Source organism: Bos mutus, chromosome 2 (assembly GCF_027580195.1).
Source record: "Bos mutus isolate GX-2022 chromosome 2, NWIPB_WYAK_1.1, whole genome shotgun sequence".
In the NCBI taxonomy this organism is placed as follows: domain Eukaryota; kingdom Metazoa; phylum Chordata; class Mammalia; order Artiodactyla; family Bovidae; genus Bos; species Bos mutus.
The window spans coordinates 14,707,925-14,946,623 of record NC_091618.1 but is presented as its reverse complement, the minus strand read 5'-3'; the positions used below and the strand labels follow the sequence as shown (position 1 = coordinate 14,946,623).

The window sequence follows — 238,699 nt, the reverse complement described above, 5'->3', positions numbered from 1 at the left end:
CTGAGTTCTGTCCAGAAAGAGATGGGGGATTCTGGAATCCTCTTTCTGGAGTAAGGGGGTTCTGAGAATGCTTTCCAGGATGTGGGTGGTATTGGAGGTTTTGCTCTAGAGACAGACTTCAGACCCACCTGAGACCTGGAGCTTTCTTCTGCAGTCTGGCAACTCGGAGTCTCCTTTCCCTCCTTTCCCCTTCCTCACCACACCTTCCCCCAGCCCCCATCAATCCTCAGTGTGGAGCTGGGACCCATGCTTCCTGGGTTCCTGCTTCACCCTTGGGTGGCAGGTGACAGGATGAGGAGAGCCGTGCCTCAGTTTACCCTTGGGCCAGGTTGTGAGTCCCCAGAGCACTAGTGTCTGGGTCTGGATTTTCCACTGAGATGCTCAGTACTGATCAGAACTGATCTTGGACTTGAACTCACAGCTTTATAAGATGCTTTGAGATCCTCTGCAGGTGACAGGTGTGACCGAGGAAGCCGGTAGAGAAAGGAAGCCTTTAAGAATCACAAAAATGCTATGCTTTGTTTCCTCCAGGCCTCTGGCTCTTTATTGTAGCTGAGGGAGCCCTTTTGTATGATCTGATCCTACAAGAGGCTCTGAGGGAGGCAGGCCAGGGAGTGATACCCATAGTACAGAAGAGAAACTGAGGCCAGAAGAAGACAGATTGCCCAGGAGCATGGAGGGGGTCATCAGCAGAGGAATTAAGATTGACAATGTAAGTCTTGTCTCTGCCTGGTTCCCAGGAGCTAGAAATTGCCCTAGGGACCAGCTGTGAGATCTTGGACTCCCTTTTGACTCAGAAGGGCATCATGATCACCCCACCGGTTAAAATTTGTCTTCATCATCCAGCCTGACCTTGGTAAAACAGCCTTCTCCTTGTCCTTACTCAGCCTAGTCAGCCCTGGTGTAGCGTCAACAGCACTCACTATGATATTGTAGAAGGATTAGAGTGAGCAGTGTGACCTTTTGAACTTGCCTTAGCTCCCTGGGTAGGGGCTCAGCTGTGGCAAACCTGGGCCATCGGTGACAACTCCCCTCCCACACACACACATGTGGTGGGCCTGGGGCAGATCACTGTACTTACTGGGCCCCAGTTTCCCATCTAACCGTCGTCACTCATTTGCTTTCAGCCCATAATCCCAGAGCACCCATTCCAGATCAGTGTGCATCACTGGGCCATGCACAGGGATCACACTGGGCTTGTCCTCATGGTGCTCTCTGCCCCCTTCAGCACTAGGTACGTATCAGAGGAAAAGTGATACCGGAGGGACTGATGTTTTAAGAGCAATGCATAGAACCTCAGCCTGTTAGATAATATGGATGGACTAGAGAGGAGAGAGAAGGCAAACATACTCTGGCTTTTGGAAGGGGTGATTAGGAGAGGAATAGTTGGGCAGCCTTGCCCCCCACCCACCCTTTCAGCACCTCTTTTTCCTGGTGGCCAGACTGGTTACACAGTTTCAGAGCCCAGTACAAAATGAAAATGCAGGGCCCCTGTTCAACATTTATTACAAATTTCAAGAAAGTAACAGCAGAGCATGATCAAGCATGGGGCCTTTCAGAGAGCAGGGCCAAGTGGACTATGCGCATGAAGTTGATCCTGCCAGTGGCTCATATCCTCAGCGAAGCCTTCCCCTCAAACCACAATCCCCAGGAGTCAACTCACAGATTAGGTCCCCTGATTTGGAGGTGGGGAGAGAAAAGGGAGTAGGGAGAGGTCAGGGCTGTATTCCCTTCACTGCTTCTAACTCCAACACCCAGACGCTCTCACCTCCCATCTCCAGCCACCCTTAATCCGGCAGCCCGGCTTTCCTATTTGTCCCCTGGCCTGATAGGCCTGATTCTGAGCCCCTCAGGGCTAGCTGGAACAGGCTAGCCTGCAACACTGCTCTCTGGATTCACGATTCTCAGCTCAGCTACATTTCTTTGCCGTCCCTCTGGGCAGCTAAGGAAACTGACTTCCCAGCAGCCCCTGTCGGCAGAGCCCAAAGTCCATCCTAGAGCCAGGCTGTCACCTGACCAGGAAGGAAGCTGCCAGCCTGTCCCCAGGGAGGAAGGAGCCATAACCAAGCTTAGGGCTGTAGCCCCTGAGGTCATCCAGCTTTTCTCCCTCTGTTATTGTTTGTTATGTTGTTGCTCTCTGACTGTGCCCCATGGCTTGCAGGATTTTAGCTCCCCTACCAGGGATCAAACCCAGACCCTCAACAATAAAAGTTCAGAGTCCTAATCACTGTGCCAACAGGGAATTCTCTGTTCCCTCTGTTTGTGGAAAACTCAGGACCACCCCAGGTGGGCCTCACACCAATCCAACATTCCCTGATCCTCCGATCCTCGGGAGACCTGCCTTTCATAGGATCCAGCTTTGTCCTCTGCTAGGTCTGGCCCATGGACTTTATTCAGACTGGGCAGCCAGGCCAAGGTGTGGCTGAGCCACCCTCATTTTACAGAGAACACCAGGAAGGGTCTGTAAATCAAGCAGCCCCTGGTGGGAGCACCTGTGGCTTCCCTCCGTTCTTAGACCAATTGGAGGGTGGAGCAGTTCCGCAAAGTTGATGATTTTGAGAGATTAACAGTCCTATTCCATGGATAAGAAAGCCTAAAGAGAGGTGGAATGACTTGCCAAAAGACACACAGCTCCCTCTGGGCAGAGGTGAAATTTAAAACTGCTTTGTGTTCCTGTGTGTGTGTTTTCTAATTGATCACTAGCTTTGTGCTCCTGCCTCACCCCTGCTGCTTTCAAAGGTTGGGAAAGGAAAGTATTTATTCTGGGGCCACATCTGGGCCTCTAGGAACTTCCAGAAATGTTCTGCTTAACTTCAGATGCACCTGTATGCATCTTTTCTTGGGAAAGAATGGGTCCACGGCTTTAGCAGACTCTCTAACCTTTGATCCTTTTCAGTGGGAGAAGATAGAAAGAGGCTCCTTGTGTTTGATGTCCTCCACCTCTTCCCTCCCTAACCTAGGAGTTGGGGGACCCTGCAGGTCTCATCCCCACCGTAGGCACTCCTGTGCCCCTACCCTGTGGCTCCTGGCATCTATGGCAGTGTGTCAACGTTTCCAACAACCTCCCTGCTGAGTTCTTCTTTGATACTCCCGGGATCTCTTAGAATCAGGCCCAAAGCCTAATTCCACCCATTTTCCCTGCTGGGTTGAGAGGTCCAAGGTGTTAGTGGCATGTGTGGAAAGGAAATGGAGTTTTGTGGGCTCCCTCCCAGCTCCAAGTTGCTGCCAGCTCCTGGGAGGTTAAGGTAGGGAAGGGAAGGGAAGAGAGAGAAGGTGGGGGGCACTGAGAGAAAGAAGAGGTTGCTGCAGCCACTGCCCAGTCTCCACTGTGGAATGAACTCTGATTCCTCACATTCTTTCAGCCACTATCTCCTGAGCACCGGCTCTGTGCTCCAGGCCTCCAGATTGACCTGTTATTATTCTATGATCAGATCATCATTCTGAGCTGTCCACAGTATAGACAAGTGGGTTTCAATCTTTTTCTTTTAGGAGTGGAACTTTTATTTTTCCTTTCAAACAAAAGCCCGCAGAATTTTACCTGACAAATAAAAGTCAGTGCTTTTACATATGAATTTATTTTTGTCAATCAAAATGTATAACCTTCACTTACCACAAAATAATTCCATGGGAACAATGCCGACATTTTGATGGACTAAAAATTTGAAACCCTGAATTACAGGTGATGGTTATGGTTTTAACTGAGAGCCAGCATTCAATTTATTTCTGCAGCAGTTTCTTTTAGTCAGTAATTAGAAAATACTGCACTTCATAGACATGCAGAGGCAAATGGTAAGTGTTTTAACATCTTGGTAGAAGTGTCAGGAGAAGCTTTATTCTGAGGTCTGCACAGAAATAAGTTATGCAGGACTTCCCTGGAAATCCAGTGGTTAAGATTCCATGCTTCCACTGCAGAGGGCATAGGTTCGATCCCTGGTTAGGGAAGTTTTGCATGCTGCAGAGAAAAGGAAAAGAAAAAAGTTGTACATGATGTGAAGGAAAAAAAAGTTCTGCATGCTGCGGCCAAAAAGAAAAAAAAAAAAGAGTTATTCAACCAGCCCAGCCTAATGGCTTGTTTTTGGTTTGTTTGCTTTGGTTTTCTGCCTATGGTGATTTTATTATTGCTACAATGGCTTGTTAAAAGTTAGGGACTTCCTGGGCTTCCCTGATAGCTCAGTGGTAATGAATCTGCTTGCCAGTGCTGGAGATATGGGTTCAATCCCTAATCTGGGAAGATTCCCACGTGCTGCAAAGCAACCAGGCCCGTGAGCCACAACTACTGAGCCTGTTGTCTAGAGCTCAGAAGCCACAACTACTGAAGCCCACGTGCCCCAAAGCCTGTGCTGTACAATAGGAGAAGTCATGGCAATGAGAAGCTCACGCACTGCGACTAGAGAGTAGCCCCCTCTCACCACAACTAGAGAAAACCGAGCAGCAGTGAAGACCCAGCACAGCCAAAAATAAGGAAATAAAGATTGAAGGCAGGAGGAGAAGAGAACGACAGAGGACAAGATGGTTGATGGCATCACCAACTCCATGGACATGAGTTTGAGCAAGCTCCAGGAGATGGTGAAGGACAGGGAAGCCTGGCGTGCTGCAGTCCATGGGGTCTCAAAGGGTCAGACATGACTGAATGAACAACAAAAACATTAAAAGTAACATGTCACTTAAAAAAAATTAGGTTAGGAACTTCCCTGCAGTCCACTGGTTAAGACTTCGTGCTTCCACTGCAGGGGCATAAGTTCAATCCCAGGTCCAGGAACTAAAATCCCACATGCCATACGGTATGGGCAAAAAGTTTTAAAAACGGAAAAGTTAGCCTAGTCTGTTTCTCATCTCAGTCCTGCCACTAACTTGCTGAATGTCTTTGGATAAGACACATGTCCTCTCTGGGTACCAGTTTCCCCAATGGAACATCTGATTTCATCTAGAAAAGGAGGGTGTGTAGAGGTACTGGAGTGGGTTGGGGCGTGTGGGGTGATGCATGGAGCATATACGGAAGCTTCATTACTCATCCTCACCACCCATGCCCATCCAGTGCTGAGCCTAAAGAAGGGGCCACAAAACCACTGAACTGCCCAAGTTCAAAGGCAGAGGCGAGTTGCCATGGAGACATGCTTTGTTTCCTAACTGTCTGACTGCATCTGACAAGCAGAAAGCCAGCCAGATGGACACTGACCTAGGCGGGGAGAACCAGGATTTCCTGACCCCAAGATCCACAGGGCTCACTGCTCTCCAAGGAGAGCTGTCAGTTCTCAGTTCTCACCCCCAAATCAGGGGCATGACCAGCTTGGGCTGCCAGCTGATAAGGCTTCCTGTAGGGAGCTGCTGGGTGGGGCCTCCAGGTGTTTGCAGACACCCACTCCACCAGTCCTAGGCAGGGAGGCTGGCCCTGTGCCCAAGGGCAGGGCTAGGAGGCAAGTGCCCACATTCAGGGCCTTCTGGAAGCTGGGGGAGGAGTCAAGATGTGTGGGCAGAGCTCCCTGCCCATGATCAGAAAGAAACATCTGGGTGTGGATTCTCAGCAGCACCCTCCACCCCCCAGCATCCTCACAGAACGAAAGAAAGTGAAGTCGCTCAGTTGTGTCCGACTCTTTGTGACCCATGGAGTGTAGCCTGCCAGACTCCTCCATCCATGGGATTTTCTAGGCAAGAATACTGAAGTGAGTTGCCATTTCCTTTTTCAGGGGATCCTCCTGACCCAGGGATTGAACCTGGGTCTCCCACACTGCAGACAGAGTCTTTACCATCTGAGCCACCGGGGAAGCCCACCATCCATACAGGGGCCTACACAAACACACCAAGACACAAAGATAGGATGACAGACCCACATGCACATCAGTTCACACTGGCATACCCAAATACACAGATACACCAAAACACAAACCCAGATACACACGGACAATTCTGGGTACCCATAAACACCCAGGTACACTAAGATAGCCTGATGTCTAAACACACAGACACACAGATACAGAAATGTACCAAATTACACAGACATGCTGACACACACACACACATAGATATACAAATGCTCACACTCCCAGATGCACACTCATACAGACACCCACTGTACAAAAACAACACACACAGATACCCACTGGCCCATAAATCAGAGAGAGGTATACAGAAGGCCTTGTTACATAAATATAAACAAACGGTTACAAGGGGCAACATCGATACACAAAACCCAACACAGATGCAGGCAAGAGGAAGAGAAAGGAATTAATACTTGGTGGGGGTCCATTCTGCACAGCCAGCATGAAAGGAGTTATATCTGTAGGATCTTTTTAAAATCCTTCCGACAATCTGTGAAGTTGGCAGTGTTATCCCCGCTTTTTACAGATGCGAAATGTAGGATATATGTGCTTATAAAAGGCCCAAACAATGCAGAAATAAATAGGGTAAAATGTGAAAATGCCTCTTCACACACATTCCCCACCCACTCCACACCACTGTTCATGTTAGTGGGCAGTATGCATATATTTTTCTATGCATTTACATACAAGCATTTAAAAATACTACAAATTTAGGGGGCTTCCCAGGTGGTCTAGTGGTGAAGACTGTGCTGCTAATGCAGGGGGCATGGCTTCACTCTCTGGTTGGGGAACTAGGATCCCACCTGCCTTGTGGTCCAAAAAAAAAGACAGAGAGAGACAGAGAGAGAGATCATAAACTGGAAAGTCTAAAAAATAATAAAAATACAAGTTTGAACATTTTCCAGGAAACCAACTCAGAGTGGTTAAGAAATGTGACCAAGGTCATAGAGCCAGTTAGCAGAATCAGGGTTTGGATTTAGCTCTGGCTCACTCCAAAATACTGTTTCTGCTGCCTCAGCCCACAGACAACCACAGAGACACAGATTCACAAAGGGGAGGCCCAGGGCAGGGGGAGGGGTGGCACCTCGGGGCTGGCCCAACAGGCTTTTTTCTGATTGCTCTGGGTCCCTTGGGTGGTTCCTCTGACTAAAGGCATTGTCCCTGTAAATTCCTGTTAAGGGGCAGATATATTCCTGGGACGGGAACCTTTGAATCATTGACCCCGGGTGAGAACCAGGCAGGTGACTAAGTGATGCAGGCATGGCTCCAACTCTAGCTTCCCTGTCTCCTAACCTCTCAATCTCTTCACATGCCCTAAAGGGACCTTTTCTAAGGCTAACTCTGGACCTTGTCCCTCTCGCTGCTTAAATCCCTTCCTGTTGACTCCAGCATAAATTCCAGCCTCTTGGACACATGGAGTCTTTCGCTCTCTGGCTCACCTGCCTCTCCCCATTTTTCCTTTTGGTAAAGCACCTGTCCTTCAGGAGCAGCTCAAATGCTCCTTTCGTTGAGTCTTCCCTGACTCTTCTGTGCAAAATGCCCTCTGTTTCACCCCTTACCCTGCCGCATAGTGTGCTCACAGACACCCACCGTGACTTACAATCATCACCATCATGGCGTCTCTGCTGATGGACTGACCAGCTTCCAGGGCCTGCCCTATGTGTATTATATAACTGTTGTTGTGGTTTAGTCGCTAAGTCATGTCCGATTCTTTTGCGACCCCATGGACTGTAGCCCGCCAGGCTTCTCTGTCCATGGGATTCTCCAGGCAAGAATACCAGAGTGGGTTACCATTTCCTTCTCCAGGGGATCTTCCCGACCCAGGGATTGAACCCATGTCTCCTGCATTGCAGGTGGATTCTTTACCGCCAAGCCACCAGGGAAGCCCCAATTATATAATTGCCTCCCTAAAAGATAAAAAGTCTTGTCCCCATTTTGCAGATGGTTAAATGGAGTCACAGAGAATTTAAGTCCCTTCTTTAAGGTCTGATTTTCTCAAAAGTCAGTCCCTGGCCATATCATGTACCACCACGTTATTGCAAACATGTTTCCCTTGCCCTCCCAGCTAGACTAGAAGCCCTGGAGGACAAGGACTCAGCTCTTTCATCTCTGAATCTCTGGTGCCGGCACTGGACAGAGGCAAGGGGCTCAGTGAATGGTTGTTGAATGAGCACCCCATCCATCCCCCCGAGTTGCAGAATAAGAGAGGATAGGAGAGGAGACATTTGGGGGACTTGGGTACCCTGGGAATGTCCCTGCTGTATGGGATTCCCCAGGAAGTCATTGAAAGCAAGAGTTCCCTCGAATCAGGATGTGGGTGCCCCTAGAGCCTGGGGATATCTGTGTAGACCCTGCTGGGAGAGTAGGTGTCCTCTGGCTCCTCCACGTGTCCCTCCCATCAGGAAGCTCTCAGCCTATCTGTTATTAAATATTTATTGTTTCCCACTCTGCTTGGCTTGGTCCCAGGCGCTGGAGGAGGGGACTGACCAGAGAGCAGGAGACAGGGACATTCACAGTTAATGACCACCTACTACATGCCATGGAATCCTCTCAACAGCCCTGCAGTTGGATCCTCAGCCCTGTTTTTGCAGCCAGGGAAATGAGGCTCAGAGAGGGGAAGAAACTGGTTCCAAGTCACACAGCCACTGAGCCAAGATCCAGAGTCAGGTGTGTGCTCCTCTATTCCCCTGCGTCTTACCGCCCACCCCAGAGCCAGGGAGGATGGGGGCTGACTCAGAGGAGACTTAAGGAGGCCATTTTTGAGGTGGGGCTGTGGCTGGAATACAGCCTGCCCTGGCGGATATTTGACAACAACAGCTTGCATTTATCCGGCACTTTCCCTCCCATTAGCTCATCCAGCCCTCCCTAACATCCCCTCGGGTGCCTATTAGTATCTCCACTTGACAGATGAGGGATGGAGGTTCCATGAGGTCAAGTGACTTTCCCAAGGTTGTACAGCGACTGCAGACCCTCATCCTTCTCCTGCATTTCCCTGCTGCCTTCACTTCTGCCTCCTCCCAGCAGTCCTCCATGCTGCCCCAAGAGAGCTCCCTAAACCCAACCATGGGGAATTCCCTGGCCTTCTAGTGGTTAGGCCTCAGCTCTTTCACTGCTGAGCACCTGGGTTCAATCCCTGGTCAGGAAACTAAGATCCCACAAGCCACCTGACGCAGCCGAAAGTAAAATTAATTAATTAATTAATGCGATTAAATGTTTAAAGTAAATAAATAACCCCAACCATGAGCCTCCACCACTACGGGCCCGGCCAGTCTCTGCTCTCATACGGCACATGGCCGCGCCTTTGCCTGTGGCTTGTGCCTCAGCACTCCCTGATTCAGTCACCTTTCAAGCTCCCTCTCAGCCTACAAGTGCCAACTCAAATGCCCCTTCTCTCGAAAGATTTCCTAGACTGGCTTTCTCCATACAAACCTCTAAGAGAACAATTATCTTATTATATTAAATTGCTTGTCTCCATCCTCAGACTGTGAGCTCCTTAAGGGCAAAGACAATGATTTTTCAAGTCTGTCTTCCCTGCACATAGCTTTGCATTCTCAGTAAGAACTTGTTGAATTAATGGATGACATTCTGAAGGTTGGGCCCAGTGGAAGATGATGAGGCCTTAAAAGAAAAGGCACAAGAGTGTGGGTGTGGGGGGAACTTCCCTAGTGGTTCAGTGGTTAGGACTTCGCCTTCCAACGCAGACGGTGTGGGTTCAATCCCTGGTCAGGGAGCTAAGATCTCACATGGGGCGAAAAAAAAAAAAGAAGAAAAAAATTAAAAATTCAAGATAAAGGGATGTCAAGAAGAGAAACTAGTATTTGGGGTGGGGAGAAGGGCTGGGATTTTTCTTTTGGACATTTTGAGTCTGAAGTGTCACTAGGACATCCAGCTGTATGTGCCAAGCAGGTAGGAGTTGGGAGTGGGGTGGGGAGGAAAACTTACCAGGAAGAAAAGATACTAACAGCAACTGCCAGGAACTGACTGCTGGCTATATGTCAGACCCAGTGCTGAAGGCTTTACGTGCATTATCCCATGCTTTATGTATATTATCCCATATAGTTCAGACAGTAAAGAATCTGCCTGCAATGCAAGAGACTCAGGTTCAGTCCCTGGGTCGGGAAGATCCTCTGGAGAAGGGAATGGCAATCCACTCCAGTATTCTTTCCTGGAGAATCCCATGGACAGAGGAGCCTGGTAGGGTACAGTCCAAGGGGTTGCAAAGAGTCAAGACACGATTGAGCGATTAACACTGCTACTACTATCCCATTTGATCCCCAGAAGATAGGTAATATCAACCCATTTGATGGAGGAGGAAGTTAAGGCTCAGAGAAGTAATTTATCCAAAGTTACATGGCTAGTAAAAGGCAGAGGCAGGATTTGAACCAGGTCCATTCGATGCCAAAGTCCAGACACTTAATTACTCCTCCATATGGTAGACTATGGAAGTTTATAGAACACATACCTTTAAGGGGCACAGTCGGAAGGTGAGATCAGAGAGGGAACCATTCAAGAGATAGAAGGAAAACCATCAGGGTGGTATCTGAGGCCAAGAAAAGAGCTCCAAGAAGGGCCAGGTCGGCAGTGCTTACCGTCCCTGAGAGATCAGGGTGGGGTAAGGGATTTAGCAACTAAGTTAAGGCAACCTTCCAGAGAGCTGCTTCCACGTGCTGCTTCGGGGAGTCCGTAATAGGACCTGCTGAGTGGGAGGTGAGAAAGTGGAGGCGGTTGGCTAGAAAGAGAAGGAGAGAGCAGGGAAGGAAGAGAGCACCCTGTGGGTATGTGGGCCTAGGAGGGCGGGGCAAACAGGTTTGGGCTGGCCCCGAAATACTGGGGAAGGGATGCTCGGCTGGTGGGAGGAGGGGGCAGTGAGCATTTGAGCATTTTAGGTTGAGTCAGCCTCAGCGACTAGACTCAAGGACACCCTCACTCTCTTCCCTGATGGCCCCTCCTCCTCCAAGCCATCCCCATCTCTCAGGCCAGGCCACATTAGCCTCATTCATGCTCCCCTCTCCCTCCCCCACCACTCCCCAGAGGTTGTTCAGGACCAGCCACCCCCACGTCCAGTCTGCTGTCTCACCGCCTGGCCCAGCCTGGTGAGGCAGGCGGGGAGGAGTGTCCAGGCAGGAAAGGGCTGAGTCACTCGGCCACGCATCTGGTCTCAGATCTCATCTCGATACCCAGATGAAAGGGGCAGGAAGGAAGAGGGCTCCGCCCCCCACAAGCTCTCCTGGCCTGTCCTCACTTTGCCAGGTTGGGAGAGGAGCCCCGTTGTCACGTTAGCAACCACCATTTGCTGCTTCACCCCCTCCGGCTGGGGTCCTTTGCTGCTCTGCTCGCCTTGAAAAAGTAGGGTCTGGCCGTCACCTTCATTTCACCAGTGAGGAAGTTCAGAGAGACACAGGGGCTTGGGCAAGGTCACACAGATTGGAAGGCTGGCCCGCTGGCGTCCTCATTCGGTATTCCGGGGAACACAGAATGGGGTGGTGTTTGCAGACAGTGGACCAAGGTGTGAGGGGCTCAGACGTGCCAGTGGGTGATGCCTGCAGAAGCTGGGTGGCGGGAGGCACTGGGCTCCTGCTCCTGCCAAAATGGCCTCTTCTCCAGTCCCAGCGGAGGGCAGACCCTCCTTCCTCCACTCCTTGCTCCACCCTTGCTGTTGTTGGCTCAGCTCGGAGCCACCCCCTACCTCATTCCTCAGCATCTCCCATCCTCTCTGCACTTTGCCACGCTGAGAGGAATAGCAGGGGCCTTGGCAGGCCATGCCTGCCATCCTGCACGCTGCCAGGGCACAGTGTTCCCATTGTCTTGAGCAGCGAGAGGTGTCCAGGTCCTGGCAAGGGGTGGGGGATCATGCCAGGCTTCTCCTGTCTCCAGGGGCTGCTCAGCAGCTTTCTCTGGGGCCCAGGCTGTTTGTCCACACAACATCCAGAGTGCCATTGGGCAAGTCACAGAGGAGCAAGCAAATCAGCATTCTCCCATAGACCCGGACCATCCCTGATATTAACTTTTGATTGATTCAATTGCATTTAATGTGGTTAGAGTCACAGCTGTGCCACTTGCTGTATGACCTTGGGCAAATGTCTAGACTCCTCTTTCTTCCTCTTTAAAACAGGAATAGCAATGGTAACAACTCCCTACCAGAGTGGTTGTCAGAGTTGATTTAGATAATGCCTAAAGCAGGTAACAAAAATACGCTTAGTATTATTGGGGGATATCTGATTACAGACTGAATTCAGGCTCAAAGAGAATCTGAGAAATGCAGAAAAGCCCTATGTTGTAAATCAAACTCACCTGTAATTCCACCCAGACGCACCTTCTTGTGATGACTTTCTTACCCAGAGTGGAGTTGCCCTCTCTCACCCTCCAAGAGAATGACCCCTGTGCTTCCCGGCTGGGCAGGTAGTGTTGGGGGTGGATATGGTCTGCATTTTCTGAATCCTCTCTGGGCCTCAGCTTCCCCGTCTGGAAAGGAAAGGGTTGAAGTAATCAGGGAAGATAAATAGATTTAATTTCCTATACAAACTGCTGCCTCAAATGGCTCTGGGTTCAGAGTGCCGTGATCAATTAATCATGTCTGCCATGGATGCAGTGGCTGCAGAATGGAGCAGTGGTGTATACACGTACCCTGAGTAGCCAGAGAAGAGCCTAAGAAATCCCTAAGAACCCCTTCAGTTTTTAATACTCTAAAAACCTTTCCCCCTTTTCATTCTATTAATACTCCCAGTTTTAGATCCTGGCTTCCTCTGGGAAATGGGGAGGGAATCCTTGCTTCTTCTCCCACTTCACACCTGTCTTCAGCAAGCTTCTGGGGTCTGGTACCCAAAATAGCTCCTACTTAACATTCTCCAAGTTGTACCTTCTCTGCAGAGGCCAACTTAAGGCTCTCGCCAAGTCAGGCTCCAAATGGGGGAACTGGAGAGGGAGGAGGATTTGGGTGTTTCCTTCACTAAAAATGAAACATGCAAACTGCAAGTCTGCTAGCAGCCATTCCTCACCAGCCCAAGCTCGGACATTTGAATATTAAATAACTCCGTGCAAATGAATACAAATGAGCACCTCTTCTCTCCTTGCCCCTGCAATTCTTTGGGCAGTAGGGCTTTCAGTCCAACCTGAGTGGATGGGTCTAGGGTCCAGATAACCCTCCCGGCAGGTGAGAAAGAACAGGGCCTAAAGGACTCCACTGAAAGATTTACCAGCTTCTGTTCTGGCGTGAGGGCTCTGTGAAGGGGATCTGAGCTCAGTAAGGGACGGAGATCAAAGAGAGCTGGGGACTTTCAAGGGACAGGGGTGACCTCAATCAAGGGGGAGGCCCTCTGTAAAAGAGGAAGGACTCAGTGGTGAGGGGGCTGCTGAGGAAGGGGGAATAAATCTCAAGAATCTGAGGCATGGTCCCACTGCCCATCCCTTCTCCCTCTCCCAGTCCTGGAGGCCTGCCAAGGGCTATAACCTGAGGGGTAAGCGAGGTGGTCCCTGAGATCCCTGGCTAGGGCCATCCCAGGGTTCCAAATTGCCTTTCTGGACCTCCGAGGTGAGAGGAAACACCCAGGAAATGAGAAAACCTGGAGAGACTCTCAAGTCCACAGTGACCCCAGGCCAGACTACCCTCTCACTGGCTTCCAGGGCCTTGCTCTCAGCCCTGACTCCTGAGCCCCTAAGACCTCACAGTTTGCTGCTGAGGACTGTTTGGTGTTGCCTGCCTGAGCCCCCACCCCCCCACACTGGGCCCCACCCCCATCACTGAGTCCCCATTCCCTTCGCTGAGCCTCCAACCCCCTTCACTGAGCCCATCCTCTCACTGATTCCATATCTCCCTAATGGAACCTTCCACCCTGAGACCAATGCTGCATCCCCAGTCTGGTACACCCATTTCAGCATGTCCTTGTCTTTGTCATGGTCCAGGGCACAGACCATGAGACAGAGGAGCCAGAGGCAAAGGGATCAATAATAGCCTGGAAGGAGAGCCCAGCTAAGGGCCTTCTTGGTCAGGTTCCATGATGGCTCTGGGCCCGCTCTGCCAGTGAGATGGATGTTGAGATGACACTGCAGGCAGAGAGGCAGCCCTCACCCGCTCACCCACAGCTTGCCAAGATTCAAGCCAGGGGCTGCAACACAAGAGCAGGCATCAGTCCCACCCCGATCCCCTGAACAAGCGCTGCGCTGTGCACATCCTTCCCATCCCCTCCACCGCTCCCCTCAGGCCGGCCCAGGGTTGGTCAGGGCCACACAGGAAGGCCGGAAACAGGACACCCAGGCAGCAAGGGAAAAAAGCTGTGAGCTGCAGGGTCAGGGACACAGAGTCAGACCTGCAGGCAGAGAGACTGTGGCTCACACTCCCAAGTCTGGAGTGGTGGGATGGCCACGGGGTGTTCCAGGCATCTCCAGGACACAGAGAAGCAAACCCACAGTAGGGAGACCCAAGTCAGGGAGGTGGGAGCTGATGGTGATCCTTAGTGCCCTGGACAGGGGCACGAGGGTCACAAGCCCCACGGCACAGCCCACCTTTGGACAGAGCCCCAAGGCTCCGTGGCTGACTTCACTTACTTCGGTCTCAGAAGAGCCACCACAGCTCAGCCCTGCCAGCCCTGTGTGGGGCACTGTCCCTAGCTTCATTGAAGCAGCTGAAATCAGGGTCTGGACTCAAGGGAGTTGTATATGCTCTAGATGCCTGGTTCACCCACAGTCCTGGGAGTTAGGAAGCTTTACTATGAGGAAAGCTAGTGGAGGTGATGGAATTCCAGCTGAGCTATTTCAAATCCTAAAAGATGATGCTGTGAAAGTGCTGCACTCAATATGTCAACAAATTTGGAAAACTCAGCAGTGGCCACAGGACTGGAAAAGGTCAGTTTTCATTCCAATCCCAAAGAAAGGCAATGCCAAAGAATGCTCAAACTACCGCACAATTGCACTCATTTCACATCCTAGCAACATAATGCTCAAAATCTTTCAAGCTAGGCTTCAACAGGACATAAACGGAGAACTTCCAGTACAAGCTGGGTTTAGAAAAGGCAGAGGAACCAGAGATCAAATTGCCAACATCCATTGGAAAAAGAAAAAGAATAAGCATAAGAAAAAAGCAAAAGAATAAAAAAAAAAAAAAACACTTCTGCTTCATTGACTAGGCTAAAGCCTTTGACTGTGTAAATCACAAAAAACTGGACAATTCTTAAAGAAATGAGAGTGCCAGACTACCTTACCCGTCTCCTGAGAAACCTGTACGCAAGCCAAGAAGCAACAGTTAGAAGCAGACATTGAACAATGGACTGGTTCCAAATTGGAAAAGGAGTACATCAAGGCTGTATATTGTCACCCTGCTTATTTAACTTCCATTCAGAGTACATCATGAGAAACGCCAGGATGGATGAATCACAAGCTGGAATCAAAAGTGCCAGGAGAAACAACAACCTCAGATATGCAGATGATACCATTCTTATGGCAGAAAGCCAAGGGGAGCCTCTTGATGAAGGTGAAAGAGAAGAGTTAAAAATCTGGTGTAAAACCCAATATTCAAAAAATGGCATCTGGTCCCATCGCTTCATGGCAAATAGATGGGGGAAAAATGGAAACAGTGACAGATTTTTTTCCTGGGCTGCAAAATCACATGGACAGTGACCACAGCCATGAAATTAAAAGACGCTTGCTTCTTGAAAGAAAAACTATGACAAACCTAGACAGCATATTAAAAGGCAGAGACATCACTTTGCCAACAAATGTCTGTATAGTCAAAGCTATGGTTTTTCCAGTAGTCATACAGATGTGAGAGCTGGACCATAAAGAAGGTTGAGCACCAAAGAATGATGCTTTCGAACTGTGGTGCCGCAGAAGACTCTTGAGAGTCCCTTGGACTACAGGGAGACCCAACCAGTCATTCCTAAAGGAAATCAACCCTAAATATTTATTGAAAGGATTGATGCTGAAGCTGATGCGCTAATACTTTGGCCACCTGATGTGAAGAGCTGACTCACTGGAAAAGACCCTGATGCTGGGAAAGATTGAGGGCAGGAAGAGAAGGGAGCAACAGAGGATGAGATGGTTGGATGGCATCACTGACTCAATGGGCATGACTTGGAGCAAACTCCAGGAGCTAGTGAAGGACGGGGAGCCTGGCATGCTGCAGTTCATGGGGTCATAAAGAGTCAGACACAACTTAGCGACTGAACGACAACAACATAATCTGAACCAAGTTGCCCAATTGCCCTGCCACTAACTGGACCAGAGGTGAGTCTGGATCTCACTCAGCTGGCCATAAATTGCCCTCCAGGAGTCAGATTCACTGAACAAAGCAGATCATCTCTTGGAGAATAAGGGAGCAGCCCAGAAAGAAGCATGGACAGGGTCACGAGATCATAGGAGCCAAGCTGAGCAAGGAGTCTAGGCATGCAGGACGTGCAGGAAGGACAGAAGTGAAGGCTCAGAATGACCGAGCCTCTGTGACACTAAAGGTCAGACTTGGGAGCCTGCAGCTGTGACCAACACAAGGCTCCAGGTCAGGGGAGCTGTTTGCTTCCTGAACACCTCTGGTGACCTGGGAGGCCTGGAGATGAGGGCCACCTCCCTGTCTTCCTTAAGCCCCATCTCCTGAAGCCCAGGGGCTTTCCTGGTGGCTCAGATGGTCAAGAATCTACCTGCAATTCAGGAGACCTGGGTTCGATCCTTGGGTTGGGAAGATTCCCCTGGAGAACGGCATGACAACCCACTCCAGTATTCTTGCCTGGAGAATCCCCGTGGACAGAGGAGCCTGGCTGGCTACAGTCCATAGGGTCGCAAAGACTGAGTCGCTCTTAGACTGAGTGACTAAGCACAGCACCTGAGGCCCAGGGTGAGTGTTTCCGTGGTCCTCATCTGAAGGAGACAAAGGGACACTGCTTCTCCGCTCCTGCCTCTCTGGCTCTTCCCAGCCCATCCAGAGGGGGCCACAAAGGGTAGTAAGAGTCCTGGACCTGAAGTCCAAGATGAGATTCGAGTCCTGTTTTGCCAGGTATCTGGCTCTCAGCATCTCAGTATTCTCCTTAGAAATACGGGGAGTAAGGCCTGCCCTGGGGGCTGTTGGGAGAGTGAAATGAGATTGCAGTGAAGAGCTTGTTCCAGCCTCTCCCTGGGGGTCCGCCGTCCATGCTCCTTCTGGCTCTTGGTCCTGTTTCATTTTTCCCATCCCTGTACCAGAAAGGCATCCAGGACTTCCATCAATATGAGACCCTCACTCCAATCAGACTCCCTTAGGCTGGGAGGCGGCTCCAGACACTTCCCCCAGAGTCTAGGGTTCTGATCTAAAAAAGGAGGCCTCCAGGGGACATAGGTCAGACGAACGGTGGAACGGTGGAATTTCAAAACTTGGGACCGCATAGCACAGAGAACTCTGCTCAATATTCTGTAATAACCTTACAGGGAAAAGAATTTGAAAAAAAAAAAGATACATGTATATGTATAATTGAATCATTTTTCTGTACACTTGAAACTAACACAAAATTGTTAATCAACTATACTTTGATATAGAATATGTAAAGCAATTATCCATCAATAAAAAATAAATTTAAAAATAGAGAGAATAAAAATTAAAACAAACAAAAAACTTGTGACCAGCTAGCACAGAGATTGTTCCATGTGGCTCCTTAGTCACATTTTCCCTCAACCCAGTGCCTCAGTCCATGGGAGGGGGCCCCCAGAAAGGAAGCCGGGCTTCGGTTAGAACAGCAAGTCCGCCAGGCCCTGGGGCACACGTGAGTCTGTATCACCTCCGTTCTGGGTATGACGCCCCATGGGAACTGCCTTGAGCCACCTTTCCTCATTTCTACTCTTACCTCATCACCTTTATGCCTTTTTCTCTGGGACCAGTGGCCAGTCAGCCCCAGACTAACCCCCCACCCCTCAACCCAGCCCCTATAAGCATGAGCTCCGGAGCTCAAGAGACTGGGGTTCAAATCCTGCCTCAGCTACTCCCCGACTGTGACCTGGGCAAGCTGTCTCACCTCTGAGCAAGACTGGAGTGAATGAAATGACAACACAGGAATAGCCAAGCCCTTCCTCCTTTCCTGAGCCCTGGACTGGGACCACTGATGGGGAGGAGGCCAGGGGTCTTACCCTGAGTGGTAGAAGTCATGGGATCAAATGCACGTGCCTACCATGGGAACTGCTGTGGTCACTGCGGTACTTTGAGCCCACGTTCTCATTTGTCAATTGGAGGTACAACTGCTGAGCTAATGTTAGGGCTCCTTCTCTGATCACAGAAGGCTACCTGGAGGAAGTGACAGAGACTCCGTTTGGGTGGAAAGAAGGCAAACTGCACAAAGGGGACTGCCCTTCAAGACAGGAGGCTGGTGGGGGAGGGGCAGGGATGGCAGGGAGGTGAGTCACCAGGAAGGGAGGGGGACACAGAGGCTGGGGTTTTTGAAGGCTCAGGGGTCAGTGGGTAGAGGTGGCTCGATGTGGACTCACAAACGTTCAAACCTGATCTCAGAAGACTGCTAGCAACACAGTTACACAAGCCCTTGTCCACCTGGTCCCACCAATGCACACTGGAAACACACTCAGAGACATTCACACACTCCTGTAGCTCAGGACATTCACGGAGTCACCCCCAGACACAAGCACACACTCAGGGACACTCACACACTCCTGTATGCTCAGGACATTCACAGAGTCACCCCCAGACACAAGCACACACTCAGGGACATCCACACACTCCTGTATGCTCAGGACACTCACGGAGTCACCCCCAGACACAAGCACACACTCAGAGACATTCACACACTCCTGTATGCTCAGGACACTCACAGAGTCACCCCCAGACACAAGCACACACTCAGAGACATTCACACACTCATCCATGCGTAACTATATCCACACCTTCAGACACCTTCATACAAGCTCCTGTCGACAACATCCACATGTACAAGGGCAAACACAAAGGCACACACTTGCACACTCAAGTGCACTCACAGAGACACAAAAAGGAACGCACTCAGGCCCAGGGATACTCTGGCACACTGAGAGGTATCTGTGCACTGTGCACGGGGGCACACCAAGACACCCTCAGTGACACACATTCTTGCACATTTGAGTACGTTCTCACAGTCAAAGCCACACACTTGTATGCACACGCCTGTAGGACTCTGGAACATTCACGGATGTTCGGTCAGATATAGCACGGCCAGGTACACTCACACAGTCTCCCCAACCCACCGGTGCAGCCACCACCACCCCCTCCAGCCAACCGGGCTGAACTCTCTCTCCACCCACTTCCCACCATCCTCTGGGGCCTCGGGGGCCTCCCTCCGGAGCTGGGGGAGGGGATGGGGCGGGGTTTGCCCTGCTGATGTGGCAACTCCACTCACCTGCGGCTGGCCGCACCCTCTCCATGGAGAAAAGCTTAAAGGAGCAGGAATCCCCCGGGGCTATAAACCAACCCCCCCAAACCCAGGTCTCTGCCCTTGTTTCTCTGATGCAAAAAGTGAGGTCTAGCGATGGTTCAGACGATGAATGGGACTGGCAACCAGGACTCCAGTGCTAGGAGCCGGCTGCCGAGGGGACGCTGGTGCTGGGAACAGGAAGACTGGGTTCCAGGCTCAGCCCACCTCCACCAGTCCTGGCCGGCTGCCGGAGGAACCTGCTTCTCCTCACTGTTCCCCATCACCCTACCAGGCACTCCCATCCCCTGGCAGTCCTGTCTCCTAGCCAGATGCACAGGCCCGAACCAGAAACACACACACAGTCACTGCAACCTGTTGACCCAACCTTCCCAGTTTCCCTCAAACCTAGGCTGGAAGGAGACAGCCTGTGCCGTGGGAATCCCAGCTCTGCTACTTCCCAGCTCTGTGACTTAAGGCAGGCCACTGCTCTCCTCTGAGCTTCAGTTTCCTCATGTAGAAATGGGGTGATGGTCACACCTACCTCCCAGGATTGGATTGGTGAGCGAATTAAACAATAAAGGTGGAGGCTTCAGGGTCATGCCCAGGGACTCAGGACAGGCTTGGTGAATGAAGGCAAGACACATGAAGGACTTGTTGGATACACAGAGCTGGGCCATGTCTCCCCTGCTGAAGCCTCTCTGATCTCGTCACCTCTTGGGGGATCCTACAGGACCAGCTACTCCCAGATTTCCTGTTAGTTTTGCTGCTGCTTCCAAAGCCCCTGATCACTACCATGGTGAGAGGAAGGCCCAGCTGGTGGGCAGGTGACAGGTGTGGAGAGGGGTCAAGGGGGCACAGCCATGCCCGTGGGAGCCACCAGTCTGATGGGGAAGATCCAGCTCAGCTCTGCTCCTGTTTAATCAGACCCAGTCTGTCCTGAGGCCAAGACTAGCTAGTGGGGGAGATATGGCCCTGCTCCAAGGGTTCCAAGTCTGATGTGGGAAACAGCCTAATCCAAGAGCACTCTGGTGGCTAGGGAAGACACTCCCTGGCCCAGCCCTGCAAACTACTTGGGGAGACATACACTTCCCCTGGGAGTCCCAGTCTGATGGGGACAATTCACCCTCTCTAGGGGTTCCCAGGCTGGGAAAGGAGACACAACTGTTCTCAAGGACCTTAAGTCACAACAGAAGAGAGAGCCTGCATACCTCGGACACAAAGGTACCTCAGACACTGAGAAGCAGAAGTGAGCACAGATGAATGCGGCTCTGTGCACGTGCCTCTTGCATATGACTGTGACTCTGTGCGTACGCGTGACTCCGTATGTGACTGTTGCCTCTGATTCTGAGATTAGGCATGTGCCTCTGAGTTGAGGCCGTGCTTCCATTCAGTGAGTGGACCCAGTTGTGTCTAATCACTCTTCAAAGGCCATGCATTCACTGAACATTCACTGAAGATTCACCAGTCCCAGTTGCTGGGCCCCGCCCAGGGATGCTATGCAGCCTTCAAGAGGTGCAGTTTCCGCTTTCAGAGGCATCACTACAAAAAAGCAGTGGATGAAGCACTGAAAAAGCAATCTCCTGTGCTGCTATCTGTTTAGAAGCACAGGGGGCGGCAGGTGCATAGGGAAGGTGGACTTCCTGGAAGAGGTGATATTTAAGCTGTGCCCTATCAGGGTTTATAGCTGAGGGAAAGGCTGTTCTAATTAGAGGGAACAGGACTTCCCTGGCAGTCCAGTGGTTAAGAATCTGTGCTTCCACTCCAGGGGGCATGGGTTCAATCCCTGATCCAGAAACTAAGATCTCACATGCCCTGTGGTACTGACAACAACAACAACAACAAAAAAACCCACCAAAAAAACCCAACAACAACTAGAGGGAACAGCATGTGCAAAGGCCGTGTGGACCTGGGAAGAGAGCCCAGAAAAGGTTTTTCTGGAGGAAGTGACTGGGTGAGATTTTGGAAGAAGTAGGTAGACAAGCAGAGAAGGTAATGGCACCCCACCCCAGTACTCTTGCCTGGCAAATCCCATGGAGGGAGGAGCCTGGTAGGCTGCAGTCCATGGGGTCGCTGGGAGTCGGACACGACTGAGCAACTTCACTTTCACTTTTTACTTTCATGCATTGGAGAAGGAAATGGCAACCCACTCCAGTGTTCTTGCCTGGAGAATCCCAGGGACGAGGGAGCCTGGTGGGCTGCCGTCTATGGGGTCGCACAGAGTCGGACACGACTGAAGTGACTTAGCAGCAGCAGCAGCAGGTAGACAAGGAGAAGGCATAGCTTCAGTTTAGTGGGTGGAGGGTGTGGTATAGACTAGCCAGAGGAAGTCGGCTGGCCTGAGCCTGTCAGTCACTCCAGACCCTTTGTGACCCTTTGGACTGTAGCCCACCAGGCCACTCTGTCCATGGGATCTTTCAGGCAAGAATACTGGAGTGGGTCGCCATGCCCTCCTCCAGCGGATCTGATTTTCATGACCCAGGGATCGAACCCGTGTCTCTTGCATTGCAGGTGGATTCTTTACCCCCTGAGGTAACAGGGAAGCCCGTACTGTACCTAGGGGTGGAAAGGCAGTATACAGAGGAACCTGAGGGTCTGAAGGGGAACCTGCACTTCCAGAGAGAGGAGACAGCTGCTGAGCGGTGGGTTTAGGGGGTGAGCTCCTCGACTAGCCTCTGGGCTCTCCTAGGAGAGAGACCCAGCCCAGGGAGCCTGGGGAAGGCCTCCCAAGTATCCTTAGCAGTAAAGGGAATTGAATAATAGCTCCCTCACAGGGCAGAGGGTAGAACTATCAATACAGTAAATGCACTTACTCAAGTCGCTTTCCGCTGAGCTCTGCAAGAGCGCCATTTATTCCTCTCAGTTCAGTTCAGTCGCTCATTTCGTGTCCGACTCTTTGCGACCCCATGAATTGCAGCATGCCAGGCCTCCCTGTTCATCACCAACTCCCGGAGTTCACTCAAACTCACGTCCATCGAGTCGGTGATGCCATCATCCTCTGTTGTCCCCTTCTCCTCCTGCCCCCAATCCCTCCCAGCATCAGTCTTTTCCAATGAGTCAACCCTTCGCTTGAGGTGGCCAAAGTACTGGAGTTTCAGCTTTAGCATTCCTCTCAAGAACTGTATTATTTGGTTTCCATTTTAATGCTGATGAAGCAGGCTCAGAGAGGCTCAAGGCTACAGAGCGCCCGGAACGCGAGAATGAGCGGTCTGGATTAGACTCAGCCTGGCTCCTTCCCTTGAGTCCCACCGCCTCTCAGCACGCGAATGCGCCTTTTAAATCGGTAACAGCTGGTTACTGCTGGATCCGGTGCTGTTACTATTATTATGGTTTATTATTATCACTGTGATACCCGAAGAACTAACTTGATTCATCATCGCGGGCTCCACCTTCCCCGCCTCCCGCGCTCCCTCAGTCCCTGAAAACTCTAGGCCCAGGCGACCCCGCGCGGCCACGGTGGGAACAACAATCCCTGGGGCGAGGGGTCCTGGAGGGGGTGTCGGTGTGATGGCACCCCCTGGAGGCAGTGCTCGGTATTGCGCCAGAGTCCGACGGAAGAGTGCGGCGTCCTCTGCACCCTTCGTAGTGTGCAGACCGACAGTGGTCCTGGAGGGCTGGAAGGAAGGAGGAAAGAAAGGGAATAACACTTATCAAGCGACTCTGGTACACTGGGCAAGGTGCTGGGCATTTTCTCATTTAACCCCTCTATCAGTTCAGTCGCTCAGTCGTGTCTGATTCTTTGTGACCCCATGGACTGCAGCCCACGAGGCCTCCCTGTCCATCACCAACTCCCAGAGTTTACTCAAACTCATATCCATTGAGTCGGTGATGCCATCCAACCATCTCTTCCTCTGTGGTCCCCTTCTCCTCCTGCCTTCAATCTTTCCCAGCATCAGGGTCTTTTCCAATGAGTCAGTTCTTTGCATCATGTGGCCAAAGTATTGGAGTTTCAGCTTCAGCATCAGTCCTTCCAATGAACACCCAGGACTGATCTCCTTTAGGATGGACTAGTTGGATCTCCTTGCAGTTCAAGGAACTCTCAAGAGTCTTCTCCAACACCACAGTTCAAAACCATCCGTTCTTTGGCGCTCAGCTTTCTTTATAGTCCAACTCTCACATCCATACATGGCTACTGGAAAAACCATAGCTTTGACTAGACGGACCTTAGTTGGCAAAGTAATGTCTCTGTATGCTTTTTAATATGCTGTCTAGGTTGGTCTTAACTTTTCTTCCAAGGAGTAAGCGTCTTTTAATTTCATGGCTGCAGCCACCATCAGCAGTGATTTTGGAACCCCCCCAAAATGAAGTCTCTCACTGTTTCTCCATCTATTTGCCATGAAGTGATGGGACCAGATGCCATGATCTTAGTTTTCTGAATGTTGAGTTTTAAGCCAACTTTTTCACTCTCCTCTTTCACTTGCATCAAGAGGCTCTTCAGTTCTTTGCTTTCTGCCATAAGCGTAGTGTCATCTGCATATCTGAGGTTATTGATATTTCTCCCAGCATTCTTGATTCCAGCTTCATCCAGCCCAGCATGGATGTACTCTGCATATAAGTTAAATAAGCAGGGTGACAATATACAGCCTTGACATACCCCTTTCCCTATTTGGAACCAGTCTGTTGTTCCATGTCCAGTTCTAACTGTTGCTTCCTGACCTGCATACAGATTTCTCAGGAGGCAGGTCAGGTGGTCTGGTATTTCCGTTTCTTGAAGAATTGTCCACAGTTTGTTGTGATCCACACAGTCAAAGGCTTTGGTGTAGTCAATTAAGCAGAAGTAGATGTTTTTCTGGAACTCTCTTGCTTTTTCGATGATCCAGCAGATGTTGGCAATTTGATCTCTGGTTCCTCTGCCTTTTCTAAAACCAGCTTCCAGTACATGTGGAAGTTCTCAGTTCACATACTGTCAAAGCCTGGCTTGGAGAATTTTGAGCATTACTTTACTAGTGTGTGAGATGAGTGCAATCGTGAGGTAGTTTGAGCAATCTTTGGCATTGCCTTTCTTTGGGATTGGAATGAAAATTGACTTTTTCCAGTCCTGTGACCACTGCTGAGTTTTCCAAATTTGCTGGCATATTGACTGCAGCACTTTCACAGCATCATCTTTTAGGATTTGAAATAACTCAACTGGAATTCCATCTCCTCCACTAGCTTTTTTCATAGTGCTGCTTCCTAAGGCCCACTTGACTTTGCATTACAGGATGTCTGGTTCTAGGTGAGCGATCACACCATCGTGATTATTTGGATCGTGAAGATCTTTTTTGTATAGTTCTGTATAGTTCTTCTGTATATTCTTGCTACCTCTTTTTAATATCTTCTGCTTCTGTTAGGTCCATACCGTTTCTGTCCTTTATTGTGCCCATTCTTGCATGAAATGGTCCTTTGATGCCTCTAATTTTCTTGAAGAGATCTCTAGTCTTTCCCATTCTATTGTTTTCCTCTATTTCTTTGCACTAATCACTGAGGAAGGCTTTATCTCTCCTTGCTATTCTTTGGAACTTTGCATTCAAATGGATATCTTTCCTTTTCTCCTTTGCCTTTCAATTCTCTTTTTTTCACAGCTATTTGTAAGGCCTCTTCAGACACCCATTTTCCTTTTTGCATTTCTTTTTTCTTGGGGATGGTTTTGATTCCTGTCTCCTGTACAATGTCACGAACCTTGAATCTTCGTCCATAGTTCTTCAGACACTACCAGATCTAATCCTTTGAATCTCTTTGTCCCTTCCACTGTATAATCGTAAGGGGTTTGATACCTTACCTGAATGGCCTAGTGGATTTCCCTACTTTCTTCAATTTAAATCTGAATTTGGCAATAAGGAGTTCCTGATCTGAGCCACAGTCAGCTCCCAGTCTTGTTTTTGCTGACTATATAGAGATTCTCCATCTTTGGATGCAAAGAATATAATCAATCTGATTTCAGTGTTGACCATCTGGTGATATCCATGTGTAGAGTCTTCTCTTGTGTTGTTGGAAGAGGGTGTTTGCTATGACCAGTGTGTTCTCTCGGTAAAACTCTATTAGGCTTTGGCCTGTTTCATTCTGTACTCCAAGGCCAAATTTGCCGTTACTCCAGGCAAATTTAACCCCTACTCAATCTCATTTCTCAGGAGTGGAACTGGAAGCTGAGGTTCTGGGAAGGCAGGTAACTCGCCAGCGATGAACTGGAATTGAACCCAAATCTGCCCAAGTGTGTAGCCATAGCAGCAGCCCGTATAGGGTAAGTCCGGGCAGGAAAAGGCCATCTGACCTTTAGTATAAGCCCCTGGAAATCAGGTATAATGATAGCAATGATAATAAAAAAAAATAATTCAGTCATTAGGAGAAGACTCTTGAGAGTCCCTTGGACTGCAAGGAGATCAAACCAGTCAATCCTAAAGGAAATCAACCCTGAATATTCATTGGAAAGATTGATGCGGAAGCTGAAGCTCCAATACTTTGGCCACCTGAAGCGAAGAACTGACTCTTTGGAAAAGACCCTGATGCTGGGAAAGATTGAAGGAAGGAGGAGATGGGGAGGACAGAGGATGAGATGGTCGGATGGCATCACCAACTCGATGGACATGAGTTTGAGCAAGCTTTTGGAGTTGGTGATGGACAGGGAAGCCTGGTGTGCTGCAGTCCATGGGGTCACAAAGAGTTGGACACGACTGAGAGACTGAACTAAACTGATACTGATTAGAGGGTCTCCATTTCCTGCCTTTGTGACTTTGGTCAACTAAACTGCTTAACCGCTCTGAGCCTCAGTTTTACATAAACATCAGCAAATGAGATTTTTACAGGTCTTATGCTCTAGGATTCTTCTGAGGATACATTGCACTAATGCAGACAAAATGCTTAGCTTAGGAATTCCCTGGCAGTCCAGTGGTTAGGATTACAAGTTTTTACTGCAGAGGCCCTGGGTTCAGTCCCTGGTGTGGGAACTGAGATTCCCTCAAACATCATGGAACTGGCAAAAAAAAAAAAAAAAAGAAAAACCACACCTTGGCACCTGGCATGTAACATGTGCTCAAGAAAATAGATAATACTATTTGTTCATATGGCCATTATTTATTCAAAGCCTAACAGCTAGGGATACAGTAAGGGAGAAATACATGTATTTTTCTTATTTTAATGATTTCCTAGTCTTGTGTTCTTAGGCTGTAGCACATTGTCTGGCTTAATAAATGTTGAAATGAATGAATGAAATATTAAAAGAGTGAATGAAGGAATGGACATACTGCAGTCAGTCAGTCCTTAGTTGCAGTTTCAGGAAGAGTAAGAGGGAGAAAAAAATTTTAAAATAATTGTCGCTATTTCTTGAACATTTACACTGTCAGGTACTTGACTAAATGCTTGCTTTTTGTATTCTCAGTTCATCCTCACAGCAAACTCATGAGATCAAAAGTAACATCTGATTTTACAGAGAAGAAGAAAATAATCTCTGTGAGTTAAGAACGATTTTCCTAAGGTAACCCAATGAGTAAGCTCAGAGGCAGGTTTTGAGCATAATAAAGGACAGAATCCACATCCAGTTGTGGATGTGACTGGAGATGGAAGTTAAGTCCGATCCTGTAAAGAGCAATATTGCATAGGAACCTGGAATGTTAGGCCATGAATCAAGGCAAATTGGAAGTGGTCAAACAGGAGATGGCAAGAATGAACATCAACATTTTAGGAATCAGCGAACTAAAATGGAAGGGAATAGGTGAATTCAATTCAGATGACCATTATATCCACTACTATGGGCAAGAATCCCTTAGAAGAAACGGAATAGCCATCACAGTCAACAAAAGAGTCTGAAATGCAGTACTTGGGTGCCATCTCAAAATGACAGAATGATCTCAGTTTATTTCCAAGGCAAACCATTCAGCATCACAGGAATCTATGTCCAACCATTAATGCTGAGGAAGCTGAACAGTTCTATGAAGACCTACAAGATCTTCTGGAACTAATACACAAAAAAGATGTCCTTTTCATCATAGAGGACTGGAAGGCAAAAGTAGGAAGTCAAGAAATACCTGGAGTAACAGGCAAGTTTGGCCTTGGAGTACAAAATGAAGCAGGGCAAAGGCTAATAGAGTTGTGCTAAGAGAACACACTGGTCATAGCAAACACCCTCTTCCAACAACACAAGAGATGACTCTACACATGGACATCACCAGATGGTCAACACCGAAATCAGATTGATTATATTCTTTGCAGCCAAAGATGGAGAAGTTGTATACAGTCAGCAAAAACAAGACCGGGAGTTGACTGTGGCTCATAAAATGAACTCCTTAATGAAAAATTCAGACTTAAATCGAAAGTAGGGAAAACCACTAGGCTATTCAGATATGACCTAATTCAAATCCCTTATGATTATACAGTGGAAGTGACAAATAGATTAAAAGGATTAGATCTGATAGAGAGAGTGCTTGAAGAACTACGGACAGAAGTTAATAACTTTGTACAAAAGGTGATGATCAAAACCGTCTTCAAGAAAAAGAAATGCAAAATGGTTGTCTGAGGAAGGCTTACAAATAGTAGGGAAAAGAAAAAAAGTGAAAGTCAAAGGAGAAAAGGAAAGATATGTCCATCTGAATGCAGTGTTCCAAAGAACAGCAAGGAGAGATAAGAAAGCTTTCCTCAGTGATCAGTGCAAAGAAATAGAGGAAAACGGGGAAAGGAAGTGTAGGACCAGAAGAGTAGTTAGTAAGACTCCTAGCAGCACCATGTGGCTGCTAAGAGAGAGAGTATAAAAAAAAAAAAAAAAATAGAGGAAAACAATAGAATGGGAAAGACTAGAGATCTCTTCAAGAAAATTAGAGGCATCAAAGGACCATTTCATGCAAGAATGGGCACAATAAAGGACAGAAACGGTATGGACCTAACAGAAGCAGAAGATATTAAGAAGAGGTAGCAAGAATACACAGAAGAACTGTACAAAAAAGCTCTTAATAACCTGGATAACCACGATGGTGTGATCACTCACCTAGAGCCAGACATCCTGGAATTCGAAGTTAAGTGAGCCTTAGGAAGCATCACTACAAACAAAGCTAGTGGAGGAGATGGAATTCCAGTTGAGCTATTTCAAATCCTAAAAGATGATGCTTTGAAAGTGCTGCACTCAATATGCCAGCAAATTTGGAAAACTCAGCAGTGGTCACAGGACTGGAAAAGGTCAGTTTTCATTCTAATCCCAAAGAAAGGCAATGCCAAAGAATGTTCAAACTACCACACAATTCTACTCATCTCACACGCTAGCGAAGTGTTGGTCAAAATTCTCCAAACTAGGCTTCAACAGTACGTGAACTGAGAACTTCCAGTACAAGCCGGGTTTAGAAAAGGCAGAGGAACCAGAGGTCAAATTTCCAATATCCACTGGATGATAGAAGAAGCAAATGTGTATTAGCCACTCAGTCATGTTCAACTCTTTGCAATCCCATGGACTGTAGCCCATCAGGCTCCTTTGTCGATGGAATTCTCCAGGCAAGAATACTAGAGTGGGTAGCCATGTCCATCTCCAGGGGATCTTCCCAACCCAGTGATTGAACCAGCGTCTCCTGCATTGCAGGCAGATTCCTTACTGTCTGGGTCACCAGGGATGCCTGAAAAAGCAAGGGAATTCCAGAAAAACATCTACTTCTGCTTCATTGACTGCGCTAAAGCCTTGTGTGGATCCCAACAAACTGTGGAGTATTCTTAAAGAGATGGAAATACCAGACCACCTTACCTGTTTCTTGATAAACTGTATGCAGACCAACAAGCAACAGTTAGAACCAGACATGGAACAATGGACTGGTTCCAAATTGGGAAAGGAGTACATCAAGGCTGTATACTATCACCCTCCTTATTTAACTTCTGTGCAGAGCACATCATGCAAAATGCCAAGCTGGATGAAGCACAAGCTGGAATCAAGATTTCTGGGAGAAATACCAATAACCTCAGATATGCAGATGACACCACCCTAATGGCAGAAAACTAAGAGAAACTAAAGAGCCTCTTGATGAAGGTGAAAGAGGAGAGTGAAACAGCTGGCTTAGAACTCAACATTCAAAAAACTAAGATCACAGCATCTGGTCCCATCACTTCATGGCAAATAGATGGGTAAAAAATGAAAACAGTGACAGATTTTATTTTCTTGGGCTCCAAAATCACTGTGGACAATGACTGGAGCCATGAGATTAAAAGATGCTTGCTCCTTGGAAGAAAAGCTATGACAAACCAAGACTGCATATTAAAAAGCAGAGACCTCACTTTGCTGACAAAGGTCCATAGAGTCAAAGCTATGGGTTTTCCAGTAGTCATGTATGGATGTGAGAGTTGGACTATAAAGAAAGCTAAGTGCCAAAAAATTGATGCTTTTGTACTGTGGTGTTGGAGAAGACTCTTGAGAGTCCCTTGAACTGCAAGGAGATCAAACCAGTCCATCCTAAAGGAAATCAGTCCTGAATATTCATTGGAAGGACTGATGCTAAAGCTCAAGCTCCAATACTTTGGCCACCTGATGTGAAGAACTGACTCATTGGGAAAGACCCCGATGCTGGGAAAGATTGAAGGCAGGAGGAGAAGAGGATGACAAAGGATGAGATGGTTGGATGGCATCACCGACTCGATGGACATGAATTTGAGCAAACTCCAGGAGTTGGTGATGGACAGGGAAGCCTGGCATGCTGCAGTCCAAGAGTCTCAAGAGTTGGACACAACCGAGTGACTGAACAACAACAACAGGTTTTAGGCTCGGGTCTGCTGCCTCCAAAGCTTGGGTTTGTACCTGGCTCCCGTGAAACAGTGGGCTGGAGGGACCTACTAGGGCATCTCTAACCATCCTCCTCCCAGGTCTAGTTGGCTTGCTGGAGCTCTTGGCATATCGAAACTCAGCACCAGTAATAATGGGAAATGTACTACTTTGAGCTTCCAAGAAGCAAATTCACTTCCAGTCACTCCTGTGCCGAGCCTCATGTTTACTTTTCACAATCCTGCAAAGAGGGTATTGGTCGCCTATTTCACTGACAGGGAATTGAGGTTCAGGCTTGCCTTCTGGGGTGGAGACTGCTGCCAACACGCCCCTCCCTGCTGCCTCTCCCCAGAGCCTCTCTTCCCATCTCATCCCTCTGCCAGTCACCCCCCCACACACACACTTTTGGCCTCTCCCTGACCCATTCTCCTAAGCCCAGTCAGATGAGTTAAGATGGACCTTTTGGATTGGGACTTTGCTCAGAGTGGTGGCCAGGACGTCACTGTTCACCTAGGATGGGATTCTAATCAGTTCACAGCTTTTTTTTTTTTTCTGAGTAGAAAATGGTTTGTTTTTTTAAATCTTTTTAGAATTGAGATATAGTTGATGTACAATATCATGTAAGTTACTAGTGTACAACCTATCGATTCAGTTTTAAAGCTTACACTTCTTTTATAGTTATTCTAATATGCTGGCTATATTCCCTGTGTTGTACAATATATCCTTGTAGCTCATTTATTTTATACATAGCAGTTTGTATCTCTGAATCCCCTACACCCATCTCTTGCCTCGCCCCCATTCCTTCTTTCCACTGACATTATTCTGTTCTCTGCCCCTGTGAGTTTCTTTCCATTTTGTTACAGTAACTGTGCTGTGTGCTATGCTTAGTTGCTCAGTCGTGTCCCACTCTTTGCGACCCCATGGACCGTAGCTCGCCAGGCTCCTCTGTCCTTTGGGATTCTCCAGGTAAGAATACTGGAGGAGGTTGCCATACCCTCCTCCAGGTTATAGTCACTAGTTTGTTTTAATTTTTAGATTCCACACATAGTATCGTATATATCATATGTCTTCGGGCTTCCCTGGTGGCTCAGTGGTGAAAAATCCACTTGCAATGCAGGAAACGAAACGTGGATTTGATTCCTAAGTGGGGAAAATCCCCTGGAGAAGGAAATGGCAACCCACTCCAGCGTTCTTGTCTGGGAAATCCCATGGACAGAGGAGCCTAGCGGGCTACAGTCCATGTGTTTGCAAGAGTCAGACACGACTTAGCGACTAAATCACCACCACCACCATATGTCTATCTGTCTAATTATTTCACTTAGCCTAATGCCCTCCAAGTCCATCCATGTTGTTGCAAATGACAGAATTTAATTCTTTTTTGTGGATGAGTAGTATCCCATTGTATGTGTGTGTGTGTGTGTTAGTCACTCAGTCGTGTCTGACTCTTTGCAATCCCATGGACTATAGCCAACCAGGCTCCTTTGTCCATGGAATTCTCCAGTCAAGAATACTGGAGTGGTCCTACATTGGACTGGTTGGCTCTTATCTTACAGGTGACTCCTTTCATTCCGTCTTTTTTAAATAAATACTTTCACACCCGGAGATCTTCACCTTTCTCTAAGTTTCTTCTACCTAGATTCTTCAGCCTGGACTTTTCCTAGCATCTACCTCTTAGGTTTTTTCCTTCTCCTTCAACTCAGCAACATGAGTGTGGGCCCAGCTTGTCCCCAAAGCCTGCTTGGCCCTGAAGCATCCAACTCTAGGGAATCTTCACCCATGCCTGAAGAAAGTTACGTGTCCTTGCAAACGTCATCTGCTGACACCCTCCACGCGGACACTGTCTCTCCTCTTCCCTCCTCCATGGATCTGCTTATTCAGGACAGTCCTGATTCTTCCACAAGCCCCAGAGTGAAACCACTGTCCCCGTCTGTGGAGGAGAGCACAGAGAAGGAAGAGACGGTCCCGGTCAAGAAACAAAAGATTAGAACTGTGTTCTCGCAGACCCAGCTGTGTGTGCTCAATGACAGATTTCAGAGGCAGAAATACCTCAGTCTCCAGCAAATGCAAGAACTTTCCAACATCTTGAACCTCAGCTACAAGCAGGTGAAGACCTGGTTCCAGAACCAGAGAATGAAATGTAAGAAATGGCAGAAAAACAACTGGCCGAGGAATAGCAATGGCATGCCTCAGGGGCCAGCAATGGCAGAATACCCAGGCTTCTATTCCTACCACCAGGGGTGTTTGGTGAACTCTCCTGGAAACCTGCCCATGTGGGGTAACCAGACCTGGAATAACCCCACATGGAGCAACCAGAGCTGGAACAGTCAATCTTGGAGCAACCACTCCTGGAACAGTCAGGCCTGGTGCCCCCAAGCCTGGAATAACCAGCCTTGGAACAATCAGTTCAACAACTACATGGAGGAATTCCTGCAGCCCGGGATCCAGCTCCAGCAGAATTCTCCCGTCTGTGATCTGGAGGCCACCCTGGGAACTGCTGGGGAAAATTATAACGTTATACAGCAAACTGTCAAGTATTTCAATTCCCAGCAGCAAATCACTGATTTATTCCCAAACTACCCTCTCAACATACAGCCTGAAGATTTGTAACGTCTATTTGTGACGGCTATTGTATGGGATCTTAATGTGAGCAGAGACTGTGTATTCTCTAGATTTTTTTCTCATTCTAGAATTCTGTACCACTTCCCCTTAGTAAGCTGCTTTTCACTATACCTTCTGTGTCAATTTGAGGGAAGGGTAATGAGTCCAGTAAGAGGTTTCAGAAGCATTGTATAACATGACAAAAGGTGTCTGGCTATAGATAACTCGATTATAGTACTTTGGATATAATATATAATATTTTGGATACTTTTAGGATCTAGAATCTAACTTTAAGCACAGGGGGCAAAAGTACAAAGACGTATGATGAGGATTATTCATATTTTCTGGGATAGGGAGGCTTTACTTGCTAAGAGTCCCAGTCCTTAAGATGAGGAGTGCTTTACTGATTTCCTCCACCCCTTTTAGCCATTTTACTACAACGCCTAATTTGTTCATCACTTTTTGGAGAACGATATTTTGTATTTTGCCACATCATAAATAGTACCAGTTTGGCTGGTTTGTTGAAGTACAAATAAAAAATAGCCATTTAAAAAAAAAAAAAGAATACTGGAGTGGGTAACCATGCCACTCCAATGAGGAGTTCTCCAGGGGATCTTTCCAACCCAGGGATCAAACCCAGGTCTCCCACATTGCAGGCAGATTCTTTACCATCTGAGCCAGCAGGGAAGCTCCATTGTATATATTTACCACATCTTCATCCATTCACCTGGTGATGAACACTTAGATTACTTCCATATCTTGGCAATCATAAATAATGCTGCTATGAACATTGGGGTGCATGTATCTTTTTGAATTAGTGCTTTCAGTTTTGTGTGTGTATGTTTTGGATATATAACCAGGAGTGGAATTGTTGCATCATATGGTAGTTCTTTGAGATTGGAATGAAAACTGACCTTTTCCAGTCCTGTGATCACTGCTGAGTTTTCCAAATTTGCTGGCATATTGAGTGCAGCACTTTCACAGCATTATCTTTTAGGATTTGAAATAGCTCAACTGGAATTCCATCACCTCCACTAGCTTTGTTTGTAGTGATGCTTCCTAAGGCCCACTTGACTTCACATTCCAGGATGTCTGGCTCTAGGTGAGTGATCACACCATCATGATTATCTGGGTCGTGAAGACCTTTTTTGTATAGTTCTTCTGTGTATTCTTGCCACCTCTTCTTAATATCTTCTGCTTCTGTTAGTGAAAAAAGTGAAGCTGCTCAGTCATGTCCGACTCTTTGTGACCCCATGGACTGTAGCCTACCAGGCTCCTTCATCCATGGGATTTTCCAGGCAAGAGTACTGGAGTGGGTTGCCATTGCCTTCTCCAGGGGATCTTCCTGACCCAGGGATTGAACCCAGGTCTCCCTTATTGCAGGTAGATTGCACGTCTGAGCCACCAGGGAAGTTCCAAATTCTGTCCTTTATTGTGCCCATCTTTGCATGAAATGTTCCCTTGTTATCTCTAATTTTCTTGAAGACATCTCTAGTCTTTCCCATTCTATTGTTTTCCTCTATTTCTTTGCATTGATTACTGAGGAAGACTTTCTTATCTCTCCATGCTATTCTTTGGAACTCTGCATGCAAATGGGTATATCTTTCCTTTTCTCCTTTGTCTTTTGCTTCTCTTCTTTTCTTAGCTATTTTAAACGTAAGTTCTCCTCAGACAACCATTTTGCCTTTTTGCATTTCTTTTTCTTGGGGATGGTCTTGATCATCCTGTACAATCCTGTACAATCATCCTGCCTCCTGTACAATGTCATGAACCTCCGCGCATAGTTCTTCAGGCACTCTGTCTATCAGATCCAATCCCTTGAATCTATTTGTCCCTTCCACTGTATAATCATAAAGGGTTTGATTTAGGTCATACCTGAATGGTCTAGTGGTTTCCCCTGCTTTCTTCAATTTAAGTCTGAATTTGGCAATAAGGAGTTCATGATCTGAGCCACAGTCAGCTCCCAGTCTTGTTTTTGCTAACTGTATAGAGCTTCCCCATCTTTGGCTGCAAAGAATATAATCAATCTGATTTAGGTATTGACCATCTGGTGATGTCCATGTGTAGAGTCATCTCTTGTGTTGTTGGAAGAGGGTGTTTGCTATGACCAGTGTGTTCTCTTGGCAAAAATCTATTAGCCTTTGCCCTGCTTCATTCTGTACGCCAAATTTGCCTGTTACTCCAGGTATTTCTTGACTTCCTACTTTTGCATTCCAGTCCCCTATAATGAAAAGGATATCTTTTTTGGGTGTTAATTCTAGAAGGTCTTGTAGATCTACATAGAATCATTCAACTTCAACTTCTTCAGCATTACTGGCTGGGGCATAGACTTGGATTACTGTGCTATTGAATGGTTTGCACTGGAAACGAACAGAGATCATTCTGTCGTTTTTGAGATTGCATCCAAGTACTGCATATTGGGCTCTCTTATTGACTATGACGGCTACTCCATTTCTTCTAAGGGATTCTTGCCACAGTAGTAGATATAATGGTCATCTGAGTTAAATTCACCTATTCCAGTCCATTTTAGTTCGCTGATTCCTAAACTATCGATGTTCACTCTTGCCATCTCCTGTTTGATCACTTCCAATTTGCCTTGCTTCATGGACCTGACATTCCAGGTTCGTATTCAGTATTGCTCTTTAAAGCATTGGACTTTACTTCCATCACCAGTCACATCTACAAATGGGTGTTGTTTTTGCTTTGGCTCCGTCTCAACATTCTTTCTGGAGCTATTTCTCCACTCTTCTCCAGTAGCATATTGGGCACCTACCAACCTGGGGAGTTCATCTTTCAGTATCCTATCTTTTTGCCTTTTCATACTGTTCATGGGGTTCTCAAGGCAAGAATACTGAAGTGCTTTGCCATTCCCTTCTCCAGTGGACCACGTTTTGTCAGAACTCTCCACCATGACCCACCTGTCTTGGGTGGCCCCACAGGGCATGGCTTAGTTTCATTGAGTTAGACAAGGCTGTGGTCCATGTGATCAGATTGGTTAGTGTTCTGTGATTGTGGTTGTGGTTTTCATTCTGTCTGCCCTCTGATGGAGAAGGATAAGAGGCTTATGGAAGCTTTCTGATGGGAGAGACTGACTGAGGGGGAAACTGGGTCTTGTTCTGATGGGCAGGGCCATGCTCAGTAAATCTGTAATCCAATTTTCTGTTGATGGGCAGGGCTGTGTTCCCTCCCTATTGTTTGACCTGAGGCCAAACTATGGTGGAGGTAATGATGATGGCGACCTCCTTCAAAAGGTCCCATGCACGCACTGCTGCACACAGTGCCCCCAACCTTGCAGCAGGCCACCGCCAACCCACGCCTCCACCGGAGACTCCTGAACACTCATGGGCAAGCCTGGGTCAGTCTTTGTGGGGTCACTGCTCCTTTCTCCTGGGTCCTGGTGCACATAAAGTTTTGTTTGTGCCATCCAAGAGTCTGTTTCCCAGTCCTGTGTAAGTTCTGGTGGCTCTATGGTGTGTTAATGGTGACCTCTTCCAAGAGGGCTTACGCCATACCCAGATCTGCTGCACCCAGAGCCCCTGCCCCTGCAGCAGTCCACTGCTGATCTGTACCTCCTCAAGAGATACTCAAACACAGTTCTGGCTCAGTCTCTGTGGGGTCTCTGGGTCCTGGTGCACATCAGGTTTGTTTGAGCCCTCTGAGCATCTCTGGCGGGTATGGGGTTTGATTCTAAACATGATTTTGCCCCTCTCCTTTGCCCTTGGACATGGAATATCTCCTCAAAGTTGTTCCATCATCATGCAGCCGCCACAGCAATGCCAAAGAATCTCAAAAGGCAATGATAAAGAATGCTCAAACTACCACACAATTGCACTCATCTCACATGCTAGCAAAGTAATGCTCGAAATTCTCCAAGCCAGGCTTCAACAGTACATGAACCGTGAACTTCCAGATGTTCAAGCTGGATTTAGAAAAGGCAGAGGAACCGAGATCAAATAGCCAGCATCCACTGGGCCATCAGAAAAGTGAGAGAGTGCCAGAAAAACATCTATTGCTGCTTTATTGACTATGCCAAAGCCTTTGAGTGTGTGGATCACAACAAACTGTGGAAAATTCTTCAAGAGATGGGAATACCAGACCACCTGACCTGCCTCCTGAGAAATCTGTATGCAGGTCAGGAAGCAATAGTTAGAACTGGACATGGAACAACAGACTGGCTCCAAATAGGGAAAGGGGTATGTCAAGGCTGTATATTGTCACCCTGTGTATTTAACTTCTCTGCAGAGTACATCATGAGAAATGCTGGGCTGGATGAAGCACAAGATGGAATCAAGATTGCTGGGAGAAATATCAATAACCTCAGATATACAAATGATACCACCCTTATGGCAGAAAGTGAAGAGGAACTAAAAAGCCTCTTGATGAAAGTGAAAGAGGAGAGTGAAACAGTTGGCTTAAAGCTCAACATTCAGAAAACGAAGATCATGGCATCTGGTCCCATTACTTCATGGTAAATAGATGGGGAAACAATGGAAATAGTGACAGACTTTATTTTGGGGGGCTCCAAGATCACTGCAGATGGTGGCTAAAGCCATAGAATTAAAGACACTTATTCCTTGGAAGAAAAGTTATGACCAACCTAGACAGCATATTAAAAAGCAAAGACATTATTTTGCCAACAAAGGTCCGTCTAGTCAAAGCTTTGGCTTTTCCAGTAGTCACGTATGGATGTGAGAGTTGGACTATAAAGAAAGCTGAGCACTGAAGAATTGATGCTTTTGAACTATGATATTGGAGAGGACTCTTGAGAGTCCCTTGAACAGCAGGAAGATCCAACCAGTCCATCCTAGAAGAAATCAGTTCTGAATATTCATTGGAAAGACTGATGCTCAAGCTGAAATTCCAATAGTTTGGCCACCTGATGTGAAGAACTGACTCATTGGAAAAGACTCTGATGCTGGGAAAGATTGAAGGCAGCAGGAGAAGGGGACGACAGAGGATGAGATGGTTGGATGGCATCACCAACTGAATGGACATGAGTTTGAGTAAGCTCAGGAAGTTGGTGATGGACAGGGAAGCCTGGCGTGCTGCAGTCCATGGGGTTGCAAAGAGTCGGACACAACTGAGCGACTGAACTGAACTGATGGCAGTTCTATTTTTAGAGTTTTAAGACACCTCCACACCGTTTTCCTCAGTGGCTGCACCAATTTACATTTCCACTCACAGTGTATGAGGATTCCCTTCTTTTTAATTAATTTTTTTTTTTTGGCCACACTGTGTGGCTTGTAGGATCTTAGTTCCCTGATCAGGGATAAAAACTGGGCTGTTGGCATTGAGAGCATGGAGCCCTAACCACTGGACCACCAAGGGAATTCCCTGAGAGTTCCCTTCTTTCTACATCCTCACCAACATTTGTTACTTATGGTCTTTTTTTTTTTTTTTAATGGACCAGTTATTTAATTAGGTTCTTCAAAAGAAGTTTAGAACACTATTTTGCGAGGATGAATTCTATTTGTGAGAGCAGACACAGAGTGGAGGTAGCCCTGGAGCTGAGGAACAGCTTTGACTCTTTGCAGAATCCGTGAGTCCACAGCTTTCTGATCACCCTGGCACTGCTCTGTAATTTTTTACTTCTTTCTCTCCCCATCAAAGATCTCACCTTCCCGGTGCCTGGCTTATGTAGTTTTTTTTTTTTTTTTTTGGCCACGCCACTGGGCTTGCAGGATCTTACTTTCCTGACCATGGATCAAACCAGTGCCCCCTGCAGGGGATGTGTGGAGTCCTAACCACCAGATAGCCAGGGAAGTCCCTTTCTTCTCGAAGTAAACATCAGTGAGATGTTCTGGGGCCTTCACACCCCTGATATCCGTTTTGGTGGAGGTGGCAATGACAAATTTTGTTCTATACCCAGGAACTCGATTGAGGGGAAAGACCGAGTCACAAGTAGCAAGCCAGTGCTCACCTGCTTTAGGGAAACAACCTCTCACCTTGGCGGCATTCAGTGAGGATGCTCGGAATGGGCCCAGGAGAGAGGCTAGTGTGCAGTTTTCTCACATGCTACTGAAGGTTTTTGCCAAGACAACAGCTTTTGAGGCCCATCTTCAGTAAGATAATACCTAGGCATTTTGCGAAGTTTAATCACTTGGGAAACACCATTCTTGGGCTTCCCTGGTGTCTCAGATGGTAAAGAATCTGCTTGCAATGCAGGAGATGTGGGTTCAATCCCTGGGGCAGGAAGATCCCCTAGAGAAGGGGATGGCAACCCATTCCAGTATTCTTGCCTGGAGAATCCTATGGACAGAGGAGCCTGGTGGGCCCCAGTCCATAGGGTCGCAAAGAGGCAGACAGGCCTGAAGCAATTTAGCATGCACACACATTCTTGTCACCACCAACTGGTTTTGTGACAGTAGCAAGAACCTTCAGCTTCTTTTTCTTTTCAGCTTGGATTTCGCTGCTGAATACTTCGTTTTGTACAAGGCCTTTCTGGAATACATAGCCGGTTGGGAGTATCTGCCAACTCCTCTGACCAGGACAGGATTTCAGCGGCACTTCTTAACCTTTTTAACTTTGCCACCAGAATCAGCCTTCTTTGTCTCAGCTTTTCCCTCCTTCGTATCGGCTTCTCAGCTTTTTCACCTGCCATCTTTCAAGACGTGAAAGAGCTACTTGTGGTCTTTTTGATGGTAGTTGTTCTGACAGCTGTGAAGTGATATCTCATTGTGGTTTTAATTTGCATTTCTCCAGTTATTAATGATGTTTAGCATCTTTTTCACATGCTTGTTGGCCATCTGTAGGTCTTCCCTGGAAAAATGTCTATTTAGGTCTTCTGCCCATTTTCAATTTTTTTTTATGTTGAGTTGTATGGGTTATTTATATATTTTGGATATTAACTTCTTATTGATAATATCATTAGCAAATATTTCCTCTGATTCAGCTGATTGCCTTTCTGTTTTGTTGATAGTTTCCTTTGCTGTGTAAAAGCTTTTATGTCTAACTAGGTTCCATTTGTTTATTTCTGCCTTTATTTCCTTTGCTTTAGGAGACAGAATGACAATAATATTGCTATGATTTATGTCAAACAGTGTTCTGCCTATGTTTTCTTCAAGGAGTTTTCTGGCTTCCAGTCTTACATTTAGATCTTTAATCCATTTTGAGTTTATTTTTGCATATGATGTGAGAAAATATTCTAATTTCATTCTTTTACATGTAACTGTTCAGTTTTTCCTATTTCCTATTTACTGAAGAGATTTCTTTCTTCCATTGTATACCCTTGCCTCCTGTGTTATACGTTAATTGACTATAAATGTGTAGGTTTATGTCTAGGCTCTCTATACTGTTCTATTAACCTACGTCTCTGTTTTTATGCCAGTACCATGCTGTTTTGGTGACTGTGGCTTTGTAATAGTTCACCACATCTTCTGATTGCAGTTTTGAGTTGTGATTTAAAAAGAGGGTCTCCTCAGGACTTCCCTGGCTTGGGTTTGGTCACTGATCGGGGAACTAGGATCCCACATGCCATGTGGCACAGCCAAGAAAATTAAGAAAGAAGGAATGTCTCCCCAAATTCTCTGCCAAGGACTTATCTTCCCCAGGTTTAGTTCTTACGTTAGTGGTCTCAGCAGGAAGCCGAGGACCACTCAAAGCATTTGCCAGAAGAAGGTTTTCTTTTTAATTAATTTTTTTTGAAGGATAGTTGCTTTACAGAATTTTGTTGTTTAGAAGAAGGTTTAATGAAGGAACTATTTACAGAGGTGTGGGCACAAACAGTGAGGCACCCTGCGGCTCACAAGAGTGGAACAGAGTCACGTCTCAGGGCCTGAAGAGGTAAGGGAGGGAGCCTTGCTAACGAGCCTGGCTGGACTCATATCCATGGTCGCTGGCCACCCAGCAGGAGCTGTGACTTTTACTGGAGGAACATAGTACCTGCCAAAATCATATCATCACTGACTCAATGGACATGAGCAAACTCCGGGAGACAGTGAAGGACAGGGAAGCCTGGACTGCTGCAGTCCATGGGGTTGCAATGTGTTGGACACAACTTAGCAATTGAACAACAAAAAAAATCACAGTATTATAAATATCCTGGTCTCACTCTCCTCCTTCCCTCTGATCCCCCGGCAACGTCTCCTACTGGCCAAACTTCACCTGAAACCATAAGGCAAGGAGGCCAAGGTCAGCAAGAGTCAGCCCCTGGACACAGGGCAAAAGCACAGAGAATTCAGGGTAGGCAAAGAGTAGGCAGCCAGGAGGTTTCTCCTGTCTTTGTGAACTCAGCTTTGTGGAGGGGCTGAGAGGCAGAGGGCTGTGCTTGTCTCTCCAAGCAGCCTGACACCGTAACACGCCTTCTCCTCTTCCAGGCCCAAGTTACTTCGACCAGGAGGCTGTTCCCAGGCCTGGAGTAAATCTCTCCCATCCCTGGCTTCCTCAGTTCCCAGTGCCTAGCCCATCACTCAGCTTAGTGATTTGGCATTATTCTCTGTAGGGGTTTGTCTCCCCAGGGGACAGTTCTAGCATCCTCTTCACTGTGAGCTCTTTGCAGGCAGGGCCCTGGGCCAAAGAAGGCCATTTGCTCTGACACAGGGCCCAGCCCAGGACAAGTGCCGATGTTTGCTGAGTGAATGGAGTCCTGCGGCCTCACCCACCTCCCTCTGCCTTGGTGTACACAGCCTGGGCACATGTGTATATCTGTTTCCTTGAGTTCAAAGGGACTCTTTGGTGGCGAGTGGCCCAGACCTGGCACACAACAGGCATCAAATGTTGCCTGAACTGGCCTAGGGAGGATTATCCTTCTTTCCTTCATTCATTCAATACGTTTTTGAGATTTTATGCATACCAGGCCCTGTGCTGGCCCTGGGGACACAGAAGTGTTCTTCCTGCCTTCCATCCTAGTGGGGGAAGCAGAAAAGGCAGGAATGGAAAATGAACAATGTTATTAAAGCCTGCAGCACGTGTTTAGAAAATAAACAGGGTGACGGGACACACGGTACGTGGACGGACATTTCTGTGGGGGATGGACACATCAGAGAAGGCCTTTCTGAGGCGATGACATGTAAGCTGAGACCCGACGATGAGTGAATGTGAAGAGCTGGAAGGGTATTCCAGGCACAGGGAACAGCAAAAACAAAGAGCTAGAGGTGTTTCTGGGACCCCAGGGAATTCAGCGTTTCAGTCTGAAGAAGGGCTTAGAGGGGCGTTGAGAGAGGTTAAGGAATCAGTACCGGGGGCTGCCTGGGGCCAGGTCCTGGGCGGGGGCTGGAGGGGAAGGGACAGCCCTCAGCGCCACCCTTTCTGCCTGTTGCCTAGCACCACGCTAAACACTGCTGCTGGCAGGCCTTCCCCGGGCTCCCTCAGCTCCCCTCGGACTGGCAGTGGCTGTCAAACGACCAGCCCCAGAGGCCTTGCCAACCTCCTCCCCTGGAATATTTTTGAGGTAAGTCAGAAAATGACCAGCAGCCTCCAAAACCTGACTTTTTCTTGTGCATACCTTACAAGGGTATATTTGGCTGCCCTGGGTGTTAATCCCCCACCCCCTTGCACTAGACAGAGATATAAATATACCACACCAGGCAGCACACTCAGAAACATGGATTAATGACCATATACTCGGGGGCCCTAGTCACACTCAGAAGACACGCCATACAGCTGCTGTGAGCACCCCCGCCCACACCCACATACTTCAGCCCCCAGTCTCTCGCAGGCATACAATCACACACACAGCTATATAGATGTCCCACCACACAGTCACGACAGCCAGCCTCGCAGACACTCCACAACCAGCACCATCACCACTCGCATAATCCCTCCCCCTGATCACAGTCACCTACCCACATATCCCCTCACAGACTGCACCCCACAGTTATCAGAGTCACATGTGGACACAACAGTTCCACAGTCTCTCTCTCCACACAGTGCACACACAACCATGTTGGGTGCACACAGCCAGCAGGCCCACAGATCACAACACACTGCCCCACAAGTGGTTCCACAGGGCTGCCCCACCCCCACCCTTGCTCAAGGCCTCTCTGATTAAACACATCCAGCCCCTCGGCTTGTTATAGTGCCTGGCATTCTTCTGCGATTGAGTCAAAGACCTCCCCAGACAGAGGGGCTAAGTGGAAAAAAAAAGGCATCAGGAGGGAGCATGCCAGAGGCCCAGGTCTGGGAAGGGGCCTGGCCACTTCCTGCTCAGGGACCCAGACAGCCTTTAGTGTGGAGTTTGAGCTTGACCCTGGAGGGGCTAAGGACCTGGGGGAGGGGTCACGCCTAGGAGTGGACAGAAGCGGGGTGCGGGGGGGTGGGCGGTTGATGACAGGTGGAACAAGCGGAGAGACCCCTTAACCCTCGCGGCGTGGGAGGGGGGGACAGGAAGCGGGGTTACATATGGACTCAACCCTCCCACGTGGTCCTCGCACCGCCCTGCCCCAGGCTCCGGACTGTCCCCAAACGCACGGGGTGTGGCGTTGTCCCCCCTCCTCCCCCCAGCCCTGGGCGACAGCTGCGGGGGCACAGCGCTCAGGCGAGGGGGTTATCGCAGGGCGCCAGGCGGCGGCGGACACCCCAGGCCTCCTTGCGGGCGGCGCGCAGGGTGCCCACTCCCCCGAGGTCCTCAACCCACCCTGTCCCCATCCCGGGCCGGCCGGGCAGGAAGAGCGCCCTCCTAAGGCAGAGCCACCTTCCTCCCCGGGCCCTGCAACTGGGGACACTCGAAAGGGAAGGATGGGCAGAAAGAAGACTCGGGAAGACCCGAGGTGGCGTTTTAGAGACGCCGACCTCCCCTCCCACACAATCCACCCCCCCCCCACCCCCAGCGCTGGTCCCGGGAGGGGCGGCCACTCCCCGCCCCCGGGCCGCGAGGCCCGCTCCCTCCTCCCGCGGAGCCCGGGCCAAGTGGGCGCGCCCGGCCCCGGGTCGGCGGATCCGGTGTCGGCTGCAGCTGGCAGTGCGGCTGGCGGGCGCGGGCGGCCCGCGGGGCCGACTATTAATACCGCGGCCGCCCAGCCCGGGTCGCGCAGCCATGGCCAGCCCGGAGCCCCGGCGCGGCGGGGACGGCTCCGCCCAGGCCGCGAGGTAGGAAAGGACCTTCTCAGGCCCGGGTCACCACCCCCTCCTGGGGAGGGGGTGCTAGGCGGATCCCTTCTCCCCAAGAGCGCCTTTCGCCAGACGGGGGCGGTGGTCCAGGCGGGGGTGGGGCACAGGGTGGAGCCACCCGCCAAGGGTGATAGGGGAGTCTGGCCCGGGGCGAGGCGGGGGTGGGGGGGGGCCGGGGTTCTGACACCTCCGCTGGTCTGGGGGCTTTTCATAATTCCCCCTCCCCCTCCCACGGGTGATGTGAGGATTAACCCCTTCACACTAGCCGGCATCAACCATCAGATGCCGGATGGCCCATAGTGGCAAAAGACCCTCCCCATTTTCTTTCCTTCCTCACCCCAAATGCAGCTGGACATGGAACCCTCCAAGTCGCTGAATTTGCCGTGTGGAAGAGACTTGGTGCAAGGTTGGGCGGCTGCCAGCTTGGAGTTGAGTCTGTTCAGGCAGCTCATTCTCTCTGGTCTGGGGCCTAAGAGGGCGTGGGGGGAGGGTCCCCAATCCCAGATCAGCAGGAGGGCCTTGGCTGTCCGGAGCCTTGGAGGGGAAGCCCTCTCCATCACCCACACTATCAGCTTGCCCCCTGGAGGGGGAAGGGACCTGTGGCTGATGGATTTGGGGCGAGTAGGGAGCACTTCTGCCCCAGGTCAGCCTGTAGCCCTGGACTTCCTCTTGTACCAAGAGGTAGAAGTGCAGTCACACACACACCTGTCACCTCTTCCCTGTCACCACCGCACGAAGCTGAGCCTAGTTTTACACATGCACTCACCTGTACTGTTGTACACACAGAGCCAGCCACACGCCAACCCAGGGCTGCATGGTATCACAAACATGCCCAGGTGCAGCCCTGATGGCCGGGGTTGGGAGCTGCTGGGATCCTATAGGGACAGGGACAGAGTAGCAGAGGCAGGCTGCTTGGAGCCCAAGGAGGCCTGAGGTCAGGGGCCCCAGCCGAGCTGGCTGCCTTGCCCCTAGACTTCCTGTAGGCTACTTTAAAAAAGCACATTTATTTACTTATTGGGCTGCCTTGGGTCTTAGTCTCAGCGTGTGGGATCTTCATTGTGTCATGAGGGCTCCGTAGTTGTGGAGCTCTCTAGTTGTGGCACACGGGCTTAGTGCTCTATGGCATGTTTCATTAGGGGAGCTATAGTCCCCAGCCAGGGCTTCCAGTTGGCTCAGTGGTGACAATGCAGGAGATATGGCCTCAATCTCTGGGCCGGGAAGATCCCCTGGAGAAGGAAATGTCAAACCCACTTCAGTATTCTTGCCTGGGAAATCCCAAGGGCCAGGAAGCCCGGCGGGCTACAGTCCATGGGGTATCAAAAGAGTTGGACACAACTTAGCAACTAAACAGCAACAAAGTCCCCCAACCAGGGATCAAACCCTGGTCCCCAGCATTGCAAGGCAGACACTTAACCACCAGACCACCAGGCAGGTCTCCCATAAGCTACTTTTCCCCAGCTCTTTAGAGAGAGGCAGTTGAGTGCGGGCAGCACCTAGCAGAGGCCTGGCACTGCGCGTGAGGTGACAGAGGCAACACGGTGTGTGGGAATAGCACTGCCTGCAAGTCAGGAGACTGGACTCCACGTCCAGTCCTGCCACTTGACCTTGGGCAAGTTTCCTCCTTGGAGCTCAGCCAGTTGCCGCTGCCTACATCCACAGAGCCCCAACCCGGGATACAAAGAACAACTGTGCTTGTCGTCTGGAAACGGACTATCAGGGGAGACCGACAGATGCACTTCTGGAACGCAAAGCACTTAGTGTAAAGATGAGCTGCATATAGAGTGCCTTGAGAACACAAGAATGGGAGTTGGCTGGGACAGGCTTCACAGAGGAGGTGGGGTTCCAGCAGGATTTGAAAGATGAGCAGACATTTGTTAAGTAAATAGATATAAATATATTTTGAATGCTAGGGCCGAGCTCTGTTATACCTGCTGTATCTGTTAGGTCTTTTAGACCCAACACCTATTCTATCTAAGACGAGAGTGGTAAAAAGGAGCCCTGCCTCTAGAGCCAGACTGCCAGCCTTCAACAGGCTCTGCCACGTATAAATTGTAGAACTCTGAGTGAGTTCTTTACTTGGTGCTTTTTGGTTTCTTCATCTATAAATTGGGGATAAACCCTATAGCTCAGATGGTAAAGAATCTACCTGCAATGCAGGAGACCGGGGGTTCGATCCCTGGGTCTGGAAGATCCCCTGGAGAAGGAAATGGCAATCCACTCCAGTATTCTTGCCTAGAGAATTCCAAGGACAGAGGAGCCTGGCGGACTACAGTCCATGGGGTCACAAAGAGTCGGACACGACTAAGTGACTAACACACACAAGTGAGCGTTGTATAAATGAGTATTTATGGAGAATGCTTAGAATACTGCCTTGAACGCAATTACGTCATTCTAGGGTGGAGGACTCAGCTGGAACATGATGTGAGGGCGGTCTGCTGGCAAAGCAGGGACTCTGTTGAGGATCTGGGTGGGTCTGGCTGGCTGAGCAGTGCATCCTTCTCGGTGCGAGGAGCTCCAGGCAGTGTAGGACTGATCTCTAGACAGGCAGTATACAATGAACTATATGTTCCCAGCTGGACCCTTTAGACACTGCGGGATAGGAGTGGGAGATTTAAGTTAACACATGTTCTGAGGGACTTCCCTGGCGGTTCAGTGGCTAAGACTCCCAATGCAGGGGCCCTGGGGTTCAATCCCTGGTCGGGAAACTAGATCCCACATGCAGTAACTAAGAGTTCACATGCCACAACTAAAAGGCCCTGTGTACACAACTAAGACCCAGCGTAGTCAAATAAATAAAAATAAATATAAATAGATAAAGTTAATGTGTGTTCCAGAATGTCAAGCATTGGGTGGGTGGCAGGGAGTAATTCAAGATGAGGCTGAAAAGATATGTTGGGGCCACATCTTGAAGGGCCTGGAACCTGTGCAAAGTAGTTCACTATCTATGGGTGAAGTGGAGCATGATGGTTTGTTTTATATTAGAGCAAGTGGCACCACTGTCAAAACTAGACTGGGATGGGAAAGAAGAAGGCTTATGGGAAGGCTGGTACAAGAGTGCAGGTGAGGGATGATGACTTGGATGAGGGTCCTGGCAGTGGGCTGAAGAGGAGGATGGAGACTGGAGACTTTCTGAGATAGAAATATCAGTTTTTAGTGAGGAGGCTGTTTAAAGACCACTGGTCTATCGACAGAAGAATGGATAAAGAAGATGTGATACATTTATACAATGGAATATTACTCAGCCTTAAAAAAGAATGAAACAACGCCATTTGCAGCAACATGGACGGACCTAGAGGTTGTCATTCTGAGTGAAGTAAGTCAGACAGAGAAAGACAAGTATCATATGATATCTCTTATATGTGGATCTTAAAAGAATGGTACAAATGAACTTATTTACAAAATAGAAATAGAATCACAGATGTAAAAAACAAACTTATGGTTACGGTGGGAGGGAAAGAGGAGGGATAAATTGAAGATTGGGATTGATGAAGGACCTACTGTATAGCACAGGGAACTCTACTCTGTAATTGCCGGGGTCCAGCCCCGGCTGATCCAGGGTATTCGAAGGAGAGACGGCATAGGCGACCTATTTATTTAAATATTTTATCAAAGATATAAAGAGTAATAGGATGAGGATAGCTCAGTGAGGAAATTCAGTGGAGAAAAGCGGCTGAAATAAGGATAGCTCAGTAGGAAAATTCAGTGAAGAAAAGAGGCTGAGTAGCTTGGTTTATGCGGGAGACCAATAAAACTTCAAGACAAGAAGTTTGCACCACTTATGTAGGCCGCAGGCGTCCTTCCGTTCTCCCAAAGGAGAGGAGACACTGAGGCCTCCCCGGTCGGATCTTAGAAGCCCAGGCATAATTAGCAAGCATGGCGGGTTCCGCGCTCCAGATGGAGACTCAGCCAGAATTTGGGAGAGAGAGCGACATGGGGAGACCAAGTTTTGGTGAACAAGGCCCGCACTTTATTTTCCAAAGTAGTTTTTATACCTTAAGTTATGCATAGAGGATAATGGGGGAAGGGGTGGAGTCATGCAAGGACAGCAGTTCCTGGTCCTAATCAAAGCCAGGCTTTCAAACTCCATGTGCAAAAGTTCAGGTGATTTACATCATCTTCTGGCCAGGAGGCCTGTTAACATTTTAAGAAACTTTGATTATTCCAAAGTCAAGCACCAGCCTCCAAAAAAGCATTGGACAAAGCTGCATTCCTATAGGGCAAAGGTGAGGTGGGCTCAATCAAGAAAAGAATTAACTCAAGGGTCCAAGGTTACAAACATTGAGGCTACTACTTACATTTCTATACACCCATTATATCAATCAATACACTGCCAAGGACACAGTAGGTAAGGAGTATGGAGACTTAGCAGCAAACATTGGCCCAGTAAGTGAAAAACCCTTCACCAATACAATTTCTAATCAATCTTTTAACTACTCAAAAGAATCTGTGTTTAGACAGTTTAGAACATCTCCTGCCTCTCACAGTTGGGAGGCTCTGAACAATCACATGTGGCTGGAAAAACCTATTCAGGCAGGCTAGAGGATTTCCAAAGGAGTTTGTAGGTTAAACACTGTCACACCCAGGAATTATTAACTGGAGCTGTAAGCTATCTCTTTTTTCAGAGAGGTAGTGGGGGACAGCCCCCCGTAAAGTCAGAGGTGTAGGTGAAAGCACAAAGCAGAAAGTAGGCAGACTCTGGTTTGGGGTGTAAATGCTCGAGAATTTCCAGGGGGACTCCTGAGGCTCGATCCCGCTTTTGCGTATGCCGAGCCTCCTTCCTCATGACGTTTGTCATGGGTGGAGCTCCTCACGCTGGCTCCCGGCAGTGATAGAATTCCAGTTGAGCTATTCCAGATCCTAAAAGATGATGCTGTGGAAAGTGCTGCACTCAATATGCAATATGCAATATGCACTCAATATGCAATATGCTGGCTCCCGGCATGTAATGGCCTGTATGAGAAAAGAATCTTCAAGTGGATATATATATATATATATGTATATACGTAAATAGATGTATAACTGAGTCATTGTGCTGAACAGCAGAAAGTAACACAACACTGTAAATCAACTATATCCAATAAAAAAAAAAAACACTGATATACAGCCTGATATACAGTGATATATTTCTCTGAGCTGGAGAATACAGGTGTAACAAGTTCAGAGAGAAGGATAATTTGTTGGCAGTTGAGTCAAGTAACTGTGTTACTTGGCACCTGATGCTTGGCACTTTAGGTGAAAAAAAAAAAAAAAACACTCCATGTCTGGTAAAGGGAAGTGAATGGACTAGGTGATCGTTGTCTTCAAGCTTTAGGTGTTGGCAGAGGTACTGGGGTTGAATGAGGCCAGTGATGTCTGGGGCCTGGTGAAGCCACACTTTTGTGGTTTCCCGAGAGCCATCAGGGGTTACAAAGGGGAAGCCAGGGATTCCTGGGGTGTAGAGAGGACTGAGGACACAATGATTTAGAATAAAAATAGTCTTTATTGGGAACCTGGAGCTAAGAAATAGAGCTTAAAACCTGGACACAAGTAAACCTTTCCAATACAAATCAAATTCTTTGTTTGATATGTGAGGCTTTTCATTTACACGTTCTATCCAAAAAAGTTTTTTATTCAAATTTAGTCTGTTTTATAACTGGCACTCTCTGAGTACCTGTTTCCTTGAACAAATTACTTAATCTCTTTAACCTCCATTTCCTGATCTGTAAAATGTTAATAATAAATGTAACCACCTCATAGAATTGTTATGAAGATTAAATGAATCAATATATGTAAAGCATTTAGAACAGGGCCTGGCACATATAACAGGACCTTTAAAAGTGTAATTTATTATTATTTCCAGAGTATTTTATATTTTCAAAGAATTGCTCAGAGATCCAACTGAAACAGAAAAGCCTAAAGCCACTTGAGAGCCAAAGCAGCAGGAGCGCATTCCTCAACAGGAACCAAGAAAGCTAGCAGGCAGCTGAAGCTGGGTTAAGGGGCTCATGTGTTAGAAGCACAGAGTCTGAATTCAAGAGCATCTGACAGGCTAGAAGGATAGGCCAGTTCTAAGATGAGGTTTTACAGGAACGAGAGATATGGTTTTAAAGCATTTGCTGTGAAAAAGTCTTAAGGATTTTACTCAAACTCAGCATTTATGAAGAATAAGAGGGACTTCCCTGGTGACCATTGGTTAAGATTCTGCACTTCCAATGCAGGAGGCACAGGTCTGATCCCTGGCCAGGGAACTAAGATGCCACATGCTGCATGGTGTGGTCAAAAAAAGAATATGATAGAGCTGCCCTTTATGTTAAGGGCATCTTGACTACATCAGTAGGAATATAGGGTCCAGAGATTCACTGCTCAGAGTACACCTGGATTCTGCTTCCTATACGTATCCCCAAGAGATAATGAATCAACTTGGAACCTGTAAGAAGTAACCCAAATGAGGAGGGTACTGGAAACCTTGGCGGGCATGGAATAGTTAAGGATAAATCAGTTCTCTTTATTCATTTGTGGCTGTGCTGGGTGTTTGCTGCTGTGTGTAGGCTTTCTCTAGTTGCGGCAAGCGGGGGCTACTTTCCAGTTGAGGTGTGTGGGTTTCTCATTGCAGCAGGTTTCAGTAGTTGTGGCATGGCATGTGGAATGTTCTAGGACCAGGGATTGAACTCACGTCGTCCCCTGCGTCGGCAGATGGATTCTTAACCACTGGACCACCAGTGGTTGTAGTCCCTTTGTTTTTTAAATGTTTTATTGAAGAGTAGTTTATTTGCATTGTTGTGTTAATTTCTACTGCACAGCCAAGTGATTCAGTTATACACATATATATATTTTCATATTCTTTTCCACTATAGTTTATCACAGGATATTGAATATAGTTCCCTGTGCTATACGGTAGGGCTAAATCAGCTCTCTTTAAGTGTTCAAAGAACTGACATGGAAAAGAAATTAGAGTATCTGATTCTAGAGAGAAGACTCAAGTCCAGGTGAAAACTGTGGGGAAGGTCTTACCTCAACACTAGAACTTTCTTATGATGGAACACAGAGTGGCTCAGGTGTGGGTTCCTGTCCTTTGATGGTACGGAAGCAGACTCAACACTTACCTCCTGGGGATGGTGTCAGAGCTAAGCCATAGGCTGTGTTGTGGTGATCAATGAAGGGAGGGGGCGGACGACTGCCCTCCGAGATGTGAGAATTTGCTATTGGCTAGGGTTGTGTCCTGGCAGCTGCAGTCACAAACCCTCCCAGGACTGTGACCACCCTCTCACCTTGTCATTTCTCTTGCAGGGCAACAAGGCCAGAGGTCATTTCTCCTCTTCAAGAGGAGAACTCTGCATCCCTGTATGAGCTGGGGACCTGGAACCCAGAAGTTACTCTGTCTTTGGAGGGGACCTTGAACTTAGAGGACATTCTCTACCTGGGGGACACAGGTGACCTTGATGAGGCTCTGTACGTGGAAGAAACTGAACCGCCAGAGGAGACGCTGCACATTGAGGAAACCAGAATGCCAGATGAAGCCCTGTACCTGGAGGAGCCAGTGAGGCCGGAGGCGGCTTTATATGTGGAAGAGCCGGTGAAGCTGGAGGGGGTGTTATATGTGGAAGAGCCCGTGAAGACCGCAAGCCCAGAGCAGATAGTTCATGGGGGAGACAGGGTCCTGAGTGAGGCGAAGTCTAAACCCAAGGAGAGCCTCCAAGCCGGGCCGAGTCCCAGCACAGAGGGGAGCCTGAGCATAGAGGACCTGGAATTGCTGGAGGGGCGTTTCCAGCAGTGCATTGAAGCCGTGGCCCAGCTGGAAGAGGAGAGGGATCAACTCATCCATGAGCTTGTGTTGCTCCGGGAGCCTGCCCTGCAGGAGGTGCAGCAGGTCCACCGGGATATCCTGGCTGCCTACAAACAGCACGCCCAGGCAGAGCTCGAGAGGGATGGGCTGAGGGAGGAGATCCGGCTGGTCAAGCAGAAGCTGTTCAAGGTGACCAAGGAGTGCGTGGCCTACCAGTACCAGCTGGAGTGCCGCCGGCAGGACGTGGCCCAGTTCGCCGATTTCCGGGAAGCGCTGACCACCCGGGCGGCCCAGCTCTCAGAGGAACTAACCCAGCTCCGGGAGGCCTATCAGAAGCAGAAGGAGCAGTTACGGCAACAGCTCGAAGCACCTCAGAGTCAGAGGGATGGGCATTTTCTCCAGGAGAGCCGGCGGCTCTCTGCCCAGTTCGAGAGCCTCATGGCAGAGAGCCGCCAGGGCCTGGAGGAGGAGTACGAGCCTCAGCTGCTGCGGCTCCTAGAGAGGAAAGAAGCTGCGGCCAAAGCTCTGCAGAAAACCCAGGCCGAGATCCAGGAGATGAAGGAGGCCCTGAGACCACTGCAGGCAGAAGCCCAGAAGCTCCACCTGCAAAACAGGAACCTGGAGGACCAGATCACCCTTGTGAGGCAAAAGCGGGATGAGGAGGTGCAGCAGTACCGGGTAGGCCCACTGGGCGTGGGAGGAAGGACAGTCTTTTAGTCTAGAGAGGAAAAGGGGACCTGGCCAAATGTCTTTGGACTGAAGGATGCTAGCATATGTGAAGTGAAGTTGCTCAGTCGTGTCTGACTCTTTGCGACCCCATGGACTGTAGCCTACAAGGCTCCTCTGTCCATGGAATTTACCAGGCAAGAGTACTGGAGTGGGTTGCCATTTCCTTCTCCAAGGGATCTTCCTGACCCAGGGATCGAACCTGTCTCCCACGTTGCAGGCAGATGCTTTACCACCTGAGCCACCAGGCTAGCATAGGTAGGAAAAGCAATTTGTTTCATGGGCCAGTCACTCACTCCTTTAAGCCATTTTCCATTTCATTCATTCAGGCCTGCTAGGGCTGAAAGTTAACCTGCACTCTTAGTTTCCACGACACTTTTACACCAGTGATCTTCCACTAATCCTCCAAGTCAACTATTACCATTTTTCTTAGATGAGGAAGCTGAGGCCCAGTGAGTCGGAGTAATTTGAACTCTAGTCTGACCAACCCCAAATATTTCAGTGCTCTTTCCACAGCACCATTTTCCGACTCTGAGTGAATCGCCCTTGGGTTTAGATAGAACAGGAGGGAATGAGGCCAGATAGAATACATTCTTTCCCCCTCCCCGGTATTCACTCTCATGTCCCACCTATCTGATCTCTGCTTTGAAGTTTTCCAGTCTTAAAAAGCTGGGATGAAATCTATAAACCTCTATCCCTCCTTTTCCTTTTTTGTGCATTTGTCACCATTTCAACCGTATTCAAGCTATTTCTGATTGTGAGCCAGTCCTAATCCCTTTTAGAACAAAATGGGATCTAAACACTAAGTGCATAAACAGTTCTCTCTCCCCCACAGACTGAGCTTTCAGAAGGTAGGGAGTATGTTTTACTTATCTCTGCCACCAGGCTCAGAGTCTGCATCAGTTAAGTGCTGACTTCTGTGCTGCTGGGCGCCATGAGAAGCCCACACTGTGGTGCTTTTCAGAGCAGTATTTTTGTCTTTTGAAACACACATTTTTTGCATGAACTTAAAAATCCCAGATTTTGACTTACCCATAAGGAAGATGTCCTCTGTTGAAAATGGCTGCATTCACTTCACTGAAGATTTTGTCAAACTTTCTATAGCTTATATTACGAAAAGAATAGGGTTTCGGGGTCATGGTATTGAATGCCTTCAAACTATACATATTTACTCACCAACACTGCCCCCCACCTCCACTGCACTATTTTTTTATTGGATCATAATCTACTTAAAGGGTGCTAATTATTTTTGCATAAACAAATAACTTCTTAACACCTGATACTCAATCAGATGTTACTTTAATAACTGGAACCCAGGGTAGGAAGTAACATGTGATTTAAGAGAGGTACATATAAGAGTGCTATGGGATAATGAGATTATTTTTAGCCATGGATTAAATCAGAGAACCTGTAACAGAAGAGTTATTTAAGTACTGAAGTATAGGCAAGATCTAGACCAGTGCTGTCCAACAAAAATATAATACAAGCCTCAAATATCATTTTAAATTTTCTAATAGCCACTTATGAGAAATAGGTGAAGGTAATTTTAACATATTATTTAATCCAATAGATATAAAAATATAATTAGTAACTTGGCTGCAGGTGAAAAACTGAGAGGTGAGTTGAACTGTGAAGGTAGGTCAGGGCGGATCCCATTAGACTTTAAATCCAGCCTAGGGAGTTTGGACTTTATTCAGTGGTCAGTTGGCTCTTTAAAGATATTTAATAGAGGGATTAACATGATCCTCGCTCTTTTTTCAGTTAAAAAATGTATTTTTGGCTACACTGGGTCTTTGGCTGCAGTATTTTGGCTGCACTTAGGCTTTCTCTAGTTGTAGTGAGCAGGGGCTACTCTAAATTGCAGTGCACGAGATTCTGGTGGTGGTTTCTCCTTGGGGAGCACAGGCTCTAGGCACAAGGGCTTCCGTAGTCACGGCTCTTGGGCTCCAGAGCAGGGGCTCAGTAGTTGTGGCCATGAGGACAGTCGCTCCCAGAATGTGGAATCTTCCTGGGCAACGGCAGGCAGATTCCTAACTACTTGACCACCAGAAGTCCCCCTTGCTCTCCTTTTAGAAACATTATTGGTGGCAGTGTGTAAAATGGGCTAGAGACGGAGAGGCAAGAGAGACTGATTAGGAAGCTACTACAGGTAAGAGGAAACAACGGTAGCAAAATAAAAGGAAGGGAAGCAAGAACAAACGTAGAAGAATTTTGACTACAGAATGAGTGGGGCAGAGGTGAGAAGTCAGAGGATGCTAAGATTTCAGACAAGGCTAACTCAGATGGTGATGCACTAAGTAGGGAATCCTTGGGATTAGAATTTCCTTATATAGTGTTAGAATTCTAGAACTGTTTCCCCAGTGATTTGCATCACCATACTGGATTTGTTTCAGATTTGATTATCTGTGCAGCTTTCCAAAGATCACTCTATGAGAAACAACCCTGATGAAAGTCTCCTATTTCTATACCACAATTAAAGTAGGAAAAAAGGTCTGAAAGAGAATTCTTTCTGAAATGACTTCTCCTAAACTGTTTGCCAAAGGCCATGTATGGCATCTGATTACTTTTCAAGGGTACACATCACCCTGGTGACTTTAAATTTGCTTTCATCACCATCACCCATTCATTCAACAAATATTTAGCCTACTTTTTTTGTGCCAGGCAATGAGCTATGTGGTGGCAAGAGATGAGAACTTGTGGTGAGGGGTAGGGGTGGCGGACAGTCACTGTCCTCAAAAAGTTTATAGTTCAATTAAAAAATAATAAACAAAAAGAAATTAAAAAACAGAAAAACAATCAGAAAGAAAAAAATTCATGATAAAAGTTTATAGTACAGGAAGGATACAAGATAAAACTTCCTAAAATCGAAGACATCTGTATCTAAGTATGTAAAGTGTGAGTTTTAGAATCAATGAAATAACATGCTTCAATGTGATAGACAATGTAATAGTTGTAGGAATAAAACACTGTACTGATGAAGCAGGTATAATTACCCTTGGGGAAATAAGGGGGAAATTTCATACAAGGATTAAAAATAGCTCAGGTGTACTTGAAGTTCTTTACATGTAATAATTCATTTAATTCTTACCTCTGAGATAGGTATAACTATTGTCACCATTTGAGAAACAAGTAAACAGGTGAGTCAGAGAAGTCATTTGTCCAGGGTAACACAGCTAGGAGGGGTGAGGTGGGATGTAACCCTGGGAAATCCAGTTCAGGTCCACACTACAAGGTTTTGAGCCAAGTCTTTAAGGCACACTCCAGCCATGGCCTCCTCCTGGGGTTTCATGGAAAACAGTTTGAAGACCATTTAAGTCTGCCTATCTATATGTATCTGGGCTTCCCAGATGGAGCTAGTGGTAAAGAATTCGCCTAGCAGTGTAGATGTTAAGAGATATGGGTTCAATCCCTGGGTCAGGAAAATCCCCTGGAGGAGGGCTTGGCAACCCACTCCAGTATTCTTGCATGGAGAATCCCATGGACAAAAAAAAAAAAGAATCCCATGGACAGAGGAACCTGGCAGGCTACAATCCATAGGGTCGCACGCTATTGAAGCAACTTAGCACCCATGCATCTGTGTTATCTCTCTCTACTTTTATATCTATTTATGTGAAGGCAGTAAAGCAATTGTTAGAGTATAAGCTCTAAGGTAATGGCAAATCCTGGGTCTACCACTAACTGTGAAACCTTGGACAACTTACTTAACCTGTGGTTCAGCTCCTTCACATGTAAAATGGGATTAATGGGTCTGCTGCAAGGAATAAACTTCTTAATAGTATCTGTAAAGCACTTATAATGTGCCTGGCACATAAGTATGCACTCTAAGTGGCAGTGTAGAGGCTAGATTGAAAGAACCTGGAAAGACCATTTAGTGGGAGGAGAGAGATGTGAAGGAAAATGGGCAGAATTTGGGGACTGGTTGCAGTGGGTGGGGTGAGTTTGCTAAGAATGATCAAGCTTTTACCTTGAAATTGGAAGACTTCTAGTGCCAAAAGATGGAATATGCTTACTACCTGCATGCTTCACATCAATAAGCATTTTATGTGTAGGGTGCCAGACATACTAAGATCCAAGAACCTACGCGTGGCCACAAGAACAAAAAAGCCACATGTAGCTAGTGACTTCCATATTGGACAGTGTAGACTAAAGGAGTAATGGAGGTCCTAGTTAGAAGTGAGGGTCAAACTGCCGCTGCTGCTAAGTTGCTTCAGTCGTGTCCGACTCTGTGCGACCCCAGAGACAGCAGCCCACCAGGCTGTCCCTGGGATTCTCCAGGCAAGAACACTGGAGTGGGTTGCCATTTCCTTCTCCAATGCGTGAAAGTGAAAAGTCAAAGTGAAGTTGCTCAGTCGAGCCCGACTCTTAGCGACCCCATGGACTGCAGCCTACCAGGCTCCTCTGTCCATGGATTTTCCAGGCAAGAGTAGTGGAGTGGGGTGCCATTGCCTTTTCTGGAGGGTCAAACTAGCAGGAGTCTAAATGCCAGACTAAACAAAGTGGAAAGCCTATCAAAGACTGAATGATAAAACACATTTTCATGGCTGCACCATGTGGGATGTTAGTTTCCTGACCAAGGATTAAACTCGTGCCCTGCTGCAGTAGAAGCACAGTCTTAACCACTAGACCACCAGGGAAATCCTGATAAAGCAGTTTTTAAAATGTTAACCCAGTGATGCTACATAGGATAAAGAATGGAGATTGTCCTTCATTTCTGTCACTGTATTAATACTTCATTCTGTGACAGCTTCTCCCTGTCAAGAGCTTATCAGTACAGATTGTCTTCACAAGCATGTTCTTTTGTATACCGAGCAAATGACAGGTTTACTAGATAGCAAGGCTTGGGAAACTGGGGCACAGAGGTATGCAGACGCTTTTAGATAACACACTCTTAGATGGTAAGGCCACATTTCTGCATGGTGTCAAAGCATGGTTATGTGTTTGATGTTGCTCAGGCATATTCGACTCTTAGTGACCCCATGAACTATAGCCCACCAAGCTCCTCTGTCCATGGGATTTCCCAGGCAAGAATACTGGAGTGAGTTGCTATTTCCTACTCCAGATCTTCCCAACCCAGGGATCAAACCCAAGTTTCTGAGTCTTCTGCACAGGCAGGTGGATTCTTTACCACTATGCCACCTGACTAGGCACTAAAAAATGACCTTTTGACAATGTATGATGAAAGCTGAGATTCAGCTACAATATCAAACACTGCAAACTGACATGCCTCAGGTATACCAAGGATGACTCAGAGAACAAATTATTTAGATCATTCTATTTAGAACATGCTTCCCTGTTGGCTCAGTTGGTAAAGAAACCCCCTGGAATGCAGGAGACCCAGGTTCAACCTGGATGGGGAAGATCCCTTGGAGAAGGAAATGGCAACACTCCAGTATTCTTGCCTGGAAAATCCCATGGACAGAGAAGCCTGGTGCGCTTAGAGCCCATGGGACTGCAAACAGTAGGACACAACTGAGCAACCACCATCCAGAGTATGCACCCGAACTGGATTCCAAGTTTATTATTCAAAATCTAAGATAGTCGTTGCCCCTTAAAAATATGCCTTCCAATTTCAGCACTCCCTTTCCTTCCCAACTCCCCCATGCTGAGGATCCATGCCAGCTAGCAGCCAAGCCACAGACTGACTTGCTGACATCTTTCTTACATCATTCCACAGACATTAATCCACAGAGAAAATCTGTAGAATGATCCTACCTGGTTTTGGCACAATGGGAAAGTTATCTGAGATGCAAGGGCCTCCAGGGCATAGCACCTTCATTTTCCAAATTAGCACTTTAGAACAAATTGCCCTGATATAATAAGTGAAGGATATAGGAAATTAACAACTATGATACCCTCATTAATTAAGCATCTGCTTGTATGTCATGTTGTGGTAAGTACTAAGTAAAGCTATGTCTGACTTCAAGGAGCTTCAAATACAGTTATTCAAATATACCTGCTTACATAAAGACTTGGTTTCTTTCAACTTCAGTTAAGTTATAGGGTAGTATAAAAACTGATTATCTTAATGGAAACAAACTTGCTCATTAAGCGTCTATAAAAATTCTTAGTTCACCAACTAAGTGATCAAAATCCTCCCCAATACTTCAGGCAAGACTGCTTTTGGGTCACCATTTTCAAAAACATCCCTGTCAAAACACGTTCTCTGAATCTCATCTTCTCAATCTCAACACTGCTATGGAAATAAAACAATGTGTAAAGAAATGCTTTATAATAAGACGTCAGGTTTTTATTGTTTGGCTCATTAGAGATGTGCTTGGCCCTCATGCAGGAACAGCTGGAGGAAATGGAAGAACGACAGAGGCAGCTAAGAAGCGGGGTGCAACTCCAGCAACAGAAGAACAAAGAGATGGAGCAGCTAAGAGTCAGCCTTGCCGAAGAGCTCGCAACTTACAAGTCAGTTTTTGCTGTTCCCCAAATCTCAACCAACTCTGGCTGAGGGGATGGTGGGGAGGGCAGATGGTTGCTCATGAGAAATTTCTCAACAGTGAAAAGCAGACAAAAAAAATTGGGGGGAAACTCTCAAATTGTGCTCATCCATGAACAGAAGGCAAATGGTTTTTGTTTTTTTTTTTTAAAGGGCTATGCTACCTAAGAGCCTGGAACAGGCTAACGCTCCCACTTCTGAGGCAGGTGGAATCGAGACACCGTCTCAAGGTGATACTTACGGTTACAAGAGTGGTGTCTGCCTTGTTGCCGCTTTCCTAACAGGACTAATGCCTCAAAAAAAAACCTGTGTGTCTAATAACAAATTACATCATTTAGGAGTTAACAGGATGACACATACCTCCAAGCTGCCTGGTTCAAGTATTCAGGCGTCCTTTGCAATGTTTCAGTTTCTAGTAGGACTTAAAACACGCCCTGATTGTCACCAGGAAATCTGGAACAGGATAAAACATCTAGGCTCTCTGCATTCTTACTTTCCTCACCCTACCTGACCCTATCTGCTATTCATAAACAGTTTCCTTAGAATAGCAGAGAGGGCAGTTAGGACATCTAATTCAGACTATGACTAAGGAGGCCAAGAAGGCTAAAGTAACCTGTTAACAGTCACTTAAAAAGCTGAAGAGGGTGTTGTTTATAGACCAAAGGACATTGATTATTGCTTAATTTGTGAAACAAGCAACACATCTATCTATCCAGTGATTTCTTTACATTCCAATGTTCTCATTCTTTATAAAATCCTAGACTCTCTTGGATAGACACTAAGGATTTAAAAAGATGAAATTGGGTATTAGATTAAGTCTATAAATCTTTATTAATTTCCTAGTTAACCCTACATCTTGGATACAAATTCATAAGTAACTATTGTAACTGATGCTTTTCCTGAAGTACTAGGTTTTTTTTTTTTTGGCTCCTCCGCAGTTTGCAGGAGTTCCCCGACTAGAGATTGAACCCCTGCCATAGCAGTGAAAGCACCAAATCTTAACCACTAGACCACCAGGGAACTCCCATCCTATAATTGTCTTCTACTGTGTTTTATCTAGGCATAACAGACCATGCTTATTGTTTGAGAGATCACTAGAACGCTGTAATTGAAGAAAATGAGCTGCTAAACACCTTTGTGTGGATCAGATGAAAAGTACAACTGGGAGAAGACAATGATTAATCCAAAGAAATCAAAACTACAGAATTTCAGACCTTGTTATACCTCTGTAAAGTTAACGTGGGCAGATGAAATTTTTAGTGAGCCCCTACCAAAGTCATCCCTGATTAGATGCCAATCGCTCTAGCAAGCTCTCCCTAACATATCTGCACTAAGCTTCAGAAATTCATTGTTAAAAACCTTATAATGGAAATTCCCATCGTGGTCCAGTGGTTAGGACTCAATGCTTTGGGGCCTGGTCAATCCTTGGTCAGGGAACTGTGTGGCTTAATTGCAAGCCACACAGCACAGCCAAAAAAAAAAAAAAAAAAAACCCACAAAAATTGTATTATATACTGTATTATTTTAAGTTGCAAAATTTCAACTTATCCTTTTTTCTCTCAACCTTACAGGGGCTGTTTAGAAACATACGGCCGAATCTGTAACCAAGAAACAAAAAAAAACTTCTTAGCAAAGGATCACTAAGTACCCTTTGGACATACTTTTTTCTAAACAGAGAAGGGAGTGTCATGGATTTGGCAAGCAGTTCTCTCTGGGAAAGTTACAAATACTGGCTGACCTGTTTAAAAAGATTCTAGGGCTGGCTGGAGGCAGAACACTGTCAGTCCACTCTTAGCTGTATTCTATTTCATACGTTACTGGTACCGATCTCAGTGCACTGAGGAACGGAAAAATGAGTCTCCTGTCAGCCATCAGCAACCTTCCACAGGCACACTGAGTAAAGGATGAATGTATGGACACACTCTAGTGAAAAATGTACCTTGCCTTGTGTTGACCCAAAACAAAGTTTTTCAGGAACACAGGTGAAGTAAAAAAGGCACCCTATTATCATTACAGTTGACCCTTGAACAATGTGGGGCTTAATCTGTACATAACTTAGTTGGCCCTTGGTATCAAAGATTCCTTCACCTCTGTGGATTCTGTTATTTACTATTGAAGAATATCTGTGTAAGTGGACCTGTGCACTTCAAATCCATGTTGTTCAAGGGTAAACTGTATATGGTTTACAATCTGGATCCTTTTGTGCCATGAGTGTTATACCTTAATTGAATTCCTTTACAAAGTTTTTAAGTCTATGATGATTCACGTAGGTTTACTCTAAAAGAACTACTCACTTAAAAACAAACAAACAAACAAGAAACAATCCAGATTTCCCAAAATATCTTACCTTATGGAAATGATTTTGGGTCAGAGTGATCTCTTCAGTTAGACTGGGTGTTTGGCAAAGAACCAAGCATTTTATCTGGTTATGGTACTTGGCTTTCAAGAGCCTACTTTTTTAACCTCTAAGTACAGGCCCCAGTGAAATACACTGGGGAGATTCAACCTCCATGAGAAAAGGTCAAACACCTTTTCAGAATTTAAATTTTGCCTTAAATTCTCTCTGCCACACTGCCTCTAACATTCTTAAAAGTTCATGTGGTTCTCTAGAGGTAAGACTTCAAAAAGATGTTATTTTACCAAAGCCTAATCTGTACACCTGATTCAGGGTTTTATGTCTTTCACTTCCCCTGGGAAGGAGTAAGCTCTTTTCTATACCTCTGGGTCTACTATATTTAATTCTGCTGTTGGTAGTCAAAGACCACAGAAAATAACTGTCATCTGAACAACTTTTCTAGAAGCCAGAGACTGGTGTTTGATGAATGTTATGCACTAAATAAAACCCATCAGCATGGGATTATGTAGAAAAGCAATTTATTCCATTATAAGCACTTAACACAGTTAGTCAAGGAGAGTAACAGGCCTGCTGGTGAAACAGGTCACCCAAAATAGAGATGGTATCAAACTAGTGGTCAAGGACTAACTCCTTAAAAAAAAAAAAAGCAACTCTTATCCAGGATTAATTTAATTTTAAAAACAAATACAAGCTATTGGTTCACTCTTCTCAACTTAACTGGACAGTCTACCTGTGGTATAACTGTCAGGTAAAAACATACATCTTTACAACTTGGTGGTCCCAAGTTTTTTTAAAAAACCATTTCACAGAAAGGAAAGAAATAATATGAAAACAGCTCAAGAAATACACTAACAAGCAAAAATATATGGGGAAGGAGGAACACATTGTTTTGACTTAACTGAAGAAACTGAGAGGAGACTGGTCTATGTAAGGAAATGTGCATCCTGGAAAGTTCAGCGTGTAGGAATTTGTATGACTTGAATCTCCCCTATTTCCTGAATAAAAACAACATCTTGTAGTATTTATACTTCATGGCTCAGACACCTACCTCACTTAGCTCTATTTCTTACTCACTCTAGCCTTTACTTAAATGAGTCTGAAAAACTTGGGGATATAGCATAAGAAGAAAAATAACCACACACAATATTCCCCTTTTTGTGGCTACTTTTAGACCTCTGTTACTAGAAAATTCCTAAAGAAAATTTAAATATAAGTCTGTGGCTTTGCTGAATCAAGAAGCCCCCAGTTAATATTTAGAAAACACCTTCTGTTTGGACTAATAACATTGTTGCTAGAACTTATTATAGAGAGATAACCAAACAAAGTCTGTGTCTCAAAACCAGTGTTAAATCAATCTCAGAGTTGAGAGGAAGAAAAGGGGAGTCTAAAAATCACAAGTGCAGACATGATCTAAGATCCTTGTCCTTCTGGATCCACGCTTCCTTCAGGGTCTTCATCATTATAAATGTTCTCAGCCTGCCAAAAACAAAGAGAAAACGGTATTGAGTAAACAGGAAAGTTACTTCTTGAAGTTAAGGCTGAAAATAGATGAGGCCAGGAAGACATACAGTGGGGTATATAGTCTGTTTTAACTATTCAACTCTGCAGCAGTTTGCTAAAAGCAGACATAGTCACCTGCAAATGGATGGGTATCGTTGTGGGCTAATAAAAACAGGCAGTTGGCCATACGCCAACCGCCTCCCCATTAAGATATTCCCCAAAAACTGAAGTATGGTTACTGTTTGTCTTGATAATCAACCTTGAATTTTTTTTTTAACCTTGAATCTTTTAACCAGACACTAATCATAATAAGTAAAAACAACACAAATGTCCATCAACTGATGAATGGATAAATAAAAGTAGAGTGATGGCTGCCTAGTACTGGGTGGACTAGAGGTGAACAGGAGGAATGACTACTGGGTATGGGGTTGGTTTCTGGGGTAACTAACGGTAGTGATGGTTGCACAATTCTGTGACTATACTAAAATTTGCTGAATTGTACATGGAGGAAAAAAGAATCCCCAGGCCTCAACAAAACCATGTTTCAAAATCAAATCTCAATTTATAAATATTTTTAAAAGAGAAACCGTTCTTGCATAAGGTAAACTCTACATGTACTACTTTGTTGTTCTTAGTGTGAACTATGCACAAACCACTAGGACAGATGCTGCAGAGGATGGGATAGACATAGCTTATAACCTGACTACAGGGACCAAGAATGTATACAACTGCGTGAGCAGTCTGACAACAGTTGTGTGGTATCTTTTCCCCTGACACCAATGGGGTGTCCAACAATTCAGTTCAATCCTGATGCTGACCAGCTGGAGGCAAATCTGTGACCAAGGGCTCACACCCACAAGACTTCAGAGGCCAGTGTCAAGCCCTGATAGCTCAGGCTACCCAAGCACTTTTGTCCCACTTGGCTGTAAATTTTCTCACAACCTTGTTCCCCACCCTCTGGCCCGGTTTGGGCACAAGGGGCTACTTATAAATAGCAAGAGAGACTCCTACTACTCAGGAAATCTCAAGAGTATAAGCATTCCCTAAACATACCAACCACATTTTGGCAAATAGCCTTCTATCAAATAGTTACATATAATTAAACATAAGACTAGAAACCCAAATTTTAATATGAGGAAACTCTATCACGCTGTTCTACAATCTGCTTTTTCCCAGCTTATCAATGTATCATGAATAGCTTACAAAACTAGTGTACTTCTTTTTGATACGTAATATTCCAAAGTATGGATGCAGAACATGTCTTAATCTCATAAAACACAAATATTCCCATCTTACTTATTTTTGATTAATAGCATTATTCCATATGAAAGTTCTGAGTATCAAAATGTTTTTCCCTCATGCTAAGCCAAAATCTCACCTCTGGCACTTCTTCCTGGTTCTAGATCTACTCTGAGATAATAAAGGTTTATTTAGAATAATTTTCATTTATTCAGCCACTGTCATTTAAAAGTCATGCAATTGTTTTTTAAACTGTAGTAAAAGACACAGTTTATCATCGTAACCATTTTTAACTGTACAGTTCAGTGGCATTAAGTCCATCCATACTGTGTGTGCAAGTATCACCACCATCCATGTCCAGAAGGCAATCATTTCTTGGATTGCAACATGAGACATTGTTAATTATTTTTATTAAATCCCAAGTGCTCTGAAAACTCAAAGCAGGGCGATCACCTTCAACCAGGGCATAAAAAGGCAGGTAATGTTTTTGAAATCGAGGCAAGTTTCCTGGAGAAACAGTACTCTCTGATGCTGTGACACTGGGACAACCAGATAAGAGTAGACATTGACAATGGACAGGTAAGTCACATGGTGGGAGTAAACTAACAGAGCTGCCAGCTGTACTGAAGTATACATAAACAGAATAATACTAGGTTTCATTTATCTAAACACTTACCATTTGCCACACTTGCATGATATTGTCTTCTGATACAGAACAAATCACCCAAGGTTCGTTGGGATTCCAGGAGAAATCAGATATCTTGGCAGTGTGACCACCATGAATAAACTGAAAGAGGGAGGAAAACAGAGATGAAAAGCAGACAGAGGACAATAAATCATGAACTATTTCAGTTGTGCTCAATATCTGTAACATACCAACAACTCTGGTGGCCCATCTTCTGCATCTTCTGGGGATTGTTCCTCTCCAATTTTACTAGCACAAAAAAGTTTTTAAGTTAAATTTACCTTGAGTAATTCTGGAAAGTGTAAGAAAAGAACTTCACAAAAACTAATTTAACAAGACATACCTTAAATCCCAGACATTCAGTCTACGATCAGTACCACTGGAAGCCAAAATAGTCTCATTGTGAGGCGACCACTGAACCTATATGTAAGAAAAAAAATCCATCAATTAGAAAACTGAGGAGAGGGGAATTTCCTGGTGGTCCACTGCTTAAAAATCCACCCTACAATGTAGGGGAAAAATGTTTGATCCCTGATCAAGGAACTAAGATCCCAAACACCGCAGGGCAACAAAAACCCACAAGCCACACCTAGAGAAGCCTGTGCAATGCAACAAAAGATCCCTGCAGTGACGACCTGACGCAGCCAAAACAAACAGATAAATGCCAAATGTCATCCAACACTGACCTAAAAACTAAAGTACAGCTCATCCACACAATCTACCCAAGTACTTTCAGTATTACACACAGTGCCTTTGCATTCAGTTTTGAACATAATGTAACAAATATTTCTTGAACTGAGTCAGAGGGCTCTGCATATTAAGAAAGGAGCTTAATTAAATTGATTAGGCAGAAAACTCGGGAGTCAGTACTTTAGGACTGAACTGTGAAATTATGATAGGTATGGCAAGTTACCAAGAAATGGAAATAAGAGAAGAGACACACGTCAGGCACAAAGTTGATTAAAAACACTAGAAGCATTAGTTTCTCCTACCTGGAATATTTCATCCTTATGTGATTCAAAGGAATGCAACTTAAGTTTCAGATTTCTCAGATCCCACAGGGCAACAGTCTATGTACAAAAAGGAAAGCCAGAGTAATCAATAAAATTTTTTTAATGAGAAAAAGAAAATTCACAACTAAAAGATCTCCGTGCATTCAAAAGAAGTCAGAGAAATCCACCCTTTGTCTTTTTGTAAAGATAAATCACACTAACCTTGTCAGCTGATCCTGTGGCAAGAATGAACTCACTATAAGGATTGAAAGAAAGGCAGTTCACTTCAGCAGTGTGAGCATCAACTGAGTGGCTTGGTTTGGAAGTATTGTTTGAACGAGTATCCCAGCTTCAGTGAAAGAAAAAAAACGGGGAAAAAGAAGCTTAAAATGGATAATCAAATATTATACAACTTAGATAATATATTGAGAAAAAGATGGATTCAACTCACATCATGAGTTTCTGATCATCAGCAACCGACCCAAAGAGGGACTCATGGAGCAGATGCCAGGAGACATCCTCCACTACTGCCGTGTGCCCTGTGAAGATGGTCTTCGCATCCACAACTTTCCCTTCCTTTGGAACAGCACTTATGTCCCACAGGCAGATGGTCTTAAATGAGAAAAATGAGCTATTATATAAAAGAAAGAGTCTCACTTCCTCATATACCCCAGAGGAAAACGCTGATACAACTAGCCCAGATGTGCTTCACACTGGGAAGGATACGCACGTGGTCATCTGAAGCACTCAGTAAGTGCCCACTGAGATTTGGGTTCCAAGAAAGCCCATAGCCTTCCTTCTGATGTCCACGGAGACGCAAGTCTGGGTTGCACTCTCCAGAAGGGTCTACAAAGTAACAGACACATCAAGACTATCCAGTCCACTGCCTCGCTGGACCTACTTAGCATAATGGAATTTTTATCAAGAGGTCTAAAGCTCTTATTTTTTATGAGAAATACAGACTATGACCAAATAGATAACATTTAAAAGCGGCACATTCTGTTCTATGTAAAAAAGCAATTTCTTTTTCCAGATGTAGGCAAGAAGGTTGAAGGAGTAGTACCCACACATATCAACATAATTCACAAGATGTTAAGATACACAATGAATAAGTTAGCAATTAAAACTGAGAGAAGCAATGTATTCCTGTAGTGATACATCATTTGTATTTGAATAGAAGAGAGAAGATACCTGGTTTAGAAGGATGTTTTGTATAGTCAAAAACAAGAACATCACTGGATGGAGTCTTGGTTGCAATGATGCAAGGGTTCTGGGGCATATAGCGTGCCCTGTTTACCTCTCCTTCATGGTTGATCTTGATTTCTATTTCAATTTTTCCACTAACCGAGCCAAAACCTCCAAATTCTGTAAATAAGATGTTAATTGCAAATGAGGACAAAGCAAGAAGTACTCTATGTTACTCAAAGTTTGACACAGGCAAGGCTTTTAATAAATGAACTGGTATAATACTAGAAGCAGTATCAATATTTATTAGCAATATAAAGTGCACACTCCTTATTTCAATTATTTCTTACCATAACTGTACGGAGTAGGGAAGAATTATCTCCAAATATTTCACATGAGAAAAAGAGGAGCTCAGAGGACCTGTATTAATTTGCTCATGGTGACGTGACTACAGCAGAACCTAAAACGAATGCCCATTTTTCTGATCCCTTTCGGCTATGATACTCTTTCAGCTATGCCTAAAATGATTTTGGTAATTATATACCTAATAAATCTCAAATACATACACAGTGTGCTAGGTACTAAAGAGTCCCTCCTCTTGAGGGACTCTCTCTAGTCCCTTTCAATCTCTAGTTTGGGGTAACCTTCCTGAAATACTGACACCTTTCCTCGTATTAGTGAGGAAAAACAGAGCCACAACAGCTGGTTCAATTTTCCTGACCCCCCACTTACACTTGCCAACCAGAGTCCTTGGCTGAAATAAACCAGGTAGGCAAGGACTAGACAAAAACATATTTTATTCACATTTGACTACTGTATGCACTTACAGAGTTCTCCCAAGTACCATTATAAAATGTTTAAGAATATAATTTGTCATTATATAAATCTTGGCAAGGGTTTCCCTGGTGGCTCAATGGTAAAGAATCCACCTGCCAATGCAGGAGACACAGGTTTGATAAGTTGGGTAATATGATTAGCAGATAACATTCAACCTCAAAATAATTTTATACACTGCAAAGCAGTGGTTCAAACAAGCTAACAGCCTAAAAACAGTTCAAAACAGATTCTCAAAGAGGGGGCAAAGAAAAACATTGAACAAAACTCCCTCCAGAATTCTAGACCACAAATTTCTATAATGCAAAAAGAATGCATGATTAGGATATGTGATCTCAAAGAACTTTTATTCCAAACACAAGGAGATAAGCACACAATTTATCAGCTATATACTACTACTAGGGCTTTCCCGGTGCCTCAGTGGTAAAGAATCTGCCTGCCAATGCAGGAGACATAGGTTCGATCCCTGCATAGGGAAGATCCCCCAAAGAAGAAAATGGAAACCCACTCCAGTATTCTTGCCAGGGAAATCCCATGGATGGAGGATACTGGTGGGCTACAGTGCATGGGCTTGCAAAAGAGTCAAGATAAGACTTAGCAACTAAACAACAACATACTACTAATCAGAGGCACCCTCTCCCCCGCTACCTGCGGTTAAAGTACAATAGAACTTGGATTCAATCCCTGGTCCAGGAAGATTCCACACGCCACAGAGCAACAACTACTGAAGCCTGCACGCTCTAGGGCCTGCACGCTACAACTAATGAGCCCCTGTGGTGCAACTAAAGCCCATGCGCCTAGAGCCCGTGCTCTCAAACGAGAAAGCAGCCCCACTCTCTGCAACTGACAAAGCCCGCATGCAGCAATAAAGAACAAGTGCAGCCAGAAATAAACAAACGAGTAACTATATCAGTGTGTATGTGTTAAAAAAAAAATCAGCTTAGAGGATTCACAACTGAGATTTATGAAGATGAGGATTTATCTATTTAACAAATAATCAGGGACTGCTCAAATTTAACGTGAGAGCAAAAACACCAAATCTAATGTAGGGAACAAAGACTGAGGTATCAATGTACAATACAGTGAATGACTATCAAGGTCTAACTACACTCCTATTTTGTTTGCTTCCCTCGTAAAATACTATTTAAAAAGACTGAAATATAATAATATGCTTAAACTGTGTAGCCTGATGAATTTTTACACATGCGTACATCAGGGGACTTACTACCCGATAAAACATGGAACATCTCTAGCACTCTCATCCTCCCCGAAGGCACTTCTGTATCCCTCCCAACTAATACTGCTGGACAAACTAGATAACCAGCATTCTAATTTCTACCACTTTGCCATTTTTTTAGTCCATAAACATTTTGAAATTAAGAATAAGTTGCAACATCTTGAGTCAAATATTCCAATTATTTCATCATGACTTAATACTAGTTTATTACATATAACTGAAGTAGAAGACTAAAGATAACTCAAAAACAAACACTCCCCGTCAAAACCAATTCCCCAATAAGTTGCTAAAAATAAACTCGATATTTCAAGATCTTGGTAACAGAATCTGAAGTAAAATTTCAAACCTATTTTCAGGGCTTCAAATATGACCATAGCTGGGCTGAATGTAATACAAATACATAAATTCTTTTTAAATGTCAAAACAAGCCTAAGCCAATTTTTTGTTCTTTCATCTTGAAAGTTCAATGATCTTTTGAAGCTGTCACCAAGTACCTCAGATCAAATGCGGCTAAGCAGATGGTAATCAATTTTAATAGCTCGATCTCAGACTTTAGGACACTTCATCTAAGAGCAAGGAGGGACTAGGAATCTATCTGTGTAACAACCACTTAAGAAGCTTTAAGAGACATTGGTATGTATCTACTTCCACCATTGTTGAGACCATATGGAGAGAGCACCTGCTTTCCTTTAAGCACCAAGCTTGTCCAGCCATCTGAATGATTTGAAGGAAGGAGGAGATGGAAAAGGAAGAGAAAAGGAAGGTATGTAACCTTAGGGAAGTTACCCAGTTTTCTTGTGAGGATTAAATAGGGAGATGTATTGCAGTCATACAATCATGTCAAATACATTACTTTTATTTTCATAGTTTCTATAGTGTTAAGTATTAGGGGGATAAAGGTATCATCAGAAAAGCAAGTCAGCAAAAGCAAATTGGTTTGATGCCACTCAAAAAACAAAATAGATAATCAACAAGGATTTAGAACTTCCAGATGTACAAGCTAGGTTTAGAAAAGGTAGAGGAACCAGAGATCAAATTGGCAACATTTGCTGGATCATAGAGAAAGCAAGAGAATTTCAGGAAACCATTTAATTCTCTGCTTCACTGACTACACTAAAGCCTTTGACTGTGTGGCACAACAAACTGTGGAAAATTCTTAAAGAAATGGGAATACCAGACCACCTTATCTGTCTGAGAAACCTGTATGCAGGTCAAGAAGCAACAGTTAGAACCAGATATGGGAGAAGGAAATGGCAACCCACTCTAGTGTTCTTGCCTGGAGAATCCCAGGGACGGGGGATCCTGGTGGGCTGCTGTCTATGGGGTCGCACAGAGTCAGGCATGACTGAAGCAACTTAGCAGCGGCAAAGTCCATACAAAGCATAGAAATACATTTTAATTATCATAAATTTAAATCACACTTGGGAAATCACTTGGGCTTTTGAAGATCAGTGAGGATCAGAATGCATAACTCCTTTATTTTTTTTCAATTCAGTGTCTAGAATTTTCTGGTAAATTCTCACATTTTATTTTCCTTGGGAGACACAGGCCTCGTGGCTGTATTTCTAGCTTTTTTCCCTTAAACCAATGGGCATCAAATCTGTCTCCAGTGCTGGTAAATAAAAGAAAAGCTTTTAAAGTAGGATGTATGCGGTAAAAAAAAAGAACCAGATATGGAACAGTGGACTGACTCCAAATTGAGGAAGAAGTACGTCAAGGCTGTATATGGTCACCTTTCTTATTTAACTCATATGCAGAGTTCATTATGTGAAATGCATAGCTAGATGAATCACAAGCTGGAATCAAGATTTCGGGAGAAATATCATCAACTTCAGATATGAAGATGCTGGGAAAGACTGAAGGCAAACGGAGAAGGGGGCTGCAGAGGATGAGATGGGTAGAGAGCATCACTGACTCAATGGACATGAGTTTGAGCAAACTCCGGGAGATAGTGAAGGACAGGGAAGCCTGGTTCGCTGCAGTCCACAGGCATGCAAAGAGTGGGGCAGACTTATCGATTAAACAACAACATAAGGAATTATACCCAATGTTGTGGTAGCCTTAATGAAATATGGGAAAAACAAAAACAAAACACCCAATGAATCATCATGTTGAACATCTGAAACACAACACTGTAAATCAACTATTTAAAATTTTAATGGTCAAAAGAGAGAAGTACCAGAAAACAGATAACTATTTTAAAACCTTGGAGTGATTTGAAAGGCCTTTCAAAGAATGACAAAATCTGAAGGATACCAAAGGAAAGGTGGGTAATTAAAAATTCACAGCTTCTAAAGTAAATAGGGAACTCAGTGGTAAAGAACACAACTAAATAGCTGTGGCTCAGTGGTCAAGAATCCACCTGCCAATGCAGGAGACATGGGTTCCAGCCTTGATCTGAGAAGATCCCACATGCTGCGAAGCAACTAGGCCCATGTGCCACAACTATTGAGCCTGTGCTCTGCAACAAGAGAACCCACTGCGATGAGAGAAGCCACTGCACCACAAGGAAGCCCTCCTTGCTGTAACTAGAGAAAAGCCTGCCCAGCAGCAAGGATCCAGCAGTCATAAATAAATTTAAATAAATAGGATTCAAGATTATAAAATAAACAGGGGAAAAATTATCTATAACCTATTAGGGATAACTTACATTACATATATAGTTAACTCAAAAGAAAAAATGAGAAAAACACATAAATAGGCAGTTCAAGAGACTGACAAAAGATAAATATTTTAAAGTAAGTCCAACATCACAAATAACTTAAAAAGCAAGTTAGGGAATTCCTGGAGGTCCAGTGGTCAAGACTCTGTACTTTTGCTGTCAAGGGTGCTGATGCGATTCCTGGTGGGGGAACTAAGATTCTGTAAGCCCCGTGGAGCAGCCGTTAAAAACCAAATGACATGAAAACCAAAACCAAGAAAGAAAACACCCCTCCAACAACAACAAAGTAAAATGAGAGCGCAGCATTCAATGCTGGTAAAAGCATGCAGAAACAGACATCAATGTATCTGCTACTGGTGAAACTGAGAGTCTTATTTGGAGGGCAACTTAGCAGTACCAATATACTTGGAAATGTTCTTGCAAATTAATCAACATTCAATTTAGGTAATTGTTCTACAGCAAAACTATGCAAGATATATGCACAAAGACTATTTTTGAAGTCAAAAGATTGGAAACCACTTAAATGTTAATTGAGTAACCACAGCAGAGTATACAGCCATCAAAAGGAGGCACATGCCCATATGCTCAACAAAAAAGATGTCTGGGATACATGAGGCTGCGAAGTATTTTTTATCTTATATTCCCAGTACAAAGAAAAACTACCTATCCTTAGTACTTAATGTATCTGTTGAGTGAGTGATCCAATAATTGGGATAAATCATTTAGAAAACTATCAATTTAACAGTGATCCATAAACGACAGATTTATGTGGCGAGGGGTTCACATAGTTGCTTCAATTTTTTTTTTTTTTGTCTGCACTACACGGGCTTGTGAGATCTTATTTCCCAGACCAGGGAGCAAACAGCACCCGCCCCCCACCCCCCACCCCCCACTGAAAGCAGGAAGTCCTAACCACTGGACCACCAGGGAAAGCCCTGCTTCAATTTTTAAAGATGATTTATTATATTACCAATCAGAATATTTGCTTTATACCGAAATAACTAAAAATTCTATTTAAAGACAGTTTGTCTTAGTAAAAAGAAAACAGGCTCAGGGAGGCTAAAAGATTTATCCTCAAACTACACAGCTAGTGAGCAGCACAACAGGGTCCCAAGCCCTAGTCTTCTGATTCTTTTTTTCTAACAACAAAAAAATTTGCTATTTTTGGCTGTGCGGCATGTGGGATCTTAGTTCCCCAACCAGGGACTGAACCTATGCCCCTTGCGGTTTAAGCATAGACCCCTTCATCACTACTAATGCCTACCCAGAGAATATCTCTGCAGTAACCATACCCTACAGCTCACACACACAGGTCAGTGAAGCAAAATCATGTTTGCTGGCCCTTATCCTAAGAACTTATTTTGCATTCTGCTAAGCTAAATATGGAATGATCAAAAGAATAACTGCACATGACAATCTTGGCAAATAACTGGAAACCAAAATAACTTAAATAATGGAATGGATTCGATTAATCTGCAGAAATCTAAGATAAGGAAACATTACACATTCATTTTTTGGGGCCACAAATCTCAATACTGAAAGTCTATCTTCTACCTTTGGTAATAATTTGAGTTCAAGGACAATAATAAAGGAAACCCACTCATTTCTATCTCTTCTGAAAGGGAAAAAAATAATTCATGAATAGTTAAGCCCTAACGTTATCACCTAAAAATAGGATATAATTAAACACTCATTTAATTTTTATATACTATACAGCAAATACCATAGTTAAGTCCTTTCTACCATTTAAACCTGGAAAGGGTAATTTATTTATTTATTTATTTATTTTTAATGGCTGCGTCAGGCAAGGCCCGGGCTGCAGCGGCGTAGGACGGAGAACGTGAAACGTGGCACCGAGCGCTCTCACCGCGAGCGCAGACAACACCGGCACCGGAAAGGGTAATTTAAAGCCAGTGCTTTTCAATCTTTTTTTTCCCCCATTATTGCCCCATAAGATATTTTGACACCTTAATGAAATTCTAATACCACAGATAATCTGTGTATTGTTTATGCATGCTATGTATATCTGTGCTTGAAACAGTTCAAAGAATAAGACTGTTTTCACACATGCCCCACTCTGAGAATCAATTTTCAATTCCCCAGGGGCAGTATCTTCCATGTTGAGAATGCAAGCATGCATGGCAATAATCTATGGTGGATTTTAACTTCTTGAAATTTGCCTACCACCAAATTTAGTTGAAGGAAGTTTATAGAAAAATTACAGAACCAAGTACATGTTACATGTCTTCTGACATCTAATATCTATACTGAAAATCAGGCTTTTCAAAGCTTAATATCTTGTTCTTGAGAGGCTACTTTATCAAACTGTACACACTTTTTAATGATAATTCAGAGATACAAAAATATAACCAAAATAAGTATCATTCCTCCCTTCACCTTTAATTAAGACTCCTACCTCCTTTTTCACTGTCGTAGTGTGAAGCATCAAACTGAGCGTCATCGTTAGGGAGCTGCACGCTGGCTATCACAAGGTGGTTTTGCTCATCTGATGTGTGTGTCCCCAGGACAAGTCGATGAATACTGAAATCTTTCCCTTCTGGTCTGTAATAGCAACATATGGTCAATAGTCAATTTAATAAACTAAGAGAGACCACAAAGTCAGTGACATACATGTATATACAAGGCATTATTACAAACAGGTTTTGAGAGAAAGAAGTCATTAAGAGCCGTATTTCCTTACTTTTAACATATCTTCCACAGAGCTGAGGGCAGGTACCACATACCACTTAATTTCGTAATTATTTCTTAACTTGGCCAAATATTTACAATTACTTTTGAGGAAAAAGTCTGACAGAATAAAATAAAAATTAATTATTCATCCTTTACAAGTAGCTGGAGAGAAAAAAACCAATTGTTGGGTATATGAACACTTCTGGTTACTTCATTAAAATGGAAAGGGACTGACATCAGGTAAGCTAATGTCTCAAAATGAGATAAAACCCAGAAGAGGGGGACAAGAGCTTTGAAAGACAGTATTCCAAGGGAGGTAAGCAAAGATGAAGGTTACAACACTATGAAGTAATATTCTAATTTAAAGATGGTTTGCGAAAACGGACTTCCTTGGTGGCTCAGACAGTTAAGAATCTGCCTGCAATGCAGGAGACCTGGGTTCAATCACTGAGTCAGGAAGATCAACTGGAGAAGGGAATGGCTACCCACTCCAGTATTCTTGCCTGGAGAATTCCATGGACAGAGGAGTCTGGCAGGCCACAGCCCATCGGGTGGCCTAAGATTAACTAAGTAACAGAACTAGGACTGAATCTAAATGACTTTGAATGTGGGAAAACAGTGGGAGAGAAGGTCAAAAGGCAGGTTGAAATCAGACCCTAGGGTACTGAATGTTTGCTTAACATATGAACTCTCTACTAAAAGGAACAAAGAACCATGGAAAATTTATAAGGGATGTACCATAATTTGAGTTATGTCAGAAGGATTAATTCAGTGTAAAGCATAAAGCAGAGATTCTTCAAGTGTGGTATGGGGAACAAAAGCATCAACATTATCTGTGAACTCCCACATGCAAATTCTCAAATCCACTATAGACATACTCAATGAGAAACTTAGGGGGGGTGATTTGTAGTGCTTAACAGTCTGTTCTGGGAATTCCCTGGTGGTCCAGTGGCTAAGACTCTGTGCTCCCGATGCAGGGGGGCTGGGTTCCATCCCTGGTCAGGGAACTAGTTCCCATGTACCACAACTAAGACTCTATGCAGCCAAATAAATAAATATTTAAAAAAAAAGAAAAAACCAGTCTGTTCTACAGGGAATTTCCTGGCAGTCCAGTGGTTAGGACTCAATGCTTTCTTAATTCCTCGTTGGTGATCTAAGATTCTGCAGCTTCAGGGCATGGCCAGTGTAAAAAGAAAAAAAAAGTTTTCCGATTCCTTCAGCTGATTATGATGCCTGTTAAAAGTTTGAGAACCCCAGTCTAGATGGGAAAGATGCTACACAAGAATTCATCAGGGCTTATAAACAGACTGCCAAGTCAAGAAAGGGCTGGGGGGAGGGGAGGGGGGGAACAGATCTAAGAAATGTCAAACCAAAGTCAACTATGATAAGGAGAAATAGAAACAATAGAAGAAAGCTGGGTTGGTATCGCCATACAGAAAAATACACTTAGTTTGGACCACATCATGTAGGGAAAGCTAATAAGATACTCTAGAGAAGACACCAATAATAACAGGCAGCTGGAAATTCAGGTAGAGCTCAGAAGCTGGGTGTAAAGATAACCAGCAGAAATTCCTCTGCACACTTTCAGATATCCTATGTGCAAAAAGAAGAGGAAATATAAGAGGGCTGCCAACATAAAGTTGGGGATACTTGTATTTACAAAGTTAAACAACTAAAGGAAGTGCGGGAGTGAAGAAGAGTATTATAAAACTACAACCGTATCATTCTTTCTAAGAAACAGAATATAAATAAACACCAAAACACACAGACACACATTAAACAGACATTAGGGAGAGTTGTTGTAAGTAATCCCATCCTAAAAAAATAAATAACACTGTTATACAAGTACAATACCAAAATAAAGGAAGGGTATTTGGACCAAAGTCTAATCCTGCAGAAAGGCTTATTCATCTACATCTGTAAAGAAGAAAGCTACTAAGAACACAGATTTCAGCCTTGGGTTATTCAGTCTTAAGTCAAAGTGAAGTCGCTCAGTCGTGTCCAACTTTTTGCAACCCCATGGACTGTAGCCTACCAGGCTCCTCCCTCCAGGAGATTCTCCATGGCAAGAGTACTGGAGAGGGTTGCCATTTCTTTCTCCAGGGGATCTTCCCAGACCCAGGGATCGAACCCGGGTCTCCTGCATTCCAAGCAGACGCTTTAACCTCTGAGCCATAGCAAGTGCTTGTGTTTTCCAAACCTAGTTAATCACATTACATGGAAAGCTTTTCCAGAATGATTTAGTAAGGACGGGGTGGCCAATATTTGGGATCCTTTGGTCCAATACAATTTACTACCTGACTATAGTAAATCTAGAATTACTGCTCAAACTATTTTTAAGTATCCTGCCACAAGTTCCTAAGTGGTCTGAACTACTGACAACTAACAGAAACAACTCCTCTTACCCTGAATTCAAATAATTCTGATAATCAACTGAATATGGGAACTCCTAATTAACATACTTAGGACAAGGAGGGAGGTTTAAAAGGGAGGGGACATAAGTATACTTATTGCTACTTCATCTAATGTATGGCAGAAACTAATATAACACTGTAAAGCAATTATCCTCCAATTAAAAATAAATTAATTAAAAAAAAATCCTTAGGACAGATCCCCCCCTTTTAAATGCCAACCGGAGGATAGTAGGCTCATATTGTTATTAATAATATTTGCATAAATTGTCAGTTTTTGAGCAAAAACATAGTCAAATAACCACAATTCACAAATATCCTGACTTCTAAAAGTCCTGAATTTTGAAGAAACGTACTTACTCAGTACACATGTAATTTTTAAAGATTGTTCTGAGTGGCAGGTTATCATGTCACAATCATCTCTGCATTAACCAGATAGTATAAACGACTGTGAGATTCAAAATTTTTTTTGTTGAAAGAACTGCATTTACCATAATCACTTTTTGAAAGCTGACAAATTTTACATTATTGTTTGGTCAACTACAGTTATAATACGCCTATTCAATTCAGTTATCAGAAAAAGAAGACATCAACATGTTTTCTCTTATCAAGTAAACTGCAAAGTAGTTTCACATTTTGTCTTTTTTGGCCTAGAAAAAAAATGTCCCCAATAGGTTCTGATCACGTGTCCGCTCCGGGTGACTGGAGAGAGGAAAACAGGGATAATCAATGTGAGAAATCTACACTGAGAACACAACAAAATAACATTCAACGGATTCTTATCACCTGGTTACATCTGGAAGCCACTGTGCAGTTAGGCTAGGCCACTCCAGAGCATGGGTCATCACCAAATCGTAAAGAAAAGGGGTGTTCTTTTTCCATATTTTGTATTCTTCGTTGATCACACGTTCCTCTACTGCGTCATCAAAGGCTGCTAAAAAATAAAAAACAAATTAAGTTAGCGACCACAAATGGAAACCGAGTAAACACTTCCAAAGCCACCGGCACTCCTAAATCCCGATTCTGAAATGGAGATCTGTCTAAATCTCCCCGAGGCACAGCCACCAACGCCGCTCTCCGGCCTCGCGGGGCTTTAACTCCTGGGCTCATCGCTGCCAAATGCCGTTAACCGCTCGGGCGACGGCGTCGGGAGGAGCACAGAACCGGCCTGGAGGCCGGAGCACCGGCCCTTGCGGGTAGTAAGCACTGCAGGGAGGACCCGGAGAGAGGCGAGCAGACCGACAGGGCGTGCGGAAAAGGACCAAACACCCGCCGGGGACCCAAATGCCTGCCTCAAGCCGCTGCGCCGGGGCCTCAGCCCTGGAGGAGCTGGAGCGCCGTTAACCCGCCCCGCGGAGCGATTCTCCTCACGCCTGCGATGGCGGGGACGACACTCAGCTGAGTCTGGCCTGTCCTCACTGTTAGGCCGTTTCGAGGCCGCTACGCAACCCCGGCACCCCCCACTCTCCTGGGGCCGCCCCGGAACCCTCACCTTCCTTGTCGGCCATGGCGGGTAGGCAAGCCGGCGGGGATCCCGGGGTTGAGCGTTGCGGGAGGGGCGGGGAGCCTGCGGGCGCTCGCTCTGCGCGCGCGGCCTCTATTGTTTCCTGCTGCCCCTGCGTGAGGGATGACTCGCGCACCTTCGCGCCAACACCGGCCAATCGGAGTGCGTCGAGCGGCGAAGTGGGCGGGGAAGTCGCATTCGTAACCTATCCAGACGCGTAGAGTCTCTTGCCGCGGGGCCGAGGCGCGCGCTCCGCCCCTGCCCCCACACGGACCCCAGCTGACTTCCTTCGCTTGCGCGCGCGCGGGTTGGTGAGAGTGAGCCGCCCGAGGTCACGTGAGCGGTTTAGGCCGCAAGCTCCGGGGGGGCAGCCATTTTCTTGAAGAGCGTTCAGCTAGCTACCCCTTGAAAGTAGGGCTTTGAATGAGAAATCTAGGATGTTTTCGGGTCTAGTTGGCCACGCTAGGGGTAAACTGGCAAGAAAGGCCTTTATTACACCTCTAGGTATCTTAATTCAAGTGTTGTCCTATTCCTAGATCCTCCAATATATTTGTTCCCTTACTTCTTAGGACTATTGATGAAGCACGTCCAGAAAATGGGTCCTTGGACTTTTAAAGAGCTCCAAACGGCGAGACCTAGAACGGAAGTCGTAAGGGATTAAGGTTTAGGGGATTAAGTCCTCGAGGACGGCGTCCTAGCCCTTTAAGGGTGTCAGTCTAGGGGCGGAGTCTTGGGCGGATGTTGTAAGTCCGGGCTGAAGTCCGGCTGATGAAGGGCGGAAGTTGAGCTTGGGTCCAAACCCGCAATCATGGCGCAGGAAGGGGAAGATGTAAGAGATTACAATTTGACTGAGGAGCAGAAGGCGATCAAGGCCAAGTATCCTCCAGTCAGTCGGAAGTACGAGTGTGAGTAGGTGGCTCACTTCTCTCCTTGCGGGAGGGCTCTGGCTCCCTCTTCCACTTTGCGCCTTAGGGTGGTTCAGGCATTACCCCATTTCGCCCTGTGTGAATGCTCTTCTGAACTAATCCCGGGAAAGCTGAAACGCTGAAGAATAAAAACGCCTGGTCTGAGAGTCGGGAAACCTGGGCTCCCACATATATAATATCTTGAACTCTCCTTGTATATGCCTAGTCACATTTATCTTATGGGAATTTTTGTTGTTTAGTTGCTAAGTCCTGTCAGATTCTGCTACCTCAAGGACTGCTGCTGTCCAGAGCCCCCTTCCCCCCTCCCCCCATCTCCTGGAATTTGTTCAAATTTATGTCCATTCAGTCGGTGATGCTATGGAACAATCTAATCCTTTGCCCCCACCCCCCGATTTCCTTTTGCCTTCAATTTTCCCATCATCAGTGAAAGTCGCTAAGTCGTGTCGGACTGTTTGTAACCCCATGGATTATACAGTCCATGAAGTTCTCCTGGCCAGAATACTGGAGTGGGTAGCCTTTCACTTCTCCAGGAAATCTTCAGAACCCAAGGATGGAACCCAGGTCTCCCTCAATGCAGCTTTACCAGCTGAACCAGCAGGAAGCATCAGGGTGGTTTCCAGTGAGTTGGCTGTTTGCACCAAGTGGCCAAAGTATTGGAACTTCAGCTTCAACTATAGTCCTTCCAATGAATATTCAGGGTTAATGTCGTTTAGAATTGACTGGTTTGATCTCCTTGCAGGCCAAGGGACTCCCAAGACCTTCTCCAGCACCACAATTCAAAAGCATCAATTCTCCTGCGCTCAGCCTTTATGGTCCAGCGCTCACATCCGTCCGTGTGTGTCCATGGTCGCTCAGTCTTGTCGACCCTTTGCAACCCCATGGACTGTAGTACACCACGTTCCTCTGTCCATGGGGATTCTCCAGGCAAGAGTTCTGGAGTGGGTTGCCATGCCCTCCTCCAGGGGATCTTCCCATCCCAGATCGAACCCAGGTCTCCCACATTGCAGGCAGGTTCTGAGCCACCAGGGAAGCCCCACAACCATAAAAGACTGCTGGAAAAACTATAGCTTTGTCTACACAGACCTTTGAGGGAGTTTTACTGGTGTGTTCATTGTGAAGATAGCTGTGTTTTCAAGTGTTTCATGTAACCACCCCCATCCCCACCTATCTTCAACAATCCTGTAGTTAGAATGTGGCTAGGGTGGAGGACTCAGAAAGTTATAAGTAGAGGACTACTAATGTCTTACTTGTATCCTGTGTTAGTAAAAGGACCTGGTTTTGCCATTTGTAGCTTAGTGACTTTAGGCAAATCACATAACCTCTTTTTGCATTCTGTTCCTTCCTGTGAGGGCAAAATGAGATAATAATAAATGTAAAAATACAGTGCAGACTCTAAAGTTAGTCTATATAAATGTTAAATTGTTAGCCCTAAAGGTGGATGTGGTTTGGAGAGCACAAATTTGGCTCTTATTTCCCCTCTGAAGTTCTTTAATTTCACATTGTTCTCTGTATGCTGCTGTTTAGTTGCTAAGTCCTGTTTAACTCTTTGTGACCCCATGGACTATAGCCCACCAGGCTTCTTTGTCCATGGGTTTCCCAAGGAAGAATACTGGAGTGGGTTGATATTTCCTTCTCCAGGGGATCTTCCCAGCCCAGGTCTGGGAAAACCGGCTCCTGCTTGGCAGGCAGATTCTCTTATCACTGAGCCACCTGGGAAGGTCCTCTGTGTAGAGTACAACTATTTATCATAGCATACTAGGCTCTGTACTTTCTAGATCCTGTGTGTCTCCGTAGCTCATTTTTCTGTTCAATCAATTCAGTTACTCACTCAGTTCCAACTCTGCGGCCTCATGGACTGCAGCACACCAGGTTTCCTTGTCCATCACCAACTCCCAGAACTTGCTCAAACTCGTCAATTGAGTTGGTAATGCCATCCAACCATCTCATCCTCTGTCCCCTTCTCCTCCTGCCTTCAATCTTTCCTAGCATCAGGGTCTTTTCAAATGACTCAATTCTTCACATCAGGTAGTCGAGTTTCAGCTTCAGCATCAGCCCTTCCAATGAACATTTAGGACTGATTTCCTTTAGGATGGACTGGTTGGATCTCCTTGCAGTCCAAGGGACTCTCAAGAGTCTTCTCCAACACCACAGTTCAAAAGCATAAATTCTTCGGTGCTCAGCTTTCTTTATAGTCCAACTCTCACATCCATACATGACTACTAGAAAAACCATAGCCTTGACTAGACGGACCTTTGTTGGCAAAGTAATGTCTCTGCTTTTTAATATGCTGTCTAGGTTGGTCATAGCTTTTCTTCCAAGGAGCAAGTGTCTTTTAATTTCATGGCTGCAGTCACCATCTGCAGTAATTTTGGAGCCCAAGAAAATAAAGTCTGTCGTTTCCATTGTTTCCCCATCTAGTTGCCATGAAGAGATGGGATAGGGTGCTGTGATCTTTGTTTTTTGAATGTTAAGTTTTAAGCCAACTTTTTCACTCTTTCACTTTCATCAAGAGGCTCTTTAGTTCCTCTTCTCTTTCTGCCATAGGGTGGTGTCTGTCTGAGGTTTTTGATATTTCTCCCAGCAATCTTGATTCCAGCTTGTGCTTCATCCAGACTGGCATTTCTCATGATGTACTCTGCATATAAGTTAAATAAGCAGTGTGACAGCGTATAGCCTTGAAGTACTCCTCCCCCAATTTTGAACCAGTCTGTTGTTCCATGTCTGATTCTAATCATTGTTTCTTGACCTGCATACAGATTTTTCAGGAGGCTGGTAAGGTGGTCTGGTATTCCCATCATTTTTCTCTTAGTTTTTTAAGAATTACCTATGATTCAGAATTCAAAAAGTATGACAGGTATGCGGTGAAAAGTCAGCTCTGATCCCAGGCCCCTTAGTCTTGCTTTCTAGATCAGCCAGTCATAACATTTTTATATGTGTACATGCAAAGATGTACTTTAATTTACTCAATTTCTAGTTGGTGGACATTTACATTTGTGCCATCTATAGGGTCGCACAGAGTCGGACACAACTGAAGTGACTTAGCAGCAGCAGCAGCTATTAGAAATAATGCAGCAGTGAATATAGCCGTACATCCATTGTTTGGCACATGTGCAAGTGTATCTGTAGAATAAATTTCCAAAAGTTACATTACTTTGGTAAAGGGTATCTGCATTCTATCAGTATTTTTAAAAATTGGAGTATAGTTGATGTACTGTGGATGCTTTGCTCAGTTGCTGAATCATGTCTGACTCTGTAACACCATGGGATGTAGCCCACTAGGCTCCTCTGTCCATGGGATTCTCCAGGCAAGAATACTGGAGTGGGTTACCATTTCCTCCTCCACGTGACCTTCCTGACCCAGGGATCAAACCCGCATCTCTTGGGTCTCCTGCACTGGCAGATGGGTTCTTTACCAGTGTGCCAGGTGGAAAGCCCCTAGGTGATTGACAGTGTTGGTTACTTTCTGCTGCACAGTCAAGTGATTCAGTTATATATACACTCTTTTTGATACCTGCATTTTAAACTTCAGTAATTATTGCAAACTCACTGTCTGTTGAAGTTTCACCAATTTATACTCTCACTAGCATTGTATGAGTATGTCTCTTTCCTCACACCCTGTGATATCATTCACTATAGTTTACTTTTGTTTGTTTGAGAGTTTTATATAAATGGAATCACATAGTACACATTCTTTTATATCTGGTGTCTTCACTGAGTATCACTGATAAATGTTAGACATTAAAGTGGTGAGTGGACTTTATTCAGTAATTATGGACAGCAGGGGAAAGAGCTGAGATCCCTTTGGATTTGTGCAGAGGAGATTGGACTTTTTAAAAGAAGAATGAGAGATGGGGGAGAGCAGGGGTTTCAGTAGAGACTAGAAATGAAAAATTACAAAAGCTTGGTCAGTGTAAATGTCATTGGAGTAGCAGTGTTTGCTAGCTGGCAGTTACCAAGTTAGAATTCTCTCCCACGGAGCCTGGGAGTTCTTCCTGATGATTACATTTCGGAGGAATGGGAAAGATACTTCTGAGTTGTAAGAGATAAATATTCACAGTCGTAAGCCCTTTTTAGTGAATGCTCTGAGAAAGGGAGGTCAAGGACCTATTGTCCGGGGTTGTCTCGGGACAAACGATAAATTCTCCTACAGTGTATAGCTTTCTCAGGCAGGCATTGTAACGGTGGGGCCACGATGATCCTAGGTACACAGGCTTAAGCTGCTAGAAGCCACACTAAAGCTGATCAGGTCTCTTAGTGCAGGGGTTTGGATGGAGATATGTGTGTGAGAGTTCTGCAGTTTTCACTTGATGTTTTTGAGACTCTTGTTAATGCACATATCACTAGTTCATGCTGCTTTATTGCTGAGCAGTGTGGCATAGTAATCCTCAGTTTATTTATTCATTCTCTTCATGAACATTGGGTTTTTAATTTGGGGGAATAAAGTTGCTGTGAACATTCTGCTATGTCCTTTTGTGGCCACATGCTTTCATTTCTCTAGCATTAAAATGTGTTGCTTTCCTTTAACTTGTTTGTCATCTCTGCTGGTCATTGAGCCCATTAGTGTCTAAAATGTACTGAGGCCTCAGTAGTATTTTGACTAAATCAGAGGTGAGCTTAAACCCTGAGTGTTACCAGAAGAAGATGTGTTATGATGTAAAGGGCACTAAACTGGGAGTCAGAAAATCTCAATTCTAGTCCCAACTCTAATCAGCAGTATGGTCCTGAACAAGTTATACAATCTCTCAGGATTTCAGGTTTCTTCTTTAATTGAAGGATTTCTGTTAAATGGTCTCTGAGGTTTCATTCTAGCTTGAATATTCTATGATCCTAAGTAGGAAGAATTGATGGAAGTCAGGGTTAAGAGTGAAGAATAGACTCTGAAATATTAAAATAACAGATTCAGTGAGACTATCAGGAAAAAGCTTGTAATACATATTGTGGAGTTTACTTTTCAAAACTATTTTACTGACCAAGGATATCATGAGGATTCCTTCAAATGCAAGAAAGTAACAAATATAAAACTTGACTCTTGTTAAAAATAAAAGCCTGTTTTGTCTGGGATTTGGCTAGCTGTTCATGAAAAGGCGAGACTGGGAAATCTGGAATTTTATATCTTTGATGATGTAGTTTCTAGAATTTTGGTCATTTATGAACAGAGGAGCCTGGCAGGCTACAGTTTATGGGGTTGCAAAGAGTCAGACTAAAATCATGGCATCCGGTCCCATCATTTCATGGCAAATAGATGGGGAAACAATGGCTGACTTTATTTTTCTGGGCTCCAAAATCACTGCAGATGGTGATTGCAGCCGTGAAATTAAAAGACACTTGCTCCTTGGAAGGAAAGTTATGATCAACCTAGACAGCATATTAAAAAGCAGAGACATTACTTTGCCAACAAAGGTCTGTCTAGTCAAGGCTATGGTTTTTCCAGTAGTCATATATGGATGTGAGAGTTGGACTGTGAAGAAAGCTGACTGCTGAAGAATTGATGCTTTTGAACTGTGGTGTTGGAGAAGACTCTTGAGAGTCCCTTGGACTGCAAGGAGATCCAACCAGTCCATCCTAAAGGAGATCAGTCCTGGGTGTTCATTGGAAGGACTGATGCTGAAGCTGAAACTTGAATACTTTGGCCACCTGATGTGAAGAGTTGACTCATTTGAAAAGATCCTGATGCTGAGAAAGATTGAGGGCAGGAGGAGAAGGGGATGACAGAGGATGAGATGATTGGATGGTATCACCGACTCAATGGACACAGGTTCGAGTACACTCCAGGAGTTGGTGATGGACAGGGAGGCCTGGCATGCTGCGGTTCATGGGGTCGCAAAGAATTGGACACGACTGAGCGACTGAAATGAACTGAAAGAGTCAGACATGACTGAGCACTAACACACACACAAGTAGATATTAGGAAAGATATTGATTTGTTTTGTTGGGGAATGTAACTAATAACAGGAAATGGCATTTGTTTATTGAGAAACTATGAGGTATTAGTGAAGTAGGAAATGGCAACCCACTCCAGTATTCTTGCCTGGAAAATTCCATGGACAGAGGAGCCTGGTGGGCTACAGTCCATGGAATTGCAGAGTCTAACATGACTGGGCACTTTTTAGATCACCTAGAAGACTGCAGGGCATGTGGGATCTTAGTTCCTCAACCAGAGATTGAACCTGTGTGTGGAGGCCTAGTAACTACTGGACTGCCAGGGAATTCTCATCATTCATTTAAATATAAATCTTGGCTTTAAAAGAAATAACCCTTTATCATCAATATGCTAATGTTATATAACTATTCTATTACTTATATTAGTTCATTTAATATTAATTGAATAATAACTAAAGGCTTAGAAATTTTTAAAAATAAACCTTAACAATGACAACTTTTGTGTAAATGATTAGTGGAAGGTGGATGGTCAACCTACATTTTCTTGTTCTTCAAGAATGATATTCTTAATAATAATCTAGAGTCATTTTCTTGTGATTTGCAAGTCAAGTCTAGTTACTTATTATTGTTTTTTCCTCTCTCCCTCAGATTTGGATCATACAGCCGATGTCCAGTGAGTAGAGCTGGAGTTTATGCCTTTGAAATCGTGTGCCTAACACAGGAAGACTGATCTTTTAATCTTGCAGTCCCTAGTTTTAATTTTTCTCCTCTGTTTTGGTTTCTTTAGAACATGAAAATGGTGGTTCAAAAGCACCTGGTTTCAGTGTCATTAAATTGATTGAGGCCTTTGCTTTTGCATTTACAGTGTTGATTTTACTTTGCTGTCGAGTTTTCTGTCTTGCAGTGAATCATATTACACAAGGCACGAATGCATTTCTTTAGGTTACATGCTTGGGGAGACACTCTGGAGGAAGCTTTTGAACAATGTGCAATGGCTATGTTTGGTTACATGACAGATACTGGGACTGTGGAGCCCCTGCAAACAATAGAAGTAGAAACCCAAGGTAATCAATTTGTTCACAAGGAAGAAATTGTTATACAAGGATTCAGATGCTATATAATTTCAGTATACACTTACAGGAGGTACAAAAAGTTGATTGTGAGCTTGTTCTTTCAAGGAGCCTAAGAAATTTATTGCACTGTAAAATTCCAACAAGTTTTCAGAGATGAGAATTATTAAACACTGTTCTTTATGGTTCTTTCTGACCCTGGGTAGGCGATGACTTACAATCTCTTCTGTTTCACTTTCTGGATGAGTGGCTTTATAAATTCAGTGCTGATGAATTCTTCATACCCCGGGTAAGCAAGTTTTTCTTTTTTACTGAACAAATGCATTTTGAGTCCATATTTTAGAGTAAAACTAGTGGTTTAAAACAGAACATTCTATTTAAAATAGAATATATGATGTAAAATGAAACAATTCAGATATGTAAGATGATGTCATGCAGAAATTATGGTGACCATAGGCTCTTCTTGGTTAACCTGAGTTTGCCTATGTATGTGCGTCTTGTATTTAGATCTCATACACTGGTCACTCACTGTATCTTGAGTCAGAAGAATGCACATACTCTCTTCTCTGTCGGCATGTTTTATGTCTCTCAAGTTTGAGCTTTTTAAATGTTCGTCCATAAGTTCCTCTTGTCCCATTTGATATTTAGCAGGTCTGCTGTGTTATTATTGTTATTTAGTTGTTCAGTGGTGTCTGACTTTTTTCTCGAAAAAGTAACCTGCCAGCTCTTCTGTCCATGGGATTTCCCAGGCAAGAATACTGGAGTGTGTTGCCATTTCCTTTTTCAGGGGATCTTCCTGACCCAGGGATCAAACCTGTCTCCTGCATTGCAGGCTAATCTTTACCCCTGAGCCATTGGTGCTTTTAGGGAATTCCCTGGCAGTCCACTAGTTAGGACTCTGTACTCTCACTGCTGATGGCCCTGAGATCCTGCAAGCTGTGCGGTACAGCCAGAAGAAGAATAAAATAGTGCTTTTGGTTTCCTTAACGTGGAAAGGGAAAAGCCTAACGGAGGTTACTTTTTGCCATCAGCCTCTAGAAGGGAACACCTCTCCAGCCTTATTGTTTCTAACACACCTGGCCTTCCTTGCTCCATAATTCCTCCATTCACTCCCTTACCAGCTCCACTACATACATTCTTCTAACTGGGTCATTTGTCCTACAGAGTTCAAGAGCCTATAATATTATATAAAAATAGGCGGAGCGTTTTATCACCTCTAAATACATAAAGCTGAAAAAAACCCCAGAATGATTGAAATCCTAGGTCATCCTCCACTACGTATCTTACAGAAAAATTCTCATGACTTATACTTTAAATTGTACATTTTCAATAATACCTCCCTTGAATGGGTAAGAAAAAGCCTTGTTTTCTTAAAATACATCGTTTGTTATTAACATTTTAATTTTCTTTGCTTCAAAGAAGTTATATGCTATTATCTTGGAAAAGTGATAACCTTGACATGTTTTAATATATGGTCTATTATGAACGTCTATTAAAATTAAAAACACTTTTTCTTCTTTAGGAAGTCAAAGTACTTAATATCGACCAGAGAAATTTCAAAATACGGTCAATTGGGTAAGTTTTGAAAACCTTTTAAGTCACAGGTCATGTAAAATGTTAAGTTGCAGTCTTCAGTGTACTCAGTGAGCAGGAAGACAAACAGAAACATTAAATCAGGAGACCAGTTGCATCCCTATAGGGCTTTGCAGGTTAAGCTTGGTGAGCCACCTAGGAGCAAGGGTTCACCTCAGCTTTGGAGGACCAGAAACTTGTCAGAACACAGGTGATTTGGATTGGTAAACAATTCCCAATTTGTGATTTTTAACACACAAAAATATATCACTGATGGATGGCGCAGATATGTGCGTACAACCTAGCTTGGTGATGAGAAATGCTGATGTAGCCTTTCTTATAGATCCTCACACCTAGACTCCATTCAAACCAGTTCCTTCCATTAACAAGTTATACTTTTCCTTCCTGAGTTTGCAAACTCTTGATTAGGGCACTTTGATTGGATTTCGTGTTTTCCAAGTTTCTTCAGTCATCTAATGATATCTTTTAGGTTACTTTTATATAAAACTTAGCTTTTCCATTTTATGTTGAATTTTTTACATCTCTTTTGTAAAGTGAGATCTTTTATTATCTCCTACTTCCCCCCCCTTTTTTTTAATGAGTAAGAAAACAGAGTTGTCCAAGGGTAATTAGCTGATAAATAGTTGAACAGAGTTTTAAAACTGTGCTCTTTCTGGTACTGCTACTGCTTTTACTACTGTGAACTTCAGCTACTTCAGTGTTGAAGGGAGAGAGGATACTCATCTCAAGTTCTAGGAGCGTGAGTAGCCTTCTAGGGCCTACCAGGTACATACCATGGCCATTTTTTGAGAAGTCATAAAATACAAACTTAAGTTCAGATCGTATTATGAAATCTTGTATTTTGCCTTTATGGTGCTCAGACCTGCTTTTTACAATGGAAGATATTATTTAATCAGTTCTATAGCCCTGAGTACAGTGAAAATTTTGAACATGCTCCTCTATTATGAACCAGTATTCATTAAACAATGTTATTGAGAATCTACCTATGTACACTGTACTATGACATCAACCTTGTTGAAAGGGATATCGTACAAGTTCAGATGTATATATCTGCTGACCATCAAACTGAAATTTATAGCTCCTTTCTCCCTCATCCCTTTGTGCTTTCTAGTATCTTACGTGTGTGTGCTCAGTTGTGCCCGATTCTTTGTGATCCCATGGTCCGCAGCCTGCCAGGCTCCTCTATCCATGGAATTTTCCATGTAAAATTACTGGGATGGGTTGCCACTTTGTCCTCCAGGGATCTTCCTGACCCAGGGATCGAATCCACATCTCCTGCATCACCTGCATCGGCAGCCGGTTTCTTTAACACTGAGCCACCCGGGAAGTCTGTATCTTAACCACATTTATAAGGCTTATCTTAAAACGTATAAAGAGAGAATAAATGTTGAATCCTGGAAATCTTAATCACGTTTTACTCCTTCTTCTCAAGGTGGGGAGAAGAATTCTCATTGTCTAAGCACCCTCAGGTATGTTTTAAAATCCAGCCATTTAAAAATATTTTATTTGACCTTTACCATAAAAAAGTCAGTGTATGTTACAGTTAACTTACTAGTTCTCATAAGTCAGTATAAACTCCTAAATTTTTCCCAGACTAATATGACCTGTCTGGACATGTTATGTTAAAACCCTGCAATTTCTGATTTGGAAGATTAGGAGTCTGCCTCGGGCTATAGGGTCAGGTTTGTTACAGAGTGTTTTGGGGCTGAAGAGTCCCTTTCCCTTTTTGAGCTTTCATGTCTTTCCCTGTAATGAAGATGTTGGATTGGATGTTCTCTAAACATCCAATGTTTTGGATACTAGAAAGCCTGAGAAAAAGGAGTTCTCTTTTGTGCTTCTCTAGATTCAGTATTTGCCAGTGTATTTGGCTTCACTGTGTACTAGTCAAATCTCTTTGAATCGGGGTAGGCTGTTTTTTTCCTGTTTTCTGCTTTGTGGACTGATAACAATAGAAGAGCAACTACTTTACTCATATATAGCACTAAACAGCCATGGACAACACCTAAATGAATGAATGTGAATGTGTTCCAGTAAAGTATTTTTTCACTCCCCTCCCCCGACTACCATTTAGAAATGTAAAAGCTGTTCTTACAATTGGGGCTTACATTTATGTATGGAGCTATACAAAAACAGGTGGGAGGCCAATTTGACCTTTAATTTGTAGTTTGCTGACCCCTGTGTTTAGTCCAAGAAGACTTAAATTTGTTGGGGTTGACTGAGAAATCATTTAGTAGCTTCCAGCAGCTGCAGTAGCATTTCTTCAATGTAATAAAATGAAGCTTCGTGAGAGAGCCTCGGGGCAGAGAAACTTAAGAAGAATAGAAACCAGTAGAGGTGGAGCATGTGGATTGAAAACAAGTTATTTTTATAATATAAATTACAGTAGCATTTTCTTTTGAACATATTATGTTTGAGATGCCTGCTGCTGCTGCTGCTGCAAGTCGCTTCAGTCGTGTCCGACTCTGTGTGACCCCATATACGGCAGCCCACCAGGCTCCCCCGTCCCTGGGATTCTCCAGGCAAGAACACTGGAGTGGGTTGCCATTTCCTTCTCCAATGCATGAGAGTGAAAAGTGAAAGTGAAGTCGCTCAGTCGTGTCCGACTCCCAGCGACCCCATGGACTGCAGCCTACCAGGCTCCTCCATCCATGGGATTTTCCAGGCAAGAGTACTGGAGTGGGGTGCCATTGCCTTCTCCAAGATGCCTATTAGATATCTAAATAGAGATATTGGATAACAGTAGGCATTTGTCTGTAGGATGGCTGCTATTCAGAGAAGGGAATAGGCTGAGTTCCCAGGGCCCAGGCTAGACAGTACAGAAGAGGAAGCCCTAAGAAGGAGCCCTGACCCAAACAATAAAAAAGCTTTGTGTTCTTAGAGTCAACCCATTTGGTAAACGTAAAGGCTGGTGCCCAGAGGGGTGAGACAGCCTCTGGTCCAGGTGCAAACAAGCCAGGACTATCGTGTGCTCCATCTCCTGAGTCTAGGCCATTGCTTTCTCCTGTGCACATTTGTCTCTCATTTGTATTGGTTCAGTGGGTAATACTATACTCGTTTGATAACTGATTGTTTCATATGAGTTTTTCAGAATAACATTAAAAGTTTGACTTTCTGCCAATTGTTACTAGAGTTAATGGTTCTGATTTCAGTGTCTTTTTTTTTCTTTAACCCCAACTTTAGGGAACTGAAGTCAAAGCAATAACGTACTCAGCAATGCAAGTCTATAATGAAGAGAAGCCAGAAGTTTTTGTGATCATTGACATTTAAGATACCAAAAAAAAAAAGAGATTCCTATGAAGAACTGTTTTTTTCTCTTCCTTTTGACAAGATACCATGATATAAACTCTACATGGAGAATTTATATATGGAGTTTTGCAGAACAGAAATTTTTGACTTAAAGTGTGACTTTCAGAAATGGAAAATCAAGGTACAGCCTTGGTCTTTGTTACCCAAACAGTCAAATTTTAAATAAGTCTCTAAGTGGCAAGCATGGCTCCTCCTTCGTTGATTCCCCTTTGTAGCAGCAGGTGCTTTACACCTTTCCAACGGAATGCAAGTCCTCCAGCCTGGTCCCAAGAACGATCATTGACATAAGAGCAGCCCGAGAGACTCTGAAGCCCCTGTACTCTTACTGACTGCACCTTGGAGAAAACGTAATTTGAGAAATCCTACAGCCAGTATTTTGCTTTTCTTCCAAAGTGGTTAACACATATATTTTCTATATGTACATTAAAAGACGTTGTGTTTTGGATTGCTATGGGACAGAGCCCAATCCTGTACTCCAGTTGGTTTTCTTAGATGAAATAATTATATTTGAACAATTGGAAGGCTTTTCTAGAAACAGTCCTGATTTACTTTTTTTTTTTTTTTTAGCACTGATATACTGACACTTTTTCCCGTAAGATAAAACCTGATTCATATACAAATGGGCCTTTCTTTCTAACATACAATTTTATATTAAAGCCAGTATATTTATACAGTTAGAGAAAATAATTTTTTAAGGTTTCTTTGGTTTTTAAAAATTCCCTAAGCTCTTCATTTCTAAGAAGACAAGAGGCCAGGAAAACAACTTTAAAATGATCTGAACTTTTTGAAGTAGATAACTTTGAAAAAATCAAACTGCTTTCATTTGACTTGCAGTATTATTCCATTCTCTGTTCATGAATTGAGGTATTCTTCCTTGCAAAGTTGCTATTTATTCACATGTTAGTGAGAAAAGATTACCACTGGGTGGTGTCAAATATCATTACAGTATGCTGAACTTGATCTAAAAGAAGATGGTCTGTGAGCTTTCTAAGTGTTCTGTCTGAGCACCACCTTGTTTTTCTCCGGGGATTTAGCACAAAGACAAGGGCGAGAGCCTATGGTGTGGATAGTTAGCTTTTCAAGGATCACTGAGGTAGCACTCCTTCACCTTTCTTAGTCTCAGGCACATTTTGTATGTTTATTGATTGATTGGCTTCACCAAGCGGCTTTCAGGATCTTAGTTCATTCTAGCTCAAATCACTTTTCCACACTGCCTCCCTAACTACTCAAGGTTCAGGGGTCTTTGAACTTAAGCCTCTCTACTTAGCTTTAAAGCTTTAGGCTTCCCAGTTGGCTCAGTGGTTAAAAAAAAAAAAAAAAGTTGCCTGCCACTGCAGGTGAAGCAGGAAATTTGGGTTTGATCCCTGGAGAAGGAAATGGCAACCCACTCCAATATTCTTGCCTGGGAAATCCCAGAGGAGTCTGGCGGGCTACAGTCAATGAGGTCACAAAAGAGTCGGACACGACTTAGCGACTAAACAACAGCAACGAAAGATTTGCAGGCTTATTCAGTTTCACTTGTTTGATGTTCACTAGTCTAGATGACACATAATACACGTTACGACTCAGTGGTCAGTGGACTGAGTCTCTTAGAGCGCCGTCACTTTTAGCAGAGACCGCAGATGAGCTGCTTGAGCACGTCCATAAGAACGCTAGAACTGCAGGTCACAAGCTTCGATTCCTAGCCTTTGCTCTCCTGCTTGACCGTGAGCCCATGTCCTCATCTATGTATGAAAGGTGTGCATTAGTGATTCCTCCGTTTCTTTCCAGTTTTAAATGTCTGTGATCTAGTAATATATTTTAAACAACTGAGCTGAGGAAGAGAAGATACCTGGAACGGCTGGAACAGTTGTTTGCCTGAAAGGTCCAAATCACGCCATCTAGGTCTGCTACTAGTCAGACAGCCACTGTCATGGTACAGTGGTGTGTAACGTCGCAGCAGCAACTTGAGGAAAGCAACGGTAGTGATGTCATGACTTTTTCTCACTGATGCCTTGGCTAAGTGGTTGCATGTGCCTACAACCACTCCTGTCAGTTCTCTTTCCATCTTGCTGTTACCATGTGGGCTCTGGCAAAGGATGTTCAAGAAGAAGAAGTGGGAAAATAGTTTATACCCTCCTGGAAGTTGGGGAAGTGCCCCTTGGAGACTAGAATTCTGCCCCTTTCTGCAGTCTGAGCTTCAGAAGGTTTGGGAAATTCCAGACAGACTGAGAATTGAGTTTCTTCATCTAAAAAATCAGGAAGTTGGAAAAGATACTCTCTGAAAGCTCCTTCCAGAATAAACTTATTCAGCACTTAGTGACTGTAGTAATTGATCAGTTATTAATATTTCCCATATAATACACTCTGTGTTTTGTTACCTGTGAAATGAACAAATACTTAATGTTGAATTCTGGACATGCAAGGAAGTCCTCTTAGGACTTTCTGTTGGCCCTCTTAGGGCCAACATATTTATTTTGTCATAAATACATATCCAGTTCTCCTCTGTACAAACATTTTTCCAGATGCTTTTAGTATGTTACCCATTTGTCCTTTCAACAATTCTATGTGTAGTACAGTTGCCCTACACTTGACAAATAAGGAGATTAGTGACACCTAAACCCCCTGGCTAGTAGAGGCAGACTGGGGACTTCAGACACTATGCACTGTCATTATACAATATCCTTTAATATATAACAAATCACATTCATGTTCTATGCTTGTGATCCAGGTGATAGCCCTGTGAGGTTAGTACAATAACTTTTACTTCTCACATTTTACATATAAGGAAACACTTCACACTTGGGCAGTGCTTGTAAGGTAGAACTTAAAAATTGATGATAGATCATGGCTGTCTCATTTTCTTTGACACGTACTCTAAAAGTTCAAAAACCAATGTTATTTAGTAAAAATATTTTGACAGAAATCTAATATCAGAACAAGTCAGTAGAAAATAGTGGATTTATATATTTTTTTCACACTGCCAAATAAATACACCGCTGTGTGTTCTATCTCTGGCTTGGGAAGATCCCCTGGAGAAGGGCATGGCAACCCATTCCAGTATTCTTGTCTGGAGAGTCCCATGGACAGAGGAGCCTGGTGGGGTTACAGTCCGTGGGGTCGCAGAGTTGGACACAAATGAAGTGACTTAGCATGCATGTGTGTTTTTTAAACTACCTCCAGATATAAGCTTTAACATTAGAGTCATGAGTTCACATCCTAACCCTGTCACTTGCTAGCTGTATGACTTTGGGAAATTTCTCGAACCTCTCCGAGGCTCAGTTTAACTCTGAAATGGAGATAGTAACCACTCATGGGCCAGGTGCCCTCAGCTTTGCTACCACAGTGAAGAATCCTGTTTTGTGGACTTCGCTGGTAGTCCAGTGGTTAAGAATCCACCTACCAGTGAAGGGGACACAGGTTCAGTCTCTGGTCTGGGAAGATTTCACATGCCGTGGGCCAGCTATGCCCATGAGCCACAACTACTGAAGCCTGACCACTCTAGAGCCTGTGCTCCACAAGAGAAGCCACTGCAATGAGAAGCCCACGAACGGCAACTAGAGAGTAGCCCCCCTTACCACAACCAGAGAAAATTCTGCTCAGCAGCGAAGACCCAGTACAGCCAGAAATAAATATTTTTTAAAAAGAATCTTATTCTGTAAAAGAAGAGAAGGGGAGTCATTTTGGAATTATACTTGGAGCTCTGGAATTTAAACACTGCTGTGGTAACATTTTTATTTTGAGGATTTTGGGAGTGCAGTGGTTAACAGCACAAACTGGAGCCAAATCACAGGGGTGGAAGTGCTGTTTCCTCCGATCACTGTCTAACTTGGGGCATGTTGGTGAACCTCTGTGTGCTTTAATTTCCAAACTGTAACTGGTGAAGGGTTGTTGAGAGAATTAAATGAATGTATACACATAAAGAAGAACTGACTTTTTTGAAGAGACCCTGATGCTGGGAAAGATTGAAGGCGGGAGGAGAAGGGGACGACAGAGGATGAGATGGTTGGATGGCATCACCGACTCAATGGACATGAGTTTGAGTCAACCCCGGGAGTTGGTGATGGACAGGGAGGCCTGGCGTGCTGTGGTTCATGGGGTCGCAAAGAGTCGGACACCACTGAGCGACTGAACTGAACTGATACATATAAAGCTCAAGACAGTGTCTGACACAGTAATGCTAAGTGAGGGCTAGTACTATTACTGGGACAAGCTTAAATGCTAACAGCCCCCTTACTTTTTCACCTTAATTTTTTTGGAAGTCCAGAACAGAAAAAAACAAACAAACAGTGCTTGGTTAGGGGGTGTGACCAGCCTAAGGACAACTCTGGCAGCCAGTGCCGTTCCAGAGTCTGTTAATTCAGAAGGGAAAACAAAGCCACTCCCTTCTGTCTTTCCTTCTGCCTTCTCTCTTCCGCTTTTTAGTTTTCTTTCTTCCATATCTGAGTTGAGCTGTTTTCAAAAGCTGTGCCTGTCCCTTTAAGCCAAGCTAGGTGCCTTCTACAGGACTCCCTTCCATTGATTGTCCCTTCCCGATTTCCTTGCAGGTTCCAGTATTAACCCTTCAAGGGCTGTGTCACAATGAGAAGAAAGATGAATCGATTACATGGTATCTTCCTTTTCTTTTTTATGGATGTTCCCAAGGGCCTGCCCAGTGTTCTCAGAACCAGTGCAGCCTATCCACCAAATTTCATACCACACAACTCATCAGTTCCTACCTTTGAATTCTTGTCCAGATTCTTTTTCTCTTTGTTTTTATACACTTTTAAGATATTCACATACCATACAATTCATCCATTAAACCCAATTCAGTGGCTTTTAGTATAGTCACAGTTGTGCAGCCATCACCATGATCAACTTTAGCACATTTTCCCCTAAAAAGAAAGTTGCTACCTTTTAAGCAGTAACCCCCCAGATCAGCCCTCCCAGTCCTAGGCAATCACCAAGTAATCTACTTTCTGTTCTGCAAATCCATCTAACCTGTTGCCCAGATTCTTACCTACCAATCTTGTCCTTTTTTTTTTTTAAATATAATTGGAAATTCACCTCTTAGAAGCTATTTGGACTCATCCCACCTGTTTGATCACCACTCTCTGAGTCCTCTTATTTCCAGTGAAATACTGAAAGTGAAAGTGGCTCAGTCGTGTCTGACTCTTTGCGACCTCATGGGCTATGAGTTCATGGAATTCTCCAGGCCAGAATACTGGAGTGAGTAGCCTTTCTCTTCTCCAGGAGATCTTCCCAACCCAGTTGTCCCACATTGGTGGGAGATTCTTTACAAACTAATCCACAAGGGAAGCCTAAGAATACTGGAGTGGGTGGTCTATCCCTTCCCCAACAGATCTTCCCAACCCAGGAATCAAACCGGGGTCTCCTGCATTGCGGGTGGATTCTTCACCAACTGAGCTACCAGGGAAGCCCAGTGAAATCTTCAGACATTTTAAACTATGAATACAAATTCATAAAGTTCCTTAAGTCAGTTAATATATGTAGTAGTCAACTCCCTTTTCATGTTGCAAGCATCTTAAGGAGCAAGAGAACTGGCTTCTGTTTTTTTGTACCTTCCGGCTTTTAATGGTCTGTTTTAGTGATGCAATGGCACCCCACTCCAGTACTCTTGCCTGGAAAATTCCATGGACGGAGGAGCCTGGTAGGCTGCAGTCCATGGGGTCGCTGGGAGTCGGACACGACTGAGCGACTTCACTTTCACTTTTCACTTTCATGCATTGGAGAAGAAAATGGCAACCCACTCCACTGTTCTTGCCTGGAGAATCCCAGGGACGGGGGAGCCTGGTGGGCTGCCGTCTATGGGGTTGCACAGAGTCGGACACAACTGAAGTGACTTAGCAGTTAGTGATGCTTCCAGTTCTTCCTGATTCCAAAGCCGTTGGTGATATGCTTCTTAGGGAGAGATCTTTAGTGTGTTTTTATATCCAAATTCCAAGTTCTTGTTTCTATCAGCAGTACCCTTATCCCCCCACAGCTTACATTGGCATTTACTTGAACTCCTCTTAGATTTCTATCCCCTGTGCTCAGCTATTTGCTAGTTTTCCTTAGTTATAGGTCATTTCTCTTGTCCTTCCCTTGTATTTCCTAATTGGATGTTCTTTCCACTATTTAAAGTGTAGTTTCAAAGTCATCTTTTTTTTTCTTTCAAATATAAGTAGTGTTGCATGTTGGCGTTAAAGACCATTTTTGTTATCTATGTTTGTTTTTGAGTAAACACAAAATTTAAAAATGTGATACTCTTCCTGCCTAAATTCTTTGTCTGAATTCCACCTAGGAATCTGAGAGCTTGGAAGAGACAGCAGATGGCAGATACTGAGACATTGGTTGAATAAATGGATGTACCTCTGGCACTTGGCACTTTCTACCACACACCATCATTGACCATATATATATATATGTCTCTCTGGAATGTAAAGTTACTCCAGGACTTTCCCTTGCATGTGACAGGGGTTCCCAAAGTCATTATAAATGCCTCATTTTCCAATATGTGGATATTTATATCTATGGCTTCCCAGGTAGCTCAGTGGTAAAGAATCCACCTGCAAATGCAGGAGAAGCCGGTTTGTTCCCCGGGTCAGGAAGATCTCCTGGAGAAAGAAATGGCAACCCACTCCAGTATTCTTGCCTGGAAAATTCCATGGACAGAGGAGCCTGGTGGGCTACAGTCCATGGGGTGGCAAAGGGTCAGACACGACTGAGTGACCGAGTAAACACACACAGTTACCTAAAGGTAGGACTCAAGGCCTCTGCTTCCAGTTTCCTTCTTGAAACATCCTAACTTTCTAAACTTGGCCAAGACTTTTCAGCACTCTAGGCCTCAGTTTCTTCATCTACCATATTAACCTACCTCACCTGGCCGTCAGGCTAAAACATTTGTTGCTCAGTGTTTCTCTTTAAGAGTTATGATCCCACCTCTCCCAGCGGGGAGGCCAAGCACGCAGTCCCCTACCGGCGAGAGGAGGGTGGAGGGGTGGGGGTGGGGGGGGTGGGGCGCGCGAGGGGCAGGGGAGCCCAAGGCACTGATGGGCTGTGATCCACAGACCCCATTAAGGGAACGGAAAGTGGGGGTAAAGCACACTAGCTCCCCCTGGCGGTATTGGGCCAAAACGACAGAAACGACGTTTTGTTAAGCTTAAACTCGACTGAATGATCTCTGTTGATTTCCAAGGGAAACCATTCAATATCACAGTAATCCAAGTCAGTAATCCCCAGCCAGTAATGCTGAAGAAGCTCAGGTTGAACGGTACTATGAAGACCTACAGACCTTCTAGAACTACCACTCAAAAAGATGTCCTTTTCATTATAGGAGACTGGAATGTAAAAGTAGAAAGTCAAGAGATACCTGGATTAACAGGCAAATTAGCCTTGGAGTACAAAATGAAGCAGGGCAAAGACTAACAGAGTTTTGCCAAGAGAATGCACTGGTCATAGCAAATACCCTCTTTTAACAACACAAGAGATGACTCTACACATGGACATCACCAGAAGGTCAATACCAAAATCAGATTGATTATATTCTATATGGCTCTATATGGTCAGCAAAAACAAGACTGGGAGCTGACTGTGGCTCAGATCATGAACTCTTTATTGCCAAATTCAGACTTAAATGGAAGTAGGGAAAACCACCAGACCATTCAGGTATGACCTAAATCAAATCCCTTACGATTATGCAGTAGAAATGACAAATAGATTCAAGGGATTAGATCTGATAGACAGAGTGCCTGAAGAACTATGGGAGGAGGTTCATGACATTGTACAGGAGGCAGTGATCAAGACCATCCCCAAGAAAAAGAAACATAACAAGGCAAAATGGTTGTCTGAAGAGGCCTTACAGATAGCTGAGAAAAGAAGAGTGCAAAAGGCAAAGGAGAAAAAGAAAGATATACCCATCTGAATGCAGAGTTCCAAAGAATAGCAAGGAGACGTAAGAAAGCCTTCCCCAGTGATCAGTGCAAAGAAATAGAGGAAAACAATAGAATGGGAAAGACTAGAGATTGCTTCAAGAAAATTAGAGATACCAAGGAAACATTTCATGCAAGTTCAGTTCAGTTCAGTTACTCGGTAGTGTCCGATTCTTTGGGACCCCCACGGACTGCAGCACGCCAGGTCTCCCTGTCCATCACCAACTCCTGGAGCCCACCCAAACCCATGTCCATCGAGTCGGTGATGCCTCCAACCATCTCATCCTCTGTTGTACCCTTCTCCTCCTGCCCTCAATCTTTCTGAGCATCAGGGTCTTTTCAAATAAGTCAGCTCTTCGCATCAGGTGGCCAAAGTATTGGAGTTTCAGCTTCAACATCAGTCCTTCCAATGAATATGCAGGACTGATGTCCTTTAGGATAGACTGGTTGCATCTCCTTGCAGTCCAAGGGACTCTCAAGAGTCTTCTCCAACACCACAGTTCAAAAGCATCAATTCTTTGGCGCTCAGCTTTCTTTATGGTCCAACTCTCACATCCATACATGACTACTGGAAAAACCATAGCTTTGACAAGATGGACCTTTGTCAGCAAAGTAATGTCTCTCCTTTTTAATATGCTGTCTAGATTGATCATAGCTTTTCTTCCAAGAAACAAGCGTCTTTTAATTTCATGGCTGCAGTCACCATCTGCAGTGATTTTGGAGCCCCCCAAAATAAAGTCTGTCACTGTTTCCATTGTTTCCCCATCTATTTGCCATGAAGTGATGGGATGGATGCTATGATCCTAGTTTTCTGAATGTTGAGTTTTAAGCCAACTTTTTCATTTTCCTCTTTAACTTTCACCAAGAGGCTCTTTAGTTTTTCTTCGCTTTCTGCCATAAGGGTGGTATCATCTGCATATCTGAGGTTATTGATATTTCTCCCGGAAATCTTGATTCCAGCTTGTGCTTCATCCAGCCCAGCATTTCTCATGATGTACACTGCATATAACTTAAATAAGCAGGGTGACAATATATAGCCTTGACGTACTCCTTTTCCTATTTGGGACCAGTCCGTTGTTCCATGTCCAGTTCTAACTGTTGCTTCCTGACCTGCATACAGGTTTCTCAGGAGGCAGGTCAGGTGGTCTGGTATTCCCATCTCTTGAAGAATTTTCCACAGTTTGTTGTGATCCACACAGTCAAAGGCTTTGGTGTAGTCAATGAAGTACAAGTAGATGTTTTTCTGGAACACTCTCACTTTTCCCATAATCCAGTGGATGTTGGCAATTTGATCTCTGGTTCCTCTGTCTTTTCTAAATCCAGTTTGAACATCTGGAAGTTCACAGTTCACATACTGTTGAAGCTGTGCCCAAAGATGGGCACAATAAAGGACAAAAATGGTATGGATCTAACAGAAGCAGAAGATATTAAGAGGTGACAAGAATACACAGAAGAACTGTACAAAAAAGATTTTCATGACCTAGATAACCATGATGGTGTGATCACTCACCAAGAGCCAGATATCCTGGAATGCGAAGTCAAATGGGCCTTAAGAAGCATCACTACAAGCAAAGCTAGTGGAAGTGATGGAATTCCAATTGAGCTATTTCAAATCCTAAAAGATGATGCTGTGAAAGTGCTGCACTCAATATGTCAGCAAATTTGGAAAACTCAGCAGTGGCCATAGGACTGGAAAAGGTCAGTTTTCATTTCAATCCCAAAGAAAGGCAATGCCAAAGAATGTTCAAACTATTGCACAATTGACTCATCTCACATGCTAGCAAAGTAATGCTCAAAATTCTCCAAGCCAGGCTTCAACAGTATGTGAACTGTGAACTACCAGATGTTCAAGCTGGATTTAGAAAAGGCAGAGGAATCAGAGATCAAATTGCCAGCATCTGTTGGGTCATCAAAACAGTGAGAGAATTCCAAAAAAATATCTACTTCCGCTTCACTGACTACGCCAAAGCCGTTGACTGTGTAGATCACAACAAACTGTGGAAAATTCTTCTAGAGATGGGAATACCAGACCACCTGACCTGCCTCCTGAGAAATCTTTATGCAGGTCAAAAAGCAACAGTTAGAACTGGACATGGAACAACAGAATGGTTCCAAATCAGGAAAGGAGTATATCAAGGCTGCATGTTGTCAACCTGCTTATTTAACTTCTATGCAGAGTACATCATGAGAAACGCTGGGCTGGATGAAGCACAAGCTGGAATCAAGATTTCCGGGAGAAATATCAATAACCTCAAATATGCAGATAACACCACCCTTATGGTAGAGAGCAAAGAAGAACTAAAGAGCCTCTTAATGAAAGTGAGAGGAGAGTGAAAAAATTGGCTTAAAACTCAACATTCAGAAAACTAGGATCATGGCATCCATCCCATCACTTCATGGCAAATAGATGGGGAAACAATGGAAACAGTGACAGACTTTATTTTTGGGGGCTCCAAAATCATTGCAGATGGTGACTGCAGCCATGAAATTAAAAGATGCTTGCTCCTTGGAAGAAAAGCTATGATCAACCTAGACAGCATATTAAAAAGCAGAGACATTACTTTGCCGACAAAGGTCCATCTTGTCAAAGCTATGGTTTTTCCAGTAGTCATGTATGGATGTGAGAGTTGGACCATAAAGAAAGCTGAGCGCCAAAGAATTGATGCTTTTGAATTGTGGTGTTGGTGACTCTTTTTTTCTTTTTTTGGTGTTGGAGACTCTTGAGAGTCCCTTGGACTGCAAGGAGATCCAAGCAGTTTATCCTAAATGAAATCAGTCCTGCATATTCATTGGAAGGACTGATGCTGAAGCTGAAACTCCAATACTTTGGTCACCTGATGGGAAGAACTGACTCACTAGAAGAGACTCTGATGCTGGGAAAGATTGAAGGGAGGAGGAGAAGGGGACAACGGAGGATGAGATGGTTGGATGATGTCACTGACTCTATGGTCCTGAGTTTAAGTAAACTCTGGGAGTTGGTGATGGACAGGGAGGCCTGGTGTGCTGCGGTCCATGGGGTCGCAAAGAGTAGAACACGACAGAATGACTGAACTGAACTGAACTATGCCAACCCACTGTGCGGGCTAGACTTGTGATGACTTTGTGGTCAGTTCTTAAGCTTCAGTCTCCTCCTGTTTTAAACTGGGAGGAGTAAGTGCCTAGCTCAGTGGCATTAGATCTAGTAAAGACCCAGCTAACTGAGGCTCATTATCAGGCGCCCACTACGCACAATACAGCATTTTCTATTCCCCATCCTGCTTTCCAGAATCTAGCTCTAGGGGTGTCTAGTAGGTTGGGCCCTCTTTGGGGGTCTCACTGTCAGACTCTCTGATAGCTTTCCAGGAAAAGTAGTTGTAGGGGAAATAGGACTGAAAAGGAAAAGAAAGATTCTTATTCTTCAATCCTACCCACTGGTGTAGTCTTCTCTGAAAATAAGAATATGAAGCCACACGACCATCCATCTGAGCATGAATAAGTATTGCTGGTGGTCAAGGAAAAACACGGGCTTTCATTTTTTTAACAGGGCCCCCAAATACTGAAGCATCTGGTGCCAGTGCTTATAGGCTCTGTTTTCCACTGCTGTATTCCTTGCAAATTTTTCCCCCCAGAGGAAAAAAAAAGTTTTAAATCAACTCAAATATGCAATAAAAGGCACGCCATCTCTTTTATTTCAGCGTTTAACCTTTTTGAATTCTGCAAGAAAGTGCCACTTTGTTATTGGATTAATTTTTTCTTTTGGTAAGAGATTAAACAGTGGTGTCTGCAATGCACACTGCTACTGAACAGATACACTCGTCACGTTTGAATTGCAAACAACTTCAACTGTGAGAATGAGGATGATGCTCGAAGCAAAAATCGTTTCAAGTTATTTAAAAAAAAAAAAGTTTAATGCCAATACTTGAAGTAAATAAAGCAGAGACATTTATTTTTGTTTCCAAATTAATCTGAAGCCTTCTTTAAATAAGACATCTTGCTTTCGAGTTCTATTTCTCTGGTATGAGATTTAACTTGAATAAAAACTGATTTAATTCAATTCATTGATGGAATGTAAATGTGTAACAATTAAGTTTCACAGTGCTTGGAGAGTATTCTGGTTTCTTTATAAAAAGTGAAGAAACATTAAAGCTTGCAAAATTCCAGGACACAGTATTCCAGTCAGATATTCCTAATATAGTTCTTTTATTACTCTGAAGTACTATGTGAATTCCCAGGCTGCAATAGGTACTGAAAATCAAATAAAAATGCAAATACATCCCAAAGTAAAAATGGGTTATTTTAAGCCTACCCACTAATTTAGTGTCCATATTATTTGATCCTAATAAAAACTTTAGATGAGGGAACATGCACAGTATCTTGAAACTTCACAAAAAATGTTTTCTTGAACTCAGCATCCATATTTAAATTCTTCCCCCTTAATTATAGGGTTGAGAACCAGTGGACTGGAAGGTGAAATGGTTCTACTGCCCATCCTTAGCATCTATCAGGGAGGACAAAGGGAAACTTTGACTAGGGGACCTATTTTGTACATAAAAGAACCACTAGAAATATTAAAAAAAAAAAAAAAACAAACATACGCAGGCCCCATCTGCCAGAGATTCTGCTTTAATTAGGCATCTGTATTTTTAAAAGCTCCATGAGTGATTCTAAAGTGCAGTCAAGGTTGAGAACTACTGATCTAGTAAAAATGTTCCATTTTTTCCCTTATGGGCTGAATAAGTTAATAAAAGAATTAAACAGTTGTAAATAATATCAATAAGGAATTAAAAATATTTTCCCAATGAGCAAATCAAGAAACTGTATAATGGATCTGTGTATTTAGAAATCTGAAAGAGTGAAGTAAAGTGTAATTAGTTCTCAGACGTACTTGACAAGCTGTCTTTAATGTAATAATGTTTGCAAATAATCAAATCAAGCCCAAAGGTAAAGACATGACTGGCATTACCCTGGTCACTGGCTTCCTATCTAACAGTGATGAAATATGCAGTGGTTTTTGCTGGTGTGAAGAAAACAAAAAGAGATGAGGAAAAGTGTTTATCATGCTTTTAAATAAGTACATTTCAAAATGTTTTGCCTCTGGGGAATTCCTTGACAGTCCAGGGTTTCCCTGCTAGCTGAGTTAGTAAAGAGTCCACCTGCAATGTGGGAGACGTGGGTTCGATCCCTGGGTTGGGAAGATTCCCTGGAGAAGGGAAAGGCTACCCACTCCAGTATTCTGGCCTGGAGAATTCTATGGACTGTGTCCATGGGGTCACAGAGCCGGACACGACTGAACCACTTCCGCCTTCTTTCACTCTGGCAGTCCAGTCGTCAGGACTCAGTGCTCCCACTGCAGGGGGCACGGATGGGGAGCTTAGATTCCGCATGCGGGTCAGTATGGCCGAAATAAAGTAAAATATAGTAAAAGAAACTTTCCACTGGAAAAAAAAAAGAAATTAACAAATTTGCCTTTAGAAGTTAGTCCTTTGGCTTCTCCTGTCTGTCTTATTAATATATTTCACTTTTTGTTGGCATTAATACTTTATGGAGAAGGCTGACAAGTTAGAAAATGAAGTTTTTAGATTCTCTGTGGATTTCATTTTTCTGGTCTCTTCATGGCACAATTAGCATCAATAGTTAAGAAACTCCTGTATCAAAATAAAATATTAATTATACTTTACAATATATAAAGCAGCTGGCTAAATAATGCCACTGGCGTAACAATCTGAATCTTTTATCATTGAAACTCTTGTAACCAAAGTCACATCCTTTACATAATATTTATTCTGTATAGGATTTATTATCCACATACAATGACGTCAGCTTTAAAACAATGGTTATTTGTATAAACTCATCTTATAAAATAGAGTAATACACAACACACCTCAGTGATTTAAGCTGATATTCTAAGATTCAGAAAATCTGATCATTCTAATTCCAATTTCTGCATTGTTTCACTGCGTTGTCTTAGGTAGGTTGCTTTATTGTTCTGTGCCTTAATTTCTTTACCTTTCATGTGATAAACATCCTATTTCATAGATACTTAAAGAATAACATAAAAATTATTAAATACTTTGCAAATATAAAATGCTATATAAATGATAAATAGTAATACTGATCCACTCTAATATAAAATAACATACAACTTTCCATTTATAAAGTTTGGTCCTCCAGTACCTACTAATATCAAGCTTCCCAGTTAAACACATCTTATGCTATATTTTTTTTTTAGTGATTTTTTCCATAGTATGAAGTTTAGGACTCCAAATACATATAACCAGTATGAGTGGAAATTTCAGTACATCTTAGCCAGACTTGGCAAAATAACTTCAATGAATTGAGTTCTGAGCTCATAAGTAGCTGAAACACTAAACTTTTTATCCATTCAGTGGTAACTTGGTCACATAAAAGAAGTAACCATGCTTGATTTCATCACTCAAACATACAATACTGAAAAATTTGTTCTGAAAAAGGTCTTAAGATGTAGTAACTATAGAAACCTTGTAAAGATGTGATTTGCTGCTCTAAGAGATGCTATGGTTACCAGCTTAGAAGTGCCGGGAGGAGCAGGAGTAATAAAGCGAGAGTGTAATGCTCAAAGGGAATTTAAAAAGTGATCCAGCCCAGGGTTTTCACCGTTGGACTCCTGAGCTCTGCAGAAGTGTGTGGGGAAAGGCTTGCAAGGAGCTTTAACCAGAGCAGCTCTGTTATTAGTTTCCTTTAAATGCTGAACTTCTCTATGAAACAATTTATTTGAAGAAAGGGTTTCGTGAGTTTAAAAAAAACCTTTTTAAACCACCGACTTAGTCTATTTTGCTTCCTCCAGACCCTAGACACGACTGCAGTGGTGCTTTATTTTTGCAAAACTTCATCCCGTCAACCAGATACTCTTGAGGACCATAGACTTACAAGGGTATTCAGAAGCTGACAAACAGCATTCTTGTAAGAGCAAACTTTGGTCTAACCAACTTCCATTATTTTTCTAATGTTAAAAAAAATCTTGGCATAAATAAAGTTTATATTAACAGATTATACCCCTATGTAACATTTTCCCACATTTAAGAGCCAAAGAATTCAGTTTTCTTAGAAACCATTAATCGACAGTTTCACTCTAGAAAAGAATTGGTCTCTAAAGTCTTAGATAAATATGATATGATACTGTAGCTATTATTTACAACTTACAAACATGTCACAAATGTTCTTTTATATACTAAAATAACAGAACAGATGTGCTATCTAATTTGGTGAATCTGATAGCTGTTTTGTGGGGACTGCTCAATGCTTGTTATGAACAATTATGAGAAAGCGTATCTCTGATAAGGCTCTACAAGTGCTGGTGGCACCGTGTTCCGTGGACTTTGCTGACATTCATGCTGATGTTTGCATGCAGAATATAGTAGCATTAAAGAACATTTAGGTCATAGACTAAAGTGCGTTAAAGTATACACATGCAAGCATGACTTCATTTCTACAAATAAAGCTCAAATCAGTCATTTTTCTTATTGGCTCCAATGGTTCAGAATCATATTATACTTATGTTCCCTCTCTCACGTGTAACAGTTTAATTGTTGAGACTCCTGATTCAGCAATGGTCATACTGGGAGACAACAAACGCAATGCACACTATCCAGTCTTGAAGCAACTGGAAATTTACCATCAGGAGAATCTTGAAAAAAAATATCAGAATTAAGTACCATAAAACAAAGTGGTTATCACCTATTAATAAAAAAAAAAATGAAAGAAATTAACCACTTTAGCCCACAAATTGGTATTAAGGACAATCGTTAATTAAAGAATAAGAGAAAATAATAACATAAAAACTATCTTGAGGTATGTCATGGCAGTTAAAAATACAGAGTGATACATGGAGCCTCTCTCTATCAAAATTAAATTAAAAGAAGCTTAATTGGGATAACTTGCCAAGACTTTTATGAAGGACAGTTCTTTACTTCTAGTATTTAATCTTCACAACTAAAATAATGCTTCTTCACTTTGACTGTAATTTTGGAATGTTTTATAATTCATATGGGGAGGTGTTAAAACTTCATTTTGTATCCTGGTAGAAAAGTTTGTTTTGAAAAATTACATAAACAAGCAAAGATGCTTAAAGAACTTAGGAGAATAACTTGTTCAAATAGTTTTATATATAAATTTTACATATAAATAACATAAAAACATGTCAATAGATACTGTAGGGACATTGCTTGACACTTCTTGAATAGCTCTAGTGCAAGGTATTATACATTGTCGAAGATGATTAAATTCCTCTTCTTTCATACGTTCTCATTCTCATAGGCTTCTTTTATAATTATTGCAGATTGGTGAGGTTTGACAATTCAAGGAGAGACAGATGAAAGAGGACTATTTAAAATCAAAACCTGTCCAATCTCTGGTCCCACCACTTACACTTTCTGACCTTAATTTCCTTATTTGTACATTGGAGACAGTGCTATCTACCTTGCTGATTAGGTGGGGAAATGCAAGAAAGAGCACTTTATAAATAATAAAGCAGTATATAAATGTAGGAAATTACTCTTAAGAACTGGTAAGAACCTCCAGTTTTTGTTTTCTTTTTTTTCTTTAGAGAAGAAGATAGCTATATTGACCGATCTTCAAAAACTACATTGACAATATTAGGTTCCTGCTTTAAGAAAATGATGTCTATATATAATTTCTGGTCAGCTTCTTCATCTTTTTTTTTTTTTTTTTAAATACTGACTACATAAGAGTAACTTCTAATTTAATGACAAAAATTTCAAATATGAACAACTTCAAACATTTAGACTTGCCTTCTGCCATAATCCTAAAACACTTAGGATATTGGAATTATGATGGGTCATTTTAGATCCAAAGTTAATGGAAAGTCTAGTTAGTTAAGTCAGGTAGGTTTCCAGACCCTTAAATGTGCTCTGACCTAGTTCCCTGTGAAAATTCAATAGTGGTAGTTTACATGTTTTTGAAACACTTTGAAATTATTTTATATAAAGTTTGGTTGTGGTGAATTTATTGAAAATATTTTCTTTGAAAAAAGTTCCCTAAGTAGATTTTTCAATATTTTTTTAAAAAAGGTATTTCTGTAACACAATAAAAGTAAGAGGATTAATTGTTCATCCAGCGTGTCAACTCAAGCTAGGTCTTTCTTTCTAGTGCAGCAACAGATTTTAGGGCGGTAAAGTTCAGAATGGATACAATGGCCTGTTCAGAAAGCATGCAAGTGGTGTCAGGTCATTACTTTTAAGCTGATCTGATAATTTGTTGATTAGACTCTGGGCGTGGAAAGAGAGTCACACAAGAACGTCAGTGTAAGCTACAGGCTCTGTTGGTTCACACTCCAGCTACCTGATGTTGGGCTTTATTTCCTTTTCTTCTTCTTCTTCACTATCATCCACCTGTTGTATGACCAGATCGGCAGACCCATCCTCGACTATCTCCACGTACGATCTGTTCTCATCTTCCCCCATGTGCCATCTGGAATCCTTATCTCCATCTGATGGGGACATAAGATGCTGTTCAGCTTCCAGATCAATGGGGAGGCTGTCTATGCCAACTTCGGCGAGGCACTCATTACAGAGTCTGTAGCGCCTGGTTCCTTCCTGTACCACTTGACCTGTTAGGTCAGTCACATGGCGCTTGCATTTTCTGCAGATAAGCTTGCATGCCTGGTGAATCTGTGTAGAGAATTAAATAGCGATTAAAAAAACAAAACATTTTTCAAAAGCAGAATAGTTTGATATTCTAAGAACCAGTTCATAAATTTAACATGTTCAAAGCCAAGCATTAATATTAAATTAACATCTAGTTTATTAGAAAAAGGTCACAGGTTTTGGTAATAAAGTAATGTCACAGAAATATCAAACACTAGCTTTCTGTAAATTATATCTATTATGTTTTCATGGTTAATATTACATACCTAATAATTTCACATATCCCTTAATCCAATAGTATTTTTATATCTGAGGTAACATGGGACATATTCCCAGAATAATAATTGCAAACACTTAATATCTACCATATACTATTCTAAGGACTTTACATATCTTAATTCAGGAGAAAAAACTATTTTGTTATTTTGCTTAAGGAAGAAAAAATAATGTCCCAATTGTAAATTTATAAAAGAATATTTTTTGATGTAAGGATTATTGCCACTTTTATTAATGAAAGATGTAGTAGAAAGAAGACTGGTCTAGGAACTGGAAGGCTTAGGTAACTAGTTCTGCTTCTGTCGTTTTCTAATCTTGTCATTTATTAACCATGTATAGTGAAGCAAGTCATTTAAAACAGAAACCTGCCTCCAGCGTGACTGTCAAAGTATTTAACAACTGGTAAGGTATGGGTACCACGAAAACAGAATAGAAGCCTGATGACCAGAATGGATACTAGTTATAAACAACCAAGATGCTGGTTCTGCTACATATTGGTCTATTATTATTCGTAACTGCTCCCTTATTACCAATAGGGGTACACTTCAGGTTGTGTGGACCAAATGAGTTAATATGTGTGAAATGCTTTGGGAAGAGGTTATAATTGATGAATAATTATATATTATAGTTAGTAATAAATAACTTTGTTCAATAACTATCAGAGTAGTAGATTATAGATTTTTTTTTTTTATTTTATTTTTAAACTTTACATAATTGTATTAGTTTTGCCAAATATCAAAATGAATCCGCCACAGGTATACATGTGTTCCCCATCCTGAACCCTCCTCCCTCCTCCCTCCCCATACCATCCCTCTGGGTCGTCCCAGTGCACTAGCCCCAAGCATCCAGTATCGTGCATCGAACCTGGACTGGCAACTCGTTTCATACATGATATTTTACATGTTTCAATGTCATTAGATTATAGATTCTAACCTAAAAATTATTACATAATGTTAACTATATAATGCTAAATTAATGTTTATGGCATATTCATTCAGATAAAGTTGGAATGCTATGAAGTAGACCACCAAATACAAGTAATCAAAAAACCCAAGAAAACTAATGCAGTCTGGTAACATAGCTAAGAATATGTATGGGACTAACACTCAGTACACTTATTATCTTCTGCTTAACCACTGACATATTACTCAGTAAATGCTGAAAGTACATAATTTAAGTGTATCTTTATTTTTCCTGAGACAGTAGCAGTATTATGGTTATCATATGAGGCATTATTCTTGTTACAAAGTTCTGACACAGATTCATGTTCATCCCCCTTCAAATCCAACACAATTAAGAAGACAAAGAAATTAAGTGAAACACTGTAATGTTAAACTTGAAAATATTATCATGAACTCATTATTTTAAAAATATGCATTTCTAGCTCAGAAAGGGGCTTCCCTCATAGCTCAGTTGGTAAAGAATCTGCCTGCAATGCAGGAGACCTGGGTTTGATTCCTGGGTAGGGAAGATCCCCTGGAGAAGGAAATGGCAATCCACTCTAGTGTTCTTGCCTAGAGAATCCCACAGACAGGAGCCTGGCGGGCTATAGTTCATGGAGTTGTAAGAGTCGGACATGACTTAGTGACTGAACCACCACCAGCACAGAAAGAATATAAAAAGAATGCCCTAATAACAGTGAGCGCCCTGGGTGTTCAAATGTTGGTTTCTAATTTCATCCCCCACTGAAATGTACCATAGCTCCTTTGAGAAAAGGCTGATTCCAGTTTTGTGTCTGGGGAAGTATAAGATGGGCCTAGGGCTCTTTTAGAGCCAGAAAACTAAGACACTTTGAAAATTTAATGGGTTGTGAGCCAGCTTCAAGGGTTCCCACTGCACAAATTTGAAAATCTGAGTATCAAAAAGAATAACAGTTATGGATCCAAACACAATGAATCAATGAAAATTCATGAGACTGTATGTTATTAAAAAAAAATAAAGCCAGAAGAAACTCATACATCATTTGAGGTTACTGTTAAATCAACTCCTTACTCTGAAAATTGCTAATTAAAGGGAAATAAACATTTATATGCTTTTTCCTATAGAAACCCTATGTCAAAGTAACCAAATAGCCCCAGGTGATGAAGGAAAGCTTTACTTTATAGAATTCCAGCTAGTAATACAGAAGGAAGGATAAAATCAGTAAATCATTTCACAACTCCAAGTAAAATTAATCATCTAGACAGAGATTACCAATTGGTATTAATATTATTAAATGAATATTGATGGGGAAATAGTCATATAATACCAAAGCAGTTCCACAGAGATTCTTTTCTAATTATAATACAATGGTATCATCACCCTAATCCAGAGATCAATCATAATGTAATAATGGGTCCACCAGATATTATGTGTCTCCTAATGTGCTGTGCCGTGCTTAGCTGCTCAGTCATTTCTGACTCATAGCGACCCCATGGACTGTAGCCCACCAGGCTTCTCTTGTCCATGGGGCTTCTCCAGGCAAGAATACTGGAGTGGGTTGCAATGCCTTCCTCCAGGGGATCTTCCCAATCCAGGGATCAAAACAGGGTCTCCTGCATTGCAAGTGGATTCTTTGCCAGGTGCGCTACCAGGGAAGCCCCTCCTCAGGTGATACAGTAAGAAATACACAATTTTTTCCTTGATGAAAGTATTCAACTTGAATCCATCAAGCCTTTAGACTAAACTTCTAGTTTTTGGAAAATTCAGGGGGGATAGAAAGACAAGCTAAATGACACCACGTAGAAGCAAGCAGAGAAACCCAGATGCAGGATATTTTGTAAAACAACTGGCTCAGTAATCTTCCCAGGCCAGGGATCAAACCCGTGTCTCAGGCACTGAACCACCAGGGAAGCCTCATGATAAAGTGCTAAGAATGGTAAGATCTAGGTGGTAAATAGGATATTTTAATTTTCTTATTCTTACTTCTATTTATTTTCTTACTTTTTATAATGCATATTTATTGCTTCTGTAATAAAAGGTTCTTTTAATTTTTAAAAATTTAGCTTTAGAAATTAAGGAAGGCAGAGAGTTTGTTTTGCTCACTGCTGTATACCTAGTGTGTAGAAAAGGGTCTGGCTCAGAGTATGCTCAATATATATTTGTTGAATAAATAACTATAAAGTAACGCACCAAGTGACCCAATGCCCTTCAAAATTAAAAGGAGTTTGTATAAATGGAATAAAAGTATGAGTAATACTTCACAGATTTTGAAAAAAATTCTTGCTGCAAGATGAACAGCGAAATAAATCCTATGTCACTACCTTATTAAACCACCAGAACACTGAACAGAAAATTCCCTGAGATCTTTCTGACTGTTGACAGCCCACTCCCTGACTGAGAGTCGCTCTCTAACCCTTCTTATCCCCTTCCTTGAGGAGACTAGAGAAACTGGAGAGGCGTGACGGAGAGGGTGTAGTGTGGAGACATCGGACAGTGGAACCAGACTGACAGCTACCAGACAAGGATTCAAAAATCACTAGTGGGTGCCGAGTATCTGTAGTGGTGATTCTGACCTAGACATTTGTGTAGCTTACATTGTCTTCGGCTCTGAAATGACTGGGATATAAAAACACGTTAGATTTTAAGTGAATTGAGATGGATATTCAAAAGAATGTCACTTGGACTTTGCTGGCGGTCCAGTGTCCAGAGTCTGCCTACCAATGCAGAGGGCACAGGCTCAGTCCCTAGTCCAGGAAGATTCCACATGCCACGGGGTGACTGGGCCTGTGCACAACTACCCAATCTGTGCTCTAGAGCCCCTGCTCCGCAACAAGAGAAGCCACGCAAGGAGAGGCGCACACACCGTAACAGAAGTAGCCCCTCTCACACCCAGACAAAGGCTGCTCGCAGCGACGAAGATTCAGCGCAGCCGAAAATAAATAACAGCTTTAAAAAAAAGAACATCCCTTACTTCAAGGTTTCAAAGGAGACTAAAAAAATCTGTTTTTAAAAATATATAGGGACTTCCCTGGTGGTCCAGTGGTTAAGAACACCCCTGGCAATAAAGGTGACGGGCTTCAATCCCTGGTCCGAGAAGATCCCACACGTTGGGGGGCAGCTAAGCCTGTGAGCCACAACTACTGAAGCCTGTCCTCTAGAGCCCGTGTTCCACAAGAGAAGCCACAACAGTAAGCAGCCAGCACACCACAGCTAGAGAGGAGCCCCTGATCGCCGCAACTGGAGAGAGCCTTCACGCAGCAACAAAGATCTCGAGCAGCCAGAAAATAAAATCGACAAATAAGACAATGCATCATGTGCAAAGTAAAAACATTAAATTAGAAATTTAAAAAGATACTGTAGAGTTATATGAGAAGATTTTCCTACTAAACTAAATTATCCTAAGGCAGATAAATGCATGTATTTCCTAAAAGTGAAACAATGAAAAACCATATACATACTGTTCGAAAATGGCTACTTAGATGGTCGAGCCGACTAAATCTTTTCCCGCAAGCTTGACAGGGGTAGGGTCTTTCTCCAGTGTGACAACGAAGGTGGCGCTTGAGGTCTGCCTTCCGCTTCACCACGTGTGTGCAGTACGGGCACTTGAACCTCATCCTGGGCAGGTCATCTGTCAGGAGACAGTTTAAGTCACCAGAAAGTTCGTCATCGCAATTCTAATAACATCAAGAATCCAAAAGGGGCTGGCGAGTCCAATCTCAGAAAGGTAGGCAAAAAGGAGAAGGAAGACATTTTACAAAGACTGGATTGTTGATGTTATCCTAAGTACAGAGCTATAACTTCAGGATCTGATTTATTTACAAAGTCTGGGTAATTTACACTGTCCCACTTATCTTTTTATTTAATGTCTTAGAGTCGCTAGATCTGAAAAATAAAGTGGTAGCTGCGTGTTTAATCGTTCAATTGTGTCCGACTCTTTACAACCCCATGGACTGTAGCCCACCAGGCTTCTCTGTCCGTAAGATTTTCCAGGCAAGAATACTGGAGTGGGGTTGCCATTTTCTTCTCCAGGGGATTTTTCCCTCCCCAGCAGTCGAACCCATGTCTCCTGCATTGGCAGGTGGATTCTTTACGATCTTAAAATTGTAGACACACTCCAAAAGTTAAAGTGTTCACTGTTTATGTTTTTAAGTAACTTATTTACACATATTTATCCCCCCTGCTCTTACTTTTCATACCGTTGTACTGCTTTTCTTTCAAAGGTGAAAAAGTTTCAAGGATATTTTAACCTTTAGTTTTAAAACTCATATGGATTCAAAATGTGACTTGTAGTTGGAGGCAAATATCATCAATTTAGTAATAGTTAAATTCAGCTGTCATTATTTATTTTAAAAAATTATTTTCTTATTCTTACTGCTACTTTTTTGGCTATGCTATGTGGCACGTGGGATCTTAGCTCCACCGCCAGGGATTGGACTCGTGCTCTTTGCACTGGAACTGCAGGGTCTGAACACCTGGACCACCAGGGAGGTCCCCCAACGTATTGAAGTCAGATTTAAATAACCTAGAATTATAAAAGGGCAAAGCCCAAGAAAGGATAACTTTTTTGCTGTTTTAAAATACAACAAAGATTTCCCATATTTGCTCTGTTATTTCTGTCTGCCTTGGTCAGTGGTAGAGCTCCTCAGGATTTTCAGTAAGTTTTGCAATATGATACAATCTTAAGTATTTTCATGTTAGCATCCTACAGGAAAATGTGGTTAGTAAAAGTCAATAGGGGTGGATATTATCTTTAAATATGTTATCTACAACAAGATTATTTCCTAAAATTTATATCACAACCAGGGAAATGTGAATATTGACTGGCTTTTAGTGATATTAAGGACTTGTTAATTTTATTTATATATGATAATAATGGTATTGTAGTTTTTTTAAGTTTATATTTTAGGGACACATTCTGAAATATTTACAGATGAAGACATATGATGTTTGAGATTTACTTAAAAAGGGGAAGACTTGGAGAAGGAAATGGCAACCAACTCCAGTATTCTTGCCTGAAAAATCCCATGGACAGAGGAGCTTGGTGGGTCCAAAGGGTCACAAAGAGTTGGACATGACTGAACAGAGCAGAGCAGACATACAGTGGATGCTGTTTTAAAATAACGTACATAAAAATTGTTTGTATTCTGAATATCCTATGTACAATAAAAGATTATTAAAATAAAAAGGGGGAAGAGTCAGGAGCAGAGGTACAAGGCTGGTCATGAATGGGACTGGGTAATAATGGGTGCATGGGGTTAATTACACTATTCTCTGTACATATATATATATTTGGAACTTTCCTAAAATTAAAAAATTTAAATATACAGTCTAAATCTTATGCTCTGCAGTTTAATTTTATCACAATTTCCTTTAAATTCACATATAAACTAGTAAGCATGGCTTCCCTAATAGCTCATTTGGTAAAGAATCTGCCTGCAATGCAGTAGACCCCGGTTCAATTCCAGGGTCTTGGGAAGACCCCCTGGAGAAGGAAAAGGCTACCCACTCCAGTATTCTGGCCTGGAGAATTCCATGGACTGTATAGTCCGTAGGATCGCAAAGACTGGGACACGACTGAGGAACTTTCACTTTCATTTTCAAACTACTAAGCAAATCTGCTAACGATTAATTGGGGGGACTAGATGATATGCATTTCTAATCCTCGTTCTCTACTTTGACACTGTCAGCCTACATAATCTCTCTGCATTTTACTATCATAGAAATGAGATATCTCATGGTGTTGCACACAGAGTTACAGTACCAATGTTATATTTTTTAAAATTATGCATTTATATCTTAATAAAATCAGATTTAATTTCTTTTAGGTATTAGGGCTGTGAACCTTTGCCAATATGCATGATTGCTCTATTTAATTTTTCTATATAAAAATTCTCCTCCGAGTGAATACTCAGAAAAAAAATAAACTAAAGTGAAAGTGTGATGTATAACTGAATCACTTTGCTGTACATCTGAGACTAACACAACATTGTTATGTTAATCACCTGTACTCCAATATAAAACTTTTAAAAATAAATTGAAAATATGTTTCTTAAGGACTGAGCCATTTAAAAAATAAATTAAAAATACGTTTCTTAAGGATTGAGCCATTTACAAAAGAGCTTTAAACATCTAACAGTAATCTAATCATCTACAGAGAAGCAGGTCTGGAAAATCATGGGTTTCTGACCATCAGAACTCTATTGTTTTGACTTACTAAATTTACCCCATATTTTAATTTAAAAAATTTACCTTTTATGTATAGAAGAAGTACTTCTCTTCATTAGAGAAGTATGACCTTTTAAAAAGAAAAAAAAAAAACATACTTGGTTCAACTGCCCTAAAACCAAGGGCATGTTGAGACAGGATTGATTTACATTGGAGTCTTGGAACCTGATTGAGAGGACTAATTCTCTATTTGGGTACCTGGAAAACTTCTTGACGTGACATCAGATCCTTGACCATACTGATAGCTAACAGGAGTAGAGTCCATTTCCGCATTCATCTGTGCCTGTTCTTCAGACTGGGAAGCGTGGCTGGAAGAATCAGATGTCCGTGCTTCTCGCTTGCTTGACTTATAATGAGTCATTTCAGAAGGCTGTGACAACCTCAAATGTTTGGCCTTTTTAATGGAATCTTTCCTTTGTTCATGCTTGGTCAGAGGCTGTTGAGTATTCCTTTGGGAGGCTGGATGGTAATTATACTTACTCCAAGATTTCCCACTTATTATACCTGTTCCTTGATCTGGGCTTAGGTGAGAACGAGGAGAACTGCTTTCATCTTGCCAGCCACTGCTATAAAAAGAGGAGCGTTCTATTCCATTAGAATTGGCATCTTTATCAGAGAGGCTGAAATAGCGATCCTTTTCTTTCTCACTAATGTCTAACGAAGATTTAATAAAGGTCTTACATACACTGATGACATCAGTCATCTGAAGGAAGCTAGCAGCTGACATCACTTCTATGACATTCTGACCCGTGAGAGAGAGCTTGCCGGAATAGACAAAGTCCAGGATAACTGTAAAAGTGTCAGGAGAGAAGGCCTGAAATGTCGCTGTGGTTGGCTGACTTGTCTCCTTGGAGTTCTGAGAAAGAAGCATTTTAAAGTAGCCGCTACTAGCAAATAAGACATTTCGATGGGCTTTGAAGACCTTCCCTTCAACCAGAATACTGCAGTCACAAAATACATCCTGCCTGCGCTGCTCATTCAGTTGCTGCAGGAGGTGAGACTGATGAGAGGAGATCTCCATTCTAGAGAGGAAAAGACACAGTGGTTACCAACACTGGAGTAACACTGCTTCTCTAAGATGAGCCAAGTAAAATGACAGAAACCTCTGTCCTCTTTCCATTAAAAACACTTTCTCCTTAGAGAATATCATCTCCCAGACACAGAAGATAATAGGTTTTAGGATACCATGTAATACTCCTTTATGTAGAAACTTAGTTCCCTGAGCAGGGATCGAAGCCATGCCCCTGGCAGTGGAAGTGTAGAGTCTTAACCACTGGACAGGCAGCGAAGTCCCTACTCTACTCTTGTGCGTGAGTGCTCAATCGTGTCTGACTCTTTGAGACTCCATGGACTGAAGCCCGCCAGGTTCCTATGTCCATGGGATTTTCCAGGCAAGAATACTGGAGCGGGTTGCCATTTCCTTCTCCAGGGGATCTTCCTGACCCAGGGATGGAACTGGCATCTCCTGCGTCTCTTGCATTAGCAAGCAGATTCTTTACCACTGAGCCACCCGGAAAGTCCTCTGACTCTTTGCGATCCCATGGACTATACAGTCCATGGAATTCTTCAGGCCAGAATACTGGAGTGGATAGCCATTCTCTTCTCTAGGGGAATCTTCCCAACCCAGGGATTGAACCCAGGTCTCCCTCATTGCAGGCAGATTCTTTACCAGCTGAGCCACCAGGGAGGGGTAGTTCATTCTACTCTTAGTTGTTTGATTTTTAGACAATTATTTGTTCAGTCACAGAACCTGGCTTGAGCATCAGGCCTTCTGCTATATGGTAAACTAAATAGGCTTCTTTCTTGCTTCTATGTAGTTTTTAACCTAAAGGGAGTATCAGCATTAAACAAACATTCATGTGGAGTTATAAATGACAAGTGCTAAGACAGAAGGCAGAGAAGGCAATGGCACCCCACTCCAGTACTCTTGCCTGGAAAATCCCACGGACGGAGGAGCCTCGTGGGCTGCAGTCCATGGGGTCGCTACGAGTCAGACACCACTGAGCGACTTCACTTTCACTTTTCACTTTCATGTGTTGGAGAAGGAAATGGCAACCCACTCCAGTGTTCTTGCCTGGAGAATCCCAGGGACGGGGGAGCCTGGTGAGCTGCCATCTCTGGGGTCCCACAGAGTCGGACACAACTGAAGTGACTTAGCAGCAGCAGCAGCAAGACAGAAGGAGGGTGCTCTTGGTATAAAAGTATAAACTAGTTTAGATTGGGATGGAGTGTGTTAGGGAATACCTCTCTGAGAAGTCACATTTAAGTTGAGACCTCAAAGGCAATTAGGAATTAACCAGGTGAAGAATGAAGGGAGATGATTTCTGACTCCAGCAAAATGGTGCTCTAGAAAGTACTGAAACTTCTGGTCACAAATCTCTAGAGATGCTGGCTAAAATTCAGTCAAAACTTTAAAGGTACAGCTGAGTTGCTGGGGCAGCAACATGGGCTCTGGTTTTCATCAGTAACAGAAATTGGAACCCCCTAAGGGTTCAACCTTATTGAAAATGGAATAGTAAACTTTGCCCCTAAGTCCAGAGAAAAGGCAAAGAAAGTTTGTCTTTGCAGGGCCTCGGTTGAGGGAAAAAAAGTCCCTAGGTGAGATATCAAATCCAAGGTTGTGCTTTGTGAAGTTCTGGAGTCCAGATTTATTTTCCTTGTGTGTGGAAAACTTAAGCTGAAAAATTTATATGGGAATGAGTCTTGGGCTGGTGGTGTCCGTGGGGACACCTTGCAGAAGTAAATGCCAAACTGCTTAGGAGGGAAGCTCTCAGAACCCGAAAAAAGTGAAAGTGTTAGTCACTCAGTCATGTCTGACTTTGGGACCCCATGGACTGTAGCCTGCCAGGTTCCTCTGTCCATGGAATTCCCCAGGCAAGGATACTGAACCAGGTGGAAAATAAGCTCTGCTTAAACTGAACTCAAAGTCATTCTCTTCACTACATAGTGGCTGGCTCATTTCCAATATTGTACCACCATGATGCCTAATATCTCCTACCTTAAAAACTCCCCTTGATGGTTCAGTGGTTAAGAATCCGCCTGCCAATGCAGGGGACACAGGTTTGATCCCAGGTCCAGGAAGATTCCACATGCCTCGGAGCAACTGAGCCCGTGCACCACAACTCCTGAGCCACCTCGCTCTAGAGCTCCGCAATGAGAGGCCACCACAGTGAGAAGCCTGTGCATGGCTCAGAGTAGACTCTACTAGTTGCTACTACAGAAAGTTTACGTAAAGCACTGAAGACCCAGTATAGCCAAATAAAAAAAATAACAGAAACATAATAAACTCCCATTGATTTCACATCTATTTCTAGCCAGAAATAGATTTCTACTCTAAGTAGATTTCTACTCCATTTCTCTACTTGCCTTACACAAAATTCATTGAAAGAGTTTTTGTCTTGGCTTTTTTCATTTGCTAGCTTCACTTCTATCCTCATCAAGTTTTCATGCCCATCCATCAAAACCCAGTTTTCAGAAAGATCATCATTAGTAACTTCCATGTTGTCAAATCCAATGCTCACTTCTTTGTCCTCATTTCACTGACACAGTGGATCATTCTTTTCAACCTGAAACCCTTGTTTCACTTACTTGGCTGCCAGGATACCACTCCTTCATGGTTCTTCAATTGCCCACTCCTCAGTCTCCTCTCCTGATTCTTCCTGTCTAATCTCTAAGTGCTATGAGATTCAGGACATGCTATCCCCAAATATGGCAACTTGATAGTGAATATTATTAACCAAAGGAGTCTGAGTAAATAGGCAGAAGCAGGAAGGTCACTCTGACACCCCCTCCCTTCTCTGCTGCATCAGATCACAAAACCCAGGTGAGAGGTGTCCTCCCTAGACACAGAGGAAAGGAGCCTCCTTATCTCAAGCAATGAAGGGATGCTGAGAAGAATCTGAACAAACAGGCTGTACTGAGCGTCCCCAGTTCACTGAGTTTACCTCTTACTCCTTATCTACCACATTCTTTCCCACGACTGTCCACTCTTCATCAAGCCTAGCAAAAAACACACAGATCTGTCTCTTTGGGTCTTCATTTCCTTCTGAAGCCTACTGTGTCATGTAAAACTAACTTTGAGTAAATTCATATACATTTCTCCTGCTAATGTGTCACTTTATTTTATTTAAAAAAAAAATTTTTTTTAATGTGTCACTTTAATTTTCAGACACAGGCGAGGAAGAAGGTCAAGGAAAATTTTTTCTTCTCTATAGCTGGAATGTCCTTGGCCTCAGGCTCAGACCTTTCCTCTACTTATATCATTCCCTACGTGATCTCATCCAGGCTCATGGTTTTAAATACCATCTTTGAGCTTATAACTCACAGATTTACACATCTAGCCCCGACCTCTTCCCTGAGCTCCAGACTTATATTTATGTGCATCACCACTTAGATATTTAATAGGCATCCTGAGCTCAACATATCCCAAACCATACTCTTCATTCATCCTCATCTTAAACCTGCCTTTTCTACGGTCTTATCCATCCCAGGAAATGGTAACTTCATCCCACTTATTTAGACCCAAAGCATTAAGAGTCATCTTTGATTCTGTGTTGTCAGCTTTACCTTCAAAATAAATCCAAAATCCTACCACTTCTGTCCACTACTGCAGATACTGCTTCAGTCCGTCACCTATTATCAACAGCCTCCAAACTGCATGTGGTAGGTGGTCAAGATGCGTTGGTTGAAATAATGAATAAATAAGTAGTCAAGTTAGGACTGAGTAATAGGTAGAAGTAACTGATTTGAAGTGAAATTGGCAGAATTTTAAATACTTTTTGGTACATACAAAGAAATATTTAACAAATATTGGTCATTTGTTAGTAACAGGAACTACTTAAAGAATCAGAATCCCCAAATCTTAAAAATGAAGATATCCTTAAAAAACCATGGGACATCTTTGCACAAGAAGTTTTCCTAAGCTAGGTAAGGAAAACCTGATATAAATTCTGGTGCCATAAATACCATTTTAGGCATTTGTTGACCATGCAGCTTCATTTGGACATTGAAAAGACCTGGGGTGCCAGCATCTTCAAGGTTTTCTTGTTGAGTGTTGTCTTCAAGAAGTCACTTTCTTCTTGTCCTCCTTATAGTTAACCTCGATGTCATGGAATCATCCTTCACAAAGTGCACATTTTCTCCAGGCTGCATAATAACTCAAATTATGCTTACGCCATAATTATCATGTTAAAAAATAACCATGGATTAAAGACCTAAATGTGAGACTGGACACTTTTAATATAAAATTTCTAGAGGAAATCATAGGCAGAACACTCTTTGACATAAATCACAGCAATATCTTTTTTGATCTGTCTTCCAGAATAATGGAAATAAAAACAAAAATAAACAAGTGGGACCTACTTAAACTCAAAACCTTTTGCATAGCAAAGGAAACAATAAACAAAATGAAAAGACAACAGATGAATTGGGAGAAAATATTAATATTTGCAAGTGATGTGACTGATATGGGATTAGTCTCCAAAATTTACATACAGTTTATGACACTTAACAGCATCAAAACAAACAGCCCACTTAAAAAAATGGGTAAAAGACCTAAATAATCTCTTCTCCAAAGAAGACCTGAAAGTGAAAGTCACTCAGTTGTGTCCAACTCTTCGCGATGCCATGGACTATACAGTCCATGGAATTCTCCAGGCCAGAATAATGGAGTGGGTAGCTGTTCCCTTCTCCAGGGAATCTTCCCAACCCGGGGATTGAACCCAGGTCTCCTGCATTGCAGGAGGATTCTTTACCAGCTAAGCACAAGGGAAGCCCAAGAATACTGGAGTGGGTAACCTATCCCTTCTCCAGCAGATCTTCCCGACCCAGGAATTGAACTGGACTTTTGCACTGCAGGCAAATTCTTTACTAGCTGAGCTAAAGAAGACAAACAGATAGCCAATAGGCACATGAAAAGATGTTCAACATCACTAATTACTAAAGAAATAGAAACTACAAGACATCTCTTTAAGCCACTCAGAATGGCTATCATAAAAAAATTCATAAACTAAGTGCTGGAGAGGTTGTGGAAAGAAGGGAACCCTTCTACACTGTTGGTGGGAATGTAAATTGGTACAGCCACTATGGAGAACAGTATGGAGGTTCCTAAAAACACTAAAAATAGAGCTACCAAATGACCCTGCAATCCAACTCCTGGGCATATATCCGCAGATAAACATGATCCAAAAGGATACATGCACATCTATGTTCATTGCAGCACTGTTTACAATAGCCAAGACATAGAAGCAACCTAAATGTCCATGGACAGAGGAATGGATAAAGAAGATATGTACAAATATACAGTGGAATACTACTCAGCCTTCTTTTTATTAAAAACAAGAAATAATGCCATTTGCAGCAACACGGATGGACCTAGTGGGTGTCATACTGAGTGAAGTCAGTCAGACAAAGAGAAATACAGTATGATATCCCTTATATGTGGGATCTAGAAAGAAATGATACAAACGAACTTACAAAACAGAAAAGAGACTCACAGACTTATAGAAGGAAATTATGGTTGCTGGGGGGAAAGGATAGTTAGGGAGTTTGGGAAGGACATGTACACACTGCTATATTTAAAATGGATAACCAACAGGATCTAATAATGTATAGCCCATGGAACTCTACTCAATGTTATGTGACATCCTGGATGGGAGGGGGTTTTGGGGAGAATGGATACATGTATGGAGGTAAAGAACCCGGAGGTAAAGAACCTGCCTGCCAACACAGGAGACTTAGGAGATGCAGGTTCAATCCCTGGGCTGGGAAGATCCCCTGGAGGAGGACATGAAAAGTGCTCCAGTATTCGTGCCTGGAGAATCCCAAATCCCATGGACAGAGGAGCCTTTCAGGCTACAGTCCTAGGGTCACACAGTCTGAAGCGACTTATCATGGCACAGCATGGAGGGTTCCCAGGTTGTGAAGTGGTAAAGAATCCGGCTGCCAATGCAGGAGACACAAGAGACTGGGTTGGGAAGATCGCTGGGTTGGGAAGATCACCTGGAGTAGGAAATGGCAACCCACTCCAGTATTCTTGCCTGGAAAATTCCATGGAGCCTGGCGGGCTACAGTCCATCAGGTCGCAAACAGTTGGACACGACTGAGCGACTGAGCCTGCACACAAGCACGGATACAGGTATGGCTGAATCCCTTCACTGTTCACCTAAAACCATCACAACACTGTTAATCCTCTATACCCCAATACAAAAGAAAAAGTTCAAAACAAACAAACCAACCCAAATAACAATTATATTTAAGATGCAATTTTTAAAATGGCACTTCATATCTTACACAACACTTTTCTCTCCTAGAATGAACGTGTGGAGTGTCTAATCTGAATACAGCAGCCAGAGCAACCTTTCTACAACATGAAATCAAGTCACTTCTCTGCATGAAACCCTCCAAAGTTCCCCATTCAACCCCAAAGTGCCTCTCTTGACCTGCGAGGCCCTATCCCACCTGCGCCCTGTCCCTCGAAGTACCCCTCTGCCCGCATCTCCTCTGTTCTAGCCCTCACACACGGCATTCCAGCTCCAAAGCTCATTCCCAAACATTTAAGGCAAGTTCCTGCCATGAAGCCTTGTGGTACTATTCCCTCTGCTTGGAAATTCTTCCCCCAGATACACACATAGCTCCCATTCTCACATTTTCTGATCTCTGCTCAAATGTCACCTTATCAGAGAGGCTTTATCATTCTATGCACCTCCCCCTATTCTTTATCCTCTTATTTGATTACTCTCTGTTTTCTCCTAGAACTTAAGGTCCTCGAGAGTAGAGGGTTTGCCTGTTTTGTTTACTCATATTCCCAGGTCCCTGTGCAGCACTTGAGCACACAACAGGTGCTTAATCAATGCTGTTGAATGAAAGAGTCAAAATATTAAAAGATGTAAGGAAATTGTTCGTTATAAAGAAGAATTAGCAGGCATGACAAGCAGGGAATTAGAACCCCCCCAAATTTGAGTAAAACAGAATAAAAATCTAATAGGCTATTAAATAAGCATGTTTAAAATGATCAAAGATAAAACGTGACGTACACTAGCATATAGTTGTGAACACAGACACTAGAACCAGGTAGCTTGACTGAAATTCTAGCTCTTTCACTTAATAGCTATGTGAACCTGGGCAATGTATTAATATTTAACCTTTGTATCGCTGTTTCCTTATCTGTAAAACAGAAGCAAAAATAGCATTTATTTCATAGGATTACTGTGAGGATTGAAGGAGTTGATGGACTGGGTTAGCCAAAAATTCTTTCAGGTTTTCCCGCAACACTGGCTGCAAAAATCCGAACGAACCTTTTGGCCAACCCAATATCTACAGCACTTGAAACAGTGTTTGGCATGTAGTAAGTACTTCACAAATGTAGTTCTTGGTGAAGTACTACTCTAGCTATTTTCCTTTTACTTTATTATTATTATCCACAAGAATGGGGGGAAAAAAGAAAAGGCAGGTTTGAAGAGGAATCAAATGAACATGTGAAAAATGTAAGTAATGAAATTAAAACACCTCATGCTGCAAGATGAGTGCCCCATTTGCAGCTTCACATCCACATTCCTGGCAGGAAGAAGATGAAAAGACAAAAGGCAGTTACCAGGCAATTTTTATCTTTTTTATTGGGGGCGGGGGGAAGGGTTTTCCAGATGCCACTTCCAGGGAACTTGCAACTCAACGACTAGAATCACGTCACCTAGTCTTTAGGTGCGCACTTTCACTAATGGTATATATCAATTTCTACTTCTCAGTTTTTGCCAACACTTAATATCATCAGACTTTTTAAGTTCTGCCAATCTTATGGGCATACCATGGTATGCTATTGTTTTTATTTGAATGGGCTGAACAACTTTTAATGTTTGTTGACCTTGATTAAGTGAATTTCCTTGTTCATTACAATGTTGCTAAGTACAACTGCATAACAGCTAACCACCAAAACAGTGTTATACAATAATTGAGTATTTATTTAGCTCATGCACTTGTGGGTTAGATGGGGCAGCTTGTCTGAAGTGGCTGTTACTACATGGTCTTACATCTTCCTCCCAGGACTAGGAGGCCAGCCTGGACAATTTCTTCTCACGACAGTGGCTAAAGGACATAAACCCAAGGGAACTACATGAGGTCTCTTAAGGCTGAGGCTTGTAGCTGCCACTGTGTTACATGTACTACGTCCTAACAGACTAAAGCAAATCACATGGCCAAATCTAAAGTACAGAGGAGAAGAAATATCCTCTGGTCTGTTAGTGGGAAGAACTGCAAAGTCATACAGCAAAGGGTGTGAATGTTGGTAGGGGGTGATGAACTGGGGCCAATAATGCTGTCTACACAATATCCTTTCTTATTTTTTAAACTGGGTTATCTTTTTTTATTGATTTATAGGTATCCTTTATATATCCAACAAACTAATCCTTTATCAGTTATAAGTCTTGCAGATATCTTCTCCCATCTGTGGTCTGTCTTTTTAACTCCCTTAATGGTAGAGTTTTCATTAAACAGCAGCTTTTAGTGTTAATATGGTCAAATGTATCAGTCTGTTAACGTGCTTTCTCTATCTTGTTTAAGAAATCCCTATCTCAAGGACATAGAGTTTCTTTTTTTAATTAACAAAGTTCTGTTTCTCATTTTTAGGGTTTTAACCGACTATTGATTTTGCATATGGTATTCTAATATATTTCATAAAGATACCAATCTTTCTGGCACTATTTATTGAACAGAAAATCCTTTCCCTGCTAATTTGTAATGCTACTTCTGTTATACATCTAGTTTCTATAAATTCATGGGTCTATTTCTAAGCTCCTTTTTTGGTTCAATTCATCTATTTCTCTCCCCCAATACTGCACAGCTTTAATTACTAAAACTCTAAACTGAGTTTAAATTTAAACTCCAAATTTAAACTAAATTTAGAAAACTAAAACTAAAACTCTCCCTCATTAAGTCTCCTTCAAATAACATTAAAAAACATGATTGTCTCTTGTTCTTCTATATAAAAATTATGATAAGCTTATCATATTTCACTTTTAAAATATCCTATAGGGATTATTTCTGGAATTGAATTTAGAGATTAATTTATGTGAGACCATACATCTTTACAATACTGAGTCTTTTTCTTTAAAAATATTCTTTCTTTTTTTTTTCTTGGCCACACTTCATAGCATGTGGAACTTCCCCAACTAGAGACTGAACCTATGCCCCCTGCCATGGAAGCATGGAGTCAATCACTGGGCCACCAGGGAAATACCTCTAATATTGTCTTATTATCCATGAATATGGTATAATTCACCACACGTTTAGGTCTTCTTTCATATGCTTCAGTAATGTTTCCTTATTTTCTTTATGATCTTGAATGTTTTTTGTTAGATTTATTTGTGTTGCTTATAGGTTTTATTGCTATAGTGAATGGGCTAGTAGGCTTCATGGGCTGAGTGGAAATGCTGCTAAAATCTTACCATTAAGAATGTTTAGGGTCTTCTCTGGTGGTTCAGTGGTAAAAGAATCCACCTGCCAATTCAGGAGACAGGGGTTTTATCCTTGATCCGGGAGGATTCCACGTGCCATAGAGCAACTAAGCCTGGGCACAACTATTGAGCCTGTGTTCGGGAGCCAAGGAATTGCAACGACTGAGCCCATGTGCAGCAACTCCTGAAGCCCGTCAGTCCAGATCCCATGTTCCACAACAAGAGAAGCCAGCACAGTGAGAAGCCCGTACACTACCAGTGGAGAGAAGCCCCCGCTCATCACAACCACAGAAAAGCCCGAGCAGCAACAAAGACCCAGCACAGCCAAAAGTAAACAAACAAATAAATTAATTAAAAATTGGTATCATAAATGAGTGCTAAATTATATTGAATGCTTATTCTGTATTTATACGCTTTTTTCTCTTTATCTGGCTATTGGTTTCCCTAGGGCTGCTGTAACAAAATACCATCAACTGGGTGACTTAAAACAACAGAAACATACTGTCTCACAGTCTGGAGTCTAGAGATCTGAAATCAAACCAGCAGGGCCAGGCTCCCTCTGAAATCTTTAAGAGAGGAATCCTTTGCTTTTCCCTGTCTTCTGGTGGCCCCAAGTGTTCCCCAGCTTGTGGCTGCAGAACCTCAACCTTTTCTCCATCTTCACAGGGCTATCTTCTCCCTGTGTGTCTCTGTGTCTCCACAGGGAGATCTCTCCTGTATAGTCACAATGTCTCCTTATAAGGACCCTAGTCATTTTGAATGAAAGAGCCATACTCCAGTATGACCTCATCTTAATTAATTACACCTGTAACAACCCTATTTTCAAAGAGGGTACTGTAGGTTCGGACTTCAGTATATCTTTTTAGGAGGAACACAATTCTCTGGGTTGAATACTGTCCCTTCAAAATCCATGTCTACCTGGAACCTCAGGATGTAACCTTATTGGAAAGAAGGTCTCTGCAGATATAACTAGGATGAACTCATACTGGATTAGAGCATGTGTTCTAAGTCACTTCAGTCATGTCCGACTCTTTGTGACCCCATGGACTGTAGCTCTCCAGGCTCCTCTGTCCATGGGATTCTCCAGGCAAGAATAATGGAGTGGGTTGCCATGCCTTCCTCCAGAGGATCTTCCTGACCCAGGGATCAAACCCGTGTCTCTTATGTCTCCTGGATTGGCAGTCGGGTTCTTTACCACTAGCACTGCCTGGGAAGCCCGTACTGGATTAGGTTGGGCCCTGAGTCCAATGGCTGGTGTCCTTACACCAAGAAGAGAGGATGCATAAATACACACAAGGAAGAAAGCCTCGTGAAGAGGTAGAGACTGGAGTTACTGAACTACAAGTCAAGGAATACCTGCAACCACCAGAAGCTGGAAGGATTCTCCCTGGAGCCTTTGGAGGGAGTGTGGCCCTGCTGACACTTTGGTTTCTGACTTCCAATCTCCAGACTGACAGAATAAATTTCAGTTGTTTTAATCCACCCACTTTGTGGTGCTTTGTTGTAGCCCACCCTAGGAAGCTAATATAAACTGCATGAAATTGCCAATATCAAACTGTAATAAATAAAAACAGTAATTTCACTTAGTTGACCTAAATCTTGATTTAAAATGAATTGGTGAGGGACTTCCCTAGTGGTCCAATGGTTGACTCTATGCTCCCAGTGCAGGGGTCCCGAGTTCGATCCTTGGTCAGGGAACTAGATCTCACATGTTGCAACTAAGAGTTTGCATGCTGCAACTAAACATTCTGCCTGTGGCAACCGAGACTGAAGATCTCGTGTGCCACAACTAAGACCCGGCACAGCCAAATAAATAAATATTTAAAAAAAAAATGAATTGGTGAAAAGGGAAAGTATTTGTTTCCGTATTAACAGAAGAAGCTGTAGCTATTTAAAAGTTGCTATTCTAACTGTATCAAAGGGCACTTTTGGTTACTGGCCTGTTATGTAATTTCCCTTCTGTTTACTCATTATGCTATTCCTACTACTCCCCCTACAATACCTTCTTCTGGAAATAGCTCCTCAACTTTTCTTAAGAAGATCAACCCTTCAGTTCTTATGGGTCTGGAAGATACTTACTCGACTCATCACTCCAGAGGGCAACTTCTGACCTTAACCTGGCAAATCAGAGTACTGCATTCCCATGGCCAGTTATTGGTTTGGGGATGGACATATCAAACAAGGCCACAAAAGGAGGTTCAATCAAAGCAAGTCTCAGCACTTTTTATTGGACAACTAGGAAAGAAGACCAATCTTATGAGGATGTGAGCCTGGAGCTATGCAGATTTTCTGCCACCATAAGAGAACCTACATGAGAAGGGATCAACACTGGGGAAAGCAGAGCAGAGAAACAGACCAGATCTAACTGACATCATTTTTCTCTAGACCAGAGGCTGGTCATTCATTTCTGTAAAGGGCCAGATGGGAAATATTTCAGGGTTTGTGGGTGTGAAAATGTGATTTATAATAAATATGTATTTTGGACTTTGTCCATGGTTCCTGGCTCACAGTTCTCCAAACCCCTGGAATTTTCTAAGCGGTGAGAGCAATGGGAGCATCTTGTGTTATATTATTCGAAATCATATCAGAGCCATGAAGGTGAAATGGGGATCTTGTTACTTATAACAAGTCCCTTTCAACCATAACTGAGTTTATGTTAATACGGTGACATTTTTTTGACTATTTATTTGGCTGCACTGAATCTTAGTTGTAGCATTCGGGATCAACTTCACTGACCAGAGATTAAACTTGAGCCCCCTGCATTGGGAGTGCTGGGTCTTAACCACCAGACCACCAGGGAAATACCAATAAAGTAACTTTTGGAAGTCCCCTAAAGAATGGGAGATTGCCAGGGAGAACAATTAGTGGATTAACAGTCCCACCTCATGACCTCTGAAGAGGAGAGAGGGGCTGGAGGTTCAATCAATTACCAATGGCCAGTGATTTAATCAACCACACCTATGTGATGAAGCCTCCATAAAAACCAAGAAGGATGGGGTTCTGAACTTGCAGGCTAGTGAGCCAGAACTCACCCACTTGCCAGCTCCAAACTCCACAGGCCAGAAGCTCCTGGTTTCAGCACCTTGTCCTATGTCTCTCTTTATCCAGTTGTTGATTCATGACCGCTTAATACCCTTTGTAATGAACCGGTAAGTTAACCAGTTTTCTGAATTCTGTGATCCACTCGCAGATTAAGCAAGGAAGGGGTCCTGGGAATCTCTGATTTATAGCCAGTTGGTCAGAAGCATAGGGAACAATCTGACTTGTGATAAGCATCTGAAATAGGGGCAATCTGACTTGTGATTAGCATCTGAAATAGGGGCACTCTTGTGGGACTTGAGGTTCGGGGGAAAAACCCACAAATCATAGTGGGTCATAGATCTCTTTCACAACTATTCAGCTTCACCACTATGTTGCTCAACTCAGAGCATAAAAAGATCTAGACAATATGAGAAGGAATGGGCATGGCTGTGTGCCAATAAAGCTTTATTTACAAAAACAGACACAGACAGGGGACTTCCTTTGCAGTCCAGTGGTTAAGACTCCACATTTATAACACAGGGGGCTCCAGTTCAACCTCTGGTCCGGAACTAAGATCCCACATGCTGTGCAATGTGGCCCCAAATCAAACAAACAAAACCAGACACAGGCTCCTTTCGCTGACCCCAGCCCTAGGCTCAGTCATACCTTAAGCTATATCGATCCTTGGACTTTTAAGTTACTTGAGCCAATAAATGTCCTTTTCCTTAAGGCAATCTGAGGTGGTTTTCCTTTTAACTTGTAACCAAATAATCTCAACTTATGTTATATCTGAAGATTCTGAATTCTTTGTTAACTTTCATCTAACTATTAGTGTAACTATTCTTTAAAATCCATTCTTAACCCTGAAAGGAATCAAAGTTAGTTTCACAGAGGAAAGATAAATTGATGACCAAGTCATTGCCAGTTCTTTTTCAGACATGTCTTACATAAACACTAATTCTATTTTTAAAAGATTTAATAAAAGTTAATTCCTTGGGGGAGAAACAGATTTTCTTTTTCAGTCTAAGTTTCAACAAGAATTTGCTATGCAGGCAATTTGTAGACATTCAAAGTGAGCATCAGTACTGTTAAGAGTTGCAAACAGTAGTCACTGTGTACAAACTTAAACAGGCTCCTCACTGAGAGTTGATGGGGAGTGGGAGGATGTTAACAGTGAAAGTAAAGTGGAAAATTATCTTCTCCTGACTGCAGAGACTTGAACACTGTTTCGAAAAGCAGAAGAAAGAACAGAGGACCTCTGAAAAGGCTGAGAACTGGGGAATGATTTTAGCAACAGACTGTGTCAAAGGGCAGCCACATGACTCTTCCCTAAAGTGAAATACCTCAAGTTGGCAGATGAACTCCTAGAGCTATGTACTCCGGTCCCGAAAAGAAAAGTATACTTTCACGACAGGATGGAGACTGAGTTCCAGGGGCTTAATGAAAAGACTCCAATAGATAAAGGAAGGAGGTAATTCACACACACACAACTAGGTAACAAACATACGGCAAGGAAGAGAGAGAGAACGATCATGGATGACTCCAAGTTTTACGGCCTGAGTACTGGCAAAAGGGACTTGCCATTTGTTGAAATGGGAAAGACGAGGTGAGAACCAGGTGGTAGGGGCTGGGACCTGGAGCTCAATTTTGGACATGTTAACTTTAACATGTCCCGTTATTCATCCAATAAGAGATGAAGAGTGGGCAGCTGGGCACATGAGTAGAGTTAAGAAAATAGGTCCAGGCTGGGGATATAAGATTGGGAACCATCAGCATATAGATGGTATTTACAGTCATGAGATTAGATGTGATTACAAAGGAGGAGACTACATAGAACAGATACAAGTCCTTGGCACTCTTAACATTTAGAGAACACAGAGATGAAAAGGACCAAGCAAAGATACCTGAGAGGAAAGCCAGAAAGATAAAAAGAAATATCCTAGAGGGGAAGAAAGCATTTCAAGGAAGAAAGAGTAGATCAAATGTGTTAGTTTTGGTAAGATGAGGACAAAGGGTTGACCACTGGATTTATCAGTAGAGAGTGTGTGTATGTGTGTGTTAGGGTGCGTTTAAGGGAGAATAGGATGAGAAAAAGAAGCACACACAACTCTTTTCAGAGTTCTGCTGTAAAGGGAAAGAGAATAAGGGAGGAAGTGATAGTAAGGGAAAATGGGATCAAGGCTGAAGAATTTGAATATTTTGTAAAGAAAAAAAAAAGATTAACTGAAGAAATAAACTTCCAAATGAAACAGGAAGAGATTGAAACACATTAAAATGGTTACTATTAGAGAGGATTAGTGAGGGATGGGAGGAGTGGATTCCCTCTTTGCAATAGGAAGAGACAGTGACAAAGTGTACCAAGTGTACTCCCTGAGAAGGGAGTAGTAAGGGAGCTCATTACGGATGCCTCTGGTCTCTAAGTAAATATCACTATTTGTGAAAATGATGAGGATGGGGTAATATGGTAGAATTACAGTCATTAAATATAAAAATGTTTATCTGATTTTTAATCTACTCTGATTTATACTTTTCACTCAAATCACAAGATTAAAGTATCACAAGATAAACTGAGCTTCACCCATAGTAGATAATAAATATTCACTGGATTTGTATTGGTGAAACTGTTGCATTGCTAGACTATAGCATCTGACAAGCAGGAGAAATTGCTGTTTTTCCTTAACCTATCCATCTAGGGTTGAGTAAGTTTGTTCTTTGCTCTTGCCAGGCTTTCGTAACTAAGGCAACAGATTTTGGTTTCTGTACTGATCATTTTTTCGATGATCCAGTGGATGCTGGCAATTTGATCTCTGGTTCCTCTGCCTTTTCTAAAACCAGCTTGAACCTACTATGCCAAAGCCTTTGACTGTATGGATCACAATAAACTGTGGAAAATTCTGAAAGAGATGGGAATACCAGACCACCTGACCTGCCTCTTGAGAAACCTATATGCAGGTCGGGAAGCAACAGTTAGAACTGGACATGGAACAACAGACTGGGTCCAAATAGGAAAAGGAGTATGTCAAGGCTTCAAGGCTGTATATTGTCACCCTGCTTATTTAACTTATATGCAGAGTGCATCGTGAGAAACGCTGGGCTGGATGAAGCACAAGCTGGAATAAAGATCAAGATTGCTGGGAGAAATATCAATAACCTCAGATATGCAGATGACACCACCCTTATGGCAGAAAGTGAAGAAAAACTAAAGAACCTCTTGATGAAAGTGAAAGAGGAGAGTGAAAAAGTTGGCTTAAAGTTCAACATTCAGTAAACTAAGGTCATGGCATCCAGTCCCATCACTTCATGGCAAATAGATGGGGAAACAATGGCTGACTTTATTTTTCTGGGCTCCAAAATCACTGCAGATGGTGATTGCAGCCATGAAATTAAAAGATGCTTACTCCTTGGAAGGAAAGTTATGACCAACCTAGACAACATATTAAAAAGCAGAGACATTACTTTGTCAACAAAGGTCCGTCTAGTCAAAGCTATGGTTTTTCCAGTGGTCATGTATGGATGTGAGAGTTGGACCATAAAGAAAGCTGAGCACTGAAGAATTGATGTTTTTGAACTGTGGTGTTGGAGAAGACTCTTGAGAGTCCCTTGGACTGCAAAGAGATCCAACCAGTCCATCCTAAAGGAGATCAGTCCTGGGTGTTCACTGGAAGGACTGATGTTGAAGCTGAAACTCCAATACTTTGGCCACCTGCTTGCGAAGAGCTAACTCATTTGAAAAGACCCTGATGCTGGGAAAGATTGAAGGCAGGAGGAGAAGGGGACGAGAGAGGATGAGATGGTTGGATGGCATCACCGACTCAATGGACATGGGTTTGGGTGGACTCTGGGAGTTGGTGATGGACGGGGAGGCCTGGCATGCTGTGGTTCATGTGGTCGCAAAGAGTCAGACACGACTGAGCGACTGGACTGAGCTGAACTGAACTGATCATTTTTACCTATTGCATACCTATTTAAGTCAAACAACTGCCCTTTTGTATTCCGCTATGTTCTGATAAGTAGAGTCTGGGGCCGAGAGTCTGAAATCTCATGACCCAGGATCTCTCATCAGTTAATTTCCTGTAAGCTATGCTAAATGGGTCAGAATGGAAACAGAAGACCGGAGGAAGAGAGAAATTTCCAGCTTCTAGCTCTCACAGTTGTAATAGTAGCACGATGGGATGATTCTGGACAGCAGCTGAGGCAGATACAGAATCTTTTATGTGATTCAAGTTCTGATTGAGGTGGCAACTCTTCAGCAGATCCAAGACTGACTGTGTCTCCAGAAGGGCAGCAGGCAGCACACGCTTGTGGGTTGCGCTTTAAGGGCTTGTGAACTCTCAAGCCCTTGTGGTCTCTGAGTATCATCTCCTTCTTCTTTTTTGTTCCTCCAGTCCCCATCCTGATTTGTGCTCTTCCAGACATTCCCACACCCTTGCAATTTCCTGTAGTATATTATCTCTGTTTGGAATATCTGGAATGACTTGCGTTTTCTGGATAGGACTCTTACCATACAATCTTAACAACAGAAAAGGTCCCAGGAAATAGACCCTCCAAAATAGGACTTGGGGATTGGTTTGCTGACTGTTTGAGCTTGAACAGAGTGATGGGCTTACTGTCAATGGAAAATGGAAATGTAGTGGCATTATGATTACCTACCTCATCACTCATGTTTGCTTAGGATGAAGTCCTATCAAAGGCAATGCTTTGGGAGACCAAGTGGCTGCTGCATTTGACCATCATGATAGTAATGATGACTACAAGGACTTGGGAGACCATCTGCTTCTGACTGTACTGAAGCACTTAGAGAGAGGAAATGATAAGTTCCAGTCTTTAAACTCAAGTCACCATCAGAGAATCAGAGAACTTTGATGATGACCCTAAACGAAGCTCTCTGTGAAATCACATGGCTCATATAGCTGAAAATTAGACCCCAAATGTGTAGGTTGCAAAATAACAACACAGGTTTTTTTAACATCCTGACCAAGTCTCTGATGCGACAGGCACTGATGGTGAGGGAGACCCTAAGATGCGGAATGGGAACATCTGAATAGATTCTGAGAACCTTGAACCTCTAAATTCCCAAGAGCCTCCCTCACCAAGGAAGCTGCCTGTCCTTCTTAGTCTGAGGAAACCAGCCTTCCTTTCCCTGAAGACAGAAGAAACTCACCTGAGGCAACTACTTTGCAAGGAGATGCCAATTTTCCTCCAGACACACCTCCCCACTTCGCACTACCACCAGACCATGGCCAGAGTCAGATCCCAGTATTTCCCAGGGAGGATAATGTAAAATTATCATGCAGGAAGAGTTGTTAGTGAGTTAAAGCACTTAGGAATGTCTCTAAAAATGTTTCACTGGCTGACCACAACTTGAACTCAAGAGTGAACTATATTCAATGAAGTTGAGATGCCAAAAACTCTGGAATGTAGAGGAAGAAACCCAAATGTCCAGAAGACACTTCCTTCACTTAGATATGGAGGTTATCATCTGTAGGATGGGGATGACAGAAGAAAAAGTCCTCACTGAAATGGGATGATAAGATCCCAGAGTGGCAAAGGCCAGGTGACAGTGGTTAAATGCTGGTGACGATGTGCATATGATTACCATAGTATACAGCAGGGATCAAATTGCCAACATTCATTGGATCATGGAGAAAGCAAAAGAGTTCCAGAAAAACACCTACTTTTGCTTCACTACTACACTATAGCCTTTGTGTGTGAAAAGAGTACATCAAGGCTATATATTGTCACCCTGGCTTATTTAACTTATATACAGAGTACATCATGTGAAATGCCAGGCTGGATGAGTCAAGACTCTCCTGGAGTCAAGCCAGGAGAAATATCAACAACCTCAGATATGCAGATGATATCACTCTAATGGCAGAAAGTGAAAAAGTGAAAGTGTAGTCGCTCAGTCATGTCTGATTCTTTGCAACCCCATGGACTGTGGCCCACCAGCCTCCTCTGTCCAAGGAATTCTCCTGGCAAGAATACTGGGCAGAAACTGAGGAGAAACTAAAGAGACTCTTGATGAGCGTGAAAGATGAGAATGAAAAAGTTGGCTTGAAACTCAAGATTAAAAAAAACTAAGATCATGGCATCCAGTCCCATCATTTCATGGCAAATAGAAAGGGAAAAAGTGGAAATAGTAGCAGATTTTATTTTCTTGGGTTCCAAAATCACTGTGGGTGGTGACTGCAGCCATGAAATTAAAAGACGCTTGCTCCTTGAAATGAAAGCTATGATAAGAAAAGCTAGAACATCTTATTAAAAGGCAGAGACATCACTCTGCTGATAAAGATCCACATAATCAAAGCCATGGTTTTTCCAGTAGTCATGTATGGATGTGAGAGTTGGACCATAAAGAAAGCTGAGCACTGCAGAACTGATGCTTTCAAACTGTGGTGCTGGAGAAGACTCTTGAGAGTTCCTTGGACAGCAAGGAGATCAAACCAGTCAATCCTAAAGAAAATCAACCCTGAATATTCATTGGAAGGACTGGTGCTAAAGCTGAAGCTCCAATACTTTGGCTACCTGATGCAAAGAGCCAACTCATTGGAAAAGGCCTTCTTGCTGGGAAAGACTGAAGGCAAAAGAAGAAGGGACTGGAAGAGGATGAGATGGTTAGACAGTATCACTGACTCAATGGACATAAATCTGAGCAAACTCTGAGAGATAGTGGAGGACAGAGAAGCCTCGCATGCTGCAGTCCATGGGGTCACAAAGAGTCGGATGTGACTTAGTGACTAAACAACAACAGCAGGGATGGATCTTGGTGATGGCTAACTGATCTTGCTGTCTCTGGGAACTGTCTAAACAAACAGCTTACTAAAGTATTAACTTGGTCTATATAACAAAAAACCAACCAACCACCAAACAGAAACTCTAGGTCTACTGAGCAGGAATATGATTTGTATTTTGGATTTTTTTTTTAGGAATCTGATTTGGTTTGTCATATTGGAGTATGATAGCCTGCCATCGATAACTCAGACCTAAGCTGCTTTACAGAACTGGATTTATAGAACATTTGATTGAAGAAGGACACTACATTCCCACAAGTACATATTAAAAATCTCCTCTGAGTCTTCCTCAAGGGACCTGAAATAATGTCCTAGTAGGTCATTACTAAATGAACGTAAGTGAAGCCATTTACTAGAATGACTGGACACTAGGAGAAAGGAACTATCTAGATTTTTCAGGGACTGAGAAATACTGGTTCTGAATGTGTGTTAATCCCAGGGTACCCAAAACGCCATTGTGATCCACCAATCAAAGTAGGCATTTATTGAGGCAATATTAATGGAGTTCTGGCCTGTGTTTATCTCACCCTATGGTTATTTTTCCTATTTCTGAAATACATTTCCAAAAACCCTACTTAGCAACTGGCAAAAACCCCACTGTAGCTTGCTGATCATGGTATGGGAGCTATTATGATAACGGGCTTCCCTGGTAACTCAGCTGGTAAAGAATCCACCTGCAATGCAGGAAATCCCAGTTCGACTCCTGGGTTGGGAAGATCCGCTGGAGAAGGGATAGTCTACCCATTCCAGTATTCTTGGGTTTCCCTGGTGGCTCAGACGGTAAAGAATCCGCTTGCAATGTGGGAGACCAGGGTTCAATATCTGGGTTGGGAAGATCTCCTTGAGAAGGGAATGGCTACCCACTCCAGTATTCTTGCCTGGAGAATTCCATGGACAGAGAAGCCTGGGGGGCTACAGTCCCTGGGGTCGCAAAGAGTTGGACACGACTCGGAGACTTTGGAACAAATAGAAATTCTTAACTTTCCTTTCCTACCAGCATAAACCAAAACCAACACTAAATCCCTTGGAAATATACAGAGATTAGAGTCACCATCAAAGGCTTCAAAGATGTTAGGGTAGTGATTCCTATCACTTCTGCATTTAATCTGCCTCTCTGGCCTCTGCAGAAGGTGGACAAGTCTTGGGCACTGACTGTAGATTTTAGTATGCTTGTTCGTCATTCAGTCATGTCTGATTCTTTGTGACCTCATGAACTGTAGCCCACCAGGCTCCTCTGTCCATGGAATTTTCCAGGCAAGAATACTAGAATGGGTTGCCATTTCCGTCTCCTTTAGTATGCTTACTGCTGCTACTGCTAAGTCACTTCAGTAGTGTCCGACTCTGTGTGACCCTGTAGACGGCAGCCCACCAGGCTCCCCTGTCCCTGGGATTCTCCAGGCAAGAACACTGGAATGGGTTGCCATTTCCTTTTCCAATGCATGAAAGTGAAAAGTGAAAGTGAAGTTGCTTAGTCGTGTCCGACCCTCAGCGACCCCATGGACTGCAGCCTACCAGGCTCCTCCATCCATGGGATTTTCCAGGCAAGAGTACTGGAGTGGGATTAGTACAATCAGAATTACCCAGTACTAATGCTTAGTCACTGGGTAATTCTGATTGTAGCTGTTGTTCCAGATGTGATCTTTCTATTGAAGCAAATCAACATGGTACCAGGCCCTTGGAATACAGCCATTGACTTGAGAGATATTTTGTCTCTATATGGATTAGTAGCAGTTTGTTTTCACCTATCAGGGACAACAGTTCACTACATCGATATTATAATGCTGATTGAACATAAGAAGAAGAAAGTAGCAAGTATCTTAGATACCTTAGTAAGAAAAATGTATGCTAGAAGGTAGGAGACGAATACCGTGAAGACTGAGAGTTTTGCCTCCTCATTGACATTTTCAGAGGTCAAATGATCTGGGACATGTCAGGATCAGTCCAATCTAAAGTGAAAGACAGGACTTCCCTGGTGGTCCAGTGGTTACGAATCTGCCTGTTAATGCATGGGATGTGGGTTTGATCTCTGGCCCAGGAAGATCCCAGATGCCTCAGGGCAACTAAGCCCATGAGCCACAACTAGTGAGCCTGTGCTCTGGAGCCTGCGAGCCGGAACTACTGAGCCCACGTGCAGCGGCTACTGAAGCCCACGCACCCTAAAGCTCATGCTCCACAACAAGAGAAACCACCACAATGAGAAGCCCACGCACTGCAACTAGAGAGTGGCCCCTACTCTCCGCAACTAGAGAAAGTCCTCACACAGCAACGAGGATCCAGCACAGCCATAAATAAATAAATAAATATTTTTAAAGACTTGTATCTAGAATAGATAAAGACTTCAAAAAACTCACTAAGAGGACAAACAACTCATTGGCAAATGATTTGAACTGATATTTCACTAAAAGACACACAAATTAAGCTCATGAAAAAATGTTCAATATCATTAACCATTAGGGAAATACACAATGAAAAATGAAACGTCAGTACACACCCACTGTAATGGCTAAAACTAAAAAGGCTGACAGTACCAAGTGTTGACAAGGATGTGGAGAAACTGGATCTCACACACCACTGGTGGGAATGCAAAATGGTACAATTACTTTGGAAAACTGTTTAGCAGTTCCAGTAAAGTTAAACCTACTCCAGGACCCAAGAATTCTACTCCTAAGTATTTACCCTAGAGAAATGAAAATATATGTCCACAAAGAGGTTTGTACAAGAAATTAGAGCTACTTCATTCACATTCATCCTCATCTAGAAAGAAATGTCCATCAACTGGTGAATGGATAAATTGTGGTACATCCATACCAAAGAATAGCAGTGAGCAACAGAAAAGAACACACCTCTGATACATAAAATGACATGAATGAATCTCAAAAGCATTAGCCTCAACAAAAAAAGCTAGATACAAAAGAGTCAACAGTGTGTGATTCCAGTCACATGAAATTCTGGAAATGGGCAAGACTAATGTAGAGTGACAGAAAGCAGACTGATAAAAGGCACTGGGGGCAAGGGGAAATAAGAGGGAAATTCTGGGTGATAGAAATGTTCTATCTTATTTTTGGTGATTGTTACACATGAATACATATCAAAACCCATTGAACTTGTACACTTAAAACACTGTACCTCTTATTGTATGTAAATTATACCTTAATAAAGTAAAAAAAAAAAACCTCCTAGAAACAAGAGAATATATGAAGATATCCAGTTATAAAACACACAAAGTGAACACACAAAAATGAGTAGCTAGCTATCCAATGCAATGAAAGGTTCTCGCAAAATTGTTAAAATTAAATATCTTAAGAAATATGCAGGAAGTTTAAGAAGCATATGATAAAACTCTATAAGGAGGATCATAAAAGAACACTCGAATAAACAGACTAATGCCTTGGCTTTCTTTCTGGCCCTGCTCTTACCAGAGGGATCTGCTAAAATACAAGTCATGTCATCTCATTCCTCTTCTCAAAACCTCCAGAGGTTTTCTTTCAGAAAGAATTCCAAAATCATTACCCTCATCCAAAAGGACTGCAAGACCTTTCCTCCCATCCCCTACCTCCCCTAGCTCCAGCCTCAATGGTCTCGATGTTTCCCAACGTGCCAATGCACTCCTGATAGCCCCTGTGTCAGGAACCCTCCTCACCCAGATCTTCACATAACTTGTTCCCCAACATTAAACAAATCTTTGCTTCAATATCACTATTAGAGGTTACCTTGGCAAGTCCATCTTTAGTATGGGAAGTTTCAGTTGATCACTATGACTCAACAGCTGTTGTCAATAGAAACTATGTCAGTTTAGAAACTAGGAGAAAAGATTAAAAGGAAACATGATAGTTGTCTTCCAATATTGACGAACAATTACGTGGAAGAGGAAGCAGAATTATTCTTCCAGCAGCTCCGGCAGACGAGTCCTCTGGACTGATCACTAGAACCTTAAGTTCCACAAGGGCTGACTGTTCAGCACCCCTAGCACAGAGCATGTCTGGCACACAGGTGCTCAGTCATATTTGTTGAATAAATGTTTCAGTGTGGTTCTGAAAAGCAAAATGGACCAATGGATAGGACTCAAAGGAAGCAGATGTTAACTCAACATGAAGAACAGTTTCTTAAAAATGAGAACTTGATGGGATTTTTTGAACTCAGATGTCTTGATCTAGTGCCTTCATATTTATATGCAAGCAAACTAAGGTTTGGAAAGTTTTAAGTCGGTGGTTATTTTACTGCTTATCTCGGTCCATTAGTGGGCTGTGAAATCAATTTAGTGGGTACAAGCAGGATTTTAAAGAACACAAAATAGAATTTAAAATATTAGAGCTTATTGCAAGTAGTAAGAATTCTTACCTGATTTTTCTGTTTCAGATAGAGAGAAATTAATATACAGAATCCTAGGTGTGTATAGGTCAAGATGTGCTGTGTTTAGTCGCTCAATCGTGTCCAACTCTTTGGGATCCCATGGACTGTAGCCTGCCAGTCTCCTCTGTCCATGGGGATTCTCCAGGCAAAAATACTGGAGTGAGTTGCCATGCCCTCCTCCAGGGGATCTTCCCAACCCAGGGATCAAACCCAGGTGTTCTGCATTACAGGCCAATTCTTTACCATCTGAGCCACCAGGGAAACCCAAGAATACTGGAGTGTGTAGCCTATCCCTTCTCCAGGGGATCTTCCTGACCCAGGAATTGAACCAGGGTGTCCTGCATTGTAGGCAGATTCTTTACCAGCTGAGTTACCAGGTAAGTCCTGGTCAAGATGTAAAATGTAGTATATCTTAATGTTTTGGTAAAAAAACCAAAAAACTATTTTGAGTAATACCAGGTTAAGCTGCTCAACACAGAATTTGCCCCCTTGCAAAGTAACGAGTTCTTTTTGCAGTTGAGATGGAGGTAGAATGTCATTGATTTAGGATGGAAACAGCTGGTGAGCAGTGGCAATAGATGATGTCAGGAATTTATATTTTTTCATTACATTTGTGTATATTTTCCAAAATGATCATACATCCTTTTTAAAGTAGTTTTAAATACATATATATGAAACATATTTTACAATAGAAATTAGAAATTTTACATGGAGATGAGATGGTTTCTGTAGGTTTACACTGAGCACCATTTGTACTGTAATCCAAGGCAAAAACCAAAACAAAACAGAAATAAAAACAATTTATATAATGCTCGCAACATTTGCCCACTATGAAATGAGCATTTTTCTGGCGCTAACTTCTAGGAGGAATCTGTATGTGAATTCTTCTGAGGGCATTAAATGTCATTATAGAGAATATTCGGACCAATACAATAAACTTCCTAACTGGTCTCCTTGCCTTTTATCTTTTACCCTTCAATCCGTCCTGAAGTATGTGATCTTTCCAGATTCTCCTGTTTAAAATTCTTTAGTGCTCCTTCCTGCCTCCTTGATAAAGTCCATATTTCTACAAATGGATTTAATACCCCTTGGGACCCAACTTCTGCCAATCTCTGTATGCTCATCTCCTTCCAGCTACCTACCTCCCACTCTTAAGATCTATGCCATTCCCAGGTACACTATACCCTTCACGCTGCCAACCTTTTTATATATTGTTCCTATGCTACAATTAAAACTACCCTTCTCAGTCTGAGAAGCTCATACTCTTCCTTCAGAGTCAGCTCAAACACAGCATCACTTGGGAAGCTTTCCTTGACTTTCCTGGGTTCATGCTAATCGCTATTTCTTCCAGGACCCACTGCATTGTATACATGTATGCCATGGCAACTGCTGGAATGCATTTTATTTGCCTGCTTGGATGTGTGTTTCCCTGCTACACTGTAATAATCCCACGAGGAGAGACCATGTCTATGTGTGTGGTGGTGGTGGTTCAGTCGCTCAGTTGTGTCTGACTCTTTGCAACCCATGGACTGTAGCCAGCCAGGCTCCTCTGCCCATGGGATTTTCCAGCCAAGAATACTAGAGTGGGTAGCCATTTCCTTCTCCAGAGGATCTTCCCCACCCAAGGATTGAACCTGGGTCTCCTGCATTGCAGATGGATTCTTTACCAACTGAGCCACCAGGGAAGCCCAGCACTGATTTAATGTTTGAGACATTCAATAAATATCTTCACTAATGTCCTTACTGAACTAACAAGGTTCTTTTTTATTTTTAATTTACTTTTAATTGGAAGATAATTGCTTTACAATGTTGAGTTGGTTTCTGCTGTACAATGATGTGAATCATCCAGAAGTATACATATATCCCCTCCCTCTTGAACCTCCCTTCCACCCCTCACCTCATTCCACCCTTCTAGGCTGTCATGAGCTCCCTGTGTTATATAGCAACTTCCTGCTACTTTACATACCATAATGTATATGTTTCAATGTTACTGTCTCAATTTGTCCCACCCTTTCCATCCCCTGCTGTATCTATATGTCTTTATTACTGCCCTGCACACATACAATGGAATATTACTCAGCCATGCTGCTGCTGCTGCTGCTAAGTCGCTTCAGTTGTGTCTGACTCTGTGCGACCCCATAGACGGCAGCCCACCAGGCTCCTCTGTCCCTGGGATTCTCCAGGCAAGGACGCTGGAGTGGGTTGCCATTTCCTTCTCCAATGCATGAAAGTGAAAAGTGAAAGTGAAGTCGCTCAGTCGTGTCTGACTCTTCTCGACCCCATGGACTGCAGCCTACCAGGCTCCTCCATCCATGGGAGTTTTCCAGGCAAGAGTACTGGACTGGGGTGCCATTGCCTTCTCCAACTCAGCCATAAAAAGGAACAAATTTGAGTCAGTTCTAGTGAGGTGGATTAATCTAGAGCCTGTTATACTGAGTGAAGTCAAAAAGAAAAAAACAAATATTGTATATTAATGTATATATATAATCTAGAAAAATGGTAATAATGAACCCATTTGCAGGGCAGGGATAACAAAGGTTATTTACATGACTTTCCTATATCCTGACTTTAAAGTCAAGGACATTCTATAATTAACTCAATGAAAACATTTCAAAGGCAAACTAAGCCAATATGTTTTGAGTACACTGTTCTTTAGAATTTTCTCTTGACATGGGATTCAAGCTGATTGAATATCGCCTTTTTTGTGTGTCCCTGTTGTGAACTATACATAATTTTACTGTGACACCTTTCACACTAATTTTTGTACCTATCTTTTCCTACAAACTCTTTGAAGGCAGGTATAGTTATAGTCATTTCATTTTTTTAATCTCCATTTTATGGCACAGAGTCTGATCTATAATCTATTAAAAGTTTGTTCCTGATAAAAATATATCTATTTTAGCCCCAAACCTAGCATTTAATAGAAGTTACCCAGTAAAGTCAGCAACAGAACAAGGATGCCATCTATTCCCACTACATATTATTTAACATTGTTCTGGGGACATTAGCCAAATGCAATAAGACTTGAGAAAGAAACTAGAGAAAGAACTAGAAAGTAGGAGGTGAAATTACCACTGTTTGTGGATATGACTGTATACCTGGAAAATGATAGAGAATCAACTGTAAAATTACCACAAACAAAAAGAGTATTAACGGGGGTAGGAGATTATGAAATGCATATTAGAAATCATTAACTCATTAACTTATATATATATATGTGTGTGTGTGTGTGTGTGTGTGCGCAAAAAAAAAATACCAAGTAAGAAATATAATGAAATAAAGGACTCCCGTTTTCAACAGCATTAAAAATACAAAACACAGAGGAATAAATTTAACAAGAAATGCATAAGACTTATAAAAAAAACCTAAGGACACAAGAGAAGACTACAGAAAATCAAATTCTTTGAATAGGAACGTTCAACATATTAAGATGTCAATTCTTCCTAAGTCATTTTATAATATAACATGATCATAATAAAAATACCAGTAGGTCATTTTAAGATCAATACAAGTTGATGCTAAAGTTTTATGGAAAAATAAATACACAACAGCCAGTTAAATTTTGAAAAAGAACGAAGAGACGGAATTAGCACCAACAGACATTCAGTTATATTATATACTTCATCAATAATTAAAACTGTGATGTGATGCTGATGATAAAGACACAGACAGACCAGTGGAGTATACTAGGAAATCCAGAAAAGCACCCCAATATATGTGGGAATTTAATATATGATGAACCTATGGTAAAAAGATGAGCAATTTACTAAGTGGCACTGGGACAATTTTTAGCCTTCTGGAAAAAAAAAATAAGCTGGATTTATACCCCAATCTCATACCACGATAAATGCCATATGGATCAAAGACCTAGGTGTGAAAATAAGTCCATAAAAGTGCTAAGAAAATATATAGAAGGTTTATAAACTCAAATTGGGAAAGGCCTTTATAACCATGACTCAAAATACAAAAGCCATAAATGACTGATACATGTGACGACATAAAGATAAAACAAAATTCTGTATAACAAAATATACCACAAAAAGGGAAAAGACAGATGACAACATGGCAAAAACATCTTTAGAGAAATGGCAATCTCCATAATATACACTAAGCTTCTAAGAAATTTGCTAGAAAAGAATGATTACCTAAGAAAAAATAAGACAAAGAACAGTTCACAGAAAAAGAAATACAAATATCATATGAAGGGATGTTCAACTTCAGTCATAAAAATATAAATGTAAATTAAAACTATATTGATGTTTCAGTTTTCCTCTCTCAAATGAGCCACAAAATCCAAACATTTGATAATATTGATAAGACTGTGGGAAAGTAAGCACTTTCAATCTTGACTGGTAGGAATACAAATTGGTGTCATTCCATGGAAGGCAATTTGGCAACAGTTCTCAAAATGATGAATGCATATATTCTCTGACCAAGCAACTTCACTCCTGGGAATTTATCCTACAGGCATACTAGTACATGGGGCTTCCCAGGTGGCAAAGTAGTAAAGAATTCGCCTGCCAATGCAGGAGATGCAAGAGATATGGGCTTAATCCCTGGGTCAGGAAGATTCGCTGGAGGAAGAAATGGCAATCCAGTCCAGTGTTCTTGCTTGGGAAATTCCATTGACAGAGGAACCTGGCGGGCTACAGTCCATGGGGTCGAAAAGAGTCGGACACGACTGAGAGACTGAGCACCAGCACTAGTATCCTGGTACATGATCGAAGGGACACATGTACATAGTTATTCACTGCAGCACTGTCTACAATAGCAAAAGGCTAGAAAAGTGTCCATCAGTAGAGGAAAAAAGTCATATGGAAAGATGGCTAAGACACCAATATAACACATGATACACATAGTTAAGTCTTTTTAAAAAGCAAAGAACACACCCAAAAAATATAAGGGAAAAAAGTGGAAACTCTAGAAAACCAGGACAGTGGTTGCTAACTGGAGGCAAGCTGGGATCTGGGAGATAGAGGCAAAGATGGAGGGGAGACGTTATATGGTATACTTTTTTAACATTCTGAGTTTGGAATTACATGAATATATATTAAAAAAATTTTAAGTGTGTCAAACAAGTGGGTGAAATATTAACTATCAGTCTCACATTTATCCAGATCTAGGTTGTAATTCATGATTAAGATATCTTGGGAGCTCACAGAGTAATAATATTCTGTGTCTACTTATGTCAAGATTCATGTGTCCCATGAACAAATGACAAGCTCACATTCCATTATGAAACGTCAGGAAGTTATATTTCTGGGAAGAAAGAGAGAACAAACCAAGCGAGTGCTAGGTGAACAAACAGCTATACTATTGCAATTGTCAATCTGCTTACTGGTCTAAACACAGTGATGATGGCAGGAATGGGAAGGAAGGAAAAGATACAAATGACCCGAATGGAATATAAATCCATGGGTCTTGATGGCTGATTGAAAAATTCTACTGCTTATGTTCAGAGAGCCCCACTGCAGTCTCCAGAGCTCTTATAACTCTTATTCGACTTGCCTAATTATACCAAAGTGTACCATGATTTGTAATTGGCTGTGGAAGGCTAGAGAGAAAGAAAGAGAACCCAGTGATGTGGTGTTTAGCAGTATCACTAACAGAAATTAGAAAGCCAGAAGGAAGAAAGCCAAGTTAGGGAAAAAGCAATGACTTAGGTTTTAAGTACATGCTGTCTGATGTGAGTGGGAAATCAGGTAGCTGTGGCCAGAGGGCTACTGGAAATCCTAGTCTGAAGTTCAGAGGGGACGTCAGACTTGAAGGTGGTGATGTGGGAGAGATCTGCAAATAGAGAAGACGCTCAGAGGAAATACGGGCAGCGGGGAGAAGCTGGAGGACCGCCCTGATTGTGGAGCAGAATGGGGAAGAGAAGGCAGAGTTACAGACAGAGAAATATAAGAAGAATCAGGAGAGCATGTGACAGGTACACCGAGGGTGAGGAGCTTTAAGAAGCAGTGAAGCAGTCTACACATCGAGAAATGGAAGGGGCACAGCAGTAATAATAGTAGCAATGTGCTCTATCTCCTGAATCCTGACACACCACGACCTAGAAGGTAGACGGCATTGTTAGCTCCATTTTACAGAAAAGAGTATTAACCCAGGGAATCTGCTGGTGGTCCAGTGGTTAGGACTCTAAGCTTTCACTGCTGAGGGCTGGGGGTTCAATCCCTGGTCAGGGAACTAAAATCCCAAAAGTTGCAGTGAAGCCTAGAGAAAAAAAAAGTGGGGAGGATATTAATTCAGAAAGTGACTTCAAAGCTACAGGATGTCACTGATGAGCTACAGTCCTTCATTGCTTTCTTGGAAGAGCTGGGAGATCAGAGTTCTGTCACTAAATTAGCTATATGTGCGGGGACAAGCAACTTCACCTTTCTAGGTTTCATTTCCTTCTCTGAAAATTGAGGGGATTGGTGTAGATAATCTCTAGCTCTTATGTAATATGAGTCTTTGATTAAAGCCAAATGGAAGAGGGATTCCCCTGGCAGTCCATCGGTTAAGAATCCACCTTGCAATGCAGGGGACTTCGATTTGACCCCTGATTGGGGAACTAAGATCCCACATGAACTGCAATTACTAAGCCTGTGAACTCTGGAGCGCATGGGCCACAACTAGAGAATCAACGTGCCACAACTAAGACTCAACACAGCCAAATAAATAAATAATTTTTTTTTAAAAGGCACAATGGTAGAGATACATATACACAAGATGGGCAATGAATTGAAAATTTAGCCATAAGTGAGCAGGAAGACCCAGCCAAGATCAGAATGCTGAATGTTTTATATAGTGAATTTTCAAGCAATAAAATTACTTACTCTGATATATAAAATCTATAATTGAAAAACTCTTTTTATCTATATATTTCAGTTAATATCCACAATTAAAATTTTTCATACCTGGAAATTTATAAATACTGTTCTTGAAACCCTGCTAAGCTGGTTGAATAGAATAAAAATAGAAGAGTCCAAGTGACGCAGTCTGTATATGAAGGATTGTCCTGTAGAAAGAGAAAAGAGCTATTTATAATAAACATTTGTAATAAGAGACAGAAATGACTGCTAAGGTACATAAATATTTATGGAAATAAATTAAATAGGAGCATTTATCAAGTATCATTTCTTTAGCATGTAAAAACAGATCATCTAGCACAGAACAGATGTGGGAATCCTGAACCTCTTCATATTAAAGTCTGCAATAAAGATTTCCAAAATTAAAATATATTATGGCAGACTGAAAGCAAACATACTTTTCAACTTTAAGAATAAAATAAACTTTTTAAGACAACAGCTGTTCAAAGGCTGGCCAACAGATGAAATACCAAGACAGCAACATATGTTCTATTACCCTTTTCCTACAAATGACATCAATATGATTTGCAAGAAAACCAAACAGAATAGCTTTAAAGATTCAACTTACAAAGTTAAACATTTCTTTAAAACTCTATGGTTAACAGGGAAGTGGAGGAAAAAGTCCTACTACATATGTTCACAAAGTCCCATTCAGTTCAGTTCAGTTCAGTTCAGTAGCTCAGTCATGTCCGACTCTTTGCGACCCCATGAATCGCAGCACACCAGGCCTCCTTGTCCATCACCATCTTCTGGAGTTTACTCAAATTCACGTCCATCGAGTCAGTGATGCCATCCAGCCATCTCATCCTCTGTCATGCCCTTCTCCTCCTGCCCCCAATCCCTCCCAGCATCAGAGTCTTTTCCAATGAGTCAACTCTTCCCATGAGGTGGCCAAAGTATTGGACTTTCAGCTTTAGCATCAGTCCTTCCAAAGAACACCCAGGACTGATCTCCTTTAGAATGGACTGGTTGGATCTCCTTGCAGTCCAAGGGACTCTCAAGAGTCTTCTCCAACACCACAGTTCAAAAGCATCAATTCTTTGGCGCTCAGCTTTCTTCACAGTCCAACTCTCACATCCATACATGACCACTGGAAAAACCATAGCCTTGACTAGACAGACCTTTGTTGGCAAAGTAATATCTCTGCTTTTGAATATACTATCTAGGTTGGTCATAACTTTCCTTCCAAGGAGTAAGCATCTTTTAATTTCATGGCTGCAGTCACCATCTGCAGTGATTTTGGAGCCCCAAAAAATAAAGTCTGACACTGTTTGCACTGTTTCCCCATCTATTTCCCATGAAGTGAGGGGACCAGATGCCATGATCTTTGTTTTCTGGATGTTGAGCTTTAAGCCAACTTTTTCACTCTCCTCTTTCACTTTCATCAAGAGGCTTTTTAGTTCCTCTTCATTTTCTGCCATAAGGGTGGTGTCATCTGCATATCTGAGGTTATTGATATTTCTCCCGGCAATCTTGATTCCAGCTTGTGCTTCTTCCAGCCCAGCGTTTCTCATGATGTACTCTGCACAGAAGTTAAATAAGCAGGGTGACAATATACAGTCTTGATGTACGTTTTTTCCTATTTGGAACCAGTCTGTTGTTCCATGTCCAGTTCTAACTGTTGCTTCCTGACCTGCATATAGGTTTCTCAAGAGGCAGGGCAGGTGATCTGGTATTCCCATCTCTTTCAGAATTTTCCACAGTTTATTGTGATCCACACAGTCAAAGGCTTTGGCATATTACAGTCACCCAGATCTTTCATTTGTTTGCCAGACTGAACCAGTGTCTCTCAATTTGCAGGAGCAGCTGCAAATTTAATTCTTGTATTAAAAATGTTTGAGTGTTGGGCTTCCCTGATGGTCCACTGGTGAAGAGTCCACCTTGCAATGCATGGGACACTTGTTCAATCCCTGCTATGGGAAGATCCTACATGCCATAGAGTAACTGAGCCCATGCATTTCTACTCTAATCCAAACCTTTTTCATTCCCCCAAAAAAATCTGTTCAACTATTTTGCTCATTGATGAAATTTTGTTAATGTAGAGACTGTTAAGGCTTTACGTTCATAGGCAGTGGAAAATGAATTAAATGCTTTTTAAATCAATCAATTAAGCTAAGAATTCCCATCAAAATAATTTTGACTAAATTAATGAAATCATTTTTAAAGTAATACAGGTTATTTCTAATTTTAAAAAGGTATTATAGGGCTTCCCTGCTGGCTCAGTGGTAAAGAATCTGCCTGTCAATGCAGGGGATACACATTTGATCCCTGGTCCAGGAAGATCCCACGTGCCACAAAGCAACTAAGTCCGTGTGCCACAACTACTGAGCCTGGGCGCTGCAACTACTGAAGCCCACGCTCCCTAGAACCTGTGCTCCGCAGCAAGAGAAGCCGCTGCAATGAGAAGGCTGCATGCTGCAGAGAATAGCCCCCGCACAGCGGTAAAGACCCAGCACAGTCAGAAATACATAAATTAATTAAATTTAAAAATAAAATAAAAGCATTATATACTTGTAGAAAAAATTTTAAATATAGCAGTTATAAAGAAGAAAATGAAATGAAATAACTTTTAAATAAGCATCCTGAAAACACCACCAGACAAAAGATAACTGCTCAAATATACTTTGGTTAATAAAATAAACACATCAGTTACCCACTCATGAGGAGGTCTGAATTCTGGCAAATTAAAGCATTCAAAACACTGACCTGGAAGTTAACAACAACACAAAATTTTGAGCAGCAACCAAAAGAGAAAAGAGCCAAGATGACCTGAGTATTCCATAAAGTGTAATGTTATTTCCTCTTATGATTGGCAAAGTTTATATAAAAAAAATTCCCACAGTCTCTATAGCTGGGAAGAATGGGAGACTTTAAAAAATTTTTTTTAAATAAAGGGACAAAAAACAAGCTGAGAGCAAAAGGTGAGGGAGCTGGGAAGCAGCAAACCTATGGAGATGGGTTATCAACACTTTTTATGTGTTTACATTTGAAATACAGCAAAGAATAGAGTTGGCTATGAAAAGGATTTTAAGAAATACCCATCATTAAAACAGCAGGGTCTAATTTAGAGGTAAACTAGGACTCTGTAGTTGGGGGAACAAAATAAATAACCTGTTTTCTTTTTTTTGGCTGTGCTGAGTCCTTGTTGCTGCATGGGCTTTTTTCTAGTTGCAGCAAGCGGACGCTACTCTCCTTGCAGTGGCTTCTCTTGTGGAGAATGAACTCTCCAGTGTGCAGGCTTCAGCAGCTGTGGCTCCCAGGTTCTAGAGCACAGGCTCAACAGTTGTGGCGCACAGGCTCGGTTGCTTCGTGGCACGTTGGATCTTCCTGGACTAGGGATCGAACCTCTGCTCCCTGCATTGGCAGGAGGATTCTTTACCACTGAGCCACCAGGGAAGCCCAATAACTTTTGAGAACAACTCCTCCCAACCCTAAAACCTCATCCACTCCTAGCCCCAGTGAGTGAGAAGGACACTCAGTAAAGGGTATTCACTTTGATAGCTTTAATAGCTATAACTATTTAGCGTTAACTAGTTCAACAATGTTACTTAAGAAAACTAACTGGCACTGTCCACTGTACTGGGTCTGTACAGAGGCAAGTAAAAATTCTGGGGCTTTTTTTAAAGAGAACTGATTTTTGAACATAGTCTGTACCAGAAACAGTTTATATATACTGATGAAATGTCATCTTTAGTGACAACCACCAAATTCTACCCTAGCAGACAATTATGTGAGTGGATTTGAGTATTAACCCCCAGCATCCTTTCTAACTTCCTTGTGGAAAATTAAAATGTCCATTTCCCAGACTCCTCTACAGTTATGTTTCCCCATGTGAAATGGGGTCTATCTGTCAGCTGTTTCGTGAGATTTGGAAGGCAGAAATGGGGCGGGAGCCATCTTTCTGCTCTTCTGACTGTTAATGCTGGCAAGCACATTTATGGAAACATTGGGTTTTTCTGCAGTGTTCCAGCGTCCCGAACCTCACAGCTGTCAAGAGACAAGTTTGGTGGAGATAGCCGTTACTAGTTGGTGGGTGTTGAGGGGCAGTTTCAGAATAGCAATTTCCTGACCCTTGAACTGCAGCAAGCAATGTCATCTGGAACTCAGATGTGGCTGGGGTGGCCTCCTGAGACCCTCCCCTGGAGGGCCTGATAAGTAGTCTGGTGCTGGGAATAATTTCTGAAGGCCCATGCCTCCCAGCCCTTCGAGTAATTCTGCAAACAGACTAAAATGCTAGAGTGGTTTCTCTTTCCTGCAACTGGGCCCAGATGACATATTAGCACACCAGTTGCCTCAATACATAAGCAGAAGGGTGACTGGTCTGTCTGTGAGCTGCAGTACTGAGCAGTGTGCTTGACGATACATGCTCTGGAATCAGACTGCCTAGGTGCAAATTCTGGCTCTGCCATACATTAACCTTCCTGGGATGTTAATGTCCCTGTACCTTAGTTTCTTCATCTATAAAATGGGACTAGCAATAATATCTTCCAGTTATGGGACATAGTAAATGAAAAGATAATCTAAGTAAAGTACTGGTTTTTCCAGTAGTCATGTATGGATGTGAGAGTTGGACTATAAAGCTGAGTGCCAAAAAATCGATGCTTTTGAAGAGTCCCGTGGACTGCAAGGAGATCAAAACAGTCAAGCCTAAAGGAAATCAGTCCTGAATATTCATTGGAAGGGCTGATGCTGAAGTTGAAACTCCAATACTTTGACCACCTGATGCAAAGAACTGATTCACTGGAAAAGACCCTGATGCTGGGAAAGATTGAAGGCAGAAGGGGACGACAGAGGATGAAATGGTTGGATGGCATTGCCAGCTCTATGGACATGAGTCCGAGTAAGCTCTGGGCATTGGTGATGGACAGGGAAGCCTGGCGTGCTGCAGTACATGGGGTCGAAAAGAGTTGGACACAACTGAGTGATTGAACTAAACTGAACTGAAAGTGCTTATAATAGTGACTGTCTTAGAAACGGAGAAGGCAATGGCACCCCACTCCAGTACTCTTGCCTGGAAAATCCCATGGACGGAGGAGCCTGGTAGGCTACAGTCCGTGGGGTCACTCAGAGTCAGACACGACTGAGCGACTTCACTTTCACTTTTCACTTTCATGCATTGGAGAAGGAAATGGCAACCCACTCCAGCATTCTTGCCTGGAGAATCCCAGGGACAGGGGAACCTGGTGGGCTGCTGTCTATGGGGTCGCAGTGTCGGACACGACTGAAGCCACTTAGCAGCAGCAGTCTTAGAAAAAGCCCCTGAGAGATGTTAGCTATTATCACAGTAATATTACTAGTTATGCAGGCCACTTTAAAACACTGCTTTAATTGAGTAGAAAATGTAAACATTTTAGAATTTTATTACTATACATTTTATTGTGACCTCAAGAATTTTAACTTACACACAAGTGGTCACAGAAAAGATCTGACTGGTTTCATCATATATGTATACACAGAGAGAGTGACCATTTCAGAACCACAGTGTACCTGAGGATAGCAAACTAGCCAACTAATTAGTTACTCTAACTAGTTTTTGTGGGTCTCACCCTAAGGAAGAGTAATTTTCTAGTAACAATTTTTGCCATTTTCCCATTACAAATACTACCTCATTAACTATGCTCTGACTTTATTTTTTGGGGCTCCAAAATCACTGCAGATGGTGACTGCAGCCATGAAATTAAAAGATGCTTACTCCTTGGAAACAAAGGTATGACCAACCTAGACAGCATATTAAAAAGCAAAGACATTACTTTACCAACAAAGGTCCGTCTAGTCAAAGCTATGGTTTTTCCAGTAGTCATGTATGGATGTGAGACTTGGACTATAAAGAAAGCTGAGTGCCAAAGAATTGATGCTTTTGAACCGTGGTGTTGGAGAAGACTCTTGAGAGTCCCTTGGACTGCAAGGAGATCCAACCAGTCCATCCTAAAGGAGATCAGTCCTGAGTGTTCATTGGAAGGACTGATGTTGAAGCTGCAACTCCAATTTGGCCACCTGCTTTCGAAGAGCTAACTCATTTGAAAAGACCCTGATGCTGGGAAAGATTGAAGGCGGGAAGAGAAGCCGACGACAGAGGATGAGATGGTTGGATGGCATCACTGACTCAATGGACATGAATTTGAGTAAACTCTTGGAGTTGGTGATGGACAGGGAGGCCTGGAATGTTGCAGTCCATGGGGTCACAAAGAGTCGGACACAACTGAGCTACTGAACTAAACTGATAAACCAGGGTGTGTTATTCAGATTTTTTTTTTCAGCTTCATTAAGATAGAACTGACAAATAAATCTGTAAGATATTAAAGTGTACATTATGGTATCTGATATACATTGTAAAAGGATTCCTCCTACCTAGTTAATTAATGCATGCTGATTTGCTGAGTTGTGTCTGACTCTTTGTGACCCCATGAACTGCAGCCCACCTGGCTCCTCTGTTCATGGGATTTTCCAGGCAAGAATATTGGAGTGGATTGCCATTTCCTCCTTCAGGGCATCTTCCCGACCCAGGGATAGAACTTGTGTCTCTTGCATCTCCTGCAGTGGCAGGCAGATTCTTGACCACTGCACCATCTTTACCCTTTCTTTTTTTTGGTGAGAACATTTAAGTTCTGCTCCCTTAGCAAATTTCAATTGTATAATACAGTGTTATCAACTATAGTCTCTATGTTATACATTAGATCCTCAGAACTTATTCATCTTATAGCTGAAAATTTTGTGCCTTTTTAGCAATCTCACCCTATTTTCCCCACCCTCCGGTCCCTGACTACTTTTCTACTCTGTTCTATGAGTTGGAGTTTTCAGATTTCATGTATAAGTGATAACACACAGTATTTGTCTTTCTCCACCTAGCTTAATTCACTTAGCATATTATTTTTTGGGTCCATCCATGTTGTCACACATGACAGGATTTCTTTTTTGTCATGACCGAATATTATCCCATTATATATAAACCACATTTTATTTATCCATTCGTCCATTAACAGACACTTAGACACTTATTTAAAATTTAGATTGTTTTTAAAATGTTATCAGAGAGGAGACTTCATGAGAATGAGATCAGTACTCTGTAAGATTTGAAAATTGGAAGTTTAAAATTTTAATGTTTAGGCTTAGAATGCTATTCTAATGTACTTATTAAGAAGGTCTTAGATGAAATTATGGCCTGGTTTGGTGTGAAGTGTATTCTGCGTTTAAAAAAAAAAGTGTATTCTGATGATAAAAAAAGATTTTGGAATAAAGCTCCCCCCGCAATATGCTGAAATTATAAGAACGCTGTGTTTCACCTTATCCAACAACCAGCGAGACAGAGGGCCCTGAAGCCAATACAAAGGTGTTTGCTGTACCTTTGACAGTTCAGATACTGCAGAAAGTCCAGGACTCAAGAGCAATGGAGATTTACTGAAGAGTTAGAAAAACAATGGAAAGAAAGAAACTTCATGCTTTGATGCAATTACTACTTTTACACTGTTCTGAAAATCATACAGCTATATATATTTTTGGGCTTCCCTGATAGTTTGGTTGGTAAAGAATCCACTTGCAATGCAGGAGACCCCGGTTCAATCCTTGGGTTGGGAAGATCCCTGGAGAAGGAAACAGCTACCCACTCCAGTATTCTGGAGAATCCCATGGACTGTATAGTCCATGGGGCCCGAAAAGAGTCGGACACGACTGAGCAACTTTCACCATCATATATATTTTGTTCTTTTTTTAAAAAAATATTATTTTTTGGCTGTGTCAGGTCTTAGCTGCAACACTTGGGATCTTTAGTTTTGGCATGAAAACTCAGCTGTGGCATGTGGGATCTAGTGCCCTGGGCAGGGATGGAACTTGGGTCCCTTGCATTGAATGTGCAGAGTCTTAGCCACTGGACCACCAGGCAAGTCTCTCTTTCCCTTTTTTTAAAGAAAAATATTTTTTATTTTCATGAGAACAGATATTCTGAAATGTGAAACATATTCATTCAATATCTATTTATTGAGCACCTGCTCAATGCCAGGCAATCCCTGGCCCTGGGAATACAACCCTGATGATATATCAAAGATCAGTGCCCTACAAGGCCTCAGTGTCTATCAGCAGAGAGAGAAAGAAAGTACTCCTAGGAGAAGGAAACTATAAAACCAAGGAAGCAAATGACTCTGCCTGGCAGTGTCCACATGCATGCATGCCAAGTCGCCTCAGTCATGTCCAACTCTTTGCGACCGTATGGACTGTAGCCTGCCAGGCTCCTCTGTCCATGGGATTCCCCAGGCAAGAATACTGGAGTGGGTTGCGATGCCCTTCTCCAGGAGATCTTCCTGATCCAGGGATTGAACCCATGTCTCTTAAGTCTCCTGCACTGGCAGGAGGGTTCTTTACCACTAGTGCCACCTAAGAAGCCAGTCCACAAAAGCTTCCAAAAGGCAGTAACAGTCGAGTCTTGAAGGATGAATAAAAGTTCATAATGGAGAAGAGGACAAAGGGCATTCTAGACAGAAGCCCAAAGGGCAGAGGCATAGCAAGTATTAAAAAGCATGACCTCTTCAAAAAAGTTTGCTGTGGCTAGAGACTCAGGGTCTGTGAAGGGACAGTGGGAGATGAACAGAGAACAGTATGTAGGTGCCAGCTCCTGAAACCCCTCCACTTCTGTGGGTCTGGACATTTTTGAAGGATTTTAAGAAGAATGACATGGTTATAGGTCTATCAATGACTAGCTATGTGACTTAGTCAAGTTACTTAACCCTAAGTACCAGTTTCCTTTTTGTAAAATGGAGATACTGACTGTTAAGAGGCACTAAGGAAGTCTGTTGAGAGGATTAAGTAAGATAATAGCAAAGATAAGTAAGATTAACAGCAATAAGAAATAAAGACAAACAACAATGAGCATGTGAAGATATGTTTAGCATCAGGAGTCATTAAGGAAATGCAAGTAAAAGTCATAGTGAGATATGACTTCACACCCATTAGGCTGACTACTATATAAACACACACACACACACACACACACACACACACAGGAAAATAACAAGTGTTGGCCAGGATGTGTAGAAATCAGAACCTTCACGTACTGCCAGTTGGAATGTAAAATGGTACACCCATTTTGGAAAACAGCCTGGTAGTTCCTAAATGATTAAACATAGAGTTACCACAAGACTGCAATTCCACTCCCAGGTTTATGTTTATGTTTAAGAGAAATGAAACTATATATGCCCATAGAAATTTGTATACAAATGTTTATAGCAGCATTATTCATAACAGTGAAAGGGTAGAAACAACCCAATGTCCATCAACATTTGGGAAATGGACAAACAAAATGTGGTAGATCCACTCAATGGAAAGTTATTCAGCCATTAAAAAGGAATGAAAAACTGATTTCCTATTTGCTACCACATGGATGAAACTTAAAAACTTCAAGCTAAGCAAAAGAAGCCGGTCACAAGACACCATATATTTTATGATTTCTTTTATATGAAATATCCAGCATGGGCAGGTGAGAGACAGAGAGTAGGTTAGTGTTGTCAGGGGCTATTAATGGATGTGCGGTTTCTTTATGCAGTAAAGTGTTCTATGATTACAGAGTAGTGATGGCTGCATAACTTTGTGATACACTAAAAAACACTGAATTGTACACTTTAAAAGGTGAATTTTATGGTATATGAGTTATATCTTCATAAAAGTAAATAGCTAATATTTGAAGGTTTACTAAGCACAGTAGTAAGCATTTTACACCCATTATCTTATTTCAGTTCTCACAACAGCCTCATGAAATAAGTGCTACTGTGATTCACATGGTATAGATCAAGAAACAGAGGCACAGAGGAATAAAAACAAAATCTTCTCCAAGACTGCACATGAAGCAAGGGAACAGACTGGAATTCAGGCTGACTGACCCCAAACCAGCACTCTTTTTAAGTCCTGCATTTTTTCTGACCATAATGTATGCAAAATGCCTAGCAAGCAGGTGGGTGTGTGTGTGCTCATTCATGTCCAGCTCTTTGAAACCCCATGGATCAGGCTACTCTGTCCGTGGGATTTCCCAGGCAGGAATACTGGAGTGGGTTGCTATTTCCTTCTCCAGGGGATCTTTCCAACCCAGGGATGGAACCAGTGTCTCTTGCCTCTCCTGAACTGGCAGGAGAGGCATGATTTCTTTACCATTAGCACCACCTGGGAAGCCTAGCATGCCATCTGTTGTTGTTCAGTAGCCAAGTCGTGTCTGACTCTTTGCGACCCCATGGACTGCAGGACGCCAGGCCTCCCTGTCCCTCACCATCTCCCGGAGTTTGCCCAAGTTCATGACAATTGAATCAATGATGCCATCCAACCACCCCATCCTCTGTCACCCTCTTCTCCTTCTGCCTTCAATCTTTCCCAGCATCAAGGTCTTTTCCAATGAGTCGGCTTTTCACATCAGGTGGCCAAAGTATTGGAGCTTCAGCTTCAGCATCAGCCCTTGCAATGCATATTGTATTCAGGGTTGATTTCCTTTAAGATTGACTAGTTTGATCTCCTTGCTGTCCAGGGGACTCTCGAGAGCCTTCTTCAGCATGACAGTTCAAAAACATCAATTCTTCGGTGCTCTGTCTTCTTTACGGTCCAGCTCTCACATCCATACGTGACTACTGGAAGAACCATAGCTTCGACTAGACGGACGTTTGTCAGCAAAGTGATATCTTTGCTTCTTAAAATCCTATGGCTCACCATGCAGTTAGGGCTCAAGAATTATTAGGTATTATTGTTATGATGAGCCAGTTTGTATACCCTGAAAAAAAAACCCAAAACAGCCTGGAGAAATAGTGGGAGAGGCAGGGCCAGGGAGATTAATTTAAAGGGTTAATGCAGTTGTCAAAGTAAGAAATGGTGAGGAACTAAATTAAGGCATAGAGACTGAAAAACAGAAGCGATATACAGGAATTTTTCCAAGAAAATAGGAATTGTCCTATAAATTGGGGTAGTTATAACTCGATATACTAATATTTACACCTACAAAGCATTAACGTAACTTGTATTCATAATTGTTTTTTTTTTTTTTTTTTTGCCAGTTTGCTTGTTTTATTGATGCCTGGATGCTCAGGCCTTGACCGCATATTCCCGGAGTGGGAACAGCCACTCTTTCCACCACTGCTTCTTGGTCTTCAGGTTCTGTTCATGCTTGGTGCATGGCTCGTGTTTTCTTGGGTCACAGATCAGAGGCTTCTTACCCTTACAGATTTCCCGAGCTTCTCTTTCTGAGTCTGGTTAATGACGGTGAGTACACTGGCAATGGATTTAAAAACGAGAATCTTGGAGAGTTTGGAAGCCTCACTGCCTGTCACTTTAGCCACACGCAGCTAGGATAGCTCCACCTTCAGGTCTTCCAACTTTTTCAGCAGCTCCTCATTCTTCTTGCCACGAAGGTCTTGAGCCTTTATCTTGGCCATGGCTGTATAGTCTGCCTCTGCAGCCTTCTCAGAGGGAAAGAGCCATAATTGTATTCCTGAGTCATCAGGAAAGGTTTAGGTTATTCTCAAAGTATGTGATTAAGTCATGGAAATGGGTAATATGTTTCAAATTTTCTTTTTAGTAGATTGACCTTATAAGTTGAAACAGCTAGTTATACTAGTTCATGCAGACAGTCAAAATTCAATTGAGGACTTCCATGATGGTCCAGTGGTTGGGAATCCACCTGCCACAACATGGGTTCAGTCTCTGGCCCGGGGAGATTTCACATACAACTAGAGAGTAGCCCCCGCTTGCCACAATTACAGAAAACTCACACACAGCAAGAGAGACCCAGCGCAGCCAAAAATAAATACGTAAAAATGAAATTTGAAACATTTTAAATATCTGTAAGAGTTTAATCTATAACAGTCCTAAGAATATTAAAGAATTAATGATTCCCACCAAGTTCAAGATCTTTAAAGGTGGATGAAAAAGACAATATACATATTTTAGGAATCATTAAGTTAAAAAGAATTGATGCTTTTGAACTGTGGTGTTGGAGAAGACTCTTGAGAGTCCCTTGGACTGCAAGGAGATCCAACCAGTGTATCCTAAAGGAGATCAGTCCTGGGTGTTCTTTGGAAGGACTGATGCTGAAGCTGAAAGTCCAATACTTTGGCCACCTCATGCGAAGAGTTGACTCATTGGAAAAGACTCTGATGCTGTGAGGGATTGGGGGCAGGAGGAGAAGGGTACGAGAGGATGAGATGGCTGGATGGCATCACCGACTCGATGGACAAGAGTTTGGGTGAACTCCGGGAGTTGGTGATGGACAGGGAGGCCTGGTGTGCTGCGATTAATGGGGTCGCAAAGATTCAGACACGACTGAGTGACTGAACTGAAGTTAAAAAGTCTTTGGAATAGAAGGAATAGACATGCATTTCCACAAGTAAAGGAAAGATTTAGGTAACAAATATAACTCTTATTACAGTTGTGGGCTAGAAGACCATCTTTTTAAAGGTGTGTGTGTGCTCAGTCATGACTGACTCTTTGTGACCCCACGGACTGTGGCTGCCAGGCTCCTCTGTCTGTGGAACATTGGTAAGAATACTGGAGTGGGATGCCATTTCCTCCTCCAGGGATCAAACCTGCATCTCCTGTGTCTCTGGCATTGGCAGGTGTGTTCTTTACCACTGAAACACCAGGGAAGCCCCCTTTAAAGGTACATAGCTATTAATTAAGATTTTAATGTATCACCAATACAAAGGTCACAAATACAAAGTTCAGTCTCCTTAGGATAAATTCCTGGGCCATGAGAAACTTCAGCAAACTGGCGTGGTAATTGTATGGATACATATCTTTTAACCCTGTAAATTAGAATTAAGAAATTGCAATCAGAATTAAATATAAAAATGTTAAGAAAATAAAAACTATATTTGAGGAAAGTCTCAATGAGAAGATGGCATTTAAAGTAAAGTCCAAAGATGGTAAGAGAGTTATTCAGCTATCTGGAGGAAGGCTGTTCCAGGCAGATGGAACAGCAAATGCAAAGGCTCTGAAGAGAAGCAGGCAAGGAGGTTGGAGAAACAGCAAGAGCTGGGGAGGACTTCCCTGGCAGTCCGGTGGTTAAGACTCAGTGCTCCCAATGTAGGGGGTATGGGTTGGATCCCGAGTCAGGGAGCTAAAAAAATTTTAGAAAATGGAGGGCTGGGGAGAGTAATGAAAGATGGAGTCAGAGAGGAACAACAGATTGTGGGGCAGTAGGACATCATGGGGCTCCCCTTGTGGCTCAGCTGGTAAAGAATCTCCCTGCAATGCGCGAGACCTGGGTTCAGTCCCTGGGTTGGGAAGATCCCCTGGAGAAGGGAAAGGCTACCCACTCCAGTATTCTGGCCTGGAGAATTCCAAGGACTGTATAGTCCATGGGGTCGCAAAGAGTCGGGCACGACTGAGTGACTTTCACAGGACATCATGGGACCAGTTCCTGTAGGACTTGGTAGACTCTTTAGGGCCTTGGGCTTTTGGTCTGATTAAGACGGGGAGCCACTGAGGATGAGGAGCCATTGACCAATTCTAAGCAAAAAAGTGACAAGAACTTTCCTCAAGGGGATCAAAACACTCGCACCAAATTCTTTAATTATTATAAACAGGTCACTGAAAAGGTTGAGCCTATTAGACATAAATTCCATTTTATCTAGAAAATAAGATTTAAATGATACAGGATGAATCAAGTATTACCCTATCTGACAAAGTTTGGGGGCTCAAATCATCATCAAGAGCAGAGCTGGTGATTTCAAGGCTGCAAGATAAGTTCTGGCAGGCTGCTCTCTTTCATGGGGAATTCACAACTTGAAAGAAGCCAAGGTACTCATGATGCCTCGGTCTAATATTTCACAGTCTAACCCAAACATGCCCATTTGGCCGAGGGTGGCAGGTTAGATTCTCACTTCCCATTTACCATTTGTGTGGCCAGGGGGACTCCCAGGACTAAAGGTATCTGATTCCTGGTTATAGTCTGCCTGACAGCCCTTCAGTGAAGGGCTCTTGCTCCAGGGGTCCCACAAACTCAAGCCTTATCTGAGACTCGGGGAAGATTAGAGAGGAAGTTTTGAGCCTGAGGTTTATTCTGCTGAGGATTTTAGACTTGTTTCTGATAAGATCGGTTAAGGTTTTTAAGAGCATGGGAACGATATGACTTGCTTACTTAAAGACTCTGGAGGTGACTTCAGGAGGAAATGAAGAGCAAGAACAGGAGGCAAGGGCGCTGGAAGCCTGCCACTGTTCACCTCTTGGCTTAACATTTAAATGCTTAATGCGTTTCCCCACCTAGAAAGTGGAAAAACCACCGGCCTGACTGGATGGTTGTTTTATGTGAAAAAAAGTGAAACAATTCATATAGGCGAAAGCACTCCATTTACTAAAGTTCTGCAAATATAAATGCTTATTAAGAACAGAAGTAATACTGACGTGTGTAGTTTAAAAGCCCAATAGGTGAGAATCTACCGCTTGCAAACCCATTTTGGACTAAGCCTAACATAAGGTTATATGTCTACTATATTTTAATTTAAAAAGAAAAACGAAAGCCGGGGCCGGGGTGGGGGGGTGGGGAGAACCGCCTTTGCAAGATACAGAACCTGGCTACTGGCACAATCAATAATAAATAAGCGCATTTGAAGGCGAAGGTGTCAAACCGCTATTAACTTACAAAAGATGCCGTCTACATAGGCAGAAGGTGCATATGTGTGAGTCCGTCATAAAACAGTAATTACAGCACAATATTAGTTAGGTATAGTAAGTCTGCTTGGGTTCTAAGCCCGGATCTGTCGCGTCACGATATAAAACCAAAGGATGGAAGATGTACGGAGAAACTCGGACTCCTGGCCGCAAGTGACAAGCCCCAGACCTTGGCCGCCCCTTCCGGCGGGCCACCCATCACTGGCCGCGCAGCCCGAGCCCCGCCGGCCGCCGACCCTCCGGGAGTCTGCGGCGCCCGACGGCTCCAGACACGCCCGGCACCGGCCCCGCGCCGCCTTCCCGCCACCGCCGCCAGGAGGCTCCGCGCGCCTTCCCGCCTTTCCCCGCGCCACGGCCGGGCTGGGCCGGGCGGCCAGGCGGGCGCGGCGCTCGGCGGGGGCGGTCGGGCGGGCGCGGGCGGCGACGGCGCGGCCATTGTCCCGCAGCCCCTCCCGGGCGCGCAGGCGGACAGGGCCGGGCGGCAGGGCGGGCGCGGCGGCCGCGCAGTCCGGGAACCGGTGCGCCCCGCCGCCGCCCGCCTCTCCTCGCCGGCCACCGCCGCCAGGCCAGGTCCTCGGCGCCGGCCGCCCGGCCGCGCCTCCTTTGTGACCGTCTCCAGCCCCTCAGAGCCGGCGCGCCACCGCCGCTGCGCCCGGGGCTGCAAATGGCGCCCGCTCGCCTCTGCGCCTCCCGCCGCTCTCCCAGCCCGGGGACGTCTGGGGGCGCAGCGCCCGGGCCGTATCCCGCCGCCCCCGCCCGGGGAGCAAAGCCCGCGGCGCCTTCGCCCGCGCCGCCGCCCGCAGCGAGGCTTGCGGGCCCGTGCGAGGCTGCCCCGACGCCCCGCCCGCCCTCCGCCCGCGCGGCGCGCAGCCACTTACCGCGGGCCGCGGCGCAACGGCGGGTCGCGCGCGCGGGCTGGGGGGAAGATTCCCGGTTCTCGGCGGGGGAAATTCCCCCTTTCGAAGCCGTTCCTTTGCGCCCCAAAACAAGTAGCCCCAACGTGAGAGAAACAAAAGGTATTTGCTGACGTGGGCGTTGGACAGAAACGCCCGAGGGCTGGGGACACAATTAAAGGGGCAACGCACAGATTTCAGGCACCAACCAGCAGCTTCGCCCACTCCCCCTGCCCTTCCCTACACCCCGCTGCACGCTCCAGAGGCACTGGGGTGCCCAGATCCCCGAGCAGTTGACTACGGAATCATTATTTAGTCAGGAGCTTAAATTTTAAATTGTACTTTACGTTGGGAAAGGCGCCTCCGGAGGGCAGAAGGGCTGGATTTCTAGGATCTGGGGAATTTGGTTTAGGAAAGAGGGAGGGACTTAGGCGTGCCCACAATTACTGTATAAGTACATGTGACATTATTGTACTTAAGTTTAGCAGCGTCAAATGGAAGAGATCTGTACAGAATTTTTCCTTTTATTGAGGCACTCATTTTAGTCGGGGATACCTTTTCTAAATCTCTACAGGTCACAAGCATTGCATTTTCTTTGAAGAGGCTAACCCAAGAAGCTGAGATAAGAGAAAATAATTCTTGGTTAAGTTCAAAGAAAATAAAAAACTAGTAAGAATAGCAGATTTTGTGTTTTCAAATACAAAAATTCATTGTAGATCAAGTCAGTCTTCTGACATATTTATGTCCCTAATATTCAGAGTCAGGCATCAGATTATGTACTTGCTAAAATCTTTATAATCACTGAATTTTCATTGTTACTATAGAAACAATTTTATAAATTAGTTTTCTAGTTCCTTATGTTGGAGTAAAGTACTGAAAAGTTCTGATATAGTAAAACAAGACTCAGAATTTCAAAATATTTAGTCTTTGATGGACTTCTCTTTTATGTCATATTCAGTTATAGTGGACAAAGTTTGTTACTTTGGTTTCATCATAATTAATTATGTGCTTTGAGGACCATATTCTCTACTAGAAGGGCTTCCTTAGTGGCACCGTGGTAAAGAATATGCCTACCAATGCAGGGGATGTAGTTTTGATCCCTGGGTGGGGAAGATACCCTGGAGAAAGAAATGACAACCCACTCCAGTATTCTTGCCTAGGCAATCTCATGGACAGGGGAGCCTGGCAAGCTACAGTTCATAGGATACAAAACACAACTATCTCTTAATGTCACCTCGTATTACTCTCCAGTTATTTTGCTATTTAGTTCCATTTCCTCACATCATTCTGCACAGATCATTAAAACTGTGTTTGAAAACCATTAGGTATCAGGAATGTTGAATGTACTCAGACTATTTTACTAGCATCCCCATTGATAATTCTCCTAGAAAGACCTGGACATTGTTACAGCAAAAGATTTTTTGTTTTTTTTTTAGCTTTAATTGAAACATGCAAAAGAGTTCTACAAACTTGGTCCTCAGCAGAGCACATCAGATTAGTGACAAACTCTTTGTTGCAAGGAAGAAATCAGTTCAGTTCAGTTCAGTCGCTCAGTTGTGTCCAACTCTTTGTGACCCCATGAATCACAGCACGCCAGGCCTCCCTGTCCATCACCAACTCCAGGAGTTTACCCCAACTTATGTCCATTGAGTCAGTGATGCCATCCAGCCATCTCATCCTCTGTCTTCCCCTTCTCCTCCTGCCCCCAATCCCTCACAGCATCAGGGTCTTTTCCAATGAGTCAACTCTTCCCATGAGGTGGCCAAAGTATTGGAGTTTCAGCTTCAGCATCAGTCCTTCCAATGAACACCCAGGACTGCTCTCATTTAGGATAGACTGGTTGGATCTCCTTTCAGTCCAAGGGACTCTCAAGAGTCTTCTCCAGCACCACAGTTCAAAAGCATCAATTCTTCAGCACTCAGCTTTCTTTACAGTCCAATTCTCATATCCATACATGACCACTGGAAAAACCATAGCCTTGACTAGATGGACCTTTGTTGGCAAAGTAATGTCTCTGCTTTTTAATATGCTATCTAGGTTGGTCATAACTTTCCTTCCAAGGAGTAAGCGTCTTTTAATTTCATGGCTGCAATCACCATCTGCAGTGATTTTGGAGTCCCAAAAAATAAAGTCTGACACTGTTTCCACTGTTTCCCCATCTATTTCCCAGGAAGTGATGGGACCAGATGCCATGATCTTTGTTTTCTGAATGTTGAGCTTTAAGCCAACTTTTTCACTCTCCTCTTTCACTTTCATCAAGAGGCTTTTTAGTTCCTCTTCACTTTCTGCCATAAAGGTGGTATCATCTGCATACCTGAGGTTATTGATATTTCTCCCAGCAATCTTGATTCTAGCTTGTGCTTCTTCCAACCCAGAGTTTCTCATGATGTACTCTGCATAGAAGTTAAATAAGCAGGGTGACAATATACAGCCTTGACGTACTCCTTTTCCTATTTGGAACCAGTCTGTTGTTCCATGTCCAGTTCTAACTGTTGCTTCCTGACCTGCTATAGGTTTCTCAAGAGGCAGGTCAGGTGATCTGGTATTCCCATCGCTTTCAGAATTCTCCACAGTTTATTTTGATCCACACAAAGGCCAAGGAAGAAATAGTAAGAGTTTTTTCCCTCAACTTCCCCCTCTAGCTTCTGAAACTCTTTTATATAGTTGGAGAATTCCTTACATAATGAGCAATTGGTGGGAGGTTGAATTGGCCATCTGCAACAAAATCTGGAAATGCCAGTGGTTTGCTTTCCCAGAATCTTTTGTGGTTAAGACAATGGACATGGTCTACACTTTGATAGTCAGATGCACCCTCCAGGGACTTTGAAGAGGGAGTTGTAAGAAGCAGGAAAACTCAAACAATCTTTTCTAGCCGTGGTGACAGTTGCAGCAAGACAGTATCTCCAAGGTGTCCAGTACCAGTGCTATCAGTGGGGCCAGCTGCCATGGAGAAATGTTGGTATCCTCACCAGGCCAGTTCTTATGGTATGACATGGCTGTTGTTTCTGCCTGGTTAACATAGGCTCCAACCCCTGTGCTTTGCTCTTCCTGTGAATCTATGGACTTTTAATGATTCACTTCTGTTTAAATCAGTCAAGGCCAGTCTTGACTGGCCTTGCAACTAAGAACCCTACCTGGTACAAAATATGAAAAAGCATTTGGACATATAGCCATATAGCTTTTTACAACAGATGAAATTGTTGGAGGTAAAATGTCTTCCCTCTTGTATAGATAGATGGGAATTAAAACCATAGATATAATAGAGAGAGAGCCTATGAAGTAAGAAGAGGAGAAACTCAGAACCAAACATCACCAACTTCATCATCTAGTGGCTGGCTAGAGGAAAGTGAAACTGTGATTGAGTCTTAAGAATTGACTAGAGTGAAAGGAAGAGATGTGGGATAGTGTGGTACTGTAAAAACTAGAAGAGAGTAATTCAAGAAGGAAGAACTGAACAGTAGTGTTCAATACATCTCTTCACAGTCCAAGAGAAAATATCTATTAGACTTAACAACTTGGAAATCATTAATTTCAGAGACGACTGTTAAGCTTGATTTAAGGGAGCAAATTCCAGATGATCGGACTATGTGCGGATGGAGAAATTGAGATGGTGAGAATAGGCAGTTCTTGAGAGATTTGGTCACAAAAGTGATATTCCAATTACTATTTCTGTGTTACATGCCAGCCCAAACTTCGAGGCATACATCAAAAGACTTTGATTATGCTCATGGATTCCATGGGTCAAGAATTTGACTAGTCACAGCAGAGATGGCTTGTCTCTGTTCCACAATGTCTGGAGTCTAACTGGGAAGACTCTTGTGGCTGAGAGTGATTTGAACTGCTTGAAACTGGAATCATCTGGAGGTTTCTTCATTCACAGATCTAGTATCTAGGCTGGTGTAGTCAAAGTTCGGCCTCTATACCCTGGTACTGAGTTGAACCTCAGAGACAAAATGTTGGGTAAAGTATAAAAGAACAGACTTTATTGCTTTGCTAGGCAAAAGGGACCACAGAGGGAAAATGCCCTCAAAACTGTATGTCCCGACCTGGAAGGGATAGTGAGGAGTTCTGTAGTGTATGTTAGTCACTCAGTCGTGTCCAACTCTGTGTGACCCCATACACTGCAGCCCACCAGGCTCCTCTGTCCATGGGATTTTCCAGGCAAGGATACTGGAGTGCTTTGCCAATTCCTTCTCCAGGAGATCTTCCCAAACCAGGGATCGAATCCAGGTCTCCTGCACTGCAGGCAGATTCTTTACTTACTGAGCTAATGCTGACTTTAAAAAATGCACAACATGAGTCTCAAGTTTCATGTGGGGGAAAAATGAGGACTGCAACCCAGAAGACAGCATTTCAGATAACTCTGAGAAACTGCCTCGAGGAGGGAAGAGGAAGAGCTAAGATATATAGGAGTTTTCTAACAAAGGGCAGGTAGTCAGAAACATCAAAAGATTACTGTTAATTAAAGAAACCAGATATGTCACGTTAAGGAATTTAGTGCTTTTCTATATATGGGAAGATGCAAGAGTCTGGGCTAACTGAAATTATTCCTTTAATATTCACCACAGCTATCTGCAGTCAGCATCCTATATTTTCACACCCTGAGTTTCCTCAGGGCTCAGCATAGGAAGTGGCTCTAGTCTGCAGGCTACTCTGTGTGTGTTGTGTGTGAGTCATTCAGTTGTGTCCAACCCTTTGTGATCCCATGGACTGTAACTCACCAGGCTCCTCTATTTATGAAATTTTCCGGGCAAGAATACTGGAGTGGGTATCCTAGCCTTTCTCCAAGGAAATCTTCTCAACCCAGGAATCGAACTGGGGTCTCCTGCATTGCAGGCAGATTCATTACCAGCTGAGCTACCAGGGAAGTCCGTTAAATAAGATAGTAATATGTATAGCTCAAAGAAGAAAGGGAGAAAAAGTAGTGAAAGACCAATAATAGTCTATAATCAATATTGTTACTTGTAGAGAATAGAATCCACTCTGGGTAGTTTAAACAGAAGGGACATTATTAGACAACATTAGATGGCTGGTGAATCTCTAGGTGGTCCAGGGAATCATGTTTAGTTGCTGAAAGTTTAGAACATTCATAACCAGGGGAAACTGCCAGCTACATCACCTGGCTATAGTCATAGAACTGTCAGTGCTGCCGCTTCCTGATACTATGACATTAGAAGTAGAAATGGCAGTCACTGCCAGAGCTGCCCCAGAAGAACCAAGTGCCTTCAGACTGCATGCAAGAAGAGCTGATCTACCCATGGGCATATCTTCTGCCTCACATTTCTCATTTCCTCCTTTCCAGACTCATGTGGATGCATCTGTTTGAACTATATAGCTTCAGGGGAGTCAGAAATGTAGTCTTCAGCATTCCAGCCTATGCAGTAGAGGAAGGCACACTAGAAGGGGATTGGAAAGTAGTGAACCAATACACATTTTGTATACTAGTTATTCATACAACCTTTCCATACTTAAACAAACACCAATAGCAATGAAATGTTCCCACTTAATATAACTCACTTGTCATTATAGGAAAAAAGTTTCTCACCTTGTCTGTGAAAGGGAATACTCAGTGTTTCATCAGGAACTTCATCAATCCCTAGGAAATGTTCATATCTTATCTGCACAGTCATAATATGATTTTCTGTAATCAAGAAAGAAAATGGGTATAGCTAATACAATCCTTATTTCTGAAACTGGTCACAAGGCAATAATTAATCACTTCTTTCATCTATTCTCTATTCTGTGTTCCATATGTCATAATATCTTTTGTCTCTTACAATCTTTTTTTCCTTAAATCTATTACATTGGATATTAGGGATTACTTCTTCTGGATTCTTTTAGTTCAAAAATACCTGTCATAGATTTTTCTATCTTATTTTAAACCATTCCTTTTTTAAAAAAATAATATGCCTTGGTAAACCATATTGTTGGATTTTTAACTGGTCTGAGAGTCTGGGCCTTTTAGTTTTGAATTTAATGCAATCGTATTCATTGTATTTACAGTTAAATTAGGATTTGCTTCTGTCATTTTAAAAATTCATTTCCATCATAGTTTACTATAGGATATTGAATATAGTTTCCTATGCTATACAATTTTATTATTTACTATCATATTATTTTATGTTTTATTTATTTATAGCTCTGAGCAGGAGCTTTAAGAGGCATCTTATGTTTCCACCAACTTTCTTGTTCCACTCTGCTGCAAGACTTGTTCAGTTACTCAGTCGTGTCCGACTCTAACAACCCCTTTGACTGCAGCACACCAGGCTTCCCTGTCCTTCAGCATCTCCTGGAGCTTGCTCAAACTCTTGTCCATTGAGTCAGTGATGCCATCCAGTCATCTCATCCTCTGTCATCCCCTTTTCCTCCTGCCTTCACTCTTTCCCAACATCAGGGTCTTTTCCAATGAGTTGGCATTTGAATGGTGGCCAAAGTGTTGAAGGTCCAGCTTCAGCATCAGTCCTTCCAATAAATATTCAGGACTGATTTCCTTTAGGATGGACTGGTTGGACCTCCTTGCTGTCCAAGTGATTCTCAAGAGTCTTCTCCAACACCACAGTTCAAAAGCATCAGTTCTTCAGGGCTCAGCTTTCCTTTTGGTCCAACTCTGACATCCATACATGACTATTGGAAAAACCATAGCTCCGACTATACAGACCTTTGTTGGCAAAGTAATGTCTTTGCTTTTTAATACACTGTCTAGGTTTGTCATAGCTTTTCTTTCAAGGAGCAAGCATCTTTTAATTTCACCTTTTAAAGTCTCCATCTGGAGTGATTTGGGAACCCAGGAAAATAAAGTCTGTCACTGCTTCCTTTGTTTCCCTGTGTATTTGCCATGAAGGTATGGGACTGAATGCCATGATCTTTGTTTTTTCAATGTTGAGTTTTAAGCCAGCTTTTTCCCTCTCCTCTTTCACCTTCATCAAGAGGCTCTTCAGTTCCTCTTCACTTTCTGCCATAACTGTGGTGTCATCTGCATATCTCAGGTCATTGATATTTTTCCTGATGATCTTGATTCCAGCTTGTGATTCATCCAGCCTGGCATTTTTTATGAAGTACTCTGCATAAAAGTTAAATAAGCCGAGTGATAATATTCAGCCTTGATGTACTCCTTTCCCAATTTGGAATCAAGTCCATTGTTCCATGTCTGGTTCTAACTATTGCTTCATGACCTGCATACAGTTTTCTCAGGAGGCAGGTAAGGTGGTCTGGTATTCCCATCTTTCAGAATTTTCCACAGTTTGTTGTGACCCACAAAGTCAAAGACTTTAGCATAGTCAATGAAGCAAAATTAGATGTTTTTCTGAAATTCCCTTGCTTTTTCTATGATCCATTGGATTTTGATGATTTGATCTCTGGTTCCTCTGCCTTTTCTAAATCCAGCTTGAACATCTGGAAGTTCTTGGTTCACATACTGTTGAAACCTAGCTTGAAGAATTTTGAACATGACCTTGCTAGCATGTGAAATGAGTGCAATTTTGTGGTAGTTTGAACATTCTTGGCATTGCCTTTCTTTGGGATTGGAATGAAAACTGACCTTTTCTAGTCCTATGGCCACTGATGAGTTTTCCAAATTTGCTGGCATATTGAGAGCAGCACTTTCACAGCATCATCTTTTAGGATTTGAAATAGCTCAACTGGAATTCCATCACCTCCACTAGCTTTGTTTGTAGTGATGCTTCCTAAGGCCCACTTGATTTCACACTTGCAGGATGTCTGGCTCTAGGTGAGTGATCACACCATCATGGTTATCTGGGTTGTTAAGAGCTCTTTTGTTTAGTTCTTCAGTGTATTCTTGCCAGCTCTTCTTACTATCTTCTGCTTCTGTTAGGTCCGTACCATTTCTGTCCTTTATTGTGCCCATCTTTGCATGAAATGTTCCCTTAGTATCTCTAATTTGCTTGAAGAGAACTCTAGTCTTTCCCATTCTATTGTTTTCCTCTATTTGCATTGTTCACTTAAGGAAGGTTTTCTTATCTCTCCTTGCTATTCTTTGGAACTCTGATTCAGATAGACACATCTTTCCTTTTCTCCTTTTCCTTTTGCTTGTCTTCTTTTCTTAGCTATTTGTAAGAGCTCCTCAGACAACCATTTTGCCTTTTTGCATTTCTTTTTCTTGGAGATGGTTTTGATCACTGCCTCCTGTACAATGTTACCAACTTCTGTCCATAGTTCTTCAGGCCCTCTGTCTATCAGATCTAATCCCTTGAATCTATTTGTCCCTTTCACTATATAATAAGGGATTTGATTTAGGCCATACCTGAATGGCCTAGTGGTTTTCCCTACTTTCTTCAATTTAAGAATCTGAATTTGACAATAAGGAGTTCATGATCTGAGCCACAATCAGCTCCCTGTCTTGTTTTTGCTAACTGTATAGAACTTCTTCATCTTCGACTGCAAAGAATATGATCAATCTGATTTTGATACTGACCATCAAGTGATGTCCATGTGTAGAGTCATCATCTCTTGTGTTGTTGGAAGAAGATGTTTGCTATGACTAGTGTGTTCTCTTGGCAAAACTCTGTTAGCCTTTGCCCTTCTTCGTTTTGTACTCCAAGGCCAAACTTGCCTGTTATGCCAAGTATCTCTTGACTTTCCACTTTTGCAGTCCAGTCCTCTATGAAGAAAAGGACTTTTTTTTTTTTGGTGTTAATTCTAGAAAGTCTTGTAGGTCTTCATAGAACCATCCAGCTTCAGCTTCTTCAGATTAGTGGTTGGGGCAGAGACTTGGATTACTTGAATGGTTTGCCTTGGAAATGAACTGAGATCATTCTGTTGATTTTGAGATTGTACCCAAATACTGCATTTCAGACTCTTTTGTTGACTAGAAGGTCTACTCCATTTCTTCTGAGGCATTCTTGCCCACAGTAGTAGATATAATGGTCATCTAAATTAAATTCTCCCATTCTCATCCATTTTAGTTCATTGATCCCTAAAATGTTGATATTCACTCTTGCCATCTCCTGTTTGACCACTTCCAGTTTACCTTGATTCACGGACCTAACATTCCAGGTTCCTATGCGATATTATTTCACAGCATTGGACTTTACTTTCACCACCAGACGCATCCACAACTGAGCATTGTTTCTGCTTTGGCTCAGCCTTTTCATTCCTTCTGGAGCTAATTCTCTGCTCTTCTGTAGTGGCATATTGGGCACCTACTGACCTGGGGACAGGGGCTTTGGCAGCAGCGGTCCTGGGAGGTGCAGTGTGTGGCATAAGTCCTCTTAGAGGAGGTCGCCATTAGCCCCAACATAGAGCCGCCAAGCAGGTGACCCACAAACTAGAGAACAATTATACCAAAGAAGTCCTTGCACTGTTGCAAAAGTTATAGTGCCCACAACAGATTTCCCAACCCGGGGGTCCAAGAAAGGGACTGAGAAACCCCAGGGAATTTGACTTTGAAGGCCAGTGGGATTTGATTACAGAACTCCCACAGGACTGGGGAAACAGAGACTCTTGAGGGGCAAAAACAAACCTTGTGTGCACTAGGACCCAGGAGAAAGGAGCAGTGACCTCACGAGAGACTGAGACAGACTTGCCTGTGAGGGCTCAGGAGTCTCCTGCAGAGGCATGGATCAACAGTGGCCTGCATAGGGTTAGGAACACTGACTGCAGCAGTCCTGGGAGACGAGGTATGCTGGCATAAGTCCTTTTGGAGGAGGTCACCATTACTCCTACGGCCAAACTACAGGGAGGGAACACAGCCTTACCCATCAGCAGAAAACTGGATAAAGATTTACTGAGCATGGCCTTTCCCACCCAGTTTTTCCCACAGCCAGTCCCTCCCATCAGGAAGCTTCCAGAAGCCTCTTATCCTCATCCATCAGAGGGCAGACAGAATGAAAACCACAATCACAGATTGTGATCAAATTGATCACATGGACCACAGCCTTGTCTAACTCAATGAAACTATGAGCCATACTGTGTAGGGCCGCCCAAGATGGACAGGTCATGGTAGTGAGTTCTGATAAAACGTGATCCACTGAAGAAGGGAATGACAAACCACTTCAGCATTCTTGCCTTGAGATTCCCATGAACAGTATGAAAAGGCTGCAAGACTAGTGTGCCCCAAATAGGGGCTGTTCTTACAGCCCAGCCTATGCCTTAGAGTGAAACGCACAGAACCACAGAAGCTGACTTGCAATCACCAACATACAATAAGCAATAAAATACTTGTTGGTTGTTGTAAACCATGTGTTGGCAAACTACAATCCATGAGCCAAATCCAGTCTATTGTCTTTGTAAGGCTTAGATTTTTTTCTTCATTTTTGAAAGGTTGAAAAGTAATCAAAACATGTATATGTGGTCAATTAATTTATGACAAAGGAGCCAAGAATATAAACTGGAGAAAGGACTGTCTCTTTAATAAATGGTGTTGGGAAAACTGGACAGCCACATGCAAAAAAATGAAAATAGACCACTATCTTATACCATACACAAAAATCAGCTCAAAATGGATTAAAGACTTCAATGTAAGACCTGACACCATAAAATTCCTAGAAGAAAACTCTTCAGCAGTAAGCTCCTTGACATACGTCTTGGTGATGATTTTTTGGATTTGACACCAAAAGCAAAGGCCACAAAAGCAAAAATCAACAAATGGGACCACATCAAACTAAAAATTTCTGCATAGCAGAGGAAACAATGAACAAAATGAAAAGGCAACCTACTGAATGAGAGAAAATATTTGCATATGATTAAAGAAGTCATACAACTGAATAGCAAAAAAATGAACACTCTGATTTTAAAATGAGCAGAGGATCTGCATATACATTTTTAAAAAGAAGACACACAAATGGCCAACGGTATATGAAAGGTGCTCAGCATCACTATCATCAGGGAAATGCAAATCAAAACTTACATCTGTTAGAATGGCTGTTCTCAAAAAGACAAGAGATGAGTTTGGGTGAGGATGTAGAGGAAAGAGAGCCACTGTATGCTGTTAGTGGGAATGTAAGTTGGTCTGCCCATTATGGAAAACAATATGGCAGCTCCTCAAAAATCTAAAAATAGTACTACAATATGATACAGTATCTGAAGGAAACAGAAACACTAGACAAAAGATACATGCACCCTCATGGTCATTTGCTGCATTATTTACAATAGTCAAGGCAAGGAAGCAAACTAAATGTTCATCTATGGATGAATGAATAAAAGAAAATGTAGGGACTTCTCTGGTGGTCCAGTGGTTAACAGTCTTCCTGGCAACGCAGGGAACACGTGTTCAATCCCTGGTCTGGGCAGATTCCATATGCCACAGGGCAACTAAGCCCATGCACCACATCTACTGAGCCCATGTTCTAGAGCCAGTGCTCCTCACAAGAGAAACTACTGCAATGAGAAGCCCGCGAACCACAACAAAGAGTAGCCCCCACTCTCTGCAACTAGAGAAAGCCAAAATAAATAAATAAAATAAAAAGAAGTATTCAACTTTAAGGGTTTTCCAGGTGGCACAGTGGTAAAGAATCCGCCTGCCAATGCAGGAGACATAGGTTCGATCCCTGGGTCGGGAAGACCTCTGGAGTAGGAAATGGCAACCTGCTCCAGTATTCTTGCCTGGAAAACTCCATGGCGAGAGGAGCCTGGCAGGCTAAAGTCCATGGGGTCACAAAGAGTTGAACACGACTGAGCAACTAGCACACACGCATACATTTCACTTAAAAAAAAGAGAAAAAAGAAAACATAGTATACATATACAGTGGAATATTATTTGGTCACAAAAAGAATAAAATTTTGTCATTTGCAACAATATGGATGACCCTGAGGGCATAATCATGCTAAGTGAAATAAGTCAGAGGATATGTAAATACTGTATGATCTCACTTATATGTGGAATCTAAGCAAAACAAAACAAAACAAAACAAATGAGCTCATAGACACAGAGAACAGATTGGTGGTTGCCAGAGGCAGGGAGGTGGGGAATGGGCAAAACAGGTGACCCCCCAGAGGTCCGGGCTTTCCTCATAGCTCAGTTGGTAAACCATCTGTCTGCAAAGCAGGAGACCCAGGTTCAACTCCTGGGTTGGGAAGATCCCCTGGAGAAGGAAATGGCAACCCACTCCAGTATTCTTGCCTGGAAAATCCCACAGAAAGAGGAGCCTGGCAGGCTATAGTCCACAGGATCGCAAGAGTCGGACACAACTTAGGGACTAAACCACCACCACCACTACCCCAGAGGTCCAAACTTATAATTATAAAATAAATAAGTTACAAGGATGTAATGACAGTATGGTGACTATAGTTAACAATACTGCGTTGTACATTTGAAAGTGGCTAAGAAAGTAGATCTTAAACATTCTCATCACAAGGGAAAAAATTTGTCTAGCTATGCATGGTGACGGATATTAACTAGGCTTATTGGGATGATCCTTTCACAGTATATACAAATACCAAATCATTATGTTGTATACTCTAACATAATATTATATGTCAATTGTATCTGGAAAAAAAGTAATTAAAAGAAGAAGAATATTTTGTGACATGTGAAAACTATATGAAGTTCAAACTTTAGTGTTCATATAATATGGTCCGAACATGGTCACACTATCCATCTACATATGTTTCTGGCTGCTTAAATGCCTCAAGGGCAGAGCTGAGGAGCTGCAACTGAGACCCTATGTCCCACAAAGTCCAAAACATTGACTGTCCAGCCCTTCATGCAAAAAATTTTCCAGCCTCTGTTGTAAGCTACAGAGATATTGAAGTTGGTTGTAACCTCAGCAAAAATGACTAATATAGTCAAATAGAGGTTAAGGGGAGAGAGGGGACTAGCTCTGGAGAAGGACTGCCAGGCACCACTGACTACTCTGGATCATTCCCATGTGCTGTCGCGGTGGACACGCAGCCCTTCTGAGCTTTTACCTTGCCGCGCTTCCAGAGAAGCAGCACTGGCATGAAGTGGTCTCTTAGCTTGTAATTCCTTAGCCTTGGGTATTTGGAAGACAGACTGGCAGAGAGAATACCCTCCTGCTGCAGTCAGCCCACGCTACCATCTCTAATCTCTCATCAGGATGTGGCACTGCCTTGGCACTTCATATTAGTCGGTCTATAGCCTGGATTCTTGCTCTTGGCACTGCAGCCTGCTCCTGTTAAAAAATACCTTTATTTTTCTGGGCCCAACTCAAAGTTTACGGTCCTTTGGGTTACTTGGCAGAAGGATCAGAGCAACATCCACCTGTGCTATATGATGCCTCCAAAATTCATACTCGTACAAGTGAGCCTCAGCCCCTTCTTCTCCTTCTCCTTCCCTCTCCATCCTCTCTCATCCTCCTCCCCTTCCTTTTTCTTATTCTCCTTTTTTTTTCTATTTAAAAGCACATTTATTACTTGAATGTCAAGTTCAGCAGGAATAAAGAAGACTATTTACATTTGTTACTTGTTAACATATTTACTGTTTTTTAAATTTATTTTTTAATTGGAGTATAATTGCTCTATAGTGTTGTGTTAGTTTCTGCTGTACAACAATGTGAATCAAGCTATATGTTTGCATATATCCCCTCCCTCTTGAGCGTCCCTTCCACGTCTTCTTCATTGCAGTAGAGTTTGCATACAATATTACAAGTGTGCTTCATAATTGTCAGTTGGAAAGTGCAGCAACTTGCTTTTACTTGAAGGAGCTCTCTATCCTTCCCTGACTTAGGCCATTGGAATCTAGAAAGTTCCCTGAGATGGCAGGCTCCTGAGTCATCATGGGAGTTTACCTTGTATCCTCTTGCCTGTCTATGTTTGGCTAATGTATCTGGATACTTGCTCTTTCTCTTCACCAGGTCCTACTGATACAATGCCATCACTGAGTAGCAGACATCTCGTGTGACTACATTACTCAGTACAACTAACTAGTTGTGGGAAAATCTCAGTGGAGGGCTAGCCAGACCTCCAAACAGGAATGGTGATGCCTGTGGTTGGGCTTCAGGATCCAGAGCTATGAGAGGTCATTCCACCCAAGAGAGCTACAGAGAGTCAAAGATGATTTCCAAGCCAAATCCTTGGAGACAACCCAAACTTAAGCCAGGGAAACCAAGTTCAAATGGTGGAAATGGTATAAATAAAGGTTTTGGAACAGACTAGGAGCAAGGTAAGGCATGAGTCTTCATGTACAAATAGTATCTTGGTTGAATGTAGAGCTTTCAGATCACTCCTCTTACCAAGGCCTGTAATGTTACATTGTCTTCTAGATTCCAGTTTTGCTAATGAGTTGTTTGATGCCAGTTCAGTTCCCTTTTCTTGATAAGAAAGCTATTCTTTCTATCTAGAAGCTTGTAAAATTTTCTTTGATCCTTGGAGTTCAAAAATCTCACCGGGATTGGGCTAGATGTGGCCCCTTTTTCATTTGCCTCTTTCCACTCTCTCCCTCAATCATTCGACTTCAAGTCTGACAAGCCAATTTCTGCCTCAGCAGCACTCCCCCACCCAATAAGTCTCTATCCTAGTTCTCTAACCTTATCACCATCTGAAAATTATGTTACATATGTTTTGTTATTGTCTATCCCCCCAAATTAAAATGTATGGTTCATGCCTTGTCTATCTTGATTACTATTGTATTCTTAGCCTATAGGATAAGTCTTAGGAAGTGTTTGTTGAAAGAATGAGTGCTAGTGGAATAGTATGTGTGTTTCTCTACAGTGGGCTTAAGGCAAACATTTGGCAAGCTGGGATCCTGTCTTGAGTTCTGTGGACGTGTCCTATTTGTTTGCTGGAGCCCAGCATGGCAGCTTCCCCCAGGCTGCCTGCATCTGAGCAATACAATAGGCAGCAAGTAGACCTCAGGATCATTGCCCCAGCTGTCTCCTGGGGGGAAATTCTGTCTTCCAACCTTGCATCCTTTGACCTCTCCTGAGCTCTGCTTCATTTTGCAAATTCTTCACAGGAACTCAGGTTCCTTACCGTCCCCTCCAGCCTCCTCTCCCCCAGCCTGTGGAGCAACCTCACTTACACCCCACCTCCCAAAAGTAATGTGCTTCCTCTGTCCTCTGAACATACTTTCTTTCCTCCATCTGAATTTCACTACTCACCACCTCCATTTGCCTGGAACAGTCCTATTTTCCTTTAAGACTCAGTTGAGACATCACTTGTCCTGTGCAGCTCTCTGATACCTCTAGAGGTAAGTGCTCCTTCTTCTCTGCGTCTCTGTGGCTCTAGACAAACACTTTCATTACTATCCTTATGAAAAGTTCTCATAACTTTTCCTTGATCTGTTTCTTTCAACTACTGAGGGCAGGCATTTCATCTTATTTTACTACATAATCTCCACGTACATGCCCTGTATCATATACACTGCTGATGTCAATCAATGCCTGCTCAGGAGACAGAAAACGCAATGCAAGTTTAGTATAAAGAACTGTCAACTGGGAGTTCCCTGGTGGTCCAGTGGTCAGGACTTAGTGCTTCCACCGCAGGGGCACAAGTTCAGTCCCTGGTTGGAGAACTAAGATCCTGCAAGCCACATGGCCAAAAATAAGAATTATTAACTACTAAATGATACAGGTAGGTAGGTATATACATAATATAAATAGATAAATAGATAGATAGATTATAAGGATTATGTGATTATGGAGGCAGGCAAGTCCATATCTGCAGCATGGGCCAAAAGGCTCGAGACCCAGGAGAGTCGGTGTTTCAGCTCCAATCCAAAGGCAGTCTATTGGTGAGTTCCCTGTTACTCATGGAAGCCAGTCTTTTTGTTCTATTTAGGCCTTCAGCTGATTGGATGAGGCCCACCCACATTATGGAGGACAATTTGTTTTACCCAAGGTTCACCAATTTAAATGTTCAGTTTAGTCACAAAGTTGTGTCTGATTCTTTGCAACCCCATGGACTGCAGCACACACCAGGCTTCCCAGTCCTTCACCATCTCCCAGAGTTTGCTCAAACTCATGTCCATTGAGTCAGTGATGCCATCCAACCATCTCATTCTCTGTTGTCCCCTTCTCCTTCTGCCTTCAATCTTTCCCAGTATCAGAGTTTTTTCCAATGAGTAGGCTCTTTGCATCAGGTAGCCAAAGTATTGGAGCTTATGCTTCAGCATCAGTCCTTCCAGTGAATATTCAGGGTTGATTTCCTTTAGGATTGACTGGTTTGATCTCCTTGCAGTCCAAGGGACTCTCAAGAATCTTCTGTAGCACCACAGTTCAAAAGCATCAATTCTTCGGCACTTGGTCTTCTTATGGTCCAACTCTCATATCCATACGTGACTACTGGAAAAACCATAGCTTTGAAATGTTAATCTCTTCCAAAAACACCCTCTAAGTTGACACATGAAATTGATCATCAGGTGGTCGTCTACTAAAACGGTAAAAGAAATCTCAAAGAAAACAGGAATAGCAAGTGTCACAAATGGCAAATTAGAAGCTAACATCTCTAGGTTTGAAGGGGAGTACTTGAGGAGGAACAAATTTGCAAGGCTCCCTAGTCTTCCTCATCCCGTGACAAGGGTGAGATTCAGATGACTGTGTGTCTTTAGTCCACTGGATGGTGAAGTTCACTGAGGTGTCACAAGCCTGGACTGGAGGATCAGAGGTCAGTTACGAGGATGCCAGTGCGTCTTACCGGAATGTGAACACTACTACCCTGGCAGCTGCCATGTAAGGCCGAGAAGAAAGGTCCACTGGGGCCAGAACAAGAAGCTCCTGCCTCTCTGTGTGTAGTGTCCCTCCAGTGTCCTCTATTAACTAGGCTTAGCATTGCCTTCGCTGACAAAGAAGACTTGTCTATAGGGTCCAGCTCATTTCACAAAGCAGGGCGAAGAAGGGCAGATTCAGAGCTAAGTGACAATAAATTGATAACTTGCTACAGTTGAGGAATAAAAAAATGTCTTCATCATGCAAAACTGTAACTAATTAGGAGGGTCATGTGTTGTCTTAGATAATCAAATGAGAACAGTTTTTAAATTTAATGAAGGGAGTGGGGCTCTTCAGTGGAAGAAAAGGGAAATACAGGCTATAAGACAGGAACATGGTGACCAAGGAGATAAGAGACAAAGTACTAAGAGGACAACCAGATGGGTCAGATACCTGTGAAGGAGTACCAGCTCTTTCACTTCAGTTCAGTCGCTCAGTTGTGTCCAACTCTTTGCAGACCCCATGGAATGAAGCATGCCAGGCCTCCCTGTCCATCACCAACTCCTGGAGTTTACTCAAACTCATTGAGTCCATCAAGTCGATGATGCCATCCAACCATTTCATCCTCTGTCGTCCCCTTCTCCTCCTGCCCTCAATCTTTCCCAGCATCAGGATCTTTTCCAATGGCCAAAGTATTGGAGTTTCAGCCTCAGCATCAGTCCCTCCAATGAACATTCAGGACTGATTTCCTTTACGATGGATTGGTTGGATCTCCTTGCTGTCCAAGGGACTCTCAAGAGTCTTCTCCAACACCACAGTCCAAAAGCATCAATTCTTTGGCTCTCAGCTTTCTTTATAGTCCAACTCTTACATCCATACATGACTACTGGAAAAACCATAGCTTTGACTAAACAGACCTTTGTTGGCAGAGTAATGTCTCTGCTTTTTAACATGCTGTCTAGGTTGGTCATAACTTTAACAAAAGTAGTTTGTTACCAGCTCTTTAACAAAAGTAATTATCTTATTCTCTTCCCAGAATTAAGGCTTCCATTATGGCTCAGATGGTAAAGAATCTACCTGCAATGCAGGAGACCTGGGTTCAATCCCTGGGTCAGGAAGATGCCCTGGAGAAGGGAATGGCAACCCACTCCAATATTCTTGCCTGGAGAATCCCATGGATAAGCTCCAAGCACTCTGTGTGCTTGGAGCTTTCATGGTGGCTCAGTGGTAAAGAATCTGCCCGCCAGAGCAGAAGGTACAGGTTCAATCCCTGGGTCAGAAAGATGTCCTGGAGAAGGAAATGGCAACCCACTCCAGTATTCTTGCCTGGGAAATCCCATGGACAGAAGAAGCCTGGAATGCTACATACAGTCCACATCATTGCAAAGAGTTGGACACAACTTAGCAACTAAACAACAGCAGCAATTCTATATTCTTATTATTCCAGTGACCATAAATTCAGTCCCATGCCACAGCTCAAACACATTATCACAACAGACTATTTTCCAATTTTTGAATTAATTTTCATGAAACCATTTACAAAGGGAATAAAAATTAAATCTCACTTTGTTTCATGTAACATATTGCTTTAGACCCAGTGGTTAGGACTCTACGCTTTCATTGCCTAAGACCTGGAGCTTAATCCCTGGTCAGGGAACAAAGATCCCACAAGCCACACAGTGCAGCCATTAATAGTAATAAAGTAATAATAATGTGTTACTTTATCCAAAATAATATCTCAAAGTTTTTCGTTAATGTAATATTAAGCTAGCATTTCCATAATTTATTCTATCTCCCTATACTATTAGCTACAAAACATTACCCAAAGAAGGGAAAGTCCTGGTTTACTGAGATCAGTGCTTGACCCAGATTTGCTCAATGAACTTTTCTCACAGTGTTGTTGAAGATTCCCCCAGAAGGATTGCTTGGTAGTAAGCACATTCCTCTAGGATGCAGGAGGGGGGCTGGCCAAGCTCTGAAGGCAGAGGCAATACTGTCTTGGCACTCCCCCAGCTGTCCAGGAGGGCCTACTGTGGGGACTACTCTTGCCACCCCCACAAATTGCTCACAGACACAACCCACTCTTAAGTCTGAGAACTAGCCCTGGGGCTCATCAGGTGGTGCTGAGACAAAAATGTTCTGCAAGATCCACTCAGCACCCATGATTCCAGACTGACTGGTTCCAGAAATTTGAGGGAGTTGATGCTTTTTGGGGGTACACTTTGTCTAGTGAGATACAGAAAGCAGCAGATACATTATTCTCCCTTCCTCCCCACCACGGACAGTTAGGGGACATGCTAGTTTCATACAGCCTTGCTGATGACATCCCCAGAGACCAGTCACCTGTTCTTGGTATGAAGCTGTGGCCAGCACAGTAATGCATGCATGTGAAGTGAAGTGAAAGTCACTCAGTTGTGTCTGACTCTTTGTGACCCTGTGGACTATAGCCTAGAGTCCATGGGATTCTCCAGGCCAGAATACTGGAGTGGGTAGCCTTTCCCTTCTCCAGGGGATCTTTCCAACCCAGGGATAGAATCCAGGTCTCCCACATTGTAGATGGATTCTTTATCAGCTGAACCACAAAGGAAGCCCAAGAATACGGAGTGGGTAGCCTATCCCTTCTTCAGTGGATCTTCCCAACCCAGGAATCGAACCAGGGTTCTTTACCAACTGGATTCTTTACCAACTGAACTATAAGGGCTCCCTATTTTACTGAATTTTTTCCCTGCTATACTCTCCTTTTCCCCTCATTCCTGCTTCCCTGGGACTGCACCATTCCCCAAAGAGTTAACCCATAAGGTTTGTCTCAGGCTCACACCACCCTTATGGCAGAAAGTGAAGAGGAACTAAAAAGCCTCTTGATGAAAGTGAAAGAGGAGAGTGAAAAAGTTGGCTTAAAGCTCAACATCCAGAAAACAAAGATCATGGCATCTGGTCCCATTTTCACTTCATGGGAAATAGATGGGGAAACAGTGCAAACAGTGTCAGACTTTATTTTTGGGGGGCTCCAAAATCACTGCAGATGGTGATTGCAGCCATGAAATTAAAAGACGCTTACTCCTTGGAAGGAAAGTTATGACCAACCTAGATAGCATATTCAAGAGCAGAGACATTACCTTGCCAACAAAGATCCATCTAGTCAAGGCTATGATTTTTCCAGTGGTCATGTATGGATGTGAGAGTTGGACTGTGAAGAAAGCTGAATGCCGAAGAATTGATGCTTTTGAACTGTGGTGTTGGAGAAGACTCTGGAGAATCCCTTGGACTGCAAAGAGATCCAACCAGTCCACTCTAAAGGAGATCAGTCCTGGGTGTTCTTTGGAAGGAATGATGCTAAAGCTGAAACTCCAGTACTTTGGCCACCTCATGGGAAGAGTTGACTCAATGGAAAAGACTGTGATGCTGGGAGGGATTGAGGGCAGGAGGAGAAGGGGACGACAGAGGATGAGATGGCTGGATGGCATCACCGACTGGATGGACATGAGTTTGGGTGAACTCCGGGAGTTGGTGATGGACAGGGAGGCCTGGCATGCTGCAATTAATGGGGTCGCAAAGACTGGGACACAACTGAGCGACTGTCCGACTCTTTGCGACCCCATGAACCGCAGCACACCAGGCCTCCCTGTCCATCACCAACTCCCGGAGTCCACCCAAACCCATGTCCATTGAGTTGGCGATGCCATCCAACCATCTCATCCTCTGCCGTCCCCTTCTCCTACCCTCAATTTTCCCCAGCATCGGGGTCTTCTCATATTAATAAGCTGCTAATTAGAGAAAGAAAATGTCTCAAAACTCAGAGAGTGGCACCAGGCCCCTTACCCACAACATGCATTTTGAGATAGGCATTGGCACAAGGTGAGCCATCCTGGGTCATAAAACATTTGGCATGAATCTTGAAGGAAGGCAAATTTCCAAGCTAAATAAATAGTTCCATTAATATAGATTAAGAGAACATTTCCATGAGTAAAACATACTGGTTTGTTGAGCCATTATCGGTTCTGAGTCTTAGGCAGAACCAACTTGAAGAAAGGCATATTTTAAGATAAATACATAGTTCATTAATATAACGTAAGAAAAAACATTTCCATAAGAAAAACGCATTGGTTAGCTCAAGATTTGAGAAAAGTTAAGTTCAGGTGGAACCAGGTGTCATCATGGCAACACAGAGTTTTAAAAGAAACCTTTTAAATTTGTATAGAGAAGGGGGAAAAACAGTCTGACACTTGTGGTTTGATTCCTCTGCTTGGGGACCCCTAGCCTGCCTGCCTGTTACCCTCACCAAGTCTCTTATGTCTTCTGCATTTGCAGGCAGGTTCTTTATCACTAGTGCCACCTGGGAAGCCCCTTAATACTTCTATAACTTTGTCTTTCTATGTTTAGAAATCCATCTAAATTTTGTTTTGATGTATAGGATCTACTTCTTTTTTCCAATACACCTATCCAGTTGTCCCAGTGGTATTTATATAAATGTTGTCCTTTCCTTATGGGGCTTCCCTGGTGGCTCAGATGGTAAAGCATCTGTCTGCAATGCAGGAAACCCAGGTTCAATCCCTGGGTCAGGAAGATCCCCTAGAGAAGGAAATGGCAACCCACTCAAGTACTCTTGCCTGGAGAATCCCGTGGAGGGAGGAGCTTGGTAGACTACAGTCCATGGGGTCGCAAAGAGTCGGACACGACTGAGCAACTTCAGTTTCACTTTCTTTAAAAAGTCGCTTTTATCAGATATTAAATTTACACATATTCAAGAGTCTTTTTCTGGATGTGATACTCTGTCCCATTCATCTATTATCCATTGATGTACCATTGTACTGTTTTGATTATTGTAGCTTTGTGTTATATTTTGCAACATTAATTTTAAGTGAAATAACTTTTTTATTAAGGCTTAATATGGTACATTTCCTTTTCTGGCCACTTTAGTGCTCATTTTTACACTAAAAATAACATTAACCTATATATATTTATATCCAGAGAAGGCAATGGCAAGCCACTCCAGTACTCTTGCCTGGAAAATCCCATGGATGGAGGAGCCTGGTAGGCTGCAGTCCATGGGGTCGCTACAAGTTGGACACGACTGAGCAACTTCACTTTCACTTTTCACTTTCACGCAATGGAGAAGGAAATGGCAACCCATTCCAGTGTTTTTGCCTGGAGAATCCCAGGGACGGCAGAGCCTGGTGGGCTGCCGTCTATGGGGTCGCACACAGTCGGACACGACTGAAGCGACTTAGCAGCAGCAGCATATATATTTATATATAAAATAAATAACCAACAAAGACCTGCTATATAGCACAGGGAACTCTACTCAATACTCTGTAATAAGTTATATGGGAAAAGAATCTGAAAAAGAATAGATATTAGGTTGATGCAAAAGTAACTGCAGTTTTGCTTTGTTGAAATTTGCTGTTTGATTTTGGAATACATTCTTAAGTAAATGTGGATATGTTATACATCATTTAAATGCATGTTTCTCACTTTATGTTTCTTCTAATGACTCGTTACCTGCCACTTATTTTATATTTATTTTAGACTATGGAAATGATGTTAGACAAAAAGCAAATTCAAGTAATTTTCTTATTCAAGATCAAAATGGTTCGTAAAGCATCAGCGACAACTTGCAACATCAACAACGCATTTGGCCCAGGAACTGTTAACGATTTACAGTGCAATGGTGGTTCAAGAAGTTTTGCAAAGTAGATGAGAGCCTTGAAGATGAGGAGTGCAGTGGCTGGCCATTGGAGGTTGACAGCGACCCTTTGAGAGAATCACTGAAGCTGTTCCTCTTACAACATGAGAAGTTGCCAGAGAACTCAACATTGACTGTTTTATCATTTGGTGTGTGTGTGTGTCTGCTAAGTCTCTTCAGTCATGTCCGACTCTTTGTGATCCTATTGACTGTAGCCCACCAGGCTTCTCTGTCCATGGGGATTCTCCAGGCAAGAATACTGAAGTGGATTATATCGACTAAAAAAGATGTAGTTGCGAGTTAAGTTTTTTGGGGGGCAAAATGAGGACTGCAGCCCGGGGGCAGCACCTCAGATAGCTCTGAGAGACCGCTCCAAAGCCGCAGTGGGGGAAAGTCAATATATAAGGTTTTGGTGAAAGGGGAGTTCAATACCATGAAGCACTCATTTTACAAAAGGTCTTTTGTTAGTTATGAGGATCTGATGTCACCATGAAGGGATTTAGAGCTTCTTTAGATATGAGGAGATGCAAGGATTGAGATCATAAAATCTGTTCCTAAAAATATCCAACTATCTAAAGACCTATCCCACCAGATTCTCTGGAGCACAGAGTGTCTCACTCCACCCTGAACTCCCCCAGGGGTTGGTGAAGGTCAACAGCTATAGCAGCATGGGGTTCAATCTCAGTAGAGGCCGATGGCAAAGGCCTTTATTGTTCAGTTGCTGGCAATGCTCTTGGTAAGTGCCAGTTTGTAGTTGGCATGGCCCCCTTGTGGTCATAAATCTGACCATATTCTGGGGTGCATTTCATGACCATTTTGTCTCACATTGCTGGGAAGACTCGTTCCCAACTCTAAAGAAGGTTTTTGTTAATAGGCCACTCAATGTGCTATTACTGGACTAGGTCTTAATAGTCAAAGGTCTCTGGACACCTGTCTTCTAGTTATGGTCCAGGAAAGTATTCCCTTTTGTTGCATCTTCCCATATCTAGAGTTACACTATTAAAATCATTGATCATATATTGAGCTATACATTTGATCAACAGCTTCAAGTCTAGTCATCATTTTCATTGGAGGCTCAGTCATACAGTTGGTAATACAAGAAATAATAATCTTGTGAAACAAGCAAAATACAAATAGTATAGTTAATAACATTAGTGGAATTTAAAGTAAATATTTTAGCCATGAGCCTCTCACACCAAACCAGTTATTTTAAAAAAGATCATCAAGACCAGGGAATGGGTCACTTAAAGCAGAAATCTGATTTTTCATGTGATTCATCAAATGTGTTACATTAAAGGATTTATCAGGTATGAAAATATAGCATTCACTTTGAATTAGAGCACAGATATCTTCCAGAGATGCTGTCAAGTATCAAGGGCCTTGCAGTTGTGTAGCACTGCCTTTCTCATCATAGATATCTCAGAATTCAATAGGCTAATGGCCTGGTTGCTATCATTTAAAGCTTATGAAAGTTTTTTTTTTTTAAGCTTATGAAAGTTATTAAGGCCAATTACATCCTCTAATCCCATTGAAGGCACATGCAAACACACACACAAAAGCTGCCAAATGGTCATACCAGTAGAATACAGATCCTTGACGCATTGGGATCATACCAATGGTAGATTGGTTGGGGTTACCTCTAATTTGTTTACATGTATGATCTTAAATTCATGGGAGTCCCAGGCTATACCTTCCTATCCATCCCTGTATATGTGAAAGCCATTAACTAGTGCCACAAATCCACTGAGTTCCATACCAATCACTAATAGACATTATTCATAAAGCACCCAGCCTTCTCTCATAATTACCAGGTTGATCATTTTTAGCATGATTTAACCCTTCCCAACATAGAGGAGCTTTTAAACTTAAATGACCATAAAGTGAAAGTGAAGCCGCTCAGTCGTGTCCAACTCTTTGCAACCCCATGGACTGTAGCCTACCAGGCTTCTCCATCCATAGGGTTTTCCAGGCAAGAGTACTGGAGTGGGTTGCCATTGCCTTCTCCAGGGGAATCTTCCCCACCCAGGGATCAAACCCAGGTCTCCTGCATTGCAGGCAGACGCTTTACCCTCTGAGCCACCAGGGAAGTGCCAAATGACCATTAGATCAGATCAGATCAGTCACTCAGTCATGTCCAACTCTTTGCGACCCCATGAATCGCAGCACGCCAGGCCTCCCTGTCCATCACCAACTCCTGGAGTTCACCCAGACTCACGTCCATTGAGTCAGTAATGCCATCGAGCCATCTCACCCTCTGTCGTCCCCTTCTCCTCCTGCCCCCAATCCCTCCCAGCATCACAGTCTTTTCCAATGAGTCAACTCTTCACATGAGGTGGCCAAAGTACTGGAGTTTCAGCTTTAGCATCATTCCTTCCAAAGAAATCCCAGGGCTGATCTCCTTCAGAATGGACTGGTTGGATCTCCTTGCAGTCCAAGGGACTCTCAAGAGTCTTCTCCAACACCACAGTTCAAAAGCATAAATTCTTTGGCGCTCAGCCTTCTTCACAGTCCAACTCTCACATCCATACATGACCACAGGAAAAACCATAGCCTGGTGTTAATCATGTAGATCCATGCCATAATTGTGGGAGTTTTCCATTTAATAGATAAGAGGTTAATTTTTTTATTGATACTTAGCTCATCACTCTGATTGAGTTTGAATGACCCTAAGAGAAAACTTAAATTTACAGCCTGCATCAGAACAAGTGTTATTAATTGGCCAGGTGAGAGGATCCCATCTGGTAATATCATGAATAGATACAACAGGACTGAACATTCATCTAAAATAAATTTCCTAGGGGGTATCCAGTCAGAGCCCTAGAGAACAGAAATCCACCAGGGTAACCCAGAAGTACTAGACATAGGTAATTGGCCACAACCCAACAATTGGATTGAGTTGTAAACTATCATAGAATCATGTCCATGATAGAAAACATTTGATTTATATGGATAGGTCCAAGGAATCAAGAAAACACTATAAATGATCATACAAGTCAGATAAGCATCTAGGGCAAGCTGTCTACTCCTGATGTCATCTTTTTCTCATCCTAGTATAGTGTAGTTTCCTCTGAGCATTGTTTTAAGGTGAGTTTGAGATCAGCAGGCCTCTCTATAGACCAGTCCAGCTTTGGAAGTGGGAGTTAACCCAAGAGTCAATTTCCCTTCAATTTCATGGGTTGTGCATGAACTAGTTAAGAGTACCTGATAGAAAGGTCCTTCCATCCAGGTTGGAGACAGTTCCTTAAATTATGTCTTCTTCCAATCTTGGTTGCTGATCATGCATGAGGCATCTGATCTTCATCCAAAGACAGATTATTGAGATAAGCTTCAGAAACAATCTTAGAGTGTCCTTTAATAATTAAATTAAATTTTACATTAAAATGCCCTAACAGCTGGATCATCGAAAAAACAAGAGAGTTCCAGAAAAACATCTCTTTCTGCTTTATTGACTATGCCAAAGCCTTTGACTTTGTGGATCACAATAAACTGTGGAAAGTTCTGAAAGAGATGGGAATACCAGACCACCTGATTTGCCTCTTGAGAAACCTGTATGCAGGTCAGGAAGCAACAGTTAAAACTGGACATGGAACAACAGACTGGTTCCAAATAGGAAAAGGAGTACGTCAAGGCTGTATATTGTCACCCTGCTTATTTGACTTATATGCAGAGTACATCATGAGAAACTCTGGGTTGGAAGAAGCACAAGCTGGAATCAAGATTGCCAGGAGAAATGAGAAACGCTGGGTTGGAAGAAGCACAAGCTGGAATCAAGATTGCCGGGAGAAATACCAATAACGTCAGATATGCAGATGACACCACCCTTATGGCAGAAAGCAAAGAGGAACTAAAAATCCTCGATTAAAGTGAAAGAGGAGAGTGAAAAAGTTGGCTTAAAGCTCAACATTCAGAAAACGAAGATATGGCATCTGGTCCCATCACTTCATGGGAAATAGATGGGGAAACAGTGCAAACAGTGTCAGACTTTATTTTTTGGGGCTCCAAAATCACTGCAGATGGTGATTGCAGCCATGAAATTAAAAGGCGCTTACTCCTTGGAAGGAAAGTTATGACCAACCTAGATAGCATATTCAAAAGCAGAGATATTACTTTGCCAACAAAGGTCCGTCTAGTCAAGGCTATGGTTTTTCCAGTAGTCATGTATGGATGTGAGAGTTGAACTGTGAAGAAAGCTGAGCGGCAAAGAATTGATGCTTTTGACCTGTGTTGTTGGAGAAGACTCTTGAGAGTCCCTTGGACTGCAAGGAGATCCAACCAGTCCATTCTAAAGGAGATCAGTGTTCTTTGGAAGGAATGATGCTAAGGCTGAAACTCCAGTACTTTGGCCACCTCATGCAAAGAGTTGACTCATTGGAAAAGACTGTGATGCTGGGAGGGATTGGGGGCAGGAGGAGAACGGGACGACAGAGGATGAGATGGCTGGATGGCATCACCGACTGGATGGACATGAGTTTGAGTAAACTCCGGGAGCTGGTGATGGACAGGGAGGCCTGGTGTGCTGTGATTCATGGAGTCGCAAAGAGTCGGACACGACTGCATGACTGAACTGAACTGAACAGCAAAGAACTATCCAGGAAATGAGTCTTAGTAGATACAGACCTCCATTAACAACCTGGGATTTAACATTCATTGAAACATCGTTTTCTCCCTAAAATCACCATTATTTTTACCAAATATAACCAAATCAAGACCTGTTTGTAATACAGGTCTGATCTCAATAAATTTGGCCTGATGATTTATATAACCATAATTAATCATAGATTTTTTTTGCTTTGCTGAGACTTTTATAGAGTCTCAGACTGAACTTTTAAAATAAAACCTTTCAGGACTAGGAAAGTCATGCCAAAGGTTTATCATAGATTTTGCCTAACAGATCTAAGTAAATTCCTCCCTTCTCAAGGTCTCCAAAATTCCTTGAGATTTCTGTACCTGTTATTGAGATAACCTTCCTAACTTATCTGATAAAGTTACTGGAAACTTAAGAGCTTCCAATCTCTGGAGGGTTCAGATAGAGAGAAAGATAAATGTTTCAATTTGTTTATAGAATATAATTTTACCAAATTACTATCATAATTAGTTTGAGGGGAAGGGGTTTATTTTCTTACACCTGGAAAACACAGATTCAAATCAGTAATTTTTCAGATAGAAACCATAAAAATTATAAGCATATTCACCAGTTCATTTAGTCCTTTTGTTAACCTTTGTGAAGTCATCAGGTTTTCCATTAGAATCTTTACCCAGTTCAGAAACTGGTATTTATCCAAAAGTCCTTTTTATAAATCTTCTTGAAGAGGAAGCATTTTTGCGAAACTTGGTTAGTGCTATGACAATATTTTGAGATAGTAACTAAAATTATGTCTGATAATATTTTACTCAAACATATCAGAAATTTAGGAACTCCATACAGTTTCTAGGATATCTATATTAGTAACATTTACCATACAATATAACCCGAGACTTATTACTCACTTGCCAATACTCCCCATGTAATTCTGTATACAGTTCAGTTCAGTTGCTCAGTCGTATCCAACTCTTTGCAACACTGTGGACTGCAGCATGCCAGGCTTCCCTGTCCATCACCAACTCCTGGAGCTTGCTCAGACTCATGCCCATCGAGTTGGTGATGCCATCCAACCATCTCATCCTCTACCATCCCCTTCTGATCCCTCCTTCAGTCATTCCTAGCATCAGGGTCCTTTCAATGAGTCCGTTCTTTGCATCAGGTGGCCAAAATATTGGAGTTTCAGCTTCAGCATCAGTCCTTCCAATGAATATTCAGGACTGATTTCCTTTAGGATGGACTGATTGGATTCTCCTTGCTGTCCAAGGGACTCTCAAGAGTCTTCTCCAACACCACAGTTTAAAAGTATCATTCTTTGGTGCCCAGCTTTCTTTATAGTACAACTCTCACATCCATACATGACGACTAGAAAAATGAAAACTTTGACTAGATGGATGTTTGTTGGCAAAGTAATGTCTCTGCTTTTTAATACGCTGTCTAGGTTGGTCACAACTTTCTTCCAAGGAGCAAGCGTCTTTTAATTTCATGGCTGCAATCACTACCTGCAGTGATTTTGGAGCACCCCAAACTAAAGTCTCTCACTGTTTCCATTGTTTCCCCATCTATTTGCCATGAAGTGATGGGACCAGATGCTTAGTTTTCAGAACGTTGAGTTTTAAGCCAGCTTTTTCACTCTCCTCTTTCAGTTTCATCAAGAGGCTCCTTAGTTCTTCTTCACTTTAGGCCGTAAGGGTGGTGTCATCTGCATATCTGAGGTTATTGATATTTCTCTTGGCAATCTTGATTCCAGCTTGTGATTCATGCAGTCCATCATTTCTCATGATGTACTCTACATATAAGTTAAATAGGCAGTGTGACAATACACAGGCTTGATGTACTCCTTTCCCAGTTTGGAACCAGTCTGTTGTTCCATGTCCAGTTCTAACTGTTGCTTCTTGGCCTGCATACAGATTTCTCAGTAGTCAGGTAAGGTGGTCTGGTATTCCCATCTCTTTCATAATTTTCCAGTTTGTTGTGATCCACACAGTCAAAGGCTTCGGCATAGTCAATGAAGCAGAAGCAGATGTTTTTCTGGAAGTCTCCTGCTTTCTCTATGATCCAGTGGATTTTGGCCATTTGATCTCTAGTACCTCTGCTTTTTCTAAATCCAGCTCAAACATCTGGAATTTTATGGTTCATGTACTGTTGAAGCCTGGCTTGGAGAATTTTGAGCATTGCTTTGCTAGCATGTGGGATGAGTGCAATTGTGCAATAGTTTGACGCTCTTTGGCATTGCCTTTCTTTGGGACTGGAATGAAAACTGACCTTTTCCAGTCCTGTGGCCACTGCTGTGCTTTCCAAATTTGCTGACATACTGACTGCAGCACTTTCACAGGATCATCTTTTAGGATTTGAAATAGCTCTACTGGAATTCCATCACCTCCACCAGCTTTGTTTGTAGTAATGCTTCCAAAGGCCCACTTGACTTCACACTCCAGGATGTCTGGCTCTAGGTGAGTGATCACACCATCGTGATTATCTGGGTCATGAAGATCTTTTTTGTATAGTTCTTCTGTGTATTCTTGCAACTGCTTCTTAACATCCTCTGCTTCTGTTAGGTCCATACCATTTCTGTCCTTTATTGTGCTCATCTTTGCATGAAATGTTCCCTTGGTATCTCTCATTTTCTTGAAGAGATGTCTAGTCTTCCCCATTCTATTGTTTTCCTCTATTTCTTTGCATTGATCGCTGAGGAAGTCTTTCTTATCTTGAATTTAGCTTTTCTCTCTGTTAATAGGATATCTTTTCTTCAAATATTGAAATGCTTTTGATAATAGATTTAAGTTTCTTTATTTCTTAAATAATCTGTTCTGAAATCCTTTATTGTTACTTTGGCTAATTGAAATAGCTCAACTGGAATTCCATCACCTCCACTAGCTTTGTAGTGTGGCAAGAATACTCAGAAGAACTATACAAAAAAGATCTTCATGACCCAGATAATCATGATGGTGTGATTACTCACCTAGAGCCAGATATCTTGGAATTCGAAGTCAAGTGGGCTTTAGGAAGCATCACTACGAACAAAGCTAGCGGAGGTGATGGAATTCCAGTTGAGCTATATATCAATTCTGTATACAAAATAAACCTAATTAGTGTAATATCTCTCTTGGGGTGTTTCAGGGGCCCACTGAAGCATCCCAAAATTAGCTAGAAATCCTCTTCATTAGAATGATTTAGGAAGTTTTGTCAGCAAATATCAAAAAGGTTTAGAACACTCAGTCAGATATGATTATGGGTCACTGTGAAACAATAGCTATTCACTTAGCCAAAGTAACAATAAGGGATTTCAGAACATCATTTAAGAAATAAAGAAACTTAAATCTATTATCAAAGGCAGTTCAATATTTGAAGAAAGAGGTCCTCTTAGAGAGAAAAGCTAAATTCAAGTTTTTGCACCAGCTTACTTTATATAAAGTAATGCTCAAAATTCTCCAAGCCAGGCTTCACCAATATGTGAACTGTGAACTTCCAGATGTTCAAGCTCGTTTTAGAAAAGGCAGAAGAACCAGAGATCAAATTGCCAACATCCACTGGATCATCAAAAAAGCAAGAGAGTTCCAGAAAAACATCTATTTATGCTTTATTGACTACACCAAAGGCTTTGACTGTGTGGATCACAATAAACTGTGGAAAATTCTGAAAGAGATGGGAATACCAGACCACCTGACCTGCCTCTTGAGAAACCTGTATGCAGATCAGGAAGCAACAGTTAGAACTGGACATGGAACAACAGACTGGTTCCAAATAGGAAAAGGAGTACTTCAAGGCTGTATATTGTCACCCTGCTTATTTAACTTATATGCAGAGTACACCATGAGAAACGCTGGGCTGGAAGAAGCACAAGCTGGAATCAAGATTGCTGGGAGAAATATCAATAACCTCAGATATACAGATGACACCACCCTTATGGCAGAAAGTGAAGAAAAACTAAAGAGCCTCTTGATAAAAGTGAAAGAAGAGAGTGGAAAAAGTTGGCTTAAAACTCAACATTCAGAAAACTAAGGTCATGGCATCCAGTTCTGTCACTTCATGGCAAATAGATGGGGAAACACTGGAAACAGTGTCAGACTTTATTTTTCTGGGCTCCAAAGTCACTGCAGATGGTGATTGCAGCCATGAAATTAAAAGATGCTTACTTCTTGCAAGGAAAGTTATGAACAACCTAGACAGCATATTAAAAAGCAGAGACATTACTTTGTCAACAAAGGTCCATCTATTCAAGGCTATGGTTTTTCCAGTAGTCATGTATGGATGTGAAAGTTGGACTATAAAGAAAGCTGAGCACAGAAGAATTGATGCTTTTAAACTGTGGTGTTGGAGAAGACTCTTGAGAGTCCCTTGGACTGCAAGGAGATCCAACCAGTCCATCTTAAAGGAGATCAGTCCTGGGTGTTCATTGGAAGGACTGGTGTTGAAGCTGAAACTCCAGTACTTTGGCCACCTGATACGAAGAGCTGACTCATTTGAAAAGACCCTGATGCTGGGAAAGATTGAGGGCAGAAGGAAAAGGGGACGACAGAGGATGAGATGGTTAGATGACATCACTGACTCAATGGACATGGGTTTGGGTAAACTCCAGGAGCTGGTGATGGACAGGGAGGCCTGGCATGCGGCGGTTCATGGGGCCACAAAGAGTCGGACACGACTGAGTGACTGAACTGAACTGAACTTTATTTAAAAGGTAAACTTAATTAACTTTGTTTTAAACTTAGTCCTAACCATGTACAAAATTTTTTCCACTTCAACATCATTCTTTCCAATGAACAATCAGGACTGATCTCCTTTAGGATGGACTGGTTGAATCTCCTTGCAGTCCAAGGGACTCTCAAAAGCCTTGCTTTCTTAGAACATTTTAGGATGGCACCAAACATCATTTATTTTTAATCTCAAATCTCTTTAGTTTCTCTGTAACAGGAAATTAGTGTTTAGTAGCAACTATTTCAAAATCGTATTTTATTTGGAAATGACTCAGCTATTCAACAAAGACTTCCAACACTTAGTTTAGCACAACCCTTAGAAGTTTAAGTTATTCCAATCTGGAGAGACTATTTTAGACACATATTCCTAAAAAGCATAATTATTTTTAATGGAGTCTATCTAAAGGCTCATATCTCATTTACATTTTTTAGAAGTTTCTTCACTTAAGGTAATTTCCTTGTTGACAAACTTGCAACAGATATAATAATATTTAACTTATATTAAATCTAGGTACAATGAAAATATTCTGCTTAATGTTAATTACTCTTAGACATGTCTACATTAGATCAACAAACAAACATTAATATCAGGTATTTAATATTGAATATTTCCCAGTTCATGTGAACCTGAAATTCATTTAGGTTAATTTCTCTTGTATTTAGAATTATTTGATTTGTAAGTGCTTACCTTTTTTTCTTAAGGCCAATTAGATTAGAGCTCATTTACAAACTGATCTTAGCAATCAGCCATATTATCCAAAAAAACAAAGACACACACTGAGACATACATATATCCAATAAACACAAGAGATCCTATAGCTTTGTTTTCCAAACTTAGTTATGAAGAAAAAATGGTTGGAATAAGATTTTAAAAGGCTTTGTTCCTCTTTTTTTTTTCTTTTGGTTTCAGGAATTAGAGATGGTCTAGATAAGTGATAAGGGAAATAGATGGGGAAACAGTGGAAACAGTGTCAGACTTTGTTTTTTTGGGCTGCAAAATCACTGCGGATGGTGACTGTAGCCATGAAATTAAAAGGCGCTTACTCCTTGGAAGGAAAGTTATGACCAACCTAGATAGCACATTCAAAAGCAGAGACATTACTTTGTCAACAAAGGTCCGTCTAGTCAAGGCTATGGTTTTTCCAGTAGTCATGTATGGATGTGAGAGTTGGACTGTGAAGAAGGCTGAGCACCGAAGAATTGATGCTTTTGAACTGTGGTATTGGAGAAGACTCTTGAGAGTCCCTTGGACTGCAAGGAGATCCAACCAGTCCATTCTGAAGGAGATCAGCCCTGGGATTTCTTTGGAAGGAATGATGCTAAAGCTGAAACTCCAGTACTTTGGCCACCTCATGCGAAGAGTTGACTCATTGGAAAAGACTCTGATGCTGGGAGGGATTGGGGACAGGAGGAGAAGGGGACAACAAAAGGATGAGATGGCTGGATGGCATCACTGACTCGATGGACGTGAGTTTGGGTGAACTCCGGGAGTTGGTGATGGACAGGGAGGCCTGGCATGCTGCAATTCATGGGGTCGCAAAGAGTCGGACACGACTGAGCAACTGAACTGAACTAGATACGTGATCCAGAGAACTCTGGTCTAAAGGTATAGAAGGAGTTATTTCCTCAGGGCAAGAATTCTTAAAGAGATAATTTTTTTCTTCAAGAGCTTCCTCTGAAGTCTAAAGAATATTGTAACCACATTGTCAAAAATTGTATTTTTCTGTGACCATAGTTTTATAGCAAAAATTTAGACCAGATAGTGCTCAACTTGGCCCATAATAACAAGGGCAGATTGGTCCCAGCAGGGATTGTCCCTCTGGGGAAGTAAGGGTCTAAGTTTGATCAGCCCCAGGCTGTTGATTACAGGAGGAAGTCCTGGACATAAGGGAACTTCAGTCCATTTTCCTATCCTATGTCGATAAAGATCTAATATTTTTAGGCCATTTTTCTTATCATTGGATCATAGCTACAGATTGACCAGAAAAAAAAAAAACAACAAAATTTTTTACCCCCAAGGGGTTCCCAGGTGGAGTGTGGAACCTTAGAGTGAGCAATTCCCATATTAACTTGAGCAGTTTGTACCAGATGTCTGTTCAATCAAACCAAACCAACAAAAGCAAACCGAACCAGAACTTCACAGGAGTCACACTCCAAATGAAACAAAAGGCAGAGATGCCCAGAAATCAAAAGCCAAGTAACAAGAGTGCCCCGAAAAGATGGTAAAGTAATGCCCAGAAATCAAAAGCCAAATGGTATAAATGCCAAACGTGACTTCCCACTTCTACTAGACCTGTGACCTGGCAAAATCAGTGCTAGCAGCCTTTTCTAGTTCTGATACAGTTTCGAGCAATTTCTTGTTGGTTTCCTGCAAAGAAGTTACTCTATCATTTCCTGTTTTAGAAGCTTCTCAGTTCAGTTCAGTTCAGTCGCTCAGTCGTGTCCGACTCTTCGCGACCCCATGAATCGCAGCACGCCAGGCCTCCCTGTCCATCACCAACTCCCGGAGTTCACTCAGACTCACGTCCATCGAGTCAGTGATGCCATCCAGTCATCTCATCCTCTGTTTTCCCCTTCTCCTCCTGCCCCCAATCCGTCCCATCATCACAGTCTTTTCCAATGAGTCAACTCTTCCCATGAGGTGGCCAAAGTACTAGAGTTTCAGCTTTAGCATCATTTCTTCCAAAGAAATCCCAGGGCTGATCTCCTTTAGAATGGACTGGTTGGATCTCCTTGCAGTCCAAGGGACTCTCAAGAGTCTTCTCCAACACCACAGTTCAAAAGCATCAATTCTTCGGCACTCAGCCTTCTTCACAGTCTAACTCTCACATCCATACATGACCACAGGAAAAACCATAGCCTTGACTAGATGGACCTTTGTTGACAAAGTAATGTCTCTGCTTTTGAATATGCTATCTAGGTTGGTCATAACTTTCCTTCCAATTAGTAAGTGTCTTTTAATTTCATGGCTGCAGTCACTGTCTGCAGTGATTTTGGAGCCCCCAAAATAAAGTCTGACACTGTTTGCACTGTTTCCCCATCTATTTCCCATGAAGTGATGGGACCAGATGCCATAATCTTCATTTTCTGAATGTTGAGCTTTAAGCCAACTTTTTCACTCTCTTCTTTCACTTTCATCAAGAGGCTTTTTAGTTCCTCTTCACTTTCTGCCATAAGGGTGGTGTCATCTGCATATCTCAGGTTATTGATATTTCTCCTGACAATCTTGATTCCAGCTTGTGTTTCTTCCAGTCCAGCGTTTCTCATTATGTACTCTGCATAAAAGTTAAATAAGCAGGGTGATAATATACAGCCTTGAAGTACTCCCTTTCCTATTTGGAACCAGTCTGTTGTTCCATGTCCAGTTCTAACTGTTGCTTCCTGACCTGCATACAGATTTCTCAAGAGGCAGATCAGGTGGTCTGGTATTCCCATCTCTTTCAGAATTTTCCACAGTTTATTGTGATCCACACAGTCAACGCCTTTGGCATAGTCAATAAAGCAGAAATAGATATTTTTCTGGAACTTCTAGATACCAGTCAAAGCATGGCCAGCCTTTTCTAATTGTGCATGCAAAAGTACCAATTTTGGAATATCAAAAGAACCCCAATTTGGCTGTTTTAGGTTAAGATCTCTTTTAGTATAATTTCTCCAGTTAACTAGGTACTTGCAAGTATGAGCTCCATACATATTGTACATGAATCTGGCTGGAGTGTTGGTCAGAGGCTGTCTTTCTGACACCCCTTTGTTTTTGTTTTTGAGAGATTCCATTTCCTATCTTCAGCTGAATTTGTCAGGGATAAAAATCACTAGTGAACGTGGGTAGTGGGCCCATGTGCTGCTTGTGAGCTTATCTCCTCAGGAGTCACCCCAGAGTCATTTCAGCTCAGCTTACATGTCTCGGATTCTACCTACGGCAATCTAAGACCACCATGGCTGCTCAGGTCGCTGAATGGCCAGTTCTTATGTGCGACCCCAGGACGAACAAGTCTTTTAATTAATGAGTGGGTTCCCCTATAGGACCACTGCATGGTATGAGGACTAGGCCTCCACCACTCCCGTAAATTTCTCAGTCACCTGAGAAAACTGAAACTGGCCAGGAGGCGTCTTGTCTCTTTTCTTCAGAGCAAAGCTCTCAAATATTTTCCTCACTTTTATCCTGACAAATTATATAATGACAGTCAAATTGAGGAAAAGTGTCAGATCAGCCTCTTACTTAACCACTCAGCCAAGACCATTCAGTCCCCTACAACGGAGCAACCTCAGCACCTTTCAGCTGAACCTGGGTATTCCTCGATTTTTTCCCAGTTGAGCCCCCATATCCAGTACCTTTCCACTAGGTGAGCAATTATCCTGGCATCTTTCAGCCAGCCCCCCACCCAGTATCTTTTGACTGGGTGGGAATTTCTCAGTGTCTTTCAACCAAGCCCCAGATTCAAGAGACTTACCCAAATTCATCTGCGCTCCCCAAGGAGGTGAATGGGCGCAAGGGGCCACTGCTGGTACCAAAGCTCCGATTCCTCGTGGAGTCCAGTCAAAGAAAGGAAGTCCACTCTGGGTCCCTTCGTGGTCACCATAACTGTCAACTACAAAAAGATAGTTGCAAGTTAAGTTTTATTTGGGGCAAAATGAGGACTGCAGCCCGGGAGGCAGCATCTCAGATAGCTCTGAGAGACTGCTCCAAAGCCACAGTGGGGGAAGTCAATATACAAGGTTTTGGTGAAAGGGGAGCACACATGAAGCACTCATTTTACAAAAGATTTTTTGTTAGTCATGAGGATCTGATGTCACCATGAAGGGATTTAGAGCTTCTCTAGATATGAGGAGATGCAAGGATTGAGATCATAAAATCTGTTCCTAAAAACATCCAACTATCTAAAGACCTGTCCCACCAGATTCCCTGGAGCACAGTGTCTCACTCCACCCTGAACTCCCTAAAGGGTTGGTGAAGGTTAACAGCTATAGCAGGGGTTCAGTCTCGGTAGAGGCAGATGGCAAATGCCTTTGTTGTTCAGTTGCTGGCCATGCTCTTGGTAAGTGCCAATTTGTGTTGACAGATGCCATGCCCTACTCCAGGGGATCTTCCCAACCCAGAGATCAAACCTGCATCTCTTACTTCTCCTGCATTGGCAGGTGGGTTCTTTACCTCTAGCACCACCTGGGAAGCCCCTACCATTTGGCACTTGAAACAAATTGGAAAGGTGAAAATGCTCAATCAATGAGTGCTTCATGAGCTGACCAGAAATCTAAAAAATCATCAATTTTGAAGTGTCGTCTTCTCTTATTTTACACAACAATGAACCATTTCTCTATCAGATTATGATGTGCAACAAAAAGTGGATTTTATACTGCAAACAGAAATGACCAGCTCAGTCACTGGACCAGAAAGAAGCTCCAAAGCACTTCCCAAAGGCAAAACTGTTCCACAAAAAGGTCAGGGTCACTGTTCGGTGGTTTGCTGCTGGTCTGTTCCACTACAGCTTCCTGAATTCTGGTGACACCACTACATCTGAGAAGTATGCTCAGCAAATTGGTGAGATGAACTGAAAACTGCAATGCCTGCAGCTGGCATTGGCCAATAGAATGGGCCCAATTCTCCACACAACACTTGACCACACGTCACACAACCGATGCTTCAAAAGTTGAACAAATTGGGCTACAAAGTTTTGTCCCATCTGCCATATTCACCTGACCTCTCACCAACTGACTACCACTTTTTAAAGCATCTAAACAACTTTTTGCAGGGAAAATGCTTCTGCAACCAGCAGGAGGGAGAAAATGAGTTTGTCAAATCCCGAAGCATGGATTTTTACACTACAGAAATAAACAAATTTATTTCTTTCTAGCAAAAATGTGTTGATTGTAATGGTTCCTATTTTGATTAATAAAGATGAGCTTGAGAATAGTTTTAATGATTTAAAATTCACGGTCCAAAACTGCAATTATGTTTGCACCAACCCAATATATGTATAACTAAATCATTTTGCTGTAGATTGAAAACTAATAAAACATGATAAATCAATTATTGTTGTTGTTGTTTAGTCATTAAGTCATGTCCAACTCTTTCGTGACCTCATGGACCTTAGCCCACCAGGCTCCTCTGTTCATGGGATTTCCCAGGCAGGAATACTGGAGTCGGTTGCCATTTCCTTCTCCAGGGGAATCTTCTCAACCCAGGGACTGAACCTGTGTCTCTTGCTTTGGTAGGTGGATTCTTTACCACTGAACCACCTGAAAAGCCCAAATCAACTATACTCCAATATTAAATTTAAAAAATTTAATGTATAATTTTAGCAAGTAACCTTGTACAAGAGGATTTCCCTGGCAGTCCAGTAGTTAGGATTTTGTGTTTCGACTTCAGGGGGTCCAGGTTCAATCCCTAGTTGGGGGAGCTAAGATACTGCAAGCTACACAATATGGCCAAAAAAAGCACTAAGAAAATATTTATTATTGTTATTACTTCCTATGCAATCAATCAATTTTGGCTTATTGCCACAATTTTGTGGGCTTTTCATACTAGTCTAGAATGAATGGGTTTAAGACTAAAGTCACAGGTTGGGTTTTCTGGGAAGTAGATGCTGAGTTCAAGCTGGGAATATAGAAGAATTAACAGGGAGAAACACCTGTGAAGGATAAAGAGCAGAAGCAGGCTTGAGAAAAGAGATCAGTTAGTGACAGGGTTTCTGCCAGCCCATTGGGAATCTCCAGAGCAAACATTGCCTGATGGAGGAGCCCCAGATTTTGGCTGGGCTTCTGGAAAGCTGAAGCCCTCGAAGGCACTAACTGCAGGAGGCTGTCAGCAAGTTCTTTCGTAAACGGAGATCTCAGTGGCACATCTCTCCAGGTCTGCCACATCACTCTTCTCAGCTCTGTGCTGGTGAGCATGGGGAGGTCTCTTAGTCATTCAACAAACACTCAGTAAGCACTTCTTCAGTGATCCCTTAAAGGAAAATCAGAAGGGACTACCTGAGAAACTGGGCAGAAAAGTCTGGCTTCCCCAGCACCAGGTTTGGTTCCCCTCCTAGTTGCTCCCAAGCACTATGCTTTGGTACATAACTCTAACCCTGACCCTAATCTAACTGCATTGAAGCACCTCATTAATTTGTTGGTCATCCCCAAAGACCACAAGATACTTGGGGGCAGGCTGTGTCTCATTCACCCAGGTTTTGAGGCTGAGCAGAACGCTGTGGGGTTCCTGGGCACAAAAGCATTTGTGTTCCCTTCCCTGAGTACCAAAGGGCAGATTCAAATAGCTGCTAACCAAGGAAGGCAAGGGATGCAGGGACAAGGGAGGAGCAGTCAAGAAACAGTAGTGCAGGACTTCCCTGGCTATCCAGTGGCTGAGAATCCACCTACTGGTGTGGAGGACATGGGTTCGATCCCTGGTTCGTGGAGATTCCACCTGCCTAAGGGCAACAGGGCCCATGTACCACAAGGCCCAGTTGTGCTACTGAGCCCTCGCTCCAGAGCCCAAGAGCTGCAGTTTGAGTCCGAGTGCTTCTACTTCGGAAGCTCGAATGCTCTAGAGCCAGTGTTCTGCAACAGGGGATGTCACCGCGGTGAGAGGCCCTAGAACCACAGTTGGAGAGTGGTCCCTGCACTCCACAGCTGGAGAGGGCCCACACACAGCAATGAAGGCTCAGGGCAGCCAAAATATTTTTTTAATTAATAAATATATTTTTAAAAATTTTTAAGAAAAAAAAAGTGTAGCCTTGGGGGCAGCTTCCTGGCTCCCTCTCAAGGGATACACATAACAACATCTTTGAGCTCTTCTGCAGAACTAAAACCCTAACCAAATGGAAGAGGTTAACTACTTGGTGAAGCATTTTCATTCCAGAGAAGGTCACAATTCACCCATCATCACTTGCGACCAGATGTTCTCTGGATTGAAGGAATGTAGGCCCTGCATGCTCCTTGATCCTTATTAGCAACCCTTCCCCTTGACTATAAAACTCCTCACAATCTCCCACCATCACTCTCCTCCTCATTGGGATACAGTTTTGAGGGCATTAGCTGTGGCCCCCTTTGCTTGGCAAAGGAATAAAGCTATACTTTCCTATTTCACCTAACACTCTATCTCTGAGATTTAATTCAGTGTCGGGATAAATAGGCCACATTCAGCTTCAGTATCCCCAGCGCCTAGAGGTACTCAACAAATATTAGAAGAAGGAACAGTGGCGAGGGTCATTAAAGTGTGTGTGCTATATTGTAATTGCTCCTGGCGCAGAGCCCTTAAAACTCTTGGAATTTTGTAAATGATGAGAGCTCAAGAGGTGTCTTGATACTTATAACCAACTCCTTTTAACTGCCCTGAGTTTATCTTAATGAGGTGACTTTTGGAAAGCACCTAAAGGTGGGGACTGGTTACTAGGAGAAACAACCATGTGATTAGAGGTTTGGAACTTTGAGTCCCAGCCCCCTGGCCTCAGAGGAAGGAAGAGAGGCTGGAGTTTGACTGAGTTGACAAAGGCCAATGATCTAATCAATTGTCCTTATATAATGAAGCCTCCATAAAATCCCAAAGAATGGGGTTTGGAGACTTTCTGGGTGTAAAATAAAATTCATGTTTATGCTGCTGCTGCTGCTAAGTCGCTTCAGTCGTGTCCGACTCTGTGCGACCCCAGAGACGGCAGCCCACCAGCCTCCCCCGTCCCTGGGATTCTCCAGGCAAGAACACTGGAGTGGGTTGCCATTTCCTTCTCCAATGCATGAAAGTGAAGTGAAAGGGAAGTCACTCAGTCGTGTCCGACTCTTCTCGACCCCATGGACTGCAGCCCCCCAGGCTCCTCTGTCCATGGGACTTTCCAGGCAAGAGTACTGGAGTGGGTTGCCATTGCCTTCTCCACATGTTTATGGCAAGACAAGAAAAATTTAGACATAAAAAATTTTCTCTCTGGACTTCCCTGGTGGTCCAGTGGTTAAGAATCAGCCTGCCAATGCAGGAGACGATGGATTCCATCCCTGGTCCAGGAAGATTCAACATGCCAAGAGGTAATTAAGCCCAGGAGCTGCAACTACGACAGCCTGTGAGCTCTAGAGCCCTCGCTCCTCGTCTGCAATAAGAGAAGCCACCACAATGAGAAGCCCTTGCACCAAGAAAGACCCAGGACAGCCAAAAATAAACAAAATTTTTTTCTTTTCCCTTTGGCCTCCCCTCTCTCCCCACTGTGCTTTGTGTGCCTGCATTTACATTGACCAAACCTCTCCGATCAGCAGGAACACCTGTTCAATCATAGATAGCAACATTCTTCCAGTATCAACAAGACAACTCTTTTAAATTACTATGCTCCTTCTTGGTCTTGTAAAAGGTCACATGACCTCCCCCATGATGGTGTTTAAATCTAGATTATGTAAACTGTCAAACATATGCTATTTAATGAGCCCTCTGTCTCAAAAAATTTAGAAAGACTATGTCATGACTTCTAGCAGATGGAACAGGTCTCAGAGATTTCTGAGATACTCTTCCAAGGTTATAGTCCTCAAATTTGGCTTGAATAAAGTTTTCCAATTCTTTCTTAGATCAACTGATTAATTTTTCATTGACACAGGTTGGTGGACACCTGGAGATTTGGAAGGAGTGACACACTCAGAGAAGGCATGGAAGCTCTGCGCCCCTTCCCGCATACCTATGCATCTCTTCCATCTGGCTGTTTCTGAGTCACATTTTTTTTTGTAATAAACCTGTAATTTAGTGAGTAAGGCTTGCATGTATGCTCAGTCGCTCAGACTCTTTGTGACCCCATGGACTGTAGCCTTCCAGGCTCCTCTGCCCATGGAATTTTCCAGGCAAGAATACTGGAGTGGATTGTCATTTTCTACTCCAGGGGATATTTCCAACCTAGGGATCGAACCTGCTTCTCTTGCATCCCCTGCACTGGCAGGTGGATTCTTTACCACTGTGCCACCTGGGAAGCCCCAGTGAGTAAGGGGAGGAGGAGGAGAAAGTCATTGGAACCTCCAGTGTACAGCCAGGAGGTCAGAAGCACAAATGGCAATCTACACTTGAGATTGGCCTCTTAAGTGGGCAGGAGTGGGGGTCAGTCTTGGAGGACTGATCTGATGTTGTCTCCAGGTGGTGTCAGAACTGAGTTGAATTGTAGGACACCCACCTATTTGGTGGTGGAGAAGTTGCTTTGTGGGGCTGGAAACCCCATACATGTGAATTGGTATCAAAATTGCAACAAACAAGGCTTGGTTCCTGCCCTCCTGGAGCAGGAATTTGGAGAAAAGGAAGTCCACTAGGACCAGGTCTCAAAGGAGAAGTAAATTTTCCTCAGGGTGAAGTGTATAGGGTGTGTGGAGTGAGGAAGAGATAAGAGAGCAGAAGAACATGAGAGCAAAGGCAGCATGAAAGGGACTGGTGTTTCAGGGAGTACTTCAGGAGAAAAGTTTTTCTGGCACTAAACATCTGAATGTTGCAAGGCGGGTGTGAGGTTGCAAGGCGGGTGTGAGGTTGCCTTTGAAGAGGATGCCAGTTTGGACGAATTAGCAAAACTATGACTCCTTTGAGTTAATATTTTTATAACTTTTTCACTTTTTTAATATTTTTAAAGTCTGATCATTTTAAGTAATATATTCTACTAGGTGAAAATATCCTACTACTTAATGCTTTTACCTTTTTTCAGATCATGATCTAGACCTGTACAGTCTGATACAGTAGTCTCTAGTTACAAGTGTCTATTGAGCACTTGAAATATGGTTGCTCCAAATTAGACTTCCCTGTAAGTGTAAGCTGCAAATTCCTAAGACTTAGTATGAAGAATGTAAAGTATCTAATTAATAATATCTTATATTGATTACATATTGAAATTATAATATTTTGAATATATAAAGTTAAAACTTATTATTATATGAATATTATTATTATTGGCCACACTGGGAGGCATGTGTGATCCTAGTTTCTTAACCACTGGACTGCCAGGGAAGTCTCTCAAGAATATTTTTTAAGGAAAACTTCAGCCCAATCTCCGTTCTGTAGCTTTGCCTTCATGATGAGATGTTGTGGGCACTGCAACTTTGTCTTCTTATGCTTTAAAGAGAGTAAGGGACCATCAGTCAACATCACAGAATTCCTGCGACCAAGATATTCACCAGAAAAGTTATCTTTTAATGATTGGCTGCTGACAAGCCCTTATCAAAAGCCTGGTTTGGATGGTTGCTCAGAGGGTCAAAGGAATGTGCTATTTGTGCCTCTGGATTTTATGAGCTCGGTCTCCATATCAAGTTAGACAGTACGAGTTTATGATTTAATGTTGTAGACTTGGGGCTTATTGAATGTCCGTATTAGAAACAGCCCTTGTGAATTCTGTAAAAACCCTCAGTAAAGAATTTGACCATGAGATTTTTTCAATATCCGTTTTAGAGGGAACTGTTTAATCAATTCGTTTTAGAGTTTAGTGCCAGAAAAACTTTTCTCCTGACAAATAGCTATTTTCCTATTATTATACAATGAGAACCATTGCACTTAGCAATCTCTCTGTTTATAATTTTGGCTGCAAGAAAACTCAGAACTATATTTGATATTCAGTTATACTAACAATCTTTAGCTTTAATTATCCTTCCACTCTCCATGGCTTTTCACTGCTTATACTTACTGTACAGTTTAATGTGAGGTCCATATTGAGATAGTGTTGTTTCAGTTACTTTTGCTGTACAACATCCATCCCAAACTTGGTGCTATAAAACCACCACCATTTTATTGGGCATATTGATTTTGTGGCTTATCAATTCTCAGAGGGCACAGTGGGGGCTGCCCTTCTCTGCTCCATCCTGTTCCAGGTTTCAACTGGTGACTTAACAGCTAGGAGTTCAAATGGCTTCTTCATTCACTTGGCTGAGCCTGGTCTGGAAAGGCTGAAGGCTGGGCTCCACTGGAACTATTAAGCAGAGCGCTTACGCACATGGCCTCTCCATATGGCTTGGCTTTTCACTGCACTGTGCTGGGTTCTCTGGGACCGCAAAACCAGAGGGAGTGTCCCAAGAGTCAGCATTCCAAGACAGCTAAGTGGAAAGTATATGGCCTTTCCTAGCCTCCAAACATCACTTCTGCCATATTCTACATCGTAGAGCAGTCACAAACCCACCTAGATTCGAGAGGAGAGTATAGAAACCTCACCTCTCAATAAGTATTGAAATCATTAATTGCTACTTTGATAACTACAGACATAAATAATAAAAATAATAAACTCATGGCTCTTCTTCGGTCAAAGAGATCTAAACAGAAGGTTTCTCAGTATTTATTCTGCTCAGACCATGTGGCTAGAGGTGGGGGGAGAAAGGTAGGAGAGGCCTCTTCAGCGCCCCACCATCTTCCCACGTTTGTTACTAAGCCAGGGTTTTATTACTACTGTTATTTGTAGCTGTTGTTCTTGGCTACCTGCCCAGCAACTTGTATGATCTCAGCTCTCCAGCCAGGGATGGAACTCCGTGCCCTCTGCAGCGGAAGCGCAGTCCTAACCACTGAACTGCCAGGGAACTCCCTTGAATTTTTTTAATTGAATGAAACATTCTTTCATTTCTACTGTGCTTTACAATTTTCAAAAGCTTCACACACATGAGTTCATGTAATCCCATAATAACCCTTTTCCCCCTACCCCTGTGCTGCCCCTCTTCCCTTCCCTCTCCCCACTGGTAACCACTAGCTTGTCCTCTACACCTGTGAGTCTTATAGAGCCATTTTTACAACTCACCAAAGCTTCCATAAAGGGGAAAACCTAGCTAAAATTAGACACATTATCAAATTGGTAACAATAAGATTATTTGGGCCTCAAATAATTGTTTCAAAGGACTTTAAGACACTGTTATTTTAGTCATGAAAGATTGATAACAGACATCTTTTTTAATGACTAGGGCAAAGACATCTTTTCTAGTAGTTGGAAATAATAAGTTCAGCAAACACCTGAAAAGAGACAAATTTAACAACCGTTATTCCTCTTCCTTGTCCTCCTCCTAGTTTCTTCTCTTCCTGAATTATTGGGAAGAAATTCCCTTAATAAGCACCTAAAATATGCTAAGTATTATTGTTGTCATTCCCATCATGTTTCAAAGCACAGATTTAGCAACTAATTTAAGAACATGATTAATATACAATATTTCAGGGGTTGGCAAACTTTTCTGTAAAGGGCCAGATAATATTTTAATTTATACTTTGTGGGTGATACAGCTCTTCAACAATCATTCAACTCTGCTGTCCTAGGGAAAAGCAGCCATGGACAATTTATAAATAGATATGGATGACTGTGTTCCAATGAAACGACTTACGGACACTTACAGTTGAATTTTATCCAATTTTCACATGTCACAGAACAGTATTCCTCTTTTGATTTTGTTTCAATCACTTCAAATTTAAAAACCAGTCTGAATTCATGGGGAAAAATGGGCAGTGGGCCAGGTTTGGCCTGTAGGCTGTAATTTGCCTACTCCTGCAAAGTTATATGAAAGAAGGAGGGTACAGAATTATATTCATGGTACGATTTCCTATAACTTAAAGGAGGAGACCTACATATAAAGAAAAGGCTGAAAGTACACTTACAAAACATGTTTTTTGTTTTTAATGCTGAGATTATGGTTGATTTTCCTCACGTGGATTTTGGTAGTTTCGGATTTTATAGATCGGAATATTTTACCTTAAGGATGGAAATAGAAGTTTTTGAAAGAACAAATGTAGTCATATTTCCCCTTAACAGCACATATGCCAAAAATCAAGAACAAGGAGAAAATCAGAATGAATTCTGTGGTGTTGGACTGGAATTAGAGTTACCTATCAATGTCAATCTATCTATTTACCGGTATATCCAAGGAAATGTCCACTGAGAGGTCCTGAAAACAATTCTTCATAAGCAATGAGCACACCTGGCATCCAGGTCTTGGTTTCTTTAAAAAAAAAAACAAAACTGATTTATTTTACTGTCCTGGGTCTCAGTTGCAGCACCCAGGACCTTCCTTGTACTGCAAGGGCTCAGTAGTTTCCGGGCAAACTTACTTGCCCCACAGCACGTGGGGTCTTAGTTCCTCCACAACAGGGATTGAACTCGAGCCCCCTGCATTGGAAGGAAGTTGGTTTGTTTTTGTTTTGAGGATAAGTGCTTTACAATCTTGTGTGGTTTCTGCCATACAACAATGTGATTCAGCTATAAGTATTCATATATCCCCTCCCTCTTGAACCTCTGTCCCACTCCCAATCCCATTGCACCCCTCTAGGTTGTCACAGAGCAACAGTTTAAGCTCCCCATGTTACACAGCAAAGTCCCACTGGCTATCTACTTTACATATGAATGGATATGTTTCAATGCTACTCTCTCAATATGTCCCACCCTCTCCTTCCCCTGCTGTGTCCACACGTCTGGTCTCTATGTCTGCGTCTCTATTCCTGTCCTGCAAATAGGATCATCAGTACCATTTTTCTAGCTTTCATACATTTGGGTTAATATACAGTTTTTGTTTTTTTCTTTCTGACTTACTTCACTCTGTATAACAGGTTCTAGGTTCATCCACCTCATTAGAACTGACTCAAATTCACTGGAAGGCATATTCTTAACCACTGGACCACCAGGTAAGTCCCCAGATCTTCGTTTCTAAATAATGGTTCTTCACGAAAAAGAACCAAAGCTTTTTGGAGAAGTATGTGATTTGGGGGCTGGGGCAGGGAAAAAAGACACAATGAACTTGGATGCCAACATAAGAGATGAGAGTTAGATCCCTGGGTCGGCAAGATCCCCTGGATAAGGAAATGGCAACCTACTCCAGTATTCTTGCCCGGAAAATCCCATGGACAGAGGAGCCTGGTAGGCTACGGTCCACGGGGTTGCAAAAGAGGACACGACTCAGCGACTAAACAACAACAAAGAGCCTGGAACATCTTGTGTAAGAAATGAATAAAGTGCTCAAATAACCATATGAAATCCAATGGACACAAAAGTTGACCTGAATGGGCTTTCACTGGCCAAATCTGGGACAGTTTGAATATTAAATGACAGCAGTAGATTACAGCCCAATAAATATACCAGAAAACTATGATCCCATATGACTTAATAAGTAGATAGGTGAGGGATATTAAGAGGTATAAACTTCCAGTTGCAAAACTAAATGAGTCATGTGTATGAAAGGCACAGAGTGGGGAAATATAGCCAATAATTATGTAATGTATTTGTGTAGTGACAGATCATAACCAGACTTATCATGGTTTTCATTTTGAAATGTTCAGAAATGTATAGTCAGCTATTTGTGTAAAGAAAAGCTATGACAAACCTAGACAGTATATTAAAATCAGAGACATTACTTTGCCAACAAACATGCATCTAGTCAAAGCTATGGTTTTTCCAGTAGTCGTGTATGGATGTAAGAGTTGGACCATAAAGAAGGCTGAATGCCGAAGAATTGATGCTTTTGAACTGTGGTGTTGGAGAAGACTCTTGAGAGTCCCTTGGACTGCAAGGCAATCAAACCAGTCAATCCTCAAGGAAATCAATCCTGAATATTCATTGGAAGGACTGATGCTGAAGCTGAAGTGTCAATACTTTGGCCACCTGATGGAAAGAGCCGACTCATTGGAAAAGACCCTGATGCTGGGAAAGATCGAAGGCAGGAGGAAAGGGGGACGACAGAGGATGAGATGGCTGGAGGGCATCACTGACTCAATGGACATAAGTTTGGGCAAGCTCCAGGAGTTGGTGAAGGACAGGGAAGCCTGGCATGCTGCAGTCCACGGGGTCACAAAGAGTCAGACAGGATTGAGTGGCTAAACAGTCAAAATGGACAAACATCTGTTTACAAGATAAATAGGTACTAGGGATGTAATGTACAACATGATAAATATTACTTACACTTCTGTATGTTATATATGAGAGTAAATTGTTGAGAGTAAACCCTAAGAGTTCTCATCACAAGGAAAAATATTTTTTCTATTTCTTTAATTTTATATCTATATGAGATGATCTATATTCACTAAACTTACCGTGCTAACCATTTCATGATGTCTATTAGTCAAAGCAATATGCTATACCCCTTAAACATATACAGTGTTGTATGTCAATTATATCTGAATACAACTGGAAGGAAAAAAATAATAAATAAAATTTTAGCACTTTGATGAGAAATGAACGATTTATGGAGTTTGAAAGTAATTAATACCTCCTGGCTTCCCTGGTGACTCAGACTGTAAAAGAATCTGCCTGCAATGCAGGAGACCTGGGTTGGAGCCCTGGGTTGGGAAGATCCCCTGAAAAAGGGACTGGCTACCCACTCCAGTATTCTTACCTGGAAAATTCCGTGGACAGAGGACCCTGGTGGGCTACAGTTCACGGGGTCACAAAGAGTCAGACTGAGTGACTAACACTATGTAATACTTTACCAATAATAAAAGCGTAACTTCACAGTAGAAAAGCTTGTCAGGCGTCATTTTAAACAAGGATCAACATGAACATCGTCAGTAAGGAGGCAAACTGACAGATTGACAGGGGGTCACTGATGTGATGCTTTGAGAAGAACGCAGCCCCTCTTCTGTGATAGTCCTGCCGGAACGCATAGCCTCAATCTAGTGAGAGGAGACACAATCTTTGTGAGATGAGGCACACAAAACCAAATGGAGAGTTTACGAATTAGCTGGCATGCCCCCACCAGGCCGCCCCATCCTCGCCGCGCAGCCCGAGCCCAGGCGGCCGCTGACCCTCTGGGAGTTCGCGGCGCCCGACGACTCCAGACACGCTGGGCACCGGCGCCGCGCCGCCTTCCCGCCGCCGCCAGGAGGCTCCGCGCGCCTTCCCGCCTTTCCCTGCGCTGCAGCCAGAGCGGCCGGGCCCTGCGGCCAGACGGGCGCGGCCAGCAGGGCGAGGCGAGCGCGCAGTCCGGGAACCGGTGCGCCCCGCCGCCGCCCAAGGCCAGGTCCTTGGCGCCGGCCAGCCGGCCGCGCCTCCTTTGTGACCGTCTCCAGCCCCTCAGAGCCGGCACGCCACGGCCGCTGAGCCCGGGGCTGCAAATGGCGCCCGCTCGCCTCTGCGCCTCCCGCCGCCGTTCTCCCGGTTCGGGGACGTCTCGGGGTACCCGTCCCGGGGCGCCTACGCCCTCATTGAGGCTCGCGGGCCGGTCCTCAGCTGCCACGACGCAAGCCTGCCCTTAGGCGAATACCTAGGGAGTCTATATATATATATATATATAGTAAAATGCATATAGTATAAAATTTGTTATTTTGAAGTACAATTCAGGGACATCAAGTACATCAAGTACAATTCACAGGGTTGTACAATCATCACTGCTGTTTAGTGCCAGAACTTTTTCATCACCTCAAAAGGAAACCACCCCATTAGCAGCCATTCCCTCCTCCCCACCCAGCTGCTAGCAACCACCACTCTGCTTTTTTCTCTCTATGGATTTGCCTATTTTGAGTATTTTCTATAAATGGAATTGTGCAACACCGGTGTCCTTTGTGACCAGCTTCTCTAGCTGAACTTAATGTTCTCGAGGTTTATCCAAGTTGTAGCATGCATCAGAACTTCATTCCTTTTAATGGATGAATAATATTCTGTTGTATGCATACACCAGATTTTGTTTATCCTTTCATCTGGTGATGGATACTTGGGTGTTTCCACCTTTTGGCTATTATGAATAGATCTGCTAAGAATGTTTGCATACAAGTTTTTGTTGGAACACCTGTTTTCAAGTTCAATTCTTTGTGGTATATAACTAAATATTTTGCTCCACATTTAAAGGAAACCACTACAGCCATGTACAATTCTGCCATTGATTCTCAGAGTTCCTGGAGCTGTATAAGGCATGCTCCCCCAAATTTTCCTATCTTCCTTGATATTCTTGGTATAGGAGACATATATATCAATGTACCTGCCCTCCCCAGTGCCGCTTCTCAGGGGATTTGCCTCATCCCTTCTCATCGCCCACCTTAAACTTCTAAATAACATCCCCTAACCGCTCCACCCCTCCAACCCTCATCTCCAGACTGAGCCCTCTTCTGCCCAAGCTACCATTGACCTGAGGGAACCTATCCTTTGCTGGGCAGAAACTGAGGTGTTTTCCTTTGGAGGACTTTTTAAATAGTTTTTTAAAAATAATTTTATTTATTTTTGGCTGTGCTGGGTCTTCGTTGCTGCATTCAGGCTTTCACTAGTTGCAGTGAGCAGGGGCCACTCTGCAGTCGGGTCACTGTGCAGGCTTCACAATCCAGTAGTTTCTCTTGTTGTGGAGTACAGGTTCCAGGGCATGCAGACTTCAGTACTTGTGGGCAGATGGGCTCAGTAGTTGTTTCCCAGGCTCTAGAGCACAGGCTTAATAGTTGTGGGGCACAGGCTTAGGTGCTCTGTGGCATGTAGGATCTGCCCAGATCAGGAATTGAACCTATGTCTCCTGCATTGGCAGGCAGATTCTTCACCACTGAGCCACCAGGGAAGCCCCACCTTTGGAGGATTTTAACTAAAGGACAGGTAGGGGCTGGAGCAGTCATTTAGAACTGATGAATGGTGGCGGAAGGAAACTAGTCTGAGAATGGCTGGGGAGCCTCACACAGGCATAGGGAGGCAGACGAAAAGCATGAACAAGAACCATAATAGCCTCACTCCTGACTTCGAATTTCGGATGATCTGCTGACTTGCTGTCCTAGGACGCTCATAATGTCACTCATTTATCTCTTGAAATAAATGCTCTTAAAACTGTTCTCAAGCTTTCATTTGCATCCGAATGCCTCTAGGAATGCTGCTGATGTTGCTAGAACTAGAACCATACTTTGAGAACCATTGTCTTAAGCTTGCTTGAGTGCCTGTTCCTTGAAACCAAAAGTGCCCTGACCAGGAAGAGCACTTGCTTATCTGCTGCTGCTGAATTCACGCGTGCCTGGGAAAGCTGACATCCCACCTGCCTGCAGCGCTCACCATTACAGGCTGTCCAGCTGGATGATTGATTGATTTGGCTGCACCACGCAGCTTGCAGGATCTTAGTTCCCCAAACCAGGGATCAAACCCATGCCCGCTGCAGTGGAAGCACAGAGTCCTAACCAGTTCCCTGGATCACTAGGGAATTCCCTATCCGGCTAGATTTAACCTGTCTTGCTACTGCCTATGAGCCACAGCTGTGCTGAGAATACTGGAGTGGGTAGCCTATCCCTTCCCCAGGGGATCTTCCCAACCCAGGAATCGAACCCGAGTCTCCTGCATTGCAGGTGGATTCTTTACCAACTGAGCTATGAGGGAAGCCCACTGAGAACACATCAAGGAAGTGCAGAGTTACAGAACTGCAGAGCAGTCAGTGTTCCTGCCCTCCCACTTGGTCTCAAGCTTTGGGCATCAGATGTTCAAAGCAGTGAAGTCTGAGCTCCTAGCATCTCACTAAGGTCTTGCATCATGCTCATTTAGTTTCTGCCTGTAGCTCTCACATTGAAGGCTCAGGCATACTTCATTGGAGCTGAGACAAATGACTTGTTTTCTCCTGGTCAGATCCTTCCAGCAACTTCCTGCCAACGCTTCATATACATCAGCTGCGAACCTCCACTGATTCTCATACCTACCAGACTTGTTTATATCCTAGTGATGTTCACAGATTGGTTTAAATTCTGGTTATGCTCACCAGATCGATAGAACTTACCTTGCCTTCATCATTTCTACATAAGGAATAACAGATTTCACATCCTGTCCAACATTCTAAATCACAGCTCTCTATATAGAGCTAGATAGCAAATACTTTGGGCTTCGTGGATGAAAAGTCTGTTGCAACCACTCAACTTTGCCACCGTAGTGCAAAAGCTGGCATATACAATATGGAAAAGAATGGGTGGACTTGTGTTCTAATAAAATTTTATTTGCCAAAACCAGGCAGCTAGCAGCTTTGACCCAACCTGTGTTCTAGACAGTAACTGTTTTTGCCTATTACTAAATGAAATTGAGTCTTCAAACAGATGTAAAGTGTATCTAGTGTTAGTAGTTCTATATTATTATGTGGAAATTTTTTTTTAAGTCTATAAGCTATAAATGCTTTTCTCAAGAGCTGGCAGTGAGCCCAGCCAATCTTAAATAAACCTGCCTCAACATTTTTTAAAATGTAAAATTATATCAATACGTTGCTAACACTGAATCAACTTCCTGTCTTTAGAAGATAAATATTTAAAACTATTTAAGCAGAAATAATTTTTAAAACAAAAATATGCACACGACTTAGAGATTTATCTTAAAAATGGAATGTCAAAACAACAGAAATGAGGTCAGGTCTAGATTATATAGATTATATCCACCAATTTATTACTTCATTCTGTCTTATTTTTAGTTCTTTATAAATAAAAAGTAAAAATAGCAAAACAACACACAATGTGCACAACACTGAATCGTATAAACATATCTGGTACATAACCACTATAACATAATGACCAATTCCATTGCAAAAAGCAGAAAGTTTCCCACTCCTTAAAAAGAAGGAATCAGTTGCTATTGTTTGAATGATCAGGATCATTTCCAACTTTGTCTTTTTTTTTTTCTTTTTTTGATAGCAGTATTGACAAGTGCCTTTGTTAGAGGAACTAATCCACTTGGAAACTTGTGGATTAAAAATAAATTCAGTTTCTATTTTTCTTTTAAGAGTTGTTGGAAAGTGTATGCCTGTAGAGCTAAGCACTTAGAATGGCTGTGCCTCTTTTGATTTTTGTGTTATCTGCCATAGTTTTTGATTATTTTGCATCCCACACCACCCACTCATCAAGGGGTGGTCAGTTTTCCGTCACAGAATCTAAAATGTCCTGGCTTGGAATAGTCTGCTCAGAAACTGTCTAATATAAGGAAGTAATTGGTCCTAACATCAGGGGACAGAGAGGTGGGAAAAGATGTTGATGGAAGCTTCTTGTGTTTAGAACTCTATTTATTTTCTTAATTATTTTCTTAATAAGTCTTAATTATCTTCTAAATTAATTTTAATTTGGAGCTCTATTTTATTTTGTGAATTTTCTTTCTTAACTAATATTATATTCATAAAATTTCATGTAAAATATATGCCCTGAAAAGTCAGTTAAATTACACTTGTTTCTGAAGACAAAATGAGCAATAAAGGAACAAAAGACTTTTCCTTGAACTTGGATAGTACTGTTTCTACTCCAAATTTGTCATCAGGGTGTCTTAATCTGACTTCTTGGAAATCAAAACAAAAATTTAGTTTGAGACTATTTCCTGTTTACCCCCAGGTTGATGTAACCAAATTAAAGATGATTTGCATTCATTTTAATCCCAAACTTGTTATTTCATTAATAACCAGGATCACTGCTTCTAGATATTTTCAGATCGTCAAGTGGCTAATCTGTTTTACTTTGAAGTTTCATATATTATCACACAGCTTTAAATAAAATTAGCTCTTATAATAGATTTATTAAAATCCACTGAGTCAAGAAATATCTAAAATACAATTTTACTCAATATCATATTATATGGGTCGCTGTCTTTAAAATATGTGGGTTTTTGTTTCAAATATGATTATCCTTGTCACCTTCTCTGAATCATACCCAATTTATATTTCAAAAATCAGCTAGAGAGGTTGGAAAAAGTAATTTCAAGATAATGCTGTAAATTTTTTAATGTGTAATTTCAAAGTTTTAAAAAAGTGAATACATTAATATCAAATACCTGATACATATTAAATAAGTAGACAATAAAATTTTGATCTGCTGTGTGTTGATGGTAGTTTATGTTGTTTCAAATATGTGTGGGTATTATAGGAAAAGAAATTAAATTAACTCCCTTATGTTCAACATGTGACTTCCCCTTCCCTGTCTAAGTATTACAAGAGTTCAGGCCAGGATCACACAAAGCCACATGAGGCTAAAATAGCATTTTCCTCTGCTGTAATTTTAGTCTGATAGGTACCCAAGGAAACAAATGCTGTCTACAGATGGTCTTTGCTGCCTGCCCAGACATGTCTGTTTGTTATCAGCATTGGCTTGGCAGGATCTGGCTTCTGATCCTAACTAGTTGTGTGGGAACTAAATACTAGTTGTTTCATCTCTCTATAAAATCTCTTTGGAGGAGACTATCTCCAGTCCTTTGATTTAATGGTTCTATTCTGTATGTACCTGGTTGGGGAATTAACTAGTTTACATGGCCAACCAAGACTCAATCCATATGCAATGGGGCTCCTCCATCTGTCACAGGAACAATACCTTTCTTCTAACTTATTACAGTGGGTGGAGATGATGGGAAGTTGTTTGTTGTTGTTGTTTCTTAAATAAGAAAACCATAGCACCTGATGCATATTTGCTAAAGACTAGGATGTTCTGAAATGTTTGTAGTATTTATATATAATTGAATAAAACATGTAATTTAAACACTGTTAATATCCAAAGCTACCATGTTTGAAAAAGGCAAGAAATATCAGAAACTGAGTTGTTTATAAATTGTATCCCAAAGGTAGGAGTTTATTGGACAAGAGACAAGAAGGTCTTCTCTAAGGCTCTAAGATTGGGCTGGACACTCTGCCCAAGCATTCTCAGAACACCCTGTTCCTGCCTCTACTGTCACACCCCAAACTGTATGGTTTAAGTGTTAGCCTCCCTGATTACACACTGCAAGTTCCTTGAGGACAGGGATTGTGCTTGTTCATTGATGTATCTCACAGGTACCCCTAGTGTCTGACAAACAACAAGGACTCCATAAATAATTACTGGATACCTGTTGAATAAATAACCGGCTGTCCTCATTTATTGATCTGCGAGGAGCAATAGAAGCAGGCAAGGGTAGCACCACATGATCCAATGATAAGAGGCACCATATAAAAAACCTGGTGTTTGGTGGTTGCCAGGTGGTCACAGGTTCCTATCAAGGTGTGAATGATGGAATCCCCAGAAATTTCCATTTAATGATGTCCCTATAGGATGTCACACTATACCTGCCTATGCTGAGTAGCGCAAAAGGATACAAGACATTTTGGTGGGACCATTTATCCAACTCTTAAATACACCTCAGCAAAATTTGCAGAGTGTATTAATCACAAGTAACTAAGTACAAAGAATGAATACTCTTCAAGGAAGGAAAAATAAGTTGGTGTAGGCCATCTCTTTATAGGAATTTTCTCTGGCTTTATTTTTTAGGAAATAGGCGTAGTATCTGTTGTATAATTGCTCAGCATACCATTTGGCAAAGGTATAACAAAACATTTTCCCCTTCTGTGTGAGAATTTAACCTTGGTTTAATTTTCCAGCTCTGTTCCCCCAGCAACCTAATGAAGAGTAGTATATCAACCACATTGCTAGGCAACATTCCATATGGTAGAAATGATCCCGAGTTGGTAAACTGTAAACTGGGAGAACTATTAAATGCCTGATAGGAAGCCACAGCTCTGGGCTTCCCTATCTGTAGTGACTCTTGGAAGAGACATGTCTCTTGTGGGGAAGATATTTCAGTGGAGTTGTTATAAGAGATACTCGCTCCCATGGAACAAGAAGCTTTTAAGCCAGAATAGCTTCCATATTTGCGGGATGTGTGTCTATCTCCTTGCACCTGAGCCATACAGACAGACGCAGGGACTCTGATGAAAGAGTAATATCTGGCTCTGCCCTGTTGGTGAGCTATGCTTCCCATCCTATAACCTTGTTTCTTAAAAAATATTTATTTATTTGGCTGTGTCGGGTCTAGCTTTAGCACACGGACTTTCTAGTTGTGGCACTCAGGCACTCTGCGGGATGTGGGATCTTAGTTCCCCAACCAGGGATCAAACGGGCATCCCCTTCATTAGAGGGCAGATCCTTAACCACTGGACCACCAGGGAAAGTCCACCATCCTATCTCCTTCTTAGTGAATCTGATGTGATGGTTTATGAGTTTGACTGTTTCTAAACATCTAGTTGAGCCCAAGTAGCCTCCTGGAACGCACCTTATTACTATTTGCTTGCTGTTTCTGGTGGTAGAAGAAGCTCCACAGAGACCATGGGTAGTAGAAAGATGTGAAACTGCTTGGCATGTTCTAGCATGTTCTGCTTCTAAAAAAATCCTAACTATGCCCTTCACAGTCGGCATGACATATAATCCATATCCATTACATGCCACCAAGACATTTATCTCAAATTGACACCTGCCTTTAAAATCCCCAAGCTAGTTATTGCTAAACCTTCTTCATATAAGCACATAACCCCAATCCTAACCCACATTGATTTTTAAGATGCTACTGAGAGAGGACCAAAAAAAAAAAATCAAATGATGGATACAAAAATTGCTCCCCCAAACCACAATTGCCCATGAAGAATTGGCAGTAGTAATATTATCCATCTGGAGGATCAGAACAGATGCTAAATGTCCTCCTCAAGTTATGAAGACTCCATATCATCTGATCACAATGGTGTGAGTTAGTGTCACCTCTGAAAACTAGGAACATATTAGAAACTAACCAAGCCACCCCTGCCAAACAAACAACTTTCCATTTATCTCTACAGAAGCATTATTTGAAGAAAAGAATTCAAATTGTCAGAACTTTAATGAGAGGTGTGAAGAACACAGCCATATTTGGTGGAAATATTGAACAAAAATTAATGAAAACACTATCATAAGCAGCTGAATAAAGCAGCCTCCTTTTTGAGTCAGAAGATAGTGTGACCTTGTGAAAGCACAAAGCAAGCTACAAGGGACAAGCAACAGCAGAAAGTACAGTGGTGATGCTCAAAACAGTGTGATGGGAACTTCTCACCCACCCCAACCCTGTGCCCCTCCCTACCCCACCCTACTAGACTTCACGGAGATAATATATTGTCACTGAACAGAGGACACACAAGAACAACTCAGAAGTCCAAATGAAGCAGCAGCAATTCAGGTGACCGAAGGCCACTCAGTTGCCTTTCTCTCCATGGGGTTTATCACAACATCAATTAACAACAACAACAAAACACTTTTGTTGTATTCTGACCTGTATATCCTCCAGAATACTCAATTTCACAATATTTTGCAGACCACTAAGTCAATAGCTTTCTTAAGGAATATTCAAAGTCTAGTGACCACCAAAATATTTACATCAGAATGGCATCTTTCCACTAAATGACCAGAAGCCATGATGATGATTTCTAAATGTATTACAGATAATGTGCCTTATTTTCATTCCTTTCTAACCCTTGCCTTGAAAGCCTGTTCCCTTTTCCCAAGAGAAACAACTGTCCAAGGATGCCATCTTAAAATTCCATTACAAGTAAGAATCTTGTTCCCATTCATTCAATATATGTAATAGAAGACAAAAAGATCTGGATTGAATGTGCCAGAAAGATGCCAAATATAAACTAGATCATGAATGGTCTGCATTGGAAAAACTATGAATCTACTTATAAAAATATCACCAACTCCACAAATTAAACCTCAGAGACACTGTGTAGGTTAAAAATACTGACCACCAAATGTGAACATAAATTTAAAACTGCGGGCAGTTTATGATCTGATAGTCCATACAGAGGAATTATCTCCTTTAAATGTAATAGAATTCAACTACCAAATCTAGTTATTCCCAATGCCAACACACAAACTCCAAACAGCCAACCAGGAATGTAACAATCTGAGACATTACAGAGAAATAGAATTGTTTAAATACTAAGCTTCACATTCCATTTTCCTCTCAATGATTTTGCTACTTTAAAATCAGAGCCCAGTAATAGTTCTAGCAGTACGAATCAGATCAGAATTTCTAAGTTTCCACATCACACATCTAATCAGATCTCAGGCAAGTCATGGACCATCTATCATCTGGCCTCAGTGTCTTCATTTAATGAATCCACTATTTTCAAAACTTGTGGGAGTGTAAGTGAAAATGTAAGTTGCTCTGTTGTGTCCAACTTTTTGCGACCCCATGGACTATAGACTGCCAGGCTCCTCTGTCCATGAGATTTTCCAGGCAAGAATACTAGAGTGGGTTGCCATGCCCTTCTCCAGGGTATCTTCCTGACCTAGGAACTGAACCCAGCTCTCCTGCACTGCAGGCAGATTCGTTACCATCTGAGCCACCAGAGAAGCATAAGGATCTAATAAATATTATGAAGGTAAAAGGTAGCCTAAAATGTACAATAAAATTAAGTTCATTAAAGATATCATTTTTTTAAATCCTGCTTTATCTTACAGCTGGTTTCTCAACCTTGGTACTCTTGTCATTGTGGACTACATTCATCTTTGCTGTAGGGACCGTCCTATACCTTGTAGGGCATTTAGCAGCATCCCTGCCTCCACCCACTGGATGCCGGCAGCACCCCACCCCAAGCTATGACACTTGAGAGGGTCTCCAGACACTGCCGGATACAGGTCCTCTGGGGAGCAAAATCACCCCCAGTTGAAAATCACTGTCTTAGAGTGAAATCTCTAATGTAAAATGTTTTATCTTGCACCCAGGGATATGAATAGATCATGGGGTCACCAGAGAGGATCATTGCTCTGCTGGAGAAAGCAGGCTGAGAGTTGAGCTGTGAGGTAGAAAGGTCAAATTAAAACATCAGAAATACTTTAGACAAAGAAAGCAAAACATAACAAAACTCCTTGCAAAGTATATCTTTTACACCTCCATTTAGGTTTCCCTCTTGCTAAGGTCCCTCTTCTAAAACAACACTAATAGTCTCATTTCTGGTAAGAAAAGTATTTCTGGTCCTTGATAATTTTCTGTGTGTAACTCTTGACCTAGAACAGTAATTTTCCAACTACCTCTGATAAAAGAGGTAACATTTTTTTGTTGTTGGTTTTTCAGTTTGCTGCGCAGTGTGCCTTCCAGGGAGTCCAGTCCCCCGACCAGGGATGGAACCCAGGACCCCTGCAGCAGAAGCATGGAGTCCTAACCACTGGACTTCAGGGAATTCCCAAAAGACCCATTTTTAAATTTCCAATCAACTGCAGGCCAGGGTATGGCCCTACTGTATGGACTGGGATCCAGGAATTCATGGAGCTGAAGCTGTTTCAGGCCACAGTTTGAGCAGCACTGTCCTGGGGTTCCAACTTCTGTTGAGAAGCATGGTCTAAACACTTTCTGAACCCTTCAATGCTAACATTTTTTTACAAGCAAATTTATATTTTTTTGGTTAAAGAGGTAGAAAGCGATATTTTTTACTACCTTTTGAAATATAATTATAGTAAAATTAAAGGAGGGCTTCCCTGGTGGCACAGACGGTAAAGAATCTGCCTATAATGTGGGAGAACCAGGTTCAATCCCTGGGTTGGGAAGATCCCCTGAAGAAGGGAATGACAACCCACTCCAATATTCTGGCCTGGAGAATCCCATGGACAGAGGATCCTGGAGGGCTACAGTCCATGGGGTCCCAAAAAATTAAAGGAAGAAAAGGAATTTCCTTTAAAATCCATTTTGGATACTTAAACATAAGACAAAATTACGGAAGTGCCTGAAATATCTTTAATCCATAATACTTCTTGTTCTTTAGCCTTTTAAAGAAATACAGTCTCTTTTGTTAGAATAATTGTATGGCTGCAAAGTGAATAAAGAACAGACTGGTTTTAAAAACCTGTTCTTCTACTAACCTTCCCTTTCCCTCCAGATGATCTTTTAAAGGTAAACAATTTGGAAATATAACTTGCTTATGTAGGCTTACGCTTTCCCTCCAATTAAAGTTCTATTCATAAAGTAAAAGAATGGCAGTGATGGCTGCATTGCCAGGTTACACAGTGGTGGCTGTCAGAAATGGCTGGAAAACACAGAGGAGCATTTTGAGCTTTGCCCAAATGACTTGCTTTATGATCGTAAAACGGGTTATTTGTGTGCGCACAATCGTCAAACACCAAGCCAGACAGGGAAACCACCCAGACCTGGGCTCTCAGGCTCCCTTCCTGGGGCTAACTTAAAATGTAATTTGACGGGGGCAAGTCACAGTGCCATAAGGAGCCTTTCAGCTCATTTCCATGCTTGTCTGCACATAAATACCCTCAGCCTCTAAAACTGCAATCTTAGATTTAGAAAGTACCTTTTACAATCATAAAGCCAGACAGCCCTGCCTACCTTAAATCAAGCAAGCTTTCTGCTTAACACTTTACCAGAAAGTTACAGTACAGAATTGATCAGGAGAGGCTTGGCAGAGGTAAGATTGATCTCGAAATTTAATATATTCTTGCCCACCTTTTCAGAGAAAGAGGATGACGACATAGGAATGCAGAAGACTGAGAAACTACAAAAACAGCTATAGAGGTTTTCTTATCTTTCTCCAATCCAGAGTTTGGATGCATAGCTCTGGAAAAAACAGCAAGCCTCAGGGCCAACCTTGATTCACTCAGAAAGCCTTCGGAAACCAGGGGCACCACTAAAAAATCGTTAGTCCTCTGAGTCACAGAATCCAACCTCCACTGTGCAGCCTAACAAAAATGCAAATAATTGGCAGTGAAAAAATGTTCCTCTCAGGGTTCCACGCCATTGGACAAAGGGTGGCTTTCACTCACAGAATCAGCAAGAACAAATTCTAAACCCTCTCCTCCACCAAGTTACTGCTACGTAAGCGTGTCTCCACCAGATAAGTTGGGCTGAATTTGGGGTCTGTCGTCAGAATCTTCTCCGGCGGGGTCATTTTCCTCCCCAGACTCCACATAGATCGGCCAGTCACTGTCTGTGTCACTCTTTTCTTGGCTCTCGAACGACGCCTCCACCAGGCTGAGGTTGATGGGCATCAATTCGTCATCGTCGTCGTGCGTATCTGTAATGCAGGTGCAGCTGTCACACAGCCCGAAGCGCCGCAGCCCCGGTGACAGGTGACTCGTGAAGGTTCTTCTGCAGCCCTTGCAGATGATTGGACGGTTGGATCTATGCACCTAAAATCACCAGCACAGTGCATGTCAGAGAAAAGAGGAGGAGCCATGGCCTTCAGGGCCCCATGTGATACGGCCCCTGGATGACCTTCTGGCTGCATTTCTCACCACTCTCCTTTTGCTTTTTCTGCCACCATCTCAGCCTCATCAAGATCCTTTCCAGCCCAGGGCCATGGGATGTGCATGGAGCAAGCCCTCCTCCCCACTGCCCCCTCTCCCCTCTTACTAAAGTCCTTTTGTGGTTTTTTTTGGCTGTGCCACAGGCTTATAGTATCTTAGATCCCTGACCAGTGATGAAACTGGCACCTTGGCAGTGAAAGCATGGAGTCCTTACCACTGGATTGTCAAGGAATTTCCACTAATGCCTTTCAAGGAAGTCTTTTCTGATGCTCCAGGCCAGACTAGATCTCCCAGCTATATAGTCTCACCTATACTTCTCCCTTCATGTCTAACAAATCATTGGTAAAATTTACTAGGTTACAGATTTATAATTTACTAGATTATAGATCTATAGAAATTGATAGATTATAAGCTCCACGAGGTCACAGACTAGCTTCACCCATGTTCTCTGTCCTCTGTGTCACATCTGTTACTGTATCCCTAGTGCCTGGCATGGAAAGGGCAATCGGTGAACCAATTAGGATTTTAGGCATGGCTTCTTAAATACTTTGGAATGTTTAGTTATTAAGAAGGCAGATTTCCCAAACAGTGTATTTCCCAAACATGCCAGCGGATGCTTCAGCCTTGACTTCTTTGTTGATAAATGTGTTCCTTACATATGAAAAGAGCTTTGCATACTAGAAAAGAGAACTTGATCTCCTAACCCCATGCAACTCCTCATGAGGACAGCAGCCCCAGGGGTCCTCTTTGTATAAGGAACTATCTATCTGAAGTGTGCACTCTTCAGGAACTCCAGCCAACTGGGGATCTGTGAATGAATAAGAGCCTCCCTTGTGGAGAGCTCTGGATGCAGGATACATATAAGAAGCGAGACAGACAGAGAGGCTGATGCAGGAGAAGGGCCAATAACAATACTTAGGTTGCTGGAGCTGCCCTTACATGTCCTGGGTTCCCATGAGGTTTCCTGGGTTTCCTGAGTCAACCTGAGTGTGTTTGTGACCCTTGCAGCCTGATGGAGCCTTTGAATAGTAGACTGGATCTAGTACAGAGTGGAATGCGGATTACAACCAATGAAACATCTTAGAGGCACGCAGGGACCGATTTTTGCCAAGATGGATTGGAGATTAATTTGAAAAAAAAAAAGGCCAAACAAAAACTTAACATCTTAGGATAAAGCCATTCTCAGGTAAATGTGCTGGGTCCAACACTGAGAGGAAAGGCAGTCAGTCAGTCACCTTGAATGTATCTAAGTCTAGATACTATCAAAACTGTAATTCACATATCATAAAATTCACCCTTTTAAAGTGTACAGTTCAGTGGTTTTTAGCACACTCATAAGGTTGTACAACTATCACCACCGTCTAATTTTAGGACATTTTCATCACTCCATAAAGAAAACCTGTGCCCATTAATGGTCTTATCTCTCCCATCCCCACAGGCTTCAACCACCAATCTACTCTCTATCGCAGTGGGTCTGCCCACTTTGTATATTTCATATAAATGGAATCACATAATAGATGGCCTTTGGTAACTTGCTGCTTTCACGGAGCCTAATGCTTTCAAGGTTATTCCATGTTGTAGCATGTATCAGGACTTCATCTCATTTTATGGCTAAACAATAGTCCATTATAGGGGTACACCACACTTTGTTTATTCATTCATCAGTGATAAATATTTGGATTGTTTCTATTTTGGGGGCTCCTCTGTCCATGGGATTCTCCAGGCAAGAATACTGGAGTGGGTAGCCATTCCCTTCTCCAGGGTCCAGAAGAGCCTGGGGGGCCACAGTCCATGGGGTCTCAAAGAGTCAGACACGACTGAGCGACAATGGTGACTTCATGCCTAACCTCTGGAGGAAACACTAAACTGTCTTGCACAGTGGCTGCACCAGTTGGTGTTCCCACTAGCAGTATATGAGGATTCCAGTTTCTCTACCTCTTCACCAGCACCGTGTTATTATAAATTGCTTATTATAGCAATCCAAGTTTGTGTGAAGTGGCACCACTCCCATTCTGTGGGTTGTCTTTTCACATTCTTGAGAGTGTCTTTTGAAATCCAAATCATTTTTATGTCGGAGTTTTCAAAGACTCATTGACTTGTTCAAGTGTTAGTCACTCAGTCATGCCTGACTCTGTGACCCCGTGGAATGTAGCCCACCAGGCCCCTCTGTCCGTGGAATTCTGCAGGCAAGAATACTGGAGTGGGTAGCCATTCCGTTCTCCATGGGATCTTCCCAAACCAGGGATCGAACCCAGGTGTCCTGTATTGTAGGTGGCTTCTTTACCATTTGAGCCACCAGGGAAGTCCCTGGTGGCTGCCTTGCTCAAAGATAATCTTAAATACAATGCCTTTCTACATGGGCTGAATGCTTTTTAGCAGCTGGGACTCACCCACTTACATGGAAGACAGAATCCTAGGCAGCAGCCAGTGGGCAGGGAGGGCCCCTTGGCCAGGGGTCCCCTTTGCTGCTCACAGGCAGCCCTATAAATGGTGTTATACCTCTTCCCTACCCCGGGGTGCTGAGGTTGGGTGGGAAACCGAGGCTGCAGCTTACCCTTGGGGGAACAGACTCCCAATCCCTAAGCCCCAGTGTTCTCTGCCTTTTGACAATCATCCTCAGACTAGGATCTGAACTTTCTTAACTTTCCTTCTAGGAAAACTAGTTTGTAACCGTAAAAGTTTTCACTTTTTCTTTTTCCACTAACACAGCTATAATTTAGTAGCAGAAATACATGTTTAAAATTCTCTGACAATACCCCAGTGGACAGAGAAGTGAAAAACTGAGGGGCTTCACCTTTACATTAAACACATTTCATGAACCACCTTCCACGCCCCGCCACTCTCCGCCATCCTGAGAGATCCACCAGCTGCGACACTTACACTGAGCGCGTGACTCCGCAGATGCTCCTGTCGAGTGAACCTCTTGCCACAGGTCTCACAAGGATAGGGCCGCTCCCCTGTGTGCGAGCGGATATGCCGCTTAAGGATGCCCTTCTGTTTGGCACTGTAGGGGCAGAAAGGACACTTGTGCAGCTTGATGGGCACCACCAGCACATCACCTGGGGAACAAACGGTACTGTAAGCAGCAACAAGACTGGCTGCCCTCCAATGGATGGAATCCAGAGCAGAACTCCACCAGCCCAGTTCAAGAGGGAGAATCCCAACTCCACCAGCAGCTAACAGCAAGACGGTGTCTGCAGATCCTGACTCTGCTGGGCTCTGGGTCAGCCAGAGAGGGAAACGGGCTTCTGATACAAGACTGCAAGGAATGCTGTGAGGCATCAGCTTTCAAACTTCTCTGTGGCTCAGAGTTAGAAACAGCGCTTATGTCACAGCCTGAGAACACATGTATCCTCATGTGGACAGCTTGAAACACTTTCCAAAATAATACTCACTCTGATAATGTCTATTCTCCTTGATTTCATTTTAGGAAAATAATGATCGAGACCCTGTTATAGAATGAATTGCATCCCTCCCCACATATTCCTATCTTAAAGTCATAACCTCCAGTGCCACTTGTATGTAAAGACAGGGCCTTTAAGGAGGTAATTAAGGTTAAATGAGGTCGCAAGGGTAGAGCTCTTATCTGATAGGACTGGGATCCTTATAAGAAGAGGAACAATGCCAGAGGTGCCAGGAACGATGGCTTTCTCTCTCTATTCTTGCACAGAGGACAGGTCACGTGAGGACAAGCAAAAAGGTAGTTGTCTGCAAGCCAGGAAGAGAGCTCTCACTAGAAACCAACCATGCTGGCAGCTCGATCTTGGACTGAGCCTCCAAAACTGTGAGATAATAAATTTCTGTTGATAAAACTACTTAGCCTGTGATATTCTGTTATGCCTGCCTGAGTTGACTAATGCAAACCTCCTGAACTGATATAATGACCCTCAAAAATGTGTGGAAAAAAACAAACAACTATTACGATGGATCAGACCTCCAGACCAGGTTTCATGCTTTCTTTGACAACAGCTCCCGGAATAGCTTTCAGGCATATATAGGAGAGGTTTGCTATAAAGCAGCCCCCACACTGTTTGGAATTTATATTAACTCTGTATATATGAGATCATCAAATATCTAAAAATTCATTTAAATCTTTTTCCCTTTTTTTTTCCACCTTGTTCATACAGCTGTTAGGGTGACAACATGATTATCACCCACATGTATAGAGACTGACCCTTTCAAGTTTCCTGAGTTACCCTATTGGCAGTGTTCTGAGACTCATTTCCTCTATCCATGCCCTTCAGGATTTTACAGAATTTGATCATATCATATATGCGGAGGCACTAATAACTCAAGTTTTCCAGGCATAGAAATTAGGAGTCGCGTTCTGGCTCTGCCACTTACAAGCCGTGTGATCTTGGGCATCTCACCTGACTTCTCTGTGCTTTAATTCACTCATCTGTAAAATAGGGATAATAATAATTCCCACCTCACAGGATTGTGGTAAGAACGAAATGAGGTAATACCTGAAACACAGCACCCGGCACATAATAAGCTCTCATAAACGTCAGCCATTTTTGTAACATCACCTCGGTGTTTCTCTCCTGATTAATCTGGCCAGGCTCCTGCGGTCTCTCTCAACGCAGGAGTAACTCCTTTTCTCTGAGACCTTCTTGGGACATTTACCTGGGCTTTATACCTTTCCTGAGGTGCTGCCAAAAGTATGGCAAGCTGAACGTCAAGTGAGTACCCAACATCATTCTATGTAAGGGTGGAGATTATCTTCTTTAGCTTCTAGTTCCCATGCTGATAATGTCTAACATTTTTCATAATCTATAATGAAGGAGATCAAACCAGTCAATCCTAAAGGAAATCAACCCTGAATATTTATCGGAAGGACTGATGCTGAAGCTAAAGCTCCAATACTTTGGCCATCTGATGAGAAGAGCCGACTCATTGGAGAAGACCCTGATGCTGGGAAAGACTGAAGGCAGGAAGAAAAGGGGGCAACAGAGGATGAGATGGTTGGATGGCATAATCAACTCAATGGACATGAGTATGAGCGAATTCTGGGAGATGGTGAAGGACAGGGAAGCCTGGTGTACTGCAGTCCATGGGGTTGCAAAGAGTCATACATGACTGAGTGACTGAACAACAATAATGACTCCAAAATCTGTCTCCCGGAATAAAAGCAGCAGCTCGTGGCTCAGCACTGCATATACATGTCGGATTATTTACTTCTCACTGCTTACACTGGCACTGAGAGACCAGTTTCCTGCTCACTCCCCTGGCACTGTGGACTCTTCTTATCATTTATCCCCATCAGCCTGGCATTGTGCTACCACCTTCTTCCTGATTATCTACAAAAACATTAAGTAAAATGGGTCCACTGTTAGACCTTGGGGGAAAAAATAACCATTAACTACATATCCATCAGAAAAGTATGAATTACTGCAACATTTCCCTTCTCTCTTATGATCTGGCTCCCCCAGAAGAGCAGTTCACCTGAATGCCTATTACATGTGAGGCACTGTGTCAAGATACATTGTTATCAAGATACTTGTTTCTTCACTCAAGAAGATAAGTCTAGCAGGAGAGAAAGACATGTAAACAAAGTCATACAATATAATGTAACAAATGCAAGTTCAAAGTGATGAAGAAATGTAGACAAGGGTGGTGGTGGGATGAAATCAGAGATTTGGATTGACATATATACACTAGTGTGTATAAAATAGATAACTAATAAGAATCTACTGCATAACAGAGAATTCTACTCAATGCCCTGTGCTACTGTGCTTAGTCACTCAGTCATGTCTGACTCTGTGACCCCATGGACTGCAGCCTGCCAGGCTCCTCTGTCCATGGGATTCTCCAGATAAGAATACTGGAGTGGGTTGCCATTCCCTTTTCCAAGGGATCTTCCTGCCCCAGAGATCAAACTTGGGTCTCCTGCATTGCAGGGGGATTCTTTACCATCTGAGCCACCAGCGTAGCTCTATGGTGACCTAAATGGGAAGGAAATCTAAAAAGAGGGGATATATGTATACCTGGGCTTTCCTGATGGCTCAGTTGGTAAAGAATCTGCCTGCAGTGCAGGAGACCCGGGTTCAATCCCTGGGTTGGGAAGATCCCCAGGAGGAGGGCATGGCAACCCACTCCAGTATTCTTCCCTGGAGAATCCCCAAGGACAGAGGAGCCTGACAGGCTGCAGTCCATGGGGTCACAAAGAGTTGGACATGACTGAGTAACTAAGCACAGCACAGCACATATGTATACATATAACTGATTCATTTTGCTGTACAGCAGAAACTAACACAACATTGAAAAACAACTGTTCTCTAATAAAAAATTTTTTAAAAGAAGAAAGAAAGATAGTGAAAATAATGAATTCTCTCCTGGAGTTCAGAGATGATCTCACAGGAGAGGTGACCTTTGAGCAAGGTTTTGAAGGATGAATAGGAGTTCACTGGGAGTTTGAGAAAGAGAAAGGGTATCTCAGGCAGGGAAACAGCACAAGTTTAGGCACAGAGGTAAATGAGAATAGGGAATACAAAGCAGGGTGGAGAAGAATGAGGAATGAAGCCAAGGAAAGGGGCAAGAACTTCTGGGGAAGGTCCCAAGGTCACATTTATGAATTCACTCAGCAAATTTATCCTGAGCACCTACAATGTGCCAGACTGGGTTCTAGGCCCTGGGGATACAGTAGTGATCAGAAAAGACAAAAATCCCTGCCTCTGCAACACTAACATGTTAATGAACTCAGACTTTATCCTTTAAGCAGGTAGGGTTTTAAGCAAGGAAGGTACAAGGTGATATGACTTTTAAAGGATTCCTCTGGGGATAATGCAGGGGAAGGGTTTAAGAGAGGCAAGATTAAAGGCAGGAAGTCCAGTGGGGAGGGGATGAGAGAAGACAGAACTAAAGCCTGTGACTGTGGAGGTGGAGAGGAGGAGAGAGAACTGAGAAATAAAATTCACAGCATATGATGACCTCAATGGGGAGGACAGAGCAGAGGAAAGGAAAGATTCTAAATGACACTGATTCTAGGTTAGCTGACGTGATAGGTGATGGTGGAATAAACCAAGGCAGGGAACACAGGAGAAAAAGCAGGTGCAGGATGAATGAGGTCAGTCGGGATTTTATCATGTTTGAGGCAGGCTCAGTGCATCCACTTTTTTTTGGTGGGGGTGGGGCAGGGGGGATACTTGGATTAGACAGATCAATCTGGAGCTTGGGGAAAGAAGCAAAGAATACAGTTATGAGTCCTCAGTAGATTGAGTGGTTGCTTTAACTGAGGCCTGGCTGTCCCCTAAGCACCCTGATTCCGTTAACCCATGGCCTTGACACCCTGGATCAGGGGAGGGTAGGTCTTCCTCGGGCTTCACTGTCATCTCCAGAGCAAAAGCCTAAGATGTTTTGAAGGTCATCCCATCAGATGATACCGATGCTCATCCTTATTACAGTCATCTAGGAGTCCCTGGGTCATCTTGCTCCTTGGAGATTTGATCACACTGCCTTCAGACTCTACTCCTGGAAAAATTCTTGGTGTAAATACCAAAAATGACCCTTCCAATGCCCTGGCCCCTCTGTTCCTGGATCTCCTTTCTTCCAGAGAGCTTATCCTCCAATCCATCTCAGCCACCCAATCCTAGATGAAGAGGTCTCAACTTTGCCTGCATATAAAAATGCAGCTTAAAATGAAAAACAATACTAATGCCCAATCTCCATCCCAAGCTAATGGGTGGGGTGGGACCCAAGCAGCACATTTTTTTAATGTTTTTTTATGTGGTGAAGATCACATAATATAAAACAGACTGTTTTAACCATATTTAACTGTACAGCTCAGTAGCACTAAGTACATTCACATGGTTCTGCAATTCTCACCATCATCCATCTCCCGAATTTTTCTCCTACCTAAGCTGAAACTTGGGTTTCCCTGGTGGCTCAGACAGTAAAGAATCCGCCTGCAGTGCAGGAGACCTTAACCTCACATCCCCTTCCAGCCATGGAAGCATTTCTTTGTTCCCTTCACAGTAAATTTCTTGAAAGAAGTACTATACCATCTTCACATCTACATTTGAGGGTTTTTGGGTTTTTTTTTTTGAGGTCTCTGGGCTTAGTGCTTTATTCTAATATTCCAATAATCACCATAATCACCATTTTATTTTATTATTTTTATGAAGTATAGTTTATTTACAATATTATATAGGTTTCAGGTGTATAGCACAGTGATTCAGTATTTTTACAATTTATGCTCCCTCATAAGAAAATGATTACAATTCACTGTGCTGTACAATATATCTTTGTTGCTTATCTATTTTAATTTTTCTTTAAGTTTTAGGCATCCTATTTGATGTTTCCCCTCCCATTGTTTAAGTCTTTACTGAATTTGTTACAATATTGCTTCTGTTTCATGACTTGATTTTTTTTGGTCCTAAGGCACGTGGGATCTTAGCTCCCTGACCAGGGATCAAACCTGTAACCCTTGCATTGGAAGGGGAAATCTTAACCACTGGACTGCCAGGGAGTCTCTGAGTCCTCGTCTAAGCCTACTCCATTTGGTCTTTTCCCCACCACTTCATCATACTGCTCACCCATGACCTCTCCCTTAATAAACCCAATGATCAGTCCTCAATCTGCCTACACACAGTACCGGACATTGTTGATTTCTCCGTTATCTTGAAATGTTTTCTCCTCTTGACACCCATCACTCTTCCTTCCTTCCTTGGTTGTGCCATGCACCACGTGGGATCTTACTTTCCCCACCAGGATCAAACGGCACCCTCTGCGTTGGAAGCACAGAGTCTCTCCCACTGGACCACCAGGGGAGTACCGCAGCACTCCTGATTCTCTGCTGCCTCGCCCACTGCCCCTTCTCAGCTTCCTCCACTGGCTCCCTCATCTTCCTGACCTCCCAATGTTGGGGCTTCCCAGGGCTCAGTCCTTAGGTCTCTCATCTTCTCCTTCTAGATCTATGGAATACACAGAATTTAAATTGTGCAGATCCAACAATGACCCTAGATTTATATCTCAGCTCTGACTTACAGATGGAATCACTTACTGCACATCTTCACTGGGATATCCAACGGGCACCACAAACATAACATTTAAATCAATCGCTCAAGGTAAAAACATTAAGGCCATCTTTAATGCTTCTTTTTCTCATAACACTCATACAGCCATTAGGAACTCTGGTCAGCTCTATCTTTCAGAGTCAGTACAGTCCTAACCCAATCACATCTCACCTGTCTACTGCTACCACACTGATTCAAGGCGAGTGGGGTGGGAGAGAGGCACAAGAGGGAGGGGCTACGTATATACAAATAGCTGATTCACTTTGTTGTTCAGCAGAAACACAACCTTGTAAAGCAATTATATCCCAACAATAAAATAAAATTTAAAAAAATAGAAAAATGGGACTTCCCGGGTGGTCCAGAGATTAAGACTGTGCTCCCAATGCAGGGGGTCCAGGTCCAATCCCTGGTCAGGGCACTAGAACCCGCATGCCATAACTGAGAGTTTATGTGCTGTAACTAAGAGTTTACATGCCATAACTAAGACCTGGTGCAGTCAAATAAATAAATAAATAAGACAAAATAAATAAAATCTATTTTAAAGAAAAGAAAAAGAAGAAGGCGCACACCTCTCACCTGGGTTACTGCAGTTACCTCCTAAGCGGTTTTCCTGCTCCCACCTCACTCCCTGACAGTCTATGCTCCCCGTAGCCTATGCTCCCCTGTAGTCTACAGGAAAGCGAGAGGAGAAGCAAGAGGCCCACTTAGAAGGTAACTGCACACAGTACTCAGAAGGATCCTTTTAATACATGTCATCTCAAGTCACTCTCTGCGGAGCAATACACAAAGACCTTCTCATCGCCTTCAAGGGCCTACCTGGTCCACCCTCACTCAGCCTCTCTGACCTTATCCCCCAACACTTGCTGCCTTACTCACTCCACTCCAGCCACACTAGCATCCTGGCTGTTCCTTTTGTTCACTTGCCAAGTGTGATCCTACACCTGGGCCTTTGCACCTTGCTCTTCTCTCTGCCTGGAATGTTCCCCCTCATATCTCTGCAGTTTGCTCTCTTACTCACTTAAGGTCTTTGCTTAAAGGCAACCTGTTAGCAAGTCCTGGTCAACAGTAAATAAAATAGCACCCCCTCACTCTCAGTCAACTTTGTCCCTGCTTTAGTTCTTCATATTCAGTCCAGTTCAGTTCAGTCGCTCAGTCGTGTCTGACCCTTTGCAACCCCATGAATTGCAGCACGCCAGGCCTCCCTGTCCATCACCAAGTCCCGGAGTTCACTCAGACTCACTGAGTGAGTCAGTGATGCCATCCAGTCAGTGATGCCATCCAGCCATCTCATCCTCTGTCGTCCCCTTCTCCTCCTGTCCCCAATCCCTCCCAGCATCAGAGTCTTTTCCAATGAGTCAACTCTTCTTCATATTATACAGGTACTTATGTGTTACTGTCTGGCTCACAACGCTAGAATGTCAGCTCCACGAGGACAAGCACTGTCTTTTGTTCACTGTTATAAACGAATATTCATTCACTATAAACGAATAGTGCCTGGCATATAGGAAGTGCTCAATAAATATCTGTTAAATGAACAAATGAACAGGAATGATAAGATGTTAAAGAAGCAAGGCCATGATGGAATGCTGGACACACTGACATTAAACAATCCCATGATGAGGCTGAAAAGAAATGGACAAAGGTAACAGCAATGGGTACTCAAGGTGTCAGAAGCCAGGGGAAGAAAGAATTTCAAGAAGGAAAGATCAGAGTTAACTACTGAGAGTGGTCAGAAAGATAACATCTGAAAATCACTCACTGGATCAGCTCTGGAAATGTCCGGCTGACCTCATGAAGCAGGTGGGGTGTTGGGTAGGGGTCTTTCCTCACAGTGGGCTGAGAAAAGAACGGGAAGTAAAACGGTAGCAGTGGCCAATACAGATGAACTTTTCAGGAAGCAATGGGAGGTAGTGAGGCTGGCACTGGGAGGTCCAGGGGAGAAGAGATTATACGAGGACCACGTGCTTTGACAGTGTCTGCCAGTGTCAGAGATAAGTGAATACACAAGTACTATAACTGCCTCCTCACCATCTCCCTGCCCAAGTCTCCCATTTCTTCACTACCTTATGCTGAGGCCACATTAATCTTTCCTATCCACTCCCAAGCTCAGAAACTACCAACAATTCCCCTGTGCCTATAGATAGAAACTTACCGCTTACCATTTATGGCTTTCCATGACTGACTCCAATTTCTCCCTATGTTTTCTCTTCTTACCCTCAAATGCCACTTTTTAAAAAAATTGAAATATAGTTGAGTTGCCATATTGTGTTAGTTTCAGGTGTATAGCAAGGTGACTGTTCTACATATCCTTTTTCAGATTCTTTTGCATTATATTAATATGTTACAGCAAGATATTGAATATAGTTCCCTGTGCTATACAATAAGTCACTACTTATCGATTTTATATACAGTAGTGAGTACTCAGATGCCACTTTCATAAAGCCTCCCTAACCTAACAGCTGGAAGCCAGTTCTGCTTCTGGCCCGCTGTGAAATTCACACCTCCGTCTGTCTTTCAGCCCTAGTACCTTGTACCGCACAGTGCCAATTTCACACAGCTTAGCTTCTATAAGAAACCATCAGTTTTTTGAGAGCTGGAGCCATATCTGACTTATCTTTGTATCTTCACAAGGAAAGTGCTCAAGTATTTGAGCAAATATATGAAAAACCAAACAAATCAGTCTTACTCTGTCCCTTGGCACTTGGAGTAAATGTACCCTGGAGCCATGCAAATGGAATCAAAACCTGGCAGACAACAGGCATGGCAAGCAGCCAGGAGACTGCCCTGCCCCAGGATGAGTTGGAAAGCTGACTTTATAGATGGACAGATGGATCTGAATGAAGGTGGTGTAGATCTGAATTTCTATTTCTTGATACTCGTGATACAGGCAGAGGGGTTGAGAGACAAAATCAGTGCACTGAAATCCTCTAACCACCTGTGCTGCCCTCACAGTTTGTTTCATGAGTGAAATGAAGCCAGCCTGGGTTGCTATCAAAGAACATTAGTGGTGACGTGTGTCAGTTCTATATTCTTAAGGAACTCGCCAAACCCTCTGGGTCTCAATTTCTCCATACTTCCTCCACCTAACTTACATGGCACTATGAGGGGCTGATGGATGGAGAAGGGGAACACAGACTGTGAAGTGCTACTCTTACACAGAAATTAGATTTTGGAAGTCCCTGGTGGTCCAATAGTTAAGAATCTGCCTGCCAATGCAAGAGACACAGGGTCCATCCCTGGTCTGGAAGATTCCACAGGCTGCAGGGCAACTAAACTGCCGCATGCTTAAACTACTGAGCCTGCGAGCTGCAACCACCCAAGTCCCCACGCCTTGAACCTGTGCTCCCCAACAAGGGAAGCCACCGCACTGAGGAGCCCGCACACCGCAGTGAGGAGGAGCCCCTGCTCCCACACCTAGAGAAACCCCAGGTGCAGCAGTGAAGACCAAGTGCAGCCAAAAATTCATTAATTACGTTTTTAAAAAGAAATTAGATTTCAACAAGTTCCCATAGGGTAATCACTGAAAACAACCACTACCTTTTGCATGCTAGTTAAGCCAGTGTCTCTGGCGACCAGAAACCATATTTGCAAGTTTTGCAAGTCTAGATTAGGTCAGACATACAGAGCATTCTTGATTTTTACAAAAAATGAAATTTTGATGCAGGGATGAAGTAATTTTTCATTAAAAAATGTTAAAATGAAAAAAAGAAAGAAAGAAATTTAAAAGTCTCCAGACAAACTCAGTTTTCCTGGGATTCTCCTGTGTGGTGTTTAGCCGCTAAGTTGTGTCCAACTTTCACGACCCCATGTGTACCTGTTATTTTTTTTTTTAAGTCTCAAAATAGTCATTTAGTAACGAATAAGAGCAGATCACCCCCCCTTACTTAGTCAACTTTCACTGCACAGTACTGAAGGGTGAATTAGAAATGTGACTCATTAATGTCTTGGCTTGAAAAGAAGCCAAGGGTACTTTCATCAGTAAGGAGACAGCCACATCTATTTCCATCTCCTAAGACAGTTTACAACACAATTACCTCATCTGTAAGAAGAGTTAACCATATTATCCCATCTCTCAGAATTGCTCAGGCAAAAAACTAAGTTCTCTTAAAACACAAAATCCTACCAAAGGATACAAGAAATTTACTTACACGAAGCCCAGTTCAACTCTCAAATACTCGCCAGGACATCACACTATCAGCCACGACATGTTAACTGAGTACATGGGCCAGGCACCACAGTTGACACAAAGAAGGATAAATTTCCTACCTGTACAGAACATGTTCTCATATGTGAGAAAAAAAAGTTCTGAAAACCTTTTCATTTGGTCCTCAACTCTGTAAGAAGGCAAGGTGGGAGTGATTATCTCCTGGAAAAAAATAAGGGTTCAAAGAAATTTAATGAATTCACCAAAGTCCTCCTTGTGGTTAGTAGAAGAGGGTGGGTTCTTTCCATGTCTGCAAATCGCATTCAACACGCTTATACTCTAGTTGTAGAGGTTAAAAAAAAAAAAAAAAATATGTGAAGAGCCAATGCCCTGGACACAGCAGCTGCTCAATTAATATTATTGGCAGTGGTGGCAGTGATAACATGGAGATAACGGTGGCGATGGTGATGATAGGGATGCTGATGGTGGTGATGATGGTAGTGACAATGACAATGATGCAGGTGATGGTGGGAGGCCAGAAGGCACACACGCATGTGCGTGAGCAGCAGAGATGATGGAGGCTCATGCAGCTCACCTGAGTCCTCTCCATACCAGTCAGTCTGCACATCCATCGTGGAACTCATGGCTGCTACTCCTGCACCATCTGGTCTTCCCTCCAAACTCTGAGAAAAGTGATGATCCACATCCTCTTTGCTCTGGACGGCACTGTTGCGCAGGAGTGCCTCCAGGAACTGCTTAACATGGTAGTTACTGTAAGCCAAGTCGATAGCTTGGCTACTGGGCAAACCCTCCTCCCGGTGGGCCAGGCTCAGTGGGATGGCAGGCGGCTGCTGCTGTCCATCCACCTCCACCTCTGCAGCATCCAACTCCACCTTGGGTTCCATCTGTTCTGGCCGAGTGGAGCGGTCACTGTCGACCCAGCCACTGCCCTGGCTGTCTTTCCCCACCAGTTCCAGAGGGCAGCAGCCTCTGTGATCACCACTGGGGGGCTCTCTTGGTCGGTCCTCACTCTCCTCCCCCTCGGCTCGAGAGACCAAGCTCTTGGTCTCACCAGCGGTCCCTTTCTTGGGGCTTCCACTGTCCACCTGATGAGCTGCGGCAGCCGCTGCAGCTGCTGCTGCGGCTGCTGCTGCTGTGGCCACCGCAGCCGCCACTGCAGCCTCCTTCTCCATCTTTCTGCAGATGTCAAGGGAGGATCTGATGTATGTCTTGCAGAAGTTCACCACGTCGTTCATCTGCAGGTAGCTGGCAGCCGACATAACTTCAATCACGTTCTCCCCACACAAATCCAACTTTCCAGAATAGAGGAAGTCTAAGATGGTGGAGAAGGCGTCGGAGGTGACGATGTCCAGGGAGGCGGTGCTGTGCCGCCCGCTGTCCTGGATGTAGTGAATGAGCAGGGCACGGAAGTAGCCGCTGTTGGCAAACAAGATGTTCCTGTGGGCCTTGAAGATCCGCCCTTCCACGATGATGCTGCAGTCGCAGAAGAAGTCCCTCTGCCGCTGTTCATTCAGCTCCCCCAAGAGCTTGGCATAATAGGATTGCATCTCCATTTCTCCACCAGCTGCTGCTGCTCAAAAGGAGCCTGGATCTCTGCCAAGATTTTTTGTTGTTGTTTTTTCAGTTCACAAATGCCAACCTTACAAATAAGATGTTCTTTTTTTTTTTTATTCTTCCCCAAAACCCAGGTAAATAATATCTTTATAATACGGGCTAACAAAAATTAAAGATTGTCTAACTGGGTTAACTAATGAGAAACAGTAAAAGTAACTACAGCTAACTGTATGTGGGTGCAGTCCTTAGTATTTTACATAGATTCTTTCTGTGAGCTTTTATAACAACCCTATGAATAAAGACTAATATCATACTTACAATATTGTACTTTTAAGACTCAGAGGATGGTGATGATCCAGCTGCAACAGAGCCAAGACTCAAAACCTCCAGAGTTCATGCTCTTATAAATGACATTCGACTTTCTTTAAGGCTCAAAATATAAATAATACCTGAATCTAAGAATTACTGTCTCCAGTTCAGTCTCCAGTGTCCCAATACAGAACTTAGGGACTGGCATGTCTAGTCTCAGCTCACACTCATTACCATAAATTTGTGGGAACACTTGGTGGATGCTTGGGCTAGCCAGAATGCATTCTCCATTCTTATGATTTTATTGCCCTTTTTGGCTTTGATGGAATCATCCTTGCCCCATCCACAGCCAATGTGCTTTGCATAAAATTAGCACCACGCCCAGGCTCCAGATGTGTAAGCTATAACATAGGCTAAACCCATCAACATAACTTATCCTCTGACCATAGTGACTGGCTCAGAGATGGCCATGTGACTAGGCCAGAGCCAATGAAAAGCAATGAAACATTTGCTGGGGGATCCAAAAAAAGAATGGCTCTCCGCTTTGTGGGCATGTAGGCTATGAGGGATGCTGCTGCCACACCACAAGGGGAACCAGCCTAATACAGATGATAGCTCAGTTCAAACAGGAGCAACAGATGGAGGCCAGGGACACCATATGAGTCCCAGCTCATGCAGTGCCAGAAGCCATTAAGTCCCTTTTTGCTTTGGTTGAATTTTCTCAGTGCAACTGAGATATTCCTAATTGATTGACTCCACAACCCTTCATTCTCTTCTCTGTATTTTTTATGTCTCGGTCCTTCTCTGTCAGTGGACTGTAAGTCCTTAGAAGGTATGAGCCATGTCTTATTTCATTTGATTTCCCATAAAGCACTTGGCAGGGCTCCCC

At 43.0% G+C, this 238,699-nt stretch overlaps 5 protein-coding genes, 1 long non-coding RNA gene and 3 pseudogenes across 9 annotated transcripts; 3 read left to right on the top strand and 6 right to left on the bottom strand.

The window, feature by feature from the left end:
* Nucleotides 1–3,530: 3,530 nt before the first annotated feature.
* LOC138991249 (uncharacterized) lies at nt 3,531–44,081 on the bottom strand. Its single transcript, XR_011467223.1, has 3 exons — nt 43,834–44,081; nt 12,108–12,278; nt 3,531–3,952 (listed from the first exon to the last, which is right to left on the bottom strand). It is a non-coding gene; the product is annotated as an uncharacterized lncRNA (long non-coding RNA).
* Nucleotides 31,557–32,459, top strand: LOC102269402 (homeobox protein NANOG pseudogene; annotated as a pseudogene).
* LOC102269121 (large ribosomal subunit protein eL6-like) lies at nt 37,889–39,051 on the bottom strand (annotated as a pseudogene).
* Nucleotides 43,274–60,350, top strand: SYNC (syncoilin, intermediate filament protein). Of its 2 annotated transcripts, XM_070384809.1 has the most exons (5): nt 43,276–43,475; nt 50,763–51,936; nt 58,274–58,398; nt 58,583–58,659; nt 60,001–60,350. In XM_070384809.1, the coding sequence occupies exons 1-5, from the start codon at nt 43,423–43,425 to the stop codon at nt 60,009–60,011; spliced, it is 1,440 nt and encodes a 479-aa protein (XP_070240910.1). In that variant the 5' UTR covers nt 43,276–43,422; the 3' UTR covers nt 60,012–60,350. The 2 variants fall into 2 exon arrangements, with proteins under 2 accessions (XP_070240915.1, XP_070240910.1); XM_070384814.1 differs by lacking the exon at nt 58,583–58,659 and having other exon boundaries at nt 43,274–43,475.
* A 1,086-nt stretch (nt 60,351–61,436) lies between these two features.
* On the bottom strand, nt 61,437–77,878 carry RBBP4 (RB binding protein 4, chromatin remodeling factor). Of its 2 annotated transcripts, none has more exons than XM_005906218.3 (12): nt 77,714–77,878; nt 77,008–77,152; nt 73,536–73,681; nt 66,393–66,566; nt 65,932–66,047; nt 65,653–65,813; nt 65,424–65,550; nt 65,202–65,279; nt 64,553–64,629; nt 64,401–64,458; nt 64,201–64,311; nt 61,437–62,261 (listed from the first exon to the last, which is right to left on the bottom strand). In XM_005906218.3, exons 1-12 carry the CDS (start codon nt 77,727–77,729, stop codon nt 62,196–62,198), a joined length of 1,275 nt encoding a protein of 424 aa, XP_005906280.1. In that variant the 5' UTR covers nt 77,730–77,878; the 3' UTR covers nt 61,437–62,195. The 2 variants fall into 2 exon arrangements, with proteins under 2 accessions (XP_005906280.1, XP_005906279.1); XM_005906217.3 differs by having other exon boundaries at nt 77,008–77,155; nt 77,714–77,876.
* Nucleotides 77,879–78,148: 270 nt separating this feature from the next.
* ZBTB8OS (zinc finger and BTB domain containing 8 opposite strand) lies at nt 78,149–90,945 on the top strand. 2 transcript variants are annotated; one of them, XM_005906216.3, is made up of 7 exons: nt 78,149–78,630; nt 85,180–85,204; nt 85,474–85,595; nt 85,808–85,890; nt 87,124–87,176; nt 88,627–88,663; nt 90,375–90,945. In XM_005906216.3, exons 1-7 carry the CDS (start codon nt 78,534–78,536, stop codon nt 90,459–90,461), a joined length of 504 nt encoding a protein of 167 aa, XP_005906278.1. In that variant the 5' UTR covers nt 78,149–78,533; the 3' UTR covers nt 90,462–90,945. The 2 variants fall into 2 exon arrangements, with proteins under 2 accessions (XP_005906278.1, XP_014337103.1); XM_014481617.2 differs by having other exon boundaries at nt 78,503–78,634.
* An 11,200-nt stretch (nt 90,946–102,145) lies between these two features.
* On the bottom strand, nt 102,146–162,760 carry ZBTB8A (zinc finger and BTB domain containing 8A). The gene is made up of 5 exons (XM_070384799.1): nt 162,396–162,760; nt 146,938–147,038; nt 115,630–116,453; nt 112,665–112,834; nt 102,146–108,033 (listed from the first exon to the last, which is right to left on the bottom strand). The coding sequence occupies exons 3-5, from the start codon at nt 116,450–116,452 to the stop codon at nt 107,701–107,703; spliced, it is 1,326 nt and encodes a 441-aa protein (XP_070240900.1). The 5' UTR covers nt 116,453; nt 146,938–147,038; nt 162,396–162,760; the 3' UTR covers nt 102,146–107,700.
* LOC102267448 (large ribosomal subunit protein uL29 pseudogene) lies at nt 157,933–158,282 on the bottom strand (annotated as a pseudogene).
* Nucleotides 162,761–218,614: 55,854 nt separating the features above from the next.
* ZBTB8B (zinc finger and BTB domain containing 8B) lies at nt 218,615–237,500 on the bottom strand. Its single transcript, XM_070384788.1, has 3 exons — nt 236,522–237,500; nt 225,649–225,827; nt 218,615–222,651 (listed from the first exon to the last, which is right to left on the bottom strand). Exons 1-3 carry the CDS (start codon nt 237,498–237,500, stop codon nt 222,334–222,336), a joined length of 1,476 nt encoding a protein of 491 aa, XP_070240889.1. The 3' UTR covers nt 218,615–222,333.
* Between the last annotated feature and the right edge of the window lie 1,199 nt (nt 237,501–238,699).

Coding starts and splice junctions, on each gene's coding strand:
- SYNC (XM_070384809.1), top strand. CDS start 43,423: ATGGCCAGCCCGGAGCCCCGGCGCGGCGGGGACGGCTCCGCCCAGGCC. Junction 43,476..50,762: donor GGCTCCGCCCAGGCCGCGAG/GTAGGAAAGGAC, acceptor TTTCTCTTGCAG/GGCAACAAGGCCAGAGGTCA. Junction 58,399..58,582: donor GAAGAGCTCGCAACTTACAA/GTCAGTTTTTGC, acceptor TTTTTTTTAAAG/GGCTATGCTACCTAAGAGCC.
- ZBTB8A (XM_070384799.1), bottom strand. CDS start 116,452: ATGGAGATCTCCTCTCATCAGTCTCACCTCCTGCAGCAACTGAATGAG. Junction 112,835..115,629: donor CACGTCAAGAAGTTTTCCAG/GTACCCAAATAG, acceptor GTCTCCTGACAG/ATGACCTGCCCAGGATGAGG. Junction 108,034..112,664: donor TAAGTAGCCATTTTCGAACA/GTATGTATATGG, acceptor TTCTCTACACAG/ATTCACCAGGCATGCAAGCT.
- ZBTB8OS (XM_005906216.3), top strand. CDS start 78,534: ATGGCGCAGGAAGGGGAAGATGTAAGAGATTACAATTTGACTGAGGAG. Junction 78,631..85,179: donor AGTCAGTCGGAAGTACGAGT/GTGAGTAGGTGG, acceptor TCTCTCCCTCAG/ATTTGGATCATACAGCCGAT. Junction 88,664..90,374: donor CATTGTCTAAGCACCCTCAG/GTATGTTTTAAA, acceptor CCCCAACTTTAG/GGAACTGAAGTCAAAGCAAT.
- RBBP4 (XM_005906217.3), bottom strand. Junction 66,048..66,392: donor AAAACATCCTTCTAAACCAG/GTATCTTCTCTC, acceptor GTTACTTTGTAG/ACCCTTCTGGAGAGTGCAAC. Junction 65,280..65,423: donor CCACAGGATCAGCTGACAAG/GTTAGTGTGATT, acceptor TTTTGTACATAG/ACTGTTGCCCTGTGGGATCT.
- ZBTB8B (XM_070384788.1), bottom strand. CDS start 237,500: ATGGAGATGCAATCCTATTATGCCAAGCTCTTGGGGGAGCTGAATGAA. Junction 225,828..236,521: donor CTGGTATGGAGAGGACTCAG/GTGAGCTGCATG, acceptor TTTGTTCCCCAG/GTGATGTGCTGGTGGTGCCC. Junction 222,652..225,648: donor TGCGGAGTCACGCGCTCAGT/GTAAGTGTCGCA, acceptor TGGTGATTTTAG/GTGCATAGATCCAACCGTCC.